This window comes from Tursiops truncatus, chromosome 9, assembly GCF_011762595.2.
Source record: "Tursiops truncatus isolate mTurTru1 chromosome 9, mTurTru1.mat.Y, whole genome shotgun sequence".
Classification (NCBI taxonomy): Eukaryota; Metazoa; Chordata; class Mammalia; order Artiodactyla; family Delphinidae; genus Tursiops; species Tursiops truncatus.
This window is the reverse complement of record NC_047042.1, coordinates 76,990,189-77,208,522: the sequence shown is the minus strand read 5'-3', so window position 1 is coordinate 77,208,522 and position 218,334 is coordinate 76,990,189. Positions and strand designations below refer to the sequence as shown.

Sequence of the window (218,334 nt, the reverse complement as noted above, 5' to 3'; positions counted from 1 at the left end):
GGCACCTCACTAATAAAAAAACCATGAAGGAAAAAAATTCTATATCCCTTCAAAGGCCATTTGTTCCTGGGACAAAGGCAAACGGAAAACTAGAAAAAATAATTGTGACATGGACTCCTTGTTCAGATTAGACTTTGTGGGTTACGGGGAAACAAAACTGTAAAACAAGAGGTGTAAGAGACAAGGCTAGAAAAGCAACCAAGGAATCAGAATTAACCTTCTGGCCTTCCTCCCTGGGAGGGTGAGAAAGAAGCATGTTAATTGTTTTATACCCTGTAGGTCAGTACTTATCAATATTTTGTGATTTGTGACACTATTTGTTGGAATTTTTTTCTATTTCAAAACTCTTCATGACTATTGCTTTAAAAGGAAAGCTAAAAAGGTAGAAACATAGGACTTCCCTGGTGGCGCAGTGGTTAAGAATCCGCCTGCCGATGCAGAGAACGCGAGTTCGTGCCCCGGTCCGGGAAGATCCCTCATGACTATCGCCTTAAAAGGAAACCTAAAAAGGTTAGAACTATAGGGCTTCCCTGGTGGCGCAGTGGTTGAGCGTCCGCCTGCCGATGCAGGGGACGCGAGTTCGTGCCCCGGTCTGGGAAGAGCCCTCATGACTATCGCCTTATACAGGAAACCTAAAAAGGTTAGAACTATAGGGCTTCCCTGGTGGCGCAGTGGTTGAGCGTCCGCCTGCCGATGCAGGGGACGCGAGTTCGTGCCCCGGTCGGGGAAGAGCCCTCATGACTATCGCCTTATAAAGGAAACCTAAAAAGGTTAGAACTATAGGGCTTCCCTGGTGGCGCAGTGGTTGAGCGTCCGCCTGCCGATGCAGGGGACGCGAGTTCGTGCCCCGGTCCAGGAAGATCCCACATGCCGCGGAGCGGTCCGCGGCATAAGCCCGTGAGCCATGGCGGGCGTCCGGAGCCTGTGCTCCGCAACGGGAGAGGCCCGCGTACCGCAAAAGAAAATAGAAACCTAAAAATAGAAACTTATACATTTTTTTTTTTTTGGGGGCGGTACGCGGGCCTCTCACTGTTGGGGCCTCTCCCGTTGCGGAGCACAGGCTCCGGACACGCAGGCTCAGCAGCCATGGCTCACGGGCTCAGCCGCTCCGCGGCATGTGGGATCTTCCCAGGCCGGGGCACGAACCCGCGTCCCCTGCATCGGCAGGCGGACGCCCAACCACTGCGCCACCAGGGAAGCCCAGCACCTTGCGATAGATTGCTGAGTTCTAACCTCAGAGTTCCTGATATTTTAGATCTGGGATGGAAGTCCAGGATTTGCATTTCTAACAAGTTCCTGGGTTTTTCTCATGCTGCTGGTCTGGGAACCATACTCTGAGAACCACTGGTTTCAACAAAACTTTTCCTGGCCTCCCGCTTTAGGCACTGACCTGGGCATTCTTGGGGACTGGTGCCCTCTTTGTGGGCAGTGTTCTAAAACACTCCTGGCTGAGGCAGGGGACTGCTTCCAGTATCAGAGCAGGCTTGCTACCCATGATTCCCTGTTTTCCTGCCCTTCACCTCCACATAGCTCTTAAATCCTGACAATAGGATTGTCACCTAGGACTTACCTTTTTCCACTCTGGGAGTTAGGACCTCCTGGTCCTTGTTCATTCACCCACTTGTCTCCCAAACCAGCTTAGCTTCTCCCTCGCTGGCAAATCTGCCTGCTTCTAACTCCCAGCTTGGTTCTAAACCAGTTTCCCAACATTTCTTGGTACATCATGCCCTCAGCTTCTGAGTAACATTTTCATAGCTCCCCTAAGCCAAAGGAAATACATAATGGTTCTGTTTATTAAGTAGTTAGATCCAAATAATTTAGTAGTAGTAATTGTGTAGTGTCAGTACACATTGCTGTGTTGTCCTCAAAAATCTTCAGTTTTGTGAGTTTCCTGTGTGCCTTAAGGCAGTTTGGGAATCAGCTCTATACACTGTCCCATCCCATCAACCTTCTTTCACGTCCATAATCTCAGAGGAAACATGTCCACAATTTTCTGCTACACACGCCTCAGCACTCCACAAGCAAACACAAATTGATGGCAATATTTATATTTATTTTTGCAATGCCTTGGATAAAAACCATTTAAACAATGTCGGGTAAGGTGTTATTCTCATAAAAACATCTTCTTTCAAAACAAATGTATTTTTATTTTCCATAAAAGTTAAAATTACATGCTAAAACAGAGTTAACCACAACACAAAACAATATCAGAAGACTCACAGAGTAAGACCAGATGATGAGCTGCAACATTAAACTAAACAATTACACAGAACTAGAAAACTGACTCAGTAGTAAAATATAAAAATCTACAATTATAAATATAAATTTGGTCCATGGAGATGCTAGAGCAGTATTTACAGTAAGTATCAGATTATTTCTACTTTAGGTGAATACTGTGGTTGTAAAATGTTGAATATCATAGGGAACAGAGTGTTTTATTTACAGTATACTATATTAAAAGTTATATTTCTAGCAAACCTGACGATTGCTACAAATACAGCTAAAAATTTGACACTAAAAACAAACATGTTTTCTGTAGTTGGGAATTCCTAATATCTATAAATTGAAATTCTCTGTTAAAATCAATATGAAAAAAAGATACCACAATTCCATTCTTAGAAATACGGTAAATTTCAATCATTTTAGTTTAAACACAATAAGTGAATCACAAGAAGTTTTGCAAAAAGGCACACATTGTTAATGATGTAAACTTGGCAGCAGAATCCTATGCCATGATAGTTACTGTCAGGTGATGTGAAGTAAACAGATAACAGAAGAACTGGACTAATTTTCCTGTCTAATTTTAGAAAGAGGAAAGCAATGTCCAGATGTGGACTCTTCTCACCCTTTTCCATGTTAAACTAAAGACTCTAAGCTCTCGGCTATATTTCCATCAGGCAACGCTGCGCCATTACTGTCCAGAGAGGTGGACGGATTCTCTTCCTGCCTGGTGCTCACAAGGCTGAGGACTGCTTTGTAGAGAAATTGATACTGCTCCTGGAGAACAGAGAATGGGAGGTCAGAAACAGAAAGCTCGCTGAAGACATACGTTTGTAAAAAGAAGCAAGGTTTTTAGTCACCCTTTGCCACTGTCATAGAAAGGCGTGTTAAGGGCTCTGTTATAATCAGCAGAGGCACCCCATCCGTATTAATGTCTCTTTCTGATTAAATTTAAAGTGGCTCTATAATTAGCCAACATTCATTGACCTAGAACACTGGCCCACTACATTTGCCAATGGTAAGCACTCCATTCTTACTCATTTACTTCATGGAATCAGAAGGTGATGTGATGAGGTTCTGATACTGATTTATCAACTTGTGTGTAAACCTTTTGGCACTAGGCTCCTGTAACCCACTAAGTTATTCATTTTCCTTTCTCCTTTTGTTACAAAATCTGTTGGGTTTGTCTATTTATGAAGAGGTCTCAGGACTGCACTGTCAGCCCAGGAACTCATGAGGAATGCAGGCCTTTCACAAGACCCACTGTTTACCAAGTATCCTTCACACTCTACCAGCCCGACGGGTCTTATGTCCTGCTTGGTGAGAAGGAGAGTGTGTGCCTGTGTACCCTGCTGTGGTCTCATGGTAGAGACACACAGAAGAATAAAGTAGTTGTTCTCTTACAGATGCCAACTTGGGGATGGTGAGGTGGGGGAAGGTAGTTGCAAAGGACATGAGCAAGTGGCTGGCTCCATAGTAGAAAATCATTAGGACCACACGTCTCATTAAATGCATTTGTGAAACCTGGGTATAAGTTTAGTCCGCCGAAAGCAATTTCATACAAGACAAGCTTGATACAACTCAACTCTCCTGAATGAGACTTTCAATAAGGGCTCCTCTGAAGTGCATGTGCACAAGGGTTACCTTACTCTCTGGCAGCTGGTCTGGGCTAGAGCTTTGAAGATGGACCCTTTATAAGGCCCTTACACGTACCCAGACTAGGAAGCTGGAAGTGAGCCTATGACCTCTGCATCCACCTAAGCTTCTCCCACTGGGGCATTTGCACAAAGTTCCCTATTGTCTTTCTAGCTCTTGTTTCTATAATAAAAAAACTTCCAAATTATTCTCAGAGTTGAGACATTTTTCCAGATGTGCTATGCTCTTTCTTGATTGTACGAGTGTCTCTCTCTCTCTCTCTTTTCAAAACTATCCCCAGAATTAGCTACTTCTTAAGTTCAGAAAATGAATTTGGCTTGAGAAAAAGGTGAACAGCTGAAGTCTATCTTCTGACTCTTCTTTGAGGCTATGTAGAGCCCTAACCCTGGGAAAATAACTATTTATTTTGTTGGATAAATCAGATTAGTTGGTGCTTCTACTGAGGATACGTTTCAGAATTACAATAAGTCTTGCAAAAAGGCACACAATGAAATTTAAAAATTTTGATCCATCAATTTTCTGGAAAATAAACTTCAAATGTTTACTGTTCCAGTTCTATGGATTGCAAACTGAACATAATTCAGCTTGAAAACTACATGCTAACATTATCAATGTGATCTTTTTTGATACAGGACAAAACGATTTTGGTAGCCTCTAGAAAGTGACTTGTGCTCTAATGAGAAAAGTCTGGTTCGCTGCTTTATTACTTACAGCATCAGCAAAGACTCCTGGCCTCATCAAATTGATCATCTTGGCTACCTGGTAAACATCCACTGAATTTTCTTTTTCTAGTTGGTGCATAAGGGTTGTCAGAGCACAGAAAGTTCCTGCTGTCACTCCTCCATGCCTGGAAACAAATGGAAGGAACAAAGACTCCATTCAGATGCAGCACATGTTCACATTTGAAACTCACAGAGCACATGGCCTTGATAATTTTGCAGTAAGAACACTGAAATTTTTAATAAATTGTCTCATTCCTTTATAGTGCATGGAACTGTGGTCTACTTCGAATCACTGGGGAGTGTTCATGATATTACTAATGAGACACTTTATAGAAGTTCAATATTTGGTGATACATTTCTTATTTTTATACTATGGAAGGGGTTGGCAGTAAATCAAAATGATCTGACTGAGGTTATAATATATATTATGTAATATTATCATATGCATCATATATAATATGTATTGCTATATAACATAATTCCAGCATATGCATTTTTTATTTGTTCACAACTGAAACTTGGAAAGATCTGTTGGATAAAATTCCTGTTTCTGGTAAATAAAAAATATATCAATTTTACTCCTATCCCAGGAAGCCAATGGCTGAGAGACGCCTCGCTGGTTAGCACCTGAAGATTCAGGTTCTAAAACACTGACTCATCACACAAAGTGTTCTTAGTGTAGAATGCAACAGCAGATGCTTGTGATCAGGCACACATTTTCTGCCTTCAACAGGAGCTCCCAGAGAAGCGGAGAAAACCCCCAAAACTATTCTGTGTTAATCCTGTCCATGAGAAGCAGATAAGCCACCCCGGCTAAACAATTCACGATTGGTCCAAAGTATTAGGTTAGTACAAAGACCACAGAAATATACATACACACAGAGAATGTCAGGTGTGAATTGATTTAAAGTGTGGAACTTACTCATCATGAACAATCATGGGGCCATCCCTGGTGGCAGCTTCTTCTTTGATAATACTTATAAGTTCAAAAGTTTTACTAATGGGGCTATCTGGATTTGGCCACTTGGGACACTGAAAATGCCGCACTTCAAGTACATAATCATCCTATAAGAAGAGATAAAAATTACTGTTTTAGAAAGTGTCATATTGGTTGGTGAGTAGATGGATTGAGGAAAGTCAGGAATTATAGGAAGGCAATAAAACCAAGAAACAGGCTGAGTGAGCAGCAGTAGTTGCAGCCTGTCCTCCACCATGGAATGGAGAAACTGCCCCGACACCACATTTGCCAGGTACAGAGGTGATCTCTTTTTTATTCAAAAATAAACCTTGTTTGTGGGCTTATCTTGCCAATCAAATCATGAACAAAGATGTATCTGTGCCGATAAATTTAAACTTACAAAAAGAAATCTTCAGTTTTAAAATTAGTTTTAAAAATAACATAGACTTCTTCCTCTAAAAATTGTGAATCACTATATCGTACACCTGTAACATACAATATTGTACATCAACTATACTTAAATTTAAAAAAAGAAAAAAATAGCATAGATTTCTTCAAATACCAGCATTACTCAGGTTTACCTAAGGGAAGAATAAGATTGCTTGACACGGTGTGGGAAATGCTGGTAAGGAGAATGGAGACATGGTTTCCACTCCAGTCTCAGTTCTGATCCTTGCTTATTAAGTGACCAAACCAGGTTGTGTGACTTTAAATCTCTGATCCCCAGTCTCCCAAAGTGGCTTATACATATATAAAAATTTGATTTATGACTGAACTGGTATTGTTGATCTATAAATGACACTGGAACAATGGTTATTCACACAAAAATAATAAAATTGGACCCTTGACTCACAAAATATAAAACATCAATTTCAGGCAGAAGTATAAAACATTTAGAAAACAATGTATTTGCATTATCAATTTTATAAGTTTTGGTCAAATATTCTAGCGAATACTCAATCTTCTTATGTACCCTATATGTTTTACCAGTTTCAGAATTAGGGTAAAGTGAAACATTTAAACCATCTAAAACATGATTTATTTTTTTTCTGATTGAGAAAGTCCTCTGAATTTCACATGCTTTACTCATCACTATTAGCATCTTTCAGTCTTTCACAGGAGCTGTGCAATAATTTCTGAACTGTGCTGTAATCATAGAAACAGTTATTGACAAAGAATTAAAATTGGTGCCTTGTAGGTAATCAGGAGTCTAGTAAAACAACACTAGTTCATTGCACTGCATGTTTTCAAAGCAGTTCTTCACTTAATAACCCTCTGTACATGAGTAGAGAGCAGTAAGCTTTTTTTGGTAGGTAATATTTTTCCCATTTTATTTAGGAGAATACAAGGTAAGAACTTGCCTTAAAACATGAGAATTAGGATTAATGAAATTATTTTTTTACTCTGTTTATTTTCAGCTTAACTTCTATCAGCAACTGCTTTGGAGTAAAAGACAAATCTTTGACTTCCTGTGTGTGTAGAAGTCAGGGATGGTGGAGTTTAGTGATCGCTAATTGTTTAATGATTCTATAAGATTTTGCAAATGAAAATGACAAGTAAGGTAAAATTTATTATTTGGGTAATCTGTCTCAATTTGTAAGAAATCAGATTCCTTCTTTTTAGTTCTAGGAGAGATTCTTAAATTGGCATATATTTAACATGTGCTTAAGATGAAAAGTTTGTCATTTAAACTATGTCCATACCTGGGTAGCTTCTAAGATAAAATCTTGCATTATAAGTTTTTCTTCGTTAGACAGACATTTGTGTTCTTCAGCCATAAGAGTGACCTTAAAACTCTCACAATTTATGGGCTCATCCTTATTTGGCCAGTAAACAAATTCATCTTCTGCCTGGAGGATTAAAAACCAAAGAAGGTTCTAGAGTTTAATAAAATGTTTAAGTCAGACTGTGAAACGAAGTTAACTGGTTGCCATAGACAATTCAACTCAAATTTTTCTTTGAATCTCAATATTTACTCTTAAAATATCCTAACAACTTTTATTTAAAAAAACGTAAATAGAAACATATGGGCTGACTTCCTTTATGATTGCAATTCTAATTTCCTTAAGCAGCGTAATAAATACTTAAGTTAATTTCAGCCTACTTTTATTTAAAACTGTCATTCAACAATTTCAGACCTGGGATATTGTATCCAAACCAAGTCCAATAATAGACAAGGTGCAACTTCAATATTAGTTTATTGGTTGAAAAAAATACATTCTTTGTATGCTGGACTTCTGGTGGTTGTGTCTTGATACCTACCCTGCAAAGAACATGCCAAAAATGACCTGAGGGACTTACCATGTTTTGACCATCTGGAAGCATAACGACCAGCTGGGCGTTATGGTCCCAGATCATCCTCCAGAAATCCTTGATGGTATGGAGAAGGGGATGTTGGGTGATGATGAATTCATTGCTCTGATAATAACCCTACAAAACCAAAGAGAACATAGAAAGAGCCTTGGCATGTGACTTTAAACATTCAAAAAACATTTATAGGTTAATGGTTCCTGTCTTTTTATTTGTGGATTGTATCTATAAATAATAATGTGATTATTATAGCCAATGTTACAGACATCTCCTATATGCCAGGTATAGCACTAAACATTTTCTTCCTTTATTCCTCACAGTAGTACTATGACAAAGGGAATGTGATCTTCATTTTATAGGCGATTAAACTGAAGCTTAAGAAATTAAGTGCTGTGCCCAAGCTTACCGAGCTATCACCTCTAGGAGGAGACAACAAAAATGGCTTCTGGACTATGTCTCTCACACTAGATAGAAAGGAAATCTAGAGATTTTATATTTCTTACTTTTCACAAGTCCCAATGGCAGAGTGCTAAATTTCACACCTACTGGCAACCGGATAGCTTTACACCCTGGCTGCCTCTACAGGAGAGGAGGGGGGGTGGGGGGGCGGGCACCTTGCAAATGTTGCTGCAGAAACCTGAAAGCTGGTGCCATTGAATTAATCATGATTTCCACGTTACTGCTTACCAAAATCATGGCTCAGTTAGCCCCTTCTGCAATGGAATCTCTCAGATTGCATTCTTATCCCCCATGGGCTCATATGAAGTGTGGAATATTTTCATTTTTTAAGCTTTAGCTTCATTTATTCATCAAGTAGAATTCTACTCAATTTACTTTGTTTTGGTTACAATCTTGTTTAAGAAGCAGAAAACTTTTAAGTTCATATATTCGGATTTGAATGAGCAGGTTGTACATAATTAAATGTTTTTCTGGTTACTTGTAGATTCTTTGGATGCGAAGAGACCTTGAAAGGACTCTAGTTTATCCTGCAACTTCAGTCAATATCCCACTTAAGTCATTCCAGGTAAGTAAAAATTCATCCTATTTTGTAAATCTTCAGATGTAATGTGGCAAGCTTTGTAGGTAATATTTTCCAGCATTTAATTATTTTCTTGACAAGAACAGTCTGTCTTCTATCTAACCAGCACACAATGCAATATTTATATTTGTTCTCTTAACCCATTCTCAATTTTTGAGTAAAAATATCTGCTTCCTATAGTATTAAGATGCCCCTATTTTAAGTGTGGCATGCTTTTAGATGCCACCTCCACTCATCTCCCTGTTTCTTGCATGGATATACCTTAGTATTTTCTAGATAAACAGAACAGTGATTTTGGCACGGGGATTAGGACTCTCATCTGAAGGCAAAGTCTGTGATTGATTGACCTAAAATGGAAATGAAGGTCACACAACAGCTACTAAAGCACTCATCCCTCTGATAGTAGATCTAAATGCAGAAAGAAAGTATTGTATCTTTAGAAATCCAAGTCCCCAAATGAGCCCAGTTTGCAGGGTGAGAACCGTACTGCAAACCTGGAGTGGTAATGTGAACGAGACTGGACTTTGCTAACGCTAGTGTATCCTGGGTCTGCAGGGAATCTGCTTTGGTGAATGAAATGGAGCTGCTTAGAAGGGTGAGTGGATGTTTTGTATCTACTCATGGTGAGTTTGGTTCCCACATCTACTCGTTGTCTTGATTAAGAGTTCTCCAGTCCCAGCACACATAAAAACATCAAGGAATGCTATGATTCTATTGCTGCTGTGGGCTGTGAGTCTGTAGTCATCAGATACGACTCATGTCCACCTGTGGTGCCTCCCGTATCTGCCAGTCACTGCTTTGGGCAGCCCACTCTGGTTTTTTTTTTGTTGTTTGTTTTGTTTTGTTTTTTGTGGTATGCGGGCCCCCACTGTTGTGGCCTCTCCCATTGCGGAGCACAGGCTCCAGACACACAGGCTCAGCGGCCATGGCTCACGGGCCCAGCCGCTCTGCGGCATGTGGGATCTTCCCGGACCGGGGCACGAACCCGTGTCCCCTGCATCAGCAGGCGGACTCTCAACCACTGCGCCACCAGGGAAGCCCCCCACTCTGGTTTTGATTCTGATAACGCAAGCTGCAGCAGTCTCCCCAGTGGCTCTCTGACTTACCATGATGTAGGAGGCATTGATGTAGTCTGTGCCTTCCCCACTCAGGGATGAAATGCCAACTCTGGATCTTTCCACTGGGAATACAGAACATTCATCATAAACAAGTAAGCTCTTAGCACTGTATCTCCTCCCCGCCCCTGCAAATGGCAAAACATAGCTGCATTTTGCAAGTAGAGTGTGTTTGACTTTTAAGCTAGTTTTTCTATGTATTTTGCACTTCTAGACGAAGACCTCAAGGTTTAAGAGTCCTTGTTAAGTTATATTATCTGGCATGATTAGAAAAATATGAGTGTATTGTTTTTGTTCCAAGATGTACAACTATTGTCAAATTATCTACAAGGCTTCTATTATTTAAAAAGTGGGTTTTTTTTTCTTCCAAAATTCAACATAGCTTACCAGGGATGATGGAAGACGTTCTGTTCTTTTCTCTGTTGCATTGCTTTAGGGCTGTAGAATAGTCACTCTGCTGTATATTTGATTGACTCAGGAGCTGAGAAAGGGTGTCAAGGAAAAATATAGATTATTTCATTTAAGCCCCTCAAATAAACACACACACACACACACACACATATACACAGGAGACTCAACAAAGATAAGATACTGAATATAAATATATCTGACTTATTTTCCAAGAATTCCTTGAATTAAACTTGTTCTGGGGGACTCCTTGGTACATCTATGTTCTATATTCTATACCAGGAGGGTTAAAATAAGCAGAGAAGACTTGATGTCTAGCTTGACTTGCAGCATTAGGAACCTTCCTCTATGGTGTGTGCCCTCCATTTTCTCTACCTAAATCTCACACTGCAGCTGGGAGATAAATTGCATGTGAGTGTGTATGTATGTGTGTGTGCACATATATATGCATAGAGTTGGATTTTATTCATTATTTTAGTACTCAATCACACGAATTATCTACTTGTTATTTACCTATTCCCCAGTTAGTGAATGTTTGGGTTATTTCCAATGTTTTGCTATTTCAAACTTTGTAGCAATGAATATCCCTTGTATATTTCTTAATGTGCACACATGTGAGGGTTTCTATAAAGAATTAGGAGTCACTGGTGTTTAATTTTTGACAGGCTAACAGATGAAAAAAGTATATCCCAGTTTGTTTTTTTGGTTTTTTGGGGTTTTTTTTTGCGGTACACGGGCCTCTCACTGTTGTGGCCTCTCCCGTTGCGGAGCACAGGCTCTGGACGCGCAGGCTCAGCGGCCATGGCTCACGGGCCCAGCCGCTCCGCGGCATGTGGGATCTTCCCGGACCAGGGCTCGAACCCGTGTCCCCTGCATTGGCAGGCAGATTCTTAACCACTGCTCCACCAGGGAAGTCCTGATTCTTTACTTTTCAATGCTGAGGTGGGTTTCTGATAAATATTTGTTGAATAAATAGACATGCAATTCATTTCAAGGACATTTTTCTATGGGTAAACTTGAATAAATACCTTTTCTTATAGGACAGTATACACACACACACCCCTCCAAATTTCCCTAGTTAGGATGTTAACAGGAAACAGAGTCAAATGTCTCTGTTTTTAAATTAGATTCTGATCTCATAATTGATATCTCCATTTTGATCCTGAATTATCCAGTATAAGCGATATCAATTCTTTTATTAATTTAATTGTGTATGGGGTAAATCATATTTAAATAAGAAAACGGGTAATAGATGTGTATTTTTAACTTAGAAAAAAGCCATCCTAGCAACATCACATTAATGCTTTATAGTTATTATCTGTTTCTGGAAGCTGTATTGTGCACTTTGTCTTCCTTAAAGTGTTCCTTTATGACTCAGCTAAGTTTGGCTGAATAAAACATTTCTGTTTTCCTGTCTGCAATTTCTAAGTTCAGCTTCCACCCCTCCTCTGTCTCTTACTCCTCCCACCGCACAAAAGGTGCTGAACGAGAAGGTAAAAAGTCAGAGGGAACTCATGACTACATCTTCTATGTTGTAAGCCGCGGAAAAGAAAGAAAAAACTTCAATCTTGAGGTTTGTTAACTCTCCTGGGTTTTTCCAGGGCCTTCTGAATTCTTCCTAGACATTCCTTCTTCAGAAACTGGCCCTGTTTCTCTAGCAACCCTGAGAAGTAAGAGGTTAGTATAGAAATAATGGGGAACAAAATAACGCAGCCTTCATTCCTCTGGAAGATGACAGCTCTGCAAATCCCTCTATCTCCGCAGGCAGGTCTGGTAACAACTGCTTTCTGAATTCTTTGCTGACTGGTTTCTGGAAATCAGAGAGCTAAGCTGTGAGAGGTAGAACATTGAACAAACCACGCTCCCCTGTCTAGCCGACGTCCTTGTGACAGGGTGGGTGGGAGAAACTGGGGTTGAAGAAGCTCTTCTTGTGGGATGGCCTATTCTAGTCTGGGGGTTTCAAGTGAGACAGACTCTTCCAAAGAGCAGCACAAGCAGCCTGAGCACAGCACTCGTGGTTAAGTGGTCTGGTTTTCTCAAAGCGAGAAGAGCACTTACACCGTCTGTGTTAGAAGTTCTGCCTGTTCCTCCTGTTCTGTTCTGTGCCCTCCTTTCCTGGACCACGTCTGCATTTCTAGGGTTTCTGAGAACCTTCCCTCTCGCTACTCAAAATTAAGGTTCTTGAAATTTGCCAAGTGGCTTTGTTGCCTGTTGTAAAGAACACAACAAAGCCACTGGGCCAACAGAGCGCTCAGCCTGTCCACATGGCTTTGTCCACTCAAATGAGGAGATGCAGGAACATTCCAACCTGTGGTGACACCCAAGAGAGGGGCTTCCGAGAGAACTCACCTTGAATTGTTTGTCTAGCTTTGTTTTGCCTGTTGGTCCAGGAATGAGGATCCCATTAACATAGGCGTGGATGTGGCTGTCCGGGACCTCAGTTTCTTTACTAAGTATCGCCTCGACCAGTGCGTCATGAATGAAGACATACTGTTCCTGGCAAAGCAATGACAAACAGGGATATCACCTCAGGTTCTCATTATATGTATTGAGGTACAAAAGTAGTATCTTCCACTGATGGACAAAAAGCGTTTTACAAAATGGAAGGGAGGACCCACGGAGATTGCTCACCAGTCCTGGCAGGAAGTCAGATGGAGGAAAAGGTGGTCATCCAGAAACAATACAACTCCTTCCATCCCTCATCTCTTTATTTCTTGTGCGTTGGCATTTAGGGAAGGAGATCACTGGAAGATTTGGGGAGGCAAAGCAATGCCCTCTCTGCTCATCCTTCAAACCTGAGACCCTCTTCCACATTTTGCACTGACTTCTCTACTTCTGATGGGTCTTCCCTTCTTCCCATTCCAGTTCTCCTTTTAGCCGGTCATATATAATTTAGTACAATTATCTATACAGTTTTTAACAGTTATCTTCCATTTCACGTATGGGACTCTTCCCTCGTCTTATCTGACTAGAATGTCATTTCCTCGATGGAATGATGTTTGGTTGGTTTGGTGTGGAAGCCCACTCAGTCATATGTTTCTTATTGCTTTCAAGCTGCCATACATAGTTTTCAATTTAAATCCATTTTTATTTAGAAATAGTGAAAATAAAATACAGGTATGCAGAGCTTGTCCTGTGTCATATAGGGGTAAACGATCTGGGCTTAAAAAAGGGAATAATTTGAGCATAATTCATACTATTTAAATATGAGAATAAATCCATTCATTCATTACATGCAGGAAAAGCTTGAGGAGTCAGCACGAGGAGATGAGGGTTGACTGATCCACTTACTCTTTTTCTGAATCTCGCCTGTGACTGGTGTCATTTTAAAGATATTCCCCATTTGGTCATAAAATAGACAAAAGTTAGCTGGTCCATCCATGACTTACGTGCAAGTACCTGGTGTTATAGTTTGAATTATGCACGCCTCCCGCCCCCGCAGAAGATATGCTGAAACCCTAACCTCCCAGGACCTCAGAATGCGACCTTACTTGTAAATAGAGTCGATGCAGATGTAGTTAGTTAAGATGAGGTGGGGACTGGTGTCCTTCTAAGAAGAGGGAAATTTGGACACAGACACGGACACAGAGGGAAGACAGCCGTGTGAAGAAGGAGGCAGTTAGGCTGCCAAGTCCAGGGAAATACGAGGCTATCAGAAGCTTGAAGAGACAGGGAAGGATCCTTCCCTAGAGGATTTGGTATGGCCCTGCCTACCCCTTGATTTTGGACTTCCATCCTCCAGAAGTTGGGGACAACACGTTTCTGTTGTTTTAAGCCACCCGGTGTGTAGCACTTTATCACAGGGAGCCCCATGGGACGAACGCACCTGGTAATACAAACGCTGGTCTATCCAGCAGTTTAGGGACACTTCCAACCCTTAGCTAAAGGACATTATCCTTTTTATCATACCTCGGTTTGCACCAGGTAATTTCTTTGTGAACGAATGTGTTTTAAAAAGCCGAATATGTTGACGGTTCCTTCGTGTTGAATCTGCTGCAGCATACTGTCTAGCACGATGTATGTGCCTGTCCTCCCAACGCCAGCACTGAAAAGCACACAGAGAAAGAGACTTCAATGTCAACATAAAACACATTTGAGGATTGGTCACTCCCGGCTGTCCTGTAAATTAATATCCTTCTCCAAGCAAATGAGCCACTTAGTAAGTAATTCAGCAAGACAGTAAGCAGCTTAGGAGTTACGCATAATGCTTCAAATAGCAAACAAAGTTCTCTTTTTTCTTTCTTGCTTACAGGTCAAACTCCAAAGCAATCTGATTACTCCTGTTGGAGACGTTTTTATTTTCAATTACAGTTATTATTCGTTATACATTATACAGTGGAAATATTATGTATCAGAGTATAGCAAATAGACATTTAATTTGAGAAGAATGAAAGCGTCAGCCTCACCAGACTCTGAAAAGACAAGGTCTCTGGGTCTGTATCGTCAGGTAAACATGTTTGTAAAGGTTTCCACATTAATGGAAAAAAAGAGTTTGCGCAGGCTTTCAGCTGAAAATATCATTTCAGTGAGATGGTGAGGAATAAAGAATAACTTCAGTCATTTCTAAAGGGCCATTATCTAGCAACTTCTTCAAAGCCTCTACTGGAGGGACAGAATTCAGAGACAGGGATTCTTTTCAAATGCTCTGACGAGTAGGAAGTACTAGAGTGAAGAATTAGCACCCGCTCTGCACAAGGCTCTGGGCCTTTTCCATTCGCTAGGAAACAATCCCTGACCTTCACAGCTATTTTTCCTGCATCTTCCTGTTTCCCTCAGCTTATCGTCGGGCTCGCAGATAAAAAACTCAAGATAGGTCTCTCAGACTTTGAGAATAACTCCTGAGATAGGTAATTAGAATGTGTGAGATACTCTGCATATCAAAGGAAAACAGTTGTTTCTGTAAAAACACAGACGCCGCTTTGACAAAAGTACTCCACATAGAAATGAATTTGACTTTTGTGGTCGGAAAGCTTGGCACAGGAGTCAGCACGCAGTAAACAGTAACTGCTATTTTTGTTTTAACTGAAAAATATTAAATTAAAGCCTCTAACGCATTTTTCTCCTTCTCTGAAATATCATTATTTCTATTCGCTCACCCAGTCTTGGAAATTAAAGTACCTGGGCAACGATGAATTGATTACACGTTCAATAGGCTATATTAGACAGAACTCAGGAAAATGAGAATGGGGTTTTGACCCCAAACTGTTTAAAAACAACTTGAAATATTTTGCTAAATTCCCCATACTTTGTGCACTTTGGTTTTTCTAACGTAAACCTGGCATATTAAGTCTACAATAGACTATTAACTCCTAGGAACAGGGGTTGTGTCTTCAGCATTTTTATCCCACGACGTTATGTTGTAACACGTGCTTGTTTAATGACAAAACGTTGTTCTGCCTGCTTCACACAGTTAATAAGCTGAAATCCAATTAACCAATCAAACAGAATATTATACCTCATAGAAATACCTGGTGCTTTGAAATATTCAGCAATCCAATCCTGAGTCTGGCACACTCACTTCCCAGTCACCAACGTTTCATGCCCCTCAGTTTGTGAAATCATTCCCACTTTGGCAAAACCTTTGTTCCACCGATTCCCTTTTTGTTAGCATAAGCAATTCTATGGGCTTGGAAACCTGGCGCTGAGACTCACCTGCAATGGACAACAACAGGGCCTACTGCGTGGCGCTTGGCCTGGGATGCCTTTCTCACAAAGGTCAGTACGGGCAGCGAGTACTCTGGCACTCCCATGTCAGGCCACTGAGTGTAGTGGTACTGGGTGACCATGCGCCCACTGGGTCTTCCTTTCTGGGAACCCTGGAAGAGACCAGACAGCTAATCAGCTAATTATAGGAACACGCACGTACGGGGTCCTTAAACATCAACTCAGGATTCATAGCTTGATGTTGGTGGTTCATAATGAAGCTAAAAAAGTACACTGTCATTTGTGATGGTTAACGTTATGTGTCAACTTGGCTAGGCTATGGTGGCCAGTAGTTTGGTCAAACACCTGTCACACCAGATGTTACTGTCAAGGTAGTTTTTAGATGTGATTGACATTTAAATCAGTAAGACTTCCAGTAAGGTGGATTCTGCTCCATAATGTCAGTTGAAGGCCTTAAGGCCAAAGACTGAGGTTTCCTGAAGAAGAAGGTATTCTAAAGACGGCAACGTAGAAATCGTGCCTGAATTTCCAGCCTGGAGTCAATTCTTAAAACACCCTCTCTCTCTCTTTAAATATATGTATATATACACACATACATGTATATCTACACACAGGTATATGTTTTTCTAAGGAACCCTGACTTATAACTTGCTCTTTTTCTTCTCCTCCCCTTTTTCAGTCTCCACTATTTTCAGCTGGATGTGCAGTTATCACATGGGGCAGGGACTTTTGTATCACTGCAACCATTGGCACCATGACCAATATGGTGCTAAAGCCACATCTGGCATTAAGAGACTTGGAAGAAACTTTTGGGATTGAGGCGTAGCTGTGATAAGAACTCTTTTTTTTTTTTTTGCGGTACGCGGGCCTCTCACTGTTGTGGCCTCTCCCGCTGTGGAGCACAGGCTGCAGACACGCAGGCTCAGCGGCCGTGGCTCACGGGCCCAGCCGCTCCGCGGCATGTGAGATCTTCCCGGATCGGGGCACGAACCCGTGTCCCCTGCATCGGCAGGCGGACTCCCAACCACTGCGCCACCAGGGAAGCCCTGTGATAAGAACTCTGAATGCCTTTAATTATTTGTATTTTTACCCTGTTTCGGTTATACCACCTGTTTTCTTAAAAAAGGATTGAGATGTATTACTCAATTGATGATAGCCATCACTTGTGGACTCACCTTTTTGATCTTTGTGTTCCTTAGAGTAAAAGTCCTCACAGTGTAATATGCAAGCATTTGAACGCTCTTTTGAGTGACCAGAAAGTTCCCATACTCTTCATTCCCATCGGCAGGCCAGTACTGGTCACATTTTCTCTGCAAAAGAGAAAGTCAAGATGCTCTTTTCATATTTCAAATGCTTAGTGTAAGTCATCCCTGAAATCAGTAAAGATTGGATACCATGACTCCCTCATTCTTCTAAACACGTTCTTTCTGTTCTAAGTGATTGCAGGTTTGTTGTCGAGGAGAGCAGAGAGAGAATTACAGGGCTGAAAGAGACTTGAGATGATCAGATTCAAACTCCCCCCTTTCAGATGAGGAAAGTGAGGCCAGATGTACTGAGTTGCTATAAATTAGCCAGGACTAGAATCCAGCTCCCATGAATTAAAATCTACTTCACTCTGCATCGCTTTTCAATGAACCTCATTTGCTTTTTCTTACGGAATGAAGAATGCATTTAAATAGCAGGTAGCTTGAGTTACAGCGAAACTTTTTGACCTTTTAACAGTTTCCCTTAAGCTGTCATACTTACTTGAAAGGAATGCTGATTAGCTTCCCTGACTTTAATGCTGACTCTATCAAAAGCAACTTAAAGCATTTCTAATCACTATCTCGGGGATGGCATAATAGATGACCTTCATACCCTTCCTTTCTCCACAAGGTTTGTTATCATGACAATAACTTCCACATTATGCTCCCATATCATTCTCCAGAAATCTTCAGCTGTAGATTTCAGTGGGCCTTGGGCAGCAATGTAAGCTTTTGGTCTGTTGTAGCCCTGAAGAAACAAATGACAAATGTTTCTTACTGACAAATTTGTATGCCATTTTTATCTGCTCAGTTTCTAAGATCAGGAGATTTTTGCTATAATAGAAAACCATAAAAAAAAAAACTTTCAAAGCTAGAGAAACTTACTAGTACTAGCAAAGACAGCAACTCTTCTTTAGTTATAATTTTTGTAAAAAAAAAGAGTTCTTGGGCTTCCCTGGTGGCGCAGTGGTTGAGAGTCTGCCTGCCGATGCAGGGGACACGGGTTCATGCCCCGGTCTGGGAAGATCCCACATGCCGCGGAGCAGCTGGGCCCGTGAGGCATGGCTGCTGAGGCTGCGCGTCCGGAGCCTGTGCTCCGCAACGGGAGAGGCCACAACAGTGAGAGGCCCACGTACCGCAAAAAAAAAAAAAAAAAAAAAAGAGTTCTTTTTGCACTGACACAACCACTATTCTCTGCACCTCTAGTCTAAGTGCATTTAATCCAAGTCTGTTTACTATGCTTGACATCTGGTGCTTAATTGTGCTGCTTTGAAATATGTTTGAGGCATTAGGCCTCAGCTGTTTATAATAGTCAGGAAACCTTTGGTGTTTTCTCCTTACCCTCTCCTTGGTGGCACTGAGCAACGCTAATCATTAATAGCTATCCTTCACTTATTACTCACTGTTGGCCAAGATAGTTTACAAACATTAACCCTAATCCTTAATTTATATGCAAAATGGAAGCATCATCCCTGATTTGGAGACAGGAAACTGAAGCTCAGAGGAGTTCAGTGGCTTTCCAAGCTTTCACAGTTAGCCGATGGCAGAGCTGGGATTCAGAACCAGTTCTAACTCCAAAGCTCACATTCAATCTGACATGCACACTTCCTACTATGGAAGCCTGACGTGGTTGCCTACAACAAGCCTACTGTGTACTTATATTTGCTACTCACTTCTTTGAATTAACTGTTCCAAACAGCACAAACCTGAAGGCTGCTAGACTGCAAGGTCAGTGTCAGGAAAAGAACTGAGTTCCATTGGCATTCAACTGACCACAGGAAAAAAACCAGTAAGTTAGTCAGTGGTCTACAGTCCCTGGAGATCTCCAGTAAGTTTCACAAAGCTGGGTATCCTGAGAAGGGCCCAGGATGATAAAGGCTGGTAACTGGTTTAGAAATCATGTGTTTGCCTTTTAGCCAGTACTACCCTGAGAATTTTTCAGTCAAAATTTATTTAGCAGCTGCTACCTACATAGTAATGGGCTAGGAGCTATGGGACATTCCAAATAAGCACTGATCCTACCCCTCTTATTTAAGGAGCTATAAAACTATCAGAATATATACATCCTACCTTGAATGTAATTTCTCAGCCTGAATTCCCTCTCTCACCCAGGAGATGAACCAAGTACAAGAGCTTGAATGCCATTCAATCTGAAAACTTTTAGCTACGGGATCTCTTACTACTAATTTGTATTTTTTACTATCTTTCATTTAATACTTATTACTATTCTATGTACAATACCATGGTATAATAAATTCATAGTTTAACATAATTTTCATAAAATTTCAGTTGAAACATGCTTACATCCACATAATTGGCGTTGATGTAATCAGTCAGTTTGCCATCCTTTTCAGCAAGTTGTGCAAGCTTAACCCTACTATGGTCATCTGTAATAAAAAAAGAAAATATTTCACTATAGCATGAACTGCTTTTCAGCATAAAGTTCATTTATATTTACATAATAATTTATCAAATACAATTAAAATCAGTGCAAACATCATTTACTTTAGTCAGCTTTCGGAGGATACAGAGATGACAAAAATAAAGAGAAATACAACAAAATCCTCTTTCAAGGTTTCCAGTGTGGAAGGTGAGAATGGACATATACACAGAGAGGAATGTTCCGGTGTCAAGAGAGAGGTGCAGAATCCTAGAGGGACACGAAGACAGAAACTGTATTGGTTGGGGATGACAATAAACCTTTTCATAGAGGTTGAATCCTGAAGTTGGCATCTTAGATGGGTTTCTAAAGGTGGATACTGGGGCTGTGAACACTGCAGAGCCAGTGAAGGGGAGAGAAGAGTGACGGGAGTGTCAGAAAGCTCAGGAAGGATGGCAGCATGCATGCTCTGAACAGGAGGCTCATGGTGGAAGAAGAAGTAGAGAAGGAAGCAGAAGGGGTCTAGAAAGTTTCCGTGAATGGTTACAGCAAACAGCTCTTTCAATGGAAGATCTCAAAGAGGAGCTATTGCAAAGGGAAGCAGGGCAACGACTGCCCAAGAACGGAGGACACGGATCCTGTACTGTCAGTGAAGAGGGGATGAAAACCGTGGTAACTTATACATGGTGCACGGTCATAATTAAATGTGTTGAAATGAGGCATTTGGGATTAAATTCAGTTCTACAGAGAAACTATATTTGGAGGAACTGCGTAGTAAGAAAGGAAAGTGTCACTAGAAGGACACTTGGGGATTTCACTGGGCAGACTATTTTTTTTTTTCAAGGATGAAGAAATGAATACAGACCAAACTATGACAAGTTAAAGAGACGTTCTGGGATAATAATACTTTGGTGACATTAGCAGTTCACAAAGATGCAGGAAATGTAGGCAGAAATAGATGTGTGGCCATGGAAAGAAGGGTTTGGATGGCAGGCTACTTTTGCATTTTGGTTTTCAGATTTTCAGAAGGGTATTACTGGGTAAGTTTTCCGGGTTGCTTTCTTCATCTCAGAGTAGGACTGTTATTACCTCTATCTTGCCAGGTTATTTCAGGGATGGAATGAAATGACGAATTCACAGTGCCAGGCACATAGCAGGTGTTCAACAAATGTTAATCTCTATCTGCTTCTTAATTAGCCGGCGGCTATTTTCTATTTAGCTTGTGGAGAGAATGGTCTAACAACCACTTCACCCTGTCCAAGAAGCAACTGAGTTTTTATGTGCAGCAGGATAGCTGCTTCTGTTGAGAAAGACAAACATGAAGCAGAACGTTCTATCAAAATGGAAAGACTGGTGTAAACCTTGTGGGGATAAAAGACAGCATCCATGCAAACTACTTAGAACTGTGATCGTAAAAATTCCCATTCCAGAAACTAGAATGGAACCAGAATTTAAATAACCAAGCTGGTAATACCATGTTCACATGAATCTAGGAAGGCCCACTGAATACATAAGAAAGGATATAAGTTGAAGTTTCGGGGAAGAATGAATTTCAAGAAATGGAGGGGGCTATAAAGGAAAATAAAAGGGAACAGATGTAAATAAGAGGTGCTGCAAGAAGACGGAAGAAACATGCTAATTTCATACAAAAAAATAGGTAAACTTGTCCTAAAGAAAAGAGCCAGAAAGCTGCTCATGGAGGAGAAAAAGAGAGGTCAGCTAAGGCAGTAAAGGGAGAGAAGAAATAAAAAGAATGAATCCAATTAACCCTTTATCAGACCCCAGGGGAGAATGGCAAGAGAGGAGGGAAAACGGTAGAAGGAAAAAATAGAGTCTAAAGAAAATCCCATTTTATTAGTAAATTCACATCAAGTAGGGGGATCTCCAGTAAAAGTAGGACTATGGAGTATAAATAATAACAGAAAACCATAAGGACAGATTTACAGGCCATGGGGTCTGAAGAAAGGACTGGATTAAAATATGAGTTTATTTTGTTCAAAAGAAACATGTCATTCATTGCAGAATGTATTTAAACTGGAGTGTTATTATCTAACGCAAGTCTCATCCCCTGATACAAAGGTCCTGAAACAGCTACACCGAGGTCTGCTGTCAGAGGACTTCAGGACAGTGAACTAAAAGCACCACAACGACAATGATAACAAGTCAGAGTTGAGTGAAGGGTATACTTACAGGCAACAATATTTATGTATCGGTTCTTGTGCTTATTGTCAGGGTGATTGGAGCTGTCTGCTGTGATACCTAAATCAACAGTACAGCTCTGCACCTCCTGTAAAGAAATTGTACGCATAACGTTTTAACACACATCCTTTCAAACAAAGTGCCTTAAAATATACTACAGAAGACAAAAACAAAACAATCTATCCAAAAATTTTTTTTTATATGTTACAACTATTTCTTGGCTAAAAGAAAATGCAGTGAAATAATGCCTTACCTGGTAAAACTCTTTCAGTGTCTAATGAGGGAATGAATGCCAAAAAAGTAAAGAAATCAAATTCCACAGCACACGACAAATGAGAAAAGAAAGTGTTCATATTAGGTTTACAATGGAAAACCATGATCATGCAATAAATACATTTGTCAAATACTAACAAAACAGAATGTTTCAAACAGTTGCATGCAAATCAAAACTTCTAACAGCTGGGAACCTTAACATTATGTAAAAGGAAAAAAACAACACTTTTAAAAGGGGACAGTGGTATAATAATATGATGACTTTTTAAAATGCTGATGAGAAAACCCACATACTTGATGACACATTTTAACATACTAGGCAGATTTACTAATATTCAAATATAATTGTATTTGATCATGATAGAACTATTTAAAACTGAATTAGTAGTACATTTTTTTTGTTTGTTTATTTTGAGTAATTTTAAAGAGTAAACAGTTTCCTATTAGGTGGTCTGTAGAGTTGTCAAAACATTAGAAATCTCCTGAAATTTTTTTTTATCATATATACTATGTCTTTTGAAACAACATTTAGATAGTACTACTTTCTACATATTTAATTAGTAGACCTCTTTTTAATTAAAATAAAACTTCAATGGGTAGAGAAAAATTATTTCTGCCATTTCTCTTTTAAAATGAATTAAAATCCTTCCCAGGGATGTCTTCTATCTAAATATATTAGTTTGGAATTTGCAATTATTTAGTACATATTAAGGTAATGACATGAAAGCTTTATAATTTTTGAGAAAGTATGTAACTTAAATATAAATCTGATTCATCAGCAAAATGGCTCAGCCTTTCACTAAACAAGCTTTTAAGGCCTCTTCTGGAGCAAGTCATTCTGACTCTAGATTTAAAAACAATTTAATATATGAACCACTGAAAAGGTGAAGCATTATTAGTTATTAAGCTAATTACTAAGTTAATGAAAAGTTTTCTTTAATCAGACTATGAGTTAAACCAATGGAATTAAGAAAATACTTCTTGAGTAAAAATGTGAGGTTATTTTATTAATTTAATCATTATGAACTGCTTAATAATATTCAAAATGATTTTATAGTGAAAACTGTGAATCTGCCTTTGTATATATGCTTATCAGCAACTTTTACAATAAACTGTCTATTTTTCCTTATGGCTTTTTTTTTTCTTCTTTTTAAAATTTATTTATTTTTGACTGCGTTGGGTCTTTGTTGCTGCACATGGGCTTTCCCTAGTTGCCGTGAGCGGGGGCTACTCTTTGTCGCGGTGTGTGGGCTTCTCATTGCAGTGGCTTCTCTTGTTGCAGAGCACGGTCTCTAGGTATGCAGACTTCAGTAGTTGTGGCTCGCGGGCTCTAGAGCGCAGGCTCAGGAGCTGTGGCGCACGGGCTTAGTTGCTCCACAGCATGTGGGATCTTCCTGGACCAGGGCTCGAACCCGTGTCCCCTGCGTTGGCAGGCGGATTCTTAACCACTGCACCACCAGGGAAGCCCCTCCTTATGGCTTTTAACATCTGGAAGATTAGACACATCCTTAGCATATTCTCCCTTTTGCAACTATGATTTTGTTTGATGGATGCCTGATAGTTTCTACAAGTTAATACCGCACCACCCAGTACCCTCTATTATGGTAGGAAAAAATAATTTGATGTTTTAAAAATATAATTCTTCATATTATTCCACTTTACTTCGTAGTCACTTCACACTGCTTTCTTATTCAATGTAGCTATGACTTAGACTTCTTTTAAGATTAAATTAGCTGATTTCTACTGTTTTTAATTTAGTGAAAACATATATTTCATTTCTCTTTCCTTTGGTTTCTTAAAGCTTTCTAATCTCTGGCATTTTCCTTCCATAAACACGTTCTTGTTGATCTGATTCGTGGGGAGCAGTTTCTGCGTATATTAGGGATGGTGGTGTATCCTCTGATCAGGATCAGACCTCAAAGGGCTCCAAAGAGGGAGGTCAATTGAGCACTTGGGGCTGAGGTAAGGAGGCAAAAAAGCAATGTGATGCTTCCTAAAGGGGAGAGGCTGGGGAGGGGGTGGGGATCCCTCAATTCCTAGAATGGAAAGGACATGAGTGTTAAGTTTGAATCCCAACCCTGCTATTTATTAGTTGTTAATTAACTTCTGTGGAAGTTGATTTCATCAGCAATATGAATAGAAATAAAAACAAATAACTTCCAGAGTTGGGTGACGGTTGAATGTAGAAGCATCTAGTACGATGATCGGCATATTAGGGAGCGCTCAACAAGAGTAACTTTATGTTTCGTGGTTATTATTGCTAACGGTTGGTTTATGGCGCCCTATTTTGGAAAAGCTCTTTAACTGACAGCTCAGTGGGCCATGATAAATTTGCAGTAAATTTCTCTGCCCCTACCATCTAAGAGTGTTTTACAGAATACTACTAGAAAAATCTTCACTGATTGTGAAGTTCAAATGTTTTTTAGAAATGCATATTTTCTTGAGAAGATGGGGTTTTACCTTCTTGTATAATATTTATTATGCCTTGTATAATAAATGCTTCTGCATTTACACTGTTGTAGTCCTTACAATTAAGAACTTGTATGTACTTTGGCTAAAAATTATGAAATTTACTAGTTTACTATAATTTATATAATTTAGGAAATTAAAAGGAATCAGTGTTACTAGTTCAGATTTAAAAAAGAATACTAGAGCTCTGAGTTTATGGGAGAGAATTAACAATGTTTTTGTTTTTTCCACTTTTACAACTTGAATTTTAAAATGGAAAACCAATTTTCTAAATTGTATGATAAACATAACACATATCCTAAACACATAATTGATTATGGAACTAATAATCTTGCTAGAGGTGAAAATGGTTTCAATGTCAAGAAATAGCCTATTGCTGAATTTTAAAAATTTACTATTTTCCATATTATTTAAAATAGACATATTAAAATCATACCTCAAATTCTTCAGTAAACCCACTACTTGCATGTAAGTCTGCAACATGCTTTGGAAAGTGCTTTACTGGAATTGCTCCAACATCATCTAAGTGAATAAAAAAATCATGTTGGAAAGGATAATTCAACAGAAATAAATGTGCCTCTCATTTATAGAGATTTATAAAGAGGCTTCTTCTAAAACAACTTCAAGGTTCACTTATTCCTATAATCCCGACTGAATTTATGTTCAAAGAAACATTCAGCAACAATTATCAATTTTCTCTATATTAACTTTCAATCATAACCTGCATTTTAGAATTCTGATTTGATCAGGAATCTCTTTTCCTTTCATACTCTAAAGAGAAACTTAATTTTCAATGTTAAGTTATAAATAATATCACAGCCTCACTTCTTATCAATGGACTGCATCTCTTTATGGATAACTTCCTTTAACATGAGTGGGAGTTGCCTGCAAATTCTGGGGAAAAAATGCAGAAATAATATATTTTCAATTTTACCCTGGACTAAACATAATATATCGTGCAATTTCAGTTTTATAAAATTGTGCAGTTTAATGCCTCTCCGTTAAATAGTCAGATGTTTACATTTGAAAACATTTTTTCCTTCTTTCTATAAATAATAGAAAACATTTATATGCAGACTATTCATTAAGGATAATGTCAAAAACCTTTGGGACTTTTAATCTGTAAAATTTCAAGAATTCTAACTTGAAAATATGCTATGTAAACAAAGTCATTGGATCTGTTAATTAATTGTGAAGGGGCCAACTTATTTTACTTGGTTCTGTTTTTTTTTTTTTTTTTTTCCTGGAAAGACTTTCTTAGATTAAACATATTACTAGTTCACAGTGTGCAATTTCACAATTTCCTTCCTCTGACAAGGAAACATCAAACACATTTCACTAGAACCAGTTATCTACATCAACAGATGTTCAGCATCTAGGCCATTTAATATTTTTAAGCTTCAGTTGCCAAGAATTTGTTGATTTAAAAAAAATTAGAATCCATCTGTTCTCTTTTAGATGAGTATACCTGAATACTAAAATTGAATTAGCGAGTTAACCTTAAGAAACACTAGACAAAGGTGTAATTTCACCTTCACACCTACAGAAGGATCTTGCCTAGAAGTAGCTTTTATAATTAGACAAGAAAACAGAAATAACTTGTCACATCTAAATCGTTAGTTCTCCTAGTAAAGCTTCGTCAAAACCATGGATATTATCCTGCACAGCTAACCTCTTTCCACAAGCAAACTGACTACTTCTCATTTGCCATCATGTCTTTTGGTAATTCTTTTACGAATTGGTCTGCAAGTAAAAGGAGGAGATGCCCTTGAGCACCTTTCTTCTAAGAAGTGGAACAGGGGATTCTGGATTTCCTGGACAACCCGATTTTGGATTATTTTATTTATTGTTAATAATAAACTGTGTTGGACTTTGGATAATGGTATAGTTAATTTGCATACCCACGCTGACAGGATATGTAGAAGAGGTATGTTTGAAAGTGAAGGGAACTAAACACAACAGATCACCAAGAGCAACTGGTCTCAAAATTCTAAATATGTTAATGAGAAATTGTGCTGTACTAAAAGAAAGAATTTTAATATAAACTAGAAAAACAAAACAGTGGTGGTTAAAGACACAGAGTTGATAGAGTTGATAAAAGAGGTAAAGGAGCAAAACACTTCTTATTCCTATGCCTGCTGCAAATTACAAGGAAAATGCTTCTCTTCTTTATTTTTGTTTTTGAAATCATGAGACTTCAGGAGATAACTTCATGTAGAATTTGAGCCTCAAGCAATAACATCTGGCATCTCAGACAATTTAAAAAGAGGCTTCTGTACAAAGATGTAGAGTGGAATGTTTCCATTTGCTTTCCCTGGTTTGGTGACTCTCCGTGTCCTCGTCTCGTCCTCTGTCCTCCAGTTCTGCTTCCTTAATTCGCACATTTCTAGTAAACTTTTTTTTTTTATTATTGTTAGCACTTTTCATTCTGAAATGTTATAAAATGTTAATTCATAAGTGTCTGTGACCTTAGTTACAGTGTGAACTCTAGGGTCAGTAAGGGTCTTAAAATGACCCTGGTTAATTCTTGAATATTGTTAACTAGGTAAGTTCTGATAAAACAGTTGATGTTTTCCCACGGATACAACTGACATTTTCACTTAAAGTATTTCCGGCAACCACGCATTCTTTGTGCTCAAGTTTTTCTTGTACCCTCACCATTTTAAAATTTCTTTTTTTCCCCGTAATGTAGTTAAGAAACCTTTTCTCACATACACTCAGATAATCAGAAGGGAACTAAACGTTATCCTTACTTTTGTGGGTTTTGTCCTGTCCATCCTTACTGCAATGATTTAGTCTGACTTTTGTTGTTTAGGTTTCCATTAAAGGAATGCAAATGACTGAAAGTCAGCATTATTCCTTACTGATATTTTATTGCTATAAATATTTATGTTCTTTAACATATAACATCTGAACAGCTATAAATTATTTTGCCACATTACCTGTATGGTTAAGACTGTTCAAAACATTTTTTTATTAATTACTTTAAAAAATTAATTAATTAATTAATTTATTGACTGTTTAGGTCTTCATTTCTCTAGTTGTGGTGAGCGGGAGCTACTCTTCATTGTGGTGCGTGGGTTTCTCATTGCGGTGGCTACTCTTGTTGTGGAGCACGGGCTCTAGGCGCGTGGGCTCAGTAGTTGTGGCTCACGGGCTCTAGAGCGCAGGCTCAGCAGTTGTGGCGCACGGGCTTAGTTGCTCTGCGGCATGTGGGATCTTCCTGGACCAGGGCTCGAACCCGTGTCCCCTGCATTGGCAGGCAGATTCTTAACCATTGTGCCACCAGGGAAGTCCCAAGAATGTTCAAAATTAACAAGAACGAGTTATAAACCTGAATGCCTGATACATAATATTTTGGGCAACACAAACATTTAACTAATCTACATTATAGCCATTTGCAAAGTACTCCAATAAGGAAAAACCTTCCAACATCACGCTTTTCATTTAACATCTACCAGCTACTCAGGGTCACACTTTAAGCTATTACCTGAAATTGGAAAGATAGGTGTTGGAGGTGTGGATATTACTCGAGGGGATGTACTGTCCTCTAAGTAAAAGTGTGCAGTCTGGAAACATTTCCTGGAAAGAAAAGAAAGCAATTTATACTACTAGCTGGCATGGTCAGCAAGACAATTTCCAAGATGCTTAAAGATTATGACAGAAATCTCCAGAATTAAAACATAAGTGGAAATCATCTACTTATCACCTACTTTTACAAAACACCGTTATTAGAGAATTTTATAGCCTCCAAATTTATCTCAGCTTTACCTGTACCAGATGAAGAAGACTGAGCAGATATCAGACATGGTAGAAGCAGAGATGACACTTGAACTTGGCAGTTGGTGCCAAGGAGTCGGACACCTCCATGCCCTAGTTACTCTTCCACTGTTGCCGTATACCAGGATGTCTTGCCATCTTGGACAGGACCAGAGTGGAAAAGAAAGCCTGTCCAAAGCTATTTTCACTCAATATTTAAGGGACTGTGCCGTTCTGAGGATATTCAGCTGCTAGCAAAAGGCATCAAGCTGTGACCACATAGAAATGAAATTCTAGTGTGGTAACATTTTGATGAAAAAAGAAGGCAGCTTTATATTATAAGTATGATAATGCAGTAATAACAAAACGAGGTGAGGAAATAGTGAGCATATAACCAAAAACAGGGGTGATTTTCTCTCCAACAGATGCTAGCCTTGATGAGAGTTTTGAGAATGAATATATTTGGAATCAACGACAACCGTGACCTAAAATGTCACCTGAATCTATTTTCATTCAGATAATAAGAGTAACATCTCTCACTACAAACAATTGAGAAGAGCAAAGAACCAACTGCTGCTGTAAACTAATGCAAACGGTCCTTAATTTAAAAAATTTTTAAATTAATACTGCTAATGACACTCTTTGATGTGGGTCATTTAATTTATTTGAAGCATTACTCATGAGTGGTTAAGTTTAAATGGAAAGATCTGCTTAGGGGAAAATGCCAATCTCATTTTCCATTTAAAAGATCCAAGCGACAGGATATTTATCCTAATGAGCTTTAACGTAACATTTGTTCTTACATGACACACTTCAATTTGTGATATTTTTTTCAATAATCATTTTCCTGCACAGAATTCTTCAGTGGCTTCCCACTGGAATTACAATGATATTCCATTATTTCAGCAAGGGCTATAAGACCCTCTGCCACCTGGTCCCCTCGAACCCCAGCGGTTTCACCTCCTACAACTCCTACCTGCACCCACTAGGCTCTAGCCCACTGGTTCTTTCTTTCTCCCTCTAAGAAACCCGCCAGGATCATCTCAGGGCCCTGGTTCTTGATGTTCCCTCTGGCCACTTGCCTCTTTCCCATCATTTATGCATTGGCTAAAATGCCACATCCTCTGAGAGTCCTTCTCTGACCACCTGAGCTAAAAGTACCAGCCCTGCCAGCCAAGTCACTATTCTTCCCCCTTTTGTTTGCTTTGTGGCACTTATCACTATCTGAAATACTTTATTTATATATTTGTTTATTCATGTTTCATAATTTTAGTTGGTCCTCCCTCACCAGAATGTAAGCCCCCAAAGGGCAAGGTACTTGTCTTATGTCATTGTTAGTCCTCAGTGCTAAGAATAATGTCTGGCATGTTGTAGGTGCCCTGAAATATTTGCTCAATGAATTCACTGCTATAATTATGAATAGTACAAAATTATATAATGTCACAAGCCAAAAAAAAAAATTCAAAGGCGACGATATGCATAGCAAAAAACTAGCCCTCTGCTGTGATGTTATAACCTTTAATAATCAAGCCTGTGAGAGCATAGATAACTGACAGAACACAGGAATGTCTTCAACAGAGAAGAGGTGATGTAGGAGGAAGACGAGTGGATGTAGAATCAACTGCAATGTGGGGTCAAAGGGACCCTGAGCGAGGTTCATATCCTGGAAAGGTGAAAGAGCATGGCAGACTAATGAGAAATGGGAAAGATGAGGGTCACAGGTCTCATGATAAAGAAACTATCCTACTGAAAGTCCACATTTGAGCAGAATTGACACCAGACTGGAGCAGGAACTACAGGGAAAGTGTGGCTTACCTGTGTAACCACAGATGTAGTATTTCCTGACACACTGATATGAAAACACTGGATTTGATACACCTGCTTTTAAGATCACTGAATTAAAACCTCCTTGATTCCTCTAAAATATGGTTACACAAGCCGGTTGAAAGGGTTTCTATTTATTTTTCAATGAATCTTAAAGTTGTAAAATACCTTAAGGGACCTAGTGCAATATCACAGCTGATACAAGAGTCCCTTCCCTAGCATCTCTGACATATTAAAAAGACCCAGTTTGAATACCTTCAGTGACAAGGAGCTTACTTCTTTATGAACCATCTTTAGTTACTAGACATTTCTTGTACTAACTCAAAACTCAATCTCTTGTAAGTATCTCCAAATGGTACCCAAAGAGGAGACTCTCCTTTTCCAATGTTATGCCTCCTACTGTTGATATTTTTTTTGTATCGAGCCCCAAATCTATCTCCCTGTTACTTTGACATATTGGCTCTAGTTCTGTGCTTTACAGATTTTTAGATTATAGTACCCCAAATCTTTTAATACCTAAACCCTACCTATCTGTGGTCCAAATCTTTTTTGACTTTTCTCCTTGAAGTTTATATCCAATAACACAAACATGTTGTAGATCATTGAACATGTCTTTTCCTGCTCTAACTCAGTATTTCTCCTCCCTGCTTTAAACATGGTTCTTCTGACCAAAATGCCTCAGTCACTAATGTGCCATGCAAACACTTCCTTTTTAAAGACAACTCAGTGGTTTCCTCCCTGTGAAACAGCCTCTCATTTCCTAAGCAGACTCTTGCACTCCAGTTTCTGTTTCTATTATACCCAACGCAAATCTCCATTCACACTCACCTTAAGACTGCTTTGAAAAGTATGCTTAATTAATCCAAGGATGACCTTCACTTCCTGGACATTATTCTCCATTATTTTATTTTAAATATTTTAATTAATCGGTGGTTATAGTATTTTGCAGTATATTTGTTTTGTGCTTTTATGCTCATTATGTTTTTTTTTTAAAGATGGGGCCATGTCTTTTGATTTATGTAGACTCAATTTTTAATGCAATGCCAGGAGTACAATAGGTATTAAGTGTTGAATGATTAGACAGATTTCCAGTAGTAAGTAAATTCCACCAACCACAAAGTATTCGGCTGCATCCTAGACTCTCTTGCCTACCTGAGCCTCAAATGAGATTAACCTAAAATTTCAAAACATTTGGGAGGGAGAGGTGGAATACATAGCTAGAGAAAAATGAATGGATAGACGGATGGATGGATGGATAGAGGATGTGTCTGAGAGAATGGGAAGAAGGTAGCATCTCTTAGAAGAGGAAAAGGTAAATTAAAACATATTAGTATAGCGGTTTAACATGTTGCTAATATTCATCATAGTATCTGGGTATATACCAGCTCTATACTTTTCAGCTATGTAATCAAACATTCGTTGGTTTTAGAAAATAAGTGGTCTTGTAATGATACTTGCATTAATAAATAACAAAAGAATCTTATAAATCATACCAATAAGCTTAAAAGTGGGAAAAATTAAAATAGTACAGGATAAATTCTGGATGAAGATCATCTGTACATGGCCTAGGTACCCTTTATAGTACAGTCTTACCTAGGAAGTGACATTCTACTTAAAAGGCAGCATGGTACTGGGAGGCCTCCATTCTGGGTTGGTAGCTACTAGTGACCCACAAATTTAAATGTAAGATCAAGAGAGAATTCATATTGCTTCTCTTCCCACTCTCCCCAGCCAGAACAAGTGTGTCTATGGAAAGTTCTGTTCTATATAGCTTTTGATGGAGTGCTGTTTTGTTGAATATAGCCTTGGTATTTTTCAGATTCTAACTATTAAAAAAGCTCTCCAAAATGTACCCTTTGTTGTCTTTAAAAAGAACTTTCTGAAAATATTCCTTATGGAAGTAATTTTGCGTTTTAAAACTTATGATTTGGCTCACGTAAATTATACCTTAAAATATCTGGAAAATAATTTCAAGGCATATTATTTAATGTATGACAAGATTCAATATCTAATGGTCCATCTGTTCTGTATCAGCAGTGAATGTCTTCACGTCTATGTGCTAAGTGTTGATAACTATGTCTCCTGCTAATTTTCCGTCAGCCATGAGGAAAAAAGTGATGACTGTTTTAAACTTATAGACATAGGTCCTATCAATCAATGTTGATCTGATTATTTAATTTACACCTTTTCATCACAGTATTTAGAATTAAAAGCTAGAAATGTGTAATTATGATTCCATTTTTTTGGATCCTTATACAAAAATGAAACAACATTCATCATGCTGTATTCATCACAGAGACCCTAAAGAAAGTCTGACAGCAATCTTAAAGATGATCTTTCCCCGCAAATGGTAAAAAGAGGAAAGTTTCATTCCTAGATGGGTAAGTGACTTGTCCAAGGCCATATAACAAATGTCAGGAAGAACTGGGAAAGGGATCCAGATTTATCACCTCTGATTTGTTCTGTCTTCCTGCTACGACATGCTTCTTCTCAAGGTTTACACAAAACATGAGAGACCGAGTTAGATAAATTAGGCAAAAGAGTGGATTTATTATACCACTTTGCGATTATTTTTTCTCCTCAAGAATTAGGTCAGAAAAGTGTTTTAATATATAAACTGGAAAAACGTATAAGGACCATACACCTGTTAGGACTCTTGTTGGTATGCCATTCGATTTTTAAACCTTTCTACAGGCTGTAGTTTCCACAAAAGTCGAAAATGTTTCCATATTGGATAGTGAAATCATATTGCTCACAAATGCAGCTACACTGGAATTTGAATAATTCACACAAACCTTGAAGAATGCACTAACATTGTCATTAAGTCAGCAAATACTACCCCTCGTGTATTCGTGTTACTGATCTAAAAAGTTACATTTGGAAGTGAATCAACTTCAAATGGTTGTGAGTTGGACAGATATGTGAAATTTGTAAATTGGTAAGTAAGAGTAACAAATCTTATCAGGACATTTGATAGTTAGATATAAAATACATACATAAAACCCTAAGAGTGCTTATATTTTATTTAATTAATTATTTTTTTTGCGGTACGCAGGCCTCTCACTGCCGTGGCCTCTCCCGTTGCGGAGCACAGGCTCCAGACGCGCAGGCTCAGCGGCCATGGCTCACGGGCCCAGCCACTCCGCGGCATGTGGGATCTTCCCGGACCAGGGCACGAACCCGTATCCCCTACATCGGCAGGCGGACGCTCAACCACTGCACCACCAGGGAAGCCCGAGTGCTCATATTTTAAACTAACACTCTGTACTCAAGTTACATAAGACCCTGACTGGAATGCCCTTCTCCTTTAGCTCCTGTTTCTGAATCCTATCCAGCTCAAGCCTGACATTTTACATTCACCCTGCCCATTCTGGCTTATCAAGATCCCTTCTTCTCTGACCTCTCTTAGCATTAGAGATTTCAGCTGCCATGCATACACTTTTGTGTAATTTTTTATAAATTTTGCATGGAAAATTCTTTCCCCTCAATAAGCATAAATTTCTTGACAGTGGTGATTCTCATTCATTCATTCATTCCTTCTTTTATACTTTCCCATAGTAGTTCACAGAGTACTAGGCACATGGGAAACAGTCAATAAACATACTAAATATTTTTGAATAAACTGAGAGAATATATTTTGGAATAACACAAAGAGTGGTGATATGAACTTACAGACAGAGGTTGCTAAAAAAAAAGAAACTGATTATAAATCTTCTGAACAAAATTCTCTTTTAAAACAGAAGTATAGAGTACTAAGCTATATCCTTTCTTAGTTTACAGATATGATTCCTTATATCATCATAAAGTCCTTGTTTTCCAACAGACACAGTTATAACAGTTATACTGATTTACATTGTGTCCCTAGTAATCTTATCACTTTGCAGTGCGTTCTGCTTGCTGTAGGATGGGAAGCTTACAGTGGGTACAATTTTCCTTGTCCTTTAAAGGTTTCAAGAGATTATTGATAAGAATGAAGCTATAGCTCATCTTCAAGGCAAATTATAATGAATTTAAAAATCCCATCCATCTTAATATAGTCATTTATTTTCAAATTATATTTTAATGCTTAATTTTTACTTTTGTGCATGGGTTATCATTTTTTGTATTAGTATGCAATTGATATGTATCTTGTACAAAATCCGCTGCTATATATAAAAGTATATTTCACTATATCAAAAACTATGTTTTCTAAAATAATAACTTTTAAAGTTATAACAGCTGGAGCATTTAACTGAGAAGCTTAGATTTATATTAAATGCTATGATAATGTTTGAATGCTAATTAGATGAATATGAAAGTGCAACTGTTGAAATGCTGTATTAAATATTAACTGAAACCAAAGTTCCTCCATTTCGCCTTTAATTGTTTGACAGAAGTATGAAGAACAGTCAAATCTTTTAATATTATGTCTTTGGATTCACAAATTTCACCTTACTCATAGTTACCTGGATAAATTAATGGTAGCTCTCAAGTAAAGGGAATTTTGAATATGCTTTGAAAAGCATTCAGGTAAAACAAAGGCAAAAATCTGAGCTTTATGAAATGCATATCCAAAACAAACACTCAACTTACCTCCAGTAGATGAGAATACCCACAAGAACCACTAGACAGATAAAAGTCAGGGCTGACACGATCACAAGGGGTATAACTGCCTTCTTCTCGGATTCCAACCCCTCAGCTAGACCAATACGAGACTCATGGCTACTATTACTGGCCTCTGTAGTCGGAGAAAATTGAGAAAGTTGATATTTAAGCTTAAGGAAAAGCACATTTTTCAACCGAATAACTGCAATCTTCACTGCTGTTGCTTACCTTTAAAATTTCGACTCTATGAGACAAGCAAGGTCTATGATCATAAGCTAATTTAAGTAACACAAAGCTTAAAAAGTAAGGCAGGCTATCCAGTTGCAAAATAAGTGAGTCATGGGAATGAAATATACAGTGTGGGGAATTCAGTCAATAACTATGTAATATCTTTGTATGGTGACAGATCGTAACTAGACTTATTGTGGTGATCAGTTTGAAATGTACAGAAATATCAAATCACTATGTTGTGTAACAGGGACTAACATAGTGTTATAGATCAATTATACTTCAAAAACAAACGAATAAACTCACAAAAAAAGAGAAAAATAAAGTAAGGCAGCCGATCAGAGCTGAAGAACTATAATATCCCAACAAAGATTGACAACCTAGAGGTGCCATGGCAAGAAGTATAATCTTGCCTTGAAAAGCTTAGTAAAAGGGACATGAAAATATTAAAATAAGAAAACTATTCAGCTTCTAAATAAAATGATCAGGGAAAACAGTGCTACTTACTGAATCACCACATATAATCTTGATTTCCCAAAATTAATTGTAATGGAAATATTTTTAATCCCACAGTTAGGTAAATAATTAGAAGCAATTAATAATTTCATGAAGAGAGGATCTTAGGATAACCCTCCTTACATTAGGATAACCCTTCAATCCAGCAAACTGTTTAACATTTAAATGTAGGTTGCTTTTAAGATGTTATTTTGAATGCCCTTCTTACCAACTGTTTTTCTTTATCAACAATAAAAATACTATTGCATGTAAATTGAAGGAATGCACAGATCTAAGAAATTCTTTTTAAATACGCAAGTGTAAATTATGAAAATGTCTAAATTCTGTCCTTTGGTTAATTTTAAAAGATGGCAAATAACTATCTTTGTGACCAATCAGGTACATTATTATTCTAGCATTTTCAAAATCACTGCAACTGAAGCTATCATTCTGAGTTGTTAAAAAAAAGTTTCAGGACTGCAGGGTGTCAGTGGCCAGTCACAATTCTTCCCTTTTACTCTGAGGTGTGTGCAGTGTGAAACCAAGATGATTGAACATTAGAACCATTCTACCAGGATGATACGCTGACACTGCTACAAAGTAACAGCCCTTATCCTGTCTACCTGTAGAACTTCTGGAATAACGAAGTTTAAGCCCCTCATCAGAGTCTACATTGCCTCCTACACATTTGGTACGTTTGGTGCTTTTATACCAAGTACCTAATTCTTAGTGATATGAGACAACAGCAATCTATTTAATTGAAAATATTATCAATTTAGTTGAAAATATTTGAGAATAAATTTGATAGTCACAAATTCATAAATATAGCATTGAAATATATCTAACTGGAGAGAACTTAAGAGTTAAAATGATAGCTTCCTTCTGTAAGAAGAGATGATGCAGAAAGGGTCAAGAATTTAATCCACTCATATAGGAAATGCATCTATAAGTGACAACCAAATGTCCCAAGATGTTTGTTTTTATAACTATGGAAGGATTTGCTAGAAAAAAGCAGAATTCAAAGTTGTGACTAGAAATAATAAAGCTGTATAAAAAGTGGGAATATTGTAAGTCAATATTGTAACCCACCCCCTTAGCCATATATATATATATGTAAGTCAGTAATCGGTAAGTCAACTGATTCCTGAGCTGTAGTTAATATTCTTGTGAGAGAAGGCTGAACTTTACCTTTTATTATGTTACTCATATGCTCTGGTCATTACATATTGTAGGGAGACTCATCTAGAAGCCTAAATAATCTGACGGTGAATGTACCGGTATTTTTTAAAGAAATTTAGGAAAGCATCTTGCTTTATACACAATTGTCTTTACATTGTTTCCTATTGTAATTATTGTTACCTAAGTAGAAAGTCTGTGGTTAACAAAGGAAATAAGCCACTTAGCAAAGTCCCTGGTACCTAGAAATTACAAATGCAGGTTAGTATTATTGTCTATTTCAGTCATACTTGAAGTGTGTCCCCCAGAATAGCGGCATCGACATCACCTGGAACTTGGTAGAAATGCACATTTTCAGCCCCTCTCCAACCATCCCAAATCTACTGAATCAGAAACTCTGTGGCTAAGACCCAGCAATCTGTGTTTTAACAAGTCCTCTGGGTGATTCTGATCCACATTAAAGCTTGAGAACCAATGATGTACATTAACTTACATGCAGAGTGAGGTTATATAATTATACTGGTCTTCAATGACCACAAATATTCACTGCAGTTATGTATATGGGTGTATGTGTATATATATATATGTATCTACATACATACATATCTCATTTATATAGATGTATGTGCATACATATACATGAGATATGTCTGATCAAATATGTGATACATATGTAAGATATATAACACATAAAACATATAACAAATTACCACATATATATCATACACTCTATATACATGCACTATACACACACATGCACACACACAGAGTCCTGTATATAGACTTTTCTCATACGTTCTCTGGGATGTCTGATTTTAAAACAAGCCTTTTAATTAGGGAGTTAGAATGATAAATCCATGGTAATTACATATAATGAAACTTAGATATTTTATATAAGATGAGATACCACATGAAAGTAGACAATCCCCTGGCTGCTTTGTATATACTACAATGAGGAACAACTAGTTATACTGATTTTTATATTCATTAGTTGACACTAAATATCTTTTTGGATATGGCTCCGTAGTGTATATGAGTTACCTAAATGATAAGACAAAAATGTGCTAACAGACAATTAGAAAACAAGAACTAAGATTAATATTTTAAAATTCACTTTGAGAATAAAACACTAGAATTTTGGTATTACAAATTAAGCATTATACATATTTTATTGTTCTCAATCATGAAAACGTAGTCCCTAAGAGACAGACACCAATGACACATGTTTCCAGTCTCAGTTTTTTATTAACTCCCTATGTGACCTAGATCAAGCAATCTAGTATCTTTGGGACTCAGTTTATGCATTCATAAATTGCAGATACTAATATCTGCCTTATCTATATTATTTTGACGAGCATGTCTTGTAAATTATTCTACATTCTAGAAGTAGGTAATAAAATGATAAGCTTCAGAATTAGTCTATATGCATTTGATAAAGAGGCATATTCAATTATTGGATAAGACAGACTACATATTTTTTTTACAGATATGTTTTAAAAATAGGCAAGAATTTTTCCCTAATCCTGTATGATCTTATTTACTTCATTAATTATGTTACTTGCTGCTGTCAGATGTTATATTTGTATTGTTTTCCTCATCAGTGGGAGAACACACTCAAATTAAATAAATCTAATTAGTGCATTGAAGAGAAATTGCTAAGTTTTAGTCAATAATTTAAGGTTTGGCATTTTACAGTATATATAGTCTTTCCATAACAGCATAATCTAGCAAGAACATACAGATGATGTCACTACCTAAAAAGACAGAAAAATGGATGGGTTCCTGATGTTTTATTTCTAAATAAATCTAATAAAAATTAAAAAACACACAAGGACTATATTTGAAGCCAGATAACAATTCATATACATGGCAACACTAATGAAATATGGTGATTCATGAATTCCTTACTCATTTTCACATAACAGAATGTAAATGTTTAAACTGGAACGAAATGTTAAACAGGTATCAAGTCAGAATGTAGAAAAACTTCTCTATCAAAATGTACAAACTTTTAATTGCTGCTGCACTGAAGGAAAAGTAGATAACTAATTCAAGGGATGGAAATAACAAAGAGGAAAACTATACTAATGAGATTGTTGTCTATGTTTTGGATTTTACATACCTACTTTTATGCAACAAGAGTGCAAGATTTACTTTAGCCTATCTTTTGACTTACTGTTGAGATTTAAATATTTTCATTGTTGATTTAAAAAATGCCTTAAAATGTAACAAAAGCAAATGATAAAACTCTTATGATCAATGCAATGAAATTATCTAGTATTTCATATTCTTAATGGTTTTGAATTTCCCCTTTTCTCTCCCATTGGCATCTAAAGCAAACATCTGTATTTTATATGCTGCAAGTAATCTGCTCGAAGAAACATCTGGCTGATAAATTAATTTGCATAAAATACATTAACAAATGAAATGCATTTCTACAGAAAATGTTCTGGTGTTGTACATCTTGTCATACAATACCTATACACACTATGCATATTAATGGCCGTTATTTAACTTCTTAGAAAGGTGTATAACAGCAAGTATAAAGTAGAATGTATTTTGTTAGTTCACACTGCCCTCTTTAGGCAACATTAAGGTAATCAAACAAAGACAATTTTTAAAAATTAAAATCTTAAGAAAAATCTTACCATTAACTCTCAAAACTTAGCACTAGGACTTTTTTTAAAGCCCCCAAGCTGATGTGGATGTGCAATTATCTAACTCCTTTCCATTGGGTGGGCCAGAGAGAGGTGATACATATATCGTATTATTATCAGTTTATAATTCGTTTTATAATTCAATAGAATTAGTTGGCAACTTATTTTAGAATATGAGTAAACCTTAAAATTAAAATCATCTAAAACACACTCCAATCTATCATTTAAAAAGCAGTGTACTGAAAATGTATTATGCACACAATAATTGCTCTCACATGTAATAGGTATCTTGCAGAATACGAAAAAATTGACAATAAATAAAATCACCTTATCTGTTTTGGAGAGTGTTAACTTAAGGATCGAAACACATTGAGTATGCATTTGAAGTAATGAGGAAAATCATATTTTAAAAACTGTAAATTGATTTGTGAATATCTTGATTTTAAAAAATGATGGTCATTTTACCAAACTTCTCTTCCCATGATTTTTCTATTTTTTGAGGCAAAAGGCCACCACACCTCAATCTGTCCCTTGGATCCATAACTAACCTGCCTCTGAAATGTTGAATACTTCTGAGTGCCTGCTAGTAACAGTCGGTGTTGAGGGCTGTGGGGATCCAGGAGTTATCTCTGAGTCACCTGCTTCCAGGACCCCATCACCATCTTTTTCATTAATATCTGGAAAACTGAAATCTGTGGAAGTCTCGTTATCATTAAGGCTATCTGAGGTGGCTTGCCCTGATCCACTCTCTTCATCACTTGTAGGAACTGCCCAAGCTTTAGATTCTGGGCTGAAAGGAAGCAGGGCACTACCAGTCTGAATGTCATTTTCCTGTTTTCCATCACTGCGCTTCTGGGGTGGCACATTTGTTGGTGGTGATCTATCAGGACTTCTGTCCACATCAGTCTGACTGTCTGATATTACACCTGTGACTTTATTTCCTTCTTCAGAATTCTCGGATAGTGAGTATGAGACTGAGTTATTCAGATCCACAAGACTGTTTTCCTGGGTGTCTGAATCATTCATTACCTTTTCCTGTGATTCTCTATAGGAGGAGCATGACACACACTTATTTAGGGATAAGCCATCTCTATCTCTGCCATCATAACCATCATCATCGTAATCATCAGTATCACCATCGTCACCACCACCCACTAAATCAGCATCAGATCTGGCACTCTGAGTCAGCTCGGAAGTTGTTCTAGAAGGAAACAGCAACTTGGTTGTGGTTACAGAACCATCTTTGTTGGGAGAAATAACTGAAATGGAAACATACACGTTTCCTAAAGGGACAGAATGATCAGCAGTTACAACTGTATCAGAAACAACTGTTGGAATACCAGCCAATACCTCATCAGACATAGAACCCTTGGCAGAGGTGAAGACTTCATCAGAGTAAACAAGCTTATTTATAAGCGCATCTGGTGGTGCATCAACTGATAAAACAGGAGTAGCAAATGCATGCCTTCCTTCCCGGGGGGTGGCCTGGTTAAGCTCCAAATTGGCAGTTTGGAACGACTCATCATTACTGTACAATGAAGGTACCGCTTGCTGGGAACTTTCGCTTTTAAGCAAAACTGGTTCAAAATATTTCTCACTTGCGTAAGAAATGGTTAAACCTTGAAGTGAAGCAGCGTGCATATTAGAAGTAGGCGATACATCAGAGACTGGTACAGATGTAGCGTGCAGCGTGTTTTCCCTTGAAGTGGAATTTGATGCCATGAGATGCAATATTGTAGAACTAATGTGATCAACCTTGGGGGTTTCAACCAATATTGGATCACTAGGCACAGCTGGAAGAGCAGTTTTAAGCAACGTGTCAACATCAGAAGCCTGAAAGGAAGGTTGCAGCAATACTTCAGTATTAAAAGAAGCTGAGGGCTCATGAAATAAGAGCTGAGTTGAAGGAGATAACATTTCACTAGAAGCAGGGTCAGAGGATGCTGGCTCTGAGCTTGCGCTAAGCACAGGTTTAAGCGAAGTATCACCAAATGCTTGAGACACAGCGTGTGAAGACTGAACTGGAAAGTTATTTTCTGGAACTTGACTAATCTCATGATCAAAAACCTTAGTAGCAGTAAAAGCAAGAAGCCCTGGGAGGATGCCCTTTGCGCTAGAAGTGCAAACAGGGGATTCTTGTAAAGACGCATTCAATTTATTTACATTATCATACAGGTCGGGCATGACTGTGCTTTCAGAAGGGTAAATCAGCTCACTGAAAGAAGCAATGTGTGGTTCCGTCTCATTTCCATTTATTATGTCACTTTTAGAAAGCAGCTTGTTATCATCCCCAAACATAGATGCTGGATATGTAAATTCAGCTACAGAAACAGGTGAAGACACGTTAAGGGCTGTCAGACCATCTGTGTCAGATAAAAGAAATTCACTATCAGAGGAGGCTCCAGACCACTCCCCATCACCAGAGAGGCCATGAGTAGGCTGCGGCAACGGTGCGCTTGGGGTTACTAAGGGAGACTCAGGCATCGGTACGTGGTTAGGGCTGCTAAGGAAGGAACCCTGGATAGACTCATGCACAGGTACTGCAGAACTGTAAGGAACACTGAAGAGGTATTGGGAGCCCTCATCATTAGTTAAGGCATAAGAAGGTTCAGGCCCTGAAGAACGTGCATGCATCATAACGTCACTGCTGGACGGTTCAGCTTGAGAAAACATAAGCGTTTTATAAAGCACACCAGGTTCACTACCACCGAATTCCAAGGTCTCTGAGGCAGCACGAGTAGTGGTCTGATGTGACACCACATCAGAGTATGGAGCAAGGCTGGGCTCTAATAGCAAATCACCCCCAGCCACTGGCAGAGAAGCATGCAGGGACACCTTATCACTCTCAAGAGCTGAAGTAACTTGTGGAAGGATTTGAGAAACATGGTGAAACAATTCACTACTGAAGGAAGCAGAGGAAAATGGAAGCAAAGGCGCATCATCATAGGAAGACAGGATGGATTCAAATGACACACCGACACTGGGAAATACAGGCGTAGCATGCAAGGCCGAATCACTACTTGAAGCAGCAGGGGTAGTGTTGAGGATCTGATTGTCAAGCAACAAAGGGGTGACTAGAGGAAAGACTTCACTACTGTAGGAAGGTTGGAGAGGTGTCTCACCATTGTATACTGGTTGAGTTGTCTGTGGGTGTGCCAGGTTGATGGTGGGGACCGAATCGGGTTGTCCAGAGGATGGAGTAAAAGCATGAGGTGTTACCTCAGTTGGGAAGTACGCAAAGGTAGAATAATGTAGCATTTCCATATCTGTGACCAAGGGACCCTGTGACACCAGTGGGCCTGGAGGAGAGGACTCAGCTGTCTTCTCAGATTCATCAATATCCATCTCGGTGTAATTAGTCTGGAGAAAGCTCTCTCTACCTGATCCAACGTCGGGCAGTGTTGTCACATCTGTAGTACTAGGAAACCACACATTTCCACCAACGGAAGGATCCTTCAGAGATTCTTCCGAACCCGAGGAGGCTGAATCTTCTGAAGCATTTCTCGTAGATTCTGGTACAAGGACATCGTATGTGACTGCCTCTGGGATTTCTGAAGAAGACACAGAGCCATGGGATATGCTCTCAGAAACGAACGGCACAGCGGAAGTTGCGGGACTGGAGCCTGAAGAATCATCGGCTTCCGTACTGAGCTTGAAATTGGTCAATAAACTCTCTTCCCCACTGATATCAGTAGATACCTCTGGAGATTCCATTACAGAAACTGTATTTGAATATTCCACAGTCCCAGACAAGTTCATCTGTGGAAATCTGAGAACAGTTTTAGAGCCATCACTTAAAGAGGCTGAAGTGTCTGCCAGAGTGAGAGATGGTAGCTGGGTCGCAGTCTGTGAAGTCAAAGGAACATCTTTTTCTGGGTCTAATTCAGTGACTGGTTGGGAAGTGGAATCTAAGGATGTGTTGGGAATATCCCCCTTTCCAGAGAATTCGCTTCCTCCTGCTGGGGACCGGTTAGTCTTGGCCTCATTGTATTTCGTTCCTACTTGGTTGTAGTTTGTTGTGGTAGGAATCTGGGGTTCCTTTCTCCTGATCTGGTTTGTGGTACCGTCTCTACCAGGATTCACAACAGTGTCTTCTTCAGTGTTCTTTCCCTCTTCTTCCTCCTTTGAAAAACAAATAAGGTTTAATGGGACATAAGGAAATAAGAGAAAAATGGAATCTTAATAATATCTTATACTGCATCATGCTGTGAATCTCCACTTGTGGGATTTTGGGAACGTCACATAAAGCACCACCCCGTAGAAGCCATGACTATCCTATAACCGTTATTATCTACCCTTGAGGGAGAGTAACTAAACTTAATGAAAACATCTTATTTATGGCTACTTTATTTTATTTTATTTGATGAAATGGCAATGAAACAACTTACTTCAAAGACAAAAGTAGCTGTATATTCAGAATATTTCATTGTATATATTAAAGGATATATATTATATTAAAGGATATTATATTATATTATAGGATATTATATTATATTATATTATATTATAGGATATTATATTATATTATAGGATATTATATTAAAGGATATTATATTATAGGATATATATTAAAGGATATATATTATATAAAGGATATTATATTAAAGGATAAATCACAATTTTTAAGCCATCATGAGAGGAAGGTTTAGGACTGGAAGAGGTTTTTGGTTTTGTTTATTATTTTGTTTTAAATACTTTTCCCTGAGAATTTCATCTTAGACGGAGGCAGACATTTTAAAGACAACTTGTCAAAATATGGTTCTAGTACTGGTCATTAAATTTCGTGTCTCCTTTAGAAACACTATTCAGGTGACCCAGTCTTTCATGGACACTTAATCACTGTAATGGCCCAGGAGTTATCTGGCTAGAGGTCAACCAAAACCCATGCTTTCTTTTTTTCTTTAAACTGTGCATTTTATAAAACATCTAATCATATGTTTAGAAAACTAAATTGCCAAACGTATAAAGATATGATATTTTTTGTCCACGTGGGACATGATTCTGTAAGTTTGTTAGCACTGCCATCTATTAGACCTCTTAAGGCCATGTGCCTTAAAAAGAGAAAAAAGCTACCGAGTACAAATTAGTCAGTGAGAACGTGACCAATATCAGTGGAAAGAATCTGAATCTTTAACCACGTGTGCTCATGAGCTTTTGTCTCATACACATGGAAAGTGGCCCTGTATGAAACACAAGCTTTCGAGCTTAATGTCTGCATCATTATCCAGAGCTTAATTATTCAGTTGGTTTTAAGTATTTTTTTATTTTAAGGCACATGTGATAACCCTGAGAAGTGAGTCGTTAAAAATGGATATTCTCTTAGATTCCCCAGATACATTTCCTCACCAGTGGTATTTCTTGATAAAATTTTGCATTGTGTTTGATGCCTTGTTCGCAAGGACAACCAGGAGATTTTATCAAATAATTTCCTGAATAAATATTCCCCTAATCTTCAAGCCCAGAAACTTCATGTAAAAGGAAATAAGAATAGTTTGTCTTGACTCACTCTTGGTGAAAGATACTCTTCTTTCCTTAGAAGTTCTCACAAACACTTGTTTCATAATCTGATCCAGAGTTTCTCTGAGGATCAATGTTCAACTTAGCAATATGGAGTTTCTGAACTCTTCCTCATTTTTGCAAATCTGCATATTTGCCTAGTTTTCTGGTATCACTCCACACTCTTACCCTTTATCAAGACTTTCAAACTTTTTCTCTGCTCTATTCAAATCTCCATTTCCTTCTCTCCTCATTCTCAGCAGATGGCTTTCCTGGCTATAGAGAAAGTAGAAGCCACTAGACAAAAACACACCTCTTCCTAATGTTAAAACATCAAAAACCGGGACCAACAAAATCCACTCCTGCCCCTCTCATCCTGTTGTAACTGAAGAGATGTTCCCCTTCCTTTCTATTTCCTACATTTGCGCTCTAATCCATTCTCTATCATCTTCTCGGGAACTGAATACAACTATTTCCCTCTATTTTGTATTTTTATTTTTTTGCTTTCTTGAATAGATCATTCTCATCAGCTTAAACTCAGATCTCTCCTATTTAAAAGGAACATAAAGGAAAATCTCTAATTCAACGTCTAGTATTCATTTTACCTCTCCCCTTCTCTTCACAGTAAAGTTCCCAAAACACATGTCATCTATCTTCTCTATATGATCTGACAATTTCTATCAAATCCCACAGTAACACTGCTTCTCTTCCTCTTTTCTTAGATTCCCACACAAACCTCCTTTATCATCCTCCTATCACAAGCTACGTAGATGTCTATAAAATTGTTCTTAAAACATAATGCCACTCACCTTTTCTTCGATTCGATCTTTTGGAAAAAAAACTATACACACATTAAACACACATATCCCTTTCATTGCTTTCTTTTCTAGCAGATTTTAGACTGTGAGGTTCAGATACCTCTTAGAATCTGATGAAAGTGATGGACCCTTCATTAATCCCACCCAACTAAGTCTTGTACATCTCTATGAGGTCATATTATCTCATGTCAACATTTCAAGAAGAATATATGATTCATGTTCTAAGATTACTTTATACATATCTGAAACCACAAATATTTTAATGGACACTGTTTCCTATAACTTCTTATGGAGTTATTGTGAACCTCTCTTTCACTATGGTTTGGACTACTTATATTATAAAGGATCACACCTGTTATCCTTCACAACTTCTATTAAAATTTTTTTATTGTAAAGCCTTGATTGTGCTGGAGGTACTTTGTCTTTCAAAGTCATGCATTCCTATTGGAAGAGAATTTGAGGAACATCTCCCAAACTATTCATTTCCATATTCAAGCTTAGAACCATCACTGATACATTCCAGATGTTTGCCAACCTCTATCATTCATTCCTGCATGAATCGATGAAAGTGAATAGTGTTATGAACTGTGTTTGTGTCCCCCCTAAATTCACATGTTGAAACTCTACACCCCAAAAGTGATGGTCTTAGGAGGTGGGGCCTCTGGGAGGTCATTAGTATTAGATGAGGTCATAAGGTGGAACCCTCATGAATGGGATTAGTGCCCTTATATTAAGAGTCATGAAAGATTGCTTCTTCTGTTCTGCTCTCCACCATGTGAAGACACAACAAGAAGTCTGTAGTCAACAATCCAGAAGGGGCTCTCATCAGAACCCGGCAGTGCTGGTGCCCTGATCTCAGGCTCCCAGGTTCCAGAACTGTGAGAAATACATGTTTGCTGTTTATAAGCCACTTAGTTCATGGTGTTTTGTTATAGCAGCCCAAACTGGCTAAGACAAAAACCAATGATTTGTAAAGATAATTTCTTTTTCTTGCCTTTGACTTGATTCTGGTAATCATTTCTAGGTATATTCATATCCACATGCATGTGCACACATGCGTGCATGCAAACACACACAGACACACAGAGATATCTTTAGCTGAGTTCTGTGAACTCTTGATGAAATGCGGACTGGTCATTTTGGTAAAATAGTCCTTTGTAAGAGAGAATTGCCATAAGATAAATAAATTATTGAGGTAATTATATCTGTGAAAACACAACCTAATTGCTATTTATTACTAGATAGTGGAATTAGTTTTCACAAGTTACCAGCTCATACACACATATGTACTTATGGACAAATTCATACTATCATTAACAACAGAATCTGGCTTTAACATATAGTCTCAGTTATAATGAATAGCACACTTGGGCTTAGGATGAAATATTGAATATAAGACACAAACAGTCATTTTCTCTCTATTTCAAAAATTAAGACAATGTCAAAATTTATAAATGTCCTTAGATGCCCATTTACTTAAAGGACCTTGTGCTAGCAACTGATATTTATAATATAAGTAGTCCAAACAAAAATAATCAAATTAAATGGGCAAAAGAATATATACAATTTATACTTTGACTCATATTTATTATCAATCTGTCAATCATTGGTTAAGTTAGTTAAAAATAAGCTGTACTAATATTAAGGATTACTTAAATATTATTTTAGTCTTTTAGAGACATGTGAACATGAAAAAATTTCAATTTGTGGCTATAGTTCATAGCTATCATTATTTTCAAAGTTCATTGTTTTTCTAATTATCAACAAACCTTTTCTATCTCTTTTTAAAAATTATACCAATTAAAGTGTCTTCCAACTTCTTCATAAAAAAATTATGTATATTAATTACATGTCTATCTACAAAGTTCAGCAACTAATCCCACAAACAATGAATAATGCAACATGAACTTTTTATTAATGCAACATCTGAAACCTAACCGGTAATCCAAACCATACTTCTTAATTTTAAAGCACTTGAATAAAAAGTAGCTATGATACCTTAATTATTTCTTCAGTTCCAATTAATTCAGGAAAGAGGTCAAGTTCTACAAAATTAAAAACAAAATTATTAACATTTTTATTCAACGATTTCAGCCTTATGGGTCAACCGTTGGATGAAAGAGGGAAAAGGGGAAAGAAAGACCGTTAGTTTGGAAAATACAGAATTGCCCAAAATAAAAATTTCGAATTTCAGTTTTCAAGACTACTGAACGTTACATAACACAACACTACATAAACGTACAGTAAACTGCACTCAAAACCTTCATCTCTATCCTCCACGCCAACTCCCTTCCCTATTCTCACCCTAACTGTGATTGAAGCTCAGAAGGGAGAAGGGGACAGTGAGGCTGATATTACTGGGGGTAAAGAAACCCAAGTAATTTTTCATCAGTGTAGACTTACTTTCATTCTTAGCATGGCTGATAAAAGCATAGTTGGGAAAATGCCAGGGGAGAATTGACGGATTTATTTTCGTATTCAACTACTTATTCCTCAAGGTCCACTTCTGACTGAAGCTCAAGTAGGTCTTTTTATTCTTCAGATTTGGGCTCATACGTATTTGTACACAGGGTACTGCACCAGATAAAAGGAAGAATGTTTTCCAGCAGGTCCAGCCTGGACTGGCAGCAGGAAGGACTGACCGGGGTTAGCCCCACACCTTCTTCCCAGGGATACTCAACTAATGCCATCTATGCGAGGAATATAATGACCAGGATCATTTAAGTCTGATTTTCCCAACTGGCTAGAATCAGCGTATTTCTAGTCCCTGGCTATCTCAATCCTAAAACAAGACCCGTCAGTAAATGCTAGGAAAGATAAGGAGCTGGTTCCCTCTCTCCAACAAGGAATGTAGCCCCACTGCCAAATTACTGAGGAGCTCGAGGACCACTTTTCCTCACTCTTCATCCAAGCTGCATCAGGAAGATGGGAGATAGGGTAACTGTGAGGGCTTGAGCATTATTACAAAGATGCCCTTCTTATGCCTATTATTTTAGAGAATCTCATTCCATCTCCGAAGTTTATGCTCTTCACGATCCTACAGCTGCTTATATTCTATTTTTTATGCTTCTATAGATCCTCAAAGGAAATGCATAGTCTATAGAATTTTCAAAGGCATAACTGAACTAACATTAAATATGTATCACATCCAGGCCTGTTTTACAATATAGACTTTCTTGAGTTTATTTTTATAATAAAATTTCTAGGTATTAAGAAATGTAAAACTATAAAATATAGTTACGTGCCCGAATTCTATTTAGATGAGAACTCAAGTAAAACACAGAAGTAAGCCCAGGCCCCATGAAGATTTAGATAAAATTAATACTCTTGACTATTTAATTATTTTAAAGTTACTTACCCTGAATAATTTTCGATGCTATAAAAATGAAAATATTCATGGGAAACAATCATAGTCTTAAATCTTAACTCTCAATTATTATTTTTTTCTTGTTAAAAGAAGGAATTTGAAAACTTTCATTTGGATCATTAGTGTTCTCCTTTTTCTATTTTTGTCTCTGTGAAACCCCTTCCCACCCCGTTTTTCATGCTCTTTATTCTTTATATTTTTAAATTAAAGTGATTTCAATAGTCTGAAACTGTGTCTCTATAACCTCCAAGGAAACCAGTATATGTGAATTTTAAAATGGGTGGCAACTAAACTGTGACAGAGAAATAAAAAAACCTTTAATATGATTTTTAAAAAACTACAATTAGAGAAGTTCATGCATGTAAAAATCTCCCATTTTGGCATGTAAAACAATACATAATTTTATGTATCCTTATGTATCCTTTTCATGTACTTTTAAAATACTTTAACATTAATAAGGGCAAATCATAATTAAATGCCTGTTAAGTGATATATATATATTATACAGATTTTTCTCTGTTAAGAGGCTACCGAAAAACATCTCAGTGAGAGTCCATTCTCTTCAACGTTCTTACAGAAGTGTTTTTAAAAACTGGTCTAACTTCACCTAACTTTATACTTTTAATGAGCAAAGATAATTCTCTTATTTATTGTCAGGGTTGGGGTGGGGTGTATAAAATTATTACATTGAGGACTGATTTTCTTTTCTTTCAGTACTCTCTGTGTGTATTGCATTTGATTAATTTTTATCGTTTGACCTGAGCATAACTTAACTGTATAGATTATGTTTCCTATTAAGTTAAAATACATAATTCTACTCAATCATATCCTCTAACGAGTATCAGGATCAGTGAGTTCTACTATAACTGGCTTTGCTGTTTACCGCAATAAGAAGCAAGAAGTTTCCTTTGGGCCCCTTCAGGCCCTAGGGGCAGAACCTATGGGTCCAAGCAGCGCTTTCACCCTTCTTTATTTCATGGCACACTCATGGGTGAATATAGCACCCAAGTATGGGTGCCTTCGTGTTGGTACGTAAAAACCCACTTTGAAGGATCTTCATTTTGGTTTCCTACTAGACTCAGATCATTTGCATTGACCGAAATCCTGGGGTTGCCCAGGAACACGTTAATAGCCCTGCCCAAAATAATCTAGAAGTGTTTTGCTGAGCCTCTTCAGAACAATTTTGAAATAAAATAATTTTGAAAGGTTGTTTCTATCTCCCTGGAGAATCCGAGCCATAATCCTGGTCTGAGAGCTCATAGCACTCAAGGTCTAGTGCTGCTGATTGGCATGAGGTCTCAGAATGGGTACACTTTGGTCTGTTGTTTTCTTGCAAATAATAACTAATGTTTTAGTGGCCACTGGTCTGACTCAGGCACATATATTAAACAGATAAAAAATTATACTGGTTTACAGAACCTTCTCACTTCATCAAAACAGACTCCATGAAGGATACAAAAAGTCCGATAGTGAAGACTGTCAATATATTTTTTTGACTGAACACTTAAAATTCACATTTATGTGATATTAGAACAAAACCTATTGGTTCGTTCTGGTTTTGTTTTGAGGCACATGCAATGTTAGATTTTCTAAAAGAGCATGTTAGTCACACGTTAACATTCCATAACACAGAAAAGCAACACTGATGTAGGTTGGCAAGCAAGGCTTATTTAATTGTTTGAAGGTTTTAAGCCAAGTTTCACAGTGCAAAAAGGCAAAAGCAATGTCAACTGCAATCTCTTTGAAGTGTGATTTTTAAATATCATTATATAATAACTCCTGTAGTGTAGTATGGTACAGGCTGAATAAGGACAATATATAGTGATTTAACAAAGACAATTGTTATACAAATGAAAAGCACACAATACAGGAAAATGTGTTGACCTAATTCACCATGCATTTAACACATATAATTATCAAGGCCCTAAAACATGTACTTAAATAATGTCCTCTATAACTATTTCATAATTAGATCTACATTATAGAAACGAGCATTAGTTTAGTTCCAACCAAATAAAAAAGAAATAATTCTAAAAAAGTTTTTAAAAAGAATATCCATTTTGTTTAACCTTAAAAAGGTTTCCTCGACAAATTTAAATTGTTTCTGGACATGAGTTTATGCATATATCTTAAAATAGCGATTTATAATAAATTTAATGGACACTAATTTATGGTGATACTGTTGTACACAACAACAAATGTAATTAAAATGCATTTTAAGTGATAAATTGTGATAAATTAATCAAACTAGCCAAAGTTAAATGCACAATTTGGAAGATTGAGTTTTCCTTCACAGATATTGATTAGAATATTTAAAATCTGTGACTGAAGGAATGAGGGCAATTATAAGTGATCTCCTTCATTCCTTTTAAACAAAAGCAACAAACAGTACAGTATTTAGGAAACAGCTTACCCAAAATAATAGAATAATTCAATAGGGTACATTACAATGTTACTAAGGTAATGAAACAACATGATTAACAGGATGAAATGGTACTAATAAAAACCATGAAATAAGCAGCAAACTCAAAAGCCACTTACATCTATATTAGCCACATAAATCATAAAATTTACAAATCTTGTAGGTACCATCACACTAAACCACAGGATAGTACTGCTGTCAAGACTTTTACTGTGATATATTTACCAAAGAAACAATCTTTAAGGTAATGTAATTTCAATAATGAACTGAAAATATATGGGCTGAAATGCCATCGTAGTCTTCACAATCAGAAAGAATGAGTTCCAAGAAAGAACTAATATTTTTTTATAAAAATAGGAAGAGCCCAAACTTTGGGTAAATCGGTTTTAGACAAAGGACTTTTTGGTAGAAATAAACTAAGTTTTTAACCCTTGGCTTTTAAGAGTAATATCATACTAAAATATCAAATCAAATACCATCTTTTACCAAAACATGTACAAAATGCTCTAAGGGACTGGGATATCCATGGAGATTAAATGATGTGTCCAAGCTAGCACCTCATTAGTTCAATGGTGTCCCGATCCTTTGAACAAATAGAAATTAAGTTATAATATGTATTATTTTGTACAAATGGTGTAAGTGCTACAAATGATACAAGTACATTATACTTTGTGCCAGTATAGACTCAGTCTAAAAGGATCACTCAGAAATCACCTCTGTAGAAAATAGACATTTGATCTGTTTTTCCATATGCAATAAGCTTCTCTCTCAAAAATAAAAAACAAAAAAATTCAGAAAGTCTAAACTTTTAGCACAGTGGCTAGAGTAAGAAAGTGTACAACATAAATAGCTAAAATTATTTTTTGTAAACTCCTGGGAAATTTTTTTATGTTCAGAAATTAGAGTGGTATAATCAAACCAAGATAGTAAAGTTAAGTGAATGCATTCAATATATTAGAGGAGATTTTTATATATCACATTTAAACAATTCACATATGATATTGGCCAACATGGTCAATGGTGCACTGCTACTGATGTCATTTTGGGCGTGGATCAATATGGGGAACTTTGGTGAAGGATGACATTCAATGGAAGGGCATGATATGGTACAGTGAAACCACGGTCAGTTAATTTGATACTCACCTTTCAATAAGACTTAGAGCTCACATTCCATTTAAAACAACCCTGCTTTTGAAAAATAATGCTAAATAAAAGCAATAGGAAAGATGGTTATACCCAGGACATGAGGCAGATTATAAGAAATATTATTAAATAATGATTTTGCCATCATGAAAGTAGTAATATTCATTAGCCATCAATGCTCTAACTTGGGAAATATCTTGGCAAGTTTTGTAGCCTGTGGTTTGGAAGGATCCATAATCTAACATCTAACGCTCTGACATATATTCTTTAACTTAAAAGTTCAACTAATGAGAACAACTATGATGAGGTCATCAATGAATGAGCCTGTAACAGATTAAAGCCCTGCTACAGCATAGAGACCACAAAGGCAAGTCAACAGACATCAGTTTTCCTTCCATATGTAAAAGTAAAATACGCTACAATTAATATCACTTGTAACCATCGCCATTAAAAATTTGTGAAAATTTCAGTGAGTAGCCTCATGATAGGGATGAGCAAAGAATATTGCCATTTGTGTATGTATGTATGTTTGCATATATTTATGAACATGCATGTGCATGATGTGTATGCATATATATATACACACACATATATGTACATATATAATTCCATTCTATCATCACTTTAAAAATGCTTATACTAACAAAAGGAAGGCTTTAATTTAGTTATGTAAATTTGTAAATTGTCAAATTATGATGGTCAGCACTTCATTCAATTATTGCATATGCCTTGAGATCAAAGATTTTCCTGTAATACTTAGAGAAGATGCATGCAAATGAAATACAATTAGAAACAACTTTTTTGTTTGCTTTTATGGAATAATACTGGCAAATCTAAGAGGAAAGCTCCCCCTCCCCCACCAAATTACAAAAAGTGGATTAAAATATCTAAGATAAACTTTTGAGATGCTTTGTATAGATATTTCAAAGTACCTCACATGATTCTTGAATCACATATATACTTACTACAAAATGCTTTGGGGGCTGAAAGAGGAAATAAACACAAATGAAACCAACTCTTTATTTTCCAAAATCAAAGACTTTATATTTACTTAGCTATTTTCATTTGGTGGCCAGTACAGACGTTACCATAGGTTTTGCTGTTCTTATTTTACAAATAGAAAACTTCAATATTAAGAATAAATTTACTTATTGTGCTGCATCATATCTGCTACATGAAAAATGAGTTCCATGCTTTACAAAATTACCTGATGATCCAGACTAAAAAGGAAATCATTTTGCCTTTTGGCCAAAAGAATATAAAGTCAGAGAGAAAGCACCAATGCATTCAGAAATTAAACTAGCCTCGTTTATTTAGATAAGGCATATCAGGGGGTCACTTACCAGGGTCATTGGAAGGCATGTCCACAATCAGCTGGTCGCTGTATTTTCCATATAAGCCATTAGTGCATATGGCTACTATTTGAAGAACATAACTCATATTGGGTAGTAAATTATTAAGAATAGCACCCTAAAAGAAACGTGGCAGTAATTGTACAAATGTATTATTCTCATAGGAGTACTAACATGCTAGACATCGGTGCTTAGAAAAGATTTTCTCATTTGTCAATAGAAAAATTTATATTTTATTAGCCTGAGAAAAAATTCTATGCAATGTTGTTAAGTTGAACTTGTGATATTTGTGAATTAGGGAGATACTGGAAAACTACACTTTTTTTTTCTTTTACAAATCAGATCTAGTATTAGAAAATTTCGTATTTTAAATATTTATTTAAAATTTCTATGTAAATAGAATTATTATCTTCACATCATTATGGAGTGAAAAATAGTATATTCTCATAAATCCCTCAACTTTCTCAATTCATAGTGTCTTTGTTCTAGACATCTGAATTAAAAAGTTGTTACAAATCTCATTATTTTGTTTATATAATATTCAACACCAGCTTTTGTTTAAATGCAGGTTCCTAGGGCTTGAGTGACACCCCAGTGAGTGTCTATTCAGAGTTCAAGGTCTTGGACCTACACTGGGGGCTTTCTTGAGGGGTTTTCTCAGCTATACCTCAATACCTCCCTTCCAGGGCAAAGCTTAATACTGAGATGTTCAGGTCACAGAAGGAATCTGTACTTTATTTTCTTTAATTCTTGTGCATGGATGGGGAGCAAGAGGACATGGATCCTTTACTAAGGATTACCTGCCTCATGTCCCCAGAGTTCTATCTCAATTGACTTCACATCTGTTACTTGGAAATTTTTTTTTTTTTTTGGTGGTACGCGGGCCTCTCACTGTTGTGGCCTCTCCTGTTGCGGAGCACAGGCTCTGGACGCGCAGGCCCAGCAGCCATGGCTCACGGGCCCAGCCGCTCCGCAGCATGTGGGATCTTCCCAGACCGGGGCATGAACCCCTGTCCCCTGCATCGGCAGGCGGACTCTCAACCACTGCGCCACCAGGGAAGTCCTGTTACTTGGAAATTTGATGCAAAGAAAAGGACTTTCAAGACCCCTACTCTATTCCCTACTCTATTTCCCTTGTGCTGATTCAGTATGATGGGGAAACAACATACGACGGTATCAGAGCACTGACATTCCAGGCCCAGTTCTTTCCCCAACGGTGAGAGCATAAAGTATTTAACTGTTCTTTGAGTCCTTTTCTTTGTAAAGAGAGGCTGCACTAGATGATCTCCAGTTCTAAGTCTTCCATAAGTGTCTACTCTACAATGTTGCTGTTGGCAAAGCTGTGGTCTCCACGTAATTCAAAACATTAGTAAGAACCTAGTGTCAACCACTGTAAGTTCTGACATAGTTAAATATAGCTTCTGTGTCCCCTTCACCCCACTAGAGAGCTTCATACAAAGTCTAAAGTCACGAAAGGCAACAATATACAATCATTTTAAGCTCTTACCCTAAAAATTAAACTACAATACATGAAACAATTGATTTTATAGTTACCAAGTCTTGATAGCCATCTGTCAAAAACTCATGCTTGGTTTGGTCTTCTCCCTCTAACTGCTGGTACAGAACTGCGAATTTCTCAATCATGGTATCATAAACTACTCGAGGTCTCTCCCACGTAACAAGAAGGCTGGTATAATTCTCTGGGTCAGCTTGAACATTTTCTGGTTCTGAACTACAAACTTCAGAGAAAAAAAAAGTACAGTTATCGATACAACTGTCACCCTCTAGGATTTCAACAAGTGAAACATATTCTGTGAACATTTTTGTTGTATTTTAATAAAGGGTAAAAAGTTACACTTTCCCACTGTGGCACTTTTGTTCATGCCATTTCCTGTATCTGAGATACTTCTTCCTTCCTTCTGTGAATGAAAAATATTGCCTGCCATATCAGTAAACAAAGGATGTTGCAGCCGTCAAGCCATCACATTACAGCTGCCCCAACAGTGCCCCCTGAGGAAACTCAGGATGACAGTGTACAGGAAACTGACCCCAGACAGCTGAGGTGCATATCAAAGGAATGATTTCAGTGAGCCCAGACTCGTGCATCCTCCGATACATAGAAAAATGCTAACTTCCTTAACTTGAGATACCTGGTTTTCTTGAATTAACAGTAGGTAATCTTTTGATGTTCTGACTTCCTGGTCTTTGTTGCAAAAACTCCTATATATCCTGGCTCCCCCTTTGCCTCTTCGGAGCAGTCCCTCAGAGTGATCTGAGAGTCCTGTCTCCTGGGCTTGAAGTGCTTAGAATGTCTGCCGAATAAAACATAACGCTCAACTTTTAGGTTGTGCATTTTTTTTCAGTCGACACCTCCTATCTCTATCTGTTGACGTCTGATCTTCCCACTCAGGAAATGTCTTGATCAAGCGCAACCTTCTCTGTCATGCATGCTTTGATCTCTGCTGAAGTGATCGCTGTCTTTTTCAATTGTCTGTTTTGTTTTACCACTATTATTTCATTGCATTATTATTCATTGCATTATTATTATTTCATTGCATTTCATTGCATGTCTTAACTCCTTTAGTAGATTATAAACATAAGAACCAGAGCTTCATATTTCTGTATTGCCCAGAACACTGTCTTGAATATATCTGGCATACTGATTCATTTTCAAAAATAAAGGAACAAAGTATATCTTCAAGTTTATGGTGTCTTTATTACACTTGTTGGGTACCTGACAAATATGCTTAGCTCAGGATGAGGAGAATTTCAATGATAAAAGATGGTCTATTATCAGACGTTTTATTGTCTGAAAATCCTTAAACTAATTAAAAATTCCCTATGACAGAAAACCAGAGAAGAACAACTAAAACTATTATTTCAATACTTTTCAGACCTGCTGAAAAAAATCCCACTTTGGCATCATAAATAGATTAAGCAATTAATTTCAGGGAATTAGAAGATTTGTTTGTCTTAGCTGAAAAAATATACTGAAACTCATTCAGGGACTTCTTAAAATGAATTGAAACCCATGCTGGGAATCATGCCAAAAATGTAGTCCCATCAGAAAGGAAACTCTGATACTTTCTGAAATACATTCATAATGTGATAATTTGGACTAACTGTGAGGATAAAAATGACAAAATTCATGATACTGTGCTAATAAAGCAAAGTAATGAATATAATCTCTTCATAGGCCAGATAGATTTGCAAAAGAGAGGGAGAGAAAGGTCTCTAAGGCCAAAGATTATGCTCGCAGAGCATATTATGCTCACAGAATCCAGGCTTTGCTTTAAAGGGATACCAGAAGTTACAAACCACTAGACGAGACCACGCAGTTTACTTAAGTCAACCAATCATTGCTACTGCCAAAACTATTTCCAGGACCCAACGAAAACATGCAAGCAGCAGCATCAGAATATGACCAAAAAGCCTTTTTGTCTCTCTCAGTCTGCAGTTTTTCTCGTGAACATGGGAGGGCACCCAAAACTAACAATTGACCTTATAAATTGAAACAAATTTTATTACAGTATTTAGTAACAGATATTTTGGCATATGTATGCTATGCTAGCAATGGTATATGAATGATTCAGAGAAATATAAATATATATAAACATAAATATATATACACATATACTCTTTAAATCAATATATGAATAACTTTGTATGAGTTAGAGACAGAAGTTTTCACTGTTAAAACTATATACCATTTTTTGTTTATCGAGGATGTAGGGTGGGGTGTTCCTTTGGGAACAAGAGGACAATTCTTCCGTTATCAAAACCACGAATTCAGAATAAGAAAATGTATTCTAATTCAGGTCTAGACTCCATCATCGTTACTCTATCTAGTGACAATTCTATTAGTGTCCGCCAGATGGCAGAAGACCACCAAAGCATCTCAGAAGTAAGCTGCTAACAAACTATACAGGTGGAGGAACAGGACTGCCTCAGCCTAGATTCTGATGAATCCCAAGTCTGTTTTTAAAAGACGGAAAGTGATTCTGGTCAATATCATTTGCAGATTTTGCTCAAAAATCACTCCCACTTTGTACAGAGTGAGAATGACTTAAAGTGAACTATCTCTTCCTCAAAGATGAAACTATCTTAAAATGCATTAGAGTTTTATGCATGTACATGAAACATAAAACTCTGAGAAACTGAGAAAAACATAAAATTATTAGCTGCAAAATACCCAAAGGACTACTTCCTAAATAGTGCAGGCAATTTTGGTCAGACGTCTATGTTTATCGTGCCTTAATAGTAGAAATCAGTGGGTACTTCATCAGCATTAATATAAAGTAGGACTCTGAAAAGAAATTCACATTTCCTTGCCATCAGGTTTTCATTCCTTTGTTTTCTTCTTTACACTTCTGTAAAAGCTTATTAGTAATTTGTTTAAGAGTTTAAATTTACATTGTAATTAGAAATTTATTTTTAAAACATTCCTTTTGCTTATTGATAATCATAGCTTAGTAATATGTTATAAAGCTGCCGCTGAATCTTATCTTTAGATGCTGAAATACAGAATTTTATGGAAAAAAGATATATACTTTAGAATGTATTGAAGAGAAAGACCAGTACTTCCGTATATAGTCTGTGACCTTGCCAAAGGGTTGCCCTTCTATAAGGTAGGATGGGATCTTTTAAATAACAATCTAGTTAATTTTATATACACTACTTGGTGTTCAGACATAAAGCTGCGTAATGACTATGGAATAAGTTATTAATTTGCACTAAGTTTTCATTATATTTTGTATTGAAAATAGTTTATCTTATTAGAAGGACATACACTCCATAAAGCTCATTATCTGGATTGAAAATCAAGAAGTGTCTTCCAGATCAACATATATTCAGACACCAAATACAAGCTACCAATAAATGTAATAAAATAGTAACAAAAATATAATTTCCTTGATTATGGGGAGTTCACAACTACAATATGTTGAGGTCCCATTTCCTTCCTTAGGAATGAATCGCATGCCCTGGTTCCTTTCTACAAGCTACACGTGACCTGGATCACAGTTACTGATCCTTTAAGGAACACTGGCCAAGGAGGAGGAGAATCGGGTTTCTGCAAGCTTGTGGCTATGAGCCAGGCTGTGACAAATCTGGAGTCCACGTCGAGTCACACAGAATACAAGTAAGCGCTTCAGTTCACATGCAAGGGATCCTCACATATAAAGAATGAGAATGTGCTCTCCATTTTAAGGGAGTGGTAAGTGTTCTTACTTAAAAACTTATTTTTAACATTCAGTTCTCATCTACTTGGTTCCAGGTGCTCTTGGACATACAAATAAAGACGGTGTCATCCCTGCCTATAGGAAACTCACTCCTCTAATCCTTAAATTTAGTAAGGTATTAAATGTAATGGGTGCTTCTAGTTTCCAAATCCTAGACTCCATTTACAGAGGAATGCAAAATAATCTTTAAAAAATTCTGCCATTTAGATCAAATTAGGTTGTGCTTTTCAAAAGTACACGGTTTTCTCACTAAAAGTTGTAAAAGCTTCACACACTTAGGTCACACGAAGTCCTTTCCCTTCTCATCACTTAAATGACTGGATCTGGAGAGTGAACACCTCCTACATAAGAACGCGTATGCCTTGCAGAGCAAATTGCAAAAGAGTAATAGGCAAAGCGCTGAGTGTCATGAGGAAAAAGGAAAAGAAGTGGGAAAAGAAAAGGAAGTAAATGAAGGAAAAGCACAAAGGAGGAGAACATGACACCTCTTTCCCTATGACATGTCTCGTGATTGGCTAATCACGAAAGTCGGTGCCGATGGTCGAGGGCAGGAGATAGGAGTTTTCTTCTGCCTTTGCTGTTCTATGTGCCCATCCTGGGAGAAGGGACACATGCCCTAAGGGAGAAGGCCCAGTCTTACTTCCACGGATTATGAGTAAAAATGTAGATGGAAGTGAAAAGACAGCATGGCGATTCTTGGGGAGTGGCAGAGAAAACGTCACTAGGTTTTTACCCAGTATTTCCCATTGTTTGAGGTTTGGTACCGTTTAACACAGCCCGTGGCAAAAGTACTTCCGTGAATGCGCACTGATAAATCCACCACATCCTCGTGTGAGGTTTATGAACCGCATTTTAAAAAGTATTGAGACAGGGAATTTGATGACTACCACGTGAGGAACTTGAAGACTGACAGACTCAGAAGACAATCAATATTAAGGTTGTGATTTCCCCTCACGGAGTAGCAGATCTTAATAAAACAAATGTAAAGATTGCCACAAATAACTAGAAATGATCTATCACTGCTTTGCACTTCTCAATGATTATATGCCATTCCCTTTAAATAACCAAAAGAAATTTTTCGAATTCTACCTAATTCAGTCAATCTTCTCTAGGAACACACAGTGATTTCGTCAACAGTTCAATTTGTAACATATAATCTTCCATGAAGTAAATAATCTCCATGTCACTTTTCTGCAGATGGTTAGAGCACAGAGTTAATGTACATGTGACCTTAATGAATGCTATTTACAACTACTGACCTTCAGGAAGGTAGGTCTACTGATGCATAATGCATCATGACATTTTTCAGGAAACTACAGAAAATTTCTCATAGCTCAAATACAACACTAAGCTATGAAGACACTCTTTTCATGCTACCCTGCCTTGAAAAGCATTTTATATTTTATGGTTTTTTTTTTAAAAAGTTTGCATTAAATAATATTACAATGCTAGCAAATGAGATTTAAAGTGCATTTATAATTCTACTTAACAAACAAAAGCCTTAAGCATGGAAAACTTGAATAGCACGCCGTACTAGTGAGAGCTTGCCCCATTCTATATATACAAATATATAAATGCATACACACACATATATACATGAGTGTATACATACACACAAACACATACACTACAGTAATAGGAGCTATGGGTCTGGAGCATATTATGTTCAAGGGAATGGACTGCTTTGCAAACTTTAGTTCATTTAAACCTCACAACAACCCTACAAGGTGGCCATTTTGAACTCACATTTTATAGGTGAGGAAACTGAGCTCAGAGAAATTAAATAACTTGACAATTTTTATATAACGAATAAGTATTTGCACTGCGGTTTGAAACCAGAAGTCGACTGGGCTTTAAAAGACCCAGCTCTTTCCTACTGTGCGTCAGGAGGCCCCTGATTCTAGGTGGAGAGCCTTGCTAGGGGGATAAGAGGGCAGCAGGGAGGCATCTGTTGCCTGGAAGGCAGGGGGCAAACCTGGACTTCACCTCCTCTACACACACGTTATGTTTGTATGGTTACTGACACGTATTTCTCATTAACTAAGAGACAGCTGGTACTAACTCCTTCAAGACCAGATGATTCCATTAAATTCTGTGATTCTTAGAAGAGCCACCGCCCATTCCGTGAAGCCAAAAATAAATGCCTTTTAATAAATGGCAACGCTAGGTAAAAATGCAAAAATAGAGGACTGAAGTTCTGGTAAAATATGGATTCATTCACAAACATTGAGTGCATTTTCCTATGAATGCAAAAATGAATAAGGCTTGATTTCTACCCTCAAGAAGTTTGCATGGATATGCAGACCTCTCATGGGTTTTGCAATTACTTATAATGTATTGATATTTTGCAAAATATGTTTTTCTACAATGCATTTACCAAGAGCAGAATTCTAACAATTTTCATGCCACCTCTTACTTTTCTCATGGTCAAAATGAGGATGTTCGATATTTATAATAGCAAAATATAGAAATATAATCTGAATGTCCCAAACTGAGAAACTGATTTAATAAGTTGCTATGACTACACAATGGAATAGTACATAAAATTAAGAATGTGATTAATGATATATTTACATCATTAAGTAAAGCAAAATCAATAAACAGATAAGTGTGGTACAGCCTGATTTTTGTGAGATACAATAACATAGTTTGAATTTAAGAGACAGACCTAGAAGGATATTCCTCAAAATCCTCATAGCAGTTATCTCCGGGTAATGACAGTATAAGGTATTTTTATTTTCTCCTGTGTGCTTATCTATATTTTCTCCTTTTTTACAATGCTCATGTAATAAAAACATTTTCAGACTAAATTTAATAAAGATTAAATCCTGAAAATAAATGCAATCCTCAGTTCTTATTTTCAAATTCAGTTCGAGAAAGTAGAAGGGCAATAGTGTGTTAAGGGGAAAAAAAAATCACAGGAGTATGCACATGGAAAATACGTGCTTGGTGAATGCAAATACTCATAATGGAAAATGCAAGAATTCAATTGTCCTAGTTTTTGAAAAGAGCCAATACTATGTTTAAAAAAGTTTCACGTCATTAAAGTCATCAGTTTTTATTATAAAATTATGTAAGCATAAATTATGTTCCCTTATAAAGCATAGTGGAGAGAGCTTTGAAAGTCTGTAGAATTAGGAAGACCTGGGTTCAAATACTGACTCCAGCCTTTTACAGTTCCATGAACTTGGGTGAGCCACTCAGTATCAGCTTCCCAAACTATAAAATGAGGAAAATACGGCCAATGCTTGTTTGAACACACTGGTCTATTACTGTTTTTGTTATTATTATTTTTAGCCTTCATCCCTTAACTGTGAAAAACAACAATGATGTACATTAAAACGGAAGGGTTTACATAAGGGTTTACATGTTAAACGATGCAAGAGGCACCCATCGAGCATAGCCTGCCATATTTTTATTATATATGCAAATGGATTTTTTCAGTCATTTGGTGACTATTTGATGAGTGAGAGCTTTACTTTAGCCCAGCAAAGGAGGTAAAGTGATAAAAGACTTAGTTACTTCCTTCTTGGAGCTCAGACGGTGGTGGGGGACAGATAAGTAAACAGACAATATCCTACAATGGCAACTGCTAAGAAGTGTGGCTGCCCAGCGTATGGGAACTCCAGACGAGCATCATTCATCTTGCACTCTATGGGCACGGCACCTTCACGAGGGCACAGTCCTGTGCCCCCGGGCCAGAGCCAGGCTTGGTAGGGGTGGAGGTAGAGTCAGAGATGGCTCCCCAGTGGAGGCAATGGTCTACCTGAGTCTTGAAGAACAAGGAGGAGACCAGCAGGGAAGAACATGCAACCTGGGAGAGTGTGGTCTGCCCCCTTCAGGGACCTCATAGAGGTCGGGATGAGGGAAGGAAGTTGGCCAGGGATGGGTAAGCACCAAGGCCGGTAAGTGCTGAATAGGACCTACCATGTAATGACACACTCTTTGGATTTTATTCTAAAAGCAATGGGAGCCACTGAAGGGTTTTAATAAAGTATAACTAATAAAAGTACATGACCAAAAAATCGTATTTATTTACTTTGTGATTTGGTCATTTGCATTTCGGAAAAGGAGATGGGTAAATCTGTTTCTTTTTTCTAATCAACTGTGTATTATTTACCAGACAGGAAGTTTTAGTATTTACTATTTTTGGTAGAAATATAATTAAATGTCCTCACTTTGGGGCAATTTAATTTGAAACAATGTCACATTAAGTGCAGCTATTCTTCACTGTTGTCTTGTGCTCTGTTGTTGTTAAAGGATAAACAATTCCCCAAAATATCACATTGAAACAATAAAAACATGCTGTTTTAATGCCCAACCTTCAAAAGCAGACAATTATTGAATTAATATTATACACGGCCAAAAATTCATTGCAGGACGGGGATCAAAGAAGACCATGTACTTGGAAAGGTTTTCAGTGCCCAGAGCAAAGGCCACTTCAACTCTTTCTTTCATGAACCAGTGCACCCTCAGTGTGAACTGAAAAGAACAAGTCAGTAGACGCAACTGATTGTGTCCTCTGGACACTTTCAAAGGCTTCTGACTGCTGTGTCAGCTTCAAAAGACTCCAGAGACTTTCCCTCCTCTCCATCGCCTGGACTTGACAAGGACAAACTTCTTTTCTTTCAAAGAAAGAAACTGGGGGAAAGACTCACTTTTTATTCATTAATAATTCAGTGCCTTTGGTTTCAATCCTTACTAGGTACTAGGCTTCTCTGGGAGCTGCCAGCACAAGGATGAGTACTTATTTAAAACCCAAATCACACATCAAGACTCAGGTCAAATGTGGTTCTCCCACCGAGATTCCCTAGTCATCCCAACCAGAAGTGATCTCCCCAAGCTCTCACACACCTCACCCCTTATTCATCCCTCTCTTATAGCTGTTAGCTCAGGCAAATGACACAAAGAATGTGGAGGTGTGTATGTGACTTTGCCACCTATTACTATGTATTTTAGAAAAATTATTTTCCTTACTGAATTTGTGTCTCTTGTCTGCAAAATGGGGTTATTCATGTTGGAAAGACATATTTTTAATTGCCATTTTATAAAAGTGGCAACTGAGATTCAGAGAAGTTAAAGTGCTTACCTAAAGCTACAAGGCTATAATCAAAATATTTCCAAAAATCAAAGCCTTGTATATTTTCCACTATACCACAATTACCTCCTACAAAATTATATTTCAATACACACCTGCTTCATGAATCTCTTCCTTTCCAGTATATGAGGAAAACACCTGCCTGGAGAACTTGTACTGTTGTTCTCGAAAATTATTTTGTAAGTAGTCCATCAGCATGACATAACCAGACTGTTGCATTGTAAGAACTTCACAAAAAACAGCCAGCTGGAAAGAAGATAATTTAACATAAAATAACACATAATTTAACTGTGTATCTGCTTCAAAGGCATATCGGCAAGTGCTTTAAAACAGATATTCTATAGTAAAGCTTAGAAAATAATTCTTTCAAGATTGCTTCAAATTACTTCATTTGTTTGAATTTCCAAGATTACCTGGCTTTCAGAGATGCTAACTGTATCTTTAAAAACAACCCAGTCAACGGTGTCTGTGCAGGGAGGAGATGTCAGGGAGCCATTGTAAGTGTAATACTTGTCGGTTGAGTTTGGCAGAAGGTTCAGCAATGTGAATGGATCCAACACAGCCTGTTTCCCTACAAAGGAATCACACACATCTCAGCTGAAATCCCAACAGTGGAACTTAGCTGCTCAAAGCTCCTATGAAACAAAGACATATGCTTTGGTATGTATTTAATCAGAACTGAAATTTGAAGAACATTTTAGATTTATTTCAAAAATGGTGATAAAACTGGCATACTCTAAAGTTTCTTGCATATATCCCTACATAGTGCTAGGTGCTTTATCATTACATGGGCAAGATGCTGGAGAGATTATTTTTACCTATGAAAGATATTCAGAAATCATATGGCCATCTGAATAGATACAGTAAAACCATTTGATAGGATTTAATACCAATTTGTGTAAAAGAAAAACAAAACCTTATTCTGATGAAGATATCTTCAAAAGTCTATAATAAACATCATATTTAAAAATGACTTATTGAAAGTTTTTCCCTTAGAGATAAAGAATGAGACAAGGAATCCTTCTACAATACCACCATTTTTATCTAACATTGAACTGGAGGACTGGGAGCATTTATTTACCTTATTTATTTACAATAAGGTATGATAAAGAAAAAAAGAGTCATGAAGATTGGGCAGGAAAAAATGATGTCATCATAATTTTCAAATAACTCAGCTGAGCATGTGAGATATTGAAAATAATTTACAGACTATTAGAACTAATAAGTGTGTTTAGCAAAGTCACTGCATGCAACACCAATATATAAAACTTAATTGTACTTCTATTAACTGGTAACAAACAACAGAAAATGAAATTTCAAACAATATAACATGATAGCAACAAATATCAAATACAAGTAAATCTAACAAGTGAAGTGTAAAACATCTACACTGAAAATTTAAAAACTTTGAGAGAATTAGGTAAAACCTTAAAATGGTGAGAAATATCATGTTAATGGGAAGATTCAGTATTGTGAAGATGTTAATTTTCCCCAAGTTGTTTTATGGAGTCAATGACATCTTAATCAAAATTCCAGGTGGGTTGGTGTTGGGGTGTGTGTGTGTGTTTGTGTGCGTATTAATTGACATTCTGTTTTTAAAATTTAAATGTAACCACAAAAAAAGTTAAGACAATCTTGAGCAATAACAAAGGTAGGGATACCAAGTAGGAAGACCTACTATATAAGGCCATAGAAATCACGATAGTGAGATATTTATGCAAAGATGGAGAACTATGGAAGAAAATAAAGAGTCCAGACACACACATATATGGTTACTTGATTTAAGACAGAAAAATTACTATGTAATGAATGATTAACCTTTTCAATATGCACTGCTGTGTCAACTGGATATCCTTATAGAAAAACATGAATCTTTATTCCCTACTTCACACCGTAAGCACAAATCAGTTCTAAATAGAGTGTGGATCTAGATGTGAACAGACTAATAAGGCTTTTAGAGGAAAACATAGAAAATTATCTCCATAACCTTAGGGTAGGTTGAGATTTCTTAAATAGCATCCAAAAAGTGTTCTTCACAAAGGGAAAAATGATGTACATGATACTCAGGATCTCTTTATCAATAGTCACCATTAAGAGAGTAAAAAGGCAGGACAAAGAGTAGAAAATATATTTCAGATTGTATGTATATAATAAAAATATTGATTTATTCCTGCTATATTTACAAAGATATATAACTTGTATCGAGAATAGAGAATTCCTACAAAAAATTGGTAGACCTTTCCTAAGTGTTCCATCTAGTCTTAGAACCTTGAAACAACCCAGCAAAATCCATCTCCTTGAAGAGTCCCATTTTTGATCTTGCATCTTTCCAACAGCACTTACCAATGGCACTGCCTTGGCCATTTTGCTCTTTGTGTACCAGTCCTCACTCATATGGGCAGCAATCTGCTTACCAGTGAGATCTGTGTTTAACTTATTTTAACTTATCTGTGTTTAACTACCCAGTCCAGTACATGTCCTCTGCTCTGTCTTGTAGATTTAGGTCATTAAGAAATAGTCCCTGAGCTTCCCTGGTGGCACAGTGGTTGGGAGTCCGCCTGCCGATGCAGGGGACACGAGTTCGTGCCCCGGTCCGGGAGGATCCCACATGCCGCGGAGCAGCTGGGCCCGTGAGCCATGGCCGCTGGGCCTGCGCATCCGGAGCCTGTGCTCCACAGCGGGAGAGGCCACAACAGTGAGAGGCCCGCGTACCGGGAAAAAAAAAAAAAAGAAATAGTCCCTGACACCAATTTAATCTAGCCTAAGTGAGATGGTACGGTACAGAGTAGCAGTATACGAATTATCTGGGGAGCATTAAAAAAAAATCAATGTCCCAGACCCCACCCTAGGCTGTTTTAATTTAAATCTCTAGTAGTGGGACCTGAGCATCTATATTTATTTTTAGGCTATAATTTTAGGTGCGTCTACATTTTTTAAAAGACCATCCCCAGGTGATTCAAACATGCAGCCAGAGTTGAAAACCTTAAGTAGAGTAAAGCTTTTGCAAGATTTTAGTCTTCTTGAACCCCAAATTCCTCATTACAAAATGAAATAACTGGACCGGATGATTTTTTTTTTTAACATCTTTACTGGAGTATAATTGCTTTACAATGTTGTGTTAGTTTCTGCTGTATAACAAAGTGCATCAGCTATACATATACATATATCCCTATATCCCCTCCCTCTTGCGTCTCCCTCCCACCCTCCCTATCCCACCCCTCTAGATGGTCACAAAGCACCGAGCTGATCTCCCTGTGCTATGCAGCTGCTTCCCACTAGCTATCTATTTTACATTTTGGACCAGATGATCTTAATAGTGTATTACAGCTCTAAATGAAATGAAGACTGGACACATCCAGAAAGCCTCAAGGAAAAAAACTATTTCCATTTAAAAGTTAGTTATTGAATGTTACTTTTTTCTGCAATACAGAAACTTCTTCAGGAAGAAAGAAGCCTGCTAATAAAGTTATAGATAACGGCTTCCAGTCTGCATTTAAGACTAAATCTTAGAGGTAAAAACCTATTGACAGAATTGATAGTGTCATGTAGACACAACCTAAGTCGTTTTAATCCATTAGAAAATTCAAGTTACATTAGGTTTAATGGGTTAATTAGTAACTTCTAAAAGTATGTCTTCCTCTCCTCCAATGTCAAGACAAGATTATTTAGAATTCAGACTCAGATTCAAGTTCTCAGAAACTAAGGAAACTATTTTGAATATGTGAATATTTTTCCATTTTCAGATTTATGTTTTTGATATTTAGAAAATTTGTGATTAAATAACCTCTTTTTAATCATCAATGGACTACAATTCTTCCTTTTTCTGATGAAAAAACTTATCTTACAAATGTTCCGTGGAAATGTGGATGTAGAGAATACTAATTAAGTAAGGAGCCAGAAACTGACTCACTGCTACATTAGGTGGGAAATTAAACACCAGGAGACCTAGAAGCCAGAAAAGGAAAAACAGAACATTTGAACAGGGATGGTGAAATAGATAACTGTCGTGAAATTGGAGAAGAAATTAAAGGGGAAATACTTAAGAGCAATGGAAAGAATCAGAAGAAAGTTTTCAATTCCTCCTTCCCTCATCTCAGTATAGAATCCATTCTTCCTTCAACGGCACTTCAATACCACTTATCTAGTCTCTGTTATGGACACGTTAACTATTTTGTACCTTACTTTTTTTTGTTATGTACGTACATGTCCTAAGTTTCTTTCTGATATCACAAGACTTTACAATTACAGTAGTATTTTCCAATTGCACCATCATCTTATGAGAAAACTGGACTAAGGTGGGGTTTTTTTGTGGCTTGCAAAAACATGCACCTCATCTGAATAACCTCACTATTACTAACACAAGAGAGAATCACACCTGAGCCAACACTGCTCTATTTGTGATCAGTCATTCACTCAGTGATTCTCTTCCTTTGAACATGAATTAATGGTTAACAAACCAATCAGATTCTCCTTCGTGGGAGGCTGATAGTAGGAGGTGGAAAGATGAGGAGGGTGAGAGACAAGGAGATAAAGACAAAGACCATGGTCAGGCCCAATGCAAGGAAAGAACCATTAAATACTTAAAACCAACTCTTATCACTTAGGACAATGAGACTTAGGATGGGGCCACATCAACACTGCCCGTGAGGATTTCAATATACAAATTCCTGGCCTGCATTTGTGATTAGGAAAGCACCACAAATCATTCTGATGAGAACTCCCATTTGAGAATCACTGATGATTTACCTGGGGTGTGTCTCCTTCTTGCAACTTGAAGGATTTCGACTAAGAGTTTTTCCTTTTGTGGGCTCTGCTTAGGGAATATTAATGCATTATCTCTGATTGCTGCAACCGCACCCTCCCTCACCACTCCACATGAGCGCAATGTCTAACACAGAGTAGGTGTGATGGAAGGAAGGAAAAGAAAAGAAGGTGAGAAAGAGGGAAGGAAAGAGAAATGGGTTTGTCTCTTAGAGAGGAATATAGGAAATGAGCAACCAGCCCACACCGTAATAAGGCAGACTTCACAATCTGAATGATGGTTGAACAGTGGTGATTTTTTTGTGTCACTCACATTATATGGAGAATATGTGGCAGGATTTTAGCCGCATATTCTCCATATAATGTGAGTTTAGCTGCAGTTCCTGAGCCACTGTCTAAAGACGAGCACTGCCTTCAAGTTCCCAGCAGCAATGGCTGGCAGCCAACGTTGGGAAACCTACCGTTTATGGGGCACCAGGGGTTTTGCTAGACTCTGAAATAGGACTAAATTTAATCCAAGAATTCTCAAACATTTAACTTTGGAAGGACTTAACTTATTTAGTTTGGACAGATCATATCTCACAACCATTCAAATCAGATTGATAGGTGTTTCATATGTGTTCTGAAACATGTAACTAATATAAATCTCTACAATATATTAGAACAAACTTTTTGGACAGACAGGTTCTAAATCCTAGCTCTACAACTGTATGGGCTTAGGTGTCCTTGCTGAGTATATGGAAATATTAAGTATCTAGTAGATGGGCTGAGAGGCATAGAGGATTTTATTTTTTGGTAAAAGAGGAGAGAAGTTGGTGCATGGGTAGAGAGAGAGAGGGAGAAGATGGATAGATAGAGGGCAGACTAGTATGTGTTTCCAGACAGCCAGGAGACCATTTGTTCTGTTTCTGAATTAAGAGCCAGGACAGAGGCAGAATGCTGTTAGGGAACCCACATTCCCAGGGAGGGTACTATGTGACAGCAGGCTCTGATGAAGCATCCCCCTCAATGGCTTATAGACAGTAGATATTACAAAGGAAACTTTAGTCCAAGAACATGAGCAAATTGGTTCTCAAGCTCAGACTACACCCTCCTAGAGACCCCCAGAAACAACTGAAGAGGCCTCAAGAGAGTGGCCAAAGTGCCACAGTTGCACAAATCAGGACTAACAACCAGTGTTAGTATCACTTTTGTGGTCCCACAGGCTGGTGCAAGGCCTGGGAACATTCAGGTTCATATTTTACATCATTTTAAGTTTAGGAATTCAAACTAGCTGCTTTCTTGCAGTCTGCAAAGACTCCACTTTCTGACTAAATGAGGGAAAAATTAAGTGTGGCTTATGGCATTCAATGTTGAATTCTGCAATCTAGGTGGATGGAGGGAGATAACTAACAGCTTTATGCCGTTTGATTGCACCTTTCAAAAAAAAAAAGAAAAAAAAGAAAGAAAGGTGCACTGCAGGAGCTCACATATGCCTGACTTCTGAAGAGTTTGGTCAATTCAAGTTCTCACATATAATTGACAAAGATGAATCAACCCTAGGCCAGATTTCTGCTTTCGGGAAAAGGATCTATGTGAGTTGTGTTTCTGATTTCACATTTTGCAGCTTCCCGGAGAGGAATACTCCTCCTTTACTGATAACTCAGGACAACATTAATACTCTGCTTAATAAAAATAAAACAACAATAACAACAGGTTTGCTGTCTCTTGCCAATGTTGTCAGAAGCATTTGCTGTGACCAATTACAAGATCCGTGAGATAGCAGGCAGAACAGTATAAAAGTATAGTGAACCTTTTCTATGTGGGCATTCACCTTCCAAAAATCTTATCTCATCATATTGATAAAGCAAAGGACTTATCAAGGAAACCACCAGGGAATACATTTGAACTTGAGTAACAATTCCCTTTTCACTTTAAAATATAATTTTTATAAAATTAACTGGTTTCAGATTATAGAGTCTTTTACAGATGTACAATGCAGAGACAGAATAAAAATACGTTTAAATGCATAATGTGATTAGATTATTTTCAATAAAAGAATTAGAAAACTTCCAACTTCCTACTTACATTAACGTTTTATGATTTTATGTGACAAAAATTTCTGATGAATTGTTCTTTAGTGAGAAGTGTATAAACCGTCAAGTGTAAGATGTGAGAGATTCCTCCTCTTTATAAATGTCTGCCCTTCTTCCTTGGAACAAGTGATTTTTATAACATTGTAAAAACATTGTAAAAATTCATATGCATTCCAGTAAATCTGGAAGAAGAGATTTCTCCAAATAGCTTACCGAAACGACTAACACTCTCAACTCCATCAATAATTGCTTTGTAATCCAAATTTTCTTCTATTCCAACCTGTGAAAGAAGAATGATGTTCTAAAAGTTGCATAAAATATTTGACTAATTATTCAATAAAATGTAAAGATTAGTAAATTCTATTTTAAGTATTCAAAAGTAATGTCCTAAATACACACTTTTTTTTCACAGCAAGTTAAGAATAAACCAAACAAAAACCAGATAATTTTCAAATTTTCCATGAAGAAAAGGACATTTTAAAATGTTACGATTCACAGTTACTGCTGTATCATCCTGATGCTTTGTGAATAAGCAAATCTTGTAGTGTACGAGTGCACAGATTTGCTCCAGCTGGAAGTGACATATCCAATTGACAAATACAAGAGTCCCCTTTTAAACATACCAGCCAAGAGGTTGTTCTCTTTGAAAATAATCACCAGTTATCATTCCACTTATGAGCCCTTCTATTTGTAAAAAAGTGTGTTTTGATATTCCCCATGATTGAAAAGTTAGTGCTAAATCTCTGTATAATGATTACCTCAAATAAAATGGATAAAGCTCTTAACTTCCCTTTTCCTTTAATGGCTTCCTCAAAACTTGAAAATCGGTCCGCATCAAAGCAGTAGATTTGCATCTATAAATGTAACAAAGATGGCTTTATTACATACAAAGACTTCACAAAAAAGTCAGCAAAAAGACAATAAAATAATTTATCAGTTCATTAAATTCTATTTGAAAAATTCTATAAACTATATAATTCTATATTTTGTGAATTTTCAAAATATTTTATCAATTACATGTATACACAACTATCACTTATCCTTCAATGAAGAAAGAAATACGAAGTTGGACAGATCTAGAACTGAAATGACCACTTTGTGATTACCAGGGGACACTGAATAATTTACTAGAGCAATTATCAAATGTAATAAATTATCAAATGTTATTTTCACTATTTTGATGGAATTCTTTCAAATATGGTTTCATTCTTTCCTGAATGGACATGCCTTTCTTGATGGTCTGAGCTACCAGTTTTTGGACATTATTGTATTGTGCTCTACTAACAGTGAAACTCTCAAGAACTCTCTGCTTCTACCTAAAAAATACCAAAGGAGTCATAAATTCCTTATTTTAAGTCTCTCCCCCCTGGTGCGAGGCTATCCCTTGTTCATTTCTACTTCAGTCCACACATCTATCTATAACAGCCTCCACTCTCACTTACAAGCTGGTGCTCCTAGGGTCGTGGGCTTGGAAATTTGATAACTCAGGTAGTTTAGACATATAATTAAGGGAAGAGCAGAAAGTCTCTGAAAAGATTAATGTGCAGTTAGGGCTATGGATCAGAGAAATAGCAGGTGTGAAGCAGAGGAAGGCAGTGTGGCTCCTGCCTTGGGTGGTCACCAAAACCTTTTCAGAGAGAGGATTTCCAAGTTGACCCCTGAAGCATGAGTGGCTTTCAAGTTGACAGAGGAAAAAGCAGAAGAGATGAATGTGTGTTCAAGTCAGAGGGACCGGCTAGGAAAAGGCCTACAGGCAAGAAAGTATGAGAAGTGTGGGAAATGGAAAGTAGTTTGTTAGAAGTTCAGTTGAGCACACGTGAGAGGAGAAGAGAGATATGAGGCTGGAGAAGTAGGCAGGGGCCACACAGGCAGTCCCAGCAGTTTGGGCTGGAGGGCAATAGAAGTCCCTGATGGGAAGGGGGCAGGGCTGGGGAGAAGGGGGGAGAGCAGAAGGGATTAAGACTGGAGAGAAACTAGCTGCAGGGACTTAGATACTCAAGTAAGAGACAAAGGTGGTTTGAACCTTTTTCTGACCTCCCACATCATTTAGGGGCAGAACTGAGGCGCTGATTATAGGATGTGAGAGGCCGGAAAGAAAGAGCAGGTCACGCATACCCCCCAGTTTCCCTGCTTGCACAATTACGTGGAGAGTGTTTTGAAAAACAAACAAGATGGAATTCCCTGGCGGTCCAGTGGTTAGGATTCTGGGCTTTCACTGCTGTGGGCCCAGGTTCAATCCCTGGTCAGGGAACCAAGATCCCGCTAAGCCACATGGCACGGCCAAAAAAATAAATAAATAAAATTAAAACCATGAATGTTTTTAAAAATAAAATAAAAAGCAAACAACAAACAAATGACATCTCTGAGAGACAACTTGAGGGGCTTTTAAATAAGAAAAGTACGTGAGGTTTAGTACACAGATTCTGTATAATTTATTTTGCTGAATCACAGCTTTTGTTATTGTTAGAGTTTTTCTTGATTTTCACCATTGTTCTAAGTAGTATTGTGAGAGAGCTAAACTCTCGGAAGTGAGAATGTTATGTGTTTAATGGGTTGACTTTCATATTTTTAACAAACCAAATTTGATAAATATGCTTTTCTTTAAGGATATTTAAAAAGTTATAAGTCATAAACTTGAATGTGCTTCTCCACATTAAAATATTTTCATCCTTTATGAAATAACTACTTTATCTTATTTTTATTATCAATAACTATTTTGGATTATAAAAGTAATACAGATTCATTACAGGTAATATTGAAAATATGGCAACTTTAAAGGAGAAAAGAAAAGGCACCTATAATGCCATCACCCAGAGAAAATCACTATTAATGTTTTCTTGGTTTCCTTCAATTATTTTTACAATAGCAATAATTCAATCTTTCATTTAATCCTCATAATAACTTTACAGAGATGTGCTACTACTATTATGTCAATTTCACAGAACAGAAGCAGAAGCTTAGGGAAATTAAATAATTTTTACAATGTCATGTCATATAGCTACTAACTAGACGGTGAAGCCAGTATTCAAGCCTCGTCCATTTGACTCAGACTGTACTCTCAGCCACTAATTAGTTTCATGTTTTACAAAATTTGGAATAATAATACTGTGTATACGGGTTCAAGCCCTGGTCGGGGAAGATCCCACGTGCCGCGGAGCTACTAAGCCCGTGCGCCACAATTACTGAGCCTGCGCTCTAGAGTCCACAAGCCACAACTACTGAAGCCCTTGCGCATGGAGCCCATGCTCCACAATAAGAGAAGCCACCACAATGAGAAGCCCGCGCACCTAAACGAAGAGTAGCCCCCGCTCACCGCCACTAGAGAAGGCCCGTGCGCAGCAAGGAAGACCCAACGCAGCCAAAATTAAATACTTAATTAATTAATTAAAAAAAAAGACTGTGTATACTATTTTACATTCCACTTTTTAAAAGCACTTATGATGAACTTTTTCTGTGTAAATAAATAGTTGAAAAACATGATTTTTACAAGATCTATAATAATCTATCATAATGTATTTAATCATTTCCTTTTGTTTCAATTTTTATTATTGTAAATAAGTCTTTGCACATAAATTTTTATGTCCTTAATTATTCTTCAGACTAAATTGCTACAAATTGAAATGTGAATATTGAGAATAAAACATTTAAAGTTCTTGATAAAAACAAGTGAACTGCTTCCCAGAAAGTCTACCAATTTATACTTTCTCCAGACATGTATGAAAGTGTTTACATATTTCACTGCACACACACTATTTATTATAATTATATTTATTTTGCCAATTTTAAATCTGAAAATTTTCTCAATTTGAAGCTTTTTGATTCTCCAGTGTGTTGATAAAATTTTCCCCTTCTGTTTCTACTGGGCTATGGAAAGAATTTCATTCATTCACTCATCAGTATTTATTGATCATCTATAATGTGACACTCTGCATTACCAGGACGTGGAAAATCACATATGGATCTTATTGAGCTTAGGCTAGTGAAGAAGGCAGATATTAACTAAGTAAACAAAATATAGCTGTATAAAGTATAAAGTTGATTACAAATGAATTAAATTATATGCTAAATAAAATCCCAATGATTTAGAAAATGAAATAGTAACTAGTGGAACTATTGACTTACCTCCAGTGGAAATTTTTGTCCTTCTAAACTATGTTCTGATCCATCAGATGACATATTGCATTTTCCCCAGTGAAAAGTTATCTTGCTTGCTCTGAACACCGTTTCTGAAACTCCTCCACTGAGACGGTAGTCATTTGTGAGATTAATTTCCACTTAAAAAAAACAATAAAATTGCATCTAAGTTTCTGAGAATCAAAATTGCAAATTTAACTAAATTTTCATCTATTAAAGTACATTAATAAAATCATTTATTTGATAAATTTAGAAAAAGTTACCATTTTGGAAGCTGAACTTTGTAACTCTGCATAGTATACTTAATGTATCCTATTGCCACAAATGTAAAATAAACCTAAGACCTTCACTGCTATACAGCACTAAAAGCAGGAGACAGGCAGTCCACCTGCCCTGTCTGTTTGGTGTTCCAAGATTTGTTTGTTTGGTGTCCAAAGCCCTGCTCCCCTAACGCATCAGAGGGTAGTGACGGGATAGTTAAAGGGAGAAGGAACAGAGGAGTGGAAAGAGGAAGTCTTTTCCTGGGGGTACCCCCAACCTTCTCAAGGTCAGCCTGTTGCTACTCTTTAACAGGCTGCTGCTTTTGTCCCATCTCCTTATGCCTCCAAGCATCACTCCAGGCTTCAACAAGCTTCAGAACTTCTGTCCTAGACTGTGGCAAGGAAGGCGGGAGACCCACTCCTATTGAAGGGGTTTAAGCCATCTCATGTTTGAAGCCTCCGTTGCAACTCTCAGAATCTTAAACTCTCCTATTTCAGTTCCGTAGCAGATACTAACTGACTGTATTTTAGGAGTCATCTGGAGCTTAACGATTCTCTGGAGACCCTAATGCAAGATTTCAATGTCTCTCAATCAGATTTAAATAGTCTTTGTTCTATCAAGCAGAAACCACTGTTGGCATTAGGAACAGAATCCAACACATTGGCCAGTATAAAGTCTGCCAAATAAAACATAATTCTTAACTTTTAGGCTGTGCTTTTTTTTCCAGTGGACACCAGCCAGCTAGAGATATAAACTTTCATGAATAATAGCAATAGCAACAAACACAATAACAATAACGGTCAACATTTATCACTTACAACATGCCATGCATTACACTACTTTACATGTATTAAATATTTGATCCTCACACAACCCTAGGAAGAAGATACCATTACAATCCCTATTTAACAGATAAGGAAATTGAGTCACAGAGAGGTTAAGTAACTTGCTCAAGGTTCCACACTGTGCTTTAAATGGCCAGTAGTGAACCTAAAAAGTGTGGCTCTAAAGATCAAGTGCTTTACCACATTCCACTAAGAAAAATAAAGCAGAGATTACATGCTTTACTGCTTTGTAACATCCTTTAAAGCTGGTAATTAAAATGTCAAGATTTGGGACAATATACTTTTATGTATTAAATTAATAATATCTTATAACATGTAATAATTTTTCAAATTATTCATTCAGAAAAATACTTACTGAATGCTTATTATTTATCAGGCACTGATGTTGAAAATTCCTACCCTCATGGGACTTAAAATTAAATTACCACATTAAAATAATTATATTAGCAAAATATGGAAAACAGAGAAAAATACCACTAATGATAAAACCACACCAATATAGCTACTATTATAGTGAATATTTTTTCTAATCTTTTTCCTATATTTGTTTTTACATAACTTCCTGATATACATACGATTTCATTTAACCTATAAGATCAGAAAAACAATACTGTTCACTTTTATAAACTATTTTGTCTATCTGTTGTTTACTGGAATTTTTTATGGTATTATATTTTGCATACTAAGAGAAAAAACTTAGAGAGTGCTTCCTAAGGATGGTATATAATTTTAAACTTTCTAATGGAAGGGCTAGTAATTTCTTAAAATTCAATTATAGTAGATTGCTTTTTTCACATCCAAATATTGAACACAGCACAAGGCTGAGCAGACAAGATCAAATAAAATGCCCAAGAAAAAGAAATCCTGATTGACTAAGTGATTAACCAGTGATGGGGTTATTAAATTACAATAGCTATATATTATATTATCTTTAACAGCTCTTCCAGTGGAGGCATCTTTATTGTTATATTACTGGAGAACATGGTATTATGACTTTGGTCATTTAATTTTTTGTACACATTTTCAGAAGGTCTAAACTTCCAATTTCCTATTTGACTTCTTCTACCTATAGTTCCTATCCGGTTCAGAATACATCATTCAAAGGAAACTAAAAGGAAAATAACCTAAACATACTCTAGGTCTGATAAACATATTAACGTCAGAAACAAAATGCAAATATTTTACCTGTTTTCCCAGTGTTATGAATGAATGTGTTTTCCAAAGATGTTTTATCCCAACCCTGAAATTTAAGTTTCTTAAGATTCACATTTACTTGTGTAAGATCTTCATCAATATTGATAGGAGATTGTTTGGGGCTATTACATGTTGGATATTTCTTTCCCCAATTTTTTTGATTCAATGCTCCTGGGGGAAAAAAAAGGAAGAAGTTAGTTTTTTAAATTACCATGCAAAAGTTAAATTTTATATTTATAAAGTAGTTAATATGTTACATAAAAGTAGACACAATAGTAGGGAAAATTGGGACATCTTTAAACCAATTCTTAAAATAATTACAGTTGGACCTCTGTATTCACAGGTTTCACTTCTGCAGATTCAACTAATCTCAGAGCAAACACATTTGGTAAAAATAATTCCAGAATGCTCCATAGCACTGGCAACTATTTACATAGCATTTACATTGTATATACAATTATTTACATAGCATTTACATTGTATATACAACTATTTACATAGCATTTACATTGTATATACCACTATTTACATAGCATTTACATTGTATATACCACTATTTACATAGCATTTACATTGTATATACAACTATTTACATAGCATTTACATTGTATTAGGTATTATAAATAATCTAGAGATAATCTGAAGAATACAGGAGGATGTATGCAGGTTATATGCAAATACTACACCATTTTATATAAAGGACTTGAGCATCACAGATTTTGATATCTGAGGGAATCCTGGAACCAATTCTTCTCCAATACTGAGAAACAACTGTATGCCTAGATTTAGATTCTGGGTTTTAATATGATACACTATGAGAAGATGCTTATAGAACAAGTGCAGGGTTCAACAATGGCCTTGTTTAGCCATCACGCTCTTCCAAATCAACAGAAAACCTGCTTGTCCTATCAGATAGTTAGTCCTAGCTCAGGGTTCCAGATTGAAGCATGTCCAGATGAGAGGAATTAAGTTCTGACTTCCTTAGTACTCTCCACGGGGATGGGGTGGGGGGAGGCCCCTTTAGACTTTCTCTTATCCCTGCGTTGAACGATTTGGTTTAATTTCCATCTGCTCAGGGCTTATTTATAAAAATGTAATCACAGGCTCTCCTTGAAATATCTCCTTCCTTCCCCTCTCCCCCTTTTTTTTCCTGGTTATAAAGCCTAACAGATTTTATGGTTTAACAATAGAAAAAATAAAACAGGGCTTTCTCTAAAGATTTTTGCTTACAGTGAAGTGAATTTTCATCTGTTCCACAGAATGAATAGTCCTCTAAACACAAATTGCCCTATGTTGCCTTTATTTCACCACTACCTGAAACCACAAACCATCTCTCGTAACCTATTTCACTGGACATTAACCTAGCTAAGCACCCAAGCAGTGCTAACAATGGGTATGTTTTATTTAATGTTCATCTATTAAAATATATGCAATGTTGTGAGTCCAAGTCTCAACCTCTTCTCTGGCTAAACTCTAGCATTTCTGCCGCCATTCCACGAAAGAGCAGGTAGCCGCACCGTTTTCAGCTTCTATCCTTTCAAATGCTTTTCTTTCAGAACATGAGTATGGGTAAGGCCAAGATTTCACATGGTTGATGTTCAGAGAAATTATAAGAAAACATACACTCCGTACAACTCTAGTCTATGCCGTCTTCTTTTTGTGATAAGGGAATCAGTGAGGATCGACTTACATGCAAGCTCTCATAATGTGATAAAGCTAATTTTGCATAATTTAACCCAGGAAAGAAATAATAGTCACACCGTGAAACTGCCTATATAGCCAGGGAAATTTTGGTCATTCATCTCCTAGTGAGGCATACACCAGAATCAATAATAGGTGCTGAAAACTTATTTTCTTTTAAAATCTAGCTCTCTGTTTAGAGAGCACTTGAATACAATATGCTTTAAATATGCAGAATGATGCACATTTTGGCTTCTGGGAACAGCTCTAACAATTTGAGTAATAATACGTTAATTTCACTGTAAAGAACACTGGCATAGGGACAAGAAAACACTGCTTGTTTTACTAGTGTCAATGCAAGAGAAGCAGAGAAAGAAATTGCAGTACGAATCAATAAACCACTTTTTATTGCTTACATTTTTTCAAACAGTACAATAAATTCTGAGCACACTTAGGAAGAGTCTCATAGTTGTGGTGCATAGAAACACAAAGTTTTAAGTCTCTAGAGCACTGAATGTGAGTTATAACCTGTTTTGTCCACAGCATTTAGTGCTCATCTCTACTTGGATTTTAACTTAGCATATCCACAACTGAACCCTGGATTTCTGCCCTACAAGTGCCTCCTATAATCACTGCCATCCCCTAAACACAGAAGTCATCCTGGTGCCTCTGTTTCCTCTTAGCAAGCCCTTTTGTGTCTACCTTCAAAATATGTCCTTAATCAGATCATTTCTCATCTCAACTGTTAGCACCCTTAGCCCAAGCCACCGTCATCGCTGGCCTGTTAGTCTTGCTGTTTCACATGCAGCAACACCATCACCTAGGAGATTGTCAGGACAGTCAGACCTCCACTGTAGCCTTACCAAGTTGGAATCTACAATTTAACCCAATCCCCAGGAGATTCTCACACATGTTAAATTTTGAGAAGCAACGGCTTAGACATCTCCAGCGCCTTCTAATTAGTCTCCAGCTTCTTCTCTTGCCCCTTTCACAATTTTGTTCCCCACCTACCTGGTAGGCAGGATTCTGAGATGACCCCCCACACTCTAGTGTCTAGAAAAAAAGCCTGGCACATAGTAGGTATTCAATAAACATTTGTTGAATGACTGAAACGGACAAAAAATGATGATGTCTTTCATTTTATGAGTCTGAGCTCACAGGGGTCTAACATAGGATGAAAACAAGAAAAAAGAAAGAATGAAAACTGACCGACTGAAGAAATATTTCTAAACTCAACTGCAGATCACATCTGACTGTTTGTTATATGACAATTTTGTTGAGTAGTCTCCACTAAACTTCTGCTGAAAGATATAAAGAAAGATCTCGTGTCCAAATTGTATGTTGTCTGACCTTGTACAGCACAATGATCCTGAGTCACTGGATCTCTGAAGTGTATGAGTGTAGACTCAGTTTAAAATACCTACTAGATCGTGATGTCAAGTACGGTATAGGTTCAGGAAGCCTCCTTAATTTCTGTGATTAACAGACAAAATAGAAGAACCAGAACAGGCAAAAGGAAATTTTTTAGTGAAAAGGCTGTAAAACAGAAAAAGTCCAAAAAAATAAGACCTTGATGTTCTTTTTGCAGTGAACTCTGAAAAGAGGATGTCTCAAATCATCGTAAGTAGAGACCCAGGGAAAGTAAATTAATAAAGTATTAACATTGCACACAAGGACGAAACATAAATCAAAGAAGCATTAAATATACTTTAGCTGTTTTTAATAATGAACCATTAGGTTAACCTTACGCTTAAACATTACTTTTAAAATTCCCAAATTAATGTTTTTAATTTTGCAGTTGGAGACCTCAGTCCATGTCATAATAAAAACCAGGATGACATACCCAAGGAAGCAGGTGTACAGAATTCACTAGAACTATATTGTATCACTTGAGTGTTATTAACAAATGTTGTGAAGGAAGAAATTAGGATATGCATTGTAGTTGCAGCAGAAGATTATCAGGGTGATTTACCCATCAGGAGGACTGCAGAGTACTAAATGTCAGCTCTAGAGAATTAAAATAAATTATTCATTCACGTATTCATCCATTCTTTCATCCGTTTATTGACTCACCTGAACTAGTACCACTCCAATAAATTTGCTGTGCTCACCTGTGTTGGAGCACTTCACAGACTGTATGCTGTTTGTCACCTCAGCTATCGCATCTGTGTCTCATTGCCAAGCTCTGAGTCTGGCACATAGTAGAAATAAATTAAATGCTTGGAAAATAGGCTCTGAACACCAAGTGAATGTATTCAGTATTTACATCCTGTGCACTCCTGATTCCAAGCAGAATGGAAAGTGATCGTAGGCTCTGTAGGAGATGAGCATGGGCTCAAGTTTCTTTGTTGGCTTGTTTATTCTTGCATCTCAGAAGGTTGGGGGCGTGTTCAAGAAAAAGTAGACAAATGCCTGAAGGAGTAGATGGGATGAAAGAAGGTAAACGTGGATATCAAAGCACACAATGCAGGTCTTGAGGGATGGGTAGAATCTTGACAGGCAGACGGGAACTGAGAGCATGTCTGGTTGAGCGATGAGCCTGAGCAAACTCATGGGGGCAGAAAAGTGCGGAGAGTGAATGCCGAGGACTTCTACAGGGGGAGATGGAAAGGCAGACTGTGATCAGACATACCTGGGGAGGCCAGTGGGAGGCACTGAGGCTTTGGAAGGCTGAGGAGCTTACTGCTGCCTTATGAGAGAGGTTGAGCTGGCAGGAATGCAGGATGAGCAGAGAGAGGGAGGCTGCATAATTAGCGGACATTTCCCTTGGCATCTTCTATTTGTCTTCATCTGATTTGTACAGAATCCCTGTGCAATGGACTGAATGTTTATGTCCCTCCAAAATTCGTATGTTAGAATCCTAATCTCCAATGTGATGCCATTTGGTGGTGGGGCCTTTAGGAGGTGATTAGGTCATAAGGGCTCTGACTAACACAAAGGATTAACGCCTTTATGAAAGAGATGCCAGAGAGATCCCTCGCCCCTTCTGAAATGTGAGGTTACAGTGAAAAAATAATGGTCTAGGAAGCAGCCCTCACTAGACACAAAATCTGCTGGTGCCTTGATCTTGGACTTCCAGTCTTCAGAACTGTTACAAATAAACTCCCGTGGTTTATAAGCCACCAGTCTATGGTATTTTGTTATAGCAGCCTGAATGGCTAAGGTACCTTGTATTTATTTGAACTACAATATGTCTGTTTCTTATTTGTATCGTAATTCCAGAACCTTTGTTAGAACCTGGCACTTAAGGATCAAATAAACATTTCCTGAATGAATAAATACTTCAATAAAATATCTACAGTTACCTACACTTCAGTATCTTTGTACCACACACTTTCTAAATAGGAACACATTCTAAAAACCATTCTGTGTAGGGAAGTATTTATTACTCCACCCGTCTCTAACATAAAGATATCAACTGAGGAAAACTAAAGTTTAAAATAAAGAAGGAATGAGTAAAAAAAAAATACCAATGAAGATTTTTAATATTTGAAGAAAAAAGTGAGAAAATGATGAAAATGAAAGTCAAAGAAAAAATCATCCTCTCTGTTTTTTGCATGATTCCTGTTGAGTCTTACCTTCTAGTATCAGAAAAATGGATAAAATAATTATAATACAGTGTAAGGTATTCAGCAGACATCCACTGAAATTTCATTTAAATATGATTTTAAAATCCCAATATTTGTTTCTTTTCAAGGTTATCATAAGTTACTGATATTTAACAAACTCTGAATAACAGTAGACTTAGAACCGATTCTTTAAAGACCAAGATATCGTTAAGAAAAATACATACTGCTTTTAATCTTAATGAATTTCGTGTCTAGTCCAGGTTTTGACGTAAGAAAATGTTTGTGTCTCTACCCATTTACATATAAAAATATTATTATTATTAAGAGGCAAAAATAAATGTCATACTGGAATGTAGACTGTAGTAATGATTGTGGCATTAACTGCAAGTAATTGCTTTGAATAAACTCCGCTCAAGATTCCATATACCATAAATCAAAGCTTTATAAATGACTCTGGACTTGCTTTATGTGTGCTAACAAATATACCAAAAGCCAAAATTTATAAGTCACTGAAATAGCATAAAGCTATCAGCCGTGAAATGTCTTGGATTCAAATTTCAGTTTATTCAAATACAAAAATGAAACAAACCAGTGTTACTTTCAATAAAAGTATAGCACATAACTTAGTACTCCAGCAAACTGTATATATATACTTAAGTATGCACTTTTCAGATAAGGCAATCAGCTGCTTGAGAAAGGGAGCTTCCTCAAAGATTAGAAAATAAACCCCTGAAGTACTGAGTAACAGTCATTGAGTGATTTTATGTCACACCAGTAAGTGTCACCATTTGAAAGCAAAGGAAGAAAGATGTCTGAGGTAACTTTCTATGTTGAGAACAAGAATGACGATGTATGTTTACACACACAAATCAGTGTGTCTGCTTATAGTTTTGGTTTAACAGAGGTTTTAGGAGCTAGAAAGAGCAAAGCAGTTGGTGAATATAGATAATGGTTGCTATTAAAACTGTGCTGAAAGTAGATCAAATGCAAACAATTTCAGCACGAGAAGCTGTTTAGTCAAGACTGCATTTTCCCTTATTATCTGCCCTAATGGGACACTCACATCAGGGCAGCAGAAAATCTTTGCAAGCCTGGCAGATATATCCAATTGACAGAGGGTTACAAATGTCAGGGAAGGTAATTATCAACTGATTCAGGAAAATGCTAGCACAAAACTTCCTTAAGCACTATGATATTGAAGAACATTATTAATTGAAGTTCAGTATAAATAGAGAGAGCGATCAGAAACTTACTTCAAAGTTCCTGTTTAAAATTTTATGACTTGGGGCTTCCCTGGTGGAGCAGTAGTTGGGAGTCCGCCTGCCAGTGCAGGGGACGTGGTTCGAGCCCTGGTCCAGGAAGATCCCACATGCCGCGGAGCAACTAAGTCCGTACGCCACAACCACTGAGCCTGAGCTCTAGAGCCCGTGAGCCACAACTGCTGAAGCCGGCTCGCCTGGAGCCTGTGCTCCACAGCCAGGGGGGCCGCCGTGGTGAGAGGCCCACGCACTGCAGCAGGGAGTAGCCCCCAACTCGCTGCAGCTGGAGCGGGCCTGCGTGCAGCGGAGAAGACCCAATGCAGCCCAAAATAAATAAATTAATTAAATAAATTAAAAAAAAAACTTGTTTAAAAAAAAAGTTTATGACTTTTTCAAGTTGGAAAAATCCGAGGTAAACAAATAAAAACCTTAAGAAAACAATAGCAATAAAAATTACTGCTCTATAATGCAATAAACAACTTAAGTTTTTACAGACCACGGGGAAAACAAAAATAAAAACACAAGGTGAAGATCTAAGGACACCGACATAGTAAAAAACTATTACTCTGAAGATAAGTAATTCCAACCTGATAATAGGCGGTGGGTACAAATGAAATCAATGAGCAGAACAAGTAGACTGGTACTTCTAATGGGTCACAATTCTAATGGGTCACCAGTGCTTTAATCAGAAAATGAAATGAATCCTATAGAGAAGTAACGAAGAATTGAATCAAGGCAGGGAATTTGGGGGGTACAAACTAACACAACAGAATTCAAGACTAAAAGTAGGATGTCATTTCAAAGGATTTAGGAATGTTCAAATGATTTTTATTTGAAAGTGAGAAAGGGATATAGGCAAAGGATGACTCCCAAGATCCTGACTGGAGTATACCTGGGTGTATCATGGTACCCGTTATGTTGATAGAGAGAATGGATAGAAAGAAAGACTTTGCCTCTGGCTTTGAACCTACAGACTGAGATTTCCATGGAGGCTCATTAGGCAATCAAAAATATGGGTCCAAGAGCCATTAAGAAGTCCAGACTACAGATAGAGACTGGGGAACATTAATGAGGGGGTAATTTAAAACCATGAACGTGGACGAAATATTTCAATTAAAGTCAATAAGGAAGAAGGTCCATGATGAGACACTGAAGGGTATTAACATTTAGGGAGCCTAAGGGGAGGAGGGAGCACCCAAAGAAATTAAGAATAAGTGGCCTGAAAAAGAATTGCAAATTTAGAAGAAAATGGTATCCTGAAAGTCATAGAAGGATGGTTCCAGCAATGAGAGATAATCCCAAAGTAAATACCATACATGTCAGAAAGCTTACAGTGTCATGACTGAAGAATAACTATTGGATTTTGTTATTTCTTAACTCCAAATCTTGTATTTCTAGAATAAAACTATCTCAGTGAATGGTGGACCTGGAATTCAGACTACAGTAGGCAGAAGACAACATTAGTGGTGACAGAGTAGCATTAAAAAAGAGCTTTTTTAAAGCTTGTTATGAAGGAAAGAAGATTGATAGGGTAGCATACAAAGACTGATGCAAGCATGAGGAATGCTTTTTTTAAGACAGAAATTTAAGCATGTATATATATATTGAGGGGAAAAGTTATTATAAGAAGGAGTTTGAATAATGAGAGGTCCATGATCAAGGTTCCCCCAAGGGGAGAAGATAGATCATGGATGGAGGATTATTAGCCTATGAGAGGAAAAGAAACGTAACAAAAAAATCAAGGAAATATGGATTTGTAAACATTCAGAGATGGAGGAGTAAGAAATCTGATGGTTCATACCACAGAGCTTCAGGTGTAGAGCACGATCACATCCCATGGAAGGAAAAGAGGTTGGGAGTTGAGTTGACTTTGGTTCAATCCCAGCAGCACCATTTACAGGCACCACTCACCTGTGCCTCAGTTACCTTCTCTGTCAGAAAAGCAATAATCTCTCTCTCTTAGACTGTGCAAATTAAATGAGATAATACATGTAAATGGGCTGGTAGATAGTATGAATTTTCTTAACCCTTTTGCCTATTTTCTCAGGAAAACTGGAAGCAGGATGCATTAGCTGTGGGAGAGATTCAAGTAAGAGAGGGAGCTTGAGGAAACCAGTAGAGAATGAAACTGTGGACATTCAAGACTGATGGAAAGCACTGAGGACTCCACTGGTGTGGGCGACCATGAACTTGCAGAGGCACCACTCAAAAGTGTGTCTGTGTGTGCTTCTGTTTTTGTTTTTTGTTTTTGTAAGTTCAGTAGTCCTGATGGACAAGCAGAGAGGGTAAGGAGTTGCAGTCCTACAGTGGAGATCAGTAGGGTGGGTGTGATGGTATTAGAAAAGGTCAGGGAACTGGAGATCTGGCTAAAGAGTATTGAAGATCTCCCCAGTCCCCAGTCTCAGATCTGGTGGGGGGAGACAAAGGTAATTTTTTAAAAAAAGCTATTAAACAGTTACGACCACAGAGTCCTCTGTCATCCTTCATTTTGTTATAAAATGAGAAGAGTGATAGTGGTGAGGCCCAATACTACAGTGTTTCTACTGCTGTAGCTTGGTATCAAATATTTAATCAAAATCAGAAAAATCACCGCTGAAATTTAACAATTCCCAGAAACCATGAAGAGGTCTTGCTGCTCTCTCATCACCCTCTGACAAGCCATCACTTCTAAAAGAAAGAAAAGGTTCAGGCTTTAGGTAACTCTGTGATTAATGTTATGTCCTTTACATTTGCCTGTTTCTCTCCAAATGAGTCCACTGTGTTTAATATTCAGGATTGAGATCGAAGGCCATGCCAACTGATTAATCGCAGAACTTCAGTGTAGCATTTGCTGTTAACTAACTGACCTCAACAAAAGGCAGGCAAACTATCAGTGGGAAGATGAGAGAAATACAGAGCAAGATTTCATTGTTGCCGCAATCTGTCTATTACCAATGAGATAGCAAACACAGAACCAAAAATACCCCCTGGAAATTACTCCTTTGTTTAAGGAATAAAATACTCTTCTTGTAGAATAGCTCTGAAAGTTGCCTAGGAGTCACTGTAAACTCCCCTGTGGTCATCAACTTTTCCTCTGCTCCAATACCTGAAGAGCCAAGCTCTTCCAGCAAGGAAGTAGCAGTGCAACAGAGAACAGTGACAGTGGTGGTGACAGTGACACCACCATCACATCTGCACTCAAAGCTTATGGCCCACATACTTATTATCAATATGAGGCATAACAGAGGCTCTGTTTCCTACCTTTGCTGGGAGGACCAGGGATTCAGAGTTGAAGACTAAGACACAAACATAACTGAGATCTTTCTATTGGTAATAGGACTTCTGATAATTTTCCTACAGTGTTGTTTATTGTTTCGGTTAAAGAACACGCTGCCTATAAGACCAAAGTTTCTGGTTTAATTCCGAAATAGAACTATCAGTTCCTCCTTTCTTGATACACTTATCACAAAATACTCTAAAATCAGATCACCTAGATGCATTCTACTGGTCACGTGCAAGGACTAACAAGGAAGCTGTGAGTATCAGAAATCCATTGCTGCAGCTAAGAATACTGTTTTATATTATCTTCAGATCCCATCAAAACTTAATTCCATTAAATACAGCTTTTACCTGTTCATTTATTCATTCCTTCATCAAATATTTATAGAGTGCCTAGTGTGAAACAGAATAAAAGTCTAGTACAAAAGGACCTAGAGACTGTCATACAGAGTGAAGTAAGTCAGAAAGAGAAAAACAAATACCGTATGCTAACACATATATATGGAATCTAAAAAAAAGAAAAAAAAATGGTCATGAAGAACGATTCTTGTATAGAAATAATTTGGGTTAGAAAATAATACAGGGCCCTCAGAAATACATCATTTCATGTGAGCATCCCTTTATTCAAGTCTGCCAGGAATTCTCACTGAAATAAATGAAAGTAGGATGTTGCAGTGAAAATTTGTTTTGTAACTCTTTAAGATTCTGTTACTTAGCCTCCATTAGAATTTTGTTTGCAAGGCCAAATCCAGACTAAACTAAATAGATCTGTCATGGTAACATTACCATTCTGGGTCCTAAATAAGTGTTTCCTTTTAATACACATGTTGAAATTTCCTAATATGACAAACTGGGGCACATGAAATGGAGTTTCATGCTCCACTGAACTGAATTCTCTGCAGCTGCTTAGAAATGTTTGGAGAGTTTTAGTGGATTTTATTAATTTTAGTGGCCCTGTTTCCCCTTACATTTGTGAAATACATATTGCTATACATTTTAGTTATTCCAAAAATGTGAATTCATTGATCTGCCTGCTTCAGAGAGCACTCATGAGAACTAAGAGAAATGATAAGTGCTAATAAATACAATAAAAAGAATAGTTGTAGGTGATACTCATCAATTTATTTATTCACTACTAGTGTCTGTAAATATAACAGTTGACAGACCAGATAAGGTATTGCTCCGATTAAGCTTCCATTCTATCAGGGAAAGAAAAACAAATAACTAAACAAGATAATGGCAGAGTGTGAGAAGTATTGTCAAAAGAATAAACAGAGTGATGTGATAGGCAGTAGTTTAGCAGAAGTGGGAGGGCCTTTCCAAGAGGGGGACATTTCAGCTGAGATATGAAGGAAGAGAAGACAGCCAGTGAAGAGGAGGTGGGTCAGCTTTTCAAGCAAGGGCACAGTAAGTGCAAAGGCACTGAGACAAAAAAAAGAGTAGTGTGATTGAGAAAAAGTGAAGTGTGGTAATGAAATGGAGAGAGTACGCAACCCGTTATTTTGTGTTAAACACTGTGTTGATGGTTTTCACTGTACTAGCTCATTTAATCCTCATGGTACTTAATTCTGTGAGGCTCATCCTAATATGAACCATATTTTCAAGTGGTAATAGTGAGGAACAGAGAGGTAAAGAGTCCTACCTATAAAATTAGTCATCCGATAGTGGTGAGGACACGATCTTCACCCAGGAAGTCTGACTCCAGAACCCATGCTTCCAACATTATTCTTATGCTATTTCCCAAAGAAAGCACCATACAAATGTAAATTACTGTTGTTATTATCATGATAAAGTTTTAGTTATCTTTTATAGCTTAGAAAACTCACCTATATTTCCATATTTCATTGCTTAAAGAATGTTGTGCCCTGCTACAGATGCCCGGCTTTACAAAGAATGGAGACAAAGCAGACACTCTTTGGAAGAAGACCCTCTGGTTGGTAAAGAGTCTTGATATATGTGAAGCAAGTGTGACCCTATCATGAAAAAGGTAAGGCTCAGGAGACTACAGTATCAGTATTCACATATTTAGAGGGACATCCTGAGGAAAAATAACTAAACATTTCACATGACCCCAAGTAGATATAATTTGGAGAGAAATTACTTTTGGAGAGGAACTTATTTTGAAAGAGAAAATGACTTTCTAACATTGAAAACAATCCAAAATTGGAATAAGCTATGCTGGGAGAGATAAAGAGACTCTAACATCAGAGACATTTAAGCCTAAGCAGAAAAACCTATTATTAAGAGTGTTGTATAGAGGACTCAAGCAATGATTGGATAATTGAACCAGGGTGGGTTTTCCCATTCCTAAGATTCTATGATGGATAAGCTATAGTCAGAAGCCAGGAGAGTCAGACTTGGCAGAGCACGGCATAGAACCCCGATGCCAGACATAGGCGAAGAAGCAAAGTAAGATCCCAGACGGCGGGGTTGCAATTAAATACCAAAACCCCATTTTCTTCTCTAGTTTCAAGGGAACTAGTAATCTGGCTTAGGCTAGAAAGCAGGAGTAACCCTGTCTTAGTGAACAGGTACTCAGCTTTCTACATTTCAAAACCAATCACCCCAGGGAATTGACCATGTAAACATGTCTTTATTAAATTACCTTTAATTCTCATTGCACTGATTTGTTTATCCATATGTCTTCTCCTTCTGGACCCTAGACTCACTGAAGAAAAACTTATATTTGTGTTTTCAGATCTACAAATGTTGCCAAAAAAAAAAAAAAAAGTAACAGAGACAACCAGTAGCAGACCCCTACAAGTCCAGAGAATAGATCAGAAAGTCAAAGTTGGATTTAGAAACATAACATGTTTGTGGCCAGCATTCACTTTCTAGTTACCCATCAAGGTCATTGACATGTGCTCTTTGAACATGAAATCAGAAGACTAATTCATAAAATATATTTTTGACTCACAAGATTATAAAATCCAAATGATTCTATGAAAACCATAATGAGTTATGATGGAATTACATCTTAGATTTGGAACATTTTCTCTATTTGTTGTTCTAGAGATCTACCAAACAGAATCACAGTGAATTCATTGAAAATAAATATTTTGTGCTAAGCCAATATGTCGACCTTTACAGAGATATGGTCTAGGGTCAGCTTCTTTGAAACTCCCAACATTTGGGATAGATTTCTTAAACAAAAGGTAACACTGACTTCTTGGAGTTGAGATGATTACAACCTCGGCTATCTACCAATGAAGAAAAAAAAATACTTTGTTTGCAATACCTTTTGGTATTATTAGCATAATTTTTTAAAGTTTGTTTAGGGGCAGTGAAAATGAGTGACTTATTTGAAGGGTTTTCCTAATTTGACTGTCTTGAACACCTTTTAGAAATGTGGTTGTTTATTATTTGTTAATGGTGTATGCAAAGACATGGATACCACATTAACTAAACCAGAGGAATTTGCTCTTCTGCACATGCATTGTTGACTTTTACCTTGTTCTTAATTTTGGCATTCTTCAGTATTAATTAGTTGAAGATGTCTAAAACGGATGTCAGCTGGGACCTCCCAACTTTTCAAATATCCAGCTTATGTTGGCTTGAAAGCCAGCCTTGCTGCTTCATCCCCTCAAGTTCTGCCACCTGTTGAAGTCCTAAGCTCTCTCCAAGCTTTCTGTAACTTCTCAAGGGGTCTCCCTTCTCTGCCTGCTTCATTTCCTTTGCCCCAGCTTCCTGTCACACCATCCTTGTTTAATCATGCAGGGGCAGGGAACCTGCTCATCCAAAAAGAGAACCTACTTATATCTATAGTTGCTGAAAAGACTGTTACAGAATCTTTCACTGATCTGGACACAAGGTAGACACAAGTTAAGATACCTTTGAATCCATGCAAATGTATCCTTATTTTGCATACATGATAAAGCCTTGAAGAATCGATTTATTAAAAATCAAATATAATTGACTTGCATGACAATTTTAATATTTTTTCTTTATTCGGAATTGATAGTCCTTTGGCAGAGGCTCATACATTTGAGTTTAAAGCCTTTAGCCTTTTATGTATATTCATAAAGAGTAGAGGCACTTGCTTGTTTAATGGACTATTGCACTAAATCTCTTTGTAGTGTAAATTGATTACCACCTCATTTTATCTGATTTATAAATTGTCACATACTGGAATTACTCATGTTCAAAAACTCTTACATTTAAACATCACTAAAAAATAAACTAGAAAAAAAATGAAAGAACCAGTGTTCAGACTTGTCTGTTTTCAAGAGTTTCCTGACTTGAGACTAATTAAAAAATAAGTGGAGATTCAGAAAGCAGAAAGGCTAGAGACGCAGCAATAGACTGTGTGGTTCTCACAAGCTGTTTATTGCAACATTAAAACAATTTATTATAATTCATGAGTCAACTTTAAGATTTTTTAAACCAAGCATTAAATTTACTATCTTTAAGTAGAAATTTGGTTTCATTATCTCTTAAACACTTTTTATTTTCTCATTTTAGGCTTTAAACTTGGGTAATAATGTTTCATCATCTATTTCTTTTATATTTCACAGGTTCTGTTAGCTTTCATTGGACAGTTTATTTCAAACTGTTCGTGAAAAAATAAATTTTCATTATCATTATTTCCCTCAAGTGATAGCCATATGAGTGTCTGTCTATAGAACATTTACCTTGTTTGGAAGGACTGTGATATAACAGCAAGACTGAGCAAAGGTAGATTTATACAAAAGGCAAACAGACCTTCAATTCTTTGGGGGATTTTTTTTTCAATTCTAACCCTTTCTATTATTTTAAGAAACATTTCTGGCTGTATTTTATTATAAAGAGCAATCAGAATGATCACTGATGTCACATAATGTTTATTATTATTCAGCAATATACATGTTTAAGGAATCTGCTACCATTAAATTATTCTTTATGTTGCTCTTGGTCAGACCAATGTTTTATTGGCACTTTGCAAACAAAGGGAGTAAGGTGAAGATAAATTTCTCATGTACGGAATCATCAGTCTAAAATTTTTATGTGATTTTAGTTCCCTGAAACCAGCCACCATGCTCTGTGAGAGGCTGGAATCAATGATGCCACTTTACTGACATCCATGGCAGAGCTCTGACCCACAGAACAGTTCAGTTAGGCCGTCTTCAGGCTATTCCCCGGGATTATCAAGTCTGTAGTGTAGACTGGAGAAAACCGTGGCCCTCCCTCCCCTGAAACGAATGCCTGGTTGCACAGTGACCAGGGCGGATGCCATGGGAGAGAATGGCTTGGCAAGCAGTCCCCTGAGGGAATAGAAACTCTTGCTTCTTCATTGCTAGCACTGCCACCCTCAGCCACCCAAGCCAGAGTCATTAAAGCAACCACTCACTACCCCTTCTTGCTAACTCCTACTGCTAATCAACTCCCTGGCCCTGAGTTTTTTCCTTTTTCTCAAATCTCTCTCTCCCTCTTTCTCCCTGCTTCTTTATCCCCTATCCCCGACCCTTTCTATTCTTCAGTTAAACCGTTGCTCAGACTTTTAACTGACCTAAAATCAGTTTTGTCCTCCTCAACTGAGTAACCGTAGTTTCCTGCATGAAACTTAAATATGACTCTGCCACCTGCAACTTAAATCCCTTCAATAGCCTCCCAGAAAAGTTCAAACCCTTTGTCATGGCATTCAGAGCCTCAGCATCGGCTCACCCCTATCCATTCCTCTCTCCTCTCTGCCTTCCTTTTTATGTATCAGCACATAACACTTCCGGCTGTGCTTCTCAGATAACCATTCTTTCTTTCTTCTGTGCTCATGCCTTTCTCTCTTCTTGGGTACTTTCAGCCCTAGATATCTTCCCCACCTTTAATTTGGTAATACTTGCCCATCATTGCAGACTTATCTCAGGCATCTTGTCATTCAGGAAGCCTTCTTTATCTCTTGTCCCATCTGGGTTAGATACCACTCTTTTATGTCCCTGAAATATTCCATGCATATCTCTGCTTTTATCCTTAGTAGACTGTACTATAATTAACAGCTGCTATGTCTTGGGGTCCTCACTACAGCCTGAGTTCCTTGATGAGGGATGCTGTTTTATTTGTCTTTGAATCTTTTTTTTTTAATATCTTTATTGGAATATAATTGCTTTACAATGGTGTGTTAGTCTCTGCTTTATAACAAAGTGAATCAGTTATACATATACATATGTCCCTTTTCTCTTCCCTCTTGCATTTCCCTCCCTCCCACCCTCCGTATCCCACCCCTCTAGGTGGTCACAAAGCACTGAGCTGATCTCCCTGTGCTATGCGGCTGCTTCCCACTAGCTATCTATTTTACGTTTGGTAGTGTATATATGTCCATGCCACTCTCTCACTCTGTCCCAGCTTACCCTTCCCCCTCCCCGTATCCTCAAGTCCATTCTCTAGTAGGTCTGTGTCTTTATTCTCGTCTTGCCCCTAGGTAGAATTACCAATTGAATTTTCAGTTAAAACTAGAGGTAATTCAGTAGTTGAAACTAGTGTAATCACATTTCTGCTCTGGTAGGCGTATATGTGTGGGCTCTGTGATATTATCTTTCCCTTTTTTTCTATTAAACAATTAAAATTTGCATGTATTCTCAATGTAAAGGGCAACACATACAACTATAGAGTAAAATAGTAAAAGACTCCATATTAACCTTCTTCACCTTTTATTCCTCTTTTAAAAAGTTAAGTCTTGAGGGCTTCCCTGGTGGCGCAGTGGTTGAGAGTCCACCTGCCGATGCAGGGGACACGGGTTCGTGCCCCGGTCCGGGAAGATCCCACATGCCGCGGAGCGGCTGGGCCCGTGAGCCGTGGCCGCTGAGCCTGTGCGTCCGGAGCCTGTGCTCCGCAACTGGAGAGGCCACAGCAGTGAGAGGCCCGCATACCGCAAAAATAAAAACAAAAACAAAACAAAACAAAACAAAAGTTAAGTCTTGTTAACTAGTTGGTGTATACAGTTATCCCCCAGTATCCATGGGGGATTGATTCCAGGACCCCCTCGAATACTGAAACTGATGGATGCTTAAGTCCCTTACATAAAATGATGTAATATTTGCATATAATCAATGCACATCCTCCCACACATTTAAAATCATATCTGGATTACTCGTGATACTGAATACAATGTAAATGTCATGTAAACAGTTGTTAGTACAATGTAAATGCTATGTAAATAGTTGCCAGCGCCTGGGCAAATCCAAGCTTTGCTTTTTGGAATTTTCTGAATATTTTCAATCTATGGTTGGTTGAATCCAACATTCATACGTGACATTCTCCTTGTATCAACAGGTCTCTGATTCCCTGTGCCAGGCCATCATCTGAGTGGATGCCTTCTTCATCTCACTTAACCCCTGACACTCTGCCTTGGTAAGTCCGCCTTTGGTTGACCATTCCACTGGCACAAACATTTATTTTGCTTGGCCTCTCCTAATGGCTTTAAGACTGAAACATTGAGAAAGAAATGAAATGAAAGGGAAATGAAGGGAAGAGGAAGAAGAGAGGAAGCGCTCCAGTTCTTTGTCTATGCATTTGCATTTGTACGTATGTGCATATATCTGGAATCATTTTTCTTCTTATCTTTCTACATAAATGAGAATCATGTTACACATGTTGATATGACTTTCTTTCTGCAATTGTCTCTAAACAATAATGTCTTGGAGGTCATTCAACACCCGTGTATCTAATTCTGCCACATTTTAAAAAGTGGCTGGATGATATTCCATGGCATGGACGTACTATAACTTATTTACCCACACACATACTTGCATGCACACACACACACACGTATAGCTATTTACTCTCCTATTCCTGGACAATAAGGTTGATTCCAATTTTCTTTATTACAACCAAAGCTTCAATTAACATTATTTGTACACCTATGTTTTTAATCTCACTATAGAGATCTCATCCTATTAAAACGGAGTGACAAATTTTAGAGAAACTATAATGCAGTCATAACTTCTTTGATTTATGGCTTCTAGAAAGCCGTTAAAGCATGAAATAACAAGCAAAATGTCCTTTTCTAATGAAAATGAAACTATTCTTTTATCTGCTATGATTTGAAGGACATAAAAAGGCTTGCTGACCAAAATTATCTCCCTTACAAACTGACACAGTGCCTGCAGTTCTCATGAAATTATTCTTTTGAGGATACAACCTATAAAGGCAGTGTGATAGGTAAACATGGTCCCTGAGAGGGCCCCCATGAACTCACTTATTCCTATTACTGTCTCAGAGTGCAGTTCATTAGATCAGGAAAACAATATTTGAGAACAAGTACTTAGAGATGCAGTTGTCAAGGACAGACAGCTACACGTTAGACTTCAGATGAAAGGTTGATAAACAGAAGAGCAAATGACTGGAAAATTCCTAAGAATGGGACGCTACCTGAAAGGCAGGTCCTGTTGAGAAAAAAAAAGATGGCGCTCAGGGTAGTGGTTGGAGTTACATGAGCGATGGCTGAGAACCAGGCCTGCGTGGGAGAAATGATGCCTAAGGAGCAGTTTCAGGGACCCACTTTGAGTCAAAGCACACCTGCTCCACAGTCTCTTAGGGAATGGAGAAAAATCACAAGTTTGAAATTTTATTTATTTATTTGAGAACGAGAAATACATTAAAAAATTTTTTATTGGAGTATAGTTGCTTTATAATGTTGTGTTAGTTTCTGCTGCACAGCAAAGCGAATCAGTTATACATATACAAAAGTTGCACTTTGCTTTCATTGGTTAACCATAACTGGTTTATTTTTTAAATGATCCTTCTTCTATTTTAACAGCTTTGTTATATAAAAATAAGAAATTACGAAATTTCTGTTTCGTATATATATAGTTGACTAACCATGGATAAAATATAATTATAATCTGGTATTCTTCAGTAATGTTACTGGAATGAAAACTTCACGTTATCAGTTTTGTTAGTGCAGTGCAGTCATAAGTCATTTTAGAAACATTAGGGTGTTAATCCCAATATAATATATAAGAATATGCCATACATCATATCATATATATTATATAATATACAAGCAGATGTCATATATCATATCATATATATTATATGATATATAAGCAGTTGTGTTAAGTAATATTTAATGAGTGCTGTGATATCATTCTGTTGAGATCTGAAAATAATACAAGATTTTTAATTAGATGAAATTATGCCCTTGGCAAGGCAATTCTGTTAAGTAACTCTAAGTATGTTTAAAAGTAGAGACATCTCCATTCTTGAAAAATAATTTTACTTAAATTTTATCTCTTCTTTTTACAAGAAAAATTGTATAGAAAAATATGAATCATTATGTGCTCTTATAAAATCCAACACCCTTTAAGAATGACTTAACCAAGGCAACCAGGCTATCACATTTGTCGGGCAAAAATAAAAGGATCCTTTTACACTAAATTCCATCAGCTAATGAGGGGTGGGGTAAGAATCAGTAAATAACAAAGTTAGCAAGACACAGGCAGGTAAGAAGCAAGAAACTGACCTGTGTGTCAGATTTTAGGGATTAAGGCAGACGTACAAGGAGACTAGGGTTAGCAATGATGAACATCTAAAAAACAGACTGAGGTTTAAGCAGGTTAGACTAGGCTCTTCACAATCAAAGTAAGGGAATCATGTTTCCTTGGCAGGCTGGCAACAGACTCTTAAAGGAGTAGAAGGCCAAGCCAGTACATGTATCCAGAGGGCTGGTAAGTGGTAAGTGAGGTATGCAAGATGGGCCTGGCTGTGCTGATGTTGAGGGTTGAGACTGCAGGCTGAAGGTTTGGGAACCCTTCAAGAATAATGCCATCTGTCCCACTAGGCTCCTTATCCCCCAAAGTTGATTTGGCTTGTAAAGATAAACCTGATTCTCCCATTTCTCGGAGGTCCTAGGACTTCTGTATGGGAAATGCTGAGTTATCTACTAGGACTTGGGGACTCTTTTGTCTTGAACAACCTGAGTCCTACAGACTACCACTCAGGGTTAATCCCCATTTTACTCTGCTGGGTTAAGGTGGTCTTTCAGTGTGTAACCATTTTACTATATCCCAACTCTACTAAGAGAATACCCTTAAATCTTGGGGACGGCACCATTTCTAAAGGAGACTCTGGAAGTTTTCTGTACCTTGTTATGTTCAGTCTCTTTTCCAAGAAATGATTACGAGCCATGGCAACTGATTTTAGGATTAGTGCAGAACAGAAACAGCTCCTACATTCCACAGGCTCCCAGGAGGGAGGCTTTGAATTCCCTGTCAGACTCATATTCTCTCTCATCATGTCCTTTGGGGTATAGGCCTTAGAGTCCAGAAGTTCCATTAGAATGACTTTGACAGGGGCCATCACTACATACAGGAATATGGCGGCTAGGGATTGCAAAGATCGTCACATTGCTGAACAGTGGCTCTATACTGTTGAATAGTTCCTTAGGTATTTGTAGGTAAACACTAGGTCCTTTCCCCATTTCTGTGACTAGGATGAAAAGTCTTATTTCAAATTCAGGACCTTCAACAAGCACTGCCCACTCATAATCAGACTGGAGTCCGAGTGTTCCTCAGGCTTCTCTGTCACTAATGACCTAGATTCCTGATCAACATCTAATAGTACATGCACGGTGGGTGGGATGCAGAACTTTTAATGAGTGAAGGAGATGTCATAATCAGGGCATGGTTCCTACTGAATTCTATTCTGAAGGTACTTGACTAGGCTTAATGATAAGAATTTGACCAAAATGACAAGCTGCTTCTTCCAAACTTTTGAGAAAATGACCCTGTCACTAAGTCTATCATTCTCAGGGTTCTGGAGAAGAAGGTGTCTTTAACCTCGGAGGGATATTCCATGGCTAACAAGGGAGAGAGAATTTCTTCTCCCTGGAATGGACATAGATTGAGATGTTATGCCTGACACACTGCCACGAGGGTATGGATGAATGGAGGCCCAGAATGCAAAGGAGGAGTAGATACGGTTGGCTGCAGATATCAGTAAGAACTAGGTAGTGTTCAGTAGTTTTTCTGGAGTTCCCAACACTGACCATGTCATTACTAGGCAGGGCTTAATTGGGACTTCTCATATCACCTGGAGGTATACTGTGAACGCTCCCAAGCCAAAGGGCAAAATTGAGTCAAAAGGAAATTAAAAAAAATTTTTCCCCAAACTTTCAATTTAAAAAATTTATCAAAAATTAATATCTACTTAAAATAAGACAATGTCTTGGCCTTAAAAATTTTGTAGTTATTTATTTACTTGAATAAATGTAATCCCTATAATTTTGCAAAGTCTCCAGAGGATAATAAACTAAAATGACTGTACTCAGTGTTCATGACCATACTTATGCAGCATAACTTAACAGGTCAGTAGGAGTCATTTCCTGCTGTTTTCTGCTGCCAGATACAAAGTGCTCAATTAAAAGGTGTTGAATGAATGAATAAGTGAATGAAGTGATTATCCAACAAGTTCAGGCTCTATCATCCACTGTAAGATTTTTAAGTAAGTTTTCTACTAGAATAATAAAATCTGACAGATCTTTTTTTTCTCAATTTCTACATACAGCTATTAAAACTTTCAAAAATATCCCCCAGGGTGAGAGACTAAACTCCAAGCAAAATGCAGCCCAGTGATGGAAAATATGATTTGCATGTGTAGCAGTAAAATAATTTATCCTGTGGAGTTGACATTAGTGACTTGAAAAGTGACAAATACATGAGTTACTTAACTCAAAACAGCTACTGAAGAAAGGAATGAATAACAATGTTTACTTAAAAAAAGAAAATCCGGAAACATTTCAATCCTATTTTTCAACTTGTGAAGGTAGCACTAAATTACATTACCAACAGCCAAAAAATTTAGGAGGAAATCGTTATTAACAGTAATAGTTTAGGAGAACTGCAAGACTGGAATTTGGAAACTAAAAAGAAAAGAAAAAAGAATCAAGGAACTAATAATACCATTTGGATAGCATTGGAACCCAGGCTTTTTTGGAACCAGGTCAATAAAAAACGATTCTTGAAAGGTTATGAAAAAGAACTTTCCTTGGCAATTGCTAGAGATAAATGTGTCTAGAGTAATTCAAGGTAAAGATAGCTTGCAGCCAGACTCACTAGTGAGGTATTCCCACTGGACTCACCCAGGCCAAGAACTTCCTGAGGTAGGTAATGATGGCCTACCTAAATCAACAAATTAATGGAAGTTGTGTTAACTGTTCAAAAGGTTACCTTCTCTCTTTACTGATGCAGATAGCAGGTTTTGAAAATAACATTTACAATGTTATTATATGTTCAATAGAAGCAATAATAATATTTTTTCAGGTCAATATACTACATCCAGAGAACTAAAGCACTTCCATGTGGGTAAATGTATTCACACATATGCTTTCTCTTTTTTACTCTACCATTCATTCATTCCCCAAATTAAGGCAATGTAAGTAGAGACTGATCTAGATTCTGGACACTGCAAGATGAGGTTCCCCAGACCAACAGCAGCTGAATCACCCGAAAAGTGTTAGGTATTAAATTTACGGCCTCCACCTCAGATTTACTGAATCAGAAATTCTGGAAGTCGGACCCAGCAATCCTACTTTAGTAAGATTTATTTAGATAATTCTGATGCACGCTAAAGTTTAGGAAACACTGATTTAGATTATAAGCTCTCTAATGCTCTTGTTAAGCTTTATCATTATAATTGCTCCTTCGGCAAATTCATTTTCAAATAAGGAGCAAAATGTAAAAGCTTAGGAACAATCCAATTAAGAAAATGGAATTGCATACTAATCCAGTATTTTATTATTTTTTAATGTTATTTAAATGCGAAGGAATTTCATATAGTCACAAAAGTTATTTTTAGTTGATGGATCATCACATACTGTGAGCAAAAATACACTAATCAACTGTGATAATTTAGCATGAACCTTAACATTATTAAACATATAATAAATTATTTTTCAGTGATAACCTATAACATACAACCCTCCCAAGATGTGTGAATTTCAATGTCTTGTAATCTATTCTAACATAGTCCAAATATGGTGAAAAACTTGTGTGTGTGTGTATACATACATATACATATATATACACACACACAAGTATTATATATATATATATAATTGACAAAGTTTAATAGTTATCTGACTAATAGCTGCTTGCTGTTGAACTGCTTAACATTAGGAAATTGGAAGGTGACGAGACTATTTAATGTTACTAATATTAATTAGCATCAGATAAATATAGTTCCTTAGATCTCTGTGGTATCTAATCTATATAAACATCTTGCAGTGATAACTCATAAATGATTAAACAAAGGTCAGACACATTAGAGGAATTTGCATCATAAGCCCGAACTTAATTTTCTACTCAATTTACTTTTAAAAATGTTGATGGGATTAAAAACATGTCAATAAGACTTGGACTTTAAATCAAACCTTCTTCCTTGTGCTGAAGAAACATGAAAAAGCAATCTCAATCACCATAAATGAAAGGCATAGAACAGTTATTATAATTTACCCAAACATGTACTTTGGGGGGTAAAGGATCATAGTTACAAGTCACAGAATCTTCTCCCCAAATCTACTCTGAAGACACATAAACGTATCCCAAACTGGCTTTCCTCACTATCTCCACAGAAATTAAAGATGTAATTATTCTGCTAAAAGGAAACAATAGACGCTGCACTCGGAAGATGAACTGTTCTCCTTCCAAAAGAGAATGAACTCTTTCATATCAATAGAGGCTCACTTAGAAAATGGGGAATTGGAATGGGGGATCCTTTGATCTATAGGTCAGCAACAACACTGTCAATCAATGTGCAAAAGAATGTGAGCTCCAGGAGGGTGACTGCTCTGAAGCACATTCTGAGAGCATATCAAGGCTACACGTTACCTGCATAATTGTTCTGACTTTTTTAAAAAAAACTATACTTCCTGGTGAATGATGTAGAAAATGTGACTGAGCTGGCAGTGATTCAGACAATCAACTATGGGAAATTGACTCTCACTGAGCTAGGATAACGATCTCGATTGTGAAACGAATGCAGAGTGGATATACTGCACTGCAAGAGAGAAGAAAATCAAGTTGTGTGAGACTTTAAGTGCGCTCAGTGGAATCCTGGCTAGATCGAGTCTGGGTGAAATGTAAGTGTATAATGATATGGCCATCTTTCTAAGAGAACAGTATCCATTTCCACACTAATTACAATTCATTAGCTACTCTTTAAGGATATAGATGACTACTATAGTATTTTCAACTTTATTGATCAGTAAAGAAGTTCACCTGCTACAGCCAAGTAGGAAGAGACCCAGATACAAGGCCCTCAGATACATAAACCATTAGATCATTATATGAAGTGAGGAAATACGCAGAAGACTTTCTGTGATGCAAAACAACTTGTTAATCACACATAGAATAAAAATTAATTTAAATAAATTTATATTATATTAAATAGACGTTTAAGCCCCGTTTGGTTATAAAACAAATATATATCTAGTGTAGACAAGCTAGAAGATATGGACAAGCAGAGATGAAAATAAAGGGCACCCACAATTCCACTTTTTAATAAAAAGACACATGCATAAAGCAAAAAGACCATACCAAACACGATGGCTTGGGAACCAGCATTTTTTATATCTACACGATAATTAAAAAATCTAACAGCTTTGTGTTGTAACCCACATCACTGAAACAAATGACTTAGATGTGGCCATAAGGAGTCTCAGGAAGAGCCCTGGGAGTCAAGACCCAGGTTCAAGTTTCCAGTCTGCTGCTCAGCTTGTGACTCTGGGCAAGTGACTTCATCTGTCTTTCTCCGTTTGTAAAATGAAAACACTATCATGTCTCAGCTTTATTCATTCATGGCATAAGTATTTGCAGGGTACATACCACGTCCACACTATGCGAAAGGAAAGATGAATAAAACATGGGACCTGCCGCGTCCTTGTGTTATGTGCACAGGGACACGGGAGGAATGTGAGAGATCTGCGCTGGCCTGGGGGCAGCAGGAATCAGGAAGGCCTCACTTCTTAAAGGAGGCGCAGAGGTTTGGAATTCTGGCAAAACAGTGAAGAATGATTAGAATCAGAGAGACCTGCTTTTGAAAATGCTGGCACAGCAGAAGGCGGGGGGGAAGATAATTATGGGGGGCAGAACAGGACAGGTGGGCTGAAACGGATCACAAAAGTCACTCTATGGCACACTAAGGAGTCCATTTTTCATTTTGTAAGTGATGGGGATCAACTGAAGGGATTCAAACAGGAGAATAATATAATCACATCTGTACTTTAGAAAGAGAACAGTGTGATGGATATTAACCTGGTACAAAACAAGTCCTGAGTATTACAGAAAATCGATCTGACTTTAATACCTTTATTGAGCACTTTATATGTACTGGGCACTGTTCTAAGTGCTATGAATATACTGACTCATTTAATCATTGCTGCGCCCTTTGAGGTAGGTACCATTATTAGCTCTTTTTTTTTTTTTTTTTTTTTTTTTGCGGTACGCGGGCCTCTCACTGTTGTGGCCTCTTCTATGGCGAAGCACAGGCTCCGGACGCGCAGGCTCAGCGGCCATGGCTCACGGGCCCAGCCGCTCCGCGGCATGTGGGATCTTCCCGGACCGGGGCACGAACCCGTGTCCCCTGCATCAGCAGGCAGACTCTCAACCACTGTGCCACCAGGGAAGCCCATTATTAGCTCTTTTGACAGATGAGGAAATAAAAGAGGCAGAGCCTATGGAGCCCACTCTGAAGCTAAGCAGTTAGACAGTCTGACCCCAGACCCTGTTACTTATCAGACAAAATAGCAAAGGAAACCCCACTAAAACCTGCTTCCTTAGACTATCATGAGGTTCATAATCTTTATCTCAGCTAGCACTCCCTGTGAAGTCATGTGACATGGTTAGTCCCATCTCCTTGAAACCCTCTCTCATTTGGATTCTGTAAAACCCTCTCCCTCCCCCTGCCTTCCTAACATCCCCCTCTTTTGGTCTCTTTCACTAGTTCCAGTTCCCTTAGTTTACTAACTAAAACAGTGATGAAAAATCATCTTAACATCCCTTAAACTAAAAATTTAAGTTATTGCCAATTAAAGTATGCTATAAATTTTATTATCTAGAATTTTGGATAGGATAGCAGTTAAACCAGAATTAATTCATGGGGCCCTAAGAATGTTCTCATCACATTCCTAGCTTTCTGTCCAGAGAGGAAGAGTACTAGAGAGGCTGGGGCATAGCGATCTTGATTTCTCTCTCACCCACAGCTTAGCACGGCCGCTCTCTTTGCCTGGAACCATCTTTCACCCACGTTGGCTTAGTTAGCTCCTACTTATGCTTTATCTCAATTTAAAGTCCCTTTCTCTCGCTCTCGGGAGCCTCCCCTGAACCCCTTAAGCTCTGTAGGGGCCACAGACCTGTGTCACCACAGTCTACTACTGGGGCATTTGTCACACTTCGTAATCTGTCGTTGGCATGTGATTGCTTCTGCATCCCCGGAACCCGGGAAAGTGTCTGGCTCATGTTATACATCCAGTAAGTATTGGTTCATTAAACTAATGATCTCAAAACTTTAAATTTCGCTTTGTCGAGGAGTATATAATAGCATCCAGGTAGAAGGCAAGTCAAGAAGTGATAAGAACTCAACTCCTTCACATTCTAACACAGATTAACTGAACCTCAGAATCTCCTCAAGGATATATGGGGCGCTATAGGCATGGGTGCAGCTTTGGGGGTTTTAGGAAAGAAAACTATATGTTATTTACGAAAAAAGTGCTGCAAGCAGCTCTTACTTCCTAGAGATACTCATGAAATATGAAAGGAAACACACATGTAAAAAAGCTAGATTAGCCGTTAGTAGCTTAGAGATAATCCAGTTCAGCATGTGCCAACTTTTGAATGTGCTTTGATGCTGATTCTGGGTGGCTCTGCTATTATTTCAATTTCCAGGTGGCAAAGGGCTATAAAATACAGCTTTTCCTGTTTTCCAGTTCTTTAAGATTTATAGCTATTTTCTATGAATTCCAGCTATCATATACATTTCTACATAAATTTATTTAAATTATATATATATAAAAGATATTTACATAAATATATTTATAGGTAAATATTTATAAATATAATATATTTATATTGTACTTATACATACTTATATTCATAAACATAAATACATTTATATATTTATACATAAATAAATCTGCACTTACATATACATCATATATGATTTTTCTTAAATGAACGTGTGTTATTTTTATAATGAGAAATAACTGATTTTCATTTTGGGGGAAAACATATACCAGATTGTTACTCTTGATACTCATCAAGATAATGGGTCATTGACTTTGTCACTGGGAGAAATGAAAGGAGCAGAGAAATGATCAGAAAGGCATCTACAGTCTTATCACACTCAGTCTCCTCAGCCCGGGTACGGTCTCCTCTTTCTCAAAAAAAAATTGTCATCAAAAATTAATCTGTTAGGGCTTCCCTGGTGGCGCAGTGGTTGAGAGTCCGCCTGCCGATGCAGGGGATACGGGTTCGTGCCCCGGTCCGGGAAGATCCCACATGCCGCGGAGCGGCTGGGCCCGTGAGCCATGGCCGCTGAGCCTGCGCGTCCGGAGCCTGTGCTCCGACCGCAACAGGAGAGGCCACAACAGTGAGAGGCCCGCGTACCGCAAAAAAAAGAAAAATTAATCTGTTAAATTAGAGCTGGATAGCATCTTCTAAGGGACTAAAGTTTAGCCTAGGTAGACAAGAATCTGATTTTAAGTTCAAGGTTGCTGCTCCTTCCTAGAGACTGTCAATCACCTCCCTGGCTATGCGCAGCTGCTGGATGGGACTGGATGCCTGCACTTCGGCTGGCTTGCCTGTGAGTCTGCCTGGGAACCCCCAGGGTGGTCTTCTCATTTCGGGCACTTTGAGAAGGAGCCCACAGTGGAGTTGCTTGAGCTCTTTGTTTCCAGGACAGTGCATACAGGCATTTAAAAGTGAGGGGGCCTCTGGGTGGGGAGTAGCCCCGCAAACAGCCGGGAGCATCACGGGGAACCTGGAAGCTGGTCCCACTGATGCCAGGCTCCACTCTGCACTCAACCTCTGTTGCCAGGTTTCTTCCTCAGTCACGATAATTATTTCTCAGGGGTTCCCAACTGCCTCTCTCAGTCCTGGCTTCCTTCAAGCCCACCTCCCTAGGTTATTAGATACTACTCTGAATTTACCTCTAAATAGGGTTCAAGTTCGCTTCCTTCCCCATAGAATCCTAGGCATATACAGTTTGAGGAATGAATCTGGGCAGCTGTTAAGTGTCCCAGAATATTCTGTGATAGTTAAGATGGTCCCTGCACAGTCTGTAACAGTTTGGAGGCAGGTTTGCCAGAAGCCACAAAGAGCCTCTAAGATCCTCCGCATTCCAGCCAAGAAAAGTCCTAGCTCTGGCCCAAAGCATCTCTTACCTGAACAAAACATACTACATGGTTAAACAGAGACCTGTATTCATAGGTAGCAGGACAGAGAGATAGCCATATAGATACATACATACATTCAATGGATAAAGGGGAAGAACATCAGTCCTAAACATGTCTGAATATATTTCAAAATAATTTTTGTATCAATAATTCTCTGCTTCAGTTAATAGGAAATCTTTCTGAATAGAAGAAATGAGTCATTTACACATTCTTCATCTTTTTGCTCTTTGAAAGTCCTCAGTTTAAAGAGTCAGTTACCACACAGAAAACAGGAAACTAGGTAAATAACCCTTGCACTCAGCCTTTACTGATTCATAAAATAAGAAGGTGACATAGGTCAACTTAAAATAATTGCAATGGCATTTTGCCTAAATGTTGAAAACATTTAAATGAATTTTGTGTGATTACATAAACTGTGGTCTGATCTTAGATTTTTTTTTTAATTAATCATGTAATATTCTCTCTCTCGGTGTATTTTGTTTGTTTGTTTTTGCTGAAAGATGAATTTTATGAACCAGGGCACTTCAGAGTAAACACAGAAAGTGAGATAAAGGAGGAGGTCCAGAAAAGGGAGGGAGAACAGTACATCCAGCCACTAAGCCCAGACATTTGAGCACAGACAGAAGGAGAAACAGCCAGATGTTCTCATCTTGAGCTGCTAAGGAACTTGTCCAATCCATTCAAGACTACCAAGTATAGTCAGCACGGGTGGTTATGAGGCTGAGCTAGAGAATGTGCGCAATTTCAACTCTACTCACGGGAGAATACTACTGACATATTGTTTTACTCTTAGATACATTCAGCAATGATTATTTAATTGTAATGCTAATCTGTAGCCACACCTTTATTTTTTCAGTTCTATACTAAAGTGATGGTTGCAGAGAAATAAATTCTAAGTTTTAGATTACTTAACTGAACCTATTCAGCCTTTACAATGAGGCATGCTCTACTCATCACGTTTAGCATAGGGAAAGGTTGCTCAGTCATACATCTTAGCTAAACTTTGAAAAATGTACAATGATAGGAAATACCTGTCTATAATATGCATTTAAACAGCCCCCTCTAATCCTCTTGTGAAATTATCACAAGACTTGTTTAATCTGTTTGGGCTCAAGTTAAGACACTGTCATAATAATCACTTGGATTTGTAGCGTAACTGCTCAAAGAGATTTCCTACCACAATGTGAAACACTGATTGATTCATGCACAATCAGGTAGGGCATTGTTAAAAACTATTTACTGAAAGAAAACTGAAATACAGAGCAGTTAAACAGCCTGGTCAGTCTGAATGTTAGTGATGACCAGACAGCCTGACTCTACATGTCCTCGTGCTCTGATTAGATGTCTGTGGCATCCTCTCACTGCAGCTTAGCAGGGACCCTACATTCTGACAGGTGAAAATGCAAAGCTGTGGTCCTTATCCAACTACCTTGCCCTTCTTAGCTAAAACTAAGAGAAGCAAGTTGAAAACTTTTTGTTTCAATATACGTGTTTAAACAATTAGCGGAATACGAACCGCATACAATAAGATGTGATCGTCTCCTGCCTCCTATGGCCCTCCATAGTCCCGTTCTTCAAGGGTAACCACTGCCAACAGGGTTGTGTGTATCTTTCCAGGCCTTCTTCTATGCCCATATAAACATATAATATTTTACAAAAATGAGGTAATTCTATACATGGAGTTCTAGAACTTGCCTTTTCACTCTTAAGTTGGAAATGAGAAATGAACAGTGTGTTTTAGATAAGGAGTGATGATTCAGAGGAAAACATAATATGTTAAAAATGTTTTCAGATTCTAGATGTAAAGAGAGGGCTGGGGCTTCCCTGGTGGCGCAGTGGTTGGGAGTCCGCCTGCCGATGCAGGGGACACGGGTTCGTGTCCTGGTCCGGGAGGATCCCACATGCCGCTGAGCGGCTGGGCCCGTTAGGAGCCAGAAATCAGTCATTATTCAAGGTAGCTTCAAATTTTCTTTCTGAGTTACCTTTGGCCTACTTTCTCCTAGGTTAGAGAAGAAAAATTACTAAACCTAACTATGGTCCAAAAATAAATGCCAAACATCAAACAAGACAATACACAACCTTATATTATGGTTCTTTTGTTTTCCACAAGTAGCATCTTCTAGTCTATATATGTGTTGGAAATACTGTTTAGACAGGATACTCTATTTAAGGAAGCAGAAATCAATTCAGCGTTCAGAGACTTTCTCCTTCCAAGGTATTCAGTCAAGTGTCTAATTGTGAATCCTGTGTGGCCTTTCTAACTTGTACCCAATGCAACCCTTTAACTAAAACTTTAAAGGTATCTGAGTTTAAGAACACTTGAGAATATATCAATACAAAATTTTCAGTTTCAAGTTGTCTTAAGGTATGGTGAAAAAGAACCAACAGAATAATTTTTTTTCATTTTCAGGAAATAAAGACTACATTTCAATAGTGACTACTTCTAAGAACAGAGCAGTGAAAGTCCATTCATTTCTGATGATCTTATCATTGCTTGAAGGTGAAAAGGTCTAACAACTCAAACAGAAGGAAGATCTTAATCTCAAGTGATCATTATGGGCTATGTGTTCATGATATTAAAAAAAAAAAGACCAAATGACTTAGTTTTTTTTTTTTTTCATTGAATTGTCTTTGTTCAGGCATTGTTATAGAAAATTTAAGGTTAACAGAAAGGAACCTTACGTGAAACCTTCAGAAGAAAACTTTATGAAACCCTTACATGAAATGAAGTTACTAAGGAAAGAACTGGATTTTAGTGCTGACATTCCCATATTTACAATTCATTCTTTCATTGCAGAGTGACAAATGAACTTTGCTCACCTTCTTGTAATAACTTTAAAAATGGGACTGGTGACTGTATTTACCAACCCTGCCATTTCTCAACATAATTATAGAATATATCCTGAATAGAAAAGTTGTTTATGACCTATGTTAAAATAACACAACTGAAAGAGTAATACTTTCTCCTCCCGTTCCACCCTCTATTTCTCCAACCATTTGGTAGCCAGCAGGGATTTTTATTGTTTCTTCACATATTACAATTGTGTAATCTTTCTTAAACAACCTTAGCTTAAATGATTCCATTTAAATCATGTTTGATGTGCGATATGATATTTTTTTTTTTTTTTTTTTTTTTTTTTTTTTTTTTTTTGCGGTATGCGGGCCTCTCACTGTTGTGGCCTCTCCCGTCGCGGAGCACAGGCTCCGGACGCACAGGCTCATCGGCCATGGCTCACGGGCCCAGCCGCTCCACGGCACGTGGGATCTTCCCAGACCAGGGCACGAACCCGTGTCCCCTGCATTGGCAGGCGGACTCTCAACAACTGCGCCACCAGGGAAGCCCGATATGATATTTTTAAATGGCTTATGGTAAAGCAGTGAGCTCTCTTACAGACAGATGTTACGATGTTCTTAGTAATTTTTATGAATAGAATTCTATATATACAAACATTCAAGGGTAGGTCTTTTCTTCTGAGATTGCAGCTAATCTGACAAGTAGCTCAACAAGATAAGCTGCTGTGAACAAAACTAGGCCTATGTGTGGTCAAAACCAATTTACTTCAGCCATTCATCAATTACTTAAATTTAAGAATCTTAAAATTAATTTATCCTGGAACTTTACACAGTTAACACATATAGTTTTTCATTTTCCAGGTGGAATAATCATAGAAATTGAAAAGACTACCAACCTTTATCTACATTTGTACTAAAAAGAAAAAGAGTTAATATACTTAATAGTGAATAATCCACATTTAAAATGCTTGGCTTTGGTGTGATTTGCTTGGGAGAGATATGTTTATTTAGATAAAGGCTTTAGTTTGTTTTCTTTTTGATGCTCTGGGAATTCAGACAAAATAATCAATCCACACTCAGCTTGAGCTAAGCAGCTATAAAATGTCCTCAGCTGAAGCTCTTTCTAATCTCTTCCTAGGATCTTTTGGTAAGCTTCCACCCTCACCTCAACTCTGGAACATTCCCTTTTGAGACCTACCACCCCTCCTCCCATAGCAAATGACACTTTTTAATGAATCTATCCCTTTGATCACCAGACTGTCTCTTAAAGGAGCTAAAGCCAATAGGCCTTAAGTTATGAACAGGATGATGCAACTGGATTATAAAGCAAAGAACTGTGCATTGTTTGTGCATAGATCCATCCATGAAAGCCTGGCCACTCTTCAGGTGCCATGTCTACATGCATTTAGCCCATTAAAAGGAAGAGCTCTGTGGCTGCCTCCTAAGATAGCAATATATGCATGGTGGTATTTGCAAGAAGCTACTGGTAAAACTGCCATCTTCTTGTCTTCTCCCGCCCTGAGGAGGCACCTTCAGGAACCTCAAGGACCTCAGGCTGCTGGAAACAGGTGGCATTACCCCTCATACACCTGCCCTTGCTTGGGGTGATGAGAACTGTAACCCTCTCTCTCCCTAGGTTACAGGTCCTCCATTTTCTGATTCTAGGTTTAGGGAGAATGAAGGATGCATTAAAGCTTGTTTTTCATTTTAAATATATGAGTTCTCTGTTTAAAAGTTCACCAGTTAAAGTAAACCTGCTTTTAGTTCCACCTCAAACTAGGAAGGTAGATGTTAACAAAACTAACCAGCTGATTTTTATTCTATGAACATATTTATGTATCAAGTTTTCTACAACAGTTATATATTATATTTTTGTTCTTGTTTAAGGATTGTTTTATTGTTAATATTATTTATAGCTCTAGTATTATTTTAATAAGGTCAGGCTAAAGGAAAGTATTTTTTCTCTTATGTTTAAATCCTTAAATACTTAAAAAAAACCTTAAATATAATTTAAAGATACTTAAAAGATACCTTTTACTCAAAATAACTTAGTTTAAAATCTTTAGGTTGTATGAGTTATGTATATAATAGAGAAAAATTGGTCCAGAACCTGGAATTAAATCCAGAGAAACTAAGACACAAATTTATTCAAGTAGAATGTAACACACACTTTTACTGAAAACAAAAGTGAAATTGTTTAGGGTAAATAAATGGATTGTTCATTTTTTTATAGTATTTACTCAGGTGTGCCCTTCTTATTCACTTAACCATTACTTCAGGTAGTATTTATTTACCATATGTCCTCCCAAAATCCTAACCTAAACCCTGTTATTTGGGGTAACTTAAGAAATTAAGTAATTAGATAAGAGCAAATTAAAAATGGCATTTTACTTTTTGTCAGACAAGTTGATCAGAGTTTTTAAATTAGTGTGAGTAAAAATGTGGGGAAATGGATAAATTAACACAATTTTCTAAAATTTGACCATATTTATTTGACCATATATATTAATATTAAAAACAGTAGGCACTTTGATCCAACAACTCTCTTTTTGTTAAAGTCCAATTTTTCTGAAAAACAATTGCTCAAGTAAGTAGAATTTGAGGATGTTCATTACATTAAGTACATAAGAGCAAAACATAAACAAAATTTTAAAAAAAGAATAATTACTTTAAATAATTAAAAATGGCTTAGAATTATGGAGAATCTTTGTTTTTATATATTTCTAAAGATTAAAAAAATTAATAACAATAAGGCAGAATTCGTTAGATATATAGGTCATAATTATAAATGGGTAAATTAAGAGCAAGTCTTTCTATACAATATCATACAGAACAACCACATGCCCATCTGCACAGTAATCCACAGGCTAGATATGCCTTAATTTGTTCAATTTTTCCTGCTTTGATGGATATCTTGATTATTTTCCATGTTCTAATTTAACTTATTTCATAGAAAAGGTGATACAAATGACTAATGAAAATTAAAATACTGACTTCAACAGTAATCAAACAGAACAAATTAAAACAAAATGTCATTTTTTAAACATGTCAAATTGGTGAAGATTTTCAAAATGACAGTCATTAAATCCTGGTTTATTCAGTGGGGTAGTCACTTACTTTACTATATGTAAGCATATATATGCTCTCTAGAAAGCAATTAGGTCATGTGTATCAAGAATTTTGAAAGCATTTATTTTCTTCTACTCAATAATGGAATATCAAGGATTCTCTAATAAAAAATGATAAAAATATAGACATATGTATTCATCTATTTGCCACCATTTCTTTAAACAGTGAATAGCTTGAACTGGATGATTAAAAATGAAACATTTATTCAATGGACTATTAAGTACCAGGATCAACAGGAATTGTCACTGCTCAAAACTAATTTCCAGAATAAATTGGATGTAAAACTCTATATAAAAAATATATAAACATAATATAATAAAAACTGGCCTGAAAAGAATATACCAAATTTTCTAGTGGATGAACCTGGTGGGAGTAAAAAATGATTTTTATGTTCTTCTTTGTGTTTGAATTTTTTTTTTTAAGTTTCTACTTTTAAAGTAAGAATAAAAAAAGAAAGAAAATGCATGCCTTGCTACAAAATTCATCATGCTTCTGCCCTTCATCTATAAAATAAAGTCCAAATTGGCTAGGCTCTTGTTGAAGCCCTTTTAATTTGATCCTGACTTATCAACCCAATCTTATTTCTAATGAGTACCCAACTCTACTACTCAGCTTTATCTCAGATGGTCATGAGGCATGTCATGTTCCCTCTAGGTTCCATCCAGGCTCATCTGATCAAGCCTAGAGCTTCTCTTCTTTCCTAAAGTTTCTGATCAGGATTTCTGGATGTAACTATTTTAAGCCAACTTCAGCTGCACATGATGCTCAAAGCCACGTCTGGTAATCACACAAAATCACGTTAGACCCTGATTCCAATTAACTCAGCACAGTAATTCAGAAGGAAACCCCTTTTGAAAGCAAGATTCCCCTCAATATTTGTTAACATTGATCATAACAACTGTGATCATAACAAAAATAGCAGCTAACATTTATTGAGAATCTTCTATTTACAAGGAGGCTCTGTGCCAACTCCATTTATCTCATTTAATGCTCAGAAAAATCCTCCATTTCACAGATGAAAAAACTGAACCTCAATTAGGTTATGCATTTTTCCCAAGGAGACATAGCTAGTGTGGATCTGAGATTCAAATCTAGCTCTGTCTGAGATCAATATACTCTACACTACCAACTTGCTAATGGAAAATCACTAGAAATCATTTTGCATATGATATATTTTTAGTGATTAATTGCATACCCATGTAGCTAAGTTAAAATGATGTGTGGAGCTACAAAGTTTTCTTTTACATATAAAAACAGATACAAAAACAATAGAATTTTCCATTGAATTTCATTATATTCTAATATATTTACCTGTATAGGACCAGCCAATCTCTTCAACAAGTTTTCTCTGTTGTCTGTAGTATCCATAAGCCCAATCTACAACCAAGAAAAACCAATTGATCAATGCATAGAAAAATATGTGTGCAAATTTAAAAAAATATAATACGCCCAAAGCATCATTCATACCATAAATGGTCCTTGATTACTCTTTTCTATGTCACCTTCCCGATGTCTCCTCCCAATTCCAACTGCCACCATTATAGACTCCACTGTCCATGCTCTGGTAATTAGTGTGAGTTTTAGCAGGGCACAGTTAAAAACTGCTAAAGTTCAGACAGAGACAAAGAAAATATTCTGTGAAAAGCAGGAGCAACCTAGAGGGTTTCATCCCAAAGTGAGACTGGGGTCAGAAAGGACAGCTTGTCCTATCTTCAGACTTTTCTTACCATTCCCTAAGTTGAATACTTGAAATCCTATAGATTAGAGATACTTTTAAGGTTACAACCCAAGTTTTATCTGTAAATGCTTCTAGGAGATCCAGAGGTTACCATGTTTTCAAAATTTACTTCCCTACAAGGCAAAACAAAATTAACTGCCTTGAAGAAATGGAAATTTAAATGTGTGTGTGTATGTTGGCTGGGAGAAAGGTTGTGTTAGACGGTGTAGGTGAATTTGTGTCTTGGAGGAACAGAGATGGCTGATGAGGTAATACAGTGGGAAGCCTGGAGTACCATAAAAGTAGTGGATGCTTCATGACCTAGAGATAGAGACTCTACATCTTGAACATGGGACAAGGGGTAGAGAAAAGAAAATGGATGGAAGTCGAAGTCTCACTCCACACAATTCAAAATTTTGCCTGGAGTCATTCCTATACCCAAGAAACAGGGATGTCATGATTCATCCTCCTCCTTCCTGTGCCATTGTGTTATTGCTCCCTTTATCCCAGCCTGTGTTAACCCTAGTACTCCATTTCAGCTACATTGTGGGCAGAATAAATCTTCGTGAACTAGGTTTGGAACCTGATCAGTGTTGACAAAACTATTTCTGTAGAAAAGGCTACAGGAGTTCCCTGGTGGCCTCGTGGTTAGAATTCCTGGCTTTCACTGCTGTGGCCCGAGTTCAGTCCCTGCTTGGGAACTGAGATCCTGCAAGCTACATGACGTGGCCAAAAAAAAAGAAGAAAGAAAGAGAAGAAAAGGCTACAAATAGCTCATTTACAAATGAATGTGTGGAACATTACTTATTCATAAACTGGGGTTCTGTCAGTATAGCCTTCATTTGAATGTAAGGATTTATTTATACCATACCATACCATATACATATATACATATTATATAAATAGATAGATAGATCTTTCTCATCAGCTGCGAAGACAGACTCTACTTCCTCTTATTCTCTCTACACAGGTGTTTTTTTCTTTATTGACAGCTCCCAATTTCAAGGAGGCAAATATCTCAAGGACATTTCAGAAATTATTTTTCTCTCCCATGTTATATACAATCTGATTAGAACACGGTAATGCATACTAAAATATTTTATAAAAACTTAAAAGCAGGCCAGCTTCCAGAAATACACCTTCTGAATCCACAGATTATTCAAAACCAAAACCTAGCTTGGAGAAAACAAAAAAAAATTGTTTAAAAAATTTCATTACCCATAAATATAGGTAAATATTCTACTGGCTGTGGAGCACATTTCAACAATTTGTTTTTATAACAGCTTTACTGAAATGTGATTTACACATCTTACAATTCACCCATGAAATTTAATGGCATTTAGTATATTCACTGAGCTGTGCAATCATCACTACAAACAATTTTAGAACATCTTCATTATCCCAGAAAGAAACCCCATACCCTTTAGCTGCCACCCCCTAGCCCATTTCTACCTTCACTAAGCTACTTTATCTCTATAGATTTGGATATTCTAGATATTTCTAAAAAACAGAATCACACAATACATGGCCTTTTGTGACTGGCTTCTTTAACTTTGCATAATTAACATTTCCAAGGTTTATCCATGTTGTAGGATATATCAGTACTTCATTCCTTTTTATTGTCTAATAGTACTCTATTGTATGGTGACCAAGATGGCCTTAAAATTCCTCTCAGCTTGACTAAACTTTAGACAGGCTACTTCCTAGCTCTAGGCTCTTGACCTCCCTTTTCTTCCAGCATTCAGTTTAGAAAACTTATAACTTTTCTCTCTATTCCTTTAAGATGTAAATCTTTTTTATTAGCCACATGCCAATTTTACAACTAGGACTGTACTTCTCAAGAATATGGGAATTGTCTCTCTGAAATGTAACCATTGAAGGAAATAAGCACCCTTATCTCCCACTTTCTGTGGGAGGGTAGGAACCTAACTTCCAGCTAGGTGTCTTGCTCCAAGTTGCAAAAACTACCTCCTGTCATGATGATATGAGCTTATTTTTCCTTTGAACAGAGACAATTAGCAAATGCAGATGGCCTATGACTTCCTCTCATGTCCTGCATTACTTTTACACTGGGGCTTAACCTAGCTCGTAAAAAACCTTACGAATAATGCTGCTTTGAATATTCATGCATATATTTACTTTTCTACTTAAAAAATAATCATTAGGTTCATAATTTTTTTTTACATAGAGTTTACCATAAAATGGTAGTCATTTAAGGTTAAATTCTGGGGACAAGTGTTTTTTCATGATCAAGGAGTATATACAGTTATGGCCTCAAAGGTCATTTGATCCAGACTTTAACAGACTACAAAAAAATAATTTTAGAGATAAGGTAATTTTTCCCAAGGAAATGTAAGTGGTTTGTACAGGCAGAAAGTGACAAAAACGGAAACGATAATCCATGGCTTCTGCCTCGTACTCACTAAGTCTTCCACAATATCAAGGATTCCTAACAATCCTGAGCTATTGGTTACTCCCTTAAGTGCTCTGCCTGAGTAGGAACCTCTTCAAGAGAAACAAAATAAAACAAAACAATACACTGGGGTTGAACTTCACCAGCAGGAATTACTTAGACAAATAAATTATAGAGAATTGGGACTTCCTTGGGGTCTGTGGTTTAGATTTCGCCTCCCAATGCAGGGGGTGAGGGTTCGATCTCTGGTCGGGGAGCTAAGATCCCACATGCCATGGGGCAAAAAAACCAGAACATAAGAAAAACGGAAGCAACAGTGTAACAAATTCAACACAGATTCTGTTGGTCCACATCAAAAAAAAAAAAAAAAAATTATAGAGAATTGACTGTATACCTAATCTGACCTGGCCATCAGTTGGAATTTTCCTCTGAAACTTTGCACTGACCACAGGGAAAAGATTTTTTGTCATCTTTTATGTTTTGAATATAAATATTTTTAAAATGTAAAGACAGTTTTGTCATATAAGTGCATTTTGATGATTTCAGAAGATCAAATACCACACAAAACCTACATTGAACAAGTATTATGTTGAAACAGATAAAACAACTAAGCTCTTGTTTTAATGGTTCAGGCTAAAGGACGACAGCAAAGTATCAGCAGATTTAGCTCTCCTTGTAGGGCTTTATAGCTACACAATCAGCATTTGTCCTTGGTTTCTAATTACTTAGGTTAAGAAAGCTTTTTTCAATACAAGATTCCCAGGTGTTGGTAACTCTCTTCAGTTCCTTTTTGTATTGTTCCCTTAATTATTACTTCAAATAATCCGTTACACATTCATATGCTAATTACATAGTCCTTGGGCGTGAGAGAGTACCCCACTTTTAAAATTCTACTTAGAGATCTGATAGATGAGATGTGATAGCTCCAATGAACAAGAAAAAAAGAATCTAGGTTCACTTTTTTTGTTGCATTATATACTTTGAGAACCAGTAAATCCTATATAAAGTAGAATCTATCAAAGTGCTTACACATTTTAAAATCAATTAGAATAATGAAACATAGAATTTTTTTGTTTCTGTGGATTTTAGTTTTTATATTTTGTTTCTCTCTGTTCAAAAGTATTTTCCAGGTCTGCTTCGGTGTGAGTGTTTTGTAGGGATAAAACTAAGAAATAAATTTCAGGAATGAATTGTACACATGATACACAATAAGAACACATACATCAGTATACCTTTTTAAAAGGTAACTCTAAAATTTGTCCTGAAAAATTATTCTTCATGAAGTGGTTACCAAAGTTGAGAGAAATTTGGTTTATACTATTTTAGGTAACCTTAAATGTCTCTGTTTCAATCTATTCCATCCTGTACTTACCTTGAGCACCTACTTATTTGCAAACATGTATATGCCACATATTCCTTTATTTTTTTTTACACTCAAATGGAAACCAAAGTTTTGATAACCACCACATGGATGATGTAGATAATTATAGCATTTTTTTGCGCATGCTTTATAAACCAAAAAAAAAATAATGTTGCTCATTTTCTACTAAAAATATCATTATAAATATTTTGAATTATACAAATGCCTCTGATTTTGCCCTAAATGCCTAAAGAAAGTCTCTGCTTTATGTTGATCAACAATTCATCACCTGTATTCTACCACATAGTCTAGCAGCAGTGCTCTGACAAAATACACACACACACACACACACACACACACACACACACACACACATTTTAATGCTATTAAGAGGCCAAATATATGACAGAGAAGAAATAGAGTGGTCCTCAGAAAAAGTAACTTCAGGTAGAAAATAGCCACAGTTATAAATTTGAAGACTGGGATCCTAAAACTAGATTTCTCAAAGTAGACTTTTCCAAGATAAATGATATTTGCATATTTCACATCCTTTAAAAATATCACTAAGGAACTTCAGAGGAGGGGAAAAGGAAGTCAGTTGATGGAAGAAATCTGGAAAGGCAGAGAAGAAGGAACAGAATTATAGATGAATCTTTAAAGCCTTTGAGTATAGACTTTGATTGAGGGAAGACTTGGGGAGAGGGTCTAAAATGTCTCAGGTAGAGGAAGGGCATTGGGCAAATCATGGAACCAAAGAATTGGGAAGCCAGCTGGGCTCTCCTATAGGGTCTGTGTAGGTCACTAGGGATTTACTAGGGACTTGGTTATGGCTCTCCATGATACAAGGGTCACATCAGTCTTCACTTTTTGTTTTCATCCTATTCTCTCCTCTTATCTAGATTTCTTTTAAAAGCGCGAAAGAGATAATCTGCTGAGCTGACTGAAGAAGTGTTGAATACATTTTGTATACTGAGTATATTTTAAAGAAAAATAGTAAATAAATAAACCCACAAACAAACAAATATTTCTAATTGAAGTGAAAGAGGTGGCAGGGGGTGGGAGAAGAAAGGTTAAGTGGCTGGTGACCACTTAGAGAAGAACGTGGAAAACCCTGGAAACAGACTAGTATTATCAGAGTGATTATAACTATCCCCTAAATCATTTGACAGTCAGACATGCATAAGGCTGAAGTGGCAGTGATAAAAAAAGGTTGATGGTTACTGTAGTCATAACTATCAATTACTGAAAACAAAATAATAGCAGTCCCCTCTCAGAGAAGAAAAAAATAAAATCAGAAATGAGTTCCTTTAAGGAGAGAATCAGCTTTTGATTAATGAACACCTGTGAACACATCATCTGGCTACAAAAGTCCTTTATTTCTTCAGATACTCTATTGTAAATATCTTTGTTTGATAAGAAAGCTGAGTTTATGACCCAAGTGAGCTAAACCAAAACCTTGATTAGCCAACTGAGGCAAACTTTCCAAGTAAAATGAAATCTGCCCATGAGTATAGTATAGAGTCTATAATATCATAATATCATACATGGCAGGTTTTATCTGTGCATTTTCCTGTCATTCAGTGTTTGCTGTCAAATTGTGTTAGCACATACCTCATCTTTACCTATCTGGAATATAAACTTGTATCCAGTATATATGCAAAGACATTTGTGAAACATAATTTAGTTAATTATGGTAATTCAGATAATAGGCTTGTTTAGGATATATTTATAGTTCAAACACTGTACTTACTGTTAATCACTTCAGATGTAACTTTAAAAAACACACATATATTATTTTCCCCAAAACCATTTGTCTTCCAATTTCAACTGCTTTCCAGGGTTATAAAAAAAGAATACCATTAGTTTTCTCCTCTCTGCAGAGGTTTAAAAATGTAAGTACTTTTTACAGTTCCAAAACTTAAATTGCAACTTATCACCAAATACGAGGGCACATGAATTCATACTGTTAAAGATAGGAATTCTGGAAAAATGAGTTATTAGAGTACAGGTTACCTCTTTATTTAATGATAAGGTTAAAGAGATGAAAAAGTAGATCCTTGAGGCACTATACTAAAAAAAAGTCGAATGGTAAAACTGTAAAAGGAGATGGAAAGATTGAACATAAGGGATAAGGGATAAGGTAAAGAAGAGGGGGCCATTTCTTCCATATGCTTGTTTTGGTTGTCAGACATCCAATGAAATACATATTTCTCATAGGACTTAGGGAAGAGTTTGGAGGTGAGCAATTAGGTCTTATTGTTCCTTAGACACGGAGGACTGTGTATGCTTTCCCAGAGAGAGTTTGTACCTTGGCAATATGTCTACCAAACCTATTCAATGAAAGCTCAGAATATTCACAGGCTTGTCTTGGAAAGTCACCAGAGCATTTTCTTACACTTAGATAAATGCGTTTAATCTAATGTGATTTATCTACGTTTATAAAGTTGAGGTATTTACTGTTGAAAACACGTTCATAATTTTATCTTTATCACATAAGTAATAATACCTGTTTCAGATAAATTAAAAAAATAAAGATAAGCAAAATAATTTAAAAATCACCTATAATCCCATCTCCTACAGAAACTAGTATTTACAATTTCATGCATGTATATATATTTTTCTAGGCGTTATACTATGCAATATAATAATTTTATACTTTACATTAATTGAATTACACTATTTCATTATTTGGTGACTTGTTTTTTCTACATAATAAAAAATCACTTCCCAAGTAATAAATATGGTTTCATAGCACCATAATAGTTCACCTGAAGCATTCTTCTACTTTTTGGATATTAAAATAAAAAGTTGATTTAGCTTTGGAAAATTTATTCCTTGGGCTTAAATGATGAAATTAAGCTACTTTGAACTTCCTGTATAAAATAAAGTCTGTAGGAAGTTAACTGCCACTTTTTATCCCCTGTCAATCTTCTTCTACAACATCAAGAAAACACTAAAATGGAAGAAACTTATTGTTATTGTACAGTGCTACAAACATTATAGCTACCTTGTTTCCATAACTAACAGTGAATTTATTCTGCCTTAAGAGAAAAGCTCAATTGTTGATGGAACAGTGATAATGGGAGCAGAGATAGAAATAACATGTGTAAAAATAACTATTAGAAGAAGCTAAAAATAATATTAAAAGCGGGAGAAGAACCAAACCTGTATAAGAAAAGCATATGAAACTGGGAAGAAAGCATGGACTTCATCAAATTACAAAATATAATATGTTATTATATTTGTGTTATGTATTATTATATTATTATGCCATTATATACTTTTATATTATTATCTGTACAATAATAATGTTATTATTCAACAATCTAAATAATGGTTCTGTTGTGAAGTCTTATGCCCGTGCGCTCTTACTGAAATCAGGTGTAGAACAAGAATGCCTGCCATGTTGCCTTAGGATTAGGATTGGTTGGGAAATTCTGGACAATTGACATCTTAAAATAGCCAAGTAGAAAAAAAAAAAATAGCCAAGTGGAGAATACAATGGGATTCCATTCACATCTACCATGAAAAGCATAAAACACCAAAAATTGCATAAATAAAGAGATGAACTATTATTAATATAAAAAATGTGAATAAATTAAGAGACCTACTACATCGTTAAATGGGAACATTGAATTTGGGTAAATTATCAGCTGTTTCCATATTAATAAACAGTTCGGGTCTCAATGGGGTATTTTTAACTGACAGATTATTCTAAAGTTCATTTAGAAATATAAAGGGAAAATAATAATTGATAAGAAAAAGGGAGAAATAATGGGGGTTTGGTTAACCAGTTACTAAAAGATAAATTGACAGGCTGATCAATAGAACAAAGCAGATGGCACTAAAATTGGACTCAGTATAGATACAAGTTTAATTCATGATAAAGAAACATCAGATAAGAAAAGTATGAAAGTTCAACCTATATTGGGAACACTGGCTTTTTGGAAAAAGAAGTTAAATCACACTTCACACATAGACCAGACCAAACTACATTTCAAGTGGATTAAAGAATGATTTAAAAAGGTTATACAAAAACTATTTAAAAAAATGTAAATGAATATTTAATTTATTATAAGATGGGGAAGGCCTTTCTATGCAGGAAAAAATAAATCATAAAGAAATAGTCACAGCTTTGATTATATAACATTCAAAGCTTGTAGAAAAATGCTTAGCGAAATGCAAATTACAAATATTAAACTATTGGTAACTGCTAAAACACACTGAACAAATATAATGATATATTTCAAACATATATAATTCTTACAAATCAATAAAGGCAAATATATGAACAGAGAAGTTTTGCTTTTTTTTTTTTTTTTTTTTGCGGTCCACGGGCCCAGTCGCTCCGCGGCATGTGGGATCCTCCCGGACCGGGGCACGAACCCGCGTCCCCTGCATCGGCAGGCGGACTCTCAACCACTGCGCCACCAGGGAAGCCCCAGAGAAGTTTTTAAAATGCAAAAATAATAACGCTATAAAGAACTATTAGACTTCAGTAGGTATAAAAGAAACAGAAATTAAAATAACACCGAGATATCATTTTTCCAGCTATCAAATTGTCAAAGGTATATAATTTTAATTTTTTAAATATTCCATGATGCCCAAAATATCCTAAGATGTTCTTTTACGTACAGGTGGAAGTATGAACTAGTATAAACTTTATGGAAAGTAAGCTGGCAAGAGTTAACAAGATTCTTAAAATACTTCATATTCTTTGAGACGGTAATTCCATTCCAATCTATTTTAAAAGATTAGCAGAGATGAGAACAAAGTGCCAGGTACCAAGATGTTTACAGCACTGAAACTAACAGTGAACAATTGGAAAATATGTTCATGTTCAAAAAGTGGGGGAAATTTAAATGTTCATCATGTGAAATGGTGTGAATCCATTAAAATTAAGTTTCAAAAGTTTTATTGATGTGAAGAAATGTACCTAGTATAAAACATCAAGTTATGATGCAATTTTGAGAATATCACATAATATTCAGAAATGTAAATTTCCTCATGCTGTGCCACTGGGAGTGATTTTTACTTTTTTCTATGTTCTTATGCTTTCCATGTATTTTGAGTTTGTATGAGTGAATATTTTAAAACTTTAAAGTGTATATGCACTTCTGAAACAATATCACTGATTCTACAGCCAAAGAGGTTAGAGACAAATATATAACTACGTTTTGCTTGAAACCCCCAAAAATGCTTGAAACCCATTTTTCCCTGCTTATTTTGGATTTTACAATAAAATCTTCTCCTTACTCACAAGAGCCTGCATGCATTAGCTAGTGTTAACCGCATGTTTAAGTTTAGGAAATCATAGCCAAGTCTACACATGGCAAGCAATCTGAGCACTTCAGCTACCAAGAAAACTAAAAACAAGAGCCATAGCAAAATAGCAATGCAGTAACTCGCAGATCATCTTATTGGCCATAATGATCACATTGACTGGATCCTTTATTTTTGAGTAGACCTTGAAACAGCCTTATTTTAATTTGTGTCTTACTTCTAATAATACCTTTCACTTACATAAAATTATGCCCAAACATAGGAATCTATCCATTAAGTGGGAAAATCTGGCAACTTGGAGATGGCAACCTCTTCAGAAATAGGTGTGGATCATATGTTAAAACTGCTGCTGGTGTGTTGACTGATTCACCACGTAGTTATGTCTGGGCAAGGCAGAAAGATTTTCTTGACTTCTTTCCAGAATATTGACTAAAAATTCATTTTTGTCATGTTTTTCATTTTTTACTTTTTTCTAGAAAAATGGAAAGCTTTTATTCATAAGAAGCATATTCATTATAATAAAAGACCAATATTTTCAATGAATTTTTAATGATTTAAAATATTTTTGATATTTAAAATATTTTTGATATTACAATGATTTAAAATATTTTTGTCAATATATTTTATAGACTTAGTAAGCCACATTAAATCTGCTTTGGCTTGGGCAACATTTCAAAAAGAAACCACAGTGAGCACACTGTAGACCTACCTAATTTAAACTATAAACATATATCAATATTTTGTGCCTCTTTTCACTAATTCTTAGGGTTAGAAATATAGACTTTCCCTTTGAGTCCTGACCTTGGACGAGTCACATGTCTTTGCTTGTATTTCTACAATTGTAAAATAGAAAAAGGTATCTCCTGTTTATTAACAAGATGCTACAACAAAAGATATGGCATATATTAAACCATTTTGAGTTCTTTGTAAAAAACGTGTTTTTCAACTCACATGATTTCCTGAATTTATTTTTCAAGTATTTAGTTTTTCCTTTCAATAGTGAAGCAAAAAGAAAAAAAAAAGTGACACATCATGGGCACAGCATGATAGCATGTGCTTGTTCAGTCACAAAAGTATTCATTTGTTTACTGTTGCTGTTTGATTTGTACCCTAAAGTATTCTTTAGTCTTAAAGATAAGTATGGACACAGTGCAGATAGAAAATACAAAACCCTGTATTCACATGTTGAACTGAGTCCCACAAGAGCAATGTGAACACTGAAAAACATAGTATTTAATTTTAATTAAACTTAAAGGGGCTATCCTTATCTAATTTCCTAGCTATATTCCAAAATGAATACATTTTAAAAAGCAGGAGTTTTACAACATTCATGCTTTCTTTGTTTCAGAAGGACTTAAGGGGGATTAAGATCATTATTTATTTAAAAGTTCCCACTGTTTACATTTTAAAGAAGTTCCTCATTTTAGAGCCACCTTCCCCACTAGCAATTTTAAAGAATTAAATGCTTTGATGACATCCTTAATTAGTTGGCTTTCCATTGTTAACAAGCACCTACCAATATTAGTCACTGATTTCGCTCTTAATTGTATAAAAATGATTACATCTATTGCTTTATTGATACAGATGTTTCATTGCCACCAGACTACCAAGAGATAATTATTATTCATCATCTTATCTTGCTCTGTTACAAAATGTATTTGAAGTAAGCGGAAACTGCTCAAACCCTATTGGCTCAATTGATTGGTACAGTACAGGGATGCTCCATCTGGCTAGCAGAATCGTTTTATTTGATTTCCTCTGCTTGATACTTTCATTCCCCCCACAATGCCTCTACTCTTCGCAAAGCACCCCAGTTGTACTCTCTTATCTTTCTACTGCAGATGTATACATTCTCCATGGAGCTTGGTGCCTCCATAATACTCATTCTGTGAACCAACATCAGTTCAATCATCAATCACAACACACTTGTCTTCAAGTCTTGCATGGGTGTCTGATCCTGACCAAAGACAGCACTGGGTCTTACTGGCCCACTGGTGCAAAAGTTTTTCCTAACTTCTGCCTGAAACTTGAAAGCTCTCTGCAGTGGCAGATGCTCAAAGATGCTCATTAGGTTGCCTCGATTATCCAGGTTTATTGCACTCAGAGGAACAGTACCTAAAAAGCATTCTGGTTCAGTACATAATTAATAGCCTTAGAGAACAGTGCTCATTAGTTACTTTTTACACACAATCACAAATGGTTGGCCAGGGGTTGGATACATTTATTTTGGAATAGTTAACTCAATTGGAACAAATATGTTTTCTCTCCAGGTGTATCGTTCTGTTTGTGAGGATGTCAAGAGACTGAACAAGTTAATGCAGTGTTTTCAACCTGGCTTGCAGCCAGGATTCTGCTGGCATTTTGCCCTCGAGTTACTGGGCCACTGAGACACCTTAAGATAACTAACATATTCCTGCAGTGTCTAATATGACAGTGGTGATGGTTAAATGAAAAAGAGCACCTTACAGCAGACCAAGGGTAGCATCTTTGAAACTCAAGGGAAAAGAAAACATGTTTTTTTATGAAAGGATTTAGGCCTTGCTATTTATATATGCTATATCATGAAGACATGAGATATTGAGATAGAACTTATGTTTTCCTTAATATCTTTTTAAACGTCTAAGTGACTTCACACTTTTCTGCAGTTTATGCTTTTCCCATTGATTTCATTAATGGCCAACATTTTTGGTGGAAAATGTTTAACTGATAATCTATGATATGTCTAGCCAAAACCATGTTGATTTAACCTTGGAAATAAAATCTCATGATACCCATTTGGTGCTCAAATAAATGTTATTTTATTGATGTTTTGAGTTTTACAATAAAAGAACAAAGGAGTGACTGAACAGATCTATGATTAAAAGAATTGCTAAAATCAGCCCTCCAAGTATACTCTTAAATATAAAAATAGTGAACTTTAGATTAAAAATAATGCTCTTCTCTTTTCCCATATTTATTCTTTAAATGGTCATACGGACTGAACAGAGATTATAGGATGAAAAGGCAAAGGGCTAAGTGCTTAGAGATGTTCTGTCTTTATATTTAGCACTAAGATTTCACTAAAAGAGTTCATATTCATGTTAATATGCTTTACAGCTACTTGCCTCCTACAGTGGCTCAACTTCTCCAGTCAAGGGTGCTGCTCACAAAAAAAGGAAAGCTAATTTTGATTTGTGATACTTTGAAAGGCTGTGTATCATAATGGGAAGAGACTGGAACTAGGGACGGAGATGACGCAGACAGAAGAGCTAGGAATGCAAATCCTGGCTTTTAAACTTCCAGTTGTAGACCTCTAGGAGACTCCTTTGCCCCCTCAGAGGCTCAGTTCCTCTATTTGAAAAATAAGTCCCTCCTATACTGGTGAGGGGGTTTGGGGTCCAATGAATTAATTCATTTGAATGTGTTTATAAACACAAGCAATTATGCTTTCATCTGGAAAGAAAACTGAAGCTGATTTACACCTTCTTTTATAGAATGAACAATGGTTATTTAATGCATTGTGTAGGACAGGAACTTTCTCTATCCATTCTGTCATGTTCCATGTAAGACATTACCCAATTAATATTGCGTAAAATGCCTGTTGGATTGCTTCCTAGCTCTCTGGGTGAGTCAATGTTTCTAAGTTTCAATTCCCATATCTACAGAGTGGGTATAGCAATCACTATCAACACATGCTTAGGACAAATCACACGTGGCTATCAGTCTATAAATACGTATATCACATTTAGAGTTCATCCTGCTATTTTTTTTTCCAACTTCAGCAATTTCACTGATTCTTTATCTTCTCTGCAAAACAACAAACTTAATTTGCCAACAAATGGGGAGTGGAAAGTCATTTTACATGAAGATTATTTTCAGAAATACGTCCATTGAATTTCAATACAAGAAGTACACATTTTCTACCTATATTTTATAGTCAGTTTTACTCAATAACATACTTAATCTAATTGAAAAGATCCAGAGGAGAACTAGGCTGTTAATAATATACAAATTTTAATTTAATTTAACTGAAACCGATTCATTTAAAAAGCTGAATAGCTACAGGAATAGCTTCAAAGCCAATGAGCACATAGAATTCCCTTATATTACATTAGCAATACCCAAAGTTCAGATTTTGGCATCTTCAACATACATGCAACTATCATAAATCCAGATGAAAGTAAGTCACAAAAACTATGCCACAGTAATGGACCTAATATAGACAACTGTGTCTAATGTAAAGAAGAAAATCTGAGGTAAGAAATTCAAATACCATCAAGAAGTTTCAGTAGATAGTTGAGGAAGTTGACCTAACCACCATTAAAAATCAGAAGGACAACCTCAAAAATAGTAATGAACTATTAATGATGTGGAAAATGGCTCTCATTCAATAGTGTTGCAAAAAATTATTTCAGATAAGAATACTGATATAACATTTAAAAAGCTAAATTATATGAAAAATATTTTCAATAAGGTAGAAAAACCCATTTATATTTTTTAGATTTCATCAAAATACTGAAGAGATTTTTAAAATAAATAATTTGTGCTTCAAAGGATGTATTTTAGTTACTTAAAAAATTCAGTTGTGCGGAATGCCCTTGCATCACAATGGTGCCAAATGGAATGTTCCTGTAGAATTCATTTAACAGTCATTGGCTTCACATTAAACTCCATGCGCTAGGGATGCACAATGTAAAACAGGGCCTCTTCAAGGAGGTCACAAACTAGAAGCATAATGCCTCAAGTGCTTTAACATGTCATTCAAGGTCACTGGCAAGCTAAGAAAATACTAACTACTGAAATACACATTATTTTAAACTACCTTTTTTTTAACCCCCCCAAAAAAATCTTACAGAAACTGAGAACCCTTTTAATTTTAACTGATATCTATGTACCTCCAACTAACTGAGATGTTTTGCTTCATGTAATCTTTAAATGAAAGGAATGTTTCCTGTGAGCTTAGAATTCCCAGAATCCTCTCTGGTGTCAGAGTGAGCAGCATTGCTAGGCTTTTCCCAAGAAGATCCCAGCTAGAACCTTAAGGCTCTGCACTCACTTTCTACCTGAACACCCCTAGGCAGTACAGTAGCTGGGGGATGCACTGTTCCCCCCTGAGCAGGGAGAGCCTGCTGATCTGGGGTGGTGTTCCATGCCCGGGGAGCAGGTGGTAATGCCCTGCCCTGCCATGGCTTTCACATCTCACACAGAGCCCCTGTCAGTCAGCAAGAGCATGTGTGCAGTATATTGAGATTTCCTAGTGAGCCTTGCTTATCTTTCTCTCCTCAGAGGGAGAAAGCCCACCCCCATTTCCCTGGCACGTCCAACAAGAATTAATGTAGTTTAATCAGCCTCTTGTACAATGCTGTCCTTAATTCCCAGTCCACCAAATTATTTATGGGAAACCTCGCAGTGCTTTTGGATAGAACCAGAAAACCCTGGAATATTTTCATCTGTAAAACTAGCCTGGCACATAAGTGAATAAATGAATGAAAGATATAAACCTCACACTGTGTTCCGCTCCATACTCAGGAGAGGTACACCAAGTATCCACTAAAAACTCTTCAAGAAGAAAAAGCACTGAGGATTTTATTCCACGGTCTTCAACAATCCTTTATGTTCTGGTTTTAATCGTATTTTTCATTTTGTTCTTTAGAATACCAGTGACCACTAAGGACATTTCAGAAAAAAAAACGATTAATAGATGATTTACGATTTTAATGAACTTGATTCTTCGCATTCAAGGCACATCTTGAGGATTTTTCACAAAAACAATTGATCCTTTTCATGGCTTAATGCCGCTGTAACTTCCTGCACACAGCCAGCAGATTGCCATGGACACACACTTGATGGCTTTCACACTCTCTAGTCGCCAGGAGTTTACATTTGGGTACAAGAAGAGTGAGCAGTGGGATCTTTTCTATGCATGAAGCTTACTTAGGACCTGAAACAATATGCACTTTTGTAAGTGACGATACAAATCACTACCAGAAATTTACAGTATGCTAAAAAAATTTTCTACACAAATAACAAAAGTCATGCTTTAAAAATTCAGATAATATCAAGCAACCACAAACCGATGATTTAAGACAGTGGTAAACACATATGCTTTCACAGAGGTGTAACAAACCACAGCTAAGAAAAGCAATGCCAGGTTTTTGCTTCTCTGTAAATAGGTGCTGTATATAGAGGTAAAGAGGATAAGTATGCAATTTAAGAAATATAGTCAGTGGAGCTGGATAATTCCAGGCAACAGTTCCAGTTTTCCCCAAAAACTAAGTTGGATTATTTTTGCCTGAACTTTATGAATGATTTCCTGAATTGTTTATTTAATGTCTGTGTAAGTACATTAGGAATTCTTTTGGTTGAATATTAAATAATTTGAAATTCCTCTCAATCTTATTCTATTGTACGGACAGTACTCAATTAAAAAGAAATGAGAGAGGGCTTCCCTGGTGGCGCAGTGTTTGAGAGTCTGCCTGCCCATGCAGGGGACACGGGTTCGTGCCCCAGTCCGGGAAGATCCCACATGCCGCGGAGCAGCTGGGCCTGTGAGCCATGGCCGCTGAGCCTGCGTGTCCGGAGACTGTGCTCCATAAGGGGAGAGGCCACAACAGTGAGAGGCCCACGTACCGCAAAAAAAAAAAAAAAAAAAAAAAGAAACGAGAGAAAACTTTCTCCCATATCAGTCGTCTAAGGTAAGAGAATCGTCCCAATTTCTTTGTAAGCAACCCCAAGGTAAACTTTCATTTTACACACTATTGGTTGGTTGGTTTATGATATTTATAAAATTAGCACAGGTTAAATGTAGCATCATTTTATCAAATACATACTTGCTAAATAAATGAATTAATTCAAAGATTATAAACATGAAATGTAAAAACATCTAGAGATATGCCAGATTCGGGGTACCACATTAAGAGCTGAACAGATGAATATTGGACACACCTGTCACCCACTAGAGGCACCACAGCAGGAAGGGTGGGAAGCCCTGCCCTGCCACCCTCCAGCAACTCCCTCCCCAGAGCCTTTGCTTAGCATTACCCTGCCTGGATATCTCTCCTCATTCCCTTCTCTGCCTCCTTACCACGCCCAGGCCTTCTCATCCTTCATGTGATATCCTAACACCACTTCTTCACAGAAGTCCTTTCCATTATGACTTTTACATATTCGTTCTCACAATTATAACTGAGTATTAAGTTGTGTAATAATTTTTTGATATTTGTTTACTACGCGAGGCTCCGAACTCCTTGAGAATTGGAAATGTGTCTACCTTGTTCTGCTGTGTACTCAGCACTAACCTAGGCACACAGTAGGTATTCAATGAATATTCACTGAGTGAATAAACTACAAATTTAGGATTTAAAATCTCAGAGGACTCTTCCCTGCCACGTTGAATTTATTTATCCTTCTCTGGTAATCAACATTTTCCAGACCGGTGATTGAGCTAAATCTCTGCATTTACTGTTAGGAGCTGACTCAACCTTCCGCCACTGCCAAGGAAACAGAAGCCACTGCACAGGAAGATTTGCAAGTCCCCTCCGCTCCACCTTTTAATCACCTTTTATCTTCACTCATAGACCTCTTTCAACCCTTGTGTCTCATATAGAAAGTGTTTCCACATGTTCCGCTCCTCCGACCTCCTCCAGGATTTCTTGGGGCTCAATTTCTCTCTCTACATGGGATTGTGTTCTTAGGCTCTTGTAACTCACTCAAGCCTGCTAATCTAAAGCTTCCCCTTTCTTTGACCCAACTTTACCAAATTCACTAAGCATTTGTGCGTCCATACATTCTTCTATGTATGGCAGCTGTCATTCTCCTTCAGTGAATATAGGCTTGTCTGACTCCCTTCTGTCTGGGGTTCATTTTACCTTCATTTTTATTTTTATTCTTTTTTAACATCTTTATTGGAGTATAATTGCTTTACAATGGTGTGTTAGTTTCTGCTTTATAACAAAGTGAATCAGTTATACATATACATATATCCCCATATCTCCTCCCTCTTGCGTCTCTCTCCCACCCCTCTAGGTGGTCACAAAGCACCAAGCTGCTCTCCCTGTGCTATGTGGCTGCTTCCCACTAGCTATCTACTTTACATTTGGTAGTGTATACATGTCCATGCCACTCTCTCACTTCGTCCCAGCTTACCCTTCCCCCTCCCTGTGTCCTCAAGTGCATTCTCTATGTCTGTGTCTTTGTTCCTGCCCTGCCCCTAGGTTCTTCAGAACCATTTTTTTTTTTTTAGATTCCATATATATGTGTTAGCATACGGTATTTGTTTTTCTCTTTCTGACTTACTTCACTCTGCATGACAGACTCTAGGTCCATCCACCTCACTACAAATAACTCAATTTCGTTTCTATTTATGGCTGAGTAATATTCCATTGTATATATGTGCCACATCTTCTTTATCCATTCATCTGTCAATAGACCCTTAGGTTGCTTCCATGTCCTGGCTATTGTAAATAGAGCTGCAATGAACACTGTGGTACATGACTCTTTTTGAATTATGGTTTTCTCAGGGTATATGCCCAGTAGTGGGATTGCTGGGTCGTATGGTAATTCTATTTTTAGTTTTTTAAGGAACGTCCATACTGTTCTCCATAGTGGCTGTATCAATTTACATTCCCACCAACAGTGCAAGAGGGTTCCCTTTTCTCCACATCCTCTCCAGCATTTACTGTTTGTAGATTTTTTGATGTGCTTTGACAAGTGTAGTCAAAACCCTCTGCTACTTCCCATGCCCCACCCAACACCTCCCCTTGAAACGGAGGGAAAAAGCCAAACACCTAAAACACCTTCAAACCAGACTCAGTTTTTGAAAACTCGATACTAGGTCAGGCATCCAACAAACAATAATAATGTTCAACTGAATTATAGTTCTTTGTACGCCAAGAAGCTTAATTTGAACTATGGAAGCCCACCTCATGACACTGTACCAAAAATATTGAACTAAATTTCAGACTGCTGAGATAGAGCCTGGATTGAACAAAATGGACAACAGTTTAATAAAAAAATAAAATTCCTTTTATTTAACCTCCAGTGCATTAGTAAGAAGACAATCCACTTAATTTTATAAGTAAACTGCTATTAAGTATAAAAATAACCATGCTGTACATCAGGGAATGATTAATACTCATCCACATGCTGCCTTAAATTTATGTTTTGAATCTGAAGGTTCACAAGACAGAAAACATTCCAGATGTAATCTTTCAATCTCTGATATAGTATTTAGTCAATCACAGACCCTGTGCTTTTAGAATAACTGCTTCCTTTAAATAGAGGAAGAGCCCTTTTTAAACTGCTATTACCAGGCTAACTTCTAAGACCAGAGATTCATCAATAGATGTTTCCTAAAAAAAAAGTACCACTGAAACATTACAGTGAGGATAAGAGTATTATCATATAGACAGAGAACCATAACTTTTTTGTAGTGTCTTATGTAGCCAAGGTCCTTGTGCCCTTTGTGTAGCAGAGGCAATTGAAATAGGAAGGAAACCACTTACTACGATCAGCAGCTCTTGTAAATCTGGCTAAAAATCTAGAAGGGATACAACAGGGTGATGGAAAAAGAATAAAAGGGAGAGGTAGTGATAAAATAATTAGGAGAACTACCAGAAAAATAATGCAGATTTACTTGTGGTAGGACCACATAGAAAAGGTAATGTATTTTCAAAACAGGTCTTAATGTGAATTCATATCACAGATCCTTGTTTTCCTTCACACTTTGTGTGTGTGTGTATAAAGACTAGAACAAAGAAATAGCCGCATACATTGAATATATTTATTTGCAACTCTCAGCAAAACCTTAGATTTAAATCTTATGGCTGTCAATTTTCACTTCTTTTTTTTAAAAATTTTATTTATTTTTGGCTGCATTGGGTCTTTGTTGCTGCGTGCAGGCTTTCCCTAGTTGCGGCGAGCAGGGGCTACTCTTTGTTGCGGTGCGCGGGCTTCTCATCGCGGTGGCTTCTCTTGTTGCAGATCACGGGCTCTAGGCGCGCGGGCTTCAGTAGTTGTGGCACACAGCCTCAAGTAGCTGTGGCTCTCCGGCTCTAGAGCACAGGGTCAGTAGTTGTGGTGCACGGGCTTAGTTGCTCCACGGCATGTGGGATCTTCCTGAACCAGGGCTCAAACCTGTGTCCCCTGAATTGGCAGGCGGATTCTTAACCACTGCAACACCAGGGAAATCCAATTTCCACTTCTTGCAGAAAGCCCAGACCTTCCTGAATGATTATCATGGCTTAATCCCATATTTACATGACTTTGTTGTAGGCTTAAGTCAGGGAGTGGGGAGAAGCACCCTTACCATAGGGCACTGTATGGGGCGCAGATGTCCTTGATAAGTCACCCTAAGACTCGTCTCTCTCTTCCAGGACTCTGCTCACGAAGGCTAGGAACTACTGTGAGGGATGCCGGGGTGATGGCTGACTGTGGTAGGATTTGTTCTCTTCGTAAGTCCTGGGGAAGGGTGCTGCCTCCAATTGTCGGAGGTTTTCCATAGAACATGGAACTCTTAGGTACTTTGGTTTTCATCCCAAGACAAATATCAGCAATTCCAAGGCAAGAGGAAAAGTCCTCCTCCTCATAATATTGCAGAATTAAATTATCTATAGTTTCTTTAGTTAAATCAACACGAAAAGCATATCCTGAGGTTCAAATCAGTAAAAGAACATTAAGAGTTTTAAAGGTAGAGATAGATCTACATAAATATAGTTCATTAAAAATCTTTAAATACACTGAATAACTTTAGTAAATAGCAAAAATGAACTTGTTTTGAATCTGTCAAAGTAAGAAATCACCTATAATTATTAGGTCCATATAAAAACTGAACTATGATAGATTATGTATGTAGTTACTTTTCCAGGTAATTGAGCAAAATTGTTCTTGTATTTATTAAAGTATCACTGACATAAAAGTTATATTTCTATCCAGAGTCAAGTTCTCATTATTTTTAGAAACCAAACCATAAATTCTGGAAACTATAGAAGTTATTCTTTCAAATTCTAGAAACTCTGAAAACTATCCTTTCAAACTTATTGTACAAAATTATCTAAGTATCTTCTGATTATAGGTCCATTCAAATTTTATTAATAAAGAATTAAAATACATTTCCTGTTCATGGGAATGGTGACACAGAGCTAAGATTATTTATTGTGTCAAAATGGAATAATCAAAATGTTAAGACTCAAAATAATTATTACATCAATTATGGTCATCTAAGAACATGAAATCAGCACATGAAGAAAAATACGATACACAGCTGATGTTCTCTAAATATCAGTTAAAAAATGAATGAATATATGATAACTGAAATAAACAGAAGAAGTTAAATTCAGGGATTTGCTAAAAGTTAATCTGAATATATACAGGACTGTGTCTAAATCACAAAAAAGACGGTAGGTGTTTGGGCCTTAAGAGTTTGAAAAAAGAAAAGAAAATGAAATTCAAGGGAAAGACCTCCTTTGAATATAAATTACTTTTTTCTATATTATTCTGCTAAGTAAGTATGCCTTGGAGCTTTCACTGACAGATCTCCAAATAACTTCCCATTGTGGTTGGGCAGGTGTTTAGCAAGAGTGTGTGCTGATCTTCCACTTTCTTCCGGGGTAGGGGACAAGGGGACTGGAGGGGCAAGGGAGGGTAAGCCGTTTTTCAGGTATCCCACTCAAGAGGCTGATAGCCAGTTGAGGACACCCCACCCAGAAGGAAGAGATTGTGGGCTGGATCTCTGGTGGTGGCGAGGTCTGAGATGGGCAGAAGACGAGAGTCTGGAGCCAGGTCTCCCTCATCAGGGATCTGTGCCTTGGGGAATGTGTCTGGGGCTCATGCAAAGAGAACAACCATGTGCCCTCAAAAGACTGAGCTTTTGCCTCCCCCCCACCCCCACGGAGGGTATTATCAGAGGATGAGCAATGACCAGAGTAATCTCTTCTTTTACTTTCCTGCATGACTCTCAAATGAGAGGAGTGTTTAAGAGGGAGGAGGGAAGGAGCTAAATGGCAGACTAAGTTTCTACACTGTGAGCTCCTAAGGCCTGAGCCAAGGGATGGGTAAAAGATGAGGTCTACATTGTCTGAGATTGATTTTTTAAACAGAACTGGACTTTTAAAAACCAAGAGTGACCAAAAAGTTGCAGAATCTGCCAAGGATGCCATTCCATGGTGAAAAAGTGGAACTTGACCTCACCTGATCGGACACAATGACTGAGTCAATGCTCCTCAATAGTTGTAATTTTACTCAAAAATGAACAACAGGACCCTTGTTTTCCTTTCACTTGACTTAAAATCTAGTAATCTTTAACTATGCGAAGCAGAGAAATCAAGTGCTTTAACAACAGAAGTTTATAATAAAATTAAACTCTACCATTTATCATTGTGAAGAAATGAACATGACAGTAGCTTTTTAAATAAATAAACTATATTGTTATTGATAAGTTGCAACTAGAGAATTCCCAGCGAATTCATACCTAGCAGGAAAAATATGCATTTTTATCAAATTAAATAAATTAATTTTTGCAATCAACATACAATACAGTATATGATACTTAGCCACAAAGAGCAGTTGCCTGACGTTAACTACGTGATGCTATAGTAACTAGCACTGCATTAGCACCAAACCTGTACGACAGCAGTATCCTGTGGGGGCAAAAGGGACGGGACAGGCTTGCTGTCCTCTGTGTTGCCACCACTCAGCCAGCGCCTTGCACATAACAAGCGCTCTGTATTGAGTGAATGTTAGAGCATTCAAGATACGGAATTTGTGGTAGGCAGCTGTCACCTCTGGTTTTGCTTTCTCCTACGTTAATAAGGAAGTTTGCTGATTTTCTACATTTTTCTACATAGCTACAAAATCCTGAGGAAATACAGAAAGCAATATTCTAAGGTTTTTGCTTCACTGTGGGCATAAAAGAAGAATATTACAAATAACCCCTCAGAAATGAACGAGATAAAGAAATTAATAATAACCTTTTTATGATACTAGATTATAATAGGTAAAAGAAAATTCTGGATAACAAATACTGGAACTAAAGAATCTTTTGTGCTCTGGTATGCATTTATGGAATAACTCCTAAAATCACTTCAGTAAATAGAGTCAAAGGCTAAATAATCAAAATTTTCTAAAAACATTTCTCCTGCAATAAAATGTCAAAGTCTAATAAATAATTAAATTCTGGTTTGACTTGCGAAATATTTCCTTCATCAAATTTTAGAATATACTAACCTATAAAATCATTTTTTGGTAACTATATAATTCCATAATATTCACTGAATCATTTTTTAAAGTGATCTATGTTTTTTCTTATATCCTGGAATAAATATACAGAAAAAATTTTAAGGCCTCATTGTTCTGTTTCCCCAACTAACCATTTTAACAAAACGCATCTTTTTTGCAATAATATTTACCTAAATTTAACTTTTATTACATTACTCAGGAACTTTACATTACATTGCCTGAGTCCTATTTTTAGTTTTATTTTCTCACTTTGAGTAGGTTGTGAATATGAAAATGAGATTACTGGCACACATGTCTTTGCGTGAATTATGGAAGGGACTTCTTAAAATATTGCTCTCTGTTACTACTTTCATTCTCAAGAAAGAGACACTATTAATCAGAATCTAAGGGCATTCACAGTGGTAAATACCAGAAACAGAGACTTGGGTACACACATAGGGACAAATACTACTGAGATCCTCCCTTTTCTTTGGGCTCAGACACTTTAATGCAAGTTATTCTACTTACCAAGTATATGACATTGGGCAAATTTTTTGACCTCTCCGTACTCCATTTCATTTGTAAAGTGGATGTAACAAACCTTATGGGGTTTTTGTTAGAGCTAAATTACATGAAAAAGAGACAACACGTATCAGTGCTTAGGACAGAGGTCATGTACAAGAAACAGTGGTCATCATGCCCCATGACAGACTTTACAGGTAGGGATTTCACCATCTTCATTTTGTATCCAAACACTGATCACAGTGCCTATCAAAACATACATAAACAACTTCTGGCTCCAGGTACATCCTATGTCTTCAACAAATGTAAAGATTTAAAGCAGACAGGGAGAGGTATTTGAGTGAATTGGGGCAATGTGACTTACTCTAATTTATATCCCAGAATGAACCAATATAGCAACGCTATTCGGTTGTTTTTTTCTACAAACAGATACAGGCCCTCAAGATCTTTTTGCCAATTCAACAACACTTATATGATCCATGGTAAGCTAGCTTTTGGCACCAAAGAGGTCACAGACTAGAATGGGAGAAGAAATGTATAAACAATTACCATACAATGGATGCAGGCAATGACAGAGACACCAGAGCAATCTGGTTTCATGGAAGAGTGAGTGGCCCTTTGGAGCAGTGAGAAAGGCGTCAGAGATAAGGTGATGCTTGTATTCTGTCCTGAAGGGTGAGAGGCCTCTCCTGGGTTGACGGGTGTCCTAAGTTGCCAGGGCTTTGACCTTGGCTCATAGTATAACTATGTCCTTGGCATCCAGTATCAGTTCACCCTTTCTATTTAGCCCCTCTGTGGTCATGTTTCTTACTTCTTTTCAGCTCCCAAACTTGACCTCTCCACCCTGAAAACCAAAAATGATTCTTGACACCTGTATCTCAAGTTTCAATACCTGCTCTGTGTCCTGTTCTGCCTCAGTCAACGGCTGACTCAACTCTGCTCAGACTTTGGTCATGAGAGTATCTACTGACTGGGTCAGAATATTCTTCAGGAAATGGATCTGGGTCTCTTCCAAGAGCAATGCAGGCCCCAACACTTACCCACTGAGAACACAGTTATCGCTTCTGTTACCCAACTAGATCCTGAGTTACAAATGATAATTCCAGAATTTGCCTGTACTTTAAAAACTCTCTGTTATCCGAGACCCCAAGTCTGGTCTTTAACAATCTATAAAGGCACCCTCAATCCATATACTCCATGCAACCCTGCCTCAGGGGACTAGCAAGTTCCATCTGAAAGCTGCTTCACAGTCCCAGCCTGGCCTGCACAGGCTGTAGAGCCTTCCAGTCAGATCTGGTCCTGGCGCAGGCCTGAGGTCTGGTCTCCTGTCCACAGCCACCCACCCTGTCCGAGCCTCAGCTCTAACTTTCAAGAGTTCCAGGATCCACACTTTCTCAGGAGGGAGAGAGTCTGAAAGAAACTAGATAAAGTTCCTAAATGATCATTCTGTTAAATGAAATCTGAGCTTTCAGTAACTTTAAAGATGAAAAAAAAAACTTCTGATAACATAAAAAACAAGATATGAACTTGTACAATGGCAGAATTTATCTTTCATATATTCAGAGTGTTACACGTAAAAATATTAAGAATATAATGAAGGGAGAAAGATGCTGAAAATGTATTTGAGAGATCTGGAAATCATGTATGAATACATCTCTAAGGATTAGAAGTTAGAGACATTTTGAGTCATAGCTGAAAATAACCGATTTGAATTGGGACGTGAACTGCAATGCCTAGTAGGACTGGCAAAGAAGAGGAAGTGAATAGAGACAGGCTACCATAACTTGTGTTTCAGTCCAATATGAGCTGTTAGTACTTTTGGAGCTAAGAAATTTTTAATATCCTGGGACTTTAACGCTAAGACAAGCTGAGAGAGAGAGAGAGAGAGAGAGAGAAGAAAATGATGGTAGGTTTTTAATTTAGGAAAGTTTTAAATATAGCAATAATTTGAGTCTTTATGATAATAAATAAACAGGAGCATTAGATAGAATTTACTGGGTTCTCTATGTAGTGTCACCTCATATCAATTCCTCATGCACTCCCATCATTAACTATTCTGTTTTATGCCTTCTTTTACTTCTCACAAATACACTCTGTGTTAGTTTTCCCCTGAAGTTAATCAACCTGAGCTGCTTACTAAGAGCTCCCCTGCACTCTCTGGTAGCTTACAAGTATAGGAAAAACTTCTCTTTGTAGCAAGATGTACTTATTGTTAGAGTAGCATCCACCTTGTTCTGATGTCTAAATCAGCAAAGCATTCAGCAGCACTTCTTGGGCAGAATTCTCAGTTGACTCACATTCAAGATATTCCTTCATCTATTCAAAGTGTAGTAATAGAAATGAATTTTCCACTATCCTTGCAGGAAACAACAGCACTGTTTGTTTTTTTGTAAATCAGTAGAGGTTGACAGCAAACTTCAGCTTCTCATGCTCTAGAAAGGATTATTTGAATATAACAGATGCTACCTATTATGTTTATACTATAGTTACCCAAAACAGCAGATGAAAGACTTCCAAGAAATTCTTTTAATAGCAGAGACACCTTCTGAATTGCATGCTGCAACACTGTTTTTGGACTGGGGAAATATCTATGTCCTACTTCTTTTGGATTCTTTTATACTGCCACCATACATAGAACATGAGAAAGACCATCCAATTCTTTTTTCCATTTCTTTATTTTATTTATTTATTTTTGGCTGCGTTCCTTCTTTGTTGCATGGGCTTTTCTCTAGTTGCAGCGAGCGGGGGCTACACTTTGTTGTGGTGCACAGGCTTCTCATTGCAGTGACTTCTCTTGTTGTGGAGCACGGGCTCTAGGCACGTGGGCTTCAGTAGTTGTGGCACGTGGGCTCAGTAGTTGTGACTCGCGGGCTCTAGAGCACAGGCTCAGGAGTTGTGGCTCACGGGCTTAGTTGCTCCCTGGCACGTGGGATCTTCCCAGACCAGGGCTCGAACCCATGTGCCCTGCACTGGCAGGCGGATTCTTAACCACTGCACCACCAGGGAAGCCCTGACCACACAATTCTTCCATGGTTAGAAGAGATCTTCCCAGAAGAGAATTCAGTGAGTGTGGTGAGATTTATGAAGGCTGCACATATTCTTGGATATCTTCAAAGGTTTATATGGTTTATTGTTTCAGCACCAGAAGGGGTCATATTTCTCCTATACATTTTCAGGTTATCACTTTCTGCTACGACAGCTTGAACTATACCACCAAAGGATGTGACTTCCCTACTTTACTGGGAAAAATTCCTCTTCTTCTTCTCTTTCCTCCTCTACCACTTCCTCCTCCTCTTTGCCATCTTCTTTACTTAACCTAGGTCAGCCAATAGACCATTATGACATCATCAGTTTTTAGGGAAACTAATGAGTGCTCAAAAACCCTAGTTAAACGACTGAACGAGAATGAATACAGGAAACGGGTAACTGCATCACACTCCTTGGTATTTCTGGCTACCACAATCACTTAGTGTTTCTTGATCACCTGCTCTCTTTGCCTGTGGAGAGTAAATGTATTCACTGCATGCTGCTTTGGGAGAGACGCACAGAAAGTTGCTGTGCATAGGAAGACCATGGCTCAGGTTTCCTTCTTAGTGGGGAAAGTGAAGAAGACTTTCCAGCTGGTGAAAGGGAGGGATCTTAGTGAAATATGGGCATTAAGACTGGTGACAGAGAGGGCAGACTAACCCACCAGACAGCACTGCACTCCAGGCTCTGGGGAGAGAGGCATGCACAAAGGGAGGTAGGACAGTGACAAACGTCCACACTTCTGAAAGCCCCATGGTAGCACTAAGCCTGAAACCAAAAGTATCGATGAAAAATCTCAATCATATGCTTTCTGAATCATATTACATTTTTCCCCAAAGAGATTAGTTCTTTGAAATGTGTATGCTAAGATGAACTTACATTAAACCTTAACTCCAACCGTGATTATGAATAAAGCCATTTTTCACTGAAAGGTACAGGGGTTAAAAGCAGAGGCTTTGGAATCAGCAGACCAGGGTTGAAATCTTAGCTCTGCCACTTTCCAGTTGTGACTCTAACGAAGCTAAACGATGAATAAGAAAGTGAACAACAATAATGTCTATCACAGCGTTACAATGATTACATGAGAACACAAATATAAAGTGCTTGGTACCACAATTGTCTCAATAAATGGCTACTATTAATAATGAAAATATTAACCAAGCTAGTGTCTCTTTTTACATAGGCAATGATGGTTTTTAAATAAATCCATTGCCAACCTAGAGATTAAGGCAAATTTCAATGGAGGGAAAAATAGATTGGAGTCATAGGAGGACAGAGCACTGGAAAACATCCCACTCGAGAGAGCCTGTTGCCTCAATCCCTCAAAAATACCCACTCTGTACTGAAAGCAGTTACAGAATCGTTGATGTTAATGTGCTTCTCTTTTCAAATGTACATATGTCCTTATCAATTTTGGTCCTTTACAGTCCAGCATGAATTACATTGATCAAATAATCAGTGAAAAATATGTAAATCAGTAGCCAAGATAAAGAAATGGAGATTTGATTGGGAAAAGAGGCAGAACAACTGACTAATTAGGGAGTCTAGAGCACTTGGCAAGATGGAGGACCAAGAGAACGTGCAGAAAGCATGGACTGGCCCTTCCAAGTGCAGCTGGACATATTATGTATCTGGGGAGGGTGGAAGAACACATCAAAAAGAGGGAAAGATGCTAAGCAAATCCCCTTTTCGTTGAGATATTCCTGGGTGTCTGAAAGGGCTGGTCTTTTGTATTTCACTGAAGATTATTTTCTGAAACCGTCTTTAAAACCTCACTTACACCAATGGACAGATCATCCAGACAGAAAATTAATAAGGAAACAGAAGCTTTAAATGACACAATAGACCAGACAGATTTAATTGATATTTATAGGACATTCCATCCAAAAACAGCAGATTACACTTTCTTCTCCAAGTGCACACGGAACACTCTCCAGGATAGATTACATCTTTGGTCACAAATCAAGCCTCAGTAAATTTAAGAAAATAGAAATTGTAACAAGCATCTTTTCTGACCACAACGCTATGAGATTAGAAATGAATTACAGGGAAAAAAATGTAAAAAACACAAACACATGGAGGCTAAACAATACGTTACTAAATAACCAAGAGATCACTGAAGAAATCAAAGAGGAAATCAAAAAATACCTAGAGACAAATTACAATGAAAACACAACGATCCAAAACCGATGGGATGCAGCAAAAGCAGTTCTAAGACGGAAGTTTATAGCAATACAAGCCTACCTCAAGAAACAAGAAACATCTGAAATAAACAATCTAACCTTACACCTAAAGGAACTAGAGAAAGGAGAACAAACAAAATCCAAAGGTAGCAGAAGGAAATAAATTATAAAGATCAGAGCAGAAATAAATGAAATAGAAACAAAGAAAACAATAGCAAACATCAATAAAACTAAAAGCTGGTTCTTTGAGAAGATAAACAAAATTGATAAAACATTAGCCAGACTCATCAAGAAAAAGAGGGAGAGGACTCAAATCAATAAATTAGAAATGAAAAAGGAGAAGTTACAACAGACACCACAGAAATACAAAGCATCCTAAGAGACTACTACAAGCAACTCTATGCCAATAAAATGGACAACCTGGAAGAAATGGAAAAATTCTTAGAAAGGTATAACCTTCCAAGACTGAACCAGGAAGAAATAGAAAATATGAACAGACCAATCACAAGTGATGAAATTGAAACGGTGATTAAAAATCTTCCAACAAACAAAAGTCCAGGACCAGATGGCTTCACAGGTGAATTCTATCAAACATTTAGAGAAGAGCTAACACCCTTCTTTCTCAAACTCTTCCAAAAAATTGCAGAGGGAGGAACACTCCCAAACTCATTCTATGAGGCCACCATCACCCTGATACCAAAACCAGACAAAGATACTACAAAAAAAGAAAATTAAGACCAATTATCACTGATGAATATAGATGCAAGAATCCTCAACAAAATACTAGCAAACAGATTCCAACAACACATTAAAAGGATCATACACCATGATCAAGTGGGATTTATCCCAGGGATGCAAGGATTCTTCAATATACGCAAATCAATCAATGTGATACATCATATTAACAAATTGAAGAAGAAAAACCATATGATCATCTCAATGGATGCAGAAAAAGCTCTTGACAAAATTTAACACCCATTTATGATAAAAACTCTCTGGAAGTGGGCATAGAGGGAACCTACCTCAACATAATAAAGGCCATATGACAAACCCACAGCAGACATCATTCTCAATGGTGAAAAACTGAAAGCATTTCCTCGAAGATCAGGAAAAAGACAAGGATGTCCACTCTCACCACTATTATTCAACATAGTTGTGGAAGTTCTAGAAATCACAATCAGAGAAGAAAAAGAAATAAAAGGAATACAAATTGAAAAAGAAGAAGTAAAACTGTCACTGTTTGCAGATGACATGATACTATACATAGAGAATCCTAAAAATGCCACCAGAAAACTACTGGAGCTAATCAATGAATTTGGCAAGGTTGCAGGATACAAAATTAATGCACAGAAATCTCTTGCATTCCTAAACACTAATGATGAAAAATCTGAAAGAGAAATTAAGGAAACACTCCCATTTACCATGGCAACAAAAAGAATGAAACACCTAGGCATAAACCTACCTAAGGAGACAAAAGACCTGTATGCAGAAAACTATGACACTGTTGAAAGAAATTAAAGATGATACCAACAGATGGAGACATATACCATGTTCTTGGATTGGAAGAATCAACATTGTGAAAATGACTATACTACCCAAAGCAATCTACAGATTCAATGCAATCCCTATCAAATTACCAAGGGCATTTTTTACAGAACTAGAACAAAAAAATCTTAAAATTTGTATGGAGAAACAAAAGACCCCTAATAGCCAAAGCAGTCTTGAGGGAAAAAAACGGAGCTGGAGGAATCAGACTCCCTGACTTCAGACTATACTACAAAAGCTACAGTAATCAAGACAATATGGTACTGGCACAAAAACAGCAATATAGATCAATGGAACAGGATAGAAAGCCAGAGATAAACCCATGCACCTATGGTCAACTAATCCATGACAAAGGCAAGGATATACAATGGAGAAAAGACAGTCTCTTCAATAAGTGATGCTGGGAAAACTGGACAGCTACATGTAAAAGAATGAAATTAGAATACTCTCTAACACCATAAACAAAAATAAACTCAAAATGGATTAGAGACCTAAATATAAGCCCGGACACCATAAAACTCTTAGAGGAAAACATAGGAAGTACACTCTTTGACATAAATCACAGCAAGGTTTTTTTTGATCCACCTCCTAGGGTAATGGAAATAAAAACACAAATAAACAAATGGCACCTAATGAAACTTAAAACCTTTTGCAAAGCAAAGGAAACTACAAACAAGACAAAAAGACAACCCTCAGAATGGGAAAAAATATTTGCAAATGAATCAACAGACAAAGGATTAATCTCCAAAATATATAAACAGTTCATGCAGCTCAATATTAAAAAAACAAACAACCCAATCAAAAAATGGGCAGAAGACCTAAATAGGTGTTTCTCCAAAGAGGACATACAAAGAAGCACATGAAAAGCTGCTCAACATCACTAGTTATTAGAGAAATGCAAATCAAAAGTACAATGAGGTATCACCTCACACCAGTTAGAATAGGCATCATCAGAAAATCTACAAACAATAAATGCTGGAGAGGCTGTGGAGAAAAGGGAACCCTCTTGCACTGTTGGTGGGAATGTAAATTGATACAGCCACATTGGAGAACAGTATGGAGGTTCCTTAAAAAACTAAAAATGGAACTACCATACGACCCAGCAATCCCACTACTGGGCATGTATCCTGAGAAAACCATAATTCAAAAAGAGTCATGTACCACAATGCTCACTGCAGCTCTATTTACAATAGCCAGGACATGGAAGCAACCTAAGTGTCCATCGACAGATGAATCGGATAAAGAAGATGTGGCACATATATACAATGGAATATTACTCAGCCATAAAAAGAACCAAAATTGAGTTATTTGTAGTGAGGTGGATGGACCTAGAGACTGTCATACAGAGTGAAGTAAGTCAGAAACAGAAAAACAAATACCATATGCTAACACATATATTTGGAATCTAAAAAAAAAAAAATGGTTCTGAAGAACCTAAGGGAAGGACAGGAATAAAGATGCAGATGTAGAGAATGGACTTGAGGACATGGGGAGGGGGAAGGGTAAGCTGGGACGAAGTGAGAGAGTGGCATGGACTTATACACACTAACAAATGTAAAATAGATAGCTAGTGGGAAGCAGCCACATAGCACAGGGAGATCAGCTCGGTGCCCTATGACCACCTAGAGGGGTGGGATAGGGAGGGTGTGAGGGAGGGAGATGCAAGAGGGAGGAGTTACGGGGATATATGTATACTACAGCTGATTCACTTTGTTATAAAGTAGAAACTAACACACCATTGCAAAGCAATTATACTCCAATAAAGATGTTAAAAAAAGAAAAAAGTTTGAGGATAATGCCATCTTCCTCCCCATGTTATTGTTCAGAAAACCAAGCTAGCAGATGGCTCCTAAAGGGAAAAAATGAAACCAAAATTGTCATGTCCTTTAAGTAATGAAGGAGTACAGTAGTTTAAGAAACCAAATAGAGGCTGATAAAATCAGATTGCAAACCACTCAGGAGGCTCATAGTGAGAATGTGCTCAAGTGCAAGGGGAAGGGATGAAGGATTAGGGACAAGTTTGCCACAGGCTAAATTTGAAAAGAGAAAGGTGATCCTGGACCTTGAATTATTACCATCTTTATTTTGGGACAAATCCCAAATGCCTTATCAGAAAGATTGGATTGTTTTCTTAAAAGTCACTGCATGAAATTTATATCTATATCTATTTATATTTATAGATATAGACACACATACACATGAGAAATGCTTGGAGAATTCTAAAATATATGAGGCAGAATGAGTTTGCCCTTTAAATGGTGAAATAGAAAAGCCAAATTTAAAACTTGTGAAAGAATTATGTTAAGTATTACGGTTGCAAATACATGGTTTTAATGTATTTAATTATTTTGACTACGGAGAGAAAACTGATACATTATGTAGGTCTAATGTCCCAACCAATGAGAAGTCTGTGTCCCTTTCTTTTACCAGGCAGGCACTGCATTTTGAAGAAACCAAGATATTGCTCCACTCCCAGCACCCCTGCCTTTTTTTTTTTCTAGCCATTAAATATGTCAATTCTGGCCGAAAAAAGTTGCCTTGGGTGAAATGTTCCACTCTTTTCTCAGTAACACTCAATGCCGTAATATTAAAAAGCAGAGCCCATGTATTTTGTAAGAAAAAAGGTTGTGACCAAATAATTTCATGTCCATCCAGGTTGTCTTTCACATGTGAAGAAGAAAAAGACTTTTAATTTGTGTTGATACAGAAAATGGGTCACTTAAGTATGCTTTAAGCAATTACTTCAAGGAGTAACCCAGCCAAGAATGATAAAATTCTGGTATAACACAACATACTGTAAACTCGAAAGCATAAAAAGTTATCCATATATATCTTAAACAGCAGGTTGCTGAACTGATTATGAATCTCCAAAGAAAAATGTAAAACATAATAACAATAACAATGTTCTCCATTTAAAATAACAAACCTTGGAGCGAGGGGAGGAGGGAAATAGGTGAGGAAGTTTAAGCGGTACAAACTTCCAACTACAACATAAATGAGTCAGAGGCATGAAATGTACAGCATGGGGAATATTTTCAATAATTATGTAATATCTTTGTATAGTGACAGATAGTAACTAGATTTATCATGATGATCATTTTGAAATGTATAGAAGTATCGAATCACTGGGTTGTATACCAGAAATTAACATACTGTCAATTATATTTCATAAACAACCAAACAAATGAACTCACAGAAAAAGAGGTCAGATTTGTGGTTACCAGAAGGGGGTAGTTGGGGGACAGGGAATCGGAGGAAGGCAGTCAAAAGGTACAAGCTTCCAGTTATAAGGCAAGTAAGCACTAGGGATGTAATGTACAACATGATAAATTGAATTTACTCTGCTGTACTGTATTTATGAAAGTTGTTAAGAGAGTTCTCATCACAAGGGAAAATTTTGTGTATCTATTTCTTTATTTCTACATCTTATATGAGATGACGGATGTTCACTAAACTTACTGTGGTCATCATTTCCTGATGCATGTAAGTCAAATCACTGTGCTGTACACCTTAAACTTATGCAGTGCTGCATCTCAATTATCTCTCAATACAACTGGAAGAAAAAAATAAATAACCAATCCGTATTTGCAATACCAAGTAACTGAAGTAGCTGGAGGAAGCTGGTTGGTGGACGGTAATGCATTTCATGTCTGCTGTAGTGAAGGACTCAAAGACGCTGCTTCCTTCTCAACAATTAGAGAGAAAAAGAAAGCTTTTAAGCATTCTATTAGTTAATGATAAGAAAAATCAGAAATATGGCCAAAACATAAATAAATGCAAAGACTAGACAGTGCATAAAGCAAAAAACCAGAGAGTATGTAAAACAACTAGGATGCATATTTATGAAATCATAAAACAAGATGAAGGAAAGATGTTGAAAAAACATGCTGATTTCAGATGCCAAAAATTGACTATACAATGTTTCAAGGATCATTTAATGAAGTTACATGAAATGTCAAAATTAAAAGCACAGCTTAAGATAGCCATGGCAATGCAAACTAAGGAAAGACATAAACTAGAATTCAAAGAAAATCAAACTAAAAATGCAAAAAGGGGGTTGTTTTATTTATTCATTCATTCAAGAAATATTTACTGAGCACCAATTATGTGTCAATCAGCGTGCTGGGGACTAGGCTAGAGAGTGAACATGGACACAAACCCACATAGGCCTTATTTCTAATGGGGAGAGTCAGAAATCACATAATTTAAAAGTACGTGTAAGTGATAAGCATAATGAGAAAACTGGGAGATGAAGGGCATTTGGGGGTGGGAGGTGGTTACAGTTTTACAATGGTGTGTCCAGGAAAGTCCTCAATAAAAAGGTAACACTAAGCAAAACCAAAGGAGGTAAGGAGGTGGGTCATAAAGAGTTATAAAAGAAGGGCATTTCAAAGAGAGGGAATGGCAAGAACACAGCGTGGAGGAGAATGTGCGAGGAACAGCAGCGCACCGAGGTCAGTGAGGCTAGAACAGGAGGAATAGGGGAAGTGAGGGCCAGAGGAGGCAATTAGAGAAGTAATAGGAGGCCAGATTATTCAAGGCTTGAGGATAACTGTAGTGATTTTGCTTTTCATTCTGTGTGAAACAGGAAATTGGGGGAATGACATGATCTGACTTGTATTTGCACAAATGAGTTGGGAAGCTGGTGCAATAATCCAAGTAAGAGATGATGAAGGCTTGAATGGATGGTGGCAGTGGTTGGAGATGATAAGAAAAGATAATCCAGGAGAAGTTTGCTGAGAAGTCGAATGCAGGTTGTGAGAGAGAAGGAAGAATCAAAGATGACTTCAAGATTTTTGGCCTGAGCAACTGGAGGAGTGAAGTTGTCATTTTCTGAGATGAAGAAAGTGCAAGTTAGGAACTGAAGTGGTGGCAAGAGCAGGACACATCGAGTTGGAGAGATGTATTAAATATATGTGGGCAGTTGGATATACGACTCTGGAGTTCAGGTAAGAGTTCTGGTTTAGACCTATAAATTTGGGAGTCACCCGGGTAGGGAATATAGGGATGAGATAGGCAAGTAGTGTAGCCAGAAAAAAAGAAGCATCCCAAGGAATGAGTCTTGAAGACTCCAGTTTTTAGAGGCTGGAGATGCAGACGAACCATCAAACGTAATTGAGATAACCAGTGAAGTAGGTGGTCAATGAGATATCCAAGCGTGGTGTTACCGAAGTCAAGTGAACAAAGCTGCCAGAAAGACAAAGTGGTAACTGTCAAAAGCTGCTTGGAGGCCAACAAAATGAGGGCCAAGACCACTGACTATTAGAGGTAGCAATGTTGAGGGCGCTAGTATAATTGATGAGGAAAGTTTTGTTTTGAGTGGTGGAAGCGGAATCCTGTTTAAAGTGGGCTCAGGAGTAAACGGGAGGAGAGCAAATGGAGATGGAAACACTTTACAAAGGTTTACCTGGAAGGAAGAAGTGGAGCAGAAGCCAAGAGACGTTTTTGCTTTTTTGGGTTTTTTTGGTGGTACGCGGGCCTCTCACCGTTGTGGCCTCTCCCATTGCGGACCATAGGCTCCGGATGCGCAGGCTCAGTGGCCACGGCTCACGGGCCCAGCCGCTCCGCAGCATGTGGGATCTTCCCGGACCGGGGCATGAACCCATGTCCCCTGCATCGGCAGGCGGACTCTCAACCACTGCGCCACCAGGGAAGCCCCCCAAGAGACGTTTTTTAATGGCAAAGCTAACAGCATGTTAAGAAACACCCATCATTTGAACCGCATTTACTGATTAATTTGTATTATCATGTGTTAAGCTAACAATTTGAAAGAAAACGCCGATGATTTAATTATGAATGGATAGAATGCCAAAAACAAAATTCTGCTGCTAAAAATGTGACCTTTAGCTGTAAGCACTGGCACAGAGCCTTGCTTCAGGATGGAAGTTCTTCCAAATCACTCAGAGAACTCTTACGTACATTTTCTAATATCATATTGCCCCTTCTGCTTTTGCACAGAAGATAACTTCTTATCAAAAGCTTCTGAAGTCACAGTGAGCTTTTCCAGAAACGCAGGCTACTCATTATGACTAATATTGCCTCCAAAGAACCATAACGATAATGGCTGAATTTTGTGCGAGGATTCTCACACCTGAGCGTTTAACTCAGGTCTCATTTTAAATAACTAAAACAATTAAAGCCTCTTTAAACAACAGGATGGAAATAGTGCATCCCTTAAAAATTAATGTTAAATCCACACAATTCTTCTCTGTGCTCAGAATTTTAAAAATTCAACAAATTAATTCACTCCTTATATAATTGTGTTTTAAAACCTGATTTTTCCAAAGTAAGTCTCACAGGAGCCTTGATCATTGCTTACAGCTATTTGTCAGTTCTTCATCAGATCAAATACTGCTGCTTCCAGCTATTATATAATAATAGCTTTTTAAACTTCTAATAACCTAGTTAATATTCTATCAAGCATCACTATTTATTTAAACAAGTCCTCTGTTTTTTTCAGGGTCTTTTAATTAAACATCTGAATATTGTAATTATTTTCCTCAGACATTGTTTTCTCTTAATTTTGTATTTCTTAAATTTTAATGATTACATTTTATCCTGGACACAGTAAAACATACATTTTGAAATAATCTCTTAAATCGTCTATTATTCAATATTAGTACAAAATATTAGTACAATTCACCCTAAGTTGAAACTAACAAGTATTTTTCAGTATAAGTGATTATGTATCTTAGTGGGTCCTTTGTCCTACTCTAACCAGGATAAGTTTTCCTGAATTAGATTTTCTTATCATTGCTGTTTGCAATTGGGAAGTTAAAGAACCCTGCAAATAATTTCTATGTGCCTGTTAGCCTCATACATATTTAAACTATTTTTATTGAGCAGAACACCAACGTCTACAGTATTTCACTAAACATTTGCCCCGTCTCGACAGACTTTTGTTTTTAGCCATCTGTTTTTTTTCATAATCTCTTTGTGTTTCCATGTCTTCTTGCAGACTCTCCAGCTATGTCGTAAACAAGGTCAGCAGCCCAAAGAAAAGATACTCTGATTCTTGTCACAAAATGTAGTTTTAGAATGTCCCTCATGGCCCCTCGAGCAGGGCCACGCATAATTCTGCTATTCTCACATTTTTAAAGACTTTAGGTATCAAGAATACTGGCTTTTCTTTTCCAAGAAAAACAGCTTTAACTCTACAAATCTAAAACTTAGGCTGCTCAAAAATTTTAAAGCACTGGAGCCATGATAAAATGCTGACAATACAGCTATTGACAGCAACAGGTAACCAGTGGCTGTAAAATACACAGTGTTTTCTCCATGCTTGAATCAGACAGGATCTCACATATCTCAGATCTTGTTCTTGGTTTAAAAAAAAAAAAAAGATAAAAAGAACTGAGAGAAATGCTTTTGGCTGGAACTGCCTGGGGTGTTGGAGGGATGAGGAGGTGTTAGCGAGAGGGATCCGGTATCTTTTTGTTTCATGAAAACCCTAGCTTGACAGGAAATACAGGGAAAACTTAGCCATAGAAATGGTGCATCCGCTGTGCAGGCCAACAAGTAGATTCTCCCACCGCTACTTAGAATAAAGAAACTTATAGTTCTCTTTCTGTCCTGTTTCTGGCCACAGTCATCTTTTTTCCCTTCTTCTGCATTCACTATTGTACTCTATTCCAATCACTTAATTTTCTTTCTTAAAAGTCTGAATGCCAAGAGTAAAAAGCCCTTAGGAAGTTGTCCATGATCGTTTGCCAGTTCAGTTCAAAATCTATATAGACTCTTGGACCTGTTAAAACGAGAATGTGATTTGATTGACCTACTTTTAGTTTTGGTTTTGTTTTGTTTTTTTTTTTAAATAAGAGGGATTGAGTGAATTTGAGGGTGAATTGAATTCTAATTCTGAATGCTGGGAATGTGATCCCAAGTTTCTTGCCCTGCCGAGGAGTGCACTGAATGAGTTGAGGTGGTGGCAATATTTCTATTTGACTAGACAGATTCTGTTGTATTTTCTGTTTTTAGAGTGACTGCTTTGGAAGGAATTTCACTCAATGAGTTATGCCACAAGTATTTACTGAGCACCTACTATACGGGCCAGGGGTCTTTAGAGTCTTGAGACCAGACTCCTTCAAGGCAGGGAGCTATGGAAACAACTGAAATACAGTATGAGTGATGTGTTCCCCTGTCTGGTTGAGAACAGTAATGTGTCAGAGAAGGCTTCACAGGGGAGATGAAAGATAACTAGGAATGCAAGGGGGTACAAGTCACCAAAGAAAAAGGAAAAACATGAGCCAAAATGAAGGAGAACAGGTGAGGAAGTTCAGGACAAGCTGGACAGGTAGGCTGAATTCAGGTTTTGAAGCACCTTGCATGCCCTGGTAAGGACATCATATGACGTCAGGAGTTACATGAACCTATGGGTCCTTCCCAAAAATGAGTAGGAGCGACTCAAAATTTGATCTATTATTTCCTCAATGGTTTCCAGTGATGGAGACCCTCATTCCTGTATTGTGTTTCATCACTGAAGTCAGATTCAGGAGAATTTCTTTCTGAGAATTACAGAAACACAGTCTGTTAAAAGGAAAATCTTTCTCCTAAGATGCAAGTCCCTACAAGCATGCCAGTATCCATTCTACAAACTTGCAAAAGGCCTTTTTAACATTGGCCTTCAACAAAGCAATGATTTATGTTAAGTAAGTAATGACTATAGTGTGCTTATTGAACTGTATACATTTTGGCAAGAGAGCACGTTGGTAAGGATTTCCTAAATTAATAGGAGATGCATTTGTTGCTATTTTCATGGCTCGTGTGTGTGTGTGTGTGTGTGTGTGTGTGTGCGTGCCTGAGAGAGAGATTTAATATAGTGGAACGTTCCAGATGTGTTTTGACCAACTAATATGTGTTTGGGATTTATAAGTGATGGAGCAAGAAAATATGCAATATGCAAAGAACTTTTCACTCTTTATTATTGGATACCGTATAAGAATCCTGAGAAGTTTAATCAGTGGCAACTTAAACTCCAGGCTACAAATCCTAAGTGAGATTATGTGAACATATTTTCTCATTGGCACTTGCATAGTCTGGCATATGTAGCAGAATGTAGCACAATGCAATAAACAAGCATAATTACTTCCACACAGAAAAGTCTATATCAATCTTTTCTTGATGACCTACTTTCAGTGAGTTTTCTCCAGTAATGCAATCACCCAAACAAATCTCCAGCAGACTGTGTACTACGGTGTCAAAGCCTCACATCGAAAAAAGTCAGCACTCCTCATGTATTTAAAAGGGAAAACTCACTACGTGGAAGTACACGTTCTCTGCCAGTATTCAGAGAAGACCCAACCCATCTCACAGTGAAAGGGTTTATATGCCGTTATCATTAGCAGAGAGATTATTTGGCTAAGTGTTTTCTTATCTTCACTTGCCTGAATGCCATTGTGTCTAATATAACTTAATCTCTCATCATGTTTGTAAAAACTAACAGTTGTTTTATTTTTTCAAATAGACACTGTAAAATTCTAATTTTAAAATGTGGAGATGTGGGGGGGCGAGGAGAGGGGGGAGAGGAGAAACCAGCCACCTTGAAAAGCTCCCGCCAGTAGAGAACAGGAATACTTCCATACGGATGTTTAATTGTTTTGGGAGGGGGTGGAGGGGTTGGTGTAAAATTCTGAACACATTATTGAGGAACAAAGAAGCATCTTGTGTGTTCTTGACTTCTGCCAAGAATACTAAATAGCTAAAATACAATGAAAAGTTAGGAAGAAAATAAGTTGCAATCACAGGCAAGAGAGAAGCATTATGGGATATTCTCTTGTGAGATGGATGATGCCCAGATTGTGCTGTATTGTAAAGGATTTAAGGGCAATATGTACTAGCCATACTGGCTAATTAAAAATGATTTCATTCTTTGTGCTTCTTTCCAGGAACCCGTTTTGCAGACGGCATTGCTATCTATGTCCAAAATTCTTGCCCCATTCTGATAGACTTTTAGCAAGAATCATATGCATATCAACTCATTCTTTGAAATTTTAGCACCAAGAGTTTACCTTTGTCACAAAATAGCAGCTGCCACCACCAAAAATTTAGCCTCAAATTGGGACAGACTTAACTATGGAAATTATGTGGCATTTTCTCAGCAGTAAGTGCGTGTTAAACAGAACATACAAGAAGAGTGCTTTAACCTGCACATTTTGTCCATATATTTTGCTACTTACACTATCATTTTGAATGTGGTAGGGTAGAATATAGAAGAGGACACAAACGATGCTTAAATTACTGAATGAAAAGTAAACACTCCACGTTCAAAAAGAAGAACTGCTGCTCATATGCTCACAGAGACATTTTTAAAAATGAATTCACATCTTCATTTTGTCTCTTTTTCTATGACTTTCCACAGACTTAAAATCTGATTTATACAATCTAACATGTATTTCATTATTCTCTATTCTGGTATGCTCTCACCAGGGTTCATTTTACATCTGTAACCAGATGAACTCCTCAAAGAGAAAAACTATTAAAGTCAAGCACAGTGATAAGCACACAGTGGCTGTTCAATGAGGACCTGGTAAAACGAGTTCCATTGATCTCAACCGGACTCAAGCCCTTTGGTGAAGAACAGCACTGTATTCAGGTCACAGGAAAAGGCAGACCTTCTTCCTCTCCTTTCTTTATGCTGGAGGCAGGAAAAGTCAGGCTGAAAATATCCAGGACAATTCCCATCATTAAGCTTAATGATTTTCCCATAGGATGTAATCTTTTAATGCTCAAAATAAGGCAATATCAGTTTTGCGAAGCAGGAATACATAGATATATATATATATGTATACTTATTTATTTATTGTGTACATATATGCATATCTACACAATATATAGTATATGCATATCACATATATTTATATATAGAGTACTTATATAAATATATTTTCTATATATGCATATTACATGTTATTTCCCCATTCTGAAAACCATCCAAGGAAACTTGACCATAACCAAGTGCTACTCATGAAGAATTCATTCAGTCATACTTCTTAAATACAAAAGTCTTGCATCCAACTCATATAGCATAATATAGCTATGTTTCTTCATTACACAAGAAAATATGCTTATATTTCTATCCTTGACAGCTGCCACATTATCCCTTTCGGAAACTTAATGATTCATTAATTTACAACTTTGTGCATCCTTAATATATCTTAAGAGACAAACAGTAGATAAAATCCTATTGTATTTTTCATGAATTAAAAGAAAAAACTTGCTAAAGTCAATTTTAAAACAAATTCTGGGAAGCCTATTCTATGGATCATCTTCCATTGCACTGTTTTTATGTAAAACACAAGCTGCAAGCAATATACAAAGATATTAGCTTATGTGGTAGGAATGTGACGGCCTTCAAGCAATCTGAAATCATGGATATTAAGAAAGCCTACTTATTGGCAGACAGCTGACTGAAATGTCCAATATACCTGTGCTCATTTTTAAAAAGACAAATACAAGGATTTTCAAGGTGAATGAAGTAAAGAGCTTTGATAAGACTTGATAAAATTAACCCGACACTGTGAATATACTCAAATCCTTCCTATTCTTAAGAAAACAGAAAAGCTTTTTTTTAAGAGTTGTGACTACGATCTCTACTAAAATCAAAAAAGATAGATCATTTTAAGCAGCACCATTTCTTCTTGTTACTTCTCAAGGCACTGAGTTAATCAGTTCAGAGGAAATGTTTACCGTCAATTCCTATGTCTTGAGGTAACAAATTTGGAGTCCTACCATTCAATACATAAGCAGTCTTCATGCTACCTTCCTTCTTTTCTTCCCTTCTAATGATCAAATTCTGTATGAATTTGCTGCCTCCACTTTTCCTTCCTGGATATTTCTCTGACTCTATACAGTCCTTGTTACATCTTCATCTTCCCAGGGAGGACGTTCCCTTGAGGACCACCAATGACTCACTCTCCAGAGAATGGCACCAAGTCCTAGCAATTACACTAAATTACATTTATATCATATGAGGCAATGTATTTGAAAATACTTTTAAACATTAAAGTACTATTTAAAGAGGATGGTATTATTATACCTCCAAATGATCTATCAAATTTCCACTTTGACACAGTGTAATAGCCTTTTAACTGAGCTTCCTGATTCCCAGTCTCACTCTGCTCCAATCCATCCTACACTCTGATATACTGGAGTTACCTTCCTAAAGTAAAGAGATCATTCCACGGCTCGAAACCCTCCACTAGCTCTCCACAATATACTGGATAAATTCCAAACTCCAAACCCTTCAATTAGCCATTGGAAATGCTACCTACTATTTGAAACTTTTCCACTAATACAAACCCCTCCTAATTTTTTTCCTCCCTCTAAACACCACATTCTCAATCTTATTCCTTGCTTCTGTGTATGCCATCTTTTTTGCCACTAATACCCTTCCCCTCAACAGTGGCCCTTGAAGACCTACCCTCCTCCATCCAGGGGCTCCATCTCCTCTTAGAAATGTTCCCAGAGGTGAATTTAGCCTACTCACAACTCACGCTTTCATATTCTGCAAACTCTGCCATGTATGAGAGCTACTTATGTATGGATCTTTCTCTCTTGCAAAGGCTTAGCAGACCACTAGAGGAATATTTTCTCTAGGAGAATACTTATCACAAACAAGGTGCTCAATAAAGAGTCAGTGAATTGTGTGCTTGTGTTCTCACTATTTAATGATTAAGAATATTAAAATAGTTGTTTGGGCCATCTAAAAAAGTTCTTTGTTAACTTTTAAGCGGAGCTATTAGTGCTTTTCAAATACAGTAAAAACAAATAGCCAACACCTGGTCAATAATGAAAATGTAATTTTAAACACACACACACACACACAATAAATTGCTGAAATGAAAAAATACAGCTAAATCTTGTATCTACTACATAACAGAAAATAATAACTATGACTAGAACAAATTATGCATGGAGAAAGAAAATAAACAAGACAAGGGAACAGTAAGAATATGTATCGTTGACAAAACAAAAGATATTATGTGCCCATGTCCTGATAAATGCACTTGTGTCTCCCATCTCAGAGTGGTTCAGTAATCCTCCCATCTGCTGATAGACTTGAATCTTTGGACCAACTCCAAGACTGTCTGGCCTCCTGAAGTTCCTCTGGCTTTCAAAGACTATGAGGTCAACCATTATAGTCCATACTCCTCCTTCTAGGGTTACCCTGAAACTGAAACTGCCTTAAGAAGAGGAGAGAGGGATGGGAAGTTTTCCAGGGCCTTTGTCCTGTGGTACTAGCTTTGTTTTAGAATGGCATGAAACTTGCCGATATATCTACCTTAAGAAAAATGAACTAAGATTAGTAGTATCACAAGGTTGACCTAGATCTGTTGTTTTAAATGGTGGCTGTACTCTGTAATCACCTGGGGAGTTTTAAGAAAATGTTCACGTCTGGGGCCCACACCCACACATGTACTTGATCCAGGGTAGGGCCCAGACATCAGTATGTTTTAAAATTTCCCCTGGTATATAGTCAACTCAGGCTGCTATAAAAACAATACCATAGACTGGATGGCTTAAACATTTATTCTCACAGTTTTAGAGACTGAGAAGTCCAAGATCCAGGGGCTAGCAGATTTGGTTCCTGGAGAAAACACTCTTCCTGGCTTACAGACATCTGCCTTCCCTCTGTGTTTTCACATCAGAAAAGAAAGAAATAGAGTTCTGGTCTCTCCTTCTCTTCTTATAAGGACATTAATCCCATCAAGGGGATTCCACTTTCATGATTTCATCTAAAACTAATTACCTCCCCAAGGTCCCACCTCTAAGTACCATCACATTGGGGGTTACGACTTCAACATAGGAATGCTGGGCGGATACAAACATTCAATCCACAACACTAGATAATTTTAAAGTGCAGCCAGGATTGAGAACCACTGACCGAGATCAATGGTTATCAACCTAATTTCACACTGAAACAAACATGACAAGGATATCACGTGTGCAGAACACACCAGTGGGCAGACCAAGATTCTGCACAATTCTGTGTGCCAGGTGAGATGCCACCCTTATTACCCTATTCAAGAAAATGTGTCAAAATGCAAAGGCAAAAACATCATTACAGGAATATTTTTAATCTGATGACCAGGTGACTGAAAACTTTGAGAAAACCCAGAAAGTTCCTTATATCTGGCCAGCATTCTGTTATTCCAAGCACACAAGCAGGACTCTGGTGGTGACCAGGATCTCTGCAAAAAGAGGTCATTTTAAACAGCAACATTTTCTTTTATTCCTACTCAAGGTACTGAGTTAACCAGTTCAGAGGAAAGGCCTAGTATCAAGACCCATCTTTAAGTAAATATGTTAGAGCTCTAGACATCAAGAAATAAGCAGTCAGTCAGTGACAGTGAAAGAACAGAAAAATTATGGAGTAGATGGGGAAGACAGAGAAAAAGGATAGAATGATGCTGCAAGAATAGGAAGGTACCTGTGGACATTGTTATGAATATTTTAACAGAAAATCCTTCTTTCTTGCTAATTAATAAATTATTCTTTCCGAATGTATAAAGACTATATTTCCAAGGAATTTGTAAAAAATGTATCTTTTGTCAATGTGTACATAAATTAATGCATGCTTATTGAATGAAACCAGAAAGTTCACATTAACCAGGACTCTGAATAATCACATTTACTCTAATATCTACATAAGTATCAGAAGCAAAAAAAAAAAAAAAAAAAGATAATCTGCCCATTTTAACACATTAGAATTTTTAGGCAGAAAGATATGTTAACACATACTTGTAAATTATGTTAACTACAAAGCTCCCCAAATTATATTAACACATCAAAAATATTTTAAAATAATGGTATCAAATAGTGTCAGTCTTCTTCCTATCATAATCTTCATCACAATGCTGAGCAATTTTGAATATTTTTAAAATCTTAAACTCGTGATTAAAGGAAGTGAGGTGAAAAGGAAATAGAAACCAATAAAAGAAAGGAAGGTAAGTGAGAAGAAAATAAAGCAAAGATCCTAATCGAAGAGCAAATCTTGTTTCTGTTTTTAACTCCTGTGAAAATTTCTAACTCGTCCCCTGCCCTGTTCCATCTGAATTTAATTAAATTCAAATATTTGCTGAACATCCGCTATGGGCAGGGCTGAGCCACATGCAGTACCTCATCTCTGAGATTAATGATAAAACTTCAGACAAATTCCAAAAGCATGAATATCCACATAATGTAACTGCACTTCCTGTCATTTATCTGCTTTCCAGAACTGACTTGGGCCACTACCTCTTACGGCCAGCTTGACTACAGAGCACTTAATCTAACATGATGGCTTCTGATTGACTAAAAATGCTGTCTTCGTGGTATCAAGATACTTCATTTATCATTACTGACCATCCCCCACGCCCACCGCCCTCTTCTCCCTAACAGGGAAGCATGCTTGCATGTGCACGTGCACTTATATACACACATACACACTGGCTTAATGCCCTGCCCCCGGGACATATCCGAGCTTCATGGCTGCCAACTCAACTAGAATTAAATGTTCACTCAAAACTGCTCCTGCCACTACATATGCAGTAGCTATCATGGGGACTATATTTTTCATGCACAGATAGGATCTAGGTGATGCTTAAGTGCATTTCTGGGAGAATCAAAGAAAGCAAAGGTCTGGTGCCAGAAGTGGCATTAAAGATGGATGGCTAGAGGTCAATGGTGACCGAACTCTCGAATTGAGATTAGAATCAAAAGAAGGAAAGGCCAGAATAAACTGGCTGATCGCAACAGCAAAAACCTACTGCTATCTAAGAATCTTCACAGTACTGTATTAAAGATTTACTAAGCACCTACTACAGGTGCTAAGTCCAAGAATGCTAAGTCCAAGGTTGAATGAAATACAGTCTTTGCCCTCAAGGAACTTGTCTAATTGGGGAGAGAGACAGAGACATTGCAAAGCAACACAGTGAATGCTAGAACAGGTACAGAAAATGAGTTGTGGGAGCTCTCACTCCTGGACCAGAGCTAATCTCATCCATTCAGCCCCAGTCTCTAAAAGGCCACGAAGTGGCCATTTAACTTTCTTCATCTATTGCTGCTCTACCTCAGGCCACCAGAACATCTCTGTGATTTTTGTATGGCTGACACAACACAGGCCAAAAATAACCAACATACATCGATACTTCAAATAATTTTAATGACTCTAGGAGTCTTTTTAGTTGAGTTGAGTTCTCATCAGTACTATCAATCAATACTTTATCAGCTTTTGATTCTAAAACAGCACTGTTTAATAGACTTTCTCCAGTGATATAAATGTTCTATGTGTGCACTGCCCCATGCAGCAGCCACTAGTCACATGTGCCGACTGAGCACTTGAAATATGACTGGTGTGAATGAGGAACTGAATCAATGTATTAAATAAATTTGAAATTAAATAGCCACATATGCCTAGTGGCCGTGGCACTGCACAGCACAGTTCTAAAATATAAGTGTTTTAAGACTGTGCCATATGATCAAATAATTTTTCCCTTAATTCCTATACATATGTTATACATGCCTCCGAAGAATTAAAAACACAGGTAAAAACTGGTTTCCTTCTGTAACCTGTGGTTGCTGCCAGGAATTACTCCCAACAAGACACTAAAAGTCAAAGCACAATCGTAACGTACATATGTCATGTTTAAATTGGTTCTGACTTTTACCAATGGCCTTCTTGATGAAGTGGGAAACATTTAAAAATATTTAAAAGTTAAGATATTTAACACATTAAGAGATATTTGGGAAAGAATGTTATTTTCAACTAGTTCTAAAAGAAGAAAACACCTTCAAAGTGAGATTTAAAGGAGGTTTCAATGTGGGGAATGATTCAGATCAGCTGGATTGCAGGCATCATGAGTATTAGGACTCTGTATGTGGATGCATTGCTTAATTATTAGTGCCTAGCAGATGCTGGGCACTTAGGAAACCTGTAACGGAAGAGTAGTTAAAACAGTACGGATGGGAATGTTCTATATCTGGATCATGGTGGTTGTTACCTGACTATATGTATTTGTCAAAACTTTCCAGATGGTACACTAGAAAAGATAAATTATGCCTTAATTTTTTTAAAAAAGAAAAGGGGGAAAAAGTAATATGGGAGCACATGGGAAAAATCATGAATGGATATCTGCAAGAAAGCAAATGGGAACGTGAAATGTAGCATCACATCTCATGTGAAACGAGCTAGCATATTCCAAACAGCAAATTCATCTCCCAGGAATGAAAGGAGGAAAAGGCTCAGGCTTGAGAGTCAGAAGGAACACATAGACTGAAACAGGCTGTGCGATTTTAGGTAAGCCATCTAACTTCTCTGTGCCTCAGTTCCCTCAGCTGAAACATGTGTAAAATGAAACACCTATCTGAAACACTTTTGGGGAGAATGAAATGAGAAAATGTACATAAAATGCCCAGCAGTGGGTCTGCACCTGGCAAGCACTGAGTAGATGGTAAATGGAAACAAAACACAAGCTCATCTTCTTAATCAAGGCCTTCCTCTGAGGTCCTCTGGTCCTGAATGAGGGGGTTCCATTTCCATACTACAGTCTAAACAGTTGGCAAATGAGTGGTCAAGCAACGCTACCAGGTTAGACAAAACTCAAATCTCCTTGGAGTCAGGGGAATGAGGAAATGCAGCGCATGCTTCCAGAAAAACCTGAATTTTTGCCGGAAGCAAAATTCCCACAAGAAATTTTCAACAAGTTCCCAAATGTCTCATGCAGACATGACAGCATAAATGAATTAATCAATGAAATGATTTATCCTGGCAAACTTCCCTGAGTGGAAGCAGCTATAGTCTACATAAAAAGGAGACAGAGATGAAATAAAGAAAATTCCTATTCTGCAAATCAAAAGTAATTAATTTTCTGAATGGAGACTAGTTATTATTTGGGGGAAAAAGGCATGAGTATTTTCTATTCCTGGTTACAATTTGTCTTCGGAAGGTAAACAGACCAAGCTGAGAGTCACAACATACTGGATTCTACTGATTCCATACTCAAGATAAATTAAGCAATTAATTCTTGCAGAGGAATTGGGTATAATTTGTAGTTAATGTGTCCTTTAAAGCAATAATACATGACTTAAAAGTTCAGAATTTGATTCATTACAAATTTAACAGTAATATTTAAACATATTAGTTCAGTGTACCTTGCATGACTGTAACTCAATTCAGAGATCCTGAAATTGACATATACACACTAATATGTATAAAATGGATAACTAATAAGAACCTGCTTATAAAAAAGTAAATAAAATAAAATTCAGAAAAAGAAAAAAAAAAGGATCCTGAATTCTCATTAGTTGAAAGAAACTATTCCTCCTTAAAAGCTCTTGAAACACCTACCTCTCCTCTATGACTCATACTTAAGCCTCCTTACAGGAAGCCACTGCAGATTTTCCCATTACCTGTTCAGTGGGTCACAATTAAATAATAACTAGAGTTATACAGTCATTACATTAGTTCTCCACCTAGCAGAAAACCTCTCAATTATTTTAGAGAAGGTTCAAATTCACTTAGGGAATTCTCTTGGAGTCAGCTTTATTTTCTGCCTCTCTGATTAAGAATCTCCTTCAGCTGAATAACACTAAATGTTGTGTTCCTCATGTGATTTTTAAAATTAATATTAAGTCAGGTATCAGAAATCAAGTCCATGGTAAAATCCTGTTAATAAGCCAGAAACTTTATTGACATTTAAATGTCAAACTAGCTCAGCAGTTGTCAAAATGTGGGCCTAGACCAGCAGCATCTGCATATCCTGGGAATTTGTTAGACACTGAGATTCTCAGCCCCACCCCAGAACTACTGAATCAAAACTCTTCAGGGTGGCCCCCACAATCTGTGCTTTAACAAGCCCTCCTGGTGCCTCTGACGTACCCTAAAGTTTAAGAACTGTGATCTAGCTAATTCTGGCAAAAACATTTGAGGCTTCAGGCTAATCTTGATATGATGATCCAAATGGATGAACTCACAGATAGATTTAACCCCCTCCCCCAAAAAACCCATAATGTTCCTCTTTAGTTTCTAGTGATCCCTAGCAGTAATGTGGAAAGGAAGAATTTGTTTCACTCCAAATAATCGAATGAGGATTTTTGTGTTTGGAGAGTTACTTGAAAGAAGCAATTGGTCCTTATGTCCAGTTCAAAATCATCAGGACATTTTGGATACAAGAAGTGATAAAGTCATTATGACATTGCTAACAATGAACACCTTAGTGAATTCTACATCTTGTTTCTGGATAATGGTAAGGATGGCAGCCTAACATTCAAATTGTATCAGAGCTGTCATCCTGCACAGTAAGTCTCAGTGGGCGGACCTTTCCTGAGCATCTATTATATGTGCCAGCTCAACTCATTGGCTCCAAAGACACTGAGAATGAGTAGTAAACACATTCACAAATACAATAGTAGATGTTGAGAGTAAAATAATTGAAGTGGAGACTGAATTTTTCATTGGTAGATAATGTGCCTCAGTTTTTCAAAATGTCCTATCTGAGATCAGGTATTCATTCCATCTGAGGTAGGCAAGGTCAGTCTGCAGGCAACAAAGTAAAAGGCCAACTGTGTTCAAATGGGAAGGGATACAAAAGTATTCACCTGCCAGTCTCAAAAAACCCACATTCTGAGTTCTAATACAAGCTCACATTCAATATCATCACATAAACTTGCAATACTCTTAAACAATTCATTTAATCCTTTCCAGTTAAATTTTACATCATCAAAACATTAAAGAAAATGTCCAATAAACTGAAATCTATAAACCCCAAGCAACAGGCTACTAACAATGCTTTATTGAGAAAAGCCTTTGCAAAACATGGTGTATTGAAATGGAATAGCATTCCACCCAAAAGGAATGAAGTACTGATACATGCTACAACATGGATGAATCTTGAAAACATTATGCTACGTGAATGAAGCCAGACACCAGAGGCTACGTATCATACAATTCTATTTATATAAATGCTCACAATAGACACATCTATAGAAAAAGAAAGTAGATTAGTGATTGTCAGGGCTAGGGTCAGAGAGAATGAGGAATGACTGTTCATGGAGTTTCTTTTGGGGGTGATTAAAATGTCCTATAATTAGATAGTGGTGATGGTTGCACAACTTTGTGAATATACTAAAACCCACTGAAATGAACAATTTAAAAAGATGAATTGTATGCCATGCAAATTATATATTAATTTTAAAACTTCACAATATACTCAGGGAATGTGGTTTAGATGGCATGCAAATCAGTATTCTCTGGTTTATTTTTATACTACAGTGAGATAATAATCTAAGTACCAAGAGGACCTGGCTTTGTTATTAAAACAGATCTATAACAGAAACATAAATTCAACAGGTATGTATTTGATGACCACAGTACTTTTAAAAAATGTCTTCCCCTCTCCAGAATCAATTTTATGGTTTTAGAGAAAACCAGGACCAGATTCCTTGCAAGTCGTAAATGTCAACCGTGTGCATCACACCATCTCTGAGCACTTTCATAAAGCTTTTAGAATTTAAATTATGTGCATATATCTGGCAGGCTATTGGCAATTATCACCATATAGCAATGCAATGCCCATTAGTTACAACACAGAAATGATTTCTTTTTGTAAAGGTTACTGTGCCAAGAGCAGCACCATCTACTGGATAAAAATATAGGTTAATATCTACTTTATTATGAACAATCTATTAGGATCCTCTAACTGTAAAGAGTAAAATATGTGTGCTCACAAACGGAGGTACATTTTCTAACTTTTGGGTTAATGGCTCCAAACCTATTATATGCCATTGTAATAGAACATCTTCATGAAGGATAAAAAGACATTTCTTTAATAGAATACAAAAATCCAGTCTTACAATCCTTCCAGAAAATGCCCTGAACAGTTGAATCTGCATCCCAGGTAAAGATTCTAACTGGCTCTTTCAGAAGACAGTTTCAGTATTACATGTGTAACCTGGAAGGTGGTGGGTAAAAGATGAATCCCTGAATACCTAAATCAACCTGCAGCTCTCCTCTGACTTTGGCAGCAGTGGCAGAATGTTGACAGAAATTCTGATTGAAACTTTTTTTTAAAGTAACTGCCCAGACTTGAATGTGACTAAATTAAAAGTACTGAAAACACTGAAAAGTCAGGTTGGTGCCTGTTCCTGTTACTACCTTTCGGGCGTGTGTGTGCGTGTGTGTGTGTGTGTGTGTGTGTGTGTGTGTCTGTGTGTGTGTGTTTAATTCGCATCAGACACGTGTATTCCTCATTCAAGCCCATAAATATCCGTAGCATGAACTAAACAGCAAGAATGCGATACAATACGTAGCCCCGCACCAAGGGTGTATTTATCTTTTTATGTATATCTAAAAGGCTCTTTTCCACACTTTGCAAAGAGGAGAAGAGCTGCGAGTACAAGAAGCGTGACGGGCAAGCCCCCCTCTCCTGGCCGCGGGAGCAGCATCCCCGCGGGCAGGTGAACTGTGGCGGAGGTGCGAGGTGGGGAGGGGGCGCGTTCTCCCACGCTGCCGACACCCCGTCGTGCCGCCGCAGCACGGTGGGCTCCCCAGTCCGCCGTCCCTCTTGCCTCCTTGCTACACGGCGACGCGGCAGCAAGTACCGAAAGCTCTGAAATCCCCCCCACCCGTGTCCCAAACGATCCCACAGGGGAAACCCCGCCGAGGTCTTAACACTCACCCAGGCGGCAAACACTGAGGAGCTGAATACAGGCGAGAAAGCGCTTTAGGATTCGCATTTCCAGACGATCCGGGGGCTCCCACCGCGCGGCTCCTCGGCGTGTCTGAATGGAGAGGGAGGGGACGCGAAGGAAATGTTCTCTCCTCCAGCGTATAGACTGGTGCGAGGCTGTGTGTGTGTGCGTGTGTGTGTGTGTGTGTGTGTGTGTGTGAGAGAGAGAGAGAGAGAGAGAGAGAGGGAGAGAGGAAGAGAGAGAGAGAGAGAAAGGACAGAAATAACCTAGGGGAGGACGCTTGGTGCTCGCGGGCTCGGGAGCCGCTAGCCGAGGCGCATGTCGGGCGGGCAGGACTCGGTCTCCCAGACCCGCAACGGTCGCGGTCTGAGCTCTCGGAGCGCCGCGGCGCCTGTGTGCCGGGTGCGCGCTCGGGCCGGGCCGTGCGCGCCGCGGTTCGGCGGGGGCGCGGCGCGACGGCGGCGCCGCGCGCGGGGGCGGAGGGGCGCGGCTGCCGTTCGGGGGCCGGGTCCCGGGGTAGCGACTCACAGAGGGACCCCCTTCCCCCTGGACCCCTGCTAGTAGCTTCGCTGCCCCGGAGTTTGTGGAACCCGCTGGGGTTTAGAATCTTCGTAGAGAAAATGTCTCTTCATTAAGACTCCTTCATCCCTTTGGAAGAGGAGGCCCGACCCCCATTGTCCCGCACAGCCAGAGATTGACCTTTGGAGTTCACCCCTGGAAATGTTTTTCATTTGATTGTTTTCCTGCCCGCCTATGCTAAGTGTGTACAATCAGAAAGTGGTGGAGTCGCCTGGGTAACCTGGGTTCCCCTTTCCACTTTCTTTCCATTTTCCAAAGCACCAGAGTAGTTCCAGACCACATTTCCTTCAGGGCAGTTGACTGCCAATAATCTCTGGCCCTGACTGTGACCAGTCAGACCCTGCCCCTGCCCCAGACTCCAATCAAATTGTCCTGCTGTGCACAGCTGCCGGGAGGAACTTTCAACTCTGCCGTGGTCCTTCTGGGCGCACCGAACTACCCAAGTGCCTCCTTGCACAGAGTCGCAAGGGAAGATTTTTTAATCGCTCGATTGCAGGATATACAAAAGAGATACAACACATGCCTTGTACTGCCTCAGAGCTGGAAATGTCGCGTTGTACGTGCTTGTTTCTATGTGCTTTCTATTTGTATACTTACATAAGACCCCGCTTGTCGCCTTTCAGGAGTCCACTCTAAGGCACAGAAAGTCAAGTTCTGGAATTATCCCTGTATTCTCAGCAATCATTTGATGTAGGTTATCTGTACAGTGCGTACTCCTGTGTCCTGTACTTGTCTCAAAAATAGTATTTTAGCTTTAAATTTTTAAAGAAAGCTTATCACATTCAAAATTGGGTTCTGAATGTATTTTGAGTGTTACTACCAGTTCTCCCTAATATCCACAGCCTCTGAACACTAAGTTAAATATGCAGACCTAATGATGCAATTTGCTGTTGCTTCAGAAATTGATTACAGTCGTGTAATAAATTTCAAATCTATATAGAATGTTTATTCAGGAATACATATAAATATTAAGAAAGTGACCCTGGATCTTATTCTTCCTGTGAATAAAAATAGAAATGCTGCAATTTTTATAAGAATTATGATCTTTTATAAGATTGATGATTGCTCATGTGAGGTTCCACTTTGGAAGAAAAATTTTGCTTGCATAGCAAGAAGTGTGTATATAAACTAGAAATGCACTGAAAGGTCAGAGAAAGTGTTTAATATGGACTAGAGTAGGCAGAGAAATTTTCCTAGAGATGTGTAGTTAATCCAGAAGGACTGGCTGGAAAACAATTGATGTCAAAGGGGTTGGAGACAAGAAGAAAAGCAGCAGATGTTTCATGCTATAAAAACTACATGAATTAAATTTGAGCAGATTGAGTGGGGTCAGACCCTGGGAACTTTGATTTCCTAGTGGAGGAGCTTATACCTGAAATACTAAGCAACAGGTAACCACAAAAGACGCTTCCAAGAACTTTATCTGTTTAGAAGCTAGGTTTGCTCAGGGGCATGTATGGTGCTCTAGGAGGTCTCGATGATCAAATCTACCTCACTAGACTGCCAGAATAACCCAACAGTAACAAAATTTACCCTAACTCCCCTCTTACTTGGCCCCAAAGTCACACCACTAGTCAGTTTTTTGAGTTAGATCATGAAACAATGGCACTGTTGAAATCAAAGTTACTCTGATAAAAAGGGCAGGTAGATCTTGTGGTTTCTGCTAATGCCATTCTCACAGTTAAAAGTACTGTCATTTACCTGGGAAGGTACAAAAGCCACCATGAGAGAATAGTCAAGTTGCTGCTGAAGTTTGTATGGGGAGCAGGATGGAAACCAATTCTACACGACTTAGTGATAGCAATGGAAAACTGATTTGCAGGACCAAATCAGTGGATCTAATAGTCCTGAGGAGGGCAATGGAATAGGAGGCTTAGGAGGTTCAGTCCTTGGAAAATAGGGCCTTGCAACAGCCCAGGTGTGGAAGAGAAGCCATCAGAAGGGCAGGAACATCAAAAACATTGTAACTTACATACAATTTTATGGGGGTCATGGCCATTTCTGAGATGTGTTACCTGATCAATATACATTGGCCATTGAAAGTTATAAACCCATAAAATCACATGCCTCCATTCACAGGCTGAATCAATCAATCTATTTATTCATGTATAAATAGATATATTCTCTATACATTTATACATATTATTTATATTATTTATTTAATATATATTCAAGGTATATTTTGTGTGTAGGTGTGCTGGTAAAGTTTATTTACAGTGTGCTGTTTCATGTCGATCACATATAAGTCCTGGAAATTTGTATTTACATACAGAGTTCAGTACATTCCTGGAAGAATACTTTTTTCCCAAAAATAATAACAAAACAGGATACAATTAATATGATATTGGATAGCTTAATGAACATCTTGCTTCTTGGGGGTCTCATCTGGGACTTTAGTGTGAACTCTATCTAGAGGCTGCCAGTGGCAATTCATGAGAGAGTCATAGAGTTCTTCACTTTTCACCATAAGCTCTTTGTTTAATTCCTCAATGTTCAAATGAAGATTTGGATCTTCCAGTGGGTCTTCATTTTAGTTTTCAGCCAGAGCTGTGGCTTCCTCAAACATAACCAAAGTTTCAGGCAGACATCCAGAATTCTCGTGTGCAGAAGAAGGTTGTGTCCATTTCCATCTATTGCATAGCCACAGCTGTAGCCAGAAAGAGAAAAACAGCTGTGCTGTTGCTCATACCAGTTGCCAAAGGGGTAACCCTGGTGGGGCTGGAACTCTGGTTTCACTCTTTTTAATGTCAATGCAAATAAGCAATAAACAATTTATATCAAGGAATAGAAGAGAGTTTTATTTGAGCCAGACTGAGGACTATAGCCTGAAAGACACAGATTCAAGAAGCACTTGAACTGTGTTCTGCCAGACTACAAAATGGGGGAGGCTTTTAGAGGCAAAACCCGCAAAATTACATAAGTTATTTGTCCAGAATTGGGATTGGAACTGGCAAGAAGTAAGGGTGCTTGTTGAGCAGGGATTGGTTGGGGTCTGAGATGGTTGCATATTTACAAGGGGAGACCTTGAGACCACAAGGCTGCAGCTGGCGGCTGCTAGCAGATATTGTTTTGAAAATGGCTGGTGGTGTCTTTGAGTTTGATACAGTGCAGAAAATTCAAGTTCTCAGTGATGCAGGAACGTGTCTGAAACCACATCCACAATAGCCATGTGGCTCGATTTTGAATACCTGAACCACAGTTACTCCATTTTGATTTTTACATGCATTCTTTCTTTAATGGCTAAAGCAGATGTATAATGCATGTTTGACCGGCCATAAGACAGACTTTTCTAGGTAGCATAACATTCAAGCCAAATCATATGTAAGCCAGAATGATTTCCTCCTACCTGAATATGTGAAAATTTCTTCCATTAGCTGGTACCAATAATACATTATTTTGTTGAGCTATGCCAACAAAATAAACTAGAGTAAATATCTATATCTATAACTCTATCATCTATCTATCTCTATTTCTATTGATTCCTTAAAATTCATCCTTGACATTCACTCATTCATTCAACATATTTCTATTGCATATCCATTAGGTATCATGCATTGCTTTAGGTGATGACCATCCAAGTATGAATTACTCTATTCCTACCATAAAGGAATTCAGTATCAGATAGGAGAGGAAGACATAACCACTACAAAATGCCATTGTAGAGGATTGCCATATAAAATACAGGATGCCAAAGTTAAACTTGAATTTCAGATTAAATGGTGAATAATTTTTAGTACAAAATAATGTTAGTGCATTATAATACTAAATTTAATGAATTAAAATGAAGTAACTTAATGAATAATTTTGAATATAGTAAATAATTTTTTTTAGTACAAAGTAACTTTTAATGTACTCCCATGCAATGTTTGGGACTTACTTCTATTTTTAAAAGTTCATTGTTTATCTGAAACCCAAATTTAACTGGATGTCCTGTATTTTTATTTGCTAAATCTGACCATCTCCCTTTTGTGTGTCTGGGAATTGTCTGATGTCAGGGCTAGTCATCTGTGGTTGTGAAATGTCCATGGTTTCCCATGTGTCCTTACTCAGCAAATTATTTCCAAAGTGTTCCTGACATGAATAAAGATAGAGGCAGATGGTGGAAGGGGGGTGTTTTGTCTGCAGAATCTGTTTGACTCGTAAATTCAGTGGAAGAGCTAGGAAACTACAGAATATTGTAGAGTCACTGAATAAAACATGGAATTAAAGGGAAAGTAAAATATCTGTACTTCGTATACTATCACAGTAATATGTTGTTCCCGTTTGGTTCACATACATTATTGCTTATTTTTATCCATTGTCACTGACAAATGTATTTGAGCAGAAATCATTAGGTTGGATTAATTAAATATTTACAATTTGAGAAATTAATTGTTATTTTTTTAGAAGTAAAATACTTCTTAGTTGTCAGTAGTATTAAGATAATTGTTAGTTGTACTAAGACAAATGTGTTCACCAGAATGGGAGAGGCGATTCTTCTTCTACATTGTGCTGGTTACAAGCTAATGACTGATATTTCAACAGTCATTACACATGCCGATCCCTTTTCCCCACCCCATGACCATCATCTCTACTATAAAACATAGTAGAATAATCATAATTTTCTTTTCACCTGACAACCGTGATCTGAACTCCATTATTCAAAAAGTTCCAGAGGAATGTATCCTCAAATTTGTATGGCATTAAAGAGATCCATATGGCCAAATTTAGGTTTATTGCTACTTTCATTTCCTCGTCATTTAAAGGTGAAAATGCATTTCTCCCTGTTCTATCAGAGACAAGCATGGGATTTAAAGTGTTCCTACAAGCTTAATTTAAAATCAATATTTACCTGCTCTCTAGGACTTTGAAAAATGTCCAGGATAGTGTTAGACTAGAAAGCAAGTGTGTAAAACAAATTCTACAAACCAGAGAATCAGCATTGGACTGGGCCATTGGAATGAGCTGTTCTATCTCAAATGCATAAACATTCCTGATAAATGGTCACTTGGCTGTTTCTTGCCTATCTCCAGTCAAAAATAACATACAGCCACTCTAGATGATCCATTATACTTTTGACAATATTAAAAATCATTATATTCACCTTTATTTTTAGCCAAAAATATTATCTCTCTATAACTGCCATCTATCTGATTTTAGGACCAGAACAAATCTCATCCCTTGTAGAAAGAACTGCTTTTCTCTAATCCCAGATAATGAGGTTTCCCTTTTCTGGCTAAATGCTCATTCTTCCAAGCTTGATTTGAACCTCCTGACTCTTCTGGAGCCAATGGTCCATCATTTCTTTGAATCTCTCCCTCCTGATTTATTCTTCTCACTAGGCTATTAAAATATTTTTCCATTAAAAAAATCTTTTCTTGACCACACGTCTCATTATAATTATAGTACCGGCTGTGTCTTCCTTCATAATCTTCTTGTAAGAATAGACTATAATCATTATCTCCACTTCCTTACCTCCCATTTCTCTCAAACCACTAACACTAGGTTTCTGCCTTCCTTATTCCATTTATAGAGGTCTTTAAACGGTGTAAAAATCACATTCTAATGGTCTTGCAAGTGCATAGTATCCGAAACTAAAAACTCATCATTCTTCCTAAGCTAGAACTTTCTAGAGTCCACAAAACTTTAGAAGTTTCCTTGACCTCTCCTTCTTCACCACCCCCATCTAATCAGTCACCAAGTCCTACAGCTTACTCTTAAATTCCATCCTGTCTCTACCATGATTTCTTTACATAATCAATGGGCCTGGCATATATTCTGTACTTAATTAATGTTTAAATATATGAACTAATTTATCGAAAAAGGGCTGCTGTCAGACCAGTACTACCAGCTACTTCTCTTGCCTGCTTATAACAAGGTTCCAGAGAGCTCTGTGATGTTTCCCTGTCAGTTCCTAGATACTAATTTAGATCCTCAGACTCAGGAGGTATCCCATCTCTCTTGACTTACTGGCTGGCTTTTTTGATTACAGACATAGACAGCTCATGACATATTTGCCTTAACTTAGAACTTACTTGGTGGTTTTGGTTCTTCAGCTGACAGCACGGCTAGCAGGCCTAGAACCCCTCCCGTGCATTCCCAGCCTACTATGATCTTCTCTCCCCTTCCTGCACAGTAACCACTTCTCCACTGACTCCATGCAAGCAGAGAACAGGCTGGGCCTGAGAACTTCAAACTTTCCCTATTGTTTCCAGCGGCAGTATACGGCCATTAGTTAATTTTAAATTTTGAGAGTTAAGAAACATCTGTATTTCTGGGCTGTTACAAAACCTTGACATTTGCCATTGGCCATTCTCTCTAAGTATCTTCTTTTACTTACATTATTTCTAGACAGCTTCTCCTGTTCCCTAAAGTAGGAATAAAAGCTGAGGAGGCCCATAACCCTGGAGGAGTCTCTCATTAATTTCATGAGAAATAATATGACTCAAACAGATAAAACAATTGAGAAGCTGACATAAACCAAAGTTCTAGAAAACTAATTAATGATCAACGCTTTACTGTATCTCTCATCTTAATAGTGATCGTAGACACATGTACATGGCAACTATTAGGTACCAAGCATTGTTCTAAAGATGCAGTATATAATTGTCTAATCCTCCAGCAAATCTATGATATGCATAGCTTTACCATCTTCCCAGTCTCATGGGAAAACGGAGGCAAAATGATTTGTCTAGTCACACAGATTGTAAATGACAGACTTTGGGTGTGAACCCATATATCCAAATATAATGTACACTGCCTCTCCCTGAAGACACTTAAGAGATTGTATACCAACTAATCCCTAACCAAACTCAGTCCAGGTGCCTTACATGGTTGGAAATGTGTTCCTACTTTGCTTTCTTGATACATAGTACACTTTACAAGCTTATCCCACGTCAAATGTCAGGAACATGAACAGTGTGTGAAGTGAGAAATAAATACCAACCCAGGAATTCAAACGTGCTGCCTGCCGAAATAAGATTATTATTATCCTGAGAATAATACTGGCTTGTGTTTCTCTTCAGTTACCTAAGTAGATATATTTTGGAACAAACAAACCCCTGGCAGGATTTGGGAAATCAGTATAGTTGACCAGAAGGTGACATCAAGATGGAGAACAGAGGGATGCCATTAAGACCCTTGTTTTCATCCCTGAATCCTCCAGCACCTGGTGAATTTCCAAAATCTTATCAAGAAAACAGCATATGACAGTAGTAATATTTATCCTTTACTGACGTGACTATCAACTCTATGCCAAATATTTTTGCATCTGCTATCTTTAATCACGCCCAAACTCCAAATTAGATATATCGTTTCTCCATTTTGCAGATGTTTCCCAAGGCTGAAATAGCTTAGCATTACTCAGGGTCAAAGAACTTGTGACAGTAGAATTGGAATTAAAAACCGAGTTTCTCTGATTTCGGTGTGTATGCTCTTCCCATAAACATACCTTGAATTTACTCAGCCAGAGGAAGGCATCTTTCTCAAGCAGCAGTAGCTTGGTACTTACCATATCCCCTAGTGAGCACCGCAGTTCAAACTGAATTGACAAGATTCCTGCTTGCTTTATATTCCAATGAAACTGGTTCTTCATAGCGTTTATGCCTGTCTATCTTTGTATATGTACACTTGACAAGTTAAAATTTGAAGGCCAATGAAGCATGTTTAGTAACATGAAAAAATGCCTAATGATATGGGTAAATTAAAATAACAAAAACCAAAGTGGGGAAATACATAACGAAAAGTGAGTATATCAGGATGGGCTAGGGTATACTGCAGTTAACAAAGAAAATTAAAATATCTGGGACTTGACCGGACAGACAGTTTATTTCTTGATCACTCGAAGCCAGTTTAGCTGCCTTGAATATGGTTGTTCAGGAATCCAGGCTGCTTTGAGCTTTTGGCACCTCCTTCTCAACATGCGTTTTCACAATTTCAAGGAAAGAGAGTGCTTGGGCGTCTTGCACTGTCAACGGAAATATTTCCACACAGATATGACATATATCACTTCTCTTCCAACCCATTGGTTTTCCAAAGTGCCTAGAAGGAAAGGAGAAATGAATATGGGTAAATAATAGATATGTCTTCTACACAGAGTGAAAACGAGAGAGAGAGAAGGAGAGTATAAAATAAAAGGATATAAAGAAACTCAAAATCAATAGAGCACACTGTTTCATGATTGCATAATGGTCTGATAATTGTTTTGCTATCTTTTCTTAGGTTCTGAATGTTAAAAATTATTCTAAAGTCTTTCAGAGAAAAATACCTATGTAAATCTCCACTGTCAGGCTTGCAACAGCTCACAGAATTGTTAACCCATACCCTCCATCAATCTTTGGGGTGTTGCTCCAACCCAGAAAGCTTCTGTAGAAGGTTGAAGAGGGTGGATGGATAAGAGTGAAGCAGCTGACTATGACAGCAAGGCAAATAGCTTGTATTACAAAAGAAAATCACTTCTCTGAATCTTTCCTACCTTTTTTTTTTTTTTACCTTTGAAAGGAAAAATGTTGATTACATTTATATACTTTAAGATCATGAACTCATTTCTTGTGTTTATAATAGCACTAGTCATTCCAGCACTGCTTAGAAAATGAAAAATGATTTTACCACTTTTAACTTGAGCCTTATTTCCTTCATTTTGCAATAAGAATATAGTTTTTAAAAGAACTATTGCTGGAAATAAGTAAAAGGCTGGAGGAAAGAACATGGTCCTTCAGCTCAGCAGAGGGACATCGTGCTCCTGTCTGTTATACTCAGAGCTAATGTAATCTGTTACATACAAATTGAATGGGCTTTCCAGATTTTCACATACCTGTAACAGGTTATTGAAGAATATAGACTCATAGAAGTAAAAATGAGTTTACATTTTTTTTTCACTAACTGTCCTTAATAATTACTATGTTGTAAACTGCTTTTCCCATCTCTTATTGCATCTTGGTTAGAGTCTATTCATTTTTCAGGCACTTTGGTCTATTAAAACTCTATATTCGGGGCTTCCCTGGTGGCGCAGTAGTTAAGAATCCGCCTGCCAATGCAGGGGACATGGGTTCGTGCCCTGGTCTGGGAAGATCCCACATGCCGCGGAGCAGCTAAGCCTGTGCACCACAACTACTGAGCCTGCACTCTATAGCCAGTGAGCCACAAGTGCCACAACTACTGAAGCCTGCACGCCTAGAGCCTGTGCTCTGCAACAAAAGAAGTCACCGCAATGAGAAGCCTGCGCACCGCAACAAAGAGTAGCCCTCACTCTCCGCAACTAGAGAACAGCCCATGCGCAGTAATGAAGACCCAACGCAGCCAAAAATAAATTAAAATTTAAAAAAACCTCACAAACTCAACACTCAGGTCTACAACATCAATATTGTATGGATTCAAAGCTCTTCTGTTTCTCCAGGCATAGATAGACTCAAGCAGCTTGGTGGTGGTGCATTCTTCTTACAGGATTTTCACTCCTAAATCCTCTAAGAGCTCTGACTCCTCAGGGCTTGGGAATAGAGCTATCAGAGAAAAGTGGCAGATATCGCCTCTATTATCAGTATGACGACACAATCCTCTTCTTATTTTTCTTGCCACTTCTCTGACTATCATTGATTGGCTGTCAGTGCCCTTCGGAGGGTATTCAAAGACTAACTCTTGATCTTTGGGCAAATATGTGGATGGTTTGGAGCTTCTCGACTACAAAGTTTTCTGATGCGCATGATCCAGTCCTGGACTGTGCCATGTTACATGGCAAAGGGGGATTAAAGTTGCAGAGAAAATTAAGGGTGCTTCTCAGCCTCCAGAGGAAGTAAATTTCGGTTGTTCATAAGCCACCCACTCTATGGTATTTCTGTTATAGCCATTTGAACAGACTACAGCACCTTCTAATTTTTATTTTCTCTCCTACGTTTTTGTCTTTGCTTCCTGGAAGACTTTTCTCAACTCTTCCAACACATCTATTGAGTTTATTGTTTCTCTTACCATATTTTTAAATTTCAAGAGCTCTTTTTGGTCACTAAATGTACTTTAAGAGCAGTATCTTCTTATTCCACGAATGCTGCATTTTACCATCTATTTTACACTCTTCAGAGACTAAAAGTTCCTTTCTCTACCCAAGGAAGAAAAATAAATGTCCAATCAGTAATGAACAATTATAAGACACCATAGAGACTTCAGTACAACATTAACATTTGAGGGGGGAGGACATAATGACGTAGAATATTCTAAAGTCCATATAATATAATTTTCTAAGGATTCTCATTGTAGAGATATCTCATAGCAGCTATGCTCATATGGGATATACGGCACAAGTAGTTTCTCCTTTCCCCAAAAATAAGACTAAATAAGCTAAAATTTACATGAGAAATCAACAGCTTAGGTGATCATGATAATAATAATGGTGAAGTTTAACACCTTTTTAGAATAGGAAAGAAATTTAGAAATTCTTTTATATTTCAATAAAACTGAGATTACTGAGATATCTAATATAAGCAGTTATTGACTTAAATGACTAAGTTACTAAGTAATCTATCTAGTTAGTAAGAAAACCACAACTAAAACTCAAATATATTGATACTTAGTCCTCTTTCTACAACACCAGGCAGCCAATTCTATCATTTACGATTTCTTTTTTTGATAGGACTTTAGAATATAGTGGTCATTGGCAAACATTCTATGATTAAACATTCTCTTATTAAAATAATAATAAATATTTTCTCCAGAACGTGTTATTTCTAGAAATTATGCTTCCTTAAAATATCCACTGATCCTATACCGCGTGCCTCCTTGGTTCGTCTCCGCCCATCTAATTGTTCAAATCATGCTAGATAAAATCAACTGTTGATTTCCTAACAGTAGTAACAGATCCTATGGATTATCTCCTTCAACATGTATTCCAATCCCTTTTAGCATGCAGAGACTGGAAAGCTAAAAAAACTACATCTCTCAGACTCACTTGAAGCTAGAATTCCACCCATCAGATGACACAGGGGAGACCTATTTGGAAGTAAGTGCAGTTAGGCATGGGGAACCCCCTTTTTTCACTGGTGCAAATAGCAGTAGAGGTGGCGTAATTCTGGGGTTGGCAGCTGTTTTGGAAGTTCCTCATTCTACAGATTTCTTATTGAATCAGAGACAGCATATTTTTGTACTTTACAATCTAATTATCATAATTATCATGTAGTATTGGCATGCTATTCCATTTACTATCCAAATCATAACCCTATTGAACGTTTTTCCTATTATGGATTTTTTATTGATGGCTTCCCATTTTTACTATTATAGATAATATTGCAGTGGAAGTCTGAATGCATAAAGTTGCGTCCTTTAAATTTTTTTTCTCCTAACGGTAAATAGAAATGAGATTGTGAGTTGAAAGTCATACTCACTTTTATACGACCTTATTATGAAGATATGCCTGAAAAAGGGCCTTTTCTGGACAGAGGGCAGAAAAATGGATGTATGAACAAACTGGGAGAATTGTTAAGTCATCCTCTGAGACTAGGAAGCAATCGTTTTGTCCTGATTTCCTCTGCAGACCTACAGGCTGAGAAGATTCCTCTTTATGGAATGATGGCAATGAAAAGTAGGTGCAGGAAGGATAGCAGAAGTTTGGGGAACCCTCTCTTTGGATGGAGTAAAAGTGAAGAATAGAACTTCAGCCTGGCTTCTATGCAGCCCCCAAGAAGGGAAATTAGGATATACAAACATAGTTACTGGATAACCTTTATAGAATTATAAAAAGGAGAAATTTCCCCTTGTTTTAAATTGTTAAACTTTATCAATTTTCCTTAGTAATTTTCAGTAAAATAATTAATAAGGATGCATTTATGGTTGGGAGCACAAGAGAGGAAGGAAGCAAGTGACTATATTATTCATCAGAACCCCGCTGGAGGAGCACAACTTATTGTGGGCTGCTTAATGAGGTGAGCTGGCTAGGCCCTTCTTATGTGTGAGCCCGGGTTCTAATGCCGCGGTCAAGATGTGTCTGGAGATGGAAAGCTCTCTTATATGAACAGCCAAAGACCACGATGGTGTCTAAGTGGTATACCCAATAGGACTTAAAATCAGTTAACAATATTTTCTTTCTTTGTTCACACTAGTGTTCTTAACTGAAGGGTTGAGTTATTTTATGTCTGTCTACATTTTGTTCTTGGCAGAACAAAAATGTCTAAAATAATATTTAGCATTGGGAACATAAGTAAACACAATCATAATATGTATCTCTAACCCAGTTAACACATAAGAAGGCCTAGCAGTGGATAAAAACCTATCAGATTGAGAAAGAAATGTTTCCATAGGCACTGTCAACTCAGTTAAAAGTACTTATTAACCACCTGCTTTGTGCATTGATACCATGGGGATGCAGGGTGTTCGCAGGTACCAAGAAGCATGAGAAATGTCTGTCCCTGATCGTGAGGAACTATCAGGATTCAATTTAATGAATACTGGTTGATACTAGACAGTCGGACATTAGGTGAGACACATATATGTATACACATGTTACATTTTGTTCTCTGTAAATGTAGTAGAAAAATGAAGTCTTTAGGGCAAACATGCACACATACAAGCAACCGAGTCTCCTCTTAAGCTATAATTGTTTTTTGTTTTTTGTTTTCTTTGCCGTACGGAGGCCTCTCACTGTTGTGGCCTCTCCCGTTGAGGAGCACAGGCTCCGGACGCGCAGGCTCAGTGGCCATGGCTCACGGGCCCAGCCGCTCCGCGGCATGTGGGATCTTCCTGGACTGGGACACGAATCCGTGTCCCCTGCATCGGCAGGCGGACTCTCAACCATTGCGCCACCAGGGAAGCACTAAGCTATAATTCTTATAATGCTCTTGTGTAATATATTTTTTAGAAGTGACTGTTGGATATACCCAAGAATGTACTCTTTATTATGGAAATGATTTTTGATTAAGAATTATGGGCCCTGAGCTTCTCTGGTGGCACAGTGGTTAAGAATCCTCCTGCCAATGCAGGGGACATGGGCTCGAGCCCTGGTCCGGGAAGATCCCACATGCTGCAGAGCAACTAAGCCCGTGTGCCACAACTACTGAGCCTGAGCTCTGGAGCTCGCGAGTCACAACTACTGAGCCCACATGCCACAACTACTGAAGCCCACATGCCTAGAGCACATGCTTTGCAACAAGAGAAGCCACTGCAATGAGAAGACCGCCCACCGCAACAAAGAGTAGCCCCCGCTTGCCACAACTAGAGAAAGACCGCACAGCTACAAAGACACAGTGCAGCCAAAAATAAAATAAATAAATTTATTACAAAAAAAAAGAAAAAAGAATCATGGGCCCTCTACTATCCTGTCTGATGTGTTGATTTTTCAAGCTGTCATTCAGGATGGGTGAGTTGAAAAGTACAATGAGGCAACTCATTGTGGGTGAACAAGAACAAACTTAAACGTGTGTTGAAATGATTTAGGGGCAAATTTCACAATGCTAATTGTACTTCAAAGCAATCTCTCTTGTGATTCAAATCTAACCAAAAAAATTGAATGTCATCCAGTTATTATATAAAACAAATGTAAACTAGATCACAATATAGTACTATAACATAGGGCAATACTGCATAAAATAAGTATACACATCTTTTGGATAAGGTAGACTATGTTGTATAACACAAATATATAAGTTAGACTATGTTATATAAAACATAAATGATTATCATATCTTTCATAAATATGGGAAATTTGGCAAAATATGTAATAATCTTGTAATATCAAATGAATTAAATATTCATTTAATCTTATAAGTGAAGATAGGTTCATGTTTTTAAAATATATTTTCCTTACATGAGATATAAAATAAATGCTATGCACTTTCATCATATATGTGGAGGAAACAATGATATTGTTTAAAATTTAGTTTTTATGCATGCCAGTATATTTTATACAGATAAAGCGAGAAACCTCATATGGTAAGGTTATATTTTTATAAAATAACTGTTATTCTGTTTAACAAAAATTTATATGGGAAATTATCAATTAACTGTGCCAATTTTCTATTTATTAAAATTTTTAATTTTAGAATTGTCTAATATACCAACTGAAAATAGGCCCATCTGGTAAATAACAGTATTCCTTTAATTCATTGTACTGTTTTTTTCTGACAAATATAAAGAGCTTTTAAACTATCCTTAATATAATAGGTTTATCATGTAATGATTCATTTTTTAAGCAATGATATGAATTAAAAACAATACTTGACTTGAGCAGAAATTGCATTGCATCCAAAATTAATTATCCCTAAAGTTTCCAATTTATTTTTGTATTTGTTATTATTGAGGCTTTATTACTTAGAATTAGAATGAAATGAACAAACTAAGCTTTAGTGGAATTATCCTATGCTGAATGTGCATTTTGTGGCTTGTGTCAATTATGATTTATTATACTGGCTTACTTTCGCTTTTGAGAAAAACTGAAGCACGTGCCAAAGATGGCAATAAATAAGTGCGGATTTATTGTGGGCAATCACTGCAGTTTCAAAAGTTTTTACACCTTCTGTATCAGCCTACACAAGACCTCACAAAATGAGAAAATAAGTCATTATGCCATAATTTAGTGGTATTTCATACTTTTAAAAACAAAATTTGTACTTATGTGATAGTTTTATTACTAAAGTAAAAATAACAGACTCTTAAAATTATTATAATATAGAGTGAAGAGAAGAGACATTGTTTATGATTTTTTTTTTTTTTTGCGGTACACGGGCCTCTCCCGTTGTGGAGCACAGGCTCCGGACGCACAGGCTCAGCGGCCATGGCTCACGGGCCCAGCCGCTCTGCGGCATGTGGGATCTTCCCGGACCGGGGCACGAACTCGTGTCCCCTGCATCGGCAGGCGGACTCTCAACCACTGCACCACCAGGGAAGCCCTGTTTATGATTTTATACACAGACCAAAGGAAATGTAAATTATCCCCTGAGACTAGGGAGCAATTGTTTTGTCATGATTTCTTCATAGACCTACAGGCTGAAAATTCCTCTTCATGGAGTGATAACAATTGAAATTAGGGGCAGGAAAGGTGGTGGAAATTTGGGGAACTCTCCTTTTGAATGGAGTTAAAGTGGAGAAAAATTTCTGAAATGTTTTGTGAAAGAAGAGATCAAGTTCTGAAATGTTCTGTAAAAATAGCTTACTGTCTGTATTAGCTATCTATTGCTGCATAACAATTTAACCCAAAGCTTAACAGATTAAGGCAAGTAACATAATTATCTCACACAATTTCTTAGGATTAAGAATCTAGGTGCAGCTTTACTGGGTGTTTCTGGCTCAGGGTCACACATGAGATCACAGTCAAGCTGTAGGCTGGCACTCCAGTCTGTGAAGACTTGAGTGAGTCTAGAGGATCTGTTTCCAAGCTCATTCACACAGCTGTTGGCAGAAAGCTTCAGTTTTTCACCATGCGCTACTCATGACATCCAGTGCAAATGATCCAGGATGGAGGCTACAGGGTTTTATAAACTACCCTCAGAGTGGCACACATTCACTTCCACTGTAGTCTACTGGTCACACACAGACTAGCTCTGGTGTAATGTGGGATGTGACTACACAAGGATGTGAATACTAGGAGCTAAAACTCACTGGGAGTCATCTTGGAAAGTGGCTACCACACCATCCTTCGTTCAGTAATTTGTTTACACATTCATTCATTTGTAAACATTCATTAAGCCCCCGTTATATGCCAGAAACTGTGTTAGATCCTGAAGATACAGCAACCAAAATAGACATAGTTCCTACTCACAGAGACAAAGAAGTACCAGATATTTAAAGTGATTAAAGCTATGTTAAAGAAGGTCACAGGCTGCATCACAGGCTCCCAGGGTACTTCGTATTTCCCCAACATGGTTCTGGTGCTTGTTTGACTCCATGTGTGTAGGGAACATTACCACACTAACTGATAATATACTTCCTCTTCTCTGATAATCTTCATTTACATTTCACCTTACTACCCACTCCATGCAGACCATGGAATTTTTCTTTATCTAAAGCCTCTTCCCTTCCAAAATAACTAATTTAAATGATATTTTATTTTATTTTTATTATTTTTTTCATGTGGACCATTTCTAAAGTCTTTATTGAATTTATTACAATATTGTTTCTGTTTTTATGTTTTGGTTTTCTGGCCATGAGGCATGTGGGATCTTAGCTCCCCAACCAGGGATTGAACCCATACCCCCGGCACCAGAAGACGAAGTCCCAACCACTGGACCACCAGGGAAGTCCCAAATCATCCATTATTTAATCACAATTGATAGTCCCAACTTCCTTATTTAACTAATTGTATTAGGATTGTGCTTCAACACTATTAAGACTTTTAGTCCACTTATCCCCATACTTTATTCACATCTGTCAGACTTCTCCTGTCTTGTCTTCCCTCCCTATCCTCTTAGTCTCTACAATCCATCATTTTAAGTTTCCTGTTGCCAATATCCCAGATTCACTTCCCCTTGTTTTGCAAAACTTTCAGCTAGGAAGTTATCTGATTATCTGATTTCTTTACGCCTTCTTTATGCCTCTAGGTGACAGCTAGAGCACTGCAAGAAAATTCAAAGCAGGGTAAATGGGTTTGACTATAAATTTATAATCATCAAACTCAAATGTATCCCAAGTATGCCAGAAACCTGATCTCATTTTCCAAGTCAGCTTGTTTTTCCACTACATACCACAATGATTCCATTTCTCTTCCACTTTCCTTAAGTATCTGGCCCATCTCCACCTTAACACCTTCAACTCTCAGCAGAAAAGTTCCAAAGAGGAAATAGATGCCACCATCTGGAGCTGCCTCAACTCCCCTCCACTATATTTCCAAACATAATTCTAGTTACACCCATTCTGTCTTCCATCTCTCTTCATTTAGTGAAGGAAATGCACTGCCCTGTTTCCATCAAAGACTAATGCCGCTACGTGCACAAGGATCACATCCTCAGTCTAGGGTCACACACACATCAATGATCACACACATCATTTCTCATGTAGCTTTTTTGTTTCTTCCACCAGATGCTCTTTCTGACACGTTTTGAATGACAAATTATAAATTTGTATCTCTATCCTGACATCTCCTCTGCCTTCCAAAAGCCTGTTTTAACTACCTGCTTGGGTGTTCTGTAGATACGTCACACTGAGCTTCTGATCTTATTCACTATACGCTCTCCTCCTCCATTATTCCTCATTTAAGTATATGGATCTACCATCAACCTAGTTGCTCACTCCAAAAGACCGAGAGTCTTTTTTGAGACTTCTCTCCTCCTTAGCCCCTAACTCCCATTAACCTACCCCCAATATATGTTAAATGTATTCTAACCATCTCTATTAATACCATGCTAAGTAATTTGTCACTGAGTGCTACAATAGCGTTTTACTTGCTTTCCACATTCATTATTTTCCTCCCTAAATGATTCTCTGAAAACTAAGATTTAAATAAGATTGTGGAAGACTTCTACTTTCAATTATGATAGAAAAACTGGAACCAGACTTACTCTCTTGCTATAAATGCATACCAGTCAAAATATAGGAAGCAATTGTTTTTAGATATTGAACAATATATAACACAATACTGTGACCCCTGACATTAGGACAACAAACTAGGTTAGGCCTACCATAATCATGGTTTTCTGTCTAGAAACATATTCTGGACCACAGTGTAGGAAAGGAGCATGGTGATCCTGTTGAGTTGGAGATCACAGTTTTATGAGGCTGAGTGGCCAGAATCTTGAGGGAAAATTATAGGAGAGAGGGGAGCTCTTAAGAGAAAGAGCTCTAGAAATCTGAATAAGAGTTTACTTGAATCTGTGGGTTAGAACCAATGAGCCTGGGCAAAAAGAATGAGAGAGCTATAAGCTGAAAGCTTCCAGAGCTTCCCCATGGCTGGGAGACCTTCAAGTTCAATGATACAGAGCTGAGAAACCTCGAATATTTGTAGTATTCAGTAGAGACTCCAAAAGTCATATTTTACTAGTAATGTTAACCTATCCCCCAAATAAATGCTGCTCTAAACTCACTCTAGTGAAGTAAGAAACAAATCTCACTAATGGAAAGTGCAATGTGTAATGTGAGTATATAACACAGCTGCTTAACCTCATTTGAGGGGACTAGAAAGGCTTTCCTGGGACATGATTTAAGCTGAAATTTAAATGCTGAGTTAGAGTTAGCAAGTTGAAGAGGTAGGAGGAGAACTGGACATTCCAGCACACGCAAAGGCTTGGAGGCAAAGAGGACTCAGGTGAATTTAACAACAGAAAGGACAGCATGTCTAGAACATGGGGAGTGATGGGAAGGTGATCCATACTGACACTAGGGAGACTGGCAATGGCTATAGAATTTAAGGTCTCAGAAACAATATTATGGAGTTTATTATTTCATACTGTGCCCTAGTTGCTTCTCTTACTCTTTGGGTGCTGGTGACTCCAGACAACTTCTCCCAGGAATCATGAATGAAACAAAGGAAGAGAGAGAAACAGAACAAAGGGGATATGGAAGAAAGAGGGAAGAAAGCACAAAGGCTGTGGGAGCAGCTTAGACATGGAGGAAATGTTAAGAAGGAAAAAAATAGGCTCTCACTATGTTTCATAATTTTTAAATAATAATTAAGGGAAAATTAATTGTGACTGGAATATTAAGTAAATGAAGGACAATAAATTTTGGCACAAAGAGTGATCTTTATTAATTTGTTCACATAAACTAAATATTTAAGATGAAAATGATAGAAAGTCATTAAGTAGAAATTGCGTGTTGGCACTGATAAGTCATCATCAGTTGAGTACCAAGAAAGAGGTTATAGGTTTTCTCTCTTCAAAATATTTTCTCTAACAGAAAATATTACAGTTTGTCAATGTCACGGAACAATAGAAGTGGGACTTACGCTTTACAATGTACACAGCCAATTTTATGTTCAACACTTCTGGCATGTTTCTTACCATTTTATTTTCCCCAACTATAAAATTATGTGAACAGGGTAGGTGATGGTGGCAAAGAAGTAACCATGTCCATTTTGGAGATTTGAGTTTCAGGTGTCTGAAAGGGACTGGAATATGTGAAAAGGCAAAAATACTCTTTTGGGATAGATTGAAAACAATATTGTAAAGATGTCTTATTTCCCCAGATTATCATAAATTGTTATGAGACAAAAAAAAAAAAAGAACTGTGTTTGGAAACTAGACAAGCCAAATTCTAACATTCATATGAAAAAAAAGTTATTTAGGAATAACCAAAAAAAAAAAATCTGAAAAAGAAGAATGAAAATGAATTAAGCTTACCAGTTAACCTTACCAGTTTATAATTAAATGTATTATAAAGCTACATGAATTCAATAATTTTGGTACTGACATAAGAATAGATAGATCAATGGAATGGAATTAGAAATTCAGAACTAGACTAAATACCTATGGGAATTCAACACATAATGAAAACGGCATTTCTAATCAGTGGTTAGTTATCCAGTATAAGAAATTAAATTCTTGGCAGTGGCGACCACCAGCACCAATGTCCAAGCGGCAGAGGCAGCCCCCAGGGATGGCTGCTGCCAGTATCCATGTCCCCAGGGTGAGCCTCAGTCATCCCCGCCCCTAGCCCGCCTCTCCAGGAGACTCTCCAAGACCAGCAGGTCACATCTAACACTAAGAGGCAATATAAATACAATCCTCTTCTGCTCCAGAAGTAGAAGAAAAGTGAATACTGAAAAACAAAATAACTGCCACAATCAAGCCTCTCAAGATAAACGCCACCAAACCTTTCCATGCTACCCAGAAAGGAGATCAAAAGGCATTGTTCTGGATTCCCGTAATAACTTAAAGGGGAACTTTCACAATGCCCTGAGCCCTGATGCCCTGCAAATAAAGGAGCACCATGTCCTCAAATTTCTTGCATTAGGAACCCACTTAGGTGGCACCAACTCTGATTTCCAAATGGAACAATCATCTACAAAAGGAAAAGCGATGGCATCTACCTCATAAATCTCAAGAGAACGGAGGAGAGGCTTCCGGCAGCTTGTCGTGTGACACAGCCTCTCCCCTGCGCCGTGCGGACATCGCCATCATCCCGGAACAACAAGGGCGCTCACTTGCGGGTCCGCCGCGGCAGACGCTGACCGGGGAAGTTCCGCGCATGCCCGGCACCTCCCGAGACGGAGGTCCGCCTGATCTCTACTTCCGCTGAGACGCTGAAGAGACAGTATAGGGAGAGCAGGCCGCTGCTGGAAAGGCTGTGACCAAGGAGGAATTTCAGGGTGCTCCAGCGTCCAAACCTCCTGCTACTCCACCCGAGGTCACGTCTGAAGGTGCACGTGCCCTCTGTGCCCACCAGCAGTTCCCTCCTGAAGACGGAGCCTCAGCCCGGCCGCCATGGACACATCTGGAGGCCCCTCCGCTCCGGCCACCGAATGGGTAGGAACAACAACTGAGTGGTCTTAAGCTGTTCTCCCGCAGAGTCTTAAACACAAAATGGAAATAAGGTTGGCAGAAAATAATTTCTTTAAAACCAACCTACAAACTAATGAAAAAGAAATTTAATTCTTGGTTGACTAATGTTTACAAGCAAAAAAATTACAGCATAGAAGTATTAGGTTAAATGATAATATACTTATTTTGTGATTTTGGAAATCAAGATCCAAAAACCTAGAATCTACCCAATGAAGCTAAGTACATTTAATATTAATATTGTTAGTTAATTGTTATGGTTAATAAGTATCAGAAAAACAAGATGGGAGAAATATTCACAACTCACGTAACATTCTAAGAGTTATTTAAAAATATATATACAGACCTTATTTAAATCAATAAGAAAAAACTAAGAACTCAATAGAATATTGGGCAAAGGATGTAAACAGGTTTAGTCCAAGCTCTAAAGCCCAAGTGGCCCAGTGGACCAGAGTTGTGGGCCAGAAGCCAAGGGAAAAATCGTTTGGGTGGAATCAAATTCTGCCTGAGATCAAGCATAGTGAGGGTTGAGGCGAGGCCACTGGGCATTCATTTAGGATGTCACTGTTGACCTTTGATCCAAAAGTGTGGATGGGCTTTCCTGGTGGTGCAGTGGTTAAGAATCCGCCTGCCAATGCAGGGGACACGGGTTCGAGCCCTGGTCCAGGAAGATCCCACGTGCCGTGGAGCAACTAAGCCCGTGCGCCACAACTACTGAGCCTGCGCTCTAGAGCCCGTGTGCCACAACTACTGAGCCCATGTACCAGAGCTACTGAAGCCTGTGCGCCTAGAGCCCGTTCTCTGCAACAAGAGAAGCCATGACAATGATAAGCCCCTGCACCACAATGAAGAGTAGCCTCCCTCACTGCAACTAGAGAAAGCCCACGTGCAGCAACGAAGACCCAACACAGCCAAAAATAAAAGTAAATAAATTTATAAAAAAAAAGTTTGGTTGGAGCATTGGGGAGTAGAGCAGGATTCCAGTGTGCTGATGACCATAGCAGAGTTACAGAGGCGGTGGCAGGGGTGTGGATGACTGTCAAGAGTTTCAGAAACATCAGGAAGGAAGGAAAGAGCGGGAGACAAGAGGGAGGCATGGTTACTAGAAGGTTTGGGGTTTTTAATCTTTTTAGGACAGGAATAATTAAGCATTTTTGAAGATTGAACAGAAGGAGTCACTGGAGAAATTTCTGAAAAGAATGGATAATTAATAAAGCAAGAATCTGGAGAAGAGGAATAGAAAAGCCTTTGAGTTTTAGATAAAGATGAAGGTGCTATAACTTTAAAGCTCCCATTATAAGTTAGAGACTAGCAAATCTGTGCTTTAACCTAAAGAGATACAACTAAATAAGTGCTCCTGCTGTGTTCCCACCGCACCCCCTCCCCATGGGTTCCCCTCTTTCCCCTTTATCCCTGTGACTGTTTCCAAGCCTGTCTCCCCAGCCCCCTGCATCCCCTATCCAGGGGAGGGCCTGAATATTTGAGAAATGGATGAGAATCTTCAATATGGCGCAAGCCCTTAGCATTTGCCCAGCTTAGGAGGCCAGATTTTATAAGTAAATGAAGTTTTAAAGGATCTGGGAGGAGTCAACCAAAATGATGCCGTTTGGGAAAATAGAAACTATGTAAGATTAAAAAAAATTCTAAAAGACAACCCCATCACTCCTCCTCCCCCTCAATAACCAACAATGAAATAAGGGAGAAATAAGTGAGAAAACAAGGAAACAAGTCTTCAGTTTCAGAAAGTTAGTGAGGTCAAATGTTTGGTCCCTCAGGAAATATTTTCCAGATTATTAAAACCATTCCCCTCTATCCCAGTGAGAGGGTTCCTCCTCTTCTTTAAGATAATTGCTACAACTTTCCACATGTGATTTCCTAACTCTGGAGTCAGTTTAAAGCAATCTTATGGGTCCCATTTATTCTTCAGTTGTATTATTGATTTTTCTGATGGAAAAATGGGCTCAGGAGACACATAAGAGGTAGATGTTTGATGACTTATAGTTATCTGTGGTAGTAGATTTGTTTTAACTTTTTATTGCTTTTATTATCTTTTTTTCTTGTCTTGGAGTGAAATGGATGGGGAACCAGAGTGGAGCTGAGCAGGCCTCTTTTTCATTCTGCTGTTTGTTAGTGGGTGCACATGTGTGCACACATGGGTGTGTGTATGCATCCCGAGGGCAGGTTTGATTACTTCTTGCTACCACATTTCTCAAACCAGCCCTTTACTTTCTGAATTTCTGATGTAAGACAGTTGTTCAGCATTAAAATAGAGAGTCAGCAAAAGCACAATAATAAGAACTATTAGGCCCACTTAAAATTGAATTGTAGTCACAAAAGACTGACAAGATCCATAGTTGAAAAAGGCAACATGATAAAGAAACATGAGAAATAATGAAAAAAAGTGGAAAGCCTGGAAATGCACTTAAAATAAGACAAAATCGCAGTGTAATCAGTGAGGGTTATTTGAAAGTAACTGCAATCCAGATCAGATCCAATGAAACCTTGGAGGCATCAAGTTCTAAAATGATCGATATGGTGCATGCCTTTATTACCTATTGAAGAAAAATGCCCTATTGTAAACAAACAAGGTTTAATTGAATTATAAATAATAATGTTTTCAGTGCTTGATTTTATTTTTTGTTAACTGATTTTACCTTGTCCCTAATATTAACATTTTGAAACTTAAAAACTTTGTTCTCTGTCAATAAATCCATAATCAGTGCTAGATTTTCACACACACAAAAGTCATCGTATGGTAAGTAATGAACCATTTTAGAAACAGTATGAGCAAAATTTTGAAAACTAAAAAAGTACAGAGTTGAACTCAGGAAAGACAGGTAAATTTCAGGCTCCCGCCCCCATCCCCAGCCAAAAATGGAGAGAATTCAAAGCAAAGCAATAAACAGGTGCTGATAGCAACATGGCTTGTGGGATTTAGAATGCAAAAGGCTAGAGTTTTAATGATCACATGGGGAAAAGAGGGCTGGGAAGAAAGTGAGCAGGGAGTGAGAACTAATTATTCTCTAAAGCCCACAGTCTCTAAACACAGCCCCTACTATCTCAACCCTGTATCCAGGAGGAACCTAGTACCTATTAGAGTGATTATTCATTATATTATGTAAGATAAAGCAGTGACAAATATTAAATAAATATTTTCTTTCCAGAGGAGAGGAAAGTAGTTCAATTACGTGGTCTTCACAGCAAGGGTAGATCTCAATGTAAGGCCATATTTACCCCATGAAAAAAATGATGAAGTGCTTTCTTCCTTCTTCCTTCTCTTCCTCCCTCCCATCCTTCCTCCTTTCCTTCCTTCCTTCCTTCCATCCATCTTTCCTTCTTTTTCAGAAAAGTACATATCCCTGGTTGAGGATTATAACCCAAACTTAATTCCTGTGTGGCACAAACTTGAACATAATTAATGATTAAAGTCAAAGGTGAAGATAGTGATGTTATATATTTAGCAACTTAAGGTACAGCAGGAGTGGCCCCAGTAGAAGATTAGAAATCAGAAGGAAATTAATATTGAAAACAGGACTTAAGGAAACCCTGGTATATGGACATTTCCATAACTCAAGTTCTTTGAGATTCTCTCTCTCTCTCCCTCTCCCTCTCTCTGTCTCTCTGTCTCTCTCTGTCTCTCTGTCTCTCTGTCTCTCTCTCTCTCACACACACACACACACACACACTTTTTATTCTTACAGTTGAAAACTACACACAACAGAAGAAAACAAACTACTATAGATTATAGTACTAGGCATTACAGGGAGGTTTCTGTGACTCCACTCAGTAAGAAAACCCTCTGTCTGCCCGGCAGAGTAGGATCCTGTATATACCATAACCACTTATGGGGGCTTAAGGACAGGTGGGGGGGAGGGGGAGTGGGGAGGCGGGCAAGGTCTAGAGATGTATCTATAAACATAGGCCAGAGCAAAATGGGAGTATTCTCTGGAAAACTGGCTAGACTTGTGTATGGCTCTATTGTGCTACAGTCATATGACACTGCAGTGATGGTCACAGTGATCAGTGAAACAAAATCTTCACACTCTCTCTTCATGCCTTTGGTGGTTGACAATAGACAAACAGCTACTGCAGCAGGTGGAATTCTCACATACTCTTAGAAGAGATGTTGATTCCTCTGAAAAAGAAGTGGTTACAAACTAATCATCAGGGAAATTAAAATCAAAACCAGTTTATATCCCCTCACATTTGTTAGAATGGCTACCATCAAGAAGACGAGAGAAAATAGGTGCTGGTGAGGACATAGTAAAAAGGGAATATTTATACACTGTTGGTGGGAATGTAAATTAGTCCAGCCACTACAGAACATGATATGGAGGTTCCTCAAAACATTAGAAATAGATCTACCATACGACCTAGAATTTCCACTTCTGGGTACATACCCAAAGGAAATAAAAACAGGGTGCCAATGAGATACATACACAATTATGTTTATTGAAGCATTATTCATAATGGACAAGATATGTAAACTACAAAAAGGCCCATCAATGGATGAATGGATAAAAAATGTGGTACATATATACAGTGTAATACTATTTAGCCATGAGAAAAGAAGACGTCTCTCCATTTGTGACAACATGGATGGACCTTGAGCACATTATGCTAAGTGAGATAAGTCAGATAGAAAAAGACAAGTACTGTATGTTATCACTTATATGTGGAACCTAAAAAAGTGAAAGCTATAAAAAACAGTAAAATGGTGGTTACTAGAGGAGGGAGGTGGGGGACAAGAGTGAAGCTGTTTAAGGGCACAAACTTGTAGCAAGTAGCAAATAAGCCATAAGGATCCGTATAACGATATGGACAATAATATTGTACTATAGGAAGAAAAGAAATGGTTACAAGTGAATAATAGATTGGTCAATTAAACATCTCTTTTCAGCTGACTAGTTTTATGAAACACAGTCGCTTTGTAATATTTTGCAGTAGAGGCTGTTGTAGCAACCTGGTGTTGTAGCAAACAGTGGAGCTTTTGTAGTTCTCTTGTTACGTGATATTTCTTGGGATGAGTATTGTTGAAGTCATATAATTAGAAGTAATTGATGGAGAATGCATTAACATAATATATACACCCCAAAAACGTCTTCTCATACGTTACATTTGCTGGATGCTGAAGCACCAAAAAGTTGGATTGTTAAGTTGGAAGTGTCTGCAAACAATGTAGTACATCAGGATTCCTCCCGTAACATTAAAGCGGTAACGAAGTTCACCCAACAGAATAGTCCAGGCCATATAGCAATGAGTAAAGGAAATATTGTCAGATAAGCCAGACACTATGTACTGCTTTCTGATTGTGAAATACAGTCATACAATCACCTTGGAAAGATAATTTCATTTCAATTTTGAACATTTAAAAACTTCCAGAGATAAAGCTATCAGCAAGATAATATTAGATACTGAAGACAACTAAAAGGAAAATTTCTGTATGTCATTACACATGAACAGAATCCTTCAATACCATTTTACAGGAGGTTTTCAGTGTATTATTTTGAACAACTACTAAAGGTATGGTGGCTGAGATATGACTGCACTTAGGTATATAAATTGTAAGGTTGATATGTTTTAAACTGTTCATGGATCAGTACTATTTTAAAGACAACCGTTGCTGGCACTTGGATGGTCACATTTTGTTCATTAGAATTCTCTGTGAAGTCTGATTTTTTACAATAGCTATAAATGGTGATAAAAGGTACAAGTTTTATGTTGCACTATGGGGTTCCTACTTACACACCTAACGAAAATGACTAAGTCATTCATATAAATAGAGGAGAACTTGGACATGGTGCTCTGACAGATAAAGCTTTATATACAATTATTCACAAAGATTTTGTTTTCAATGAAGAATCACACTTGAGTTCCTTGAATCAAATGGGTTATCATCTATAGAAGTGCTCTCCAGTAGAACTCTCTGTGATGACTGAAATGTTCTATATCTGTGTTGTCCAGTATGGTAGCTACCAGCCATATGTGGCTCCTGAGCTCTTGAAATGTGGCTAGCATATCCGAGAAACTGACTTTTTAATTTATTTTATTTATGTTTAAATCTGAAGTTAAATGGCCACATGTGACTAATGACTACGTTATAGGACAGTGCAAGTCCACAGCATTGACCTATACTGGACGTAAAGAATTAGTGAATGCAGGGGTTCCAACTTCATCTGCTCTTGCAGGTGTGGCAATGTGATTAATTAATCACAAAACAATGATAAGAAGGGTAAAATAGATGATCATTTGTTGATAGAATTAATGGGAATTGAAGATTAAAATGGTGATTTTAATCTTCAATTAGTTGATTTCAATAAGGGAATAGCTGTAAAGCATCCCAACATTAAATTTCCAGGGACACCAGTAAAATTTTAATGGAAGCCATTCAACAAGCCTCAACAGTAAAGAAGATATAGCAGGTAATGAACAAACAATTCAAAGCCTTGAGCATCTAGAAAATAAAACAGACCTGTTGGAGAAACTGTCCAGATTCTGTTATCAAGGATGATCTGACTTCCTTGGACTGGAAAAAATACATAATTTTTAAAACCTCAGGTAAAAAAGGGAGTAACTATTCATCAGTCTAGTGAAGAGACATTTTCTTTATTTGCATGAAGTGAGAGACTTCATTCCTAATATCTTTAAAGATAATTAGGGGCTGTAGTTATCTGAAGGAATTTACACTAACACAGTAACTGACATCGAAAACATCAGGGTAATGATAAAGCTGTATCCATGCATGATTGTTGTATTACTTCACACTATCCAGCTTGGCCAATCATAGTTTAAGTATCTCACTGTCCTACAATTAGAAATTGGCCAAGAAATCCAGGTGAAAAAATTTGGATGTTATCTGGCTGGTGAAAGAATGAAGCATTATTATAAAGTAATTCGGTTTTCTGCTGTAAGTCCTGTCAAAACCCTAAATAATAAAAGTATAGGCATATAAGAGGCATTTCCTTAGTTACTACTTAATTCTTCTACCCCATGATTTCTTAAATAATTATAGGGTAGAATTCACCACACCAACAAAGACAGCAACATTTCAGGAGTATGTTCTAGTGTATGAATTTATATATAAAATAAATATATACTAATATTTTATTAAAAGTGAAATAGAGGGAAAAACAATAATAGAAACAAAATGAAGGACCTAGGCAGTATGAAAATAGAACAGAAATATTTGAAATACAGCAATGAATTTCTACTGGAAAATATATCTGAGGAAGTTTCTGAGAGATTAACACAGAACTAAAAGGATGAAAAAATATGAAACATAGGCTAAGATAAAGATAGGTTACAGATTTTCTTGGAAAAGATGCATGCTCATCTAGAGTACAAGTTTTTTTTTAACATCTTTATTGGAGTATAATTGCTTTACAATGGTGTATTAGTTTCTGCTTTATAACAAAGTGAATCAGCTATACATACACATATATCCCCATATCACCTCCCTCTTACATCTCCCTCCCACCCTCCCTATCCATCTAGAGGGGTCACAAAGCATCGAGCTGATCTCCCTGTGCTATGCGGCTGCTTCCCACTAGCTATCTGTTTTACATTTGGTAGTATATATAAGTCCATGCCACTCTTTCACTTCGTACCAGCTTACCCTTCCCCCTCCCCGTGTCCTCAAGTCCACTATCTATGTCTGCGTCTTTATTCCTGTCCTGCCGCTAGGTTCTTCAGAACCTTTTTTTTTTTCTTTTTTAGATTCCATATATATGTGTTAGCTTACGGTATTTGTTTTTCTCTTTCTGACTTACTTCACTCTGTATGACAGTCTCTAGGTCCATCCACCTCAAATAACTCAATTTCGTTTCTCTTTATGGCTGAGTAATATTCCATTGTATATATGTGCCACCTCTTCTTTATCCATTCATCTGTCAATGGACACTTAGGTTGCTTTCATATCCTGGCTACTGTAAATAGAGCTGCAATGAACATTGTGGTACATGACTCTTTTTGAATTATGGTTTTCTCAGGGTATATGCCCAGTAGTGGGATTGCTGGGTCATATGGTAGTTCTATTTTTAGTTTTTTTAAGGAACCTCCATACTGTTCTCCAGAGTGGCTGTATCAATTTACACTCCCTCCAACAGTGCAAGAGGGTTCCCTTTTCTCCACAGCCTCTCCAGCATTTATTGTTTGTAGATTTTTTGATGGTGGCCATTCTGACTGGTGTGAGGTGATACCTCATTGCAATTTTGATTTGCATTTCTCTAATGATTAGTGATGTTGAGCATTCTTTCATGTGTTTGTTGGCAATCTGTATATCTTCTTTGGAGAAATGTCTGTTTATGTCTTCTGCCCATTTTTGGATTGGGTTGTTTGTTTTTTTGATATTGAGCTGCATGAACTGCTTGTAACTTTTGGAGATTAATCTTTTGTCAGTTGCTTCATTTGCAAATATTTCCTCCAATTCTGAGGGTTGTATTTTTGTCTTGTTTATGTTTTCCTTTGCTGTGCAAAAGCTTTTAAGTTTCATTAGGTCCCATTTGTTTATTTTTGTCTTATTTCCATTTTTCTAGGAGGTGGGTCAAAAAGGATCTTGCTGTGATTTATGTCACAGAGTGTTCTGCCTATGTTTTCCTCTAAGGGTTTGATAGTGTCTGGCCTTATATTTAGGTCTTTAATCCATCTTGAGTTTATTTTTGTGTATGGTGTTAGAGAGTGTTCTAATTTCATTCTTTTACATGTAGCTCTCCAGTTTCCCCAGCACCACTTATTGAAGAGGCTGTCTTTTCTCCATTGTATATTCTTGCCTCCTTTATCAAAGATAAGGTGACCAGATGTGCGTGGGTTTATCTCTGCACTTTATATCCTGTTCCATTGATCTATATTTCTGTTTTTATGTCAGTACCATACTGTTTTGATTACTGTAGCTTTGTGGTATAGTCTGAAGTCAGGGATCCTGATTCCTCTAGCTCCGTTTTTCTTTCTCAGGGTTGCTTTGGCTATTCAGGGTCTTTTGTGGTTCCATAAAAATTTTGAAATTTTTTGTTCTAGGTCTGTGAAAAATGCCATTGGTAGTTTGATAGGGATTGCATTGAATCTGTAGATTGCTTTGGGTAATATAGTCATTTTCACAATGTTGATTCTTCCAATCCAAGAACATGGTATATCTCTTCATCTGTTTGTATCATCTTTAATTTCTTTCATCAGTGTCTTATAGTTTTCTGCATATGGGTCTTTTGTCTCCTTAGGTAGGTTTATTCCTAGGTATTTTATTCTTTTTGTTGCAGTGGTAAGCGGGAATGTTTCCTGAATTTCTCTTTCGGATTTTTCATCATTAGTGTATAGGAATGCAAGAGATTTCTGTGCATTAATTTTGTATCCTGCTGCTTTACCAAATTCATTGATTAGCTCTAGTAGTTTTCTGGTTGCATCTTTAGGATTCTCTATGTATAGTATCATGTCATCTGCAAACAGTGACAGCTTTACTTCTTCTTTTCTGATTTGGATTCCTTTTTCTTTTCTGATTGCTGTGGCTAAAACTTCCAAAACTATGTTGAATAATAGTGGTGAGAGTGGACAACCTTGTCTTGTTCCTGATCTTAGTGGAAATGCTTTCAGTTTTTCACCATTGAGAACAATTTGGCTGTGGATTTGTCATATATGGCCTTTATTATGTTGAGGTAGGTTCCCTCTATGCCTACTTTCCAGAGAGTTTTTATCATAAATGGGTGCTGAATTTTGTCTAAAGCTTTTTCTGCATCTATTGAGATGTTCATATGGTTTTTATCCTTCAGTTTGTTAATATGGTTTATCACATTCATTGATTTGCATATATTGAAGAATCCTTGCATTCCTGGGATAAATCCCACTTGATCATGGTGTATGATCCTTTTAATGTGCTGTTGGATTCTGTTTGCTATTATTTTGTTGAGGATTTTTGCATCTGTGTTCATCAGTGATATTGGCCTGTAGTTTTCTTTCTTTGTGACATCTTTGTCTGGTTTTGGTATCAGGGCCTCATAGAATGAGTTTGGGAGTGTTCCTCCCTCTGCTACATTTTGGAAGAGTTTGCGAAGCATAGGTGTTAGCTCTTCTCTAAATGTTTGATAGAATTCGCCTGTGAAGCCATCTGGTCCTGGGCTTGTGTTTGTTGGAAGATTTTTAATCACAGTTTGATGGAATTCACCACTATACAATTTTTTAGATGCAGTTCAGGAGAAAAAAATGAAATGAATCAACATTTTAAAACAAGGAGGAGTTAACTAAATTTATTGTGACAATCATTTCATGATGAGTCAAACCTTTATGCTGTACCCCTGAAACTCATACAGTGATGTATGTCAATTATATCTCTATAAAACCGGAAAAAAACAGAAGAGGGAATAAGCTACTATGAACAAGGATCAGTAGAAAAAACAAACAGCTAATCTAGACCATCAGGGACCTAGATATAGTAACAATCAGAAATGGATTATAAAATAACTTATGAACAAAAGTTTAAGGAAATTAAAATATAAAGCCACCAAAATAAGCAAACAATAAGATTTAAAATAACAAAGTAAATCTGAAGAACAAAGTAAATCAGAAATTCAAAAAAAATCACTGATACTGAAAGATAGATCTAAAGAGATTATAAGAATTCAGCAAAGAGACACAAAGAGAAAGAAAAAAGAAAAGACAAGTTAGGATATAGGAAGGCTAGAATGATAAAGAGTAGCATACACCTAATCAGAGTTCTGAAAGGATAAAAATGCAGGAATGGGAAGAAGTAATATTTGAAGAGATAGCAGTTGAGAATTCCCCAAATTGAGGAAAGACATGAATTCTAAGGTTCAGAAAGCATTCCAGATCCCAGAACAATAAATAAAAATAAATCCAATCAGAAATTCCAATTCAAGATGTATTAGCTGACTTTGAAACTCCAAAGATAAAGAGATTAAAAAAAAAAATCTAGAGAGGAAAGGTAACTTACCTATAATGCAATGTCAGTTAGATTCACTGCAGGTGTCTCAGAAGCAACAATTAAAACCAGAAGATATTAAAGTACTATCTTAATAAGGCTTGGAGAAAAGAACTATCAACTTAGAATTATATACTTGGCAAATTATTTCTCAAGATGAGAAAGAATTCTTCAAACAAAAACAGATTTATTACAACTACACATACTTAAGATGAAATGTTACAGAAAGAAGGTAAAAAAAAAAATCTATCTCAAACTAAGTCAGAGATACAAATAGGAATAAAAAGATTAGAAATTTAAAAACATGTGGGTTATCCACAAGTTATCAACCACAATAATGTCTAATTTGTGGGGTTAATAAACAACTAGGTAAAACTTGTTTCTGGACAAAGTGTTACACTAGAAAGGAATTGTGTATAGTCGTTGAAGCTCTATATGTTAAGTGTAGGTTAAGAAGAAGGTAGGCACTGATTATTTTTGACTTTCTAAGTTAAACGTGCATTTTTTTTAGAATACCAATTCAGAGTAAAAATAGAGTATATAACATTCAAGTTAATAATGTAGGCAAAAAAATGCAATTAAAAAGTGCCACTAGATGGCAAGAAAACAGGAAAGAAATGAAGGTTAAATATATCAGTACAAATACATGTAAATGGATTAACCTTCGCTTCACTCCTACACACGGAGCTGAAATTTAGAGACTGCTGGGTTGTAGGTTGCCTACAGAAGATACATATAAAGCATAAAGACAGAAAGTTGAATATACTTTTCAAGATGACCATGTAAGTTCAGATGTTTTCCTTATTTTTCTCCTACAAACCATTCAATAGCAATAAAGAGAATAAAAGCTAAAAATACAAATGCCAGAGTATTTTTTGTAAAATTTGGCAGTAATGAAAATCTTAAACCCCCAGAGTGGTGAGAGGACTGGCAAAACAGTAGCCAGAAGAAGAGTAGAAAGCAGGACCTCACATCTGCCAAGCTCAGAAGGTGGTAAAGAACACACCCTGTCCTAAATCCTTTGTCTGCAGCAATTGAAATGTGCTACACGAACTACTTTATCATCTTTCTTTGATTTGATTTTCTTCCAAGATGGAGGAGTCAAGGCTAAATCAGGAACCACATAATGAAGAAGCCTCTTCTCTAGGAAGCAGAGTGGCCTCTCTAGCTGCAGTGGGAAAGCCGGTATTATAAAAACCCTACATCGTCCATGTCCATTGTGGGTCATAAAGAAAATTCTTGCTAACCTGAAACACTTCCCTTTCCTTCCCTCAAAAATGTGAGGTCTTTTGTTTAGAAATTATTAAAAATTTTAAGATAGTGACAGCAGAGCGTTAAATTAAGCACGGAGCCCTCTGTGCGAAGGACCTTGTACAAGTGCACAGGGTGTGTGTCCACGAAGCCTGTTTCAATGGAATTCTCTTTCCCAGAAAAAAACTTGCCTCCTTAAAATATGAAATAAGGAAGAATCAGAAGAGGGTTTAATTGGAGATACTACAAGAAAATAGAAGGGAAGAGGAAAACAAATTCACAAAAGCAAAACACTCACCAGAAAACGTTGCCATGAAACACTGGGAAATTGTCAAACTTTCACCATGATAAATAGAAAACATTAAAATAAAAAAAAGAGAGAGAGAACTTACTGAAGCATTTGCCCCTTTGCAGAAGAGTACTGAAAGAAATGATGAGACATCAGATGATGAGAACTGAATCGGCAGAATGCATGAAAACAGTAAAATAAAACACCATGTGAATCAGTGGTTCTCAAGCGTGGCCATATATTAGAACCACCTGTGGAACTCTTAAGTCATACCAGTGCCCCAAACCTGTGCCCATAGATTTTTCTTTAATTGTTCTGGGCTGGAGCCTGCTCAGTGGTATGTTTTAACATCTTTACAGATCATTGAATGGGCAGCCAGTATTTATAACCATACACAACCAAATGAAAAATTAGAAGGCAGGGAAGGAGATGATATAACAAAAAAATTAGGAGGCAGAGGAGAGAGAAAATGGGAGATTGTGTAAATGCAGCAATTTCCTTATTTTTACTAGCTGAAGATAAAAATATAAGACTGTAAAATCAATTAGTATAGGTATAACTATATTTTTCAGCACAAATGAGAAATAAGAAAGATATTAGATATTAGAGGTAACTAAAATCAGGTAGAGAAAGAAATGAGTTCAGATAAAATGGATTAGTATTTTTAGAAGGAAATTTAGAAATGTATTTACCAAAAATAAAAAAGATAAATTTAATATATGTTATAATTATAAAGGTAACCAGTAGTACAGAATATAACACTTCTCAATTTTCAGAAGAAACATGCATCAAAAACAAAGAAAACAAAGTGAATAATTTTTTAAGATATACAAATAGAAGATATCAAATAATTTAATAAGACTAAGACTGTTCATATCTGTCATATTGATAAATGTAAATTGTTTTAATTCACCTATTAAAATAAAAATAATTGCTCTTTTGATCACATAGAAAGCCCCAACTCTATTTTATACATATATGTATATATATATATATACACATATATATGTGTATATATATATATATATAAAGTGATTTAAGAAATTAAAATTGAAAGGATGCATAAAGAAAAACTAGGCAACTACAAACAAAATGAAAATAAAGATTTTTCAATAACAGACAAAAGTTAGTGGAGGTGGTAATATATTTAAAATGTGCACAATTTATCTGAAGAATTATAAAAACTCTTCAGAGACTCACATATCCAGAACGTCTTTAATATTTGAACAAATGGAAGTGTACTACTATGTTCTAGACTATAAAGATGCAATTCATAAAGATGCTCATTCTCCCTGAGTAAATAGATAAATAATAAGATACTAATAAAAAATATCAAAAGGTCTCTGTTCACTCATGGTAAATGGAACCTCCAGATCTGCCCATTGTAGCTACTGGTCACATATACACTCTACCCCCACCTCTAAACCCCAAGGATAAAATATAGTCAAAGATCCAATATTTAAAAATACAGACCTTTAATGAAGCCATTATTATCTGAAAAAAAAAGTAAAGCATAGAAGACTAAATACCGATCAACATTGGATAACAAGTTTGATTGTTTACCTCCACCTCATAGAGTAGGACAGCTAGGGCATTTCATGACACTCTTTTACTGAGGTTGGGTCAGGTTTCTAAAAACAAGTAAAAATACTAAGATAATTTAGAATTTTAAAAAGTAGGTAAATAGGATAGGTACATTAATAGCTTGACATTATTTTATATGCTAGATTATAAAAATCATATTTGTGTGAGGACTTAGAAATCAATAGACTTTGCTGTCAGAAATCAATAGACTTTGTTGTCAAAGGACTGAAGGAAAAAATTTTAAAAAATGATTATAATGTTTAATTTTATATATTGTATTCTTTGATTTTTATCCAAAAATGTTTAGCATAGTTTTAATTCTTTTTTCATTTGTTGGGTTTACACTGGTTTTCCTTATTGTTTATGTTGTCTGTTTTAGTCATTTTTCTGTGTACACATTTATTCAGACATTTGCAGAGAGTATTTTTATTCTCATAGAGTAGGGATAGTAAGAGATAAAACAACTATTTGTCTCCTCACCACACTTACAACACTAACCACTTTGAGTTAGTGCAGACCCCACAGGTTAAGGGCTCAGTCTCACAAATTGGCCCCCACTTTGGGTGACAATCAAAAGTCCAGGCCTCCAGAATTTCTGACTTTCTTCTGGCTATAAATCAAGGGTTTCTACAGCACCCCCTTTGGGTTTGATAATTTGCTAGAACAGTTCACAGCACTCTGAAAAATACTTTACTTACTATTACCCATTGATTAAGGGATGAAACTCAGGAGCAAGCACACGGAAGGGGTGCATAGAGCAAGGTATGCGGAAGGGGCAGGAGCTCTGTATCCTCTCCCCAGCGAGCCACTGTCCCCTGTGTTCACCAACCCAGAATCTCTTTGAACCCCTTCATTTAGGATTTTTATGGAGTTTCCATTGCAAAGGAATGATTTGATTGAATCATTGCCCACTGGTGATTAAGTCAATCTCCAGGCCCTTTCCTTTCCCTAGAGGTAAGGAGTTGGGGCTGAAAGTTCCAGCTCTCTAATCATGTTGTTGGTTCCTCTGGCAACTAGTCTCCCAGCTCCCTGAGTCACCTCATTAGCATAAATAGGGGTGGATCAAGAGGGGCTTATTATAAATAACAAAAGATGCCTCTCTCACCCTTATCAGGGAAGTCCAAGGGTTTTAGGAGCTCTGTGCCAGGAACAAGAGGCAGAGACCAAATATATATTTCTTATTACGTCAAATATAGTTAAAAAAATAAATAAAAGAAGGTATGCCTTGTATATTAAAGGAACATATAAATTAATGGCAGAGGACGGGATAGTTAGAGAATGGAGACAACAAACATGAAACTATAGACAACAATTTAGAATCCAGAAGGAACTTACTCTTCCATTTAGATTAAAATGCACATGCATTAGAATTTATACATCATATTTAATTTATTTACTTTAAAAACACATTTAATACAGTCTTTACAGAATATGCTAAAATTTTTTTCTTAGATTAAAAAAATTAATTGGTAAATTTGACTGCCTTTTTTCAGTACCTAAAATGCAATCTGTTAGTTTGTAGGTGGAACTCATTATTTTATTGTGTCATACTCTGACCAACTGTTAATTTATATTAAACCAGATGTATTTATATAAAAAGAGCAAATTATCTTTAAAATGATCAGAAATATTCCCTATTCCTTCCAATAAAATTCCATCCTAGTGCTTTCTGTTAATTGCCCCTGGCTTTGTATAGGACAACAGATGGACTCCATGGCTGAAAGGAAAAATTCCTGCATTCTAAAGGAAAGTTTAGTAGAAATTCTCAAAGAAAAAAAAGGCATAAAAAGGAGTATTTGAAGGCAAAATCATATGCAATTTATACATTATTCTCTGTAAGCCAGACATAAATATTTTTAAAGTATGTAGATAGAAATACAGGTTTCCCTCGCTACACCTAAGTAGTACGTTCCTATGAAAACTTCCATAAGCTGAAAAGGTATAAAGTGAAGAAGCAATTGCCTCAGGACACCTTGTTAACAGATGCACAAAATAAATCACAGATGCTCACAGACAGAGTTCAAAGCTTATGGCTCCTTGACGCTGAGATGCTGCTGAGTGTAGGTCCTGGGGAAGGAGCTTGGCGAGGCCATTCTCACTGCTTGGGGTGCGCTGCCTCTGTAAGAGCTTGATTGCAAAACAAATACTAATGCTATTTTCATTTTTCTCCATTTTTCATAAAAATGAAAATCCTCCTTGGATTTCTTTTTGTTAGCTAAAACAAGCACTAATGTAGGTCTTTCATAAAAACGAAATGGAGTAAAGTGAACTTTTGAAAAATGGGGAATACCTGTAAATACTTTACAAAACACTTGATAATGGGGGGAAAGACAATTTTTAAATTTATAACTTATCTACTGTTCCATGCTTTTTAACTGCATCATATTCTCTTTGTTCTTAGGTTTGATATTCTGTTATAAAAAACATATTTGTTGAGCTACATATTTTTCTCAAGGTTCTTGTTCTAGGTTTGAGGAAAAAGGCCCCCCTAGTGCAGCCTAACACTTTTGTATTAAAGGATGACTAATGACGTCCTTCTTCTCTTGTTCACACTTTTCGCTAGTCAGATGAAATGTTTTGCAAATTTAGAACATATGCACCATCTGGCTTTGGTGTACATAATTCACACAGTGAAAGGCAGTGTAGTTACATGACTAAAAGGAACCAATTTGAATCCAGAGAGACCTTCTTTTGTCCTAGGCTGTGTGAATATGGACTAATTATTTACCATCTCTGGTTTTCAGTTTCCTCATCTATAAAGTGAAGACAACCATACCTACGGAGCTATGATATAGATAAAATTACATAAGTATAGAAAGTTGTTGGCTTAAAAAACACTTCATATATCTTTTAGAATTGAACAGTCACAAGTAATTGGCTAAATTTTTACCTATGTATAAAGAAAATGTAATCATTAAACAAAATCTGTCCTTTCGAAAAGAGAATTTTTTGCCTAGTCTAATATCTTTTATGAACTGGTAGCAGTTCATACAGTGGTGATTAGAGGAGCAAGTGTTGTGGGACACAAAGAAGGGGGGTGTCGGTTTGATTTTGGAGACAATAAAAGGTCTGAGGAAATATAGAGATGTTTCAGCTAAGAAAGAAAAATAATTTGAAAATTTTACTTATTATACCAGTATTTCATGATGTGGACACCAAATCAATACAAAGGCCATGCAGTCGTCCATTTTGGCTGCCTATCTATCTATCTATCTAAAATTTTAGGCCCTGCCCCAGCCTCAGGACCGTTCTGGTCCTGGAGGCTCTGCGCAGGCTCCTGGAACACATAGAAATTCTGCCAGCCCTCATCTGCCACCATCGCCACCCCGACTCCAGAATCCAGAAAGCTCTCTAATGAGATTAAGAAAGCATGAGTCTGGGGCTTCCCTGGTGGCGCAGTGGTTGAGAGTCCGCCTGCCGATGCAGGGGACACGGGTTCGTGCCCCAGTCTGGGAAGATCCCACATGCCGCGGAGCGGCTAGGCCCGTGAGCCATGGCCGCTGAGCCTGTGCGTCCGGAGCCTGTGCTCCGCAACGGGAGAGGCCACAACAGTGAGAGGCCCACATACTGCAAAAAAAAAAAGAAAAAGAAAGCATGAGTCCAACGTTCAGATAATTTTATAGTTTTGTGTGTTACTTTTTTTTTTTTTTTTTTGGCCATGCTGCAGGGCTTTGCAGGGTTCCCTGACCAGGGATTGAACCTGGGCCACAGTAGTGAAAGCGCAGAGTCCTAACCACTGGACTGCCAGGGAATTCCCTGGTAGGGTTACTCTTGGTCTCTCTCCTGGAATAGAAGCCACCCTGAAGAGGGAGTTGACAGCCATGGTCATTTCTCAAAAGTTTCTGCTTTTATTCAGATAAGGGGCACTCCGAGAAGGCTTCAACTCCTGCATCTGTTGAATCTCAAATATTTCTTCAGCTTAAATTGTCTTTATACTAACCATGGGGTTAAAGGGAATGTTTACGTACAATGAATTCTATTCCTGTTTTGAGATGTGCTTGTGATCCCAGGGCCCCAGATGCCAGATTTGGGGGTCTGGGAAAGTCGATGATCATGTCCATCACCTAATTTATTAAGGACCCTTCTTTCCTGAGGATTATAGTAGTACTGCCTATGTTGAGGGCCATATTTTGGGTGACCAGTGACTCTGCTTAATATGATCCTTATATATTCTCCCAGCAGAAATGTCTCATAGGCTCCGTAAAACATACAGACTGGGCCAGGCAAAAGAAAGAAAAGTGATTTGCTCAGAATTTGCAGCTATATTGACTATTAGCTATAGCTATATAGAGCAGCACTATCTAATAGATACACAATGTGAGGCACATATAGAATTTCAAATTTTCTGGTAGCCACATATTTTAAAAGTAAAAATAAACAAGTAAAATCCATTTTAATAGTGTATTTTATTTAATACAACATATCTAAAATATCATTTCAACATGTAACATATATAAATACCTTATTGAGATACATTAATTCTTTTTTCATATGACATCTTCAAACTCAGGTGTGTATTTTATATTCATATTGCCTGTCAGCTCAGAACAGCCACAGTTCAGCTGCTGATTGGTCTCTTGTGGCTTGTGCCTACCATATTGGACAGTAGAAGGGCATGTGATTAATCTGACTTAAGGAAAAATGTGGTTACATAGGGAAAGATATTCTCATTCTAGAATTCATGATTAAGTTTTTATTTTATTTTTCATTGAAGTATAGTTGATTTACAGTGTTTCACGTGCACAGCAGAGTGATTCAGTTATTTAAGGAATGAGTAATCTAGCACACAACATTTCACCTCTTTAAGAATCAAAATATGACCACCTAGAGATCCATGGCATTAGGACCAAAGGTCAAATATCAATGTAATTTCCAATTGAAATTGATCAAAAAGGAAAATTCATATCCTAGACCTGAGAAGACTCAAGAAAGCCGCATAGCTGTCTTTCAGTATCTGAAGGAGTCTCAGAAGACAACCAACATGAATAAATGCTCTTTGTTCAAAGGAAACTAATATTTTAAATGTATATTGAGAACTCCTCTGTTGTCATTTGAATCTGACGGCAGAATCTCATATCTGCTGAGAGCTGGCTTCCTATATTTCCATCCTGAGGAGAAGCTTCAATGTACCCAATTCCCTCATTCTGTAATTATAAGTCTTGTGTCTCAGCCTCCTTCTGGAAAGAGCCCCCCACCTAAATGTTAGGAAGTCATTAAGAATTCATCTCCATTCAATCTTTCGAATTTCTGCCAAGATTGCTGACAGAGTGCCAAACAGCTCTTAGTTGCTTGCGGATCGGGCCTGAGCTGAGCAGGCATGCTTACACTGAATCTTTATTTCCCATTACTCATTCTGAGTGATCTGACTTCCTATCAGATTTAATTTTGATGGCTTCTATTGGTTTTATTAGTGAAAACAGTGGGAAAAATGAATAATAACATATGAAAAAAGTCTACAGTGGAATCACATTACTAACATGGATATTTCATTCCTTAATAGCTGTCCTGGGCACAGTTTGCAACTCCTTGTCAGCTGGGTATTGAATTGTTCAATAAATACATGTCTCTCTTTTGTGAAATTAGCTTACTCTACTTCTTTTTTTTTTTTTGTAATTGTCATAAATATGGAAGCATATAACATATGGTAGTTTTATTTCTTCATCAATATGAAGATGTGTGACATCAGAGAGAGAAAAATTGAACAGTTTGTGTGTCAGCACAATATAGACAATTAATTACTATTAAGATATACTAGGGGATAGTTTTTATTATAAGCAATCTCTGTGTTTTCCAGGGTTTTGAAAAATTGTATCTATGACCATGTATTATTCAAAATATAACCATGATATCCTCCGTTCTGCTTTATAAAAATCAAATTATTACTGTCAAGCAGTGTTTGCCCTGTGAGTTTATCAAGCCACATATACCTAATGGTAGTTGACCTAAAGGAGTGACAGTGCACTTTATAAAGCTGTTTAGAGTAAAAAAGATACAGTTTACTGCAAGTGATTACCTAATCCCCTTTTACTTCCTATAAAGTTGCAGCATAAAAGTAGCTTGAATAAATGCCAAAGGGGCATAGTTTGAGGTGACATATACTAAAAATTTTTACTTTTGAGGACTGCAGAAAGTAATGACTATGGAGATGTCTTTTTTTTCTTTTGCGTTATGTGGGCCTCTCACTGTTGTGGCCTCTCCCATTGCGGAGCACAGGCTCCGGACACGCAGGCTCAGCGGCCATGGCTCACGGGCCCAGCCGCTCCGTGGCATGTGAGATCTTCCCGGACCGGGGCACGAACCCCTGTCCCCTGCATTGGCAGGCAGACTCTCAACCACTGCGCCACCAGGGAAGCCCGGAGATGTCTTTTATATTAGGAGAATATCTTTTACTGAGCACTTATATGCTTCTTTTGAATAGTCCCTTTCATCTTATATGTCAAAATAAAAGAAATGAAATATACCTTTCCACCATATCAGACCCCAGAAATTGGATATGAAGTGGCATATATATATATATATATATATATATATATACACACACACACACACATACACACACACACACACACTCTAGAATTTCTAGTGATTTAAAAAATGGAACAACTAGTTTAAAGTTGCACTTTTCTTGTGGTTCTTTACAAAAGAGAAAAAATAAGTCATTGGATAAAAAATACAAAGCCATTTAAAACACTCAACTAAAAGTGGAAACAAAGCCATCTATGTATGTGTGTATATATTAAAGGAAAAATCTATGTATATGTTATATATACATATAAATAATACATAATACCTCCTCTCCTTTAAAGTGGCACAAATGATGCATCACCAGCCAAGCTGGGCACTTTATGTCTTGTAAGGTCACTTTTCATGCAGATTACTTGGAAGATTACTGTTTGCCTCTCTTGTGTGACTTCCATGAAGTCAGCATTCAGTAAGCCTGGCTTCCTGGCAAACAACGGAACATTCAGCTCATATGTGGGGAAAGAGATATCTCCAATGAGAAGGGAGGGCAGGGAGTGGGAAAAGTGGCAACTCTGGTACAAAGGAGCAAAGAACGGTGATTCATAAGGAGGCTGGGAGAGCCAGGCCTGCCACAGTATAGATTCCACAACTGGCACTTACTTGGCGGATGAGCCACCGGGGCACTGACCTTGGCAGCTTTACAGAGGTAACCTTTATGTGAAGAGGAACTGTTCTTCAACAATGTCTCCAATATGCTTGCCACGAATTTTTTTTCCCCTAAGAGAAAGGGGGCAAGGGATGGAAAAGCATATTGGATTTTTTCATTCCCCATTTACCCTTTGTTGCAGAGGCAACAACGTTCATGGTTCATTGTGGAAAATTTCCTGTATGCCCTGTGTGTTCTTCATCGTCCTTAAGGACATGTAAAGGACGGTTAATTTTAATTAGAGGACACAACAACAGTGGCTTTTATTAGTTCACTGCATTTTCCTTTTAATTCAGGGCCATACCATAGCTAGTCCTCACTAGTAACCTTTTGTATGGGTAATTCTTTTAGTGCATCTCATTCCCAGTGGGGCAGTCTCTACCTAGAATGTTGCCTTCTGTCCTAGTGTCCCTTCTTTCACCCACAGGCCACGTTATAAAAGTGGCTGTGATGGTGGCCCTCTTGCTTCCATTTATGTGACTATTAGTCGCCTGTAATTTGTTATTCTTAGTACTCATGTACTGACAATCAGAGGTGCCAAAGTATAGGGTACCTTGTGTTTGAGAAAGAGAAAGCCCTTGCTTAAGAGAGTTGGAGGGAATTTTATACTCTCACAGTTAGAAGCATGAATTCAGTGGGAGAAAACAAAAAAGAATATCTAACCTTGTCTTTTGATGAATATAGAAATACCAGGAACAGTCTCCATACTGTAAAAAAAAAAAGGTATATTTGAAGAGTTTACATGCCTGTGCATGCACAGTAGGCTGAGACTGGTGGTAAGCCCATTCAGAAATTTCAAGTCATAGCTCCTTCGGGAATAATGTGCTATTGTGCCTGCTAGCTCCAGGCCAGAAAGGGCTTTTTCCCTTATAGCCGGCGTCAGGCTTCCTGATGAATCACTTGCCTCTTGATATTTAAGCTCTTCTTATTTTGTTGGAGATTACTGGCTCCACGCAACTGATAAAAGCAGAAACTAGCTGCTCTAGAGTGAAACAACAGGAAGAAAAAGGCCATGCTATACTTCTGCCTGAGGTTTGCAGCTAAGCTAGTCAGTTATGCTTGCCCAAGAATGGGAATTTAATTTCCTATTTCGTCCCTCAGATATTATAGTCTTCACTCATAATAACCAGATCATGCTGTAAATCAAGAAAAATAGTGTCTTCTAAACTAGCAAATACTTTTAAGCTAGACTGAATGTGGTTCCATTTTGAAAGGGTGTTTTGGATTATAAAAACAGTATCATCTTACATGTTTACTTTCTATATATTGGTACTGTATTACGTACTTTTTATTTTTAGTATTTATCATAATTCTAATTGATCAGCTACTTATTAGTCATTTGTTTATTGACAGTCTTACATGCTAAACTAAGCCTCAAGGGAATAGGGACAAATCCATCTTGGTCATTACTTATACCCATCACCTACACATATGAGGTGTTCAATAAACATTTTAAATCATTGGATGAATAACTAATACAAGGTTGTATAATGTAGGGTCTCACTATATTAGGTACTTTGTTATGAAAAATCAGCCAAATGTATACATTCCTATGAAAATACAAGGAAGAGGTAAGAGTAACAAGATAGGATGGGATATAGAAGTTTGTTGGGCGGGGGGGACATTTACTTTTTTGACTCAGGAGAGGAGATTAGAGCAGGTTACAAGGCAAGGATGGTGTTTGAAGTAGGACTTGAAAACAGAAGAGCGATGGAAAGTTTGAGGGGCTGAGAAGCATCAAAGATATTTGGGTAGAACAGATTGAAGCAGAGGGCTGAGTTATGGGAGTTGTTGGAAATCATGCTGGAAAAGACAGATTAGGATCAGTTTGTCAAAAGGTTTGTGTAACAAACTGGAGGATTTAGTTTCCATTTAGTCAGAAAGGGTGTCAGCGAGGCTTTTCAGCGAGTACCATGATCAGAGTGAGGCACCGGGAAGCCTAATCTGAGAGCAATGGGAATGATTTGTTTGCAGCGTGAAGAAGGAACTAAGGAGTCGCATTAGAATGCTGTCATTATTGTCTAGAAAGTGGTGAAGGAGGAGCGTTTGAACTTGGGAGAGTGATGACGGAGGTTATCCACATCAGTTAACAAGCCAGTCATGGCACTGTTACCAGAAATATGAAAAAAACAAACGATGAAAATGTTTGGATGACAAGATGAATTTAGTCCTAATCATGTAAGGTTAGAGGCACTGGTCGGCCAGGTTTAGAAAGTTTGACAATGCAACTGGAATTTCAGAGTTAAAAATCTTAGTGGTAGAGCAGTGCAGGATAATGGAGAATACCAACATGAGGAGCAGTGGATGGATTAAGCGGGTTGGAGGTGAAGGTCATCGGGTCATCGGAGGTAAGAAGGTGAGGTTCTTTAGTGGCAGGTAGTCTGGGGGTAAAGGATGAGCCAGAAGAGAAGACAGATACGAGAGAATTACCTGTTTCCCAGCTCCTGGGATCTACTTCTAGCTGTTTATCTGGAACTGTGATGAGGACTACAAATGAAATATAATACCACTAAATACTTAACTGAGCCTTCACTGTGTGCCAAGCATGGTCATAGGCTCTGAAGGGATAGAAAGAAGTGTAATTCATAACTTCCTCTCATAAGAGGTTTATAACATAGCCAGCAAGATGTCATTTATTTAATTACTAATTATTCACAAGTGTGAAGTAAGCCCCTATGTTGTACTAGGTATAGCTACTCTTCTCTCCACTCAGAAGTCTCTCGTCCAGGCTAGATATTTCAGTTCTTTCCACTGCTTTTAAAAACGTGCTGGCAGACCCTTTTGCCTACTCCTGTTCTCCCTTGGATTTATCAGCATTGCCCTTAAAGTGTGCTATCAGAACTGTGCGCAGAGGTAAGCTGATCTGCAAAAGTTGGGGTGTGGCCGTTATTTCACAATGGTAGAATTCCCTGGATCAGGGTGTTCTCTTTCTATTAATGCAAAAGCAAAGACTGCTTTTTTTTTTTTGCCATTTTATGAAAATAACATAACATTCTATTATATAAGCAATTTATATTCGTTGTAGAAAAATTAGGAATTAGAGATAAGTGGAAAAAAAGAAGGAAAAGGTAAAAAGGAATTCCACACTCCCAAATTCCAGTTTTTCCACATGGAATGGTCACTTCTCCATTTAACTCAGTTATTTGTTAACTTCTATGTCCAGCAGCTACGTGACTGCAGGACTGTTTCCACTCCTTTCTGAGATTCCTGGGTGGCTCCTCCTACTGTGCCTTCTTAGTCTGTGAGCTGCTACTTGTGCCTTTCTTTTCACTTTGCCCCAGGTCTTAGGTCTGAACCCTCCTCTCAGATCTAGGCTGCTGCCCTGTGGGCACTGACCTACTGCTTAGAGCTCACTGATGTTGCAGGGTCATTTCCCTGCATTGAAGAAACTGCCTACAACCCTTTCCTAGGGTCCCATGGCAGTTGCTCTGTCTTCATCAGAGTTTGGCACTGCTGCCACTCTTCTCTAGAATTTCAGTGGATTTCTTGTATACATCACATGCTATCCATATGGCTCTCAGGGTCATATGGTGATGCCCAAGCCATGAGAAAATGTTCTTAATGGAAACTGGCTGTACTCATTGCCATTACGCAGGAAACCTCGGTGCCTGATACATGACTCCATTTGTCATTTCTAATTAATGCCAACTGAAACCCAAATCACCTTCTGGGAGACACTGACCTTGGGTTTTTCCTCTGATCACTTTCTTGCCTCAGGGTCTTCCCATTTACACTTTGCCTCCACTCCCAGGAAAGCTGCTAGAGGCTTGGGCTCTGACGACCACCTTGATATTTCTGTCTCTCTTATTGGAGAATGTCCACCTCATTGGAGGTCCAGGTGACTCTCTTTCCCTTACTGGTGGGTGGGGCCAGTCGTAGGGCACATCAGCATCCTTGATAGTGAGCTCAGAACTACAGTAAACTCTAGATTTATTGTCAGTTCACTCCACCATATCATCACAATGCTCAGAGACATAAGAACCTGAAAACCCCATTCAGATAGGAACTTATCAGGGAAAAAAGCTGAACATTCTGGAAAGCCAGAGAAACTGATCCCAGGTAGAGCTGTGTACAGGGACGCAAATGATAGCTTCAGGACCTGGATTCTCTCCGAACATCTGAGCTCTGTATCCTATCGTTTCCACCTTCAGACAGACTCTCTCATACCAGTGGAAACATGGCTACTGTATAGGTTGAACCAACACCCTCCCAGCCTCACATTCAAGGAAAAAGAAGCCCTCCTAGCTTCCATCAGAAAGTTAATATTAGGCTCAAATCACTCCTTTGACAGTTCCTGAATTGATCATTATTGTAGGGGAATGAAAGTTACTGATCAATGTAGGCTGGATCACATGGCAACTCCTAGAGCTGGGGATAGGGGTGGCCCCAGAAGAAACTAGGTCACTTTTGCCAAAAAAAAAATGAGAAATGGTTGCTTAATTGCTCAAATCAAACACATATGTACCACAGCTTCTACCTGCCATTGTCCCGTGGCATACTGGTGAAAATACCATTGAGTGGGATATTGTCAGTCTACACCTGGAAAGGTGCCCCATGTACATACACCTGGAATCCTGAGACAACCTGTTATAGATGCATTTTTATTTATCAATGATGAGTTCATGTTAGGTACTGTCTTGTAAAATGGTTTTTATTGTCTTATTTAAGGGGTATATCATGACCATCTTTTCATGTGTGTATATATATATATATATATATATATATATATAAACACTTTTTTGGTTTTATAAGAATCTGTTGAAAAGATTGTCACCATTTAGTTAACTGTACTCTTATTGTTGAACAGTCATTTTCTTTTAATTTTAAGTAATTATAAATAGCTCAGCAATAAATATTTGTGTAGCTGATACTTAGGAACATATTCTTTATTGCCTCCTTAAAATGAACTACTAGAAGTGGAAATTTGTGACTAGGGTATACAATTTTTTAAGGCTCTTGTTACATATTGATAATATGGTGTTATTCTCTCTCTTTCTCTCTCTCTCTGTCTGTCTCTGTCTCTCTCTCTCTCTCATACACACACATACATGCATGCACACACATATTCATATTACATTGTTAGTTCATACTAAATTTGAGATCACTATTGGTTTTTCACACATATAAACTGCTGCTAAATTAAGTATTCTCATTTGAGTACAAAAGCAATCTATAAGCCTCAATTTCTTAAGACTTTATTTCAAATCCTGTTTCTGCACTATGTCCAATCCAGGTTTGTGTTATCTGTAAATTACATAAGCAGGACTTCAATATCTTCATCCAAGTCTCTGGTAAAAAGTCTGAACTGTGCAAAGCCAAGGTCTTGTTGCAGTCTACTAAAGTCTCCTTACATGTCGACATCAAATTACTAGAACTTTAGAATCTTTGAATTTAGAGTAGGAAATCAGCTCAGAATAAAATAGCTCAAGTGCTTTTTTTTTTAACCAGTTAGGAAACAGACCCAAAGAAATTTACTAATGTTCACAAGGTCACACAGGTAGAATGATAAAGATACATACTGTTATTGTTGTTCATATTTAATTCCACTCTTTTTCCTCCCTACTTGCCAATTGTTTTATCCAAAATTATATCATTGGAGGATTCATTACACACATCAGTGAAATCAAAAAAATATGTCAATGACATTTCCTCTTAACCCATTAGCAGAAATGAAGTCAATGTGACATGCCTTGTTTTTTAGTGTTCCATTTATTAATTCAACCTATGTTTTCTCACTGTGCTAAGCAAAGTATATATACTCCCCTTCATAGCTTGAAGATCATTCTCCTTTGTGAACATTGGAAACAAAATTAATTGGTTGGGATCTTGGTGCCCAACACCTTTTCACTTGAGGAGGCAGGAAACTGTCATGGAGAAATAAAATGACTTGCCAAAGAGTAATGTTGAGTCAGTTGCCTTTTCTTTGTCATCTGTGAACATTACATCATACAGCCTGAGACTATTGTTCTTTCTCTTTATTTGGAACACATCTTTAAAGTTCTTTATATTGTATATAGAATTTTTGAGCCTCATCTTGTTCAGTAAGGGCTTTAGTCTTCCTGATACTACTCATACAAGTTCACGTTAATCTTTTGGCTTGGTCTTGGTCATGTCCCCACATTCCACAGCTTGTTCTAGTCCCTTTTAGGTGTCTTTAATTGCCTCCTTCCTTACAATTTTAGAGCATTTTATATGATTACATAGTTAAGAGTCTTTCCCTCCAGCCCATTCCAGCTTGCCCCTATTATCACAAAGCCCATCCCTTTAAAACGGCATGTTTTTGCCCTAAGCTTTTAAAACACCTTTTCTAAAACTTAAGTAGAACCTTCCATTCCCACACCTTACTGTTACTTGGTAGTAATTGCTGTTACCAAGTCTTGTGTAGCACTGTAGCTTCTACCCAAATTGTTGCTATTTCCAGATTGTCAATTTGTCCTTCAGTGATGACTAAGATTAGGTAGAGAGTCTTTCTTTCTCTGAGTGGACTACAGTTGTCTGGAGGATCCTTTTCCATATCCATTGTTTCCCAGCAATGCCTGTGATGGGGTGTGTAAGTCTGTCTAAGTCCGCAGTTCAGTATTGCAAATCCCCCCTGGCTGCTGACATAACACACATTCTCCACAATCTGATTTATTGGTAATAAAGATGGTATATCTATATATTTTCCCCTTTCTATTTGTGTTGTCTGTCTAGCCTTCTCTCTGTTAGTTCAGGCAGGGAAAAATGGGTGTTAATGCTTGAGTTCCACCAAACCCAACACCTGGGAACCATGTCTGGAAACACTGAATACAACTCCAATGCCTGTGGTAAAAGCATGTTAGCCTCCCACTACGAAGTTCCTTAAAGATAGCTATGAGGGACCGTGTGGCAGTAAAATGAGGAAAGTTCTGTTTGATGGAGAGAAGAGGAAAAGAAGCTAGCAAAAGAAATAGAAGAAGAAGAAATAGATGGAAAGTGAGAGATGATACAGGAATTTACAGATATAGAAATCACACAAGTTCCCCAAATAGCTTTAGATGTGTTATATATTGTGCATGTGGTGATTTTGATGGTTAAAAATAAGAGAGATCAAAAGGTAGCCAGAAAGGCTATTAGGACGATAAATGCTCTAATATTTTTTTTTAAGATTTTTTTTTGATGTGGACCATTTTTAAAGTCTTTATTGAATTTGTTACAATATTGTTTCTGTTTTATGTTCTGGTTTTTTTGCCGCGAGGCATGTGGGATCTTAGCTCCCTGACCAGGGATTGAACCCGTACCCCCTGCATTGGAAGGTGAAGACTTAACCACTGGACCTCCAGGGAAGTCCCTAATCTTTTTTTTAAGATAAAGGATATTGAAAGAAAGAGTCCATGAAAGAGACTGAAAATGTTAGAAAGGAAGTATTTCTGTGTGTGTGTGTGTGTGTGTGTGTGTGTGTGTGTGGAGAGAGAGAGAGAGAGAGAGAGAGAAAGAAAGAAAGGGGAGAATCTTATATCAATGTTTCTTAAAGTAATTTCAAAATTCAGATTCTTCAATAAGCTCAGGGATCTGTATCTTAATACCTGGTGATTTCTAAGCACACTACAGATTAAGAACTATTATCTAAGCACATAGAAAAGGGATGGAATTTAGTGTTTACTGGCAAGAGATTAGCTTTAGATAAGAGGTAAATCTCCTCTGACACTAGCTGGAATGATGTGAAGATAGAAATATGTTTAGTATATGGTAAAGTAAAAAAGGTATATAAAAAGAAAGGCAAGAAAACTGTGTTACTTAATGTTGCATGGGTTTTCACTTCTATTTTTCATTTAAGGAGAGGAATAATCTTCTCTGTGTATTAGCCTATGTGCTGGGTACTTTACTTTTGTTCTGTGACTTAATCTTCAACAGTCACTCTATATAGTAGATATGATTATCTCTCTTTTTTTCTTAAAAAAACTAAGGCTCATAGAAATTGAGTAACATGTCAGGATGACACATCCAGGTACTGGTAGAATCAAGGTCTGGTCTCAGGTGAACCTGTCTCCACATCTCCAGCTTCTTTAGCATAGGGTAAGGGTTATCAAAGTTTTTCTGTAAAAGGCCAGGGAGTAAAGATTTAAAGTTTTGTGGACAGCTACTCAGCTCCGCCACTGAGTGCAAAAGCAGCCACAGGTAATAACGTAAATTGTGGGCATACCCGGTTCCAGAAAAGCTTTATTTGTGGACACTGAAATTTGAATTTCATGTAATTTGCATTTATAACAAAATATTTTTCTTCTTTTGATATTTTTTCAACCATTTAAAAATGTAGAAACCATCTCCACCTTGCGGGCTGTACATAAACAGATGGTAGGCCAGATTTGGCCCACGAGCCATAGTTTGGCTTGTCAGCTCCTGGCCTAGGGCTCTGGCTATCAAATTCATGCTCTCCACAGCATCCTTCCAAATGTAGGAACTGAGATTATCCAATCAGAGTAAAAACTGGTGTTTTTACCGGTATGAAGTAAAAGTTTGAAATAATCATTGTTTTTCAGAGGAAAAACATGATTCTCTATTAGTTTCTATATAATTTTGCATCTTTTGATCCTGGACCAAAAAAGGAAAAAGCAGACTATTTGTTTTTCCAGATTCATTTTCCATACTGCTCTGAGACTGGGGAGGCTGGTCTGAATGGATTCCTCCTTATTCTCTGGTTTTGGTTGGGGTTGGTCAACTGGGAGCACCAGTAGGGAATGAAAAGGAAGGAGGAAAGTCCAGTTAGCGTCTTTCTTCATCTGCTCCCTCCCTAAAAGGTCCATGTAGGTGGGATGTTGACTCCTAGGTTTCAGGTCCTTTTCAAGCATCCCTCTTTGCAGGTTCCAGGAACCACTCTCTTCCTCTCTACTTCCAATCTAGAAGGAGTGCCTGTGTCCTGCACTACTAGTCCTGGGGTGCTGCACTATCCCTCAGATTTTTCCACATCTTTCTCACACCTTTGTCTCCAATCTTTTTATTGATCTCTTCCCATGTTACACAATTTGATTGTGCCCTGTTCCTTGTGAGGACCCTGTCTAATACAAAGAATGTGATTGCTTGTAGCAATATCTGTTTAAGAGGCTTCTGCAGAGTGTCTCATCCTCTGCAGGAAACAAACAAACAAACATTCTTTCCTTTGTGTCCACACTGTACCCTGTAATATATTTTTAAGAGCTTTACTGAAGTTTAATTGACATACAATAAACTGTACATATTTAAAGTGCCCGTTTTAATAAGTTTTGATATATGTGTGTACCCATGAAATCAACACCAGAATCAGGATAATGAGTATATTCATCACACCCAAAATTTCCTTGTGCCCTTTTGTGATCTCTCCCTATTGCCCTACCTCCTCCGTTGGGCCCCATCCCCAAGCAATCACTGATCTACTTTCTGTTGTTAAAGATTAATTTACACTTTTAAGAATTATATATACCTGGGGAATCATTTCAGTATAAACTCCATTTTTTTTGGTCTGGCCTCTTTCTCTTGGCATAATTATTCCTTATAATATATTCGGTTATTATATTACTGTTTATTGCCTGTACATGCCAGCATATCTATTTGCCTCTGTTTAGACTTCACAAGTTCTTCAAGGTATGCTACACTTGTCATTGTATCCCTAGAACCTAGCACAGTACTTGACATAGAAAAGATACTCAGTAATTATGAAAGGAAAGAAAGAAGGGAAGTGTAGGATGGCAAGTAGCCTCCATCCCCTGAGAGCTAATTGCTTCTCTAGCAATGAAATTTCTTAAGTACCTCTGTGGACAGTGTTTAATGATCTGTTAGCAGTTGAGGGCTGTCAATAGGACTGGCCCTCAGTCAGAATATGAAGCAGATGAATTTCTTGCTCTTTTACATGGGATCTATTGTCCTGCACCTCATCCTTCCTTCCTCTCATCTCCTCTGCAGGATCCAGAAATCTACCTGCCTGATGTATATAAATGATGCACCAATTTCTCACCACCCAGGCCAGCAAGGAGAGAGGAGGGGTGGAGAGGGGATTCCCGGGAAAGAGTGATTAGGTTAGACAGCATGGGATTCCAGAGCTGAAGCAGAAATAGTCTTGCATGTGTGTGTGGGGCAAGGGTGTAGATCACATACTCCCATACAGGTACTTCCCCGAGAGAAATGAACAGGAAATGTATGTTCATAGTTTCTTTCTCTATCATTTTGGGCTAAATCTGTGGAGTCTGAAGGACTGTGGTAGCCTTTATTGAGAGCTAAATAGTATGATTCCTTCCCTTTAGGTTTCTGAACTACGAGACAACGAGATTGATTCTGCAGGAAAGCACAGCCCTTGAGAAATCAGCTTTGACTTCAGGCTACAGTGAGTACACGAATTGGTTTGGTTAATGGGCTGAAAATCCTGTGGTAGAACCCTCTCCCCTCTTTCAGATCCATGATGTCTATAGATCTTAGCCCATTTAAGTTTGGTGTAGCCTGGAAAAGTCCTTCTCTATGTTCTCTTCTCCCATGGGTTTATTAACACCTATTAGAATCATGTCTTTATTCTGGGACAGAGATGGACAATAAGAGTCCTATAGGATTAAAAAAGGTGAGAAATTCCACTGCCTCTTCCATCTCCTCTAGATGCTCTGTGGTCTTCTGTCTTCAGCCCTTTAACAGAGTCGAGACTGATTATGTACACTTTAGTGTGACCAAGTTCTATAGGTAAGCCCAGGTTTGCTGAGCCAGCAGCCAGCTTACTCCCAAGGGATCCTGGTGCTGAAGGAATATGAGTAACTGAAATCCCAGGCTATAGATTTCAAGAGTGTTGCCTCCAGTTCTTGACAATTGCATAGATATAACAATTTATACAAGAACTAAATCGATTTGTGGGTTACCCTGTAAACTTAACCACCGTGTATAACACGTTGTAGAAATTTTCTTCTATTCCTGCTTTGTTAAGAGATTTCTTTAAAACTCAGGAGTGGATAGTGCCTTTTTTCAAATGCTTTTTCTGAGTCCTATCGAGATGATCATATTATTTTCTCTTTTGGTTGTTGATATGGGGAATAATGTTGATGGATTTTTGAATGTTAAATCAACCTTGCATTTCTGGAATAAACTCCACTTGGTCATCACGTATTATCCTTATTTTTTGTTTCATCTGATTTTTTATTATTTTGCTGAGGATTTTTTCAGCTATGTTCATGAGGGATACCTTCTGTGATCTCTCTTCTGTTATGTTTTTGTCTGGTTTTGCTATCAGAGTAATGCTGGCCTCATTTAGAAGAGTTGGGAAGTATTCACTCATTATCAGTTTTCTGGAAGAGTTTATGTAGAATGGTAATTCTTCCTTCAGTGTTTGGGAAAATTCACCAGTGAAGCCATCTGTGCCGGAGTTTTCTTTGTGGGAAGGTTTGTAACAACAAACTCAATTTCTTTGATAGCTGTAGAGAGGCTACTCAGAATATCATCCAAGCTTATTTTCGAGTGATCTTTGTTAGTGTGTGTCTTTCAAGTTCTCTCTCCACTTTATCCAAGTTGTTGAACTTATTGGTATAAACTTGTCTATCCTTATTATCCTTTTAATATCTTTAGAATCTGCAGTGATGTCATTTCTCTCCTTCCCAATGTTGAAAATTTGTGTTATCTCACATTTTTCCCTTGTAAGTCTGGCTAGAAGTTTATCAATTTTTT

General features: G+C 37.5%; 1 protein-coding gene across 4 annotated transcripts; it reads right to left on the bottom strand.

Moving 5' to 3' along the window:
- Positions 1–2,032: 2,032 nt before the first annotated feature.
- Positions 2,033–164,922, bottom strand: PTPRZ1 (protein tyrosine phosphatase receptor type Z1). Of its 4 annotated transcripts, none has more exons than XM_033863182.2 (30): positions 164,524–164,922; positions 112,941–113,006; positions 77,578–77,757; positions 75,275–75,426; positions 71,911–72,006; positions 71,366–71,432; positions 64,730–64,887; positions 64,412–64,562; positions 55,533–55,717; positions 53,970–54,096; positions 47,693–47,739; positions 39,929–43,502; positions 34,813–34,957; positions 28,148–28,239; positions 25,094–25,179; positions 22,169–22,189; positions 21,907–22,003; positions 19,641–19,723; positions 17,950–18,084; positions 17,268–17,402; positions 16,081–16,244; positions 14,338–14,473; positions 12,778–12,924; positions 10,408–10,501; positions 10,012–10,085; positions 7,858–7,986; positions 7,260–7,406; positions 5,521–5,663; positions 4,588–4,723; positions 2,033–2,997 (listed from the first exon to the last, which is right to left on the bottom strand). In XM_033863182.2, exons 1-30 carry the CDS (start codon positions 164,579–164,581, stop codon positions 2,857–2,859), a joined length of 6,966 nt encoding a protein of 2,321 aa, XP_033719073.1. In that variant the 5' UTR covers positions 164,582–164,922; the 3' UTR covers positions 2,033–2,856. The 4 variants fall into 4 exon arrangements, with proteins under 4 accessions (XP_033719073.1, XP_033719075.1, XP_033719074.1 ...); XM_033863184.2 differs by having other exon boundaries at positions 42,503–43,502; positions 164,524–164,913; XM_033863183.2 differs by lacking the exon at positions 22,169–22,189.
- Between the last annotated feature and the right edge of the window lie 53,412 nt (positions 164,923–218,334).

Coding starts and splice junctions, on each gene's coding strand:
- PTPRZ1 (XM_033863182.2), bottom strand. CDS start 164,581: ATGCGAATCCTAAAGCGCTTTCTCGCCTGTATTCAGCTCCTCAGTGTT. Junction 54,097..55,532: donor CAGATGGCTATCAAGACTTG/GTAACTATAAAA, acceptor CGTTTCTTTTAG/GGTGCTATTCTTAATAATTT. Junction 47,740..53,969: donor CATGCCTTCCAATGACCCTG/GTAAGTGACCCC, acceptor TTAATTTTGTAG/AACTTGACCTCTTTCCTGAA.